The 235334-nt window shown below is 38.0% G+C and overlaps 26 protein-coding genes and 1 non-coding gene across 47 annotated transcripts; 14 read left to right on the top strand and 13 right to left on the bottom strand.

Annotated features, from left to right (window-relative positions):
- The first annotated feature begins 16140 nt into the window (after window positions 1–16140).
- On the top strand, window positions 16141–19558 carry LOC123708437 (protein Peter pan). Its single transcript, XM_045659142.1, has 9 exons — window positions 16141–16429; window positions 16882–17034; window positions 17126–17296; window positions 17396–17518; window positions 18371–18432; window positions 18506–18659; window positions 18731–18831; window positions 18919–19047; window positions 19129–19558. Exons 1-9 carry the CDS (start codon window positions 16244–16246, stop codon window positions 19520–19522), a joined length of 1473 nt encoding a protein of 490 aa, XP_045515098.1. The 5' UTR covers window positions 16141–16243; the 3' UTR covers window positions 19523–19558.
- A 33-nt stretch (window positions 19559–19591) lies between these two features.
- Window positions 19592–23052, bottom strand: LOC123708435 (DNA replication licensing factor Mcm3). 2 transcript variants are annotated; one of them, XM_045659134.1, is made up of 10 exons: window positions 22849–23052; window positions 22498–22775; window positions 22253–22427; window positions 21936–22174; window positions 21612–21851; window positions 20968–21480; window positions 20806–20896; window positions 20373–20729; window positions 20197–20304; window positions 19592–20134 (listed from the first exon to the last, which is right to left on the bottom strand). In XM_045659134.1, the coding sequence occupies exons 1-10, from the start codon at window positions 22918–22920 to the stop codon at window positions 19799–19801; spliced, it is 2409 nt and encodes an 802-aa protein (XP_045515090.1). In that variant the 5' UTR covers window positions 22921–23052; the 3' UTR covers window positions 19592–19798. The 2 variants fall into 2 exon arrangements, with proteins under 2 accessions (XP_045515090.1, XP_045515091.1); XM_045659135.1 differs by having other exon boundaries at window positions 19592–20131.
- Window positions 23053–24354: 1302 nt separating this feature from the next.
- Window positions 24355–26319, top strand: LOC123708439 (esterase CG5412). Its single transcript, XM_045659144.1, has 4 exons — window positions 24355–25245; window positions 25573–25770; window positions 25838–25978; window positions 26081–26319. The coding sequence occupies exons 1-4, from the start codon at window positions 25029–25031 to the stop codon at window positions 26245–26247; spliced, it is 723 nt and encodes a 240-aa protein (XP_045515100.1). The 5' UTR covers window positions 24355–25028; the 3' UTR covers window positions 26248–26319.
- Window positions 26320–26466: 147 nt separating this feature from the next.
- On the top strand, window positions 26467–30948 carry LOC123708436 (tRNA (guanine(10)-N2)-methyltransferase homolog). Of its 7 annotated transcripts, none has more exons than XR_006753604.1 (8): window positions 26467–28680; window positions 28771–29154; window positions 29321–29455; window positions 29563–29826; window positions 30030–30168; window positions 30240–30433; window positions 30581–30737; window positions 30807–30948. XR_006753604.1 is itself a non-coding variant. In XM_045659138.1 (8 exons), the coding sequence occupies exons 1-8, from the start codon at window positions 28615–28617 to the stop codon at window positions 30925–30927; spliced, it is 1470 nt and encodes a 489-aa protein (XP_045515094.1). In that variant the 5' UTR covers window positions 26467–28614; the 3' UTR covers window positions 30928–30948. The 7 variants fall into 7 exon arrangements, 5 of the variants coding, with proteins under 5 accessions (XP_045515094.1, XP_045515093.1, XP_045515095.1 ...); XR_006753605.1 differs by having other exon boundaries at window positions 30567–30737; XM_045659138.1 differs by having other exon boundaries at window positions 26467–28671; window positions 30240–30438; window positions 30567–30737.
- Window positions 30949–31517: 569 nt separating this feature from the next.
- Window positions 31518–33984, bottom strand: LOC123708438 (ER membrane protein complex subunit 2-like). Its single transcript, XM_045659143.1, has 7 exons — window positions 33756–33984; window positions 33194–33285; window positions 32866–32976; window positions 32532–32682; window positions 32085–32385; window positions 31924–32019; window positions 31518–31861 (listed from the first exon to the last, which is right to left on the bottom strand). Exons 2-7 carry the CDS (start codon window positions 33231–33233, stop codon window positions 31703–31705), a joined length of 858 nt encoding a protein of 285 aa, XP_045515099.1. The 5' UTR covers window positions 33234–33285; window positions 33756–33984; the 3' UTR covers window positions 31518–31702.
- A 3570-nt stretch (window positions 33985–37554) lies between these two features.
- Window positions 37555–43548, top strand: LOC123708127. Its single transcript, XM_045658649.1, has 7 exons — window positions 37555–37687; window positions 37889–41000; window positions 41235–41338; window positions 41421–41584; window positions 41664–41943; window positions 42021–42158; window positions 42240–43548. Exons 2-7 carry the CDS (start codon window positions 38070–38072, stop codon window positions 43000–43002), a joined length of 4380 nt encoding a protein of 1459 aa, XP_045514605.1. The 5' UTR covers window positions 37555–37687; window positions 37889–38069; the 3' UTR covers window positions 43003–43548.
- A 9784-nt stretch (window positions 43549–53332) lies between these two features.
- LOC123709001 lies at window positions 53333–57455 on the bottom strand. The gene is made up of 9 exons (XM_045660074.1): window positions 57324–57455; window positions 55974–57258; window positions 55567–55741; window positions 55323–55454; window positions 55149–55245; window positions 54943–55041; window positions 54368–54516; window positions 53674–53847; window positions 53333–53582 (listed from the first exon to the last, which is right to left on the bottom strand). The coding sequence occupies exons 1-9, from the start codon at window positions 57324–57326 to the stop codon at window positions 53441–53443; spliced, it is 2256 nt and encodes a 751-aa protein (XP_045516030.1). The 5' UTR covers window positions 57327–57455; the 3' UTR covers window positions 53333–53440.
- Window positions 57456–57627: 172 nt separating this feature from the next.
- Window positions 57628–62564, bottom strand: LOC123708628 (phosphopantothenate--cysteine ligase). Of its 3 annotated transcripts, none has more exons than XM_045659429.1 (7): window positions 61672–61979; window positions 60272–60419; window positions 59915–60143; window positions 59592–59806; window positions 59318–59503; window positions 59095–59197; window positions 57628–59025 (listed from the first exon to the last, which is right to left on the bottom strand). In XM_045659429.1, the coding sequence occupies exons 2-7, from the start codon at window positions 60398–60400 to the stop codon at window positions 58946–58948; spliced, it is 942 nt and encodes a 313-aa protein (XP_045515385.1). In that variant the 5' UTR covers window positions 60401–60419; window positions 61672–61979; the 3' UTR covers window positions 57628–58945. The 3 variants fall into 3 exon arrangements, with proteins under 3 accessions (XP_045515385.1, XP_045515383.1, XP_045515384.1); XM_045659427.1 differs by lacking the exon at window positions 61672–61979 and adding an exon at window positions 61151–61370; XM_045659428.1 differs by lacking the exon at window positions 61672–61979 and adding an exon at window positions 62316–62564 and having other exon boundaries at window positions 57629–59025.
- Window positions 62565–63253: 689 nt separating this feature from the next.
- On the bottom strand, window positions 63254–66571 carry LOC123707954 (synaptic vesicle 2-related protein-like). The gene is made up of 11 exons (XM_045658297.1): window positions 66529–66571; window positions 66259–66420; window positions 66023–66185; window positions 65822–65943; window positions 65155–65399; window positions 64944–65068; window positions 64747–64873; window positions 64410–64505; window positions 63858–64048; window positions 63502–63629; window positions 63254–63309 (listed from the first exon to the last, which is right to left on the bottom strand). Exons 1-11 carry the CDS (start codon window positions 66569–66571, stop codon window positions 63254–63256), a joined length of 1458 nt encoding a protein of 485 aa, XP_045514253.1.
- A 1139-nt stretch (window positions 66572–67710) lies between these two features.
- Window positions 67711–79372, bottom strand: LOC123708005 (synaptic vesicle glycoprotein 2C-like). 2 transcript variants are annotated; one of them, XM_045658420.1, is made up of 11 exons: window positions 79263–79372; window positions 71852–71941; window positions 71533–71694; window positions 71209–71371; window positions 69812–69933; window positions 69454–69698; window positions 69207–69364; window positions 68987–69128; window positions 68584–68873; window positions 68371–68498; window positions 67711–68237 (listed from the first exon to the last, which is right to left on the bottom strand). In XM_045658420.1, coding segments are annotated over exons 1-11 (1554 nt in total). In that variant the 5' UTR covers window positions 79264–79372; the 3' UTR covers window positions 67711–68184. The 2 variants fall into 2 exon arrangements, with proteins under 2 accessions (XP_045514376.1, XP_045514377.1); XM_045658421.1 differs by lacking the exon at window positions 79263–79372 and adding an exon at window positions 73656–73719.
- LOC123708006 (organic cation/carnitine transporter 7-like) lies at window positions 78135–87974 on the top strand. 3 transcript variants are annotated; one of them, XM_045658423.1, is made up of 11 exons: window positions 78135–78506; window positions 79635–79796; window positions 79922–80084; window positions 80164–80285; window positions 80712–80944; window positions 84501–84649; window positions 84982–85090; window positions 85658–85845; window positions 85938–86036; window positions 86638–86765; window positions 87036–87974. In XM_045658423.1, the coding sequence occupies exons 2-11, from the start codon at window positions 79670–79672 to the stop codon at window positions 87107–87109; spliced, it is 1392 nt and encodes a 463-aa protein (XP_045514379.1). In that variant the 5' UTR covers window positions 78135–78506; window positions 79635–79669; the 3' UTR covers window positions 87110–87974. The 3 variants fall into 3 exon arrangements, with proteins under 3 accessions (XP_045514379.1, XP_045514378.1, XP_045514380.1); XM_045658422.1 differs by having other exon boundaries at window positions 78135–78617; XM_045658424.1 differs by lacking the exon at window positions 78135–78506 and adding an exon at window positions 79492–79546.
- Window positions 87975–88351: 377 nt separating this feature from the next.
- LOC123708004 (organic cation/carnitine transporter 7-like) lies at window positions 88352–98936 on the top strand. Of its 2 annotated transcripts, none has more exons than XM_045658418.1 (11): window positions 88352–88532; window positions 90828–90915; window positions 93563–93724; window positions 94566–94728; window positions 94828–94949; window positions 95030–95274; window positions 95441–95604; window positions 95901–96024; window positions 96242–96525; window positions 96651–96778; window positions 98058–98936. In XM_045658418.1, the coding sequence occupies exons 1-11, from the start codon at window positions 88512–88514 to the stop codon at window positions 98156–98158; spliced, it is 1602 nt and encodes a 533-aa protein (XP_045514374.1). In that variant the 5' UTR covers window positions 88352–88511; the 3' UTR covers window positions 98159–98936. The 2 variants fall into 2 exon arrangements, with proteins under 2 accessions (XP_045514374.1, XP_045514375.1); XM_045658419.1 differs by lacking the exon at window positions 88352–88532 and adding an exon at window positions 90042–90185.
- Window positions 98937–102784: 3848 nt separating this feature from the next.
- Window positions 102785–109561, top strand: LOC123709044 (synaptic vesicle glycoprotein 2B-like). The gene is made up of 10 exons (XM_045660132.1): window positions 102785–102943; window positions 103130–103291; window positions 105235–105397; window positions 106044–106165; window positions 106249–106493; window positions 106770–106924; window positions 107229–107358; window positions 107544–107842; window positions 109184–109311; window positions 109432–109561. Exons 1-10 carry the CDS (start codon window positions 102886–102888, stop codon window positions 109545–109547), a joined length of 1578 nt encoding a protein of 525 aa, XP_045516088.1. The 5' UTR covers window positions 102785–102885; the 3' UTR covers window positions 109548–109561.
- On the top strand, window positions 108078–108283 carry LOC123709149. The gene has a single exon (XR_006753693.1). It is a non-coding gene; the product is annotated as a small nucleolar RNA U3 (small nucleolar RNA).
- Window positions 109562–111526: 1965 nt separating the features above from the next.
- On the top strand, window positions 111527–119037 carry LOC123708674 (synaptic vesicle glycoprotein 2B-like). Its single transcript, XM_045659497.1, has 11 exons — window positions 111527–111597; window positions 111774–111779; window positions 111870–111935; window positions 112007–112169; window positions 112242–112363; window positions 112748–112986; window positions 113057–113208; window positions 113318–113432; window positions 114467–114753; window positions 115071–115198; window positions 117663–119037. The coding sequence occupies exons 1-11, from the start codon at window positions 111543–111545 to the stop codon at window positions 117719–117721; spliced, it is 1392 nt and encodes a 463-aa protein (XP_045515453.1). The 5' UTR covers window positions 111527–111542; the 3' UTR covers window positions 117722–119037.
- On the bottom strand, window positions 117996–122055 carry LOC123708675 (spore coat polysaccharide biosynthesis protein SpsK). Its single transcript, XM_045659498.1, has 7 exons — window positions 121950–122055; window positions 121605–121778; window positions 119794–119999; window positions 119331–119484; window positions 118970–119238; window positions 118680–118892; window positions 117996–118564 (listed from the first exon to the last, which is right to left on the bottom strand). Exons 1-7 carry the CDS (start codon window positions 121996–121998, stop codon window positions 118511–118513), a joined length of 1119 nt encoding a protein of 372 aa, XP_045515454.1. The 5' UTR covers window positions 121999–122055; the 3' UTR covers window positions 117996–118510.
- A 980-nt stretch (window positions 122056–123035) lies between these two features.
- Window positions 123036–127656, bottom strand: LOC123708762 (BTB/POZ domain-containing protein 17). Its single transcript, XM_045659631.1, has 15 exons — window positions 127351–127656; window positions 127134–127274; window positions 126783–126880; window positions 126416–126497; window positions 126186–126305; window positions 125972–126108; window positions 125630–125746; window positions 125362–125474; window positions 125114–125283; window positions 124499–124603; window positions 124318–124422; window positions 124149–124237; window positions 123972–124067; window positions 123810–123888; window positions 123036–123592 (listed from the first exon to the last, which is right to left on the bottom strand). Exons 1-15 carry the CDS (start codon window positions 127429–127431, stop codon window positions 123533–123535), a joined length of 1593 nt encoding a protein of 530 aa, XP_045515587.1. The 5' UTR covers window positions 127432–127656; the 3' UTR covers window positions 123036–123532.
- Window positions 127657–130972: 3316 nt separating this feature from the next.
- On the top strand, window positions 130973–134343 carry LOC123709083 (FK506-binding protein 59). The gene is made up of 8 exons (XM_045660193.1): window positions 130973–131352; window positions 132324–132466; window positions 132615–132735; window positions 132866–133255; window positions 133423–133694; window positions 133768–133878; window positions 133956–134108; window positions 134225–134343. The coding sequence occupies exons 1-8, from the start codon at window positions 131151–131153 to the stop codon at window positions 134246–134248; spliced, it is 1416 nt and encodes a 471-aa protein (XP_045516149.1). The 5' UTR covers window positions 130973–131150; the 3' UTR covers window positions 134249–134343.
- Window positions 134344–134518: 175 nt separating this feature from the next.
- LOC123709082 (zinc finger protein Xfin-like) lies at window positions 134519–141035 on the bottom strand. Of its 2 annotated transcripts, none has more exons than XM_045660191.1 (8): window positions 140920–141035; window positions 140260–140638; window positions 140010–140105; window positions 139425–139877; window positions 139113–139319; window positions 138753–138987; window positions 138126–138675; window positions 134519–138007 (listed from the first exon to the last, which is right to left on the bottom strand). In XM_045660191.1, exons 2-8 carry the CDS (start codon window positions 140505–140507, stop codon window positions 137721–137723), a joined length of 2076 nt encoding a protein of 691 aa, XP_045516147.1. In that variant the 5' UTR covers window positions 140508–140638; window positions 140920–141035; the 3' UTR covers window positions 134519–137720. The 2 variants fall into 2 exon arrangements, with proteins under 2 accessions (XP_045516147.1, XP_045516148.1); XM_045660192.1 differs by lacking the exon at window positions 140920–141035 and adding an exon at window positions 140724–140742.
- A 204-nt stretch (window positions 141036–141239) lies between these two features.
- On the top strand, window positions 141240–148398 carry LOC123709032 (mitochondrial protein C2orf69 homolog). Of its 3 annotated transcripts, none has more exons than XM_045660116.1 (10): window positions 141240–141484; window positions 143548–143704; window positions 144102–144229; window positions 144333–144437; window positions 144763–144856; window positions 145037–145119; window positions 145450–145605; window positions 145850–145956; window positions 146153–146265; window positions 148134–148398. In XM_045660116.1, the coding sequence occupies exons 2-10, from the start codon at window positions 143579–143581 to the stop codon at window positions 148254–148256; spliced, it is 1035 nt and encodes a 344-aa protein (XP_045516072.1). In that variant the 5' UTR covers window positions 141240–141484; window positions 143548–143578; the 3' UTR covers window positions 148257–148398. The 3 variants fall into 3 exon arrangements, with proteins under 3 accessions (XP_045516072.1, XP_045516071.1, XP_045516073.1); XM_045660115.1 differs by having other exon boundaries at window positions 147847–148249; XM_045660117.1 differs by lacking the exon at window positions 145450–145605 and having other exon boundaries at window positions 147847–148249.
- Window positions 141495–143102, top strand: LOC123709030 (TWiK family of potassium channels protein 7). The gene has a single exon (XM_045660114.1). It carries the CDS (start codon window positions 141717–141719, stop codon window positions 142785–142787), a length of 1071 nt encoding a protein of 356 aa, XP_045516070.1. The 5' UTR covers window positions 141495–141716; the 3' UTR covers window positions 142788–143102.
- A 69-nt stretch (window positions 148399–148467) lies between the features above and the next one.
- Window positions 148468–177913, bottom strand: LOC123709028 (adenomatous polyposis coli protein-like). 3 transcript variants are annotated; one of them, XM_045660109.1, is made up of 14 exons: window positions 177790–177913; window positions 177200–177270; window positions 176702–176770; window positions 157165–158556; window positions 155043–156996; window positions 154745–154937; window positions 154532–154659; window positions 154316–154437; window positions 154122–154201; window positions 153952–154001; window positions 153672–153880; window positions 153210–153385; window positions 153046–153140; window positions 148468–152973 (listed from the first exon to the last, which is right to left on the bottom strand). In XM_045660109.1, the coding sequence occupies exons 4-14, from the start codon at window positions 158539–158541 to the stop codon at window positions 149105–149107; spliced, it is 8253 nt and encodes a 2750-aa protein (XP_045516065.1). In that variant the 5' UTR covers window positions 158542–158556; window positions 176702–176770; window positions 177200–177270; window positions 177790–177913; the 3' UTR covers window positions 148468–149104. The 3 variants fall into 3 exon arrangements, with proteins under 3 accessions (XP_045516065.1, XP_045516064.1, XP_045516066.1); XM_045660108.1 differs by lacking the exons at window positions 176702–176770; window positions 177200–177270; window positions 177790–177913 and adding exons at window positions 159212–159638; window positions 167957–168124; XM_045660110.1 differs by lacking the exons at window positions 176702–176770; window positions 177200–177270; window positions 177790–177913 and adding an exon at window positions 167957–168124.
- Window positions 177914–178185: 272 nt separating this feature from the next.
- On the top strand, window positions 178186–183119 carry LOC123709029 (FAST kinase domain-containing protein 4). Of its 3 annotated transcripts, none has more exons than XM_045660112.1 (11): window positions 178186–178324; window positions 178532–178703; window positions 179218–179402; window positions 179739–179966; window positions 180189–180361; window positions 180486–180711; window positions 180791–180941; window positions 181036–181263; window positions 181345–181411; window positions 182288–182393; window positions 182625–183119. In XM_045660112.1, exons 2-11 carry the CDS (start codon window positions 178535–178537, stop codon window positions 182730–182732), a joined length of 1641 nt encoding a protein of 546 aa, XP_045516068.1. In that variant the 5' UTR covers window positions 178186–178324; window positions 178532–178534; the 3' UTR covers window positions 182733–183119. The 3 variants fall into 3 exon arrangements, with proteins under 3 accessions (XP_045516068.1, XP_045516067.1, XP_045516069.1); XM_045660111.1 differs by having other exon boundaries at window positions 178203–178405; XM_045660113.1 differs by lacking the exon at window positions 178186–178324 and adding an exon at window positions 178425–178443.
- LOC123709033 (carbonic anhydrase 2-like) lies at window positions 183023–188582 on the bottom strand. The gene is made up of 9 exons (XM_045660118.1): window positions 188532–188582; window positions 187140–187187; window positions 186833–187009; window positions 186249–186375; window positions 185846–185948; window positions 185076–185188; window positions 184227–184347; window positions 183304–183476; window positions 183023–183202 (listed from the first exon to the last, which is right to left on the bottom strand). Exons 1-9 carry the CDS (start codon window positions 188563–188565, stop codon window positions 183172–183174), a joined length of 927 nt encoding a protein of 308 aa, XP_045516074.1. The 5' UTR covers window positions 188566–188582; the 3' UTR covers window positions 183023–183171.
- Window positions 188583–190301: 1719 nt separating this feature from the next.
- On the bottom strand, window positions 190302–197804 carry LOC123708856 (putative carbonic anhydrase 5). The gene is made up of 8 exons (XM_045659792.1): window positions 197626–197804; window positions 194450–194482; window positions 193745–193912; window positions 193549–193672; window positions 193251–193353; window positions 192735–192844; window positions 192423–192546; window positions 190302–192180 (listed from the first exon to the last, which is right to left on the bottom strand). The coding sequence occupies exons 1-8, from the start codon at window positions 197657–197659 to the stop codon at window positions 191923–191925; spliced, it is 954 nt and encodes a 317-aa protein (XP_045515748.1). The 5' UTR covers window positions 197660–197804; the 3' UTR covers window positions 190302–191922.
- Window positions 197805–207752: 9948 nt separating this feature from the next.
- Window positions 207753–213338, top strand: LOC123708836 (synaptic vesicle glycoprotein 2C-like). The gene is made up of 11 exons (XM_045659759.1): window positions 207753–207806; window positions 208252–208413; window positions 208705–208864; window positions 209466–209587; window positions 209669–209910; window positions 210002–210147; window positions 210690–210819; window positions 211879–212037; window positions 212134–212252; window positions 212407–212534; window positions 212812–213338. Exons 2-11 carry the CDS (start codon window positions 208320–208322, stop codon window positions 212841–212843), a joined length of 1332 nt encoding a protein of 443 aa, XP_045515715.1. The 5' UTR covers window positions 207753–207806; window positions 208252–208319; the 3' UTR covers window positions 212844–213338.
- Window positions 213339–213679: 341 nt separating this feature from the next.
- On the bottom strand, window positions 213680–218512 carry LOC123708835 (organic cation/carnitine transporter 7-like). The gene is made up of 11 exons (XM_045659758.1): window positions 218333–218512; window positions 217652–217813; window positions 217133–217295; window positions 216905–217026; window positions 216472–216716; window positions 215902–216050; window positions 215610–215736; window positions 215342–215476; window positions 214603–214748; window positions 214283–214410; window positions 213680–214035 (listed from the first exon to the last, which is right to left on the bottom strand). The coding sequence occupies exons 1-11, from the start codon at window positions 218379–218381 to the stop codon at window positions 213968–213970; spliced, it is 1494 nt and encodes a 497-aa protein (XP_045515714.1). The 5' UTR covers window positions 218382–218512; the 3' UTR covers window positions 213680–213967.
- Window positions 218513–235334: the final 16822 nt, after the last annotated feature.

Here is a 235334-nt window from a genome sequence, read left to right as displayed (position 1 = left end):
GAAATTAGCTAAAGATCGTCCAGATGATGTTTCAAAGGCTTGAACGTATTAATTTTGAGTATTATTTAGTCGCTGCTGTTGCAAAATACAATGACAGTTGTTACAAATCTTTCTTAAAAACTAATACTGGTGGTAAAATTGGCAGTCTACAACATGAAGCTGTAAACTCTGTGATGGAGAAAATTTTTCAATTAATAGAAACTAGTGATGATTGCCAGTTTTCGTGGGATGAATTAAAGAATGTTTGTCAAGATGGAGCTTTAGATGACAGAACTATAAAAATGCGATTGAAATTTTGACATTTATTTGTTTTATTGACAATTACCAAGATATTGTAGTCAAGTATGGTCAGATAAAAAACACTGAAAAAGATAAGAGGTTAAAAATTATGAAAGCTGCGGCAGCAATTATTCGTGAAGATATTCTATCTTGCGTTTTCGATAATACTATGTACTCGAACCAGGTAGAAAGTTTGAGGATAAAAAATAACGATATTCCCGAATCATTGTGATATTTTTTGGAACAAGTCATTTTAAAAAACAAGCGTCAATTTAGATCATCTAAGGTTAGTTTGTACAAATAGTAGCCACTACATCATGAGTGCTGTTCGGCCTAGAACCTTTAAATCTAAACTACAACTGGGTCTTTTAGATTTTTTCATCGGTGATTTGGTTCGAAACGTCTCATAAAAAATGTCTCGTCTTTTGGTTTATGCGCATCTTATAATGAAACAATGAACTATGAATCAGCAGCAGTTTTTAGTCGTCCACCTCATATTTTACCACCATAAACAGGCACATTCATTCAATATGTTGCAGACAATCCTGACATTGTAAATACTTTGGACGGAAATAATATACTTCATATAATAAGGTAACATCTAGAAGTTGACGGGTATTTTTTCTACAGTTAGTGGAGTAGGCCTATTGGGGAAACCACGCTAAAGAAAACGCTACCTCACAGGTGGCGTAGAGATACGCCACCCGGCGGGTGCATATCATGTATAATGTGACTCTTAGAATCGCGATATCTCAGGAATGGTAACTCTTATGGAAAAATAATATAGATATATATATATATATATATATATAATTTACACTATTGTAAAATTTACCAAATGTATTTGAGCTTCCGCTCAACCCAGCTGTCTTCCGAATGAGACCTACACCTAATTTATATGCCTTAGAGGTGGCAGCGTGCCTAGTAGTGTGGGCTGTATATATATAAATTGATTTCACAGCTATCCAAGTTGGACTTAGTTCATCTAGACAAAGTCTGGGGGGTTACTGATTTATGAGGTTTTATTAACCCTATAATTGAATAATTATTATTGATACGTAGACAATGTGTTTCTCCAAAACTTTCGACTCGGTGAGATGGCCGGTATTGTGGAAGACCCTGCTAGATATGGGCACACCAAAACATCTTGTGCACCTATTAAGACAGCTTTATGAAGAGGGCACAGCTTCGGTTCGCACAGATGATGTCCTATCAGGTGATTTCCATCCAAGTGCCGGAGTACGCCAGGGGTGCATAATATCGCCGCTCTTATTCAACGTGTACACCGAACTCATAATGCGCATCACCTTGGAAGACTGGACAGACGGTGTAACAATTGGTGGATACCGGATCGCGAACTTGCGTTACGCGGATGACACCACTCTGTTTGCATCCAGTTCGCAACACTTGGAAGAGCTTCTGTCAAGGATGGAGCGAGTGAGCCATGAGTTTGGACTTAAGATAAATCGCAGCAAAACCAAGGTAATGATTGTTGACCGTGCCAGAAATAATTCACCTCAAGTGACTCAAATCGCGAAATGCAACGTAGTCCAATCTTATATTTATCTTGAGGCTCAGATTTCAAACAATGGCGGATGCATCGATGAGGTCAAACGACGTACGGGCATCACAAGAATGGCTATGGACAAGATGCAAAAGATATGGAGAAACAGGACCATAACAAAAGCCACGAAGATCAGGCTCGTGAAGACTCTTATATTCCCCATATTTCTGTACGCGGCCGAAACGTGGACCTTGCGAGATGTGGAAAGACAGAAAATAGACGCTCTGGAAATGTGGTGCTGGAGGAGAATGCTTGGGGTTTCGTGGACCGAGTTTCGTACAAATGTCTCGATACTTCAAGAACTCGGTATTAAGCAGCGTTTATTTTCAATAGTACAATCTCGCATCCTTACATTTTTAGGTAGTTTGTTAGGGTTTAGGTTGATTGGTCCTTATTTGGTTAAAATAAAACTTCCTAATAATTCGTTGAGAAGAGGTGAAGATGGAATGTGGAATGTGTTTAATTTTTAAAAACTGTAGATTTATATACAAAAGTTATCCTACACTGGCCACTAGTGGTAACATGTGGTACCAAGATGCGAAGGGTGCGTAAACGATAAAATCGAGGCGCGGCAAAAAGTTGTCCTTCAAAAGAAAAAAAAAAACACTTCGCTTCCGACCGCCGACCCGTGCGGACGTCTGCTCCAGTGCTCTCTCCGTGTGAGTCATCAATGCTGTAGTGCCATCTCGCTCGCTCCGTGTGAGTCATCGCCGCTTGCCGCTGTACAGTGCGCACGCGCTGCCTTGCTGCCTGCTGCCCTCTCATTGGTCAGCCCGATCGCTGCCTTGCTGCCTGCCGCCCTCTCATTGGTCGCTTCGCGTCTTCGGTGTTTGGACATCGGGTTGAAGGCTGCATTTTATGAACGCGGGTTTACCTGCGGCCCTCAGATAGCCACCTAACGGTGCCAAACGGTTATCTGTGGGTTAACGCCTTGTGCGGGAGTGTTTTTGTCCGGGGTGCATACACCGTGCCTTTTTCAAGGCGCGTAACAGCCCCTCCGCTTCCTCCAAGTCCTGTGCACGGCCGGGCCTCCTAGTAGGCACGTATTGGGGAGTAGGTACGCCAACTACTCTCTAGCAACCGGCTAAACACAGGTCCACTGTTGGACGGGTCCTGTCACATCCGTAGGGGCTCTTATACCCAATCTCCTACGGGCTGGTTAGGTCGGTGACAAACCTCACCTCCGCTATCACCAGCGGAGACACACCACATATCAGGGCAAACCATTAGCTTAGGTACTCACCACACTTAGGCAACTAGGTACACACCCGCCGTCAAACTGTTGGCTTCCCGCCATCAGAATGGCGTCCGGGGATCCACCCCCTGACATGAGCAAAATGCTGCTCTTTTTTCAACAGCGTTATCCAGACGCTCTACGGGCTTTCCAAGAGTCCGAAACCGCGGATTCGCCGCGTTCCCCATCGCCGTCGCCGCGTAAGGCGAAGAAAAATGCCTCCGCGAAGGCATCGAAATTCGTTACCCGCCCTCGCTCGCACTCGCGCTCACCACTCCCTGAAGTGGGAAGCGCCAGCGATGAGGAGACGGCTTTCAAACCGTCGGCCGGAAGAAAAAGCGTTCGGCCAACGGCGGTCCCCCCGCCAAAAGGCCCACTCAAGCCGCCAACCCTCCGAAGAGGGATCTTAGTTCCCTCTTATCGGGAAAACCTGCGCCCCCCGCCCCCGCGGACCGCATTAAAACCCCCCCGCCCGTATACGTTAGGGACAAGGGCGCCTTGCCGGCCCTATCAAAAATTCTCGACACAAAGTCGATAAATTACAAGGCCCAAACGCTAAGGGATAACCTTTGCGTTCAGGTCTTTTCATCTGATCACCACCGCTTTCTAACTTCATACCTTCGCTCTGAAGGTATCGGTGGCCACACCTTCCCCCTACCCGAGGAGCGCGTCCTAAGGGTAGTCATTAAGGGCATCCCAAAGGAGATAGACTCCGGGATAGTCCAATCGGACCTCATTGAGCAGGGATACCCCGTAAGGGATGTATTCCGCATGCTCAAGAGAACAACCAAAGAAGAGTACGACATGGTACTCGTTGTCCTCGATCCCACCCCGAGTGGGAAATAGATATTTAGCCTGAGAGAGTGTTGCAAGCTCTCGGGGCTGAGGGTTGAAACCCCCCTCAAACATTCCTTCACACGACAGTGCCACCGCTGTCAACTCTACGGGCACGCGGCCCGTAACTGTTTCGCTAGGGCACGGTGCGTAAAGTGCCTAGGCGACCACGGCACGGCGGACTGCAAAAGAACGCTTCCGTGCGCTGAGCCGCCGGCGTGCGTGCTTTGCGGGCAACCCAGCGAATTATCGCGGGTGCCCTCGTGCCCCCAAGGCGCATAAGCCGGCGTCTGGGCGCACGGCGGGGCGCGATGCGGTCCGTCGTGGCGCAGGAGCAAAGCCCACGTACGCGCCGGCCCCACTTCCTAAGAATAGTGCCTGGACCAAGCCCCCCGTTACGGAGGGCCCTCCCCAGCTCTCGTCAGAGGCCTTCCCGCCTCTGCCAACAAAATCGGCACCCGTAAAGCCTTCTCAAGTGCCGGCGCCGACCCCCGTCATAACGGAGAGGCCCACACGCAAGGTGAGCCCTCCGGCTAAAGCCGTCAGCCACACGGCGGAGGCCGCCGCGGAGTCAGAAAGGGTCCGCGACGCCTTAAATCTCGCGTTTAGCATCGTAGACGCGTTAGACATAGACGCTCTTGTCGCCTTCTCCGAGGCTTTCAAATCCGCCAATAACGCGGAAAACAAGAAGCAACTTGTAATCGAGCACGTCCAGCTCCTTAAGTCCGTGCGACAATTTGCAGACTCCACCACACCGCAATAGCTACGACCACGTCTAGGATCAAGGCTCGATCACTGTCCGTAGTGACTTTCAATGCAAACGGTTTCAAGCCGCAGGCAGATTTGGTTCGAGATTTCCTCGTTCGCCACCAAATAGATATTTTCCTAGTACAGGAATCTTTCCTCAAGCCCAGCGTTCGCGCTCCCAGATTCGCGAATTACAACGTAGTGCGAAACGACCGACCTACGACGAAAGGCGGTACGCTCATTTATTATAGACGAGCGCTTCACTGCTCGCCGTTAGACCCGCCCTTACCAACATAGAGTGCTCTGTGTTGCGCGTAGCCATGACCGGCCATGAGCCGATTATAATCGCGTCGGTGTACCTCCCTCCCGCCAAGGACATACTAGAGAGCGATCTCAGAACCCTGTTTGCGATGGGCCCCTCGGTCTTATTAGTCGGGGATCTCAATAGCAAACACGGGGACTGGAATAGTTCAAAACAAAACCCTAATGGGTTAGCCCTCAATAGGCTTATAGACGTGCTCAATTTCAACGTCATTGCCCCCATACAACCGACTCGCCGTGGCATAACAGGCAACGGCCTTCTCTCAACGGACGTCATAGACGTAGCGGTTTTACGTAACGTGGCACTACAGCCGCGAAGCGTAGAGACGTTACACGAGTTAGACTCGGATCACTTCCCGGTTCGCTTTGAATTCGGCCCTCCTAACACTCGAGAGAAGAGGTTCAAGTCCATTGTCGACTGGCAGAAGTTAGACGAGGCCCTCAAGCCCGCCGACACCTCTGCCCTCCCAAATGTCCCCGACAATTTAGTCTCGTGCGCTCACGCGTTAGACGCGATCTCCTCGGTCACTAATCACATTCAGACCAAGGTCGCCGAGTCGTCCCGGAAGGTCCCAGATGAGTTCGCTCAACGCTGGGAGCTTCCCCCGGACGCGAGGCGTCTATTGACCGAGAAGAACGCGGCGACTCGCGCCTTCGCCAGAGCACCGACCGACGAAAACCGCAGAGCACTCCGCGCCTCGCAGCGCCGAGTCAAAGAGCGCATGCGGGAAATTAGAAACGAATGCTGGGACTGTCTTACCAGCGAATTGTCACCTTCGCACACGGCCTATTGGTCTCTCCCGCGTTCCCTTAAAACCGACACGGTGGCGTCCATGCCCCCTCTCAAGCGTCCAAATCTGCCTGACGCATTCGACGACGACGAAAAAGCCGAGTGCTTAGCCGTCAACCTAGTGGAGCAGTGCACCCCGTATCTCGATTATAGCGACCCGGCGCACGTCGAACACGTGAACCGCGAGGTCGAACGCATCGTAGCACTGCCCCTCCCTCCCGAGCCGCTCCCTCCTACGTCGATCGCCGAGGTCAAAACTCTAATAAAGAGTTCACTGCCTCGTAAATCTCCAGGTCTCGACGCCATCTCGAACAAGGTCCTCCGGTGCCTCCCGCCCCATCTGATATGCCTACTAGTGTCCATTTTCAATTGCCTCCTTGAAAACGGCACCTTCCCGGCGCAGTGGAAAGAGGCCATTGTCATTGGTATTCACCAGGCAAACCCCGTAACAACCCCACCAGTTACCGCCCTATCAGCCTTCTCAATACGCTTAGCAAGCTTTACGAGAAGGTACTTAAAAAGCGCCTCCTAGACTTTGCCCTAGATAAGGGGCTAATTCCCGATGAGCAGTTTGGCTTCAGGCCGGCCCACTCGTGCGTTCATCAAGTCCATCGAATCACGGAGCACATCCTCTCCGGGATGAATAGCTCCCTGAAACCGAGAGCCACGGGTGCGCTCTTCTTCGACATAGCGAAAGCTTTCGACAAGGTCTGGCACAACGGCTTGGTTTACAAGCTCTACCACCTTAATGTGCCACTAAGACTCGTGCGTATCGTACACGACTTCTTGTCCGACCGCTCAATGCGCTATCGCGTAGAAGGAACGTTATCGTCTCCTTGCCCCATCATGGCCGGAGTCCCTCAGGGCTCGGTCCTCTCGCCCCTTCTCTTCACGCTGTATACCGGCGACATCCCTAGGGCTCCCAATGTGGAGCTAGCCCTCTATGCCGATGACACCGCACTCTATACCACCCACAAAGATAGAGGTGTCATCGTGGACAGACTCCAGACCGCTACCACGTCGTTAGGCGAATGGTTTCGGAAATGGGGCTTCCAAATAAATCCCGAGAAAAGCGTAGCAGTTCTCTTTGCCAGGGGCAACCCCGGTGCTAACGCTAGGGATAAATTTCACCTCAAGACAGAGGTAACCCTATACGGGCAAGCCATCCCTTGGCAAAAGTCCGTCAAATATCTAGGAGTCACGCTCGATAGCGGCATGTCTTTCCGTAAGCACATAGCCGCCGTTCGCAAGAAGGCCCATTTTGTCCTCTCTCGCCTCCATTTCCTCCTAAATAAAAGGAGTCAAATGTCTCTCAGACACAAGGTGACCCTGTACAAGGCATGCATCCGACCGTGCATGACATACGCTAGCGTAGTCTTTGCGCATTGTGCCCCTTCCTATATTCACCGGCTACAGGTGCTTCAGTCGCGATTCATGAGAATCGCGACCGCTGCGCCCTTCTATGTGAGAAACGTCGATCTCCACCACGACCTGGAGCTCCCTACCATAGCCCAATGGATGAAGTTGCGCTAGCCGCGGGATAAAACGCCATTCTGGCCGAGCTACGCTCGCCAAAACAGCCCGAGCTGAGCTGTAAAGGCCCTTAAGGCCAACAGCGAGATTCCTTCTTCAAAAAAAAAAAAAAACCGACCGCCGACCCGTGCGGACGCGTCCTTAGTGCTCTCGTGTTTAAGTGTCTCAGTGTATATTTCTCGTGTTCGCTTTTACGTGCCGCGGAATATGCACATGCTCAGTTGGCCTTAACGCCCCTTCTCCAAGCACGATGGAGCAAAGAGTTCGCCGCGAACCTGGCTCGCGAGCCACCGATCGCTCCCGCTCTCGCGGTCGAGCTAATCCGTCGCCGCAGTCGCCAACCGCATCTTCCTTGCCGCGTGATACCGACTCGTCCCAGGGTGGCTCTCGCCCGCTGTGTGATCGTGCCCCGGGTCCGGACATATGTAAAATAGTGACGCCAATAAAAGAGCAACGAGCCCGCCGCGAAACTGGCCCGCGAGCCACTGGTCGCTCCCGCTCTCGCGGTCGAGTTGTGCCTTCGCTGCTGTCGCCAACGGCAACTTTTGTGCCACGAATTACCGAACCACTGCAAAGTGAATCCCGTGAAACAAGTGATCAAGCCCCGGAACCATGTAAGCCTCAGTGCAAAACAGTTAAGCAGGGCGCGCAGCTCTCGTCGCGGTATACTGGCACCGAGGTACCTGAGACCGCGTCCCCCCGCCTCTCTCGCCCCCGGACGTTGTCGCCTACGCCTACGCACTCAGTTAGCGGCACGCAAGAAGACCCCACCGACGCGTACAACCCAGAAGCGTTGCTCGCGTTCCTAAACAGTGACCAACGCCCGCCGCAGCCTGTTTCACTCCGTGCCGGTTATGAAAGCGATGATGATATGATGTGCTTTTTATTGATCACACGCTTCGCGCACATGCTACGACGCCGGGACTTGCCAAAGTTATGTGTGAGTACCTCAAACAGACACACCAGTGCTTACACAGAAACAGCGAGTTACCCCTCAAGACAACCGCCTCGGGCGCCGACCACGACGCCCTTCTCAATACCAAACGAGGACAACATTCTCTGCGTCGCCCGCCACCTCCCAACTCGGACGAAGAAGACGTTGGCGTAACATCAAAACGATTGTGTTCCACTAACTCTCCACCGCCCTCACAGTCGCAGCCGGCTTCATTTTCCCAGCGCGACCCACGCCGTCACCGAGTGCCTGAAACACCCGCGACCGATGCCAGCACGCCAGCCACGACACCCGCGCCCGCAGATGTTGAAATGCCGGATGCACCCAACTACGCGTCCGTTACAGCCGCGCCAACTGTGCCTACACTGCCGACAATGGGCGCCAAGGCTCCACCGAGGCCTAAATTTCCTCCACTCGTGGTGGAAACCCTGCCCAACTGGACCCACCACTTCAAGATTCTAAAAGAGAAGTTAGGCCGCGCCCCCAATGCCCGACCGTATGGACGCGGATGCCGCTTCACACCCGACGAAGAGGGTGAGTACAGGGTAATTCAAAAATACCTTACCGAACTCGAGGCTCACGAAAACATCTCGTGATTTTCGTACTCACTCCCAGCGGAACAAGATTTAAAGGTGGCCATCAGGGGCATTCCGGTCGACACGTCACCAGAGGACATCACCGCCGGCCTACGTGACCTCGGCTTCGCGGCCAAATACGCACGCCCCATCCGCACCCGCAAGGGTCGACCGGGTTGTATTTTCTACGCGCAGATCAGGCGCACCCCGGACCTCATCCCTGCAATATACTATGTAACGGAGCTTCTCTGCATGCCCGGCGTCACCGTGGAAGCATGGCGCGGAAGGAAGGGCCCCGCGCAATGCCACAGATGCCAATCGTTCCGGCACTCGTCGCACCAGTGTCACCGACCCATTGCTTGTGTAAAGTGCGCAGGCAGCCACCGCGCAGCCGAGTGCCCGTACCCGAAGGAGGACCCCGCGACCTGCGCTAACTGTAAGGGTGCACACCCAGCCAACCACTCATCGTGCCCCGTACTCAGAGTAGAAAACTCCAACCGCCGCGCGGGAACATTCGCGCAAACCGCTCGCCGGCCTCGATCATCGCAAAGGTTGGCCCCCGCAGCGACTACTCACGCGGACATGTCCGCGGAAAAAACACGCCCAAGTGACAATGCAGAACCGACAGCCACCCCGCACGACGAGTGGACGCTCGCGCGCGGCAGACGCCGCTCAGGCCGCAGCCGTCGCGGCCCAACGCTCGCAGCCCTCGAAGCCTCTTCCGCGCACGCCCCCGCGTGCATCCCGCCAGCAATATCCAAACCTAAACAGATAGGTAACTCTGTAATCTCCTAGGACAACAACAACCGACACCGCGACACTGCGCTTGCGTCGGCTCAATCCGCGGCCGCTCTGGCGATGCCGACTACGATTGTGCCAAGCACTCGTGACACCGCTTTGGAGGCGCTGCTTCAGATCCTGATTGCGATGCAAAAGAACCAAGATCCCACACCACTCTTCCTAAAGGCGGCAGAGTGCCTTAACCGAGGCGTCCAGTACAATGATGGGGATTAGGCTCCTCTACTGGAACGTACGAGGTCTAGCCACCAAGATGGCCTATCTACGGCAGGTTGTCTTTTGACAACCAAACCCAAAACATCGACATTGCGCTCATCAATGAGACAAATTGCGGTCCCCGAGACACCTGTAAGATCTCGGGCTACATCGCTTACAGGCAAGACCACAACAGCCCGCAAAACCGTGCCTACAGGGGCCTCGTAGTCTACATACGCCGCAGGATACCACACAGGTGCCTCGACGACCTCCCATTGAGGGAAATCTACGCCCTAGGGATCGAGGTTGAAGTCGCCGGTAACTTGGCCATCTACTCTATATATTATCCACCTACCGACAGCTACTGCTCAGCCGACGTCAAAACCATCCTGGACGCGGGCGAAGCAGTGTTAACAGCCGGTGACTGGAACGCGAAGGACCCCCACTGGAACGCCACCAAAACCTCGCCACGTGGAACACAATTACTGCACGACGCCGATGCACTAGCCTTCGAGGTCATCGGGCCGGACGTCCCGACTTGGGTCCGGACCAAACGGCTTGGGTGCCAGACACGATAGACCTTGTGGTTTATCGTGGGTTTCCCGGCCGCATCGCGCTCGACGTTCTAGTGGACGAATTCCTGTCGGATCACCAACCGGTCGTTGCGGAGCTTTCAGACTCCACACCGAGCACCACACCGACGCAATCCCGACGCACGATAGACTGGAGCGTGTTCCAGACAACACTGGACGCAGCGCCTTTGCTACCGACCCCTTCCAACGCACAAGAAATTGACGATACTGCGGTGAAGCTGACCAGCCTCATACAAAACGCCCTCACAGCAGCCACCACCACGGAGAACCCCAAGATCATCGAGGACCGCCTCCCGGGCCGGCTAATGAAGCTCATCGCAGAAAAAGAACCCTCCGTCGTCAATGGCAGGCGTCTCGCTGCCCACGTCAAAAAGCTGATCTAAACCGCCTAGCGTTGAAGGTACGTCGGGCTCTCGAGGACCACGCCAAAACCAGCTGGGAGATCACCGTAGATGACGCCACCACCGACTGGGTCCGCCTCCATAGGCTATGCCGTAGCCTCAATGGACAGCGGGACCCCGTCAGACCATTAAAACATCACGATGGAAGCTACATTTACAGTGCAAGCAGCCGTGCAGAACTGTTCGCGGACCATCTGGAAACCCAGTTCCAACCCAACCCAGCGAAGGATCCAGTGAGAGCCCGTCGTATAGAGACCGCGGCCGAAGACCTCTTGCGGCAACGAATCCCTGCGGAGGAGGACCCTATATACATCTCGCCTAGCGCGGTGTTTAGGGCTGCGCGCTCTTTGAAGGCGCGCAAAGCCCCAGGGCCCGACGGCATCCCAAACCTAGCCCTGCGACATCTATCCAAAAGGATGCTTGCCTCGTTGGCACGCCTATATACCGCCATCGCACGCCACACGCACTTCCCCGAATCCTGGAAGGTAGCAAAGGTCATCCTCCTCCCGAAACAGGGTAAGAACATCCTGCTCCCAAGCAGCTATAGGCCCATCTCCCTGCTGTCGACGCAGTGCAAACTGTTTGAGGGACTCATGCTGCCACACATACATAAGCACTTCACGCCGCGCCCTGAGCAATTTGGCTTCCGAGCGGAGCACTCGACTACACTCCAACTCACGAAGGTACTGCACGACTTCACCACAGCCCTAAACAAAAAATGTGGAGTAACGGCCGTGTTCCTAGACATGGAAAAGGCCTTCGACAGAGTCTGGCACGCCGGGTTACTAGAGAAAGTGAAGACTCTGGAACTACCACGGAGGCTTAGAGCCCTGATATGCTCCTATCTCCGAAGCCGATCGTTCTTCGTCTCGGTCGAAGTCGCCCGCTCCTCTCAACGCCCCATCGCAGCAGGAGTACCCCAAGGCAGTTGCCTAGCGCCGACACTCTACTCAATCTACACCGACGACATCCCCGCCACGGGAGGGGCGTCGGTCGCCCTGTACGCAGGCTGACACCGCGTATTACGGCAGCTCCCTTCACAAGCGACAAGCCACGACAAAGATACAGAGGGCGCTGGACGCTCTCCCTCAGTGGTTGGACGACTGGAGACTGGCCGTCAACGCAAATAAGACCCAGGCGATCAGCTTCCCGCCGGGCAAGAAACCACCACCTCTTCAGCTGCTTGGAGTCGAGATCCCATGGTCCACGGAGGCTAAGTACCTAGGCATAAAGCTAGACAGAGGCCTGCGCTTCAACGCGCACATCAACAAATCAACCGGGTGCGCAAAGGCCGCGGCCGCCCGCCTACGCCCTCTGTTTAGCTCTACAATGCCAACCCAGAGGAAAGTGGCCCTCTACAAATCCTACGTACGCCCGCACCTAACGTACTGTTATATATTTAAAACCTTAGAGACCACCCTATGTCAACTTCTATTTTAGCAAGCTGGCATTCTCCTATTCAACTGCCATGAGCATTATCTTTCAGCTAAAGTCAGTCCCACTTTACGATTCAAACCGAGCAGTTGTCTTTCTAAATCTACATTTCTAAATAAATCCTTTGTGTAAAATAAATCCTTTTTTTAAAACTAAATCCGGGACGTCGTATAACATTGGTGGCAGCTCAAGGGATTTTTAAAAAATCCTCGGTACGCCTCAGTTTGGCAGTCACGACTAACGAGTGATTACAAAAGTGAATATTTCTGTGAATAACTAGATTTTCCTATTCGCTGTGAATTCTGAAATTGTTTTGTAAAGAAACATCCGCCGTCTCCGCCCTATACATCAAAGATGTTCATCTGTAAAACTTCAGCATCCCTGTAAGTCTTCAAAAATCCTATATATTCGTATTTCAGTGTGTTGTGTGAAAACAATTAGTGAAATTTAAAGTGCTAAAAATAGAAAGGTTGTTTTATAAAATTACAATCTCATAATTGGTTACAATACCAATTAGAAATCAGTGCATCGCCTAATCAGTTCTCAGTAACGCTAGCCGTCGTCGCGTCGTTATCAGTATTGTTTTGTCTAAGCCATATCCTACGTGACAATGCCTAAGGAAGATGTTATTGTACGCGAGTCTAAGAATAGGTCAGCCACAGACGTTGATTTAAATACACTAATTAAATTCATAAATAAATTCGATGGTAACCGCGAAAAATTAAGTGCATTTTTAAATAATTGTAGAAATGCGGTAGAACTTGCTACTCAAAACCAACAGGACATTTTACTAAAACATATTGTGAGTCAATTAGAAGGACGCGCAGAAACGGCTTGTTGTGTAAAAGAATTTGAGAATTGGCACCAGCTTGAAGAGTTCTTAAAATCTCAATTTGGTGATAAAAAGCACTATGCTGCGCTGCTTTGTGATTTACAAGAATGTCGTCAATTAGGCAACGAAACGGTCAACCAGTTTGCATTACGAATAGAGTCTTGCTTATCGAAATTATTATCCGAAATTAATATCACTATCCCTAGTAAGAAAAAGGACGAACTGGCAGGCCGCGTCGCAGCTATGAAAGACTTAGCGATACACACGTTTGTAGTCGGCCTAAATCCAAGATTGTCTACTGTAGTTCGATGCCGTGACCCTGAATCTTTGAACAACGCCATTAATTTCGCTACTTCGGAAAAAAAGATTATCAATGCTTTGACACGACGAAACACTAATTACGCCCAAACTCCAAATACTCAGAATCAGGCGCGATTCCTCCCATCTCACTCTTCATATCCACCAAATAGATCAGCTTTACAACATGGCACTAATAATAATTCAACATCTGCCGCGTTTAGGCCCTCTAATCCTATAGTGTGCCGATATTGCAAGGCTCCAGGGCATACTATTGAAGGTTGTCGCAAACGAGAATACAATAATAGGAAATTTGGAAACAATCAAAATTCAAGCTACAACCGCACAAACCCTAGTACTTCCATTCAAAATGGAAACCAACCGATTCATGCAATAGCTTCTTATGAAGATTATGGTGTCGATGAGACAGATAATCCTTTAAACGAATAAAGGACTCTCGACGGTGTCTCCCGAGTCCGAAATTTCAACGTCCTCTATTGCTATATCCAAATGACACCGCAAATTCTATATCCTATTACAATTCCAAGGTCACACAACAGGGTAACCAGCCCCAAAACGAAGACCATATTCTCATTTCTAAATCCAAGGTCACACAGCAGGGTAACCAGCCCCAAAACGAAGACCATGCTCCTATTTCTAAATCCAACCGACCGACGAAAACCGCAGAGCACTCCGCGCCTCGCAGCGCCGAGTCAAAGAGCGCATGCGGGAAATTAGAAACGAACGCTGGGACCGTCTTACCAGCGAATTGTCACCTTCGCACACGGCCTATTGGTCTCTCGCGCGTTCCCTTAGAACCGACACGGTGGCGTCCATGCCCCCTCTCAAGCGTCCAAATTTGCCTGACGCATTCGACGACGATGAAAAAGCCGAGTGCTTAGTTTTTGTGTGTTATTAGTGCATCTCTACAATTAATTTGTGCCCATAAATTCCTCATTGAATAATCAAGAAATAAACCTTTGAAGAAATCTACGGCATTTTCTATCCGATCCCCTAGCTCGTAACAATATTATAAGGTCTTGAATTTCTTATTCTTTTAGTAAATTACATTTTTTATCTTCATATTTCTTAGCTATGCACTAATCGCCCATGTCTGTGTATATGAATGGTGCCAATAATGTCTTTGCCCATTCAAATACTGTCTTTTTGTCTGTATGTAATGTGTCTTTTATTTTATATTTATCCATTTGGATTTGTCGTGTTGTAGTTGGCGGCTGACGGCTGTTGTATGCAACTACAACAACGACAACGACTAATGAGTCGTCGTTTTATAAATGTATTTGTAGTTTTTTGTATTGTGTTTGTAAATATTTTTCATAATCAACCTAAATTTTGTCGCATACTCTATCTTATATGTCTTTATTTTTTTAGTATTTTTAGTAGTGGGAACAACTAATAATAACAGTAACACAATTCATCTGTAATCACAAAATTGTCTTGGTCCTTAAAGTTATTTCTATACTGTAACTGAACTTCTACGGTTTTTCCTCACCGTTTCCTTAAATCTCAGCACAGATTTTTGTCTTTGTATAAGCCATATGACATCCGTCGTATAAAGTTGTCTTTGGCATAGTTGTGGCTAACAATACAGTTTTCTATGTATATTTTGAAATGCCAGGAACATTCGCGTTGTTGAAAATTTTGTATGTATGTTTGTGGTCGACTTTTTATCCTTTGGTTTTAACGATAGTTTTATGAATTGATCATACATAAAGTAATGTAATGACCAGGTCGTTGACATATGGACGTTATATGAAATTTGCAGCGATAACAAATATTTTTATATTAAACATAATTTATATTTTATAAAAACTGAAGCAATGATTGATCATATGTCCATCGATTTCATACTACCAACACTGTTTATATTTAAACTTTTTGAAAAAAAAAATTATTTTATGCGAATATCATGTTCTTCGTAATTCAATGTTTTTAAAGTATTCCTTTAGTTGATGGTATATAAAACCCACTTTTTGAGAACTTGATCCTTTTTATATAGGTATATTATAGGTTGTTTAATTTGAAGCTTTTCTCTCTCCTGACTAGTATAAATGTACTAAAGTCTTGTATATCCAAATGTGTCAGTAGTTGGTCAATGTTCAAATGAAATCTGAACAGTTACCTTGCATAAATTCTACGCCGATGACCCAGGACCGTACACTTATTAGTGCCATTTCCAAAAATAAAACTATCAAATATATCACATACAATGTATATTCATCCTTTACTTAAACCAATTTTGCATTCATATATAAACTAGCAAATCACTGATCAACAAGAGTTATTTGATATTATTATTATTAACATTTTTATATATATAACGGGGTAAACGGGCAGAAGACCTGATGTTACCAGAAAGGTCTCAAATACGTTGCCTTTTAAGAAGTGGTACGCTTTTTTCTTGAAAGACCCTATGTCGAATTGATTGGAAAATCACAATTATCTATTGGCGATAGCGCTAGCAAAATAATGCTACAAAGCCACCAACAGCTTTTGAGAGCGCGCAAAAAAATAACGAATTAACGATGTTTTTTCTAGACTGATGGCACCTTTACTGGCGTTTACTACCAAAAAGCGTGAGCGTTAATGTATGTCCTTTCATCGCACTGTCATTGCCTAATGTATTGGACTTTTGAGAGATAAAGTATCGATACCTGAAAAGTATCGAGTCCAAAACTACTTGGTATCGATATAAAAGTATCGTTACCTTCGGGTATCGATACTTAATGCGTATCACTAACTGTCTTTTCACTTCGGTGTAACCTTAAAATCCACGTTATTTATTTTTTTCAGGACAAAAACATCTAAAATATAAATAAAACAAATATTTTTAATTTAGAAATATGGGTAAACGTAAGGGTAAATGTGTTAAAAGAAATTTGTCGACAAAACAAGCGGCGGAGCCTGAACATGTTGTCAAAGCGCCACATTCGTTTGTTATTCATAGAGGAAATTGTTCTAAAAATCTTATGGATCTTACAAAAGATTTTAGAAAGATAATGGAACCGTTTACTGCATCTCAGTTGAAGGTATAATTTACTTCTAGATATGTCATGTTTATATTGGTTGTAAGAGACATTTCATTTTCAAACATCAATAAATAACATTATTACAAAAGTATCTATTACTACAGATATATAATATTAATATTGTAATAATAAAGTCAAAATTTCTCTTTGATTTTATCTGAATAGTTTTTGTTACAGTTACATGACAGACGGGTTGTAAGAGGAGTAAAATCCAACCCTTTATTACACATTCCTATGAATAAACTATTTTCTCTTGGATCATGACCATGGCCAGCAACTGCTAACTCTTATGCATCTTCTGAATTTTTAAATTTGTTGAGGATATTTATTGCTTATAACAGATTTTTTTATTAATTATAAATTCTGGCAATAATGGTATTATTTTTTGATTCTGAAACTATTTTACGGTGTTTCAATCAGTTCACTTAAAGCTGTTTATTTTTTTGCTACAGGAGAGAAAGAAAAATACAATTAAAGATTTTTTGTCTATATCTGGTTATCTCCATGTATCGCACATGATGGTATTTACAGAAACAGAACTTGGCACATATATGAGATTGGCAAGATTACCTCGAGGACCCACCCTCACTTTTAGGGTACAGAATGTAAGCAATTCTATTAGTTATAATTTATAGAAACATTAATAATCTAATTAGTTTTCATTTAATATATACTAAAACCCAATTTTGATTGCAGTACAGTTTAGCAAGAGATGTGGTGTCATCGCTACGAAAACAGTATGTGAACGCTAGGGCTTTTCAAAATGCACCATTAATAGTGCTAAATAGTTTTTCCGGTGAAGGCATGCACATGAAACTTATGGCTACAATGTTCCAGAACATGTTTCCTACAATAAACATAACAAATGTTAGTCAATTAATCATCTGTTAAGTTTTATCTGTTGCATTATTCATCAGTTTCTTAAAAATTGATTTGTATGTGGGCTGATAAAGGCTGGTTTTACAGGTGAAACTAAAAAATATAAGACGGTGTGTTTTAATGAACTACAACCCAACAACAAAACTGATTGACATGCGGCATTACATTATACGAGCTGTACCTGTAGGATTAAACAAAGGTGTTAAAAAGGTAATTTAATTTAATTTTTTACATTTAACTAAAATATGTAGGTACCATTTTGTTCAATAACTTTTTGCCATCTTGTAGGTAGGGACCCCATTGCTATAGACATTTTTGGGGTTTTGATCAAAATACTGCGACAATTGGTTTTGGCAGTCCTCTTGTAATGTTAACCTGACTCTGCCTAAAGAATTCTTATCAGTTGTTCGCAGTAGAGTTTTAAATCGATGGCCCTGCCTGGTGGTAACTCATAATAAATATTGTCCTTCCAATCCCACCACACACACACACACCTTGTTGTTAGATTTGACAAAACCCAGGTTGGTTTTGCCACAGTCTGTGACGCCTGACCCGCCATTGACCACGACCTTTTTCCCACGTTCTTGTCGTACATGATCCACTTTTCATCACCATTTATCAGCTTGTTCAAAAATGGTTCGGTTTCATTACGTCGTAATAAAGAATCACAATTGAGTACATGGTTCATTAGGTTTCTTTCGTGAGCTCGTGAGGTACCCAAATATCGAGCTTTTTTGTATACCCAGTTTTTTTGCGCCAAAACTGTTTTGTGGTCAATTCGCATTGATTTATATTTATCGATATTTGTAGTCAATAAACTCGAAGACTGTATATCCCTGAGTAGCATGGGCTATATTTATATTAAAATTATTAAAAAAAAATATGTCAGAGCGAGCCTTAAGTATCATATTACCATTTTTGTTTATAAAAATGGTATTGTCAAATTCCTATTTCAATATATTAGCAAAATAAGTAATTGAACCCAGTATGAGCACTTTTAAAAACATCAAACACTACTGAACATTAACAAATTTCGTACATAGTTAATTCATTGTGTTACAGATGGTACAAGGAAAGATTCCCAATCTCAATAGATGCAAAGACATGTCAGAATTTTTTGATAAGTAAGTATTTTTAAACACTGTCCCAATTTATTAAATCACAGAAATAAATATATAAAACTGTTATCTTCTACAGAGCAGCCCTTTTATCGGAAAGTGAGTTTGAAGAGGATGCAACCAACCAGGTCACGCTACCTCAAAGTTTGGCGAGTCGTGGAGCGGCTGAAAACTCTCAGTCGGCTATACGATTGGTTGAGCTGGGGCCAAGGATGTCCTTGCACCTGATTAAAGTAATGTTTGTTTCTAAAGCCGCAGGCTCTGCCACCCTGGCCTGCAATTTGTATAAAAATACTCATTTCAGGTTGAAGATGGTTTAATGGACGGTGAGGTTCTGTTCCATGAACTCGTAGAAAAGACAGATGAAGAAAAGGCGCTTATTAAAAAGAAACGGGAAGAGAAGAGGTTCTATTGCATAATTATTATTAAAAAAAATAATATCAATTGAATCCAAATAAAACCGTGTTCATCATGTTTCCATTTTCATTTCAGACGATTGAAAGAGAAACGTAAATCTCAACAAGACGAGAATGTCAAACGCAAACAAAAAGAGAAGGAAGACCTTAAACAAAAAGCTCTGGAGGGAATCAAAAAGAAGAAAGAGTTAACTGAGAATCAAAGGTGAGAGGAAATCATAGTTTTAGTGAGCGGTTAGTTTGACCCATAATACTTTATTGACGATATATCGATTTGTCCCTTCAGGCTGTCTGAGTTGGCGGACGCCGAGGGTCAGGAGCCGGAAGACGACGCCGTCTACTACCGCCAGGAAGTAGGCGCAGAACCCGAACCGGATCTCTTTAGCAGAAATCCTATGAGGAAAAGGAAATCTGACGGCACCGACGAGCCTAGAGGTTTCAAGAAAATGAGATTAGACAAGAAATTAAATAAAAAATATCAGAATAAAAACGAAAAAACCAAAGAGAGAAGCACCACGAGAGCCACAGATCGGGATTCTAGGACTAGACAGCACGGCGGTGGAAAATTCAAAAATTCTGACTCGAGAAACAAACGGGCAGGAGGAAAATTTAATAAGTTTAACAAATCAGGCAACACTAAATCGAAAGGGGGAAAGAGTAAAGGAAAGCAGAGAAAGTGATCCAATTATTTTCTCAAATAAAAAACTAAAAATGTGTGCTTTTTATTTTATTAAAGAACGTTAAAACACGATACTCTTTTCCATTTGTAGATTAATGATTGATGGTTCATTGGTAGCATTCATGATTACTAAAATTATAAAAATACGAAAGTTCTAATAATCAAACCTTATTTAAAGTTCCGCAAAGTTGATCAAAAACTTGAGAAGACCTCTAATATTAAAAAGGCAATGACCTCACATCTCATTCGTCGAGATCCAAGTCGATATAGAGAAGGATCAAATGAGAAACACGATGTCGTCCGCCATCATGACCTGGTTGTCGTGAGTCATCGCCGTGAGAGCGGCGGCCACCTCGGCCCGATCGAAAGGCGCGCTCGGGTGCTTCTCGTCGAGGTGGCGCACGATGCGCTCCAGAGGAAGGGAGTTGGCGCGCTCGTCCCGGAACAGCTGTTGCAGCGCGGCCTTGAAGAGGCTCAGCCTGGCGACGTCCAGCTCGACGGCGCGGGCGGGCGGCGCGGCGGCCTCCGGGAGAACGCTCCGGGCGGCTCGGAGAATGGGCTGCGCCTCCTCGTCCGACGAGAACGCGTACGGGTCGGCGCCGTCGCGATCCTGCTGCATCGACAGATTAACTTCCGTCCTTTCGCTCTCGACGGCCTGTACCGTAACCGACGTACCGTTTTCCTCGTCCGTTTGGGCTTCGGGCGTCGGTCGCCGTCGGCGCCGTCGTCCGCCTCCTCGGCGGAGGACGCTCGGCGCTTGCGCCGCTTCTCCTTGGCGAGCACCTGAAAGCGAAGTCGGAAATTAAAGGCCGAAGGCGAGCGGCCGCGGCGAGCGCGGAGGCGGGGCTCACCCTTTTGAAGTAGGCGAAGTGCACCAGGTGAATGGCGGCCAGCGCGTCGCGCTCCGACACGAGAGAGCTGAGCCGGCACTTGGCGTGCGCCGTGGCCAGGCGGATCAGCGTCTCCAGGGTGCGGGCCGTCACGGGTTGCGTCCTGGCCACGTCGGTCTCCGACTCGTCCCGGTTCCTCAGCTTGGCGTACTCGTCGGCGATGGCGTCGGAGGCTTCCTGCGTCAGTTTGGGCTTGATCAGCTTCGCGATGTGGATGTACTTCCGCATGAACTTGGTGCTGAAGATCTGGTCCTTCTTGTTCCGGCTCTTGCCGTGGAGGAGCGGGTCGTACTTTTCGTATATAGTGTCGGCCGCTTCCTGCAAAGTATCGGCGGAACGTAAAGAGGTTTTTTCATTCAAAATTTATTCGACGGATCTAGAGACGAGACGTCACCTCCGCATCTTCTTCGTCGGGATTCTCCGTCGATAACATGTCGACGCTAGAGCCCATCGGCAGCACTTCGCCGTCCCGCTCCTTTGGATTTCTGCAAAACGATAACGACGCGTCAAGTCCCGCGCTACGCGTGTCGACGGCGAACGCTCGACCGAGACTCGCCTGTATCGGTGCATGCGCAGCACGTGCTCAGAGATGGCGTCGTCGTGGTCGGCGTCGGAAACGTCGAGCATGACGAAGAGCAAGTCGAAACGCGACAGCAGCGAGTCCTGCAGACCGATGTTCTCCATGGGCGTCTTGTAGCGGTCGTAGCGGCCGTAGACGGGGTTGGCGGCCGCCAGCACGGCGCAGCGCGCGTTGAGCGACGCGTGCACGCCTGCCTTGGCGATGGTGACGCGGCCTTGCTCCATGACTTCGTGGATAGCCGTGCGGTCCACGTCCGACATCTTGTCGAACTCGTCGATGCACACCACGCCGCGGTCCGCCAGCACCATGGCGCCGGCCTCGAGGCGTCGATCTCCCGTATCGGGATCGGTGGTCACGGCGGCCGTCAGCCCCACGCCCGACGAGCCGCGGCCCGTGGTGGTGATGGCGCGCGGAGCTGTCGACAGCACGTAACGCAGCAGCTGGGACTTGGCCACCGACGGGTCTCCGATGAGCAGGATGTTGATGTCCCTGTAGGCCGATTTGTGCTTGATTTATTGTTTTTTTTTTTAAATTATATGTTGGTTGAACCTTATTCTCATAACTAATTGCTATTAATGGTACTCATACTGTTTTTAAAGAAAAAAAATGACAGAACTTACCCTCGAAGTCTTGTGCCATTGGGCAAGATCTTCTCCATCCCACCGAGTAACTGACACAGAATAGCCATTTTTATGTAGTCGTGACCGTGTATAGATGGTGCCAATGATTTGCTCAAGAGCTCAAAGATGTCAGAATTGGTCCTTTTAGCGAGCCGCTTGCATAGTTTGATATCCTCCAGAGAAACATTGAGATTCATGTCTTTATTGATTTGGGTAATGTTGTTAGCTATTAGTATTGTTCTGGAGAAGATAACATTAACTTATTTTAAATTACATTTTGTGAACTCTCAAATTTCAACCTTCATATTCTTAACCAAGACTAACCTAAAAGTACCGGCAGTAAAACTTCCTTGCTTTGATGGCAAGCAACGGTAATTTCCCACTATCTGCACTCGGTCCCCGGGTTTACACTTATCTACAAGGTCGTCATCGCACACTATATCCACACTCCTAGGAAGCTGCCCGGCCGGTGCCTTCTCTGGCATTTCCTGGACTGTCAATGTTTGATGGTCTTTATACCGTGACAGACCATATTCTGTTTCTAGAGGGTTGCCTTCATCGTCCTAAAATGAAACTCAATATAATCAAATATAGAATACTAATGTACAACCATCAACAATTAAAAGGAATTTTCAAATGACCTTAGTAGGATACACAGCCGTAGTAGGGAAGGCTTCAAATGATGTCAGATCAGTATACTTCCTTTCCATAACCTTCTTTGTAGCTGGGCAATAATGGACACTACGAACTACCTTTGGCCGTACCAGCGACACTCTTGTAACAATTCCTTCCACACATATTAAATTGCCCAGATACCTAAAATATTTTGAAGATTTTGAAAATTAACACTATCAATCTTAAGAAAGGACTTATCTCGAATCTTTACCTAGAAGTTAAACTTCGTGGTGTAACATGTTTTGTACCAAAGCTCCCTGAAAAGGCAACAAAAAACTCTTCCTGGTCCTTAGCATATGTTGGGTCTATAGATGATACATATTCTTTCAAAGCTCGCTGAAATGCTATTTGTTCTTCAAATGCATTGTCCAACAAGTTTTTAGCCCTATCAGGATTTTTTCTCCTCAAATCATTTATATTAACAATAAGACGCTTGCACTTTTCACTTATCATTTGTTTCACTCTATTCATATATATACCTTGATCTTCCTGAAACATAAAGTAAATATTTAGACACAACTTTGTTACTTTTTGTTCTTGAAGGTTTAAGTAAGAAATTGACCTCATCATCAAGAAATTCCAGATATTCCCTTTGTAGATCCCGAAGCCTTTGATCAAAGTCACCGTCTTCCATAATGGTATGAGTTTAATATATAAGGAAAAGCCGCCTTATAATCAATTAAAAGTTAAGTATTATTTCAAGTATGAAATTTAACTTTTAAAAAGTAAATTTTAAACAAGCTTAATAGAAACTAACAAATTTTGACAGATTTAGAATTAAGCGCGAAAATGTATGCACAGATAACGAATCTTATGATGCAGTTATAAAGACATTTGACTTCTTTAGTGGCGTGGACTCTAAATATGTTATGACACGATACGTTACGATACCATAAAATTAAAAATTTAAATAAACACAACAAAGTTGTAATTCCCCTTATGTAATTATTCAGATTTTATAGTAAATTTATTTCGTTCAGTTATGTTATGTCACGAATAGTTTCCTTCGTATTTTATTATACAGTATATTACATAAAATATAAATTATTCGAATGGCGAATTATAAAAATCTTATTATTTGACGCTGGCTGAGCCAAAAAACAAAGAAGACACAACGAAGAATAGAGGTCTAATGAATTTTGCAATTGCAAAAACAAAATTTAGATTTTGTTTTTTTGAAAATATGTAGTCGACAAATCGATTCTAAAAGGAACACAATATTAATAAGTATAAGCGAATATCCATTTTGAACGTCAAGATGCAGAACAAATGCGTATTTATCACTGCACTAGTAATAAAAACTTAAAATATTTTTTATTTTTGTTTTCATGATCATCCTTGCTACTTAGAAAATATTTTAAATATAAATAATTTCTTAAAAATAGGATTTTTCCAGTTATAAGATGTAACAATTAAATTGAGAATTAAACTCAACCCATCAGGGTATCACAACCCTTATCCCCTTAACCCAGGGCATCAATACCTTACGTTCACCTAAGCTTATCTTAATGACGCAGGCATCGGTCAAGAAAACCTACCGAAGATCCACGAGTAGACGACCCAGTGGCTATCGTACTTGCAGACGTCTAGACTCTAGCTAGCGAATGCCACGAGCTTCCGTTTTTTATGGAATGGATTCTCGTACTGAAAAATGGCGTATGAGTCATATGACAATATTTAGCTTCATCGAGGTTCATATCCACTTGGTATGTGATCCACCAATTTAAATTAATAGCTTAAGAGTTATTACAAAAAGGAATGCGGGTGACAATAAAAAAAACTGAACCTACTATAGATAAAACATGTTGGGATAATAACATTGTTACAATCACACGTTGATTGAAATGTTTCTCGAGTTTTCTACTTATAGATAGATCACGTTTCAGAAAGCTGAAATGTGATTTATGACCGTTTAGAGAGGTAGGTGTTGTGATTTATCACACATACTTTTAAGAAAAGTGCAATTTAAGTTAAGTGAGGATATCATTTTGAGGAAACTGGAACATTTCTCAGGCTGTTTGAGAGCAAGAATAGTCTGTTAGAAATGTTTTGAGGACTGATGATGATTATACCCCTTTGATGAAGAAACATTTAAGGTGTGGGACACCGACAGAATGAAACGAGAGAGGGGTAGATCACTGTCCTCTTTTTCTGTCTCTTGGGGAACGACGTACGACAAGGATGGAGAGATGTACGAAAGAGATAAAGAGCACGTACATTCTAGAATAATTCTTGTGCTATAAGAATTCTCGAATATCCAGAAAGACCAGTCTATTTAGTTTCGAGTGCGATTTTATGAAATAAACATCGAAGGCAAAAGTGCCATTAGTGAAGACAAGCAATCGAGGGTTAATTTAGTAGAGTAATTAGTGACGGTAGTGAGTTCGCGTAAATTGCATATTTTTTTGTGCACCTATATTCCTCTTTGATTAATTAAAAATAAACCTTTGAAGACTTCTAAGGCGTTTCTATCCGATTCCCCTAGTTTGTAACAATAACCTCTAAAACCCTTGCGTAGCTGAGATTTGAATATAGAAAATTAACTTAAATTTGACAATTTGATTTCGTAGACCTGTAAATTAGATAATTATATATACTGTGTAGTGTGTATTAGAATTTAGAGGGAGGTGTACAATTCGTTGCGTATTATTTTAAAACACTTGTAAATTGTAATCTTAAGCTTAGTTAATTTGTCTGTTAAACCTATTGTTGTAATTTTTGTGTCGGTAATTATAAATTAACATGTCGGATGTAAATTCGGATACAAACCCATCTCCAACCCATAATAAGAATATACGAACAAAGTTAAAAATATTAGCCTTACATGGATACAGACAGAACGGAACTTTGTTTAGCGGAAAAATTGGTTCGTTTCGAAAGGCAGTTTCAAAATATGCTCAGCTAGTTTTTATTTCTGCTCCACATAAGGTTTATACTGACGATGGAGCTGGGGATGAAGGTACATTTTATGTCACAATTTAATATAAAATAAAGTATAATGTACGTAACATTTTAATAAGTTCCATTCCAAGAATTAATTTGATAATATAAAAAAGGCACTAGCAGCAACCTGTAAAATATTGATAAATTTGACATTGTTTTAAATATTCATACATTTAACTCAATCAGTTTTATCTTATTACCATCTATATAAAAGTAAACCATATTTATTGCTTGCACTAAGCCTCATCATTATGTTTAAATTTCTTGTGTTTGTTTCTTTTAGCTATTTGTAAGAAGTAAATAAAAGGATCAAGGTTTTATTTGTTTTTAAATTTATTCATAGATGTTCGCTCTTGGTGGTTCAATGCAGAAGACAATACTTACAGTGGCAAATGCTTAGGAGGGCCTGCCATAGGCTTTGAGGTTACTTTAAGACTAATTGAAGATGTAGTTAAGGAGTATGGACCATTCGATGGATTAATGGGTTTTTCTCAAGGAGCTTGTCTTGTAGGCCTGCTTGCGGCTATGCAACAGAAAGGGTGTATGTTTATTTTTATTTTTTAAATTAAATATTCAATTTTTTTTATTAATATAAATGTATGTTTCAGATCTACCATACACTTTTAAGTTTGCAATATTTGCATCAGGATTTCGTTCTGGCAGTTTAGTGCATAAAGGATTTTATGATGAAGATATAGATTTACCTTCTTTGCATGTTTATGGAGAAAGTGATTCAATTATTCCTAAAGGTAATGAAAAGGAATTTTGTGTTGATTTTCTTATTGTTGTTGATTTTCAAATGATCATTGCATCTGTTCTCACTTAGTATAATTAATACCTCGTTGTTTCAGAAATGAGTGAGTCTCTAATAAATCTATTTACAAAGCCAATAGTTGCAGAACATTCTGGAGGTCATTATGTGGCTTGCTCAGGTTCTATTAAAGATGCTTATTTAGATTTCTTACATGATAGATACGAGGATATTATAGAAAGCGAGAAATTACAAAAAAAGGACTAAAGATTGTTCTTAGTGATTTGTGTTACATACAAATATGATAAGTATTCTTTGCTTAAATTATTATATATATTGTATTAAATTATTATATAAATATTACATTTAAATAAGATTATTCATAAAGCCTGTGAGAATGTGTGTAGGGTGTTGTAAGGAGTAGTTAACAAAAATAAGGGCAGCCTAGTTTTAACATTGAACAAACCGACATTGAAAAGAAGTTTCTATGTGTAATCACTTCTGTATCACAACTGGCATTTTTTTTTGATCACTAGCCATCCATCAAAATGTTATCAAACAAATTTGACTTTTCTTAGAAAGGCTAAGCAAGTGCATTACTTGCACCCTTCTACTCTTGTATGTGTGCATAACAAGAGTTCAGGTGAGCTTTCCCATTTGCTATGTTCTTAAAAAAAATATAATATTTAACAGAAATTATAGAATTAAATCTCTGTTTATCATAACTTATATCGACTTGATATATAATAAAAAATATCTATCTCATATGATGAGGAAGCAGAAAGCATGTGCCTGTACATTTGAAAGTCACCAATGTTAGATACAATGAAAAAGAATGTCTGTCCATATGTGCATGCTAGTCTCCAACAACCAAGTGGATTATGTTGGGTTATCCCCAGTAGATCAACTTAGCCCGAAGCAACAGGCAAGAGATTTAAGTCAGAATTCATATGTAAAACCTTAGGGTTGAGAGGCACATGCTCAACTACTAGGCTACAACATGGCTGAATTTACTTAAAAGGTTTTTTTTTTGTTTTGGTCTTTTATTATTAATCACGGCTTTGGTAATTACCAGCAGGCTACTTGTGCAATTACTATGGATATATTTATACTAGCCACAACACAAAAACTAATAATTTGAGGTACAAAGCTATGCTATGTGAATAAGTGTGTATCACATGAGGATGTTGGCACCACCCTAATAGAAACATTTTTTTTTGTATTATTTATATCTTGGAACAGGGCTTAAAAATCGCTCTCGTGTATCAATGAATACTCCAACCAATATGTAAAATCTCGTTCTGAAGCTGAATTACATAATTTAAAACACTAATCGCGTGAGGCTAGAATGTTGTTTAAAATCATTACGAATTGTTTTGTGTATGTAGGTATATATTTGAAATTAGTTAAGGATTGCTTAGTTCACGTGTTATTCTAAAATTGTTAAAAGCCTTGTCATAGTGGAACTACTATTCTTTAGGATAAAAACAAATAAATAGATTTTTTATTTAATAGGAAAAACTTCAACTATCGAACTAAAGTGCAACAACGTACATGATATATTAATAAGACTCGCTCAAACCACTAGGCTAACGCTGCTCTCCAAAGTAAATAAGATACTGGAAATACCTACAAATAACGTGTTTACCTAATATCTTAGAAAATGACTTATGAATAACTCTAATTGATAATGCATTGCTTTATATTCGTTTCTTAAATAAATTGGTACTATTATCATTCTAATTTCCGAGATCGTTACAAGTTATTGCATTTACATCAGAATTTAAAGGAATTAAATTTAATTGTTGCAACATTGGGTCGTGCGGTCACAGCGCTGCGTCTGTGGGACTTCTAAAACGTAATATGTGTGGTTACAAAGGTGTTAATCATCTGTGGTTACTCTTTTAATATAAAGCCCACGCCACATTACCCGCAAAACAACACCAAACTTGCCGAATAATGGAGTGTATAAAGAGTATTCGTGTTATCTCGTGTATATTTGACTTCCATCCATTCCGTGTTGGTATATCAAAGGTTCTTAGGTAGTTTCGTCAACTTTTGTGTTTATGCGACAAGCCCTCTCTACATTCTCGGCAAAACTACACGAAATTTACCGAATACCGGAGTTTAGAGAGAGTATTCGTCTATATTTGTGTGATCTTGTGTATACATCTACAGCAAAAGCAGATATTCTCGTGACGTCCATCTCGTGCGAGCGTCTATTTGCATCTGAAAAAACCGGGAATGTAGAGAGCCACTTTCGCCAAAGTTTGCCTCTCGGCAACCTACGGGAACGTTGAGCACTCTTAATAAATTAACAAAAAGAAACCTAATAAATATTATGTCAATGCTATATATATAATACTAGGTGGTACGGTAATCAAATATTACAGATACTTTGCGTAATGCCTTTCATTGCCCAAAAATCCCAAATAGACCACCGCTTTAAAGAATCGCGCCATGGCCCATGTTATCACCCGCTTGGTGAGGGCACCCTAGGGGGAAAATTAAATTATCTACGTCGCAGAGACCATCTGGCAACACTGCTATTAAAACTTGTTGTCTTTAATCGATGACCAATTGATTTCAATATTCAGATTTTATTATTCAAATATATATTTTAATTGAACAGTCATGGCTCGGCGATATTTGTTATGGTTTGCGCAGGAGCATTTGGACTTTCGTCATGCGGTATGTAATGTATCTACATGCTACTTTTTACTAACCTCTTATTAGCAGTTTGAAAAAAACTTTTATTATATTAAACATATATTTATTTATTCTTTCCAGGAAATGCATAGTATTTTTTCTATGCTAAATATACCTTTAAAGTTTATTGAAAATCCATCAATTAATCTCCCCTATTGGATAGTGGAACTTCCTTCCGAAATTTGTGCTAAGCAGATAGCGTCAAGATCTGTATTATTGAAAAATTGTTTAGAATTGTGGTCAAGGGCTAAGAGCGAAGCTAAGTTACACGAAAACTTAAAAAGTTCAGTAAAAAATAAGTCTGGAAAATGGATAGTTACAAATTCTAACAATGAAATAAGTGAATCACATATTTGCCCAAGTGAACTTCTAGATGCTGTTAGTGATCCAAATAAAACTTTCAAAGTGGATGTTGAAACTTTCTGCAAGCATTTTACTATGAAGCAGAAAGTTGAAAAGATTGAGGTATGTTCATTTATTTATCTAAAAATTCCTTACCAAAATACTATCATTAGTTAATAAATAACATTTTTTTAATTATATGAACCTACTCATATTAAAAAAGAACCTTCATTCATAACTGGTGTTAAAAACATAGGAGGGAAAATATTAACATTATTGGTATTTTTAGAATTTCAGTTATTTACCTTTAGAAGGTGCAGTAAATCTGAACAAACCAGATGTTACATTGTCTTATATTGAGTTTTATGGAGTAGACCCTAATAATGTTCCGCAACATCCTTGTGACTTATTTTTTGGGAAATGGGTAAATATTTTTTGACTTTCTTACTATTAATAATGAATCAGTAAACTTAAACATTATGTTTGATATGAATAATGTACAATTTTAAATAACATATTTTTATTATTTAGATAGCAGATGGTCAAAGAGATCTTATAAAATTTCACACTCTTAAAAAACGTGAATTCATTGGGAATACAAGTATGGATGCTCAACTGTCAATTATAATGGCTAATCAGGCACAAGTAGCACCTGGTGATGTGGTTTTAGATCCATTCGTAGGATCAGGCTCTTTGTTGGTTTCTGCGGCACATTTTGGAGGTTACATATGGGGAACCGATATAGATTTCATGATGTTGCATGCTCGAACCCGGCCCACAAGGGTAGGGCAAAAGGTACAACGTATGTATTTAATAATATATTAAGTCCTTATATACATCATTTCAGTATCAAACACATTTGTCTAACTAACTCACATGGTTCTAATGTTTTGTATAGAGAATGGTGGAAAGTACATGAAAACTAACATTGGGAAATGATAAAGTGTCAATTTAAACTTAATTAGCCTCTCCAATAAAAGCTAATGCAATGTTTACAGGTAAGAAACAAAGAGGAAAGTATAAGGGGAAACATGAAACAGTATGGTATCAGGTCTCAGTACTTAGATGTGCTGGTCAGTGATTTTTCACGACCATTGTGGAGACAGGACTTAAAGTTTGATGCCTTAATAACTGATCGTAAGTTTTCATCAACATAATAACGTCACATTGACATGTCATAATGATAACAAATTAAACTTAATTTTAAGCTCCATATGGTGTCAGGGAGCCAACAGAAAAGATTGGTATAGAGAAAGACAACTATTCTTTATCTGAGCAACATTTAGATAACCACATACCATCAAAAGTTGAATATGGCTTGCCGCACATCTACAGTGACCTTTTGAACTTTGCTGCTCAACACTTGAGTATTGGGAGAAGACTTGTGTGCTGGTATCCTCTCGTAAGGTATTTTTTATAAGGCAAGCATTGTGGATTTAGTAGTGTTAATTTAAAAGGTTTATTGCTCTTTTTTAATTATTACACAGCCTATAAAAATTGATGAAAATATAACACCATATTATCTGGTATAATAGAGACGAATATTTAGAAGAGCAGCTCCCGTCCCACCCTTGTATGCAGTTGGTGGGAAATAGTGAGCAAGTTTTGTCCAAAATGACGTCCAGGCGACTGCTAACGTACCAGAAGATCAGCGACGATATCCCCAACATGCCCCACGACCCTCACGGGGCTGCCCATAACTTCAGGTAGGCCAACATTTAATCTTTTTTTTCTGTCCCTTCTCATTATGATTTACACATACCTTTAATATTCAGGGACAAGTACTTTGCTGTAGGAGAAATATCGAGACGAGAAAAAAAAGAGAGACGAGCGGAGGAAATAGCAAAGACTGCCTTCTACTTAAAGGCAAAACGGGAAGAATGTAAAAAGGAATAAATTTTGTTACTGTTGTATAAATCTTTTCTTACTTCTACTTCTATTTATGAACCATTCACTTTGTTGTATACATTTTGAAGGAGCTTTTGGAGTAAAAGAGGAATCAACCCGACCAAGTATATTGTAGCTATGTTCTTGTATGTCTTGAGACTGACCAATCTGAGGATCGAATCTGACTACAACTTTGCTTAGCGACACATTTATTTATTTTATAAATCCATCATATTATAAATAATCATATTGTACATATGTCAACGAGACACAATTTAAATAACTCAAAATACACGAATATATAACAAAATAAATGCTATTTTAATAGTTACCACTAGATAATTTAGGTAAATGTACAGCATATTGGCTCATACAATGTATGAATAAAAAAAAATTCAAGACAAAATGTGATAACTGGCTTCGTAACAATAATAATTAAAAAAATCAAAACTTAATATTCAAACACTACTCACAAACATACCCAAGGAAAAGGAAAAGTAAATGTAAAGATGACAGAAGTATAGTTTTAGCCAAAACATAAACCAGCTTAATTCTGTTGCAGGTAATTTGTTTTCATAAGGAATTTATTTATGCTTAAATAGAGAATAAATATATTATATTTATTAATTATATATTTGCCATATGAAAACAATATGTCCATAGAAGGTCTACATTGTCGTACAGTTGTTGATCTGTGAGTATACAATAAAATTAATTTTGCCCCAAACATTGCGTAGTGCATAAGACGAGCCAATAGGCGTCCGAACGATGTGTCGCTTACATATCAGTCGGCGATGGAAATGGCGAGCATGAGGTCGGTGAGCGAGTGAGCGTCGGCTTGCCGTCGGCCGAGTTCGGAGTGGACCCACCTGGACAGCTTCCACACCTCTTTGCGCTTGGCGCCGCCCGACGACTTGTAGTGGCCCAGAAGGTTATTCGTCACCTGCGATAAACCACACTTATTGCGCTGCCAAGTCGCCTCGTTCGGCTCGGTTTGTCACTTACCAGATTGAGACCCAGCAGAGCCCTCAAGTTGTTCGGGTTCAGTTTCAAAGTCCGGCAGTAGTGTGCTTTGGCCAGCTCCATGTTCTCGACGCCTCCCTACAACGCAAGGAAACCTGTCAGCGTGGCGATAAACGGCCTGGAGCGGGCGCGATGCGACTCACCATGGTGTAGCGGATGTCGGCCAGTCGCTGGTGCAGCAGATGGTTGTGCGGCTGGTGAAGTAGCAGCTCCTCGGTGCAGAAGAGGGCGCGCGAGTAGTCGGCCGCCTCCAGATACAGCTCGCCCAGCTGCTGCCACGCCTCCATGTCCGCCGTGAACCTCTTAAGGTAGTCGACGAGCTCTTTTATGGCGTCGGAGAGCAGGCCTTGGGCCTTCAGCGAGGCTACGCGCCGCTTACGAGCGGGCGCGTTGGTCTCGTCCACTTTTATGATCTCGTCCAGGACGTATTGAGCTGCATCATATCTGTGATGACACAAAATCGATTTTTCAAATAGTGTTAGCATGCAAGGACCATTTGTTGTAATATAGAACCACATATTAAAAGCATGGATAATCAAAATTAATTGACATTTATCTGCATGCTCCATTTAATGACTAAGAATACTTACTGTCCTTGAGCTTCAAGGCAGAGTGCTTTGTACCTCATAACCCGAAGACTTCCAGGGAACTGTTCAAGTAGGAGTTCCAACCACATTAGAGCCAAATTATAACTGTGTTGGTCAAGCATAGCAACTAATAGCTGTTCTGCGACTATATATTCTGTAACAAAACAGTGTAGCAATAAGTAATATTTATCTTTATAGGTTATTAATAGCTATTATGATGTATACAAGCTTTTTGATAAAAAAAACTTTTTTTATTAAGAAAGCCCACTAAGAGTAAAATTTCACACAATTACACCTGCCATAAATAAAGGTTAAGGCAAATTTAATAAGGACTTACTTTCATTTGGTCTACTGTCTAAATTTTTATATATTTTTTCCCAGACTAGAACCCATTCGCTAAATTTTCTCTCATTGTTTTCTCTCCATTTACGAATTAGGTCAAAGGCCTCTGAAATAGAATAAATTGCACTGTACATACAAATAAAAAAGAGTATTTACTTTCTGCCACATTTACATTTACTACTAAGACTTACAATTATTTTATTCTATTTTAAACTTTTAATGAAACATCAGAAACTATAATGCCATATTTACTTTTTAAGCAATATATAAGGGAGTGAAGTACTCAGTTACATAACATATGAAATTTATTATATTATTTTTACCATTTATGCCTAAGTCTTCATAATTAATTGAATCTGACATTTTGTCCTTTTTAAGAGTTCTTGAAATTTAGATTTATTGCAGAGTAAGGAGTCTGAAATGGAAATATTGTGATACATAAGTAGTATTAGTTATATGATTATATTATTTAGTATAAAATTACAAATTAGACCAAAATTGTATGATTTCAATAGCAATTTTTGTTTTGAAAAAATACTATACTATCATTGCTATTCTTCTAATTAAGTAATTAACAGCTATCTAAGCAAAACAGAGTTGATAAAAGTGTAGCAGATTAGCTGAAATAACAACTGAAAAACCAAAACCAACGAAGAAAATATACACATATCAATACGACAGAAAATTAACATTAGGCAAGAAGATCTAGAGGCTTAAATAACGAACTCGACAAAATCTGAAATGTGCACCTTAGAGAAAGAAAGTTCGTTTGCAGCACGAAAGCTGTATTCTAATTCATTTTTTACGGCTACAGAAGTCACTTATCAACTGGAAGATATTAGTAAATTCAACCTTTAAATTGAACAAGCCATTTTAATATCTTACCTAACAGCTAAACCTTAAATCCGTAACAAAGAGTTTATAATATATTCCTGTAAAAGTGATTTAAGTTTAGAAACTAGAAATCATGTTTATATGATTGTGAAATGCATGTATTCAACATGGGATCGTAGAAAACTGTAGTTAATTAATCACAATGACTATTTACATAAATATAACCACAGACATAAAGTAGCCGATTTATCTTGTAACTAGTAATCACATTTGATTTAGATACTAGTGAAAAATCTACTAGGTACTAGGGGTCATATTCAAAAACTACTGTGCGGTCACATTTGACATCTATAAGTTTCAGTTTGATAGACGTCACTGAGGCAACATTCTACTGACGGAGGATGGACTAGCGGCTACAGCAATCAAATAAAACGTAAATACTACTTGAAAACATTATGTTCGTATATGAGAAAATATAGTTTTTATTGACACCGTACATCAAGAACATAATACAAATTCAAATGCAGTGCATCATAGTCTTGAGTGTACGTGGACAACATCACGACCTTCCAACACCTTTTCCTGATGTTCACGATGTTGGCGAGACACTTTTCTAAACATGCATTTATCTTGCACAATGTCTTTAAAATTTTACTTTTGACAATGGTTTTGTCATTATGTCAGCTAACTGAATTTATGTGGGACAGTAGCTAATATTTATTAATCCATGTACGAAGTGTTAATGTACAAAATGGTACCGCACGTCTATGTGCTTCGACCTTTTGTTGAAGGATCCAGACTTCACACAGAATCGAACTTTGATTATCAACATGCAAATTTATTTTTATGTCCAAACAGGTTATTTCTTGAGATTTGAGATACAATGCCGCTTAGTAACAGTCTGCTCCGGCTATGTACTCGGCTTCCGTAGACGATAGCGCTACTATAGACTGCCTCTTGGATGCCCATGATATTGGTCCATTGGCTATGATTAGCACGGAGCCAGAAGTGATTCTTCGCGTCAATGGGTTTTCAGCATAATCCGAGTCGCTGTAAGCATCGATGTTCTCTATCAGTTTGTTTCGTTTGAACAAAATGCCTTTCTCTTTGGTTCTCACTAAATATTTGAATATTTTTCTTGACTTTTGTGACGTCTTCTCTAGTGGGGTTTTCTATCTTCCTGCGAACTATATTGACCGCTTGTGCGATATTAGGTCTAGTTCTAGGTAGACAGGTACAGTAAACTTTCCTGTATCGACTTTGAATCGCTACTTGCGGGCGTCATTTTTAGGTTTGACATTTTTCATGTTGTAGTTTTTGAGAATGTTATTTATGTAGGGTCTCTGAGTATGAATTATTCCTTCTTTTGAGTTTTTTAGGATATAATACACGAGTCGATTAATTAATGCAAATCAGTTTTCAGCTCGATTACGCGAGAAACACCAAAGTGTTTCATATTTTTTATACCCAATTTATAATCTTGAAAACTCCAATTGATGGATTTTCATACAACTTTTTAACCAACTACCAAAAACCCGAAAGAGGACGTTATCAAATCGATTTTTACATGTGTCGTCATACCTAGTTTTAATGTCATACAATGGACGATTCAGCACGAAAGAAAACTATTGCCAACCTAGGAAAAATAAAATGACAATGATAAACATTGTTGTATTTCTACATCTATTAGCACTGCGTTAGAATAAAGCATACAACCATTACACCATGTTCTACATGACATCTTAAGTAATAAAAAAATCAATGGCGCTACAAACTTTTAGGTCTGAGCCTCAGATTTGTGTATCTGTTTCATGATCGTTTATGAATTGAATAGGCAAGTAGGTGATCAGCCTTCTGTGCCTGACACACACCGTTGACTTTTTGGGTCTAAGGCAAGCCGGTTTCCTCACGATGTTTTCCTTCACCGTTCGAGCTAATGGTAAATGCGCACATAGAAAGAAAATCCATTGGTGCACGGCCGGGATCAAACCTACGACCTCAGAGTCCTACTACAATTGAAGCCACTAGGCCAACACGGCTCTATGTCTGCATCTTAAGTAATAAATAATAATAAAATCATTAAAAACAAAGATTTTTCTCAGATTGTCAAAGATCCTCTATCAGCAGGAGGCATTGTGAAATAGGAGCACGCACTTACATTCTCGTGGGAACAACGCACTGGAGGTGGCACTATTTAGATTTTCAAGTGATGAATTTCGTCGTTTCACTTTAAATCATCATCAGCAAACAGAAATGGTAGGTCATTTATATAGACGAGGAATAAGAAGGGACGAACTATGGAGCTTTGCGGTACACCCATAGTAGCGGACGATCACTGTACGACAATATAGCACCATTTTCCTTTTGAATTCTATCGCTCAGGTATGATTTCATAAGATTTCCCGATGCCATAGTGTTGAAGTTTTTTGATTAGGATTTCGTGATGAACACAGTTTTAGACTGTGTACATCCTTAAAATACTCCAATGGCATCATGAGAATTTTCCTAAGCATTTAAATTCTCGGAAATTAATTGAATGCCAGCATCGGCTGTGGAGCGACCTCTTCTAAAACCATACTTATTGATACACTTAAATAATAATAACCATAAGTTTATTATTATTTAAGTGTATCAATAATTGATAAAGAATATTTTGTTCAAAAATTTTACTCAATGCTGGCAGTACAGATATGGGTCTAAAATTTGTGGGATCAGAAGTGCTGCCTGTTTTGAGTAACGGTGTGATTTTACTTAGTTTCATCTGGTCTGGAAAGACTCCAAAATCTATACATTCATTAAATATTATAGCTAACTCTGAACTGATAGCATTGATTACTGATTGTAAAATGAATACAGATATACACCAAAGATCTTTCGTTTTTTTTAAATTATTATATTTGCGGCTGATGCTGAAGAATTTAGAACGCTGGTTGTATTTAATGGAATGTTAGTAAAAAACTCATCAAATGTGGAGGCTACGAGTTCGGAACTAATTACTTTGCCGTTCACCTTATATTCAGTATCATTTCTGGAGGATCTTCCAGTCTCCTCGTTTATAATTTTCTAAGTTGTTCTTATCAGAGTTATTGTTTATTTTAAGACTTAAGTGTTTCGCCTTCGCCATTCTACACTCTTACATATAACTTTTTGAGCATATCCTAACATGAGTTTTAATTTCTTTACAGTCATTATACTGTTTTTCATCATACCACTCAAACATTATTAACCTTTTCTTATGTAGCTCCGGAGTTGCCCAGTCACAAAAGGTTTCTCCGAGACCAAAAACGTCTTTGGTGTGAACATATTTTTGAATTTATTAATAAATGAATCAGAAAATGTGTTATATAAATTATTAGAGTATTGGTTACTACGCAAAAATGGCATTTTAAATATAGTTTTTCCTGAATCTGTCTAAGTGATCACCTGTTATAGAAATTGTAACATTTAAGTATTTGAAATTCAAACAATTGACCAGCCTGGTCAGATGTTAGTTTGTTGATAATACAGGCGTTGAGAGGAACTAGATATATTACTATAGATATTGTAATTACAGATTAGAGTTTTCAGAAGGAAAAATAAGACCATAAGCAAAATAAATACCTATATAACAATCAATCTTTTAATGATCATGATCAAATGATCAAAATAAAAGTCAAATTTGGTTAAAAAATTTCAAGAGGAATGATTCCAACGAACCTGATTTTATATCAAACTCTCAGCTTTATATAACATATTGTATATCTGTATGTCTGTGGCATTTGTTCATAGCGAAAATTCTTCACAGAGTATAGAATAATCCAATCACTTAGTATCTATGACCTTAGTCTTTCAATTTTGGTATTGCTTTTGATTGAGAATTGAAATATCGCAATATGTCGGACTATTTGGAAATATTTTTAGAGTACGTGTAGATGTAAAAACACGGATAATATGTATTGTTAAATTATGTGTTATGGAATATACTTGATAAATATAATTTCTTGGTAAGCTTTACTATGCCATATCGCTTACGTAAAATACAGTTATTGCTTAATTTCTGGTTTTCATTTTTTATGTTTCAATGGCCTTTATCTCACATTTTTGTATTCTTTTGTCCTTTGAATGTGAGTGTAACAAGTTTTCAGGTCGCTTATATACGATTCAGAGTATCAATTGTAAAATGTAGCATGTTTTTTTGTTAACAGATCAATACAATTGAAGCGAAGATATGTGTTGTGGGCCATTCGCCTTGCATATTTACTGTAAAAATATACGTGATTGGCACCTTGCGGTTTGGTGCTCATACACAAACGATCGTTGGACAAAATAGCATTTCACGTATCGCCAGGGGTATCCTGAGCGTGATATAATACACAAATATTTACTATGTTGGAGGACAAGATGGATGAGAAAGTTCAGTGTCCAGTTTGTACACTTTATCTTCACAATGGGATGTCGTTAGAGACTCATTTGGATACGCATCCTAAAGATCAAGTTATTAAAGCTTTATGTTGTTTATCTTCCAAAGGCAATGCAAGTGACAGTAGAACTCCCACACCATCAATTTCTGAACGTTCTTATAGAAGTAGGACACCGGTGACAGATGATAGTGTTAGATGGTCAACTTCACGCCGCAGTGCTGAAAGCACTTATTGGAGAAGGACACCTAGCAGAAATAAGTCATTGTCATCATGTAATTCTAGAAATGACACTCCAGAAGCCAGACTGAATGTTACCAACTTTGACAGCAATGCTGTCAACAATTGTTCTGAATTTTCAAATTGTTCAGTGAAATCTTCTAAGACATCCCAGTCATATCTGCCAAGTGTGCCAACAATACAATCAAACTATAGTCAGCAATATCCATTCTATAGTGAGCCTACAGAAGACCCTGAAATAAAGTATTCTCGCAGCTCTGATTACAATGTGGCCGAAAATACAAATCAGCTGTTTGTTTATAATGTTCCAGTACTAACATCAAATGTAAAAGTTTCAACTTCTCCTACATTACCAACACCTTCAACATCTAAAAAACAGAGTAATTATGTAAAAATTCTTCCAAAACAAAACATGCTTTTAAAAAATGCTGCTAGGCTAGGTTACATTGCTCCAGGGCTCAAGCCATATCCTGTTATGATGTCCACATCTCCAACTTATATGCAAAAAAATGTTCAAACTAATATGATGGTTGCAGGAAGTGTGCCTGTGTCTGGAATATTAGATACTAAAACAGCTGTGGCTCCATTAGCAAGTCAGTTCACTCCACTTAATTCAGGCAACCTTACAACTGGGACAACTGTGGTCACTCAAAACTCACAAATTATTTATCGGGAGATGGTGCATAGTATTGATGGAAAACCTTACATCTCAAATATACCTCATGTTCTTAATACACATGAAAATATGGGGCAGAGTGGCTCATTGTATCAAAATCTAATGGTGGTTGACCCCTTTGGTAACACTTCATGTATGTACAGTACGCCCCAATCTATTTTACCCAAGACTTGTAATTCTCCAATATTCAGCAATAATTTATCACATATACCAACATCTATTGACAAGTCTATACCTAATATTGTTAATGATGTTAGTAAAACATTGATAATGGAGGTCAGCCCAATTCAGCATCAAATGTCATCTAAAACTGAGGTAATAACTATGCAACAAATGGACGAGACCATGGTTAGTTCTCCAGGCCAGACAGAAAGTGATACTGTACATAGAGCATTAGAACCAGAGACTGATTCTAAAAGTTCAACATCTGTTTCCACAAAGGGATTAAAAATTCTGAGCAATATTAAAGTGGAAGTTCCTGTTCAACACAATAAGAACATGATCAATACTATTATGGACCTAACTGGTCCAGGAGACTCTGGGTACATTCAATGTCCCCAATCACCTGAGAATATTCTACCAGATTTAAAGGAGAAACCTCAGCGTAGATCAGATATTGACAATTGCTGTCAGCCATCTAATGATAGCAATGAAAAATTTACACCACATAACTTTTCAGTTATAAAAAATGTTGGCAATCCACAGTCCTGTAAAGACTTTCCTAAGTTAAATAGTGCACAGGAGGACAATGAATCATGCGATAGCAATCCAGTTCCTGACCTTATATGTAATGAAAAGCCATCAATATCACCCTGCAGTGACTTATTAGAAAACTCCATGGACCAGTGTTCACCACTCTCAAAACATGACCATTCTCCCGAATCCAAAAAAGAAATAATTTCTGGCAGTGATCAGATTTTAAAGACTGAGATGGTAGCAATTAAGGCACATTCGGAAAGAGATGATTCAAATACTTCTAAATCCACAGCAACATTTCCAGTTGTCCAAGCCTTGTCAAACATAGTTGTCGAAAATGATGATTTTCATTCTAAACAAAAGAGCCATCCCCTAAGATTAAACAATATATTTGTCAAAAAACATAAAAAGCTAACAATCAAAAATTTTAAGCCATCAAGATTTGAGACAGACCCACGACCTTCGTCATCGACAAGTAAGTCTGAACAATACTTTAATCTGAATATTGAGAAGGTAGAAAATCATGAGGACGGAATTCAGCCTGAAACTTCTGTTCAAAAAATTGAAGTCTTAGAAAATGAGAAAGAATTTGATGCTGATACAGAAGAGCAATCAATGGATATTGAGCCGACTGCGCCATCAATGATCAGTCACTCCAATGGCTATTCAACCTCCATTGACTTGGTAATCAAGGAGGAAGTGAATTCCAACAATGAGTTCAGCAACGAAGCCGATAAGTCCGGACGTGACCTAGCCACCCTCGAGTCATTACGTCCGATCAATGTGATCACATATGGCAATATGGGCGCCGCAGATTTTGACGACGATTCCAACCACAGAGAACTTCTGGACTTAGAGACGGCTTCTAAAAACAAGCAATTTGTCAATATGATGAGTGATAACTATTTCGGTGATAATATTTACGCAGATTATTTTACACCTGATCGCGTAGAGAGTTTCGATTCAGGGAAAGGTTCGAATGTGGCAAAGGATAGGGAAGTGTATAATATTTGGGGAGAACCATCACAAAAAGAGAACGAGTTTGTCTTACCAAATTTTATTCACGAAAGTTACAAAATTGCTGAGAGCAATATGGATTATGATATTGGAGAAAATCAAAATATGAATCACATAGGACACGCTGATCGGGATAGTAAGGCTGACGTTTTACAAGAGACTAGGGAAGAGGAACCGCCGCTGAACATCTGTGCAGACGAGCGAATGCCCCCCCGAGGGGAACTCAGCGGACAAGAGAGCAATGGCGACATGGAGTCATCGTGGAGCGGGGTACGATTTATCTTGCATATATATATATATTTTTCGCGTCTTCTATTCTCCAATCAGACAAATTTCTGTGTCTGTGTGGCTGATCACTTTTCGCTATATCAATGTTCGTTGAACAACTTTAGTAGAGACATTTAAAAATAAATTTTAACTTTTTAAATTAGATAGATTGTGCCGACAGTGGCACAATCGAACGTGCCATAAATTGTGTCTGAAGATGTGTCATAATCGTTGCAGATGTACCCGGAGGTGACGGCCGCGGAGCCTTACGACCTGATGGCTCGTGAGAGCTGGGTCTCCGACGGCTCGGACGTCGACGACAACCACAAGACGGACAATTTGTACGTGAACAATAAATTGTAGTTTATCTATTAACGTTTTGGTAGCTTCAGCGAACTAATCTTGACCACGTCCGTCTCGCAGGGAGGAGCCGTTGACGAAAGGGCGCCTCCACACGTGCGCCCAGTGCGGCCTCAAGTTCCCGACGCTGAAAGAATTACGATCTCATTGCAACGCCTCCTACTCCCACAGCCGCATCGCCCGCTGCATTAAGAGAGAGGAAAAACCGGACGTGCCTTCTTTAGCTGGTGAGTTGCCGCAAAGTGACGATCGACCTGGAGCCGTTCCGTCGGTCGCTTTGAAGACATGTTTTTCGCTGAATTTCAGAAACTCTCATATTCGAAACCAAAGACGCGGTGGCCACCTCCATCCTGCCCGAATTCGATCCGCTGGCTGAGACCAAGCCGGAGCTGATCCTGATAAAGCAGAAGAAGAAACGGAACAACTTCGTGTGCTTCACGTGCAACGTGGACCAGGGCGGCCCCGAGGCCTTCAACGAGCACCTCAAGGTCCACCCGCTGGAGTGCTACACGTGCGGCAAGTTCTTCTACCGGCGAGCCAACCTAGTGTTGCACACGAAGACGCACCTCGGCATCAAAAATTACAAGTGAGTAAGAACTTCGGCCTAGCCGGGCGAAGGCCGAAGCCGCGTCCGCGCCGAGTCTCACGCGTGTCGTGTCGCAGGTGCGAGGTGTGCGGCAAGCGCTTCGTGACGCGGCAGAAGCTGGGCGAGCATCGCAACACGCACACGGGGCAGGCGCCCGTCAAGTGCACGCTGTGCGACCAGACCTTCCGCCGCTACTCCAACATGGTGCAGCACAGGTATTTCCTCTCGGCGGTCGACATCGTCTCGTTCCGGCGACGGCTTCCCTCGGCGTCAACTAAACGTTTCTTTCGTCACAGGGACCGACACCACCTGAAAAAGAAGGCCAAGGTGCGCGACTTCGTGTGCCGCTGCGGCGCCGTGTTCCACTCGCGGGCGAAGCTGCTGTGGCACCAGGAGACGCACGAGGATCGGCCCAAGGCCTGTCCGTACTGCGGAGACAAGTTCGTGCACGCGGCTTCGCTCACGCGCCACGTGCGGCGCTCGCACAACCACCTGTACGTGGCGAGGCGTTCGGGCCGCGACGAGAACGTGCCGTGCCCCGTGTGCAAGCAGGTGTACCTGCGCTCCAACCTGCGCGCGCACCTGCACACGCACAGCGGCAAGCGGCCCTTCGTGTGCGTCATGTGCGACAAGGCCTTCACCACCAAGTGGAACCTGAAGCTGCACCGCTGGACGCACGCCAGCCGCTCGGCCAAGCCCTACAAGTGCACGCTGTGCAAGGGCGCCTTCTTCCGCCAGAGCGAGTACGCGGCGCACGTGAACGCGCATCGCTCGGTGCGGCCCTACACGTGCAAGCACTGCGGCCGCCAGTTCATCCGCAAGTACAACTGCCAGCGGCACGTGCGCGAGCACGAGACGGCCAAGCGCTACGCCTGCGAGGTGCCCGACTGCGGCAAGACCTTCCACCGCAGCTACTACCTCACGGAGCACATGCGCGTGCACAGCGGCGCCCGCCCCTTCGCCTGCAACGTCTGCGGCAAGACCTCGACCAACAAGTCCAACCACAACAAGCACGTCAAGATCCACCACGCGCGAGAGCCCATCGCCACCGAGGCCTAGCCCTCCGGACGCGTTTATATGTTTAGGCATTTCGGTCAAAAGGAACCCCGCTCCGCGCCCTCGACGAACTCTCCTCTCTCTGCGAAACTGTGATTTGTTACTGGACGTTTTACTTAGATCGATTATATTTATTTAAATTAGATTATATAGCTATCTTTAACCTAGACTAATTTCACCGCAGCGTTCACTCGCCCCCACTCTCCCCACTCTCTCAGCGGCCGCGATCGGAAAGTCGGAGCGTTTCCTCCGAATCACACCAGCTGTGTTCATGAACGTGTCGTACTATACTTTATGCGCACGATACGTGTTACAATGATCTCGTATTCGAAACAAACTGTTTCACGTTTCGATTTTAGCGAATCGGACGCGTCGATACTCGGCGCGGAGGGCGATAGAAAGAAATGGTTATTTATTATAAGTTAATTTGTACATAGTTAGGTAACGTTAGGCTATATTTTTTAACGTGGGTCGTACACCAAATTGCAGTTCGGCGGGGTCACTGGACTGTTAGTGTCAGCAATAAATTATTTCAATAAGACATTTCAATGTGTTGTTTTATTTATGCTTTCGACCGAAGGCCGAGAGATTTATTGGGGGTGATTTGATTATGACGGATGCTACGAACCCTTTCCGCTTGCGGAGCGAGAGCGCAAGGTAGGTTTTGTGTAAGTAAGTTTGACTTACGGTATTTTTTATTGCAAATTCGGCCATTACACTGGATTATTGTTTGTTTATTTAATTCATGTAAGACGTTATTCAGTTATGAGTTACGAATTTGATTGACGCGTTCCCGGTCGCAGCCCCCAGGTACCAGGTTATTTAAGAGTATCACCAGAGTGCTTAAATTGACAAATAATATTATGATAGGTATAAAAAAGTTATTAGGGAAAATGATTAAATGACAATGAATGTGATATGACAATATCACGATATTAAATTGTTTAAATTTTTTGTAGGAAGTCGTCTCTGTAACTACTGCCAGCCATTTCGTAGTGGCATACATTAGGAAAGAGTGTATCTAAACATTTTTTCAATGTGATGGCCTAGTGTCTTCAGCGTGCAAATCTCATCCCTGAGGTCGTAGGTTAGATCCCCGGCTCTGAATCAATAGGATTTGTGTGCTATGTGCGCATATATGATTTAACATTTGCTCGAACAGTGAAGGAAAACATTCGGAAGAAACCGGCTTGCCTTAGATCCAAAAAGTCGGTATGTGTCAGGCACAGGTGGCATCATCTACTTGTGTAATAGTTTGACAAATGATCATAAAACAGATACAGAAATCGAGTCCCAGACCTAAAATTAACGCGGGAATCAGCTAAACATATTAAGTTTTGTTATCACTGCGTAATGATCACTCTACGCTGCCACTATCGTCGTCAAAGGTTACTAACCTTTAGGAAAACTTGATTCGCCATCTAAGTTTACTGAAAAAAGTTTATTTTAAACTTTTTGGACGGATAAAAGCTATGTATTATTATTAAAACTTATAGTTGTTTACATAATTCTAATTGTTTTTTCTTTTTCCGACGTTTCGCGTACTTTTCAGCGTGCGTGGTCACGGTGACTGAAGACGAAAGGTCTTAAATGTCAAAAGTATCACAGATGAAGAGAAGATGATGAGAAGATGACGTCATCTTTTAGTCGATACCAACCTTGGGGCAATAAATACAGATAAAACAACTTTCTCTGCAGCTGTGACACTTTTGACATTTAACACCTTTCGTCTTCAGTCACCGTGACCACGCACGCTGATAAGTACGAGAAACGTCGGAAAAAAAAATTAAATTTAGGATTATGTAAATAACTATAAGTTTTAATAATAATACATAGCTTTAATCTGTTCAAAAAGTGTTTTTCTTAATGTAAAATCTATTTTAACAAAAGACAATATTATTTTAAGCTCCAGTACACGAAGCCAATGTAGAAATTGATCTATTATTATCGAAAACTAAACTAAACATAAATTTAGTTTAATTATTAATCAAATTAAATACAAATTCAAATCATCTACGAATAGATGATATTTTGAGATGAGTTTTAAAGAAATATAAGTAGTTTCAAAGTCTACAATATTATACTAGCAAGTGTGCATTGAGTAGTTTTAAGGCCGGCAACACACTTGCGAGTCCATGAGCAGTATACTACTGCTACTAAAATCACTGTAACGATAAAGATAAAAAAACATTTTAATTCTAACTATCAATGTTCTGTACGTCAAAACGTTGTTTATGCACGGGTCATTGTGACACACCCTTCCACGTGCCGACTCTCGCCCATTCGCGTATGAAGCTCAACGATTCCCTTTCCGATCGGTTACCATACACACTAAGGCTTGAATTAAAAACACTTTACGACAGGCGTGACCCACTACTGAAGCAATTCAGGAAGTAGTTCAGAAAAATAATAAAATCACGTTTTTCGTTAAGCTCATCCTGACAAATAAGAATACCATGACACAATTACTGCTGAAATATGTTATTATAAATAATAACAAGTAATGATTAATTGTTTTTTAATAGAATGATTTAAACACAAGTCCGAATTGCTAGGCTAATAAGTGTGATAAGCTTATAAGTAGGTCTGTCGGTAATGTTAAAGGGCATAAAAACTATTGTTGGTCAAGTAGCTAGGTTTTGAGAACCAAGAAGATTGGATTGTATATGTAAATGTATTTTAAGAGAATAAATATAAGTTTGTAGTACGGGCAAAACTTAAAACAGGTTGTTTTTGCTTACGGTATGCCATATTACATATCGGTCAAGTGCTACAACCATCTACACACCCATAGTCATCATACAAGCTACGAAGTATATGTTGTAGACAAAGGACTATGATTTCACTGTTTATATTTAGTGACGTTAAACTATTACTTAATTTTTAACTTCTATCAGAGCGACTAGAACCTGTCTAGCCTTTTTAACCGACTTTTAATGTATCATTAAGCAAGATCTTTATACATAATCAGTAAATATCTCGTAACGAAAACCATTTTTTAACACTATCAATTAATAATTTGTGAAAAATGAAGACTGGAGGCGGCCTGTGACTACACGCGGTGATGACCAATAAATTATATATAGTCGTTATTGACATTTGGCCAGAATGGATCACGCGACTTTATATTATCAATTATCAGTAGTCGGCTTATCAAAACGATTAGTGGCAAAAGCGTGACTTGAAGCAATGTTTCATTTTAATCTAAATAGCATTGATTAGGTTATAGCTTAATTTGATTAACCGTTGAAGTTAGACAAGCTCAGAGAAATAATTGTGCGTTGTTTACGATTTGTCATTAAATACTTAGATTGGAGCCAACGAAGCCGATTTCGTAAGACTTTAGAGTTTGTGCGTCACATCGCACCATTCCAATTAAAGTTCCGTTAAATTATCATTCTTTTTTATCATCGCGTGTGACAAATGAATGATTTCAATTAATTTCAGTTTCAAATGTTATAAAATCCGCTGGTGGACTCGTGCGCAGATAAGGCACAAGAGAAGTTTATTTTTTTGTTCTGCCGTTCCAATCGTAACACAGTATGAGTTATTTTTAGATCTGCTTTGATATTGTAAACTGAAATAATTATAATTTATTTCATTAGTAAATGGTTGATGGTTTTATTAAACTGATAGTAGGTAACCATTTTGCGAGTACGCGATTTTTTAATGAAAAGGTATTGAGGATTAAGTAGTTTTTAGCTACCATATTCAAACAAACAGACATGTGACAGATGTAGCTTTTAAAAAAGTGCCTAACTGAATTGAACCGTTTCAATGAAATCAAGGTATACATGCAAGGTAATCAACGACGAACTCGTTTAAGAAAATATTCAAGAACTGTTTGACGAGTAAAAGACATAAGCACCGCCAAGCAAAGTAAAAAACACTATAAATTAAATTAAAGGGCTTATGTTCATGACCCTAAGGTTATTCCAAAAGTGTCTCTTAGATTAGCCATCATTATTCGCCAATATGCGGTGATGTTGCATCATTGACAAGACACAAAAAGTCAACACGTGATATCGCAAAAGCCTCGCCGAATGTCAATTACGCACTTAATTAACAAAATGTCTATATACCCACTAATAATGAATTTATATTCTAAGAAATGGGTTGAATGAGGTTAATTATTAAAGGGCATACTCTCATGAATTAAGTGCCTGGATTGCCACAAAAGCTTTTCGGCAATTACGGGGACGAACTTTCTGTTACATAGCCTAGTCTGAAGTACAAGTCGTGAATAAAGTATATATGTATACATTGTATTCGGCAAGATAAGAAATCTTCGGATTTGGCACGAATTTTCTCTTTTAGCGTAATCCAGATAAGGTTAAAGGCTACGCTCGCTTTAATTTCATCTCACCTATTTTAAATTTGGCTTGACATAAAGATATGCTCGGTTATCATATACTCTTATATTTTTAATACATTTTAGAGTTTGTAGTGGGTATATTTCAAATAATGTAAATCATCCAATCCCTGTCCATTGACAACTTACGTGCGCAAGAACATAGACTAAACAGAGCATAATTTAGAAACCCATTTTAACCCAGATAGATAAAGACGGTCCAGTCTGAAATACAAGGCTTCTTATTGACCCAATTTGCTGAGTACGGTGTTCGTGCGACGACCGTGTTGATAACTTTAATTATCAAAATAATTCCGTTGTTACATCATTACTTTGGCTCTTGATAATGATTCTCATACACCTTGATGATAATGATTCTCATCAAGATCTGTGTCTTAATATTTGTTTGTCACGACTCGTCGAGCTTTAATTTGACTATAAAATAATGAATTTTCTCACCTAAGAAAATACTGCACGTTATTAGAAGCTCTATTTGAAAACTAATGAATATACTTTCACGTCTTATTTGTAAAATATCCTTAAAGTCGGCTAAAACGATCGAGTAAGGAAATGTCAGACTGTGATGTTTATATTATAATAGGAGGCTCATCCGATGTTAAGTGATCAGCCATCATTACCAGAGGGCAACTAGTGCGTTGCTGGCCTTTTAGAAGTGTTTAATGCAATGATTTACATTTTATTAAACAATAAAGTTTTTTGCCCCGCTCACATTATATCGATTTTCGAATCATTAAAAAAATCAGCGATTTATCATAACCTATCCACGAAATTGATAATTTTACTACAATGAAATAAAATGACATTGAAGCCCAGTCATCGAACCTTCCTATCACCATTTCGGCGGGTTATCATGCACGCGCGCGATAACCCCCGCACCTATATATAACTGGCCATCTTAACTCAATCTTCAGTTTACACTGAGCCGGCAATCGATAAACTTCTACCAGCAATACGTAATCGTTTAAGATTCGCTACTATTTACAAACACTACAATTATGCAACTCCAGCGTTTTCTGCTCGCTGTGTTGGCAGCCCTGTTCTTCCTTTCGGCGCAAGTGAACGCCCGCCCTCCGGTCCGGGCGTATCGCATTCACAAACGCTCGTGGTGTCTCCTGAAGCTGTGCAGTTATCCGCCAGCGCCGCATCCTGTGGAGAAGCTGCGATGACGGCCGCAAATACTGACCGTGGATACAGTATATTCTCAGAATGAATACTCGCCTGAGAGTATTATTTTCTTTGACCTACATTAGGTCGCCGCCTAACAGAAGTAACTCTGTACTTAATGAATTACTAAGTATTTAAGAACACTAGTATTTGGAAGATAAAAAAAAAAGTTTCTTACCGTTCCTTCGATATTGTGTATCGAGTTATGTAATTAAGTATTGTTAGATATTGTACGCACAACGTAGATAATATTATTTATTGTTATGATTTTAATATGACCTAAGATTAAAATTTATTATTTCTTACATTGTCTTTTATTACTACGAACATTTCATCAAAAATAGTTTTAATGTGAAAGCTGCAAGACTGTTTAAATACAATAGTAATGCCAAATATGGTGAAACTGAAAAATATTTCTGGACGATGCTAATATCGCTGCGATTATTAATATTGTTTGCCTTTTTGACTGATCAAAAAGCATATAAATTAAAGTAGTTGACTATACCAATTGCTAATCAATAATTTTTAGCTGAAAATTTATCTTGGTTGGTTATTTTTATTTACGTAAATTGATTATAACACTTTAAGTAACGATACATAATGTTGTTCTTTAAAAAAAAATCTAGAATTTTCGGGATTTAGGGGGAGTCAAAGTCCTAATGTGTCGGGCACATTTAATAAATTTGCGCGCCTTGCTTAATGCGTAGATGTTATCTACGCAGTTTGATAACGCCTCGGTACGCGGGAGGTGTGTCTCATTCATGAATTTCTGTCACATGATGCCATATTACAACGGAATATTACTGCTATGGGGAAAAACCAGATTCGGTATTTTTATCTAAACTACATTCTGAGCACATAAAACATGTTGTAAATAGAAATCCTTTAGATTCTATTTGTCGTGTTAACTTTAAGTTGTGTTGTCGTAAACGATACTTAAAACGGTTTAAAAGTTTTATAGTAGAAACGTTGGGCGGGAACGATCAATGGACCTACAGAACGTCACTCCATAGGTATAATAGAGACTTATAGATGTGATGGAAACGTAACTTCGTCGCAATTATTTCACTTTTATTGCTTTTAAACATGGATATCTTTATAAGGAAAGATATGATAGAAATAATCGCAGTAATAAAAGCTTGAATAAGGTCAGCAATAACATGACGCGCTCCACGCGTACATAAATATCGTCCGATACATTATGATGACCGCAGCATCTAAACGGATAGAACTAGATAACGAATATACTTTTCTTTGTTATTATTGAACTAGGGGCAAGATCATTCGCTATGATTATCGTCAACGTGGGTGGCTGTGACGTTGCAGTGCGCATGTATTATGGTTAATACATAAGTTAACCCCAATTCTAGGAGTTACAACTAAGTATCCCCCAAAAATTTTCGAAATTTCTGTTTGCTAGTTTACCAATTGTTTTGTTTTTTAAATATAATTCTAGATAATTCCCCGACTATGTAGTCGTCTGTTTTGTGGTCCAAACTGTTTGTGTACAGTTCTTCAGCTACGTCGATGCCGATCTTGTTCCGCTTTTTCAATCAAATCAAATCAATTTTATCCGTTATAAGGCGACCAGAGCGATGTGCATCTTTGACATCAAAATTTCCGGATTGAAAACACTTAAACCAAATTTGTGCTACTCTCACTCACTAGGTCCATAAACATCGCATTTTTTTCCTTGCGTTGCGCGTTTACCAAATCCGCCAAAAAATGGGGCAAAAATGGTTGCATCTTTACAAAAACGGTAAAAATCCAAAAGGGGTTTTGTAGTAAAATTTTAAAATGTATCGAGTTTCTTCATTAGATTCACTCATCAGTACGAAAAATAAATAAAAATCACGCATTTTCCTAATTTGAATTTGGAATTATCTTCTTTAAAATTTAAACTTTTAATGATACCAAAATCAGCCAGATACAAATAGTATAGCCAAAGAGATTTTATTACAAGTTCATACATACTATAATGCGAAAAGACTTTTTCCCCAACCTAATTTGAACACATATGGTATAGGCAGCTTCCGAAAACAAGAGAATAACAATATCCTCTATAATAAAGGTAAAATACAAAGATAAGTATAACGGTAATGTTACGTTCAAAGATTATTCTGAATTAAAATACAAATCGGCACGGTCATCTTGAAGCTGAATTGGACGTTACATGGAGTGTAGTAATTGAAGTGGAGTAAGAGATTGTGCCAGAGATTGATGAACGAGCAGGCACGATGAACTCCGGATATATTCATTGAGAACTTGCGAGACTTACCATGTGATTCATTTCCTTGACATGTTCTAGTGTTCCTTATATTATGGATCCGGTGCCACGCAATATCATTTATTTTAAAAAAAAACCTATTTTCTGCGACTTAGAGTTCCCAGTAAAATAATATATTTATCCGAACAGAAACAAGTTATGAACTGTTTTAATATTTGTCGATTAAGTCGCAGTCGTTACATAAATTAAAATAAATAGTTTCAAAATTGGTGGCAAGCAATTATGAACAAAATATAACTTTGGAGGGAAAAATTAAAGAGAAGAATAACACTTCAGATAAAAGTTCATCAACCTTAAGAGAATCTCAGTTACTGCGTGACCTCGATATTATTTAATAATTAATAAAACCACGTTTAAAGTTAAAGTATGATAATACTTTACGTACGACAATAGCAGTGAGATGGCAGTGAGATGGAAAGCTGCTGACGAATATAGTTATACATATTTTAGTTAATAAGTAGGAACGTAAACCAAATGTTAGCAATCATTGCTCACTCGAAGCCAAAATGTTGATGTGAAAGCCAAAACCCTTTTAGTTTTTCCCACACGCACAAATTGTAATTTAACATTCTCTTATTCATCTTTCCTTATGTAAGCCAAGTTAGTTTTTTGTTAATCCAGCTTCGCACCCTCATTACCCCCAATTTTATATTAATAAGCTTATATTTTAAACTATTAAAGCTAGTTGACACCCAGCTTCAAGCAAAGTGTTTCATTTAACATATATTTGAAAATATTTTCAACAACCGCCACCGAACTTAACTCTGTGTATCTAATTCATGTTTATAAGTGTACAGTTGTACCACAGAGAACGGTTCGGTGGCCGTCCATACACAATCTTATACTAGAATAATAAGTCCCGAGTACATACCTCGTTGCAATATCTTCTTATCAGGAAGAAAGGCACACAATATTATCAGCCGTAAGGATTTTGAGAAATTCCATTAGTTTGGGAACAAAGAGAGGTTAGACTGATGCTAATACCTTGCCTCACGATAGTCCTCAAAAACGCACTAAACATTAAATTGAAATTATGTATTTCGCACAACAGTACTTAGTTAAAATACATAAATCAGGGGCGCTACCTTTTTAGGTCTAAGCCTTAGACTTATGTATCTGTGTCATGATAATTAATTATCTATATAAGCAAGTGGTAATCAGCCTCCTGTGCCTGACACACGTCATCAACTTTTTGGGTCTAAGGCAAGCCGATTTTCTCGCGATGTTTTCCTCCATCCTTCATTGATGCAAAGCGTACGAACCCAGGGATGAGTCGCAGCCTGAAACAACTAGTAGTTACCTACTAGTAACTACCAAAATAAAAGCAATACGCATATCTTTAAACGTTGGTATGCTGTCCATGTTGGAGTCCCACATATTGGAATTTTAGTTTTGTTTACTTACCAATACTAGCATACCAATTAAGACCGATTTTTTTTAACTAAGGATACAATCGGAAATAATGAAGTCATTATTATTATATGTCAATATATTATGACTTTTGTGTGAAGCATTCGAATTGAAGCAAGTGACAAGTGCATATGCACTTGGCCAAGTGCACTTGAACTGTGCTTCTGCATTATCACTAATTCATTTGTAAACAAATTGGTATTTTATCTTTGATCCATTATAACATAACTAATTTATTCCTACGTAACAATTGCATGATTTTTACGTTGAACTAAAAAAATGCAACATAAACCAATAGCAGCATTGTTTATTCGTATTTTAATCCTGATCGGCAAACAAAGCCTTCTATTGTGTTTTATTACTTAATACAAACATTACATAGGATATTTCTTAAGATTCGCTTTTTGGCTACAATAAGTTGTACATATTTTAAATTACTTCGAGCATATCTGATTGAAAGTCGTTAAATTTCAAACATTTCAAACAAAATTAGTGGACATTGTCTCGGAATCTAAGAGATTATATTTTTATAAAAGGTTAGCTGTGAATAGTGGAAGCTCGCCTGTTCCTTTTGACACCGCCACACATGGACACGCAACTGCGTTTCGGCCCTTTTAGGAGTTGGTACGCTCTTGTTGGTTCTAAATGGGATATGGTTCGAAAATACTTCAATAGATTCCAGATGCGTGCGCGGCAAAAAGTTTTAATAAAATCGTTCAGTTATGAAACGTCGAAATTTCGTATTGCCTCGACGTCCAATGACAAAAACCAACTGCACTGTATTAATCCGAACAACTTCTCTGAACACTCTCCTTAGTAAATGGAAATTAGTAAATGCTGTAAAAGGTGTCCCTAAAAGCCCACGATCAGTTACTGATCGTCGCCGACTCTTATGTGGGGCAGAATTCGCAAACTGACCATCACTCGATATGTGAACGCCCAGTCTTCTGATGCTGGGTGAGGTTTTAAGGATAATGTCTTCGGGGAGAGGAATAGCGATAAAGGCTGTGTTCGATTATCGATTATCGCTACTCGAGTATATCTCAGTCCGACACTATTAGCAGAGTTTCGACTATAAATAATGAATGAAAGACCTTACAAGCGATTCTATAATTTTTTATTTTCATAATCTTTTTAAATTACAAACGCATAAAAGACGCAACATACAGACTATACATAATTAGTATCCAAATAAACGCATACGGGAATTATGTTAGTTTCGATGTTGAGATGGTTTGGTCATATTTCTTCATTTGCCTGGACGCAGTCTCGATGTCGACGTCCGTTAAAAAGTACGCTTCAAAGTTATTTAGAGGCCGCAACATGGCATAGAGGCGTTCGGCGTATTTTCTTAAAGGAAACAAATAAATCGGTTGGACTAACTGTATATTATTATTATTAATCAATATTTGCAAATAAAATAGGTATCCCTAAGCCATACCTGGTGTCCGCGTTCTTATCGTAGAGTAAATGTGAGAGCCCCCGCAGCACATGTGCCCTAGCCGTGGCTGCGCTGGGCGGGCGGCCTCGCAGCAGCAGCCGACCCCCTTCGGCGAAAGCAGCGCATACTACCAGAAGGCGAGCTGAAGCGCAGCGCACCAGGGCGCTTTTATGTCTAGAAGTATTCCCCCGTGTAACCCAATTCATAAAATACTTAGAATTACAATAATACATAACAATGGGATTTGTACTTCGAAGGGCAACAACGACACTAATCACGGGCTCCGCATGAAACTAAATATTTTCTATGTTGGAATAAGTTAATACGATTCCTTTATTACAGAATGTATGGTATCTACCCCTACTGTCCCTTAATGTACCCTACATTTGTCTTAGGTATGGTGGGGTAGAATAAATAAGAAACAAGACGGGACTTACAGTTACCTACTATCTACTTGGACTTGCGGAAGGGGGGGGGGTAAGAAGACACATCACGTGATCTCTCCTCGGCGTAAACATAACTTATTTTTTCATTACGAACACGATTTCTCACTTTAAAGAAAAATGTTCACGAGTAAAACATAGCTGTGTTACATATCAACATTTATTAGGCGTTTATTTTCACCTCGTTTATCACTGTGCTTAGAGAGAAGCATTGATAGCATGGTCATGGAATACATTGATTAAAGACGTACCCCGTGCCGTAGACGCATATGGCGGTGACAGAATGAGTGACGTCGACTGAGCACACGACCAGGTCAAGGGCCACGTTTGCCGCCTTTCGGACTGGGCGGCAAAAGCTGCCGGTCTTCACCAGCAATGTTGCTATTGCCTCAAAGAAATCCTATACACGACACATGGGAAACTAAATTGAAAGTGGTAGCTAGATATATCAGTTTTATTAAATCATGAATAACTCTCAACTATGTGTGTGTGTACGTATCTTAAAATGGAGAAGTCATATTTTCTTGTATTTTTAGGCATACACATTGTTTTAGAATGTACATATAAATAAATTCCAGGCTTTGGTAAATGAAGCACAATAACATTTTATGATATATTCGTAGGGCCGGCAACGCAATCACCAGCCCTCTGCCATTGTGGGTGTCCGTGGGCGGCGGTATCACTTAACATCAGGTAAGCCTCCTGAACGTTTATTCTATAAAAAGGAAAATAATACTTTATGTATCAAAATAAAAGCAAAATAATTTCAGAGACGATAGAAACATTTCGGTAGGCGTTAAACTATAAACTATAAATATATGAGTACCGGTTTCTTGGTGTAGTTGGTGTTCTTTAGTATTGCAGCGAGAGTATGACATGCGACGCGAGACACCTGCGTGCGCGCAGAATCTACGTGAACTGACACCTGTATTGCAACAAACTCCAATGAAAAAGTTTTTTTTAACAGCTTGCTTTTGACTCGCCGCTTTTCTATGTTTTGCCAATTAACGTAATACTATGGAGTTCACTTACTTGTCTTATAAGCTCTGCAATTCTGTGTTCAGATATGACAGGCCAAAAATTCTCTAACACTTTGGGGAGCTCGTCTAGCGTTTCTAAAGCTTGCACCCTGAAAGTTACGTACACACCCAGACATATATACATATATTGAAAGTAAGATAGTAAATATTAAATGATAAATAATACCAAGAACTCAAACGAAGCCTTCTCAGCAGCTCTCCACACAAGGCCTCGCAGCCTCTCTCTGCTGCGTCACTCAGTTTAGTTTCGGTTGGAGAACAGGTTGTGCTAGTCGGAGATGGACTCCGGCTCACCATCCTTAATTAATAACAAATAATATTACTCCTCTTTTTGGATTGTGCCACATTTCTATAACAATGTTCTCAATTTTGCAATAAGTTTCACAGCAGCAAATAATGCAAATCTTTACCTGGGTCTCCGTTGGGTCATCTTGAGTTCTCGTATTTTCTCTTTAATACTTATAGCATCCTGATTTGCTTCATCGCTGGTTTGGGTTTTGCCAAGCTGCCGCTCCTTTTTGATAAAACCTTCCCCGTGGTTAATGGGAGGTAATTGTATTGTATCGCTGTGATACCTACCTGCATCTGAGAATAAACGTATAAGTATTAACTAGTTACTGAATGACTGTGATAATAACTACTAATTAGTATAAGCTAAGGCACGGAACACGACGTTGAGTTTGACGTTTTTTGTATGTAATAGGAGGCAAACGGGCAGGAGGCTGACCTGATGTTAAGTGATGATGATAAGTGTCCATGGACACTCACATTGCCAGAAGGCTCGTAAGTGCGTTGCGAAGGACCTATGATGAATTACCTTTGTTAATATTTATTAAGGGATTTTCTCCAGATGCGTTGGTGTCAATCTTCCATCGCGATCTCTCTTTGCGGTTATCAGACACAAGGGGTAGGGTATTGGTTTTGATTAATTTACTACATGCGTTGGAAAACAAAAAGTTCAAAGGACTATTAGGGCAGGAAAAATTGTTAATTGGTGGGAGTCTAAAGTGACTTTGGTTTTCATTGCAATGAAATATTGGATTCACAGTACTTTTAGATTTTGTAATTTGACTTATGTTTTTAGTATCCTCATTTTTGGTAAGCGTTTCTTCGCTAGGGCTTATGTCCGTTACACTTGTTTTCCTTACATTGGTTTCTTCCGTCAATGGAGTTAAAATACCCACTATAGGTATTTCCGTCTTTTCGTCTTGATAAAAAGCCACCTCACCGCAGCGAGACAATTTTCTATACAAATCATCAATGTCGTTATCAACAGATTTCGGGATTACACTCGATTCACTTATGTCTTGATCAGTTTCTTGATACAAATTATCTAAAGAATCCTCTTCTATATCGGAGTCACAAGGAGAATTTTCATATTCATTCGCATTCTCATCTTGGGCTATATCCTCTCGAGAACCATCGTCCACAAATTTAATTATCTTATCATCAGTTTCTCCTGTAAGGTTTCTTTTACTTATTTCTATCTCGTTCTCAGACTCTTGATATATAGAAGATTTATCTTCTAATGAATCGGCAAGTGCCTGGCTTACGAAATTAGTATTATAAACTATGGAGTTGGTTAGCTGTTGAGTTGGATTAAAAAGGGTTTTATCGCTTATTAGTTGAATGTGGTACTCTACGGTTTTGTTTTCCGTTATTGAAATAAATGATGTTTGTGTTTCTAGAGAATTGACACCATCAGCTGTTGAAGCTAGGCGCTTTTCATTTTGCGCTAGCTCGAAAATAGTTTTACTCGTTTGAGTAAATATTTCTTCTGAATGTAAAGAATATTGCTGGAGATCATCTCTGTCGAACCTGTTTGTTTTTTTTGTAATTTCCATGCAACGATTATTTTTTGCTGTCATTTTATTTTGAGCATATTCTTTTAACTGAACAGTGGCTGGGAATCTGTTAGATTGATATGTTTTATCACTGGTGTCGCTATCATCGCAATCGATGACATATGTTTCTTTACTCGAAGAATGGTTTTTATCTGAACTACTGTCTGTGAAGTCGAGCGAGTACACATTCGAAGCGGTAATACTTTTTTGTGAATCAGTGTAATTCACGTCTCCCACAATATCTTCGACTTCCTCCTCCTATGAACAATCACTTTTAGAAAAATACATTGATACTTTGGTACATCTATAAAGTAACTACTTACCATAATAATAAATTTAGAACAAAAACTACATATAAATATCAAAACATAGGGCCGTCGTTTGTTCACTACCGAGTAGCGTATATTTAAGTATTTAGAAATTTTTCAATACAATTCTGACAGGCCATGACGCTATAAACGAAAAATATCTCGACCGCTGAAAACTGCCAACTCGAGAAAGACACCCACAGGATAAAGAGAATTTATATAGAATATATATTTATTATTTGATGAACTACAATTTCTAATCTAATATCTTAATATAATTTTAAAAGGACAAATAAAAGGCCAACTTTCCAAACAGATTATATTTGTACTATGTCTAATAATCAGAACATACATTATTCTTAACAAGAATCACAAACATCTATAAATACCCTTCAAAATCCAATAAATATATTTATAAAACTAATCAATATATTGTAACATTTACATAGTTTTTTTCACGCGTCAATTTAATATCGGAAGGGTTGCACTACAGCTATAATACCACAAGAATATCGGACCCGGGGTTAATAAAAGCACTAAGTAAAAAAAAAATATTTTCTTCACGAAGTCTATCGAGGACTTATTGATCTAAGGCGTTTAGCGCACTGATATGTTAATTTCAAACATAGGAAAGAGATCTGACTTGAATTATCGAGAGAAACATTTACGAAAGCACACAGGCACCCAGACATTAACGTTAATTTTTTAAGAACATTTTATTCATAAACACGTAACAAACATGTAAAATCTATACATTACAACTATAGGGCACAATAGATTATGTTTAATTTAAACACATCGTGTTTACAGACAATTGTTTATACACAATTGTCGTCAATTTATCCGGAGAATAATATTGAAATTGCTACACTGGTCTGAAATACTTTCTATTCGCTCTACGCTACGGCAGAGGCGAAGCGGGAATATTGTTTTAAGTGGCACTCAAAGTGGTCCCGCTCAAACCTTTTGCTTAATTTCTGTCAATCGCTCACAACAGAGGTCGACAGTTAATAATCATATTAACCACAGATATCACACCACACGCGGCTAGACGTGAATTATAACAGACTAACTACTGTGGTGAAATTACATACATATATTATTCTCTTGATTGATTTCGATAAAATACTCTAACTTTAAGATATGTACGAGTTTAGTACTAATGGTCAGGGTGAATTTGCAATTCCGTAATAAAGGAGATATCTAAAATAGGGATGTCTTATTTTAATGATTTTGGCGAAGTTCGATTCTAGCAACTACAGAATAAAAATATTTTGCAATCAATGATCTGAAGTCAGGAAATATATGGTGAATATACCTAAAGTATTGCGAGCGATGGCAACAACCAGATAACCCTGAATCTATTACATTATTATTCTGAATTTTACGTCTATTCATTATTTTCCAGGCTACATTTATCTTAAATACAATATGGCCTCACTCAGTGGAATCCGAAGGCAGAATAATTTTAAATCGGGGTGAGATCCGATGGTTTAAGGAATATTAGAAGACGTCGGCGGGAGTGCAGGAGTGCCGCCGGATTTGACAGAAACTACTTCTGTAACTGGAACTCGAGCCGTTTGACGTCGTCTCGGCTAGTCGACGAGGTAGAGCCTCTTGCGAGGGAGAAGCGGCCCTCAGCGGGCCTCGGAGTGCGCCAAATGGTCCGAGTGGTGGCTCACTATCACGCCGACTATCCCCGCCTCGATGTCTGCGCCTGCGGAGCCCGACGCGTCAGAAAAAGAGTGAATCGTGAACGTATGCGATTCACGCTTTACGGTCTTACCCGCCAGTAGCTCCTCCCTCGAGAGTAGGATCTCCTGGTTGGCGTCCCTCGTCACGACCAAGACTCGCTGGTGCCGGTTCTGCAGCATGTTGGCTATCACCATCTGGAAACCCTTATTGTCGTACAATACCGTAGTGTACGAAGAAATCCATGAAGTAATGACTCAAATTCAAAATAATTTATTCATTTAGGTAACACAATGTACTCTTATGGACGTCGTCACCTTATGCTTATACTTCTCCAGAGCGGCCCTCGATTTAGGAATGAGCAGATTCTCCTCAGTCTCCAGCTTGAAGGAGACCACGTAGGCGTTGGGCACCCAGAGGTTGACGAGGGGCGCCAGCATTTTCGGCACCAGATGCAACTGGATCACCGGAGGCCCGCTCTCCGACTGCATCTTGTGAGTGGGCTGTGGGCATAGTGCATCGTGCACTCGGATCCTATAAGGCAAACCGGACACTCGATGGAAGAGCGCCGAAGAGGCCTCGTTCACTTACGATGCTATCCTTGGGTATGTAGAAGTCCGAGACGGCGGCGGCCAGATACAGCAGGGCCCTGGGGCCGGACTTGGCCAGCACCTCGCAGGCGGCCCTCAGCAGCCAGAAGTACTCGGACACCGTGGTGAAGGCCACGTGCAGGATGGCCCCGGCCGCGTGCGCTGCCTGATACCGCGACAGCACCGGGGCCAAGGCGAACACGCTGTCCTGTTTCACTGGAAAACCAATCACACTGGCAGACGGCCGTCCTATTCTCACTTCTTACGCGCCCACCGATTTGCACTAAACCGCTTATGATGTCGTTCGTCTGAAACGATGCGTACCTCTGATAGTAGTATTATTGGATTCATCTTGCATCTCGAGCATGTCGAGTAATTTCTGGCCGTTGAAGTGTCTCGTGAAGGGCTCTAACGACTTCAGACGATGCATAAAGATTACCGCGTAGCCTTGGTCAAGAAAATATTCTGCGGATGCAGAACCGCGCTTTCCCGCGCTGAAGTTGTCCACGAATCGTACCGTGTTATGCTCCAGTGGTACTGTGGTGCCGCCAGACTGTAAAAAACATAGTTTTACGACTGTACTGGAATCTTAAGATAAAAATCTAAGACAATGACCAGAACCAGTAGTGACGAACGCCAACGCTGTTCTCACATAACTTCATCGATGGCCACTCAACTTACAGTAACCAATACAATCCTGTGTCCCTGTCGGTCATGTCGTTCACAGAACTCCTTGAGCAGGGAGCGGTTATCCTCAAAGTCAGTGGGAGGCAGGTGCGTCGCAAAGAACTCCTCCCACGACCCACTCATGGTCACTACAGCGCGTAGCCTGGAACGGAGGAAGTACAGTTTTAACTTTGATTTTTATGCACAACGCATTTCAAGAAAAATATTGTTATATAATACTAGCTTTATAAATAGTATTTATGTCTAGATTTTATACTTGTTTAGATTACGTAGACATAACAACAAAATCCAAAAATACAGTATACATAATGTAGTAGACACCTATTTTCATGTGAAAGAAGCCTTGTGTGTGATGGTTAATATAACATGGCGACAACACGAGAATGTATTCTAAGTTCACTTCACATCAATGACTTTGCGACACATTATACGTCGCTAGTTTAAATGAACGTAATATAAATCTGCACATTGACCATATATAAGAAAATTCAAATTTGATTTCAACAGCTGGAATATCGAAAAAGTACCTAAATGACGTATCACATTTTATATTATGATAATTCATTTTATATTAGCTATTTAACAACTGTTTTTCTTTGCATTATGGTACAATATAATTAAAATCAGCCTAATTTCATCGAAAATGGGAAAGTCACAGTTAAATTGGAAAAAAACTTTCTAGACAAAAATTTTGTGATTATCTGGCGCCCAAGGTGAGACATCGTAATTTGATAGCTTTTCACTGACCTAGCGTTAACAGGACGCCTTAATTATGTGGCTTCTATCTAATTAAACTGAGTAAGTAATAAAGAAAGCTGTAAGAATTTATCGTATTTTTAACATCCAATACAAAATGATATTTTAAATTCATACCTGAGATTAGTGCATTTAACCAAACAAAGAAACTCTTCAGCTTTATAACATATTTGTATAGATTTCATCAATAACTAAAATTAGCTTCAGAGAAAAATCAATCTTGTTGGAATTGAAGAGATAAAACATTATTCAAAAGCTTCGAGAAAGCAGTTTTTGCCAATTATACAATAAAAGTGATCATAGTTCTCTGTTCTTTTGATACTATGTAGATACTCTGCTTAAATCGTAGATATTTCAATCTGATTGTTTTAATCCTTATAGTTTTGTATCACTAACTTATTTTATTTATTTATAATATTATTTTATTAAACTTAACCATATTTTAATAATTCAATAAATTTAGTGGCACTACTCTTTATAGCCTTCGTGTTAACCGCTGCGCACCGCTTATATTTCACAATGTTTTGTTTTGTAGGTGCTGCAGGATTTCGATATTTGAGTGGCATGCTGACCTCCAGAGCTGTACCATAGGACCATATTAGTTTTATTACAGTTTTGTAAATGAGAAGTTTATTTACCAGACTGATTGCAGCTTTTCATGCTACAAAGCCTAGCAATAGCATGATCCTTCTTGCTATTATATGGTCTTGCCATGTCAAGCGTTTGTCCAGGTGCATGGCATCCAAATATTTGGCTGTAGTCTGTTTTGTCAAAACAGCTCCTTTCAGATTCACCGGTTATCACTCTTTTCTTAGTGTGAATGTGACTTGAACTGATTTTGCTGGGCTTGCCTGCATCCTCCACTTCTTTAACTATAATCCTATTTTGTCCAGGTATTCCTGTAGTTTTGCGGATGCTTCATTTGGATTTTTATTAATATGATTGGCATAAGTGTACAAATTTTACCTAAATGAATGTGTAACTAGTACTTAAATATTATATATCACATTGGTAATATAACTATTCCTCTTGTTGTTGTCTGAGTGTGTAAGTCATGAAAAAGCTGAGTAATTAGGCTAGAATATAATAATAATTTTCGTGTTGAAATCCTAGGACTTCATTCTTTAAACAACCAACATTTGGTGCTATTGGACTGGAGTAAGTTCAGAATGATTCTTTGGCATAAATGTTAGTTTAAAATTGGAATCGAACCTAAGATAGATATTTCAAAATTATAAAATACACACTGCAGATATATTACAATTAATACTATTATATTTACCTTTTTATTACACGGTAAGGCCGATGGTCTCGAGTCTTGAGAGAGCACAATAACAAATGTTTTAACTTCAGATTGGAAAAGTTTGGTATTGTTTCGATATATAAATAAATTAAAAATGTCGACTATAAATATAATGACATAATTGATATATACAATTAAATACAACGATTAACACTGAAACTCTTATGAGTTCATGAGTTTTCGACAATTAATCAAAAAGATAATACACAGGTGACAAGAGGTTACTGATTAGACTTGACTTTTGGATTTAATTTTTCGTGTTTATTTGAAATGTCAATTATCAAATGCCTTGTCAGTTGACCATATTGTCAGTTATCTGGACTGGTGACCGAGTGAAAGGTTTCGATCGGTCACCATTCATTGAATGTAAAACTAAATGCGGCGACCGGCGTAGAGGGCTACAATATTGGAGTTTACTGGAATTAAGCTGGGTACTGATTTCTGGTATAAAAACTTTAAAAAATATGTTTTAGTAAAATACAATAAACAAAGAAAATCATGCTATTTTAAATTATGACTGAGAGATAAAACTTATGACGATTTGGTCGGTTATTTAAGAACTTCCCCATGTACTAATCGTTAAATCTGCTTTTAAAAAAATTCACTCACTTGGTACCGAACTTGCAGTTATGCACAGTCGGCGCTTCATAAGTGTGTACACATTTGGATAAAGTAGTTGATTTCCTGCCACTACTTTAAAGGATGTCTATATACTTAACAATTAACGGACTTTTTTAATTCTCCGTTGAGTGCTTTATGTCAGTTTGTTGTTTTTTCTATGTAAACGTGTGTCTATTGTTTTGTATGAAGTAAAAAGAGTAATATACTCATTATTTAATACTTGCCGCATTGGGGTGAACCGTAATGTCAACATATTTCGTCAAATAAATAAAAAGTAATTTTTTTTTCCTTTAATGTTAGTTTTTCACTGTTTTACTATCATCGGTGAGAAAAGACGCCAGCAGCGCGGACACTGAAAATTTTAAAAATGGTAAGTTCTTGTTCCAACCGTTTATTTAATAAGGAGCTTGTTGCAACATGTCTGTTCGCTCCATTATATTCTCAATACTATCAGCAAATTGTAAAACAATATTGCTCTTTTATTTCGGCAGGAGCTTTGTATTATTATTTATATAGCTAACTTTTTGTAAAGAAAAACACTTACACGCAAAAATTGCAGAAAATAAATGAAAACTGAATTCGCAGTTGTTTTCTAGAAGATAATTTATAATTTGAACAGAAGCAAACAAAGCGACCCGACCTCCCGATAGAACGAACGATAATGCAAATGCCCTGAAAATAAATAAAGTCTAATGAGAACTTGGTGGCTGATTTATTAAATCTATGGCCTATCTAAATTTATCTAGTTTAATTTGCCATTGCAATAGTCTAATGGAGCAGACAAATTTCCACATCAGTTTCATTAATCATATTTTTAAGTGGATGAGCGTGAAATCAGCCTTCTGACAGCCACGTTCCGTCAATAAAGATACAGGAAATTGTTACTTTATAATTAAGTACCTCAGATGCGTAGGAAAAAATGCGACAGCCATTGCCATGTACAAGCTGATTACTATAAATCCAGCCATGAAGACCATGAACAGGATCCCACTAACAAATATATTGGGTACCAGGTTAACAGCGATACCGCAGAGGCCGCATACTGTAGTAATTATTATAACCATGTTACGTCGTCCCACTTTGTTTACTACCTGTACGAGCATAGGTAATGTAAATTAAAATATTTTAATTTTAGAGACACCGGGCGTCACAAGAGAGTAAGTTAGCACCTGATAGATAGTACCAGTGACCCTAGAGCTGGTGCTTTCCTCGCTCAACGAATAAGTATCGTAATACAGCTGGGAAATGTAACTAGCGTTAAAGGTACACTGCGACTGTGACCAATATTTTTTTTTAATTTTCTTTTTATTAATTTTAATATTAATATGCAGGTTATGAATATCGGAAATACTGTATATTTGATTGGTATGATTACTATGGTTGGTATGGTAAACATTACTATTTAACATTGTCATATTATTTTCCAGGTTAAAAGGAACTTAAAGTACTCACGATGCTCACTAAACAAATGAGTATTGAATGTATCAGTCCCAGTGTAAACACAGTGAGCATAGCTCCAACATCAAGTGAACACGGGGATACGCCTGACTGAAACAGATATACGTTTCATTACCGAATGTAAAAAAAACTACTAGAAAAACGATAAGCGCTACAACAAGACCTAGTTCTTCTTAAATGTCCACACCTTCGTAGGACCATATTCGGCCATTTCAAGAAGGCGATCAGCCTTCTGTACCTGAAGTCCCTTCCCTGTCTCCGTATTCACGCCTTTAGGTTAAAATGCTCAAATATAGTGGTTTTAAAGTGCAACAAGATATTCTTTTCATACATTAGGCTCCCAGGTTCGGCTAGCATTGAGGACTCCGCACACTGTGAGCTCCATTCCTTTTCCAGCCTTCACCAGTTTTAGGACTTGATTACTTATGGTTGGCAACCACATTATGAATGCTCCGGTTCTAAAATCACAAACATATTACATAAACATATACATTAAGATAAACTAAATTTAACTTAGCCATACTCAACTGTTGAAAGATAAGAAGCAGTGTCATTATAACAGTGCTTTTTAGGAGTGGCAGTTTAAACAAGGGGAAAATCTGTTCTTTTATTGAAAATGTAGGTGCCTTTTCCAGCTTTACAATTTCCACCTCCTGGAAGCATATTTCGTAAATTAATAAAATATAAGATATCAGTGCTACATCTTATTTTTGTACATAAATATTAAGTAGGTATCTACCTCGAATATTTGCCGAGTTCCTCTAAAATTTATGTTGTGAATTCTCTTTAGAATTTCCAATGATTCGTCGTGCATTCCTCTCGCATAAACAAACTTGGGACTTTCCTCCAAATAGTACATGCACCCCGCTGCCACAAGACTTGGTAAAGAGTATACAATTTGGAGAGTTCGCCATGAGTTCCAGTGAATGTTTAATATAGGAATGTAGTAAGAAAAAGTTAGTGGGATGATCGGTATTGCAAACACTAAAAAAATAAAAGACCTATCAACTGCCTTTGTTACTTTAAAATTGTAGTATTTCAGTGTATTGTAATAGCTAGTTATCTGAAATCAAATTGTATTCGCTATTGATTTGCCTTTAAAATGTCTAAAATATAATACAGGGACAGGCTCGCCGTAGAGCGGAACGTTGCATTTTTCAGATGAAAGTAATAATTAATATTGCCACCAATACTAATTAACGAAGGTTGTATGTTAAGTGCGCGTTTTATTTAGAGTGCCTTTGCCTGTACATACATTTCTAAATCAAAAACGAGTTCAGCAGCTTTTCTATGGACGAATCCTTAGTGTTAATAATGTTACAAATACAATAAAATAATGGCACATATGTTACTCAGACTAGAAAAGCATTTATTTGTTTTACTTTTAAAATCGTCTAGTTTTCTACCTGCCATCAATCCTTGTGCTAAAAATGAAATACTATTTGCTAACAACATCACTACATTGCGCTTAGCGATGGGGACACTCTCACTCAGCATCGACATCGATTGCGAAAACAGGCCCGATGCTCTATAAAGCAATATAAGGTCGCGGTTACTTTAAAAACACATTTAAGTTTAGTTTGTTTTTGCAGCAGTACTAGTCTTACAATAGAGCACATAGGAATTGAAGGCATAAGAGCATAATCCAGTTGACTGAAAAACTGCCTACGACATTCACGACAGCTGCTGATAACATGGAGATGAGGAGGGTCCTGCGGCGCCCGAACAAGTCCGCCAAAAGACCCCAAAGTCCGCTGCCTAGAATTAAACCTGCAACAGGAACCACTTTTTGTAACATTCCTTATGAATACTTTATTAATATTTTATTTGTAATTCTTGATACCAATGATTGGTCCGGCAGCAAGGATTCCTCTCTGAGTGCTCGTCGTGTGCAACTCACAGGCACTGGATGGAACAATTATTGTCGTGCCATATGTTACACACGCATACGCAATTGTGTTAACACCTATTGTGCCTATTAGGGTGTAGCTGTATCGACCAAAGCCTGGAATAACATAATTAAGAATACAATCATCCATTTGAAAAACTTTATTTAAAAAAATACATTATCCTTACAATACTATACTAATAGTGGTGTTATTAATTTACTTACCCGTCCGCCCCAACACCTCTTCAAAAGTTAATTTAACACTCATATTTCATATGTTCGTTAAAACAACACAACGCGTCGAAATTCTTATGTCACCTCAATATAATTGTGGGGAACTTTTAAACCTACTACTGAATTAACGAATTACTGATCGATGAATAACAAGTCCTTTTGATTCGTGAACATCTTCAAACTGAAATTGAAATCTAGCCTTCTTAATACAGTTAATGATAGAACAATTATATAAAATTACAATTAATTCCGGAAGGTTTAATGCATCGACCAATGCGTAACCAATATATTTTTTGTTCTTATCTTAACTATTTTCGTTTTTCAAGGCTAATGGGTAATGTACGTATATGTACGTGAATGTACGTACAGCTATCATGTAAGTAGTGGCTTACGGATTTATTAGGTTAGGCAAGAAAATCTTTCATAGTAGAGATTGTGCCTACTTTTATGACTGATATAATTGTATCCATTTTTAATATAGATGAATAAGGTGATAATAATTTAAAGTTACTAATTATTTTTTGGGGAAAAGGGATACTTTAGTATTGTCTTTTGTTAAAATAGCTTTTACACATTAAGAAAAACACTTTTTGAACGGATTAAAGCTATGTATTATTATCACCGTAACCACTCACGCTAAAAATAATTAAAATTTGGAATTATGTAAATAATTAATCCGTTCAAAAAGTGTTTTTCTTAACGGGATACTTTTCTTAAATAAAATCCCAGAGGCTCTTTTATCTCTGCCTTTTAATAAATTTAAGAAATGTATTGAAGAAAAGCTGTATAAAAAGGCTTACTATAAAGTTAACGATTATCTAGTTGATAAAAGGGCCTGGGACTAGTGCTAGTGCAGGCTACTTCTAATAAATTTGCGATGTTTGCATTTTGTATGATGATTTGCCATTTTAAAGGAATACATATTTTATTTTATGTGCCTCTCAATTTTCAAAGAAGTGTTGCCACTACTCTTCATTGATTTCTTGAAAGATATGGTCGCTCTTACTGATAAGTATTTCATTATTATAACGCCAGGAATAACAATTATAATTTTAATTAAAAGAAAAGGACAATTATTTAGAAATATGGTACAGCCTTGTTCAGCTTCCGATTGCATCGGTAGTAAACATATTTAAATATATGTATATATGGGTGATACAATAAAATAAATACTAAATAAAACACTTATTTTTATTTTAAATTATAACCAGTCTCATGTTATAACTACAATAACTTAAAATCACTTATATTAGTTAAAATATTCGTAAAACCTCTCTAAAATAAGCTTCAAGAATTGCATGACCTTTATATTTTTGAACGAGGTAAGTATTTATTATTTACTTAAGAAGACATTCTTTCTAATATGAATGTTTTCACTTTAGGTAATTTTTAAAGCCTAACAACTTAATTAGTTTACGCTAGTCCTAAACACAGTACGTAGATGAAGAAATCAGGTACTCTTACATCACATCTCGTGCAAGTCAAAGTCATCTCTCAGTCAAAATACAAGATTCAGAAGAACCTCCTAGACATACTTCCTTCTTAGATCTTTTGTTTGAGGAAACGTAATTTCAGCACCTTCGTTTCTCTTCAGTCGTAAACGTTAATTTCGCGTAATTCGGGGTTCTAATACAACAAAACCCCGTCTTATTGCCGTGTCTGTTTATCGCTTGGTAAGAACCAGGTAACGATTATGGCACCTGAAAATATAGATAATGTCAAAGTACATCATTACTTAATAGCTATTAATCAATTAACAAAGAGCTTTATAAATCTGTTTAATATTTGTTGTGCAGAAAAATATTGGACTTTTATTGGTATGAATGGTCGTACTTAAAAGTAGAATGGCCCAGCCATAAAATGTTGCTTCACAATTGGCTGATATGAGGTATCCGATAGCGTTGACTCCTAGGAAGGCGCTCGATCTTCCCAGCATCACTGAGAGACATGACGCCATTCCTCTGAAAATAAAATGGCAAAAATATTTATAATACTCTCGAACACTTACTATTCAATGACACTCTTTAAATCCTCAAAGATATGTACCTTAGTGATGTGGGATAAAGTTCCACAAAGTATACGCTTAAGATGCCCATAGATAGCGCACAGAGCAGAAACAGGAAAAAGAATACGCCCCCAGCAATCGGGATAGGGACCACATTTAACAGAACAGCTGATGTCGCAGATAGAGATACTATTCCCATCATAGCTAATCGCTTTCTGGAGCCACACGTAAGTGACAAAACCAGGTTAGATAAACTGGCTAAGGCACCATACGACATCGCAGAGATAAGGGTAGTTGGCTGTATTGTATCATTACAAACTTCTTGAATTGTCTGAAAGGAAATACAATCGTACGTTTAGTGTGAAATCTCAGTCATTAAGTTTTTATAAGTAGATTAAACTTTTCTTTAAAAGGTAATTATAATTTGAATTCCTGAAAACTCACGTTATTATTTGCTGCGTTTGCAAAAATGTCAGTTGAGTATCGGATGACTGTGCAGAGATTCATTCCTGCGCCTTCTCCTGTCTCCAACACCGAAAAGAGATTGTTCATAATATAAGGCAACCAGAGGATGAAGCCACTCCCTCTAAACAAAAAACCATAATTAGCGTGCATGATTTTTCCAAATTTTATTCTATTTTTAATTAATACAAAATCTACTTACGTCATGTAGATTACAGTAACGATATAGAAGAGCTTCAGAGTGTCCTTTAGCAGTGGACGACGAAACAGAGCTGTTGTCTGCTGCCAAAGTGCGGAAAAGAAAGAGTCAGTCTCAGTCAGTGTGGTTGCAATTTCCTGTTCTTGCATGAGTTTCTTTACCTACAAGCAGTTAAAACGACGTTAATTGATGAACCAGATTACTTGCTAAAGTGGAATAAAATAAAAAGTGATATCATAAGAAAACTAACGGGAAATTGGTCTGCTTTGTGCCCCGTGTTACAAGCATAGATTCTTTGCAGCACATTTAACGCTCGATCTGGTTGACCTCTTGACACCAGAAACTTAGGGCTTTCCTCAAAGAATTGTAGCAAACAAGCGGTCAATGCACATGGTATTGCCATGATGAAAGCGAGTAGCCTCCAAGGTCTGTAGTAGATGCCGAGGAAATCAATCCAGTAGGAGAACTTCATCGGGAGAATTGGAAAGGCAAATACTAAAAACACAAAAAAAATATATTTAGATTTTTAAAGAAGCTAAATTCTCAGATATATTAAAACGGCTTGCTTGCTAAAGGTTTATTATGTCTTTATATTTTTTTTCACTTACCAGCGACTACAGCCTGTGAGCACATAAGAGAGCAGGTGCAAAGCAACATACTGCGTCCTCGGGACCTCTCAGGACAACTTTCACCGAGTAAGGTGTATGCGCCGGAATTACTAGCAGATGTGCTGTAATTAAAACACACACATAACAAGAAAATTAATTACTGTTGCATAAGAGTTATAGTTTCGGTTCGAGCATAAGACAGTTTTAGAATATGTTGCTTAAGATTGTGAGAATGTATAAAGTTTTGAATCGAGAGTGAAAATGTTATTTTTGGGAAAAACTAACCAATTTTAAGAACAAAGGGCCAAAGAGAAAAGGCGTTAGGTTGAAGAAAGTGCGTTTTTAGGTGGCTTATATGTGTGTTTGCGTTTGTGGTGTTACAGGTATTTGTCTCTAAACAAAGTCAGAAAATTGCCATTGAGTCACAGTTGTTTAACCGTTAGAAGTTTTGTTTCATCGTACAGTTTTGATGTAGCAACTCTTCCGCAGTCGCAATACCCGTCCACTCCCTATTGCGACATTGCGAAGCCATCATTTCCTTCTACTTATTATAACTAATTGAAGAATGTGGCGATCATGGCGCAACACGTGGAGCTAGTCGTATATCGGTTTATAAGTTACTTGTGTTTAATTTTATTTAGGGCGAAGGTGGTACAACTATCTACAATAAATAGGAACCAAAGGATTTCACAGAATTTTTATTCAAACCAAATATTACAAATAGCAAAAAAAATTTCGGTATGGAATACTCTGATCGTATATATTCTGTAGCAGAATAGAGCCGTTGCTTACTTTTGTAAAACAAAACGAAGTGCGCAGGATGAGAAATCGACAAAAATCCACCGCAGTGTAAATATTGACGGTACGTAATGACTATATTTACATAATTATTTGTTTGCAGTTATAAATTATCAGTATCGCTTATCTTTATACCTAAATATAATTTTATTTATGTAGTTAAAATATTGTTTTTTCCATTGACGTCACCGTATTTGCTAATAATGTCAATGGTTTCACAAACGCCCTCCATTTATAAAAGTCGTGGTCGTCGGAAGCATATGCGAATGTTAGGAATGTCACAGACTCGAATATTTCTTAAAATAGTTTATCATAATATTATCTAAGCAATTAAAATTTATAGTTATCTTGAACCTGACCGTGTCGCTTAATCAGTGAGTCAGAAATACGTCAGTATTCTAATATCAGACTTCTATTATCAGTTAATTTCATAATCCCTTATCATTGGAATATTTTAAGAGTGCTTTTGTCAATATTGAGATACATCAGAGGTTAAAGCAGACATAATGTGACAAGTTGTTATTGGAAGGTCAGTGGAAACTCAGGTTTAACAAAGCATCTACTTTCATTATAACCTGTATTCTCTTAAATATACTTACAAGGTAGACGAAATGAGTTTCATAAAAGCCATACTCTTCCATTCAGGTGCGAAGCTGCTGAGAGCGGCGAACACGAAGCCGACGGCCATGGACAGTACCAGTGTGAGGCGGCGACCCTTCGTGTCGGACACGTAGCCCCACAGTTGGGCACCCAAGACCACACCTAGACCGAAAATTTATTACAGCGATAGTTACATCACACCAATTATAATAAACATTGATAGTCTAGTTAAACATGCGATACACTGCCTGAGGTTTACTCTTCTAGTAATGTGCATCAAAATTGATATGACAAAGAGAGTCATCTTGACTTTACAAACTTACCCACTAAAGGTGTGGCTGTCAGAAGCGCCCTTTGCTGCAGTGATAACTCGAGGTCACAGACGGCGGCTGCCACCACGAAGCTGGTGCCGAATAGGTCCATGCCCATTGCCTGTAGCGTCCAACTGCATATCAACAGGAGGCCGAAGTTGTATTTCCCGAAACCTAAAAAAACCCACATGTATTATGTTTCGCCACAGATATATAAATTTACCCTTCAATCACTCTAAAATGAGACCTCGACTCTCAGTAATTATAATTTATGGCGAATATATTAAACTGGACAGTTTTTTTTTTAATTCTATACAAGAGTTGAAAATACCTGTCGCTGTCAGAGCTTCTTCCACCGTTGCCACGCTGAGTGGTCTTTTTTCCTCCAAGTTCGAGTCTTTAGTCGCTTTGATATGCATCACTGAAACAATGTTTTAAAATGTTTCAAACTTTTCAAAAATATCACGGTAAATTAGATCAGACGAGTAAAAGCGTGTGTGCATTTTTTAATTTAATTTATCCACAACAGGAAGACGCTGGAAGATTCAGTGGCGTGGGCAACTTTTGATTGATGACGACTGAGTGAAATAATAGTCATAATTTAATTAGTGAAATTTAACTATGGCAAGCTATGGATCTCTTGGAACTGGTTGAACTATAGTATGAAGTGCTACAGGCTGGTTGCTGAGCACGTAGAAAACAATAAGAGCCTAAAATACTCGAGTATGTGGCGACATCTATATTTTGTATTATCGGAAACTTGTACAAGGAGTACATTAGCACCGGACGGACCACACGCTATGTGTAAAATCATTAATGTAAGACTTATAAAGGAGTCAAGTAAACAGTGCCAGTACTCTGTACTTCTCAGTAGAGATTCTAATCGTGAAAATTTCATGTTGCCATCGTTAGGTTTTGGATTTTTACAATAATTGAAAATATATGACGCGGCTACGCCATGTTTACTAATGATAAGAATAGAGGGCGCACTTTGTACAGATCATGAAAAGCATTGTATCTATAACGAATGAAAAACATATTATTTCAACCTTTTTAAATATATAATTGTGACTAAAAAGGACTGGAATAGCTCAATAGCATTCTATTACAGATATGGGCCGATGTTTTTCTCGTAAAGCGGGCAGACGTAAAGGAATATTTTTTTAGGGTTTTAGCTGTAGTAAATACAATTTTTACACAGTTTTAAGATTCTACTGAATATTGTATGCCTTTGATCTGTATGATTCAAATTAACAGTTTATTAAGAAACATAAATTAGTTCTTGCTCGTAAAATATTTAAAATATGCTCTTATTTATACGAAACTTTAGTCGCGCCTACCCGTTTACTTATTAAAAATAGAATATTATTTCTATTCTGCCACAAACTGTTTAGCAGGATTTAATCAATACTATATCTACATATAATATAATTATATATATAATTGCAACAGTCTACGATATATTTCAATACTTTTGACAAAATTTAAGGCCTGTATATATATATTCAAGAGGTGGTCTTAATACTTTTCCGAGTCGCTAGTTATATGTATATTCAAGAGATGTGAACTAGTGGCTTGGGTGGTTAGGATACACATAACTATCGGTTTCATACTTTGTCGGATAATATATTTTTTTTGTTTAGAAAATTTGAATTTATGCGAAATAGATCTTTGATTTACGCGGATTATAACAGCTTTACAGCAGTCACGGTCAGCGAGAGATTATAGATAGGTTTCGTCTTTGGAAATCTATTGTTCTACAATGAATTAATTTTTATTTTCTTTTGATTTTACTTCATTTGTTGTTTTAATAAGTTTTACAAGTCCAATCTTACGCGTGTGACGTGAATTAGTTTGAGAGTTCTATAATAAGATTCAGAGTCGAGACTTGGCGCTAAGTATGACTTCCGTATGTCAAATCCAATATGTGTTTGACCTTTGGAAGCCATAGTTGGTGATGTCTAGTCTTTGAATCTTATATTTAAATTTGATATTTACGCCTAATGCCAAATAACCACATTAAGTGTTCGATTTTTGGGACACCTGTACACCACTTACTTTAGAATTAACAGCCGACTGATGTCTGGAACGCTAAAAATAAATGCTCAAAGAGCCATAATAATTGTTCAGCTTACCTCCTGACAAAAGAAAACCCAATAAAAACGTGTCGAAAACTTTGATAAAGAATATGGGGAAAAAGTAAAGAGGTTTTATCGGAATCTGTTAGTACAATAGGTGAGGCTGCTGAGAAACTCGTATTTATATAAAATATTATCTTTTGATGATATTCAACAAATAAAGATTACAATGAGTATTTATAACTATATTTCTCGATGTTCCTAAATATAGAACTAAAGCGTATGTGGTGATGCTGGAGGCATGAGCAGGTGATAGTTTAGGCTTTGGAAAGTTTTCACGATAAAAACATTCCGGCGTTACATTCTTTAATTTCTCTGCACATTTTAGTTAAAGATTACAAATGATTCTGTGTGTCATAGAATCCTTTATTTTCATTACATAATATTTATAAACGCCTTTAGGCTTTTCCAGCTTTGGTTGAATCGAGATTAATCTTTTATGTTTACTTTATGACGGACTCAACTAAAGATACATCGTAGGTACCTCTCCAAATCCATGAGTACTGTTACCATAAAAGGGCGAATTACATTTACGAGTCTCACGCTCACCAGGACTGCTTTGACGTACTATATAATTATTAAATATTTTTTACTAAAAAATATTGTATCTCTGTTAAAAAGTTAAGCCAAAAGCAAAGCACCACCATATGGTGATATATATCTACACTATTAACACATAATCCTAACATTGTTGTTGTTATATTGGAAATTGCCTTATTGAGAAAATTTAACAATTATGCGTTCTTTGAGTATGTGATTTCGTCAAGGGCGGATAGCGAAGTTGTGGGGCTTTGGGCTGAAAGCATACACTGACCGAAAACAAGCAACGGGGAATTCGCCGTTAGGTTTTATAGTCGCGCATTGCATGTGAGTTAATTGATCTCTGAGATCAATAAAACCTCATATATTTTTTTTATTTAAAATGTCGCCTATTGCTCTCAGTGAGGACTGGGGCCTTTGCATCCACGGGGCACTGGGCTGCAGCCCAAAAAGCCCTTAAGTAGATCCACCCCTATATTTCATTAACGAAGGTATCTGCAAATTTGACAGCAACTGTAGCAATCATCATCATTTTCGGTAAAGAGAGTAATTTTCACAACTGCCCGACGACATTGTGCCCCTAGGGGTGAGATATAAATTACATATAGTCAAATATCGAGGCACAGATTGTCCATTAATATAACTTTAGCATGATTCCCTTATTGTCAAAATTTTCTCTTTAATTCTTAATAGAGAACCATTGGTCTTTTTCTAGACAATTAATTAAATCATATTGATACAATATTCTTGTATGATAATATTATTATTACATTCTAATCTAACACAAATATCCTGTGAAGAGCAATATTTATACAGGAACAACGGAAATATAAAGTAATCTCTCGGTAATAGTAATCTAAAATTATTGTTTGACAAATAACATGTATCTCGCGCATATTTGCCAATGGTAGTCGAGCTGATGATGAAAGAAAATTCAAATTTTAAAAGTGAATCGCACAGATGACCAGTTGAGGACCATATTGAAGAAGTAAATGACTTGTGGAACAGTGTGAATGCACATTTCTTCGTAGGCGATAATGAAAAGTGACCACACAATTTGCGAGCAAAAATCAAAACAGTTCCATTAATAATAACTCAGATCAGTATTTATTTGATTTTATTGTGAGACTTTGCGCTTTGTTTGTCTTGTGCGCGCGTCGTTTAAAGCCGTTGACTTGTGTGTCTAGCATAGACATATAGTCAAGTTTTACCCGGAAAATTATCTGTGAAGTAAATTTTTACATAATCCTTGATATATTTATTTTTTCATATTGGGTTACGTAAGATGAAATACCTTAACCTGAATTGGTCTTCGTCTATTTCATGCGTGACATATTAAAATAGAAATGTTGTGTAAGTTAGGATATTTGAGGAAACCTAGGTAAATAAATATAGTCTGAGGAATATTTGTAGTGAAATGGTGTGTTTACACTTATAATAGGCCATAATTTATGATAATAAGTAATCACAACTATCATAGCTGCAATTAGTTATTAATTAATTTATAATCAATATAATTTTTCCTCTCCCGAGACAAAAGAAAAGGTTTACAGTACGTGTTTTGTCATCAACGGGAGACGATTATAAAACAATTCCGAAAACAATTCAGGTAAGGGTTCAACAATAATTAGAAAGAATATTCTAATGAACGAAATGCTGAATTTATAAACACAATTTATGCCAAATAAATTTTAACTCTCTAAAGTAAATCTGATCTGAGAGAAAATATAAATGAAATTCGGGCACTATAAAGTCTAGTTAAATTTTAGGAACTAGGACCTAGATCAGGTTCAACGTGTGTTTAAATGTTTAGAACTTGTTTAGCTGAGGATAATCAAGCAAATGTGAAAGTACCGCACTAAGACATAATATTTATTGGTCAGTTTTTCCACCGCTGGCGGTAACTTTGCACTTAATCGCAAAACGTTTATATTTCGATAATTAATATTTTTACGTAAACATGCGATTTCGCTTGTGTCCACTGCCCTTTATGTAAGATTATTAATTTAATAACTTAATAATATGTTTCATACTTTACTATTAGTTAATTACTTGTAGTAGTGGTTCATCTCATTATTAAGATTTTGTTTCGATAATTGCATTGTTTGGTTATCTATTGGTACGCAATAAAACTATAAGCTCAGTTTAATTTGTGCGCAATGTCATCTATATTTTTAGTGATTTTTATTTGTATATTGTTAAATAAACAAATACACTAATAATATATCAGAAATACCAATTCACATAATTAGCACATATGTTCAAACATACATTAAGTATTGTGATATTTCCGAAGTAATATTTATAGTTGTAAGTATTTTAACATTCGTAGGATGGGGTCAAGAAAAGAGAATGAACAAAATAAATGTGAGATGACGACTGACTTAGACACTGCGCTGGATTTAGCTGGTGAGTGCTTCTTATGTTAATAACGGCATCATGTAGAAATAATGTGTTAGTGAAAGACATTGCAAGTGAAAAGTGTTTATACAAATACTTAAAAATATGTTCATATCTGCGCAGACTACTTGAAAACCAACTCATTCAAACATAATTCACATTTCAATTTTTTTAATTGTAATAATGTATCCGTGCGGACTTAAAATGGATATTTATCATTATTGTAATAACTGTACGACCTTAATGTACGATTGAGAAATCGTCGTCAGTGTTTAAATGCAAATTAATGATGCCGAGAACTTAATCCCCACGTGCAAGCTCAAAGGAAAACCGAATTTTTAATTTATGCTACGAGTATACGCCTGTCTAGATTTTCACACAGCAATTAGTTCCGTTGGCTTGAGAAATTGTTTCAGATAAGTACAAGTGCAAAGCACGTATAATGTCAACAGAGGGAGTTCAAACAAATCTATACTTAGCATGGAGGTTGATAAGTTTAGATTGATCTTTGCATAGGTAGATAGAATAATAAGAGACCTCCATGTAAAAAAACTACTATCTCTGGGCCTCAGATCTGTTTTTTACATAAGGAACCTTCATGTACCCACAAGTCAGTTCTTTTGTGACTCACGGCACGCTTTACGGTCGAGGCTTACCGCCTAAGTAGCACTTTGAATCTTACCGTAAGACATCCTGGGCCTGAGACATTGTCACGACGCTTTCTTCGCCTTTTTCGACGACTTCGATGTCGACGAGGTAAAACCTAGTGGTACTTCAGTCTTTTTTTAGGTCTGGGCCTTAAATTTTTGTATGTGTTTCGTGATCATTAGTTTCTATCTTTCCCATCCTCAATATCCTTGCCTAAGAAAAAACTTTGCGTGTCTGACATCGGCCATCGGCTTCTTAGATCTAGGGCATGCCAATACCTAGATTTCCTTCACCTCTCAAGTGTCAAATGAGCACGTAGATAGTAATTCCTTTGGGGCACAGTCGAGGTTCGAACCTACGACCTCGGACATAAGAATTGCACGCAGACGCCACTAGGCTAACACAGCTCAAGAGATTTGCCAACAGGCAACCAACACAGACTTATTATAATTATATATTTAATCAAGAAATAATGTTATTTTTTTATTAAACTGTTTTTTTTTTAATTTAAATTACTTGTTTGATGCCGGGTCAACCAATTTTTTTTTAAATTCATCAATAACGTGTATACGTTATAAATAAAACGCATTCGTATTATCTTCATCGCTTAACAAGTACCTCTGTAGGGAAACTGCGTGTCAGAAATTAAGCAAACTAACAGCGTCAGATGTGAACCATTTTCTATTTTTAAGGACACTAGAGTTTTCAGCCTTATTTAATTCGAACAATCGATACGAAGTATTAAATAACGTGAAGAATCAGCACCAGGCACACGACTTCACTAGATTAGACGTTAATCGGTTGAGTACTTTTGCGTGCGTGTGCGCGTGCATAATCGGTTTTAATGAGTAAAAAGTTTTGTTGGTACATAATTCCTGCAGCGGAGTGTATTGGCGATAATTTACTTTTGTACACATATAGTGGCATTGCTTACAATGCCAGTTACCCAAAAGATCTTTCTTTCCTTCGGGGAAAATGACAGGATGAAATATAGAAACACATAAAACAAATCGTGTGGAAGTGGAAGTAACTCATCGAAAAGGCCAGAATATTTTAAAACGAGGCAGACAGCTTTTTTAAACAGTTTTACCTCAATGGAACTACCAAAGGGAAAGAGTTTGTGGTTATAACGCAGTCAGTGTTATAGACTAATGAGCCAATTCCAGTAATGATAAAACACAAAGAGAGACAGCAGCAATATTGACGTTAGAGGAGGCTGAAGAAAAGAGTTTGCAGCGGTACTAACCAAAACGAGAAAAGGTGTTGCTTTGTTGGCAATTATACATATAAATATGAAACGGATAGGTACTGGTGAACGTTTATATTTAGTAGAAGGAGTGGCTAACAAAGAAAGAGGGTTTCTGCTCGCCGGTAAGCGTAAGTAAATGGTCAGCGAAAATTGGATGTCTTCGATCTAGAGGTCTTGACAATACAGTTCTCGTAGAACTGTTGAGTATTGTTAAGAGATGCAAATACTAGTCCTGTATATCTTTCGCTATATATGACAGAGAATGGGAGGGTGTTAATGTGTCCACACTGCGGAAGAGCATTCCGCTCTGGTAGAAAAGCTCCGTAGCTTAGCTGGAAATTTTGTGTTTAATATATATATTAATCATAGTAAATGTAATAGGTTTGTTTACCTACCGATAAATTTCACAACCTGACCTAACCTAACCAGTTCCATGATTATCTTGTAACAAATTTTCCTGTTTTTAGGTTTGCCTATTTAGAATATATACAATAATATAAAGATATATATTTTAAAATTACGTTTATTTATTTTAATTTATACAGATTTATTTTTTTATCAACGATACTAATTATAATTGGCGAACAAGTTTCACCTCCGACAGCGCTTTAGCTTCCTTCACAGAATAAGATAGTGCCGGCGCACAAACAACAATCCCACCATGTTATTATTACAATTAACTTTTTAATTAAGCCCAAATATTTCCGCAATCGATTGATTGAGATGACCTGACAGCTGGACATTACATAATATCTAAATGTACTTACTTTAAGAGGGCAATATGACCGTTCTTCTATAAGCCTTCTCGGTTGTCAAGATTTGAACTAATTCTGCCTCGGAAACGTCTGACATTAAAGTGTTTGAAGCTCATGACGCAGTAGCTCGTGTAACACGATGCAAATCAATTTGCATGGACAAGGGCATGCATATGCAGTAATAAACGCAATTTAACGATAATTTATTGTCAAATGCTGATTATCCAGACTACTAAATGGCCTTGGCTTAATGATGTTCAAAAGAGAATTAAGAATAATTGTCTAGTATCGTCATTGTATGAGTCGGAAACAACAATCTGCTAGTTTTGTCTTACATGTGACAATTCAATCAAAAATAAATAAATGATTTTATTTATATTTTAGGAGCTGGAAAATACCAGGTTTTCCATTGCGCACTCATGGTGTCCACCCTGGGAGCTTCCATCCTAGAGATGATCGGTTGTTCTTTCTTACTCCCTCTGGCTGCGTGTGATCTTCAGCTATCAGACCATTTAAGAGGAATAATCACTAGTATACCCAATATAGGTACAGTACACTTAAGATTAAAGTTTTTGATTCACATTAAGACATTTTGATTCTAAACCAGTAAACACGATGAGTTATTAGCTCTCGCTTCTCTATCTCGGGCATTCACTTAATCATTTTCGCAGGAATAATTCTAACAGCACCATTTTGGGGTCCCATAGCAGACGCGATGGGCAGAAAACCAGTTCTTATTGTGTCCACGTTGCTGTCAGGCGTTATTGGCCTAATAGCAGCCTTTATGCCCAATCTCACTTCTTTCGCCTTATGCAAATTCGCTGGTTCGTTATTGTAAGTTTAGCACTATTTATTTTCATGGGACGAGATCTTTTAATTCAATTTTTAATACATTTCTGTGCTTATTTTTCAGTTTATCCTGTCCCTCTTCCTTAGGGTTTGCTTTCGCTGGTGAATTGATGCCGAGAAGACGTCGTGACATGGCCGTGTTAATCTGCAATGCATCGCTGATGTTAATAGCCTCTTTATGTCCCAGTAAGTTCTAATTAACTAATAGTAATAATAATTCAGTGATGGTACAACCCTTTAAGAATCTTGAAGTTAGATTTCTGTATGTGTTACGTCAAAAAAATTTTCATCTGCTACATTTTACGAGACTAAATAAAGATTTTGGGTGCTATACATGCCGGTTTTCTCGTGACGATTCCTCTTGAAGAAAAGAAGCGCAGGCTTAACCCCATTAGGATAACATTGTTCTCTGAAAATTACATACATATATTAATATTATTCATCTTGATTTCCATGTTATAAATACATGACGTATTTTTTATGGCTCTAGAAAACTTGAAACCAACTAAATATGCGTGTTATTAAATTATTGATCCGATTCCTAATACGGTTCAACCGTAAGGCATTTATACTTTAAAATCAGTGGCTAAGACGTTAATTGCTTCTTTTCAGTACTTGCCTGGATCGTGTTCACCATAGACTGGGAACACAGCAACATCTTCATTAAGCCGTGGCGTATATTAACCGTAGCCTATGCGGTGCCTCTCATCCTGTCGGCGTTGTGGATGACACAGACAAAAGAGAGTCCCAAATTTCTCATGATGAAGAGCAAGGAGAAGGAAGCCTTGAAGGTTTTAGCCCACGTTTATTCATTTAATACGGGAAGGACGCCAGATGAATACAAGGTATTACTGTATTTATTTTTGGTTAATAAAAAGTTTAAATTATCTACAATGTAGAAATTTTCAAACCATGAAGCGTGGCGCAGTGTCTTTTAATTTTAGAAAAACATAAAAGTGTAAACACTATTTGAGTGATAAATGATTTGTGAAAATATTGCACATAACAACAAACAACTTTAATTTATTCACTAACCAAATACATACATTTATATAATTTTAACCAAAGCGATAACATACTTTTTCACAAAATTAATATAAACTAATCCTACAGCTAACATAAATTAATATAACAAATAACAATAACTAACCATAAAATATAATAACTAAAATATTAAAAGAAGTCCCTACTAACAATATTTTGGATTTATAATGATCTGAAATAAATGATTTTATTATTATTATTATTATTATTATTAGGAAAGATTCCGAAGAAACTGGCAGCGTTCCCCCTTTGAATAGCAAGACTATTTCATTGATCGAGGAGGCTGCCAGCTCTTCGATCTCCTGTGATGTCGACTAACCTTTTAGCTATTTCCTTAAAAAGCCTAAACATAATATTTATTATTATTACTTTAATACGTTTTTTAACATCATTTGTGTTAATTCTTAGAAACGTGTCTTTATATATTTTACTTTAAGCGCCTGTAGTATACATTACTACCAAGAAGTCGTTCGACAATGATTATTAGTCAGAAATTTATGTCAGGCCGAAATTAATTATACATTTTTAGTAATAACAACGATTTTAAACTAATAATAAATTGATGATTAAACGAACTTATCTGTAAGGGTATATGTCTATCTCTTATAATAATAATTGAAGAGCTTCGTCCTCAAGATAGCAACACATTTCGTGTCGCCATTCCGCCATATTTTAACATTTCTATCAAAGACAAATTTGCGCGCCATTGTATGTCAGAATATGCGAAATTACTATTGTACCACCTTTTTGTACCATATTCTTGCAATAAATTATTATTATAGAAATGAAGGTAATGTTGAAATGTTCCTACTCTAAGCCTGCCCTACCGACGATCGTCATTTACTACAGACACATTGTTTTACATATAATACACATACAATATAGTCACAACAATAAACACGTTGTTTTTTATCGGGTATTTGTAAACTTTGGCAAAGATCTTCGTTCAATTATGATAGAACTTCACTTACAGGTAAGTTCGTTTAATCATCAATTATAAACGAGCTGTGTTGTCAAGATTAGCATAGATCATATATAGATGTTGAGAGTCACATAGGTTGCATGTAAGTACCTGCATCCGCATTTGTATAAGTACACGATACATTTTTGATTGAAAGAATGATATATTGTCTTCTTGTAAAGATGAAAACAAAATGAAATGGTAATAATCACTTAAACTTAACTCTAGATGCTTTCAGCTATCAGATTTGTTTCCTGTCTTACCAGTAATTAATTATAAGATGGTAACTAAACCGCGTTACGTATTTATTGAATCGAAGCACTAATAAAACTTGTTGTAAATGACAAATCAGTCATTTTGCTGATTTATAACTCTAATCTAAAATTTACCAAATGTATTTGAGCTTCCGCTCAAGCCAGCTGTCTTCCGAATGAGACCTACACCTAATTTATATGCCTTAGAGGTGGCAGCGTGCCTAGTAGTGTGGGCTGTATATATATAAATTTATTTCACAGCTATCCAAGGTGGACTTGGTTCATCTACACAAAGTCTGGTTACTGATTTATGAGGTTTTATTAACCCTATAATTGAATAATTATTATTGATACAATACATATTGACAATGCAATGTGCACGCAGGGTACAATTCTGCACGGTAAGGAAAACAGGGTAATATCACTTCCGGTTGGGTTGAACCAGTCCGGGATCTTTTGATTACGGATGGAATCTTAATGTTTACTAAATTATACAAAAATCTATATTTTAATGTTGATTTTTGACAAGGTCTGTACTCTGTGTGCAACTGGTTAAGGCAAGTAGTGTGACTAACTTTTTAGCTATTATTTCTAGATTTAACGATTCATTTTGATACCAATTAGCTATAACATTGAGGATTTTGGTGGTTGTATTTGAGCAAAGGAGGTCGCAACCTTGACATGCCCTTAAAGCACTGTTTAATTCTGTCATCAGTACCTATATCTTGGCTTATAATTAAAGAGAGAGCTGACATACAGCTCGGAGTCGATGCTTCATAGAAATCGACGTTATTGTCATTACATCAGATAAACCATGTTTTAAAACAAGTGTCATATTGTTTTATAGCTGACAGCGCAGCCATCATGATGGGGACTGATGACAGAGGCACCCATCTTCTCAGGTGCGACATTTCCATAATTTTCCGCCAACCAACGTAATCCTTTGATGTACATCTTGGTTGCTAGAATGAGAGATAATAAGATTTGTATTATGTTTGAAAATGATGGGTTCTGAAAAGTGGATACCACGGTTGAGTAGTCCAGAGGGATGTAGTATGATGAGTAGTCCACAACGATGATACCAGACACATTATCGTAAACATTTTTTTCTTAATGTAATTGTCGATGATTTAAATATTTACATCTCTCTAGATCCTGTGTGTATATTCTACTGCTAGACAGTTAGAGGAACGTCAGCCAACTAATCCTGCGAAATCTATTATCTTACAACGGGAGATTTTGAAAAATTTGTTTCATTGAGATTTAAGTTTTTCAGGTTTTTCTGAGGAAAGTTTACCTTACTTTTACGTTGTAAACGTACCTTACGTTGACTTTAAAGAGTTTATTATAAACCCTAAGAATATGATGGAAAAAGATTACACTAAATATTTTGTAAATTTTCATTGTAGCTGGAGGAAACTAACGTCCAAATATCTAGTAGATATAATATAGCCACAAGATCTGAGTATACTGACCACAGGCTTAATAATTATTGTAAACACCAATGGAGCAGTGTTGAGACAAAACGGCAAGGCGTTATTCGTATAGTTTTCCAAAGAAACTAAAACATAGATATTTTCTATGATCATCATGAGTGAAATTAAAAAAATATGCATCTTTGAGGTTTATAGTACTCATGAAACAATCATTAGTTTTAAAACCGTTCTTTAATCCTCTTATTTTAAATGCTTTCTTTAAAATACATACACACACAAATACAAAGCATTTATGGGGGAGCGGGATTCTGAAACTAACTAACTTTAATTTTCAAACTCTATGATTTTTTTCTCCATAAATTGTCGTAATCGTTACATTCGAGATTACGCACGCTCATCTTGAAATCCTCTAAGGAATAAATACGCTGTGCTGCACAACGAACATTTCAACATAACCTTTATTTTAACAAAATGTTAAAATATGGCGGAATGACGACACGAAATGTATTACTACAGTGATCTCTGCTAATCTTGAGTACAAAGCTCGATTATAAAAGTTAATAACGTTTGGAAGGACAGAAAATAGTCATCCCTTCCTCTTTTACACGATAGCATGGTTTTTTTTTAATTTGGCACCAAGACGAATTTATTATTTATGTACTTGACACTGTCTCAACATACTAAGTGAGTATTTGTACAATTACAGGTAACATCCCTTAAAAAAGAGGACAATTCCGACCAGGTAGATGGCGAAGCTATCACGGTAACAAAGACATCAGCTACTGCTCTGCTAAAACCTCCACACGTCAAGTGGCTTCTGTTATTGGGCTTCCTTATGCTTGGGTTGTTTTCCTTGTGAGTTTTTTTTTAATCTTTTATTTTACTACAATTGTCACCTGTACAGTGTACAATGTCAGAAACAATTCGATTATTTTGTTTTTGAAATTAGTGTGATGATGTGTACATAATATCATTTTCACACACAAAATTTCTATTTACTTTTATGCTGTAGACACATTAACAATGCCGTGGGTTCCTTGATCCAACATTGTCAATTCATTGCCGTTGGCAAGGGTCAGTCAACCTCCCTTATCGATTTAATTCAAAATCAATAAGGTATGGCATGGTATATATATTTTTTAATTTTATCACTTAACTACATGTACATAACGTAATATTTTTTTCAGATTAAATGGATTATTTTTATTCACTCCACATACGATAAATAAGATGATGACAAAATTACCCAACGAGACCGTGTCCATTTGTTTTTCTTTAAACCAGCCAGACAACGTCGTAAGTATCTACCTCTTTTCTATTGCTTGTTCTCATAATTCTTTACATATGTAACTACAGATTATGATCCCTGGAACGAATCGCTAGTGTATACAGTAGTCAAACAGTTTATGCAATTAGAAAGTCGTTTATATCCAGTAATTGCAGTGAAAAATCACGTATAAGTTATAGACAAAATAATGTTAGTAATAAACTAAATTAATGTAAAACACACATTTCAATACTCTAAACGTTCAGAAATAAAAACGATAACATGACTTATGTAATTACATTTAAAATAGTAAATATATATATTTTAGTTAATAATTAGAAGCGTAAAGCCCCGTTTTTTCCACACTCATAAATTGTAATATAACATTCTTTTATTCATCTTTCTTTAAGTAAGCTTTTAGTTTTTTGTTAATCCAGCTTCGCATCCTCATTACCCCCAATTTTATATTAATAAGCTTATATTTTAAACTATTAGAGCTAGTTGACACCCAGCTGCAAACAAAGGGTTTCATTAAACATTATTTCAACATATCTTCATAGTATAAAACTATAGGAAGTAATTTTTTTATATTTCAGACGCACACTGTAACATGTATAGACAGTATTTCGTACGACACATTTAAAATAACTGTAATAACGGCCCTTTTCTACGGCGCTATAGTGATGGCAGTGAGTCTCAGTCCACTGTCGAAGAAGACGTTATTGGTTGGAATGTATTCACTCGTTTCTGCTGCCTGCATAGTCAGTGTGATTACGCGCAATAGGTAAGAACCAAGGCATCGTCAAACCTCACACTACGACGGAATGAGTGAATAATTTGAGAAATGAATAATTTCTAAAACAAAATTTCAAATAGATTCGTGGCTGGTGTGTCCATGTCTACTCTGGAACTGACTGCGCTCGGTATCGGACCTCTTAACGCTTATGCAGTACAAATATTTCCAACAAGTTTAAGGTAACTAAAAATCATAATTCATGATGAAAATACCTACTAAGCATATTTTTGTTAAGGGCGGATTGCCTTAATTAATTTCAGCAATTATATAATAGATAATTGTTTGCAGTGTAACATATAATATAGATTTAAACAACTTCTTCTTAAATAATATAAAAATGTTATTCATTATCATTATACATTTTTTGTCACTTGTTTATGAACTACATAACTTTATCAACTTAATTTACTATGTTGACAAAGATATGATATTTTAATACCGCTTAATGCTGAACAAACAAGCGCTTGTTGGTCTTACAATGGGGAAAGCCCGAAAATGATATACGGTAAAGCTAACAGATTCTGTTAGATTTATAATATTATAATGAAAAAATAGCTCAAACTATCATAAAAACAACGTTATGCTATGGGGTACAACGACGCGGCTTAATTTTTCAAATATTTGAAAAATATCGACGGTAAATTGTTAATAAAATTAGTTGTTTTTTTTAATTAAACGACTTTACACTGTTAACAATCCTTAGAAATGTTATGAAAAGCAGTTCGTTTAATATTAAGGCTAATCGAGACAAAGGTTTCTCTTACGAGGTGACTATTTTAGAGGTTCAGCTGTTGGTGCCGTGATGATGTTTGGGCGTGTGGGTTCGATGCTCGGCGCGAACATGGCTGGTATGTTCCTGGCTCGTGGTTGCGATTATACATTCTACGCGTTTGCTGCTCTTATTGCCTGTGAGTATTCATATGTTGGACTAGTTTTTAACTTTTCTTTCATCAGCCTTCTATTGACTTTGTTGAGTTTAAATAGGTTTAAAATACAGTGCCTGTTTCTCTGTTTATTTACTTTAATAGATAACGACATTTGCTCAATAAAAGCGTTCATAACAGAACAATATGTTATTTGTCTGAAATATCCACAGTGATAATTCGGATTTGTTTGGTTTCCTTGCAAATATCTTTTGAGAGATAGTTTAATTTAATTATTATAAAAAAATATTTCAGTATGTGCAGCGCTGAGCTTCCTACTTCCCAATGACAACAAACCGACTTCAAAATCTGAAAAAACAAGTCTTTGATACTTGATATAATGTCTATATGTTGCTTTGCAAATTGACAATAAACAAGTTATATGTATAGATTAAAAAGCTTATCTTTTAAGACTCCAAGTCTGTATTTCATTACGTTTAAAAAAAAAGGTAATTACTAATGTTAATTATTAAAAATCGCTACCACTGATTTATGGCAGCGTGTAGTCAGTAACCTTTTTAGCTTTAGCGAGTCGAGTCTATGATAACCGCAATTATTTAAATTTTTAACTATGTTTGACTTAGTAACTTTTAATGAACCACTTCAAATTACTGTTTATTGTTCTCTTAGCAATATGATTATGTATATGTGATGTTCTCATAGAGCGATATCAGTAAAATGGAACAAAATATTCAATCATAGCAACAATTTTCTGATTGTTTTAAACTCAATAACGCTTCCTTGTAACAAACAACCGAGTCTACCACGGCAGCTTGACAATTTTTTATCGAGGCCCAAATATTATATTCTATTTAAGTTTAATTATTAACCCTTTTTGACTTTGGGTATCCTGATTGTGAATTTCGTGTTACATCTGTAGGAAATGTTTAATGATTAGACAGTTTGTCGGTGCCTGGTTTCCAATTACTGAATAAAGAATGTTGAGTGAAATAAATTAAATTGCCTATACATAGGTAGGAATGTGGTTAAATATTGCGCAAGATTTAGGCAAAAACATTTGAAGGCATTTCCATCGTGTTACGTAGCATTCTCAAAGCATAAAAAACAAAAATATTAGCTTTAAGCAGTTTTTTTTTTCGATATTTATTATGACGCTTATTGAACAGACTGATTAGTTTTGATGATTCATGTTTTCATATATTATGCGAGCTGATTGAACTTGCAATTCATATTATGTACTGTTTTTGGTTAAGCTTTAATAATGTATAAAGAAAAATAATTTTCCTAATTACAATTAATAAATAAATTTACACAAAGTATGTAATTTCACTTAGGACAGTTAACTTAAGTTTTTATATTTTGAAATAAAGCATTCAATCTATTTTCTTTTTCTTATTGCTTAATATAGTTTAGCCGAATTAGCGATGCCCCAGAAATGTCGTGAATTAGCTTTAATATTGGACATCAGCACGTTTTAAGACCAAAACAATCGCATTCAACCTAGAAATATTCCTCCTCGAGATGCTCAACTCACGCTGCTGGCTAGTGTAATAGTGTAGTGCTTATTAAGCCACATTTAAAAAAGCGATGTCTTCAGTGAAACATGGTCGTTTCATTACATGTTCCTTCAATCACTAACGTGTATAAACAACCTCATTTTTACTATAAATTATAATCTTAATATTATGCGCGTTATACAACGAATGACAGTGCTGGGATCAGCTTGTGTGCGGTGGTTTAACAGTGGAAACAATTCAAAAGAGTTTAGATATGGAAAAAGATGAAATGAAGGTGAGAATTTTATTATTTGTGTTAGTGGATGATACTGATAAATAAAAATTTAATAACAAAACAAATTTAAAATTACAATATACTGTACAAATACAAATAATATTTAAGAAAATGATGATATTTCAAAGGAAAATAAGATCTTAAAACTTAAAACAAAAAATATTATCTACACTTTAGAAAACTTATTATAAATTTAATACATGTTTCATATCTGGCATGTAATAAATATCTAGTATTTATAAGAGTTTTATCAGTACAAAAATATTGTTATGGCATAATTTATTTAGTTTAATAAAAAAAATTCTTAGAAGAGAACTCAATTACCCTTTAAACCGGATTATATGCATAATCAGAATATTATCATTTTACAAATTTTTATCGTAAATCATTGTTTAGCAACTCCAAGTGGCGATTGACTGCCACACCTTAATCATGATAACAAGGAACAGAACAATTATATCAGTTATTATTGATTTCGTTTTATGTTAAGTTCAGCTAAAATTAAACTTCGTAGATACATACACATACGTACTAAATAGATATATCGGTATAAACTTTAATTGTGATGAAGCCAGTATTTATTGTAGTTATGTAGTTATACTGTTCAACTAATTTTTTAACGTACGTCGGCCAGTAAAATTGAACCTGCTCCCTCCAATCAATAGTACAGTACATTACTGTAACATAAATTAAATTATCTAAAACTTGTTATGATAATCGGCCACGTGTACTTCTCTGATCTAAATCGACATTTAAGCATCAGATCAAGCAATAATCTTTTGTGAATAGTAATGTCGCGTGTTCCTTTACACGACACGATACTTCTATCAAATTGAACAAAAACTAAAATTTTATTATAATAATTGCTTAGATTTTCCGTCACGATATTAATGTTTTAGATACTTATTTTTATGAACTATATTTATTTACCAGCATTTAAGAAGGCTCAGTTAACACTTAAGTGCAAAGTATTTTATGTCGATTCAATCAAAATTAATACAGATTAAACAATTCAAGATAATTCAGAGTCCTTAAACGGTTGAACTTTCTGAAATCTAAATATAATTATTAAGATAGCAACAGTACGTATTTCATATGCAAAGAAGTCTTGATTTATCACATTCTTTTCATTATCAATATTTATTAGCATAGAAAATGATTATCCTCTAGAATGGATAAGAAAAACACGTTAATAATTCGTTCAAGAATATATTTTTCCTTGTCTTATAGAATAGTTTAGTTTAGTTTATTTTAGGTAGAAGGTTTTATGCCACCACCCCTTATTTCATGGCAATCTTAATTCAAAATGGTGACGAAATTCGACCCCTACGTTAGAGCTCTCTTACTTTAAAGGTATTATGCGAAGTCAAATGCTAACGCAATTGGATGACGTAAAAGATAGCTAATGAATAGGGGAGTTAGTGTAGATTTTAAGTAAGACTTCTAAGTAAACAATAACAATATTTTCCATATAATAAAGAATGATAATACTTCAACTGGCGCTTCGAATAGGAAATAAAATGACTTAGTTATCATTCGGTATCTTTGCCTCCACACTATTTAACAATCGCCACATAATGAAAAAGTTCTATATTTTTAAATTTTGTCTCATGTGAACACGTGTCCGTTGTTTTAGAAAGAGATTTAATTATGGTGAGTGTTAAAGTTAGATCCTAAAAAACGTTACCTAATTAAAATTACATTTATTAATTTAAAAATAATTTATTCTAGCTTTAGCTAGCTAGGACTGCTACTTTTTTTCACTTTAAACAAACTTGTATCTAACTAGCAGCCCTTTTAAATTGTCCAAGCTAATTAAGGTTCCCTAAAAAGGAGCCTCGTTGATTGATTGAGCTCAATACCAGATTAGTTAGTAATAGGGATCTACATTCTCTGAGCGAATCCAGTTTTGGAGTCTGGTATAAATATGTCATTCGATAGCCCTTGGATAACCTTTCTCAATCAGTTAGGTACTTAAATTGTCTTTGCCTATTTATAACGATAACGATAGCGATCGATGTATCGTAGATAAAAATGTGTATTGCGTTAAAGGGGGGTTGAAATTACAATTATTTGTTTCTTTTGTTTTCTAATCGTTTTTGGACTCAATTAGTTATTGTATTTGTAATTTCAATTTGAACACAATTATCGTCCATCTACATCTTGCGATTAAGGAAAATATCATGTCTTTTCCGCAGACAATAATGAGCTATAATCATGTCTTATCGTAGTGGAATTGTGTTGCAAGTATTAATTGCCACAAATCACTTGGAACTTTTTTTTATTATTTTACAGGCTAATAATCTACCAGAGGTTTTAAAAATGGAGAAGAAACAAGCATACGACAATTCAGCGACGCTCGACGAAGCGATGTTCGCCTCAGGTATTGGTTTCAAACATATCCAACCACACAATGATATTAATGATTAAAAAAATGCATAAGTCGAAATATAATCTTTATTTAATTTAACTATACCGCATAATTTTGAAGTGAAACTTGTTTATCGGCTTTGGAAAAAAATTACCGTCACATTTTTCGGTTTAAAGCGCCACAACGTTTTTCGTCCGTTTTCTTGTCCCTATTACGGTTGATTAGAAGAGATTTGAAGCCTTTAATAATAAAAATATATAATAACGATAACAGTGACAGTAATAATTCTATTAAAATTAATGAATCAAATTAAATTTATATACTTAGTAGTAATAAGGTAAAATGAAATAATTGTATTATTTGTATTCATGTCTATGATAATAAAAGAATTTTGTTAAACTTTATTTAACCAATTTCTGTAAAGTTGCATATTTTCACGAAAAATAAGGTCATAAAGAAGTTCTTACGTGTGTACACGCATACATTTTTTATTTTTCTTACGTTTGTGATTCCGTCCCGTCATTCCAAGATTTCCATTAAAAATACATATATTCTTACGGTTCTATTAAATATTTAATTTAATAACTGTAACAACTGTGCAGTGGAGTACAGACCTACAAGACGTATTTGTGTTCTAAACAATTGCCTACATATTTCCCATTCAATAGTTAAGTAGTCTTATCTATTACAAGAGTTTGTGACCGTAATATGAAAACAATGTTGAAGAGTACTTTCCTAATGGACACATTTGTACGAGTTAAAACACTTCAATGCAAAAAAAAATGTTTTCAATTAAACAATATCTACGTGAAATGCCAAAACCAAAAAGTCACATTTTCAGTCAGCTCATCGTTAAATGCATACAGTTCTCTAATAAACACCGTAACTTTATTAACTATTTACAATATCAAACATTAGAACTAATGAAATTCAATTAAACATATAGGGAAATAGTTTAGTATTGCTTTATCAGCCACTGCTTATTCATTGCAAATTAAAAATAAATGATTTCAATATAATCTTTATAATATGAACTATCTGATGGAAATTTTACTGAATCAACAGATTACACGATAAATTTCTTGCCCTAGGAACAAAACAATGAATTAATTGCCTCATTAAAAAGAATTACCGATATCTAACATTGATATTCGTTGAGGTTTTGTTGCTGCGATTATTCCTGCGCTTAATATTCAAGCCTGCATCTTCGAGATAGAGCAGTCGTAAGGGATCTAAAAAAACGTTTATGCCTGAGGCAGCTTGCTCGTAATGCTAATATCTTAACTATCGTGGTAGAACGGTGTCAGGTCAAGGTTTCCATATCAATATTCTATTTATGTTTAAATCTAATCAACTCCTTAAAAGGTGTTTGTCAAACGAGTTGAGAAGTTACTCACGGTCAACGTAATGAGTTAATCTATAATTCTTATTATTTTATAACTAGAATTGACATTTTTTTTTGTAACCATGTCATCACCACAATTTACTTTTGTTTTATCAATGTTAGTTTATAAGTTATTCGTTGATTTTATTTGTATCAGTTGTCAATATATTGCATTATATTTATATTATACATTAAGTTTCGCACTCTTGCACTTCTCCACAATTCTTTCTTACCGTTTTCTTAAATTAGGGTTGTCTGTTTATTGTAAACATTATTATCCATTCTTGTCAACAACAAAAAAGTTTCATTTCTTCCATAACCACCCACGAATATTACATGCCTGGATATTTAGTTGTTGTCGGAGTCGCATTTTTGTACTTTTCTTACATTGTGCATATACAAAGAATAACTGAACTCCGATAAAAAAATTATAAGAAATTTTATTAGCCTGACCTGACTTGACCTTTCAGTTGGTAATATTGTATTACGCAATATAATCTAAGACCTGACTGCTTTGAGATCAGGTTATCAACTCTCCATTGATAACACAGCGTTGGGGGCAAATATTTTGATTTGTACCTAAGATATTCTAAATAGTTGCAATATAATATAATATATTTTAAAATCATTTTTACTACGTTTGCATCATTATTTTTATAACCTTTCTACGACTATACAGTAGTAACAAAAAAGTTTATAGTAGTTATGAGGTTTATGTAAGTTAGTAAAATGTTTTCAATATACAATGGTCTTAGAGAATAGTTGAATACATTTGACACATATATATTTGTCGCGGTCCATTTTTGTACACAGCACATTATTCGTGTATGTTAATTGACCGTGACACAACATTTATTTTCTTTTTACTTTTAGCTGCAACATATTCATATATCTGCAGCATACATTAATAAAACTTATTTATTACATGGAATTCATTATCTGTATACACACAATTATGGGAAACTCCGTTTGTGCTCGCGGGAGATAGTACATATTTGTTTATGTTATTTGCAATGCGACAATATTTAGGGGTTCTTAATAGTGAAAACATGTCATAAAATCTAATTATTTTGTTATTAACTCGCAAGTAGAGAATTATAGATTTTTTAACGTTAAACAAGCATAAACGAAAGTTAGAAAAGTCGTCCGTTACAAAACCTTAAAGTCATATTGGTATATTATGATGTAATACTTGACTTTGGCTTATTACCAACAAGACACAGATTAATACACTACAATATACTTACGTAATTATTATAATTCAATTGATTACAGGCTTCGGAATCTACAACATCTTACATATGCTGCTCAGCGGACTTATCCTAATGGGGGTGATAATGCAAAGCTTAGCTTTGGGCTACGTGTTACCAGCCGCCCAATGCGACCTTGACCTGACGCTGCAGCAGCGCGGTTGGCTCGCTGCTATACCTTTCTCTGGTCGGTATTGTATGTTGTTTACGCGAGTGTCGCCATTCGTAGTTAAAGTTTTATTATTACGACTACGATTGACGCCCAGGGAACTTTCAAAGTCCTATAGACCCCTGTACGATTCGCGATAAACTCAAAAACTGGACGGGATTTATTGCGGATATCACCATTGTACAGCTTGCTAGCTAGTGGACTGTGAAATGAGTGTTTAATCTTTATATGTATTGAATGTCAGGAGTATCTGTATAGTATAGGTAATGCTTGTATGAGCAAGCTGCAGTAGGTAACTAAATATATGAGAGGGTAAGATGTAATAACCTAACAGCCCTACGGATCCCTAAGCCCTACAGATGTACCCTAACACATTAATAAGTACGGGATGTCTGCACCAAGAGGCCTAAGGTAACAGACGGAGCCCTACGGGTAGGATCAAAGGTTCCAGGTGGTGGGATAATCTCAAAGCTATCGGGCAGGCTCACCACGATAATTAAGGGCTTGGAGTAGTCTTCGCCACTTTGAGAGGAAGCGAGAAATGAATACGACAGAGCAATATTCAAATCAGATTTATTGTTCAAAAACAATATCTTAAATACTACTTACACCTATTTACACATAGATGATATTATATTATTTTTGAATATAATTCAAAATTACTCTTCAGCTAATAATATTTGAAACACATGTAAGACGTGTCAGCAGTTGATCAATGAAATCTGAACAACCAATATCTAGGATAATTCATGAGGAAGATTAACGCATTTTATTTTTGAAGTGCAGGGTATAATATAATATATATAATATAGTTTTAACAAAACAAAATATAACTGACAGAACTGCATTAACATTCCAGCCATAATCCTAACTTCGTACTTCTGGGGTTGGCTGGCCGACACGCGCGGGCGCCGCTTCGTCATGCTTTTCTCCATGCTTATCTCCACCGTGTTCGCGGTTCTCGCTAGCTTTTCACCAGAGATCATCTCATTCGCCGTACTCTCCTTTACGTCGGCAGTCTTGTAAGTATTTTATGGATTAAATAAAGTAAAATCCGGACAGACACAGTTATCTCGACACGGGCATGTAAACATTTCAATAACTGAGTATTTTGATTTCAGCATGGCGGGACCATCTTCAGTGGTGTACACATATTTAGGAGAGTTTACCAACTTACGTCACAGAGATAAGATTGTTGCTTTTGGATCATCGTTTGTCGGAATCGGCACAGTAGTATTACCAGGTAAAACCACTGAGGCACTGCGTAGACTGTATAGTACCTAAGTTTACTCTACGACTTACACATTTTTTTTCATTTCACAGCTGTCAGTTGGCTAATTCTCCCTATAGACATAGCCCTACCTATCAATTTTCTAAGCATTACCTACCGGTCGTGGCGTCTGTTGGTCATCGCAGCCAACCTGCCCCTTGCTATTGGTTTTGTTCTGCTACTCTTTGCGCCAGAGAGTCCCAAGTTTTTAAACGCATCTGGGCAGCAAGAGGCTTGCTTGCGAGTTCTCAGACAGATGTATGCAGTCAATAAACGTTTACCGGAAGAGAATTATCCGGTAAGATTTTATTAAAAATATTTAATGTAACTTTCTGCTATACATATATTATGGCCGTACTAAAAGTCATAATAATTGTAACCTGTAAGAGATCGGTAACTTACTTAAATACAACATTTGAGTAACAAAAGGAATCATAAATAGATATACAACCATAAATTTCCAGATTAAATCCCTAGTCGAAGAATCACATACAGTCAAAGCTCTCGAGAGTAGTGGGCTTATAGCTGTATTCAAATCAATGAAGGACCAGACTCTGCCCCTCTTCCAGGTTCCGTTGTTAAAGTGGACTTTACTTATTTGCTTCATTCAGTTTGGACTGTTTGGCACGTAAGTAGATTTTTAATTATATGATATTCACTGAAATAATACCGCCTTTGTAGGTTAAAAAATGATTATTCTGTAGCGGAATTAAATGGCATATTTTTACTATTATTATGATTGAAGCTTTATTAATGAATCCATACAATCCATACATTCCTTAATATTAGTATTAGTTGTGTTAGTACGAGTATAAGTTCTATAAAAATTCAGTTAAATGTCTTTTTCTGGCCGAATAATAACGTCAACATCTTTTCTTTTGTCGTCCTATACATCTGTTTAAATGAATATACTACTTTCATTAGCACAAATGGTTACTACGTTTGGTTCCCGACAATTCTGAACTCAGTGGCCAACCACGACGGTGGATCAGCTGGAATATGCGCAATTCTCGATGCTCACCAAAAATCGCCTGGAAATGGCACTGACGTGAGTTTTCAAAGTTGCTCTAAATTGTATAGCAGGCGATTTTATTATAGTTTTTTAAATTTAATAATATGTAAATGGACCAAGGAACGATAATATAATGATGTCGTGTCGCACGTATGCGCGTATTGACGTTAAGATGCTGTTGACCAATCACAATCCAGCGGAACAGTCTGTTGTTATGTTTCGTATTTAATTTTACATTTATTTACATTTACAGGTGGCATGTGACGACACCATGAATACGACAACCTTCGAGCTATCCATATACATTGGCCTAGTCTTCAGCTCAATGTACATCATCGTTGGTTTCTTGGTAGACTTTATGGGGAAGAAACTGATACTTCTACTAGTTCTCTCCAGCACTGGGATCTGCGGAATTGGAGCTCACCTCGCTCAAAACCAAAACATAGCTGTGGTTCTCTTTGCGGTATTCCAGATGTGTGGAGCATGTATTGGTCTCACTAATGCGGTTACTGTAGAACTGTTTCCGACTAAATACAGGTAGGTAGCTAATACATAATATATGTAAAATAATTGATACTTCTATAAAAAAAACTCGTTAAAAAAAGACATAGATATAATAAACTTATGTAAAATTTGCACTTCAAGTAAGTTATATTTAACAGGGCGATGGCCATCTGCTTGTCCATGATGATGGGTCGTGTGGGTTCCATGGCGGGCTCAAACTTGATCGGCATGTTCCTGTCCACCAACTGCGGACTCAGCTTTTACATGTTTGGGGGTCTTATTTTAAGTAAGGACTTATTTCTTATTCTTTGTCTCCTATGGCCTAAAACAGTAAACCTAAACCCTGAACAAGCTAACTGATTTGCTTAGCGACAACATCTTAACACTCAATACAGATAAAACAAAATACATGACATTCACAAAACGAAGGTGCCACCCATAACACCAATCGACAATCGTGGCGCTTGAATGGTTCGTGGGACTACCCTCGGCTGCAAAATGTTAACACAATAATGTACCTCGGCGTACTTATAGATCACAATCTTAGTTTTAATGGTAACATTGAATTGCTTTCGGGACGGTTGCGCAAGCTCATGCTTGTATTATTATTATTTTGTTAGAATGCTGTACGAGTCGCTTTGCCAATCACTGCTAATTTACTGTGTAGTGGAAGGCACCTATAAAACCTCACTCCTGAAAGCTGAGCGAGCCCAACGAGCAATTCTTAAAACCTCATTGTCTCTTCCCTTTCGTTTCCCCAGTGCTGAACTTTATAAAACCAGTTCTGTACTTACAGTTCGACAGCTGTTTATCTGTTCATATTATATTATTATATATACACTGTTCTTAAGCAACATTCGCTGTTATTATTCGATACCGCTGTATTGGACAAACGTCGCTAATACAGCGTTTGTACAACCACATCTTTTTCTATTTTTTCTCAGCGATCGTTCTCTTTTCTGGGCTGTTATTTGTATAACAAACTTAACAAAACTCTGAATATATATCCTAAAACTAAAAAAAGTGTAAAGCAAATAGTTCATCATAAATTTTTACTTACTTTGAGCCAAACGGAAAATCTGCTGTATATGTATTAAAATATTTTTCACATATTATGTTCTCAGGCGTGTGACTGATACGTACCCACACACACCCTCCTAACACACAGGTACACAAACTCTATCTACATTCACACACACGTACAACTTTATTTCTACTAACTTCTATCTATTTGACTGTTTTGTTTAGATTTTCTTTCCTTATGTTAAATTTGTTTTCCTATCCATATATGTATGTACTTTTTGTTACCACTCAATATAACTTTGCTGTGGAATGGAAGCCTGGTTATCCATATCACAGATTCTTCCCTATTTGGAAACCAGTCTCCCAAACCTTCTTAACTGTTATCTTTTTGTTTGTTGTAATTGTAAGAAAGAGAAAATGGGAGAAAATAAAATAGATAGGTTTGTACGAAGATTGAATAACACTAAATCAACCTAATTCCCATCTTTTTTTAAAGTGTTACAGCAAAATTATCTTTAATGAAAATTACACTTTTGTTGCAGCGTGCGCTCTTCTTTGTTTCACGCTACCCGGGAAAAGTGACAGTGCGCCGAAAATAATAAAAACGGATCCCACACGAAATCAAACCCACGAACCTGCTTGAAAACTATGAATATGAACCAAACGAATCATGCTGCGCCCGCATCGATGCGTCACCAGTTTCAATTTCCGTTTTGGTCATAATCACTGAATACTACAAAAAATTAATTTATGAAATTCCTATAGGTACTGTTATTTAGTTATAGTAGGGGAGCCCACGATGCCAAATGTGGATTTACTCGAGCGACATAGAGACCTATTGGGTTGCGAAGCTTAGGTAATTATAAGAATTGTTTTTTTATATAATGTATTCCTTTTCACCGGTGAGGGGGGAGGTGGGGGAAGCGGCTATAGACCTTCAAAGATGTAAAAAAAACTGTGCAATTTGACATACTCAACCGCGACAGATTAAGATATATATGGTTCATCTTTATGTCCTACACGTGATGTCACAGAGTCGACGATTCTCTGGAGGGATTCGCCTAATCTGATGATGATTTAGAAAATATTGTTTTAAATCATTGAACTTAATTGATTGATAAGCTCAGGAAATAGCAAAAGCTATATGTTGTTCAAGTAGAACTTGTATTTATTATATAATAATATAAACAAATGCTTTAAAAAAATCATTGTAATCATGTAAATTTTATTGATTTTTGCAAAGTAGTTTCACTACAAAATACACACTTTATGTTAATTTATTTTATTTTTATTACTTTATTAAACGAAGAATTGTTCTTACGCTTGAGGGAACCGTCAGATTATATATTTTTCGTTATCCTTGAATTATTTCCTTCAAAATAAAATAAAAATCAGCCTAATCATACGCTCCAGAATGTCAAGATGAGGATTTTTTTACAATTTTGCAGACCATCTTTACGTCACTTGCAAATTGTCAGATTAGTGAAATATACACTTTTTAGCATGTAATTAACTCACCCTACCTTAATCTGACTGCGCTGGAGAAAGTCTGATGATTTTTATTTTACTAATCTGATCTGAAGAGAAAGTCTTTGACGGGCAGCAAAAGGGGCTCATATTAGCTGGAGGTACTTCACTGGGTACAAGGTAGTAAACCCCGAAATCCCCTATTGGGCTCCCCTACTATTATGTATTATGTATTTGCAGTTTTTTTGACTGACTGATTGAACTGTGGCTGTGATTAAGATTTAGATAGTTTAAGATGGCGTGAGGGACTTAATTAAATATGTATAAAAAATGTTTTATTTCTTTAAACTTGTCCAGTAGGGGTGTTCAACAATGTTTTGATGAAAAACTATTTCACTAACAGACTCGGCCTCCTCATAATATAATAACGGAACGAGCATAATTGCTGGTAGAGATTATGATTTACGTTTTGGACAATTGTCGCCGCTGTCGGAAACAAAATCTTTTTGCCTTCCTGCCTCGCTCTGTCCAGTCTACAAGCTCCCGTTCCCTGATTTTTCTCGAAGCTTAATTGATAGTTTTCACAACTCGTCGCCACAGAATTAGGAGTAATCTTGTGATATAAAAATGTACTTAGAACATATTAACGGAAAGCAAAATGTTTTCTGGTAATTTTATAAAAATCACTTAATTGTATTTTAATATTTCAGTTAAAATTTGGCCATACCTGACCTACAAATAAAGAATTGCCCAAAAAATACTTGACTTATCTTTTAGCTTAATAATGTGTACAACTAACTAATCTCTGAAAATGCTGAAATTATGGATATTGGTGATGATATTCCTAGGTTTTCCCACATACGCAACAAAATGTTTTCGCATCTGTTACAAACACTTCTTATTAGGCCAATTTCTCATTAAAAATCAGATTAATATACAAGAATTACACAAGTTCCCATGGCCTTTATTTAAGTGTAAACACTATTAATTACCTAAATAAATGAAACAACTGTTTTTTTATCGTCGTCATCTAACAGAAACGTCACCAACAACCCCACTTTGACATGCAAGGTACCAGAGCAACATAAATTAAATAGAGTAGAGAATTAATGACGTATTAATGTCGTAACCCTATTTTATATATATACCTACTTAAAAATGCCTAATAGAGAGCAGCTATACCAAATGGATAACCATTATAATAAAAACTCAAGAGTAAACCACCAACCGGAGTTCTTGGGCGGTTACATGCTTGGCCGCCCTACATCTATGGATTCCTAAGGTCTGATCCGGGAAAACCAGGAAGGTGGGCAAGAAAACGACAGAGTTGTGGGCGGTAGTACCAGGACAGCAGCAAACTAGAGAAGATAGCTAAATATTAACGTATGTTTACGCCTGCGCGAATCTATTGATTTTCATACACCCTCATTCAAGACAATGAGGTAGCTCTACGTTCGCGGTAGATGCGGTATGTTAAATATTTTAAAGTAAATACAATGTAGTAATATTAAACAAACGTTATTATTATATAAATAAATAAAAACTATCATGAAATATTTCAATAATCAGCATAGCAACTCTTACAATCAACAGCTACAATCACTGCGATGACGTCATACCTATAATCGAGCGAAACAAAGCTTATTCCAACTCCAAAGGGTATATCCTCAACCCCAGAAAATGGCACCATCGGGCTGACCAATGGTTAGACTAGTCCAGATCCTTCCTTTATGTCGGAGGAAGAGCAGCTTTCGTTTAGGTCAGAACATGTACCTATCGTAATTAAAAAAGCTCTTAAAACAACCGGGGGTAACGGCAGACCTCTCTGAAAGTAATAAAGTTTTCAATCAATTCATTAGAAGCATACTCAGCCATTAAGTAGTACCTTATCCGAGTAAACTTGGAAATTTCTAACTCTCTTTCAAATTTTCCTTTACCTTTAGATATCTTCGAGACTCATATCGCCCTGGTATATAACATGTCAGGAAAACCCGTAGATGGGGGGATTGATGGGAAAATTTTCTTCCCCATTTTTCTCTAGAATTTATTTATGGACTTACTTCTGTGTCTGAATATTTGACAAATAATGTTTATAAAAATGAAATAAAATAAAAAAAATATATCACAGGCAGCTTTTCTTGGTCTGAACCTCAAATTTCTCCGTAATCTGTTTCGTCATCATTTTATCATCTAATACGCATAGTAGGGGTAGGAAGGTGATGATTTGTCTTAATTATTATAGGTTTTTATATAAGTCAATTTTGCTCTGAATTTTTGTTTACGAAATTTCCAACATTTTCAAATCATTTAACAAAAGTAAATAAAAACCTCTATAGGTCTACCCCCTTATAGAAAACGTCGCGCAGCAGATCCGCCATTTTCATAGATTTCACTAGGAACACATGAAATGGTAGTAGATATTCCTTTTTCGAGAAACGACCGGTGTAGTTTTGTATTTTTATATTACCCGTAGACTTACGGATAGATTCTTTTTTAGTTTAAATAGGTTCAGTTTTAAGAACCTAGTGTCTCGTCTCCGTAGCAAACCATCCACAATATGTAGGCGTATTGAATATCTTTTTTATTACGCTCAATTGATGACGGCGCCTATTGCGTGTTCAAAGTTCTAACTGAACAGTCTTCATAGATTTGCATTGCTGCATAAGATATATAAATGACTATTCATCTCTCTCAGGATGGTGCTCAGGATCACCATTTACATAGGACACAACACCACTTGCCACTCATTCCAACATATTTTCCTGAACTCGGACGAAAAAGACTCTCAATTGTGGAGACAATGTGTGCGTTAACACGCATACATTAATGCATACAATTGTAGTTTTTACGATTTTGTCAAAATACTTGTTTGAGCAACATAAATCTAGCTCCGGTATTACGTAGACTTCGTTGCACTTAAAAATTGAAATAAGAAAACTCAAGTACATTTTAGGATTTTGTACCGGATGACAAGATGAGAAGGAGCAATGTACGTATATATTTCATTAGATATTTATAATAAGTATAGTTAGCAGAAACAAATAATATAAAATATTCTTTAAATTTATACGTTACATAAATACATTAATCGACTCACTCATTATAAGTGCACAGTCTGAATAATGCTAAAGCTGTATATGATATGATTTTTTATACATATTGTTTGTTCAAAGGTTTTTACACAAAGTTCAAGTTGAATTGAACAATTGAACTTGAAAAATTATATTTTACTGGATTAAAAATGATAATAACAAACGAACATCACAAATTATAAATTCCTAACACAATATGTATTTTTAGACTACTTTTAGATTAATGAGAATTACTTAAATCGTTTATTGAAGCCGTGCAGCAATGAAAACTTCAACAGGACACTGCAGAAGGCTTGAATGTTGACAAGAAAAGGTTTTATCAGTCCGTCAAATTTCAGGAATACCTATCAATCGATTTAATTATTGAACGGTTTTTATTTTGTGGTAAAACTGTGATTTACTTAAATATATTTTTGAAAAATATACTTTTGTTATAAAAAAAAAGAAAAATATACGACACACGTGAAAAAAAAATTGATATAAAATTAGATATTTTCATAATAAAAGCGTGCGAAACATAATGTGGACAATTATAGCCAGAGGTAATAAGAATAATTTGTTAACCAATAATGGATAAAGCAATGTCTAGACCATCATTACTATTAATATTCTTTCGCAAAGAGAAGATCTACCTTCAATGATATCTCTACCACATAATTTAAATACAGAATACACAGTTTTGCGAGTCAAATAAATAATCAGTCTTTATAAAGAGTCGCCTGTATCGGGCTCATTCATTTGCCTCGTTTAGTCTCAATATAAATTATTACAAGGAGACGTTCATAGTTCACTGAGCAAATAATTTCATAAAATGCCTAGTGAAAAAAATAAAGGCAGATTACAATTCGACGACGCCCTAGAAGCCAGTGGTGAGTCGTTTGCAATTAGATTTTTAAATGCCGTTCCGTTATTTCCAACAAAAACTTGGCTTCTCACAACGGAATCTGTCTTCTTGATCATTAATGCTACGGGAAGTGTTCATTGTGCACAAATATGTAAGTAGCAGCTAGAACAATGTTTTTATATTATAAAACATGGAAATAAACTTCTTACAGGTTTCGGAAAGTACAATTACAGCTTGTTGGGAACATGTTGCGTGCTGATCCTCGGGATGTACGTGGATATTTTTGGTTTATCTGTGTTGCTGCCCAGCATTTCCTGCGATTTTGCTCTCACTAAGAATCAACAAGGGTTACTCTCAGCTCTGCCACTTATCGGTAAAGTAAAAATTTAGTCGCTATTTCCACGAAGGTTTGAAACGATAAAAGCTGTTGATAATTTCCTTATATTTCGAACTCAATAAGTATTTACTTTTATGTTTCCTGTAAAGGAAATGAATTATAATTTCACACGTTAGATGAGAGATTAAAAGGTAACGGATACTAATCTTTTAAATTGCTTAAATACCTAGAATTATAGCCATGTTATAAAACCTAACTGAGTCTAGATAATTGTTAAATTATAATTGACTAATATGTTATTATAATAATTGAGTTATTGTATGAATTAGTTGTATGTCTTATTTTTGTAACATTTAAATAACTTACATACATTCAGTTTGTGAACTGAACATACAAACATACAGAAATAACCTAATCAACAGAAATAATCTGTCAACCAACAACAACATCGATATAATTACGTAAGCATAGTAAGGGTAGTCTATTTATTTGTGTGAAATATGAAATAAAATTTTAAAATATTACATTACAACAACAAAACCCTCAAATTAAATAGTACATGTTACATTAGTAAATTAAAAAAAAATCACATGGTATTATAAACCTGCTCCTCCTGCTTCTTCTCTGAAACGCCTTCAACGTTTGAAAAAAAGAAGGGAACCAAAAGCTATATCATCAGTCGCGACAAATGAAATCAACTTATCAGTGAAAATGATTTTCCGACAGAGCACTAATAACTTTTTTCGTTAGCACTTTGGTTATCGTCAAACACTTTTTGGTGGACTATTTACCGTTTTAGATTTTTAAGTTATATATTATTATAAAAAAACATATACTTGTAGTTGTAATGTATGACACAGTAATATAACAGTGAGCACTGTTGGCCTAGTGGGCCATTGGAATTTTCCTTCTATGTGCGCATATAATATCCGCTCGGACGATGGATGAAAAACATCGTAAGGATGGGCATGTCCTAGACCTAATAATCGATGGCGATGTGTCAAGCAGTTCTCCGCTGAGCTGAGAAATCACATTGCCTATTAAAAAAAAGGAAATGATAGTTCTTAAGACAGTTATTACTACCGTGAATCTTACGCGACGTTATTTAAATGTTTACAGCTCAAAGAAACTTATCGTGACGATAAGATGCAATGGCGGTACTGATCATGAAACATTTCATAATACAAATTTTATCACAATCACGAGACGGGTATTTGATGAAAATTACGCACATTATAATCTCGAAACGGAGGCCAACTCATCAATGTCTAGTTCTTGTTATTTCATATTCAAAGGTCATTTATGGGGAGTACAAATGGGCATTCCTAAGCGAAGGCTGATAGAGAAGCGGCAAGGGATAAGCATTATGCCGATGACCGGATCCTTGGAATTTTTATATGAACAGTGCTGAATTGGCTGTGAAATCCAGAAGACACTGAGAAAGATCTTTAAATTTTGATATAAATATTAATGTATTCTTCAAAAGCTGCTAAGAGGTAAAAGCGATGTGATGCGATGATACGAAGAGATTTAGTTTTTTTTTGTTTTATATAATTGATGTGTATGTGTGTAACATTTGTAGTCATAGTTTTTTGTACTCTTTAAGCAAGGATATTGGTTAAGAACTTTTAAATTATTTTATAATAATTCACTTAAATACCCGTGGACTGAGTCACGTTCCTTTGTCTTTTCGTAATAAATTTCGTCGTTGTGATGGTTAAGAATACTGTCTAACGATAGTGTTAACACACTAAAGTGCGTACGTATGTTGGTGTCATACATCTGCACGCACTCTTACTCTCTACTCGTAAAGGGCTATTGTAAATTGTGAAAATCATATCCCCTTCTGTGTTTGTTGGAATAATTATATTGTCCTTTGCAAAAATATATAAATCTGTTCGAACTTTGTACATATGAATAAATTTTTTATAACCTAGTTCAACAGACAACAACATAATCTTTAAACGTTGGTATTATAGGAACCATGATATCGTCGTACGTTTGGGGCTTATGCGCTGACACCCTGGGACGCAGGAAGACAATTTTATTGGCCATGCCTATTGGGTCCAGCATCAGTCTGCTCACCAGCCTGGCGCCGAACTTTACAGCACTTTGCATATTAAGATTCTTTTCGGCTTGTTTGTAAGTCAGTTACGATTAATGGTACTTTTATTACGTGTTATAAAAAACAGACTATGGATAGTTTAAAAAATATAATGGGCACTTTAGACTTAAGTGTTAAACAGTGGTAAGTGGAATAATATTACACAAGAACATTGTATTAATTTTAATAGAAACTGTCAGGAGTGTTATTGAACACTTCATTAAGTTAAAAAACCTTTTTAGTAAATTACTTATTAGTCTTAAGTTAGATCGTAATGATAATCTGTGTCTTTCTGCAGAGACAATTTATTTGAAACAATATTTTTTTAACGACCTATGCCTTATCTTCAGTTACAGTTCACATAACACTTTTTTTAAATCAAAATGACGCTTGAGTCAGCTTAAAATAGTATCCAAAAAGGCTTTAAAGGAACCTTTACAATTAACAAGGATCGTGATCTATAATAATGATAGGTCTCATGAAGAATAAGTTCTTATTTCCAAGAAAAATTCTAATTAGGCCTAGGAGCATCACATTCAAGTACTTTCTTTTAACTTGTAAATGTTAGTTGACGTCATTGCTGCTATTAATATTAACAACATTTTGCATTGTTATATAAAAAAAAATAATTGAAAACACTAAATAATCTTTAAAACTACAAATTAAGAAACCTTCCTTTTCTAGTCTCTCATCAGCGAATACAGCCGCGTTCGTTCTCATGGGGGAAAGCGTCCCGAGTCATCACAGAAGTCAGTTCATGTTCTTAATGGCAAGTTCAACGATGATTGGGCAACTGAGCACATGTTGTGGGTATTTAAATTTATTTACACAAATTCATTTTTTGAACAAAAGATAATATGAGTCGGATATAACATGCCAATTCTTTTAGTGCCGGCTCTCGGGATCTTCAGACTGTCGTTTTATATTGAGGTCCCGTGGCTTCACATGGTCTACCGGCCTTGGAGATTGCTGCTACAAATTCTTTGCCTGCCTGGTATCGTAATGATAATTGCCATGATCTTCTTCGAAGAGAGTCCTAAATTCCTTCTCAGTAAAGGAAGAGACGAAGAGGCGTTGGAGGTTCTAAAGAAAATATTTAAACGGAACACTGGAAGCGATACGGCGTTATATAAGGTTATAATTACATACATGTATTGAATAAGACGTCTACACAAATACATTTATTGAAATTTAAAATATGATAGGGAAACACCTAACCTCGTCTTCTCTGTTAAAAGATCTGCTATTTATTAAAAAGTGGCCTCACACGACTGCCATAACTTTGGAAATAAATTTGACGCACTTAAATCGTGAAATAATTTTTGAACTCGGTTCAATTCATTCATTACAAAGATACAAACTTATTAATTTCCTAAGTATACTAGGTATATACAGTTCACGTTCTCTCAGGTAACCTCGGTATACTTGGAGCAGTCGGAAATGACGAATAGCACAGAAAAGTCTGTAATAAAGAAAGTCTGGAACCAGATGACACCGCTCTTCAAACCTCCTCTGCTTAAAAACTCTTTACAGCTCTACTTCATTCTACTGTGCGCTTACATGACGTAAGTATTTTAACCTTACGATTAATAACTATATGAAATAATTACATGTATTTGGAGGATTCAACCATAAAAACCCTTAATCAAAATCTTTTTAATTTAAAAACATATATTTTGTTAGAATGATTAAAAAAACAAAATGGGTTTGTCGTACATACCCATTGACTCATGGACCAAATCCAGGATGTACTAAATAAGGGACAAGTTACAAGTCCAAGCGAGAGAGTTACGTCAGGACCGTAGTAAGAGGTATCGACGGTAGTAAGCGTGATAATATGAATAAATAAAATTCAAAAACTTTTTTAAGGTCCACGGGCTTCACAATGTGGATTCCAACTGTCACCAACGCCTACTTCGATAACGACAGCCCGACGACAGGCAAGACTTTCTGTGAAATCGCCAGTTCCGCGGCCCGACGCACTCTGTATAAGAACGGTGTAAGTTTATGACTTTATTTTGATTTATATGTAGACATAGGTTAGCCGTAACATTCTATTTTTCGGACACTAAAAGAAAATTACAGCACTGTGTTCATACAATGTTATTGATTATTCTAGACATCTAACTTAATAAGAAAAAGTAATACTTTAAGTGTTAATAAAAATGTTGTTGAATTTTACAGAGCTCACTTATCATAGAAGACTGTGATGACATCATCAAGCCAAACACCTTGTATGCTGTGATGGCATATTCAGGTCTTTGCGGAGCTCTTAACATTCTACTTACCTTCCTAGTCGGACCTTTAGGAAAGAAGACCACGACGTTAATAATATTTATAATCACAATTTCATGTGGAGTGTTCCTTCTCTTCGTCAGGATACCGATGTTGAGCATTCTTCTCTTTTTCATCTTCCCCTATATGGCCTTAATCTTGGGAAATATCAACACGTACTTGGTAGAACTAACTCCTACGTACTTAAGGTGTGTATTTAAGATCCCTTATAAAATAATGATTTATTACCTCTGAAAATATTCGAATGTTCTGATAAATAGTTAGGGTGGTTACAAAAATCGTCACTAGATAGCGCGCTTACCGTTTGCGCACTTCCGTATATCCTAGAAGCCGCTGGCAAATGTTTGTATTTTCTAAATCGTAGTATCTTAATGCTTCCATATTCGTTGTTATCCATCGTCCATTCCTGAACTTGATTTCAACAAGTCCTTACTTCTTAGAATCATTTCTTTAGTAAGCTCTTGACGCAACTTCTCACAATTTGTCGGAAACTTCCATCAGCCATGATGAAGAAACTTGGCGCGTCACCCTGAGCCTGGGACGGGCTATGACAAACGGGATTAGCATACGATAATCGTTCACTTTTCCGCTAATGGGACAGCGTGATGTATCGACGCCGTCGGAATGGCTTATATAATAACCCTTTTCATATAAAAAAAACCATATTTATTGTCTTCATGTATGATTATGTATAATTGATAATTTATGCACTGCTTAAGTTAAAGAACAAATCCTACTATTAAATTAGATGTATGTATAATGATTTCGGCAGTCCCCTAAGATTGAGGTAAATTTCACCTGTATTTTTTTCATTTTATACATGTCTGAACGCAATATATAATACATTTAACAAATGCATACAAAAGTATAGAATAAAAATTATTTGATATTTTCGTGTCTATTTAATTTAGACAATGTTATATATTGTTGCGAGCTAGGGGGTCGGATAGAAAACACCGTAGATCTCTTCAAGGGTTTATTTTTAAATAAATGAACGAGGAATTTGTTTACATAAATTATGCACAGAAATACACTCACAAACCACACAAGAAAATAGGTCACTAGTTTATTCTATTACACGGACTTCACACAGCACAGTCTTCACTATTCCCACTTTATCAACTCATTGTTAATCTCTCGGAATCGCACTCGAAACTGCGTTCTCTCGTACTAGAGTGTTCAGCCTGGCTTCGAGAAGGTTCCGATCTTCCATCTTTCTCACGTATCATTTTATCCTTGTCCCACACCTAGAAAATTCGGTACGGACGATTCCTTCATTAAAGGTGTATAACTAGTCCTGAAAACAGGTTTTCTGTAAACTGTATCACTCGAATACACATGTTCTGAAACTGTCTGATAAAATGTTTCGGCCTCCTGAAAACGAGAATAACATTATGCAAATTACAATTTTCTCATATCTTATAGAAACTACTAGACGGAAACCACATTTCAGCTTGCTGAAAACGTCTCTAACTTGTGGAAAAGAGAAACATTTCAGTCGACCCAACTACGTAACACTATGTTTTTAGGGGCATGGCGACTTGTTTGTCAGTTCTTGTGGCGCGCGGTTTCGGTAGTATCAGCGTGCAAGTCATCGCGAGTTTCTTAGCTGATTACTGTGTACCCCTGATAATATCATACGTTCTACTTGGACTGAGTGAGTATATATAATACAAAACAATATGTCTTCTTTTACCTTTTTTGTGTTGTTATTATTATATTTGTATGAGTTTGAAAGTAAATAGAATGTCATTCTTAGAAAATACCTATATTGCAGGTGGATTAATAGCGGCCCTTTTCCTGCCAGCGGACGTCAGGAGACATGCAATTCAAGAGAAAACTTGCAAGAAGTGCTCTATAAGCTCAGACTCTATTGAGCGAAATAAATATTAAAGTATTCAAAGTGATTCCGGTGTTTTATTCAGAAATAATAATAAATGCAGAGTCAATCAATAGAGGATTTTCCATTTAGTAATTACAATACCTTCATTTCGATAAACACCACAGCTCTTATTACGTGAAGTGACTTGAGTGACACTTCAAAATTGCAATCAATATTTCAATTTCAAGACAATTTTTCTTAATTGTGATATGAAAATCAAAACTTTGCTTTCGCTTTACAAATTAAGAATTTTTTGTAGAAAGAGTTTCGATACAAATGAATAAATCACTCATTTAACTACATTAAAATTTATTATTTATCTCGTACCGTAAATTAATACATCGTAGAGAGTGATAAATTATTAATTAAGAGTGGAACGAAACATATTACTACGACGTATCCGTGAACATAACAGAGCACTTACCAGAAGAGCTCAAAAATGCAGTTATGTTAGTAATCGCAATAGTTCAATAATTTTGTAGTTTTTAGAAAGAGTCCAGCTGGCTCAGTCAACTGGGGGACAGAAATGCTCTGCGGTGATCGGGAAGCTGGCAGAGCATTTAACGATTTAAAAAAAATATTTTCTGAACTTAAAAGTCCAGAACTCTTTCTAAAAACTATCAGGAACTATAACTTTTGTGTGTACTGCCAGATCTCTAATTGTTTTGTGCTCTGCTGGTAAATGCTCTGCTAACTTCACAGACACTCAATAATACACATAGGTACAAATTAAAAAAAAAACTTATAACTTTTACACAAAAATAAAGATGTTTAATTATTTTTAATATGTGGTGTTTTATTATATTGTTACGGAGACGGGTCGACTGCAATGTTTCTAGATTTTTCCACTAGTTAGAGAACTTTTCAGCAGGCTGAAATATGATTTCTGACCGTTTCAGGAGAGGCTCAATCACATATTAGTTAATTGTAATTTCCATAAAGTTACCCTAGTTTTCAGGAAGCTGAAACATTTTTTCAGTCAGTTTCAGAACATGTGTAGTCGAGTGGTGCAGTTTTCAGGAGACCCGTTTTCAGGCGTTTTCAGGCCTAGTTATACCCCCTTGATGAAGGAATATTCTAGACCGAACTTTCTAGGTGTGAGACAAGGACGAAATGATATGAGAGAGAGAGAGAGAAGATCAGAACTTTCTCGAAACTAGACGAGCACTCTAGAACGCCGTACGACAAGGACGGAGCAACGTGCGAAAGAGACAAAGAGTGAGGAGGTTCTAGAATTGTGCAATCGCTACTCAGTAGCAAGCCCGCCAAGAAAGTTCTCGAATATTGTTTAGAATTATTCCCAGGGATATATAAGCGAGCCGAAACGCGACTAGTCGCCTTTAGTTTTGAATGCGATTACACGAGAGGAACACCGAAGCGATAAAGTGCGAATAAAGTGAATACAAGTGATAAAGTACAGTGTGAAGTGTGCATAAGTGAAGTAATTAGTGACAGTTTTTGTGTGTTATAAGTGCATTTCTGCAATTAATTTGTGCTCATAAATTCCTCATTGATTTTTCAAGAAATAAACCCTTGAAGAAATCTACGGCATTTTCTATCCGATCCCCTAGCTCGTAACAATATGCTAACTGAAATCCATATTTTTGTGTTATACAGGTAAGTACTTCGCCAACTTCACAGACACTGTACCACGACATATAAGACTTACCATAAGAGATCGATATTTGTACTAAGTTTATGAGAACTACCTGTGACCCTCGTAATTTCGGATGTTATGTAGCCGATAGCGGTGTAACCTTCCCTGATGGGTTCCTAAATCAAAAGGTTTGGGTAAATCCAACACAATAAACTTCTCGGCTTATAATATTGGTGTAGGGTTAGAGCAATTCTGTAGAAACGTTATTCTATGATAACAACAATCTTTAGTACTATATATTAGTTTTACCTTTGTCTTGAATTCTATATGTATCTATATTATGAATAGTTCATCACAACTATTCAATGCGGGTTAAGAATAGTGAACAAGTTGTCTAAAGCGAGTAGCCATGGACGATATTACAGGCGAAAAGCTAGATTTTGAGGAAGCCATTAATAAAACTGGTAAGAAGTTTTAATTAACAACAAGCTGGTAGCATAATATTTATTAAGACTACATCGAATCTCAAATTAGTACGAAATCTTTTCTCATAAGTCGCATTTTCAATTCGCATCGTCAATTTGTTTGTTTTATGCCTTATAGGCGTATAATAAAATGCGTCTTTCTTTTACTATTTCAGGTTTCGGTAAATATAATATTTGTCTACTAATTTCTTGTTGCCTGTTGATTTTGGCGATGTACATAGACATATTTGGTTTCTCCATTGTGTTACCAGACGTGGCTTGTGACATGGGACTTTCGACGAAGCAACAGGGTCTCCTCTCAGCGATACCACTGATTGGTAAGGTATATAATATGTAACATATATATCTAGTTATAGTAATGGTCAATACAATACATTATCTTCACCAGGAGTCATGATTTCTTCATATGTCTGGGGTCTAAGTGCCGACACGATCGGACGGCAGAAGACGTTGTTGTTGGCCATGCCTGTGAGCATTGCTTGGAGTTTAGCAGCTAGCATGACGCCTACGTACACTTCGTTGGCAGTGCTCAAACTAATGTCAGCTGGTTTGTAAGTATTAGCAAGTATTTGCGCTTTCAACTCCAATCAGTACTCAACTAATACTGTGTGTTCGTTTTTAAGTTCATCATCAGCGAATGCAGCTGCCTTTGTACTTCTAGGAGAAAGTGTTCCTTCTGCGTACAGAAGCAAATTTATGTTCCTTATGGCCAGTGCTACTATGTTTGTACAGCTTATTATAAGTAGTGAGTTAATTATGTTAATAATATATTATGTTACCTATATTCTATTCATACATCTGCTGCAGATCATGAAAAATGTAGACGTAAGTCATATTAGATTCATTATTATATAATACGCGATATTTTGCATCACATACCTATATTTACATACATCTTACTTGCTTACTTGTATATCAGATACACTATTGTGTTGTTCACATAATATTATTATTTAAATAATAGAGTATCTTTGTAGTATAGACGTGAACATGGGCGGTCTTACTGCATTAAGAGAATATTTTGCTTACTAAATCGGAGCATATAACAGTTTTTCATAATATTTACAATAATCGTATTGTAAAAATAAATTATACAAAATATTAACATTTATTTAATTCCTGTTTTTAGTTGTCGCACTTCCCATTCTCCAGCTTACCTTCAGCATTAATATGTCCTTGATTAATCTGAACTACCGACCCTGGCGTCTACTCCTCCAGCTAATGACATTGCCAGGGATATTTGGGACTATAGGTATTATGATGGTGCGTGAGAGTCCTAAATTCCTACTTAGTACGGATCACGAAAGGGACGCTATAGACGTGTTGAAAACTATACATATCTGGAATAAGGGATCGAGTGAATTCAAAGTAAGTATCAACGCCCGTAAGTAATTCATATCATTCGTAAGCAAGTGCCTAATCGTAATTTTTCTTTAAGATATCATCGGTACACCTTCAGGAAACGATTACTACATATTCTGGAAATTCTGTTTGGAAAAAGATTTGGAATCAAACGGCATCCCTGTTCAAACCACCGCTTTTAAAAAACTCTCTGATACTTTACTATATTTTACTCTGTGCATACATGACGTAAGTGATATTTGCTTTAATATTCTTTGGTTTATTCAATTAAAAGCCAAGGGTTAAAAATAAAAACGTATTACTATTTCGAATAAAAATGAATTCATTGTTGTATCAGATCGACCGGCTACACAATGTGGGTGCCAACAATGACAAACGTGTATTTTAATGGAGAAGATAGCGATGGCAAAACTTTTTGTGAAGTGGCGAGTAAAGCTGCATCTCAAAATTTGGTATATTCCGACCTTTTCCCTTTATTGTTATTATGTCTGAATACCCCAAGTTACTCTTATCTTAAATTTAGTTTTTATGAGGGTGATCCAAAATATTTGAATTCAGCCGATCGTCACATTTTTTGATAGTCACTTCTTTGTTTCACTCGTATTATGCTGGACGTATAATACGAGATTTAGATATACGTCGCCCGAATTGGGGGTGGCTAATGGGAGGTAGGGAATAGGAGGGGTAGGGTTATCACCCCAACCACGCACCGGTAAGTTAAATAATAAAAAAAAATATTAAAAAAAATCTAACGTAACCTAACTAACAATAGATATTAATAGGTTTTTTGGACAACTCCGTTTTGTCCTCAATTTGTAATTTTATAGCGAGTGTTTTCTCTCGTATTGTGCCCAAACTAATATAATTTCTCTAAATCTTTATGACTGACAATTGTGTACCTTTCTGCTTGCTAAGGATACATCGTAAAGAGTTATGTAGTCAGGAATTATTATTTTAGTATAAAATTGTGTATTGACGGCCACCGAACCGTTCTTTGTGGTACAACTATATTAATTGAAATTAGATGAAGCAGAATAGTTTTTTTTAAACAAATAATTCGTTAATGATAGTGAAATTAAGATTTAGATCTTTAATAGATACAATAAGTTATAGTGAACCGTTAAAGCAAAGTTTCCATGAAATAGGCAACTCTTATGAGTTTATAGCTCAATGTTTATCTAAATTTGAAGAGATACATTAAAACTTAAATGAAATCAAAATTAAGTATTCAACACTAATTGCTATACTATTATATAATATACAAATTATCTCGAAGTGTCCAAGGCAATATTCAAAGGCCGTAATTGCTACGTAGTTTGGACTGTACGTAACGAGCGTGCACGTAGACGCGGCTGACGTTCGCTACGACTCCGTAACGGCTACATTAGGTCAGTGTTACCTTCCCACCATTACGGCGCAGCTTTATTCTATCTGAGCACAGTTCTACTTCGAATTAAAATGACTTTTATAATTGTTTCTTTTTCAGACCACTGATTGTAGTACTCCGATTCAACCTACGACATTATATGCCGTCATGTGCTATTCTGGCATGTCAGGGTCGCTAAATATACTTCTAACATTCATAGTCGGGCCACTGGGTAAAAAGAGGACAACGTTGTTAGTCTTTCTCATCGCGATCATAGCCGGTGTACTGCTTCTTTTCGTGAAGCAATCGATAGCTAGTATTGGACTGTTCTTCACGTTTCTCTATGTGTCTTTAATATTGGGAAATGTAAATACATATTTAGTGGAATTGAATCCGACACAATTAAGGTAAATTTTACATCTACTAATTAAGACGTTATTAATCTTACGATGTGCTCTCACCCAGATTCATTTGTAACTAAATAAATCAACCTTGTTTCTGGCTAGCAGCTGTTCGCTCTCTATGCATATCCAAAATGCTAATCATACTAATGAAAATTATCTAGGATATAAATATTTTTACAGAATTCTGAGGTCATGGGTTCCAATGCCACTTTTTATAATTTAAGGATATAGTGATATCCTTATACTCCTATATAACTAGGTCCTAGAGAATTCAACTCGTAATTCGCAACATAATTTAAGATACACTATGTTTTTTATAGAGCAATGGCGACATGCTTGTCTGTAGTTGTGGCCAGAGGCTTTGGGTTCTTCAGCGTTCAGCTAATCGCGACGTTGTTGTCTGACCACTGCATCCCAATGATTGGAGGATACATCGCTCTCGTTACAAGTGTGTATAGCATAATAATATAACTCTCTTAGATTAATCCTAGTTAAATAGTAAGCTTTTCGTCAGTCGTTCTTAAAGTCAAAAATATTTAAAACTTGCGGACTTAATTAAAACCTATGTGATGTCTATCTCAAGTAATCTTAAAATCTCTAAATATAAAATTCTGAGAATCAGCTACAAGAATATTTCAAACCCTTCGAAAAGGAGTGTCCAGTGTTTTATTTTTTAGACAAAACTTTTTGTTTTTATTTTTTTATGCCACATCATGCAAAAATAAATACAACCCAAAATTTTCACTCCTCTTTCACCAACTCCTGCTTTTTAATAGTAATTGCAATCCTTTTATAATTTTGTATCCAGCTCGATAATATCAATTATTATTATCACTTGGTAAGTTATCCCCTCCATGTGTATACGGTGTCAGTTCTTACCCAGTAAACAGCACGGAGTAGGGATGACAACGAAGATGGTCTCCTATTTCTCTCAAACAATAAGCTTTCTTTCACTCCCTCTACAGTTTCTGGCTAATATAAGTGATTAAGCGTAGCGTTAAACATTTTTACTTTATATTTATTTATTTAGGAAACAAAACAGATACATCTCTTTACAATAAAAAGTAAAAAAATAAAACATAAAATTATCACATTGGATAAGTATATTCACAAAAAATTTCACTGATAAAAAATAAGATACAAAGCAATACAATATATTCTCAAGTAACTTTATTATTTATTTATTAATAACTAATATTATTAAATATAATTATTTATTAATAACTAATAAAATTATGAATTGTGAGTGTAATTCGCACGATCAGTTAATTAAGTGATTTACTTAACCTCTAAAATACTCATCACTTGTTGTAAGCTCCCGCAAACAACGGCTAATGAGTTGTAAGTATAAATTATTTTATACGTCTATTATAAAATAAATTATTAATATAATAATTTACATCATTAAATAATTCAATCAGTTGTATTTATGTGCGTTTTGGTATTGTACAGTGAACAATGCCAATAAAACGCAAAGGGGTCAATTTGAGCCGTGATAAAACAAAATAAATCTAGAAGCATTCGAAATAGAAGAGGCCCAAAGAACCGAAGATCAAGTTCAGGAAGAAAATATTGGAGCGCCTGTGAAAGTGGCGCAAGAACAATCGTCTAGATACACGAGCTGAACGCAATGAAGTCATGAGATTAGAACAACGACAATCACACCGTTTTACTGTCAATAGTCGCAGAGCAAACAAAGATCAGCAACGCTAACAGGCACACCGAGCATTTGTAGCTAAATCATTCCTGCATCTAGCATTCCCGGATGAGCCCGATATTTAATATTATGCTCATTCAAAAATGGTGGACAAAGTAAAACTGGATGCATAAAATCACCGACTGATTTCTGAACAATCATTGAATCGCAAGATGCTCTCATTGGAAAAATATTCCCCGATGTACACACGAATCAAATAAATTTCGATTGGCTAGCAGAAAGAGCAATTTTCGCGGCAAAAAATGTGCACGTTGACATTTTGAAACTAAAGATACAACATTATTTGAATTTGGTATCATATAGTCTATTGCTATAGTTTGCGATGCCACTGAAGCTGTCAATAGCTATGTTTTATTTATTTATTAATTAACAGAAACCCGGTTTGGGTAATGGCCTCCCCTCCAAAGATACCTATTTCTGTGTTTACTTTAATAATTGATTTCTTACTCCCTTCAATGTTCATGTTGATGAAATTCCCATAATATCACAGTTAATTTTACTTAAACATTCTTCCAGTTCTAATAGTCTGGCGTATGATTACAGGGGGTTGACGTTGTATGTTATAATATTTAGTTGGCGGCTTAACTTTGTGCGATTTCACTAACTTTTTAAGGTTTATTTTGAGATTGAGATTTGTATCTTTGGAGGGTTTTGGTCGTAATCTACCAGTGTGACCCAGGTTGGAAGATTTCTTATGTTTTTAATTGAAGTTCATTATTTGACATATCGGAGGGAAGAGTATTATTGTATTTTTACATGTCAAGAAGTTCAACATGCTTGGTTTTATGGCACCTTTGTGACACTGTTTGACCTTGTAGGTTTTATTTTTGAGCCAGACTGTTGTTGTTTATTCTTTTGTGTTTTAATTTATTGAATATGAATATTCTCAGGGCATATGGAGAGATTACGTTTATTCGCTATGTTCCTGTTTCTAGTATTATAAGTTGATCATACTGTATTATGGCAGTATTTAGTTTTTCTCTCTCATTCTTTATTTGCTCGTGTAATTCTTTCAGTTAATATATCACGGGAATGGAAGTCCTCTTATGTAGAATCATGTTTAATTCTCTTTATTTTTTGTAAGGCTCTCGGTTCAGTGTTTAAATGAAAGTATCTTTCATAAATTCAACCAACATATTTTCAAGGACATTTAGACTCGGACTTGTCAATGAAAGTGTTTTTTTTTATATTACAGGTGGATTACTGATAGCGATATGCTTACCGGCAGACAACTCTCCAGGTGGAAACAGTTAAAACATTATACAATTTCGATAATGTTTAATCAAACTAAACTAAAACTATAGTATCTTGCGAAATTAAGATTTTAGTCTTTAATTTGACTTTATCAGAGATAGAAAACTGTTAGATCGTAGCGGCATCTTCAGTGGAAGTACGTCATACTCTGAATGGCGTCACTAGTGTTTCCGATTGCGGAATCATTATCATGCATACACACGCCTATGCTTTCTCTGAATGATGTGAATCAATGATGTGGGAATTCGCAAAGAGTTTAGATAAAAAAAACATATGAATGACTCAATTTTTTATTGCGCAAAAAATGTCACACCTAGAAACTCTTACAACGAAAAATAAAATAGAAGAAACTTCGTTTCATAAATTTACCAAAGGTAATTAACATAACAAGCATTTTTTCATAATCATACGAGTCGAGCGAAAAATACACAACTTAAGCTATCGATATTACATAAAAGGTAAGATTCGGAGACACGACCGAAGAGGGCGAAGGTCACTGAACAATCGCGGATAAGTACAAAATCTCTAAAAATGTCTAAAATGTTAAAACGTCTCTGGAAGGAACTGCGTCGAGCCAGTCAGCGAGGTGAACGGCCTTTCCAGTCTTCGATAAAATCTATAAATGATGTCGTTTAATGTCAATCTATCACAGCATCCAAGTGGTCATTAAGGAATTTCGAAAAATACGTCTCACGAGCTCCTTCGAAGCTACCGATGACGATGATGACTCCGCCGGACGGCACGGTAGCGGAAGGTCTCGTCACAGGTTTACGTCCCGACGCCTCGCGGTCATACGAGCAGCTCCTTCGGGAACAGGTTCATGGAAGCGTAGTCCTGCAACACCTGCAACAGTTTATCGATCTATTGTCGAGGCGAGTCGAGTGAGTGTCGTCTCGGAACCTCCCTCTGTGACGACACACACGCACGCACGCTCGAATCGATAGAGAGACAGGATCACCTCCAGCAGTCGGTCGACCGTAGGCTCGGGCGCCTCCCACGGGAGCAGGTCCCGCAGTTTGGAGCCGTCGAGACACAGCTGCTTGTTGAGCAGCAGCTCGGTGCTGGCGAAGGGCTCCAAGGGGGAGTGCTCCAGGTTGTACTTCCGGCAGATCTCCGCCCACGCGGTCAGGTGCTTCACGTTGGCCTCTTCCGCCACCGAGGCTATGTCGTTCTGAAACGAGGTGTCAGCCTCAGAGCCGGTCCTCGGAGACGTTTCATCGAGAGAGAAGCGTCTCGAGAGAAACTCACCTTGGCCAGTGAAGATATAGCCTTTCCGTAATAATCATGATTTATCTTGAATATCTCGGCGACCATCTCCGCCAATCTGCCCTGGGAACTGTTGGCTTCGTCTACCGCGTTGTATATTTGCCCCTGGGCTTCGGGCAAGCTGGACAATTTCCATATCGCCCGACAGAGGTCGCGGACGTGTACCGTGTTCATTTTGAGGTCGGCCGTCCATAGAAGCTTCATGGTTTCACCGAGGTGTTTGTAGATTCCACCATATAATAGACGGGGTGCTGGAAATTATGGACAATCTCTGTAGTGAAACGGAGTGAAGTAGAGAACTTAAATCAAACGAAATCCTTAGTCATAATGGGGAAACTCTTACTGAGACTCCGCCTATCTCCTATGCCATAGACAATAGCAGGTCTTATGATAGTGTAGTTGAGTTCACTCTCCAATTTCTTCAATTCCTGCTCAACTTTGCTTTTCATTCGTCCTTCTACTGTCCATGGATCCACGGGGCCGTCTTCTTTGTGTGGCTGAAATTGTTTAGAAATAAATGAATAATACATTTTATATTAAGAGATATATAAAGGCTATTTCCTATTTTCTTGATTTATCATTCGCTTATTTTGTACGCATTGGATGTTGCTTACTGCTTGATGACTCAGTTAAAGGAAGGAAAATCAAACCAATAATAGTACATTATTGACATGCGTCTGAAGCCTGTTTCCACCATATTGTTCTATAGGCCAGGCTAGATTGAATTATATGCTAGTATAATTGTGATGTTATTCTAATACTATGAATTGTCTTCACATTTTCCTAACATATCTTCATCCACAAACCTTATCACTGCTGTACATTTGACCACTAGATATTTCGATGAGGCGGTTGACTTTCATTTTCGCACACTGCTTGGCAACATTGACACTGAGGGTGAATATACCTTCCGAGTAGACAGCTTCAGTCTTTTCAACCCTTGTTTCACCTGCACAGTTTACTACCAGATCCCATGGGTCGCCATCCGATTCTAGTGCTGACGCGCATGATGCTGCAACAAAAAATAGACAGTATATTATGAATGGCATGAAAGTATAATTATAAAAAACTTATTTAAATGATATTGAATTTTTTTAGTCAGAATGCATAACTAAATTTGCATTTGCTATATAGTTAGTGACATATTTTAAAAAGGCAAGTTAAGCAAGGGCTATGTTCTTTACAAAATGTAGTAAGTTTTTAAGAAAGTAAATGTAAAGAAGTAACAAAGATTAGTAAGTAAAGTCACTAATATTTATAAACTAACCTATATTTATTTACTAGACTTGTGAATATAATGTGCAGTCGGAGCAGATATGAATAGGCATTGTTGTAGGTTCACACAATTCAATAACTTATGTAGCCATATTGTCTACCACCTATTGTTTGTTGACTCATAGAATTGCTTAAGGAATAAAATTAAAAGTGATTCAATTGCATGTGCATACACATATGCTGTATAGCATTGATAAGAGATTTGATATTTGACAGTGTCGTCTGTAGTAGTTAAGGACATTTTATGTTCATTTAAAGATTTTAGATTTCTAACAATGTTTAATCTTTTTCAAAGAGACCTTGCTTTATTTATTTTATATTAAGTTAATAGCAATGACCATTTTTTAGAAAAATAATTTATTTTCCACAGTGTGTTTACTATTACTATATCTTTCTCATTGTACATTTTACTGTCAAACTGTTCTAATATTAAATTAAGTTGATAACATTTATTTCCTGTTTGTTATCATATGCTACTGCAGTTTGGGTAATCAATAGAGATAAAGATTAGACCACTCTGCTTGCCTCTTTACTACTGAAATTTATAATCCCAGGTTTTCCCTATTTAAATAATAGCATATCTTAAAAAAGCCTTATGAGACTTCAAAGGAAGGAAATGAAAGTTTCACTGGCAGAATATGATTAATATCTATATGTATTGTTAAATACAGAAAAATTTGCAGGTTTATAGGGCATAAATAACTCTTACTCACATGGCTGAGGGAATAATCCCCTCAGTTTAGGGATGTATTGATTTTCAAAGCCCCTCGTTCATTCATGCAAATAATTCAATTGGGTGTTCAAAGTAACTTCAATAAGTATTCACTTCAGTAATCAATTATAAAAGTATGAGCTATTTATCACAATGGTTAGCACATTAATAAAACTGTATATATTTGTTTGTTAAGTGGCATAGCAGTATTTTCATATTTTATTTTTCAAATAATGTCATTTAAGTGAACAAGTAGCAATAATTAATACATAATTTGGTTTATTTATATTTATTTGGCTGTGAGTCATAGTGATAAGCTGTTATCACTCATGCTAATGACACTTGTTTTATAAAACATAAATATACTTTTTTAAACCTACTGAACTCACATAGCACTTACATTTGAAAAATTTATATAAGCGCTGATGTCTAGACACCAAAGGTTTTTATATGAGTATGCTGAAATGAGATACTTTTAATCGTATTACAACACGCTAAATCTAAAAAAAACTTTTTGGAAACGCTTATAATTTAAATAGAGCATTATAAGTATGTTGAATGTTGAATAATTATTTGGAATTGAATTGTATAAAGGGAAAACATTGAATGAGTATAAAGTGAAAAACTCACCAGGATTTATTAAATTAGCACTCTTATACTCGACACGAGGATCTTCAAAACATTTTGTGTGCGAGGGATTGAGGAAAGCAAGTTGCGGCGGAGTCTTGTCCACCACTCGTAGCACCGTGACAAGGTCATTATTTATGAGGTACTCAACCAAATTGCGGCCAATAAAGCCGCACCCTATGAAAACATTCACTTTACAAAAAACACTGTAAAACTTAGGTCACCCGATGACTAACCGAGAGACCGTTACTGATTCAAAAACTTGACCAAAAGTATAGAAAAAATATAACTTTTCTTAGTTACAATTGTATTAAATTTATCTTTTTGTAATAGAATAATCGAAATTACCTCCTAATACAACAGCTCGAATTTTTCTATTATCATCGGCAGAAGACATTTCTCCAGCCAAATCCCACCGGTCACAGGTGACACTTACAAGCAAACACAATCCACTACTAAAAATACTAAATGTACCAGTGTTGCCAGATGGTCATGGCGACGTACCCCTAGATTAATTTGATTTTACCCCAGAAATCCCCTAGGATGCCCTCACCAAGCGGGTGGTGGCATGGGCTAGGGCGCGATTCTTTAACGCGGCGGTCATGTTGGGATTATTGGGAAATTAAACAAAGAATCTGTAATAGAAAATGGATTGACAGGTTCAAATTTGATTCGTTTTTTGGTTAAACGAATATACAATTAGTAAGGTTAACCACACAGATCCAATTTTTTACGATGTGTTCGTACTTAAATTTAGTCCCAAAATCAGGAAAACTGTATTTGGCGTTTTTTTGTAATGTCCCCTAAAAATCCCCCGAATATTCTTTCCCCCTATTCTGCCCCTAACTCAGTTGAGAAACCCCTAAATCTAGAGAGAAATCCTCTGATCTGGCAACAGTGAAATGTACCTACACTTAATGTTGGCTATACTTAAATTTTGACAATGACTGCAACACTTTGATCATTTTTGGTGGTTGACGTTTCTATAAGCTAAAACTGTCACTTTCTTGGTCAATAGCAGTTGCGATTCTCATAAATCGCGCTAACTAGAGCTCAGCGAGGAAATTATCAGCGGCACTAAGTTAATCCATGACACTCATTGTTCATTTAAATTTTAATATAAGAGAAGCTCAATTTTATTTAGGAAATATTCTTTGATCCAGCAAATAATAATTTTATTTAAGTGTTACAAAAACATATTTTATGCTGCTTTGCTCCTATATATACATAATAGCGAGTAACTTAGGTATTAAACCCATGTTACTCGCTGATAATGTGCAATTGATGAAAATTAATTAAACCTTCCTCTAAATATTAGTACACGTATAGTAACTTAGAACTTCAGTTTGTTTTTACTATATCAGGAATAGTAATAATTTCTCTGACATAAGTTCCGGCGGTGGCGATTAACAATATTAAATAAAGACACCAAAATCAACTTTAAAATGTATTATTTTATGTTAACATTACAGTCGTAAAGTAGAATTAGTTATTGCACATTAAAAACTCCTAATCGTCGCGTCACTTGTCAATTATGTATTCAGAATAAGTCCGAAATTGTCTTTGCCTTTGGCACAAATTTGTTCAACCACTCGTGTGAAAATATAACTTATGAATCCAAGTCAACTTCCAAAGTCAAAGAATATCGTTCTACATTATGCACACATAAAATCTTATTTCACATATAAGATACAACCGTAAATGTTTTGAACACGAATCAATTTTTTTATAGAATATCACTCCCAGTAAGTAAATAGTATAATTACATAACACAATTTCAAAAGTATGTATACGTAGCTCCGCGGCTCAGACGTAAAAAAACAAAATAGCTGAATCTTCTAAGTGATAAACGCTGTGGCTTTAACATAGTTCGACGCGGATATTGCTATCTCTTTCGCTCGGTATATGTGCGAGCGAGACGGAGCTCGCGGTCATCCATCCGGCGCAGTGACGTGGCAGAAGTCGGTCAGCGGCACGATCACCACTTGGATCTGAGAAATAGGTAAATGGCATTCGTTCTTATGAACACGTTTTAGAAATCTATCTATTTATGACGCGCTTAACGCGATTTATATACTGTGGTGTGAATGAATTTAATGAAGGTACACTGGCAGTTTTTGTTATTTCAGACTAGTAGTCGAATCGAATTGCCAAAGTGAATATTTTGTTTAATGACTATATTCGGTGAAAAGAAATAATTTTTCTCACCCGCAGTTGATCTCTATTCGGGCCCAACAAATGCTTGGGCTCCGGTGCGTCACAATTTTCCGTGCATTTCAAACACCGCCTACGAAAATACATAATTATATTCTCTTTGACATTTAAAATTGAAAAGATTTTCTCAATATACGACTAATAAACTCTCGTCACCCCGAGGGTTTGTTAAGCGGCGAGGCGGCCGCGGCCGGCGTGTAGAGCGGCGTGTTTAATTCGTCGAAGTCCAAAGCGCCATCTACGTTCAGGACCCTGCAATTCCCGATTTCTTTAGTTATTCCTTGTTCACGTTTGACAATATGCCGAGTGAAAGGCTAACGGCGGAATGGAGACCTGTTTTGTGATGAGAAGCGATGAATCCTCTCGACCACGGACGCGACGTGTTCGACGCCGTTTTGTACGCCCCACACGAGCACGCCCACCTGAAAAGCACTTTCGGTTTAACCCACCTACCCAGTAGGTGTTCGTACGTGGGGCAAACCGGACGGACGAACGGAGATACCTTGACCCTGACGTCGTCCTCGCAGTCGAAGTCGCAGGTCGCAGGGTCGGGGCAGCTCTGACACGTGATGGAGATGCGCACCGTGCGGAGGACCACTTCCGGGACCTAGAACCGTTTTAATTTTTTTTTAACTTGACAATACTTCAGCATTCTACCGCTCTGAGAGAAAAGGAATCCTCACATCGTAAGTTCCGGACCAGGCGATGAGCATACTCTTCTTGAACCAGACCCCCTTCGGGTACAGGTCCACCGTCCACTCGTTCAGGCGCTCGGGCGCTACGTCCACCTTCGAACGAATGCTCTAATACATTTCGCTTACTTTCAATGAATAAATACACGAAACGGAGCAAAAAAAAAAAAAGCGGTAAACGCACACGCGCATGCCCCGACAATGTTACGAGTTGAAATCATTTCTTACGCCTTCAATTATCTGAATGAGATAACACAAAAGACGGCGAAAGGTCGTCTCAGACAGAAAGCACTTTTTCTGATCTATGAAAGATTGTCGATATTACAAAAAATATAAGTTTCAGCCTATCCTCTCAACCGCACATAATAAATGATTGGAAGCTACTTAGTGACGGATTTACCAGCAGACCGAGTGGATTGGAGCCTAGAGCGGCAATTTTAAGGGGCATTAATTTGCATAAAATATTATTTTTATCGATAGAAATAGAAACAATAAGTAATGGCAGAGCTCAGTAGGGGCGGCAAAGGTTTTGGTACAAATTCTAATTGATGAAAAGAGAAAAGTAAAAATCTTCATACGCGAAGGCGATAGACTAGAATCACATACCACGCTGGGCCGCGTCGAGAATATGAACGTACGCGTGTGATAACAGGGCAGCGAATGAAAATTGTCCACGCCGAGAATCGAACCCCAAATGTCTTCCGTGTAAAGCCGAGGAGTGAACAACATACGGCCGTGATCACTCTCTTGGATCTCGGCGACTCGCTCGTTTTGACCTGTCGACCACCAGACGTTCTCCTATTACATATATTCTGAAGATCCTCGACGGACCGCGGACATTGCAGCCAACACACCTGACTGGTAGCTCATCGCGATAGCCATCTGCTCCATGAAGAACTCCTTGTACTCCTGCGTCAAGCTGCACAGTAGCAGCTTGGCCAGCTGAGATGGGCACATCATGGGGAACCTGGGTAAATCTTCTACTTTTAAATAGTCAAACATTATTTTATGAAATATCGCAAATTCATTTGCCGCCAATTTCAGGCGACATGCAGGTCTGTCTGTATGTCGGGAAATAAACATCCACGTTGATAAGTCAATTTAAAAGTACATAATATGTACCTAATGTGTGAAAAGACGGTGGTAACTAGTGTCTCCCAGTGCTGTTTCCATTCACAAGAATTTTCCTCCGAGTGGCTAAACCGTTGTTTCTGCTGGTGCAGCCAGTCCACTGTAAACCTATAAGACAAAATAAATTCAACTCTGTCAATATATTTTTGGATTGTCAAGCTATTGTGTCGCTGAGAAAAATATTTTAAATTAACTTTTTTCTTCATGGCTAGATCAATTGTATACAATTTTACTTAAAAACTAAATTTCTAGACTCCAATGTGGACTCATTAACCTGTAAGACTTTTAAGACTTATACCGATAAAACTTTTTTAATTTCTTTTTGATTCATACCGATACAAACTGCATTCATTATGCAAAACTAGATCACTCTGCTGTAGTAGATGCAGCAAGGTTTCATCCTCTAGCTCTGAAAGATCTGCATGAGACCACACCCATTCCATGTTCCATTTCACAAAATCTAGACATGCCTGAAAAGCAACATATTAAAATTGTTTTGAACTTGTGGAAATGATAATAATAATCGAAAAAGCCAAACACAACACACCTTAGCAACATTGGTATGCCCGCACGCCATTGTGTACTGCATCCAATTGATCACTTGTCCCTTCTTGGCAGCCAATGCTATGTGTTGGGACATGTACTCTAGACACAGTGACACTAAGTCCTAAAATTATAAGGTTACAAAATGTACACATGTTTGTTTGTCAATGCTTCAAAAGAGCAAATTAATATTATTTTTATTGTGCACATTTACACACGGAACAAAATACCTACCTTAACATTATATTTGTCAGCCAAAGACAGAACAGGTAATACTGAGTTGTAAGAAATTTTTATTTGCCCTGTATAGAAATACCTGTAATAGAAATTTATTTAGATATTTAGCAGTTTCCCATTAATATATTAAGTAGTATGTGTAATAAGTAACAAGCCTTACTGACATAGTGACTAACCATATGTATTATTTAGGGTTTTTTCCTAAACAAGAATAACATTATTATAATTTCAGAACTAAGAATAGAAATTGAGATGTAATAATAGAATATTGTTATATCATATAGTTATTTCTACACACAATATTAAGATTTCAATACTCTTATTTCTTTTTTAGCGGAATAAGTCACAACAATTTTAAAATTACTTCAGAAAGTGTGGGAAGACTGATGCAGCTGTGGGTGTCTCCTGCAATACTATCTTGCTTTCACGCCACTCATTCCATTCTCTGTTCATTAACATTACCTTTAACAAATAAAAATGTGTTTATGGTTTTCTTGGTATTTCAAATTCAAGTTTTTATGATTAAAGTTCTGAGAACTTTAAATTTTAACCACAAGGACACAAGTTCCAAAAAAGTAAATAATATAATAACAAATATTTACTTTAGCCAATAGGCTAGGTTTTTCCTCTATGTATATCAATCAGTGAAAAATGTGATGGATGGATTAAGAAAATCTGATACTGTCTAATCTTAATGGAGGTACACAAGGTATACCTGAAAGACTTCACTACTAGCACACAATATCAGCCTATGAGCTGAATAATCAACGCCTCCCACTTCAAGTACTAAATCACTCATTAACTGCTCAGCATACAAATTTGCAATCTTGAGTAGAACACTCTGTGAGTTATCCACCTGAAAGATTACTCGTCAAAATTTTAAAATATAACACATCTATCGTAAATATATCTTTTGGACAATTAAGTAATACCTCAAGATCCTCATTTTCTATATAATCACTTTTTTCCGAACTGGTGGACGGTTTCGGTCCATCCACAGTGAGAAAACTCATATTTATAATTTGTTTTGAATCATACTCAATTAAAGATTTTTTTTTATTCTTATATCAAAGTATAATATCTAGAATAAATATGAAAATGATAATTGATTAACCAGAGTATACTAAAGCTCCATTATTACTAAAATAATATATTTTAATGTTTTCTTTTAATAGCTCCTCGTCTCGTAATATTAAATATTAATATTTAATTCAATTTACAAATCTGAATGTTCTAATTTCAACTTATACGTCATAAGAGACTTGCGTAGCAGATGACATCTGACACTCGTATTTATTTCTTTATCACGTAGACGGACTATGGTATAGACCAGACATCAGTGTACAGTGTGTGTGATAGCAAATGATCGACATAACTTCTAATGTAGTAGTAAAAGGAATAGTGAGGCAGCCAGGATTGGGCGCCGTGATAATTTGGCGCAATTCAAATTAATTTTTTTGGGAAAAAAGTTAGTGTTATTGTTAAAACAGAACAGCAGTTGTGTTTCATTTTCACTAATATTGCAAGAGTTAACTACTTACGTGTATAAAAAGTGTAGGTATCGCACGTGGTTGTAAAAACGTTGTATTTTTTTTCTTTTGGAAACAACTCATTAAATAAACACTTTTTAAACGGATTGAAGCTATGTATTATTATTATTAACTTATAACTATTTACATCATTTTAAATTTTTTTTTTCGACTTTTCGCGTGCTTAACAGCGTGCGTGGTCACGGTGACTCATTTCAATGTGTCTTGAGCATATCCGGGCATTTTGAGTTGGATGCCAGTTTAATCTACCCGTACACTCAGTCCGTTTATTATTTAAATACCGTTCATTCGGAAAACTGAAAAAAGTGGAAAATTGATTTAAGTGCTGGTAGCCCCAACCAGTTATAATCCAATTATTTACAAAAACACGCAGTGTGGCAACTACCTACGATGTACTGAGGTAACATGATTCGCAATTTAGTCGGTTAGTACTGAAAAATATGTTTGCAATTGTCGTATTCACAGTTTTAATAAATAAATAAAACCCGATACGCACATAGAGACAGAAAAACTGATACTCTGTTTCGATCGCACTTAAGTATTTCACGTTAATGCCTTCGCTCTTTAGTTATAATTGTTACTTTAGAATATCATTTAGTTCTATACTCTATCTACGCTTTATCATTATATGGCGAGTTTCAGAAACGATACATATCGCGAGGCATGACTTATGTCAAAATTTAATGCATTGTGACGTACGGGAGTCAGTCTTAGCGGTAAGTGCAGTTTCTGAATCTTGTCACACAACCATGCGATTACCTGTTTATCGTATTATAGGTATGAATATCATAGAGACCGTTTAGAAAAATATGTATACGGAAAGCTTGTTGTGGTTGCACCATGGACAAAGGAGACAAGAAATATATTCAGTCAAAACTTAGTTTTTATTTTGGCATCCCTCTATTTTCTCTTAAATATTAACGTTGGAATCTACCGTCTACTATTTTCTATCTGTCCATGAATTATTTGTACTATTTATTACTGTCAGGCAGACACCAAACTATAGATAATGATGACAACTTAGGTGAAATTCCCCCAAATTTAAGGAGAAACAAGATGCCTTGGGGTTATGTAGGAGGTACATTTATTTAGGAGAATTTTTAAGGGGCTACATTATACAAGAAATTTAATTTTATTAATAACGCACGATTCTATACAAATGTATAAAAATATACTGTATTTGAAATTACCTTTCAAATAAAAACTTTAAGGGTTTTTAACCGATATTTAGGGGTATTTGATGTTGGTTCTAGGGGGAACATTCTGTAGAAGTTGGCATCACTGGACACTGCTATTACATTTGATAATTGATTATTGATTCAAAAAGTAAAAATAAATATTACTATAATAGCATTTATGGAATAAACGTGATATTTCTGAGATTTAAGTCATAATAGTGATTGATAACATTATTTGCCTTAGACTTTAAGTTTGTTTTTTCTTAGTTCCATAACATGTATAGAAGAATGTTGACATTAAAGAAAAAAACGGTCTTGTTGTTATCTGCGTTGTCGGCAAGCAGCTTCATAATTTATCAAATGTATTTTTTTCTAGCAATATCTTCCGATAAAAGCTTTAGTAATAAAATTATCCCAGTTATGGACCACAAAAGTGTGAAACAATTAATACATGTGCGCTCAGATCAAGATAAATATGTAAATGAACACGGCGTGTTAAGAGGTGTATATTTTACTCAAGTTAAGGACTACAGGCCTAACTCGAAAAATCTGTTTAAATGCCGTAACACAGAACAATATGTACCATTTGAAAACATTAATGATGACTTCTGTGATTGTGATGATGGAACAGATGAACCCAGTACAAGTGCTTGTCCTATGGGAACTTTTTATTGTGATACTCAATTTCCAAAATCTTCAATAAATTCTATACCATCTGGAAAACTTAATGATGGAATTTGTGATTGTTGTGATGGCTCAGATGAATGGTTATTAGTAAACAATCATAAGTTAGTTAGTCAAAGTCAATTAAACAATTTAAGACATTATGTGAAACTTTGTCCCAATTTATGTATAACAATTAGATAACACAATAATGAATTTCAAACTCTTATTATAAAATAAACAGGTTTCCATAAAGTATTTTATAAAAAACAAAACGGGATAGCTGATAATGTAGTATTATCCTTATGATGTTATGGAACTGTTATCATTTTGTAAATAAAATGATGGTATTTAAAGACTGATTGATTATATTACATATGTGATGAATAGTAAAACAATGTTATCAAATAATTTGTTTTATTTCATTACAGTTAAATATATCTTAGCTGTTTGAAAAACCCGACAAAGTAGATTCATAATTAATCTATGTTCTTTTCTATAAAAAATAATATGAATAGATCAAGATTTATTTTAAGGCATTGAATTAGACATGTTTGGTAGATGCAGCTATTTTCTATCTTATTTTAAAATGCTATAATCTCTTAATTATCACATGAAGAGTTAAGTGTGCTCTTCCTACATGTTGGTTGAATAATAACATCTGGTAAAAGTTTAGCTATGGTATTATAATCAGTTGCCTGTTTATATCATTAGTTATTAAAGTTTCAATAGCAAAATTGGATTTCACCAATGTCTCTTGGTGAGGACTACAATAAGGATGTCTATAACTATTAAACTCCTATTCTTGGTATAACGTTTTATATTTATAGTTTTAGCCCAGTCATATTAGAGGTTTCACCTCAATTTTTTAAAACTTATATACCTGGAAATACTTGTCCTACCCTATGACCATTTCGCTCGCACTTGTGGCTTTTGAGACAACATTTAGAACGACAAAACAAAGTTGTATACCAATTTACAGCTTATTATCTTTCGAGGTTTACCCCTTTTTTAACTTAATACCATTGTTAGCAGTTGGCAGTTGGTACGAGAGAACCACACGGTATTTGTGTTCTGTTCTATGTCATATGACTAATGACATATATACATCAAGTGAAGGATCGCAAATCGTAAATGTCAGTTGTCGCTAGAGTTTTCCAGAAATATTTATTATTTATGCTTATGCTAATGTTCTCTACTCTTACGCGCATTGCGCATTGAATAAAATTTTATTTGACTCTATTAATTATAATTATTAACGACACGTGCTTCAGAGCTTTAGATTTCCAGGTATAATTTTCAATAGGAAGAAATAATATAATATTTTAGCAAACAGCAATCATGACTGTTGATGAAGGAATCGATATAACTAAAGCCGGCGATCGTGGAGTTTTAAAAAGAATTATTAAAGAGGGCGAGGGAACTGATACGCCAGGTGCTGGATGCCAGGTCACCGTACATTATACTGGTACTTTATTGGATGGTTCTAAATTCGATTCGAGTAAAGACCGCAACGAACCTTTTGAATTCAACCTAGGAAAAGGTAAATAAATGTAACAGTACTAGCATGTCCGCTAACCTTCTATATTACTAACCTATGTAAAATATGTAAAGTCAATTAATTGTCAAAATAAAAATTACATGGTATTGCACTTGCTAAGAAAATTGCGATTAATTTCTAATAAATTTGACTTAAATTCCAGTGTTATTTTTGGAAAACTATTGGTAACAATAATCAATTTACTTATTCAATCTTATTTTACTAATAATTTTATTATAAGTCTCTGTGTAAATTATCAGTTATGACCTTTATAAAGAGAGTAATAATCCAAATCTATCTGTGGTGCTAAAGTCATGGTCTCAAAATTTTTTAACATGATTTGATAACTGGCAGCAAATTAATTAGTGTTTTAAAAAGTTATTCTTGATGTACCTACTTAAAGGAATATATTTGGAGTTTGATCATCTTCAAAAACCTATAACCTAACTGATCTCAAATAAACTTATATACCAACGTTATGATAGATACACATACATTTTAAGTCTTATTGGAAGGATTGTGACAGGAGTAGTATGTGTAATATACATTTTAGTGTGTATATACTAAAAATTCCTATACTGGCTATGCCTATAAAGAAATCCATGTTACATCTCCGAATTTGAACCAGAATAAACAAGTATATCTATATGGTGTTATCACTAATGTTTAACCACTATCTTTTATCATATATTTATAAACTGTGGGAACACATATTTTGTATTATATTAAATTGTAATAATGGTCATAACTTAGCTATATCACATTAATTTAAAACAACATTCAGACATGCATGTGCATATTGTAACTACAGTTGTTAGTAGACAGATGTTTATGTTTATTTTATAAAACCATCTTTATAATTATGTCATCAATCAAAAATTATTAAAGAATTAAATACAATTGGCACATTTACCACACCCTTACTTACCTCTACACAATCTATTTTTATAAAATCTAAAATGTTTAATTTCTAGGCACTGTTATAAAAGCATGGGACATTGGTGTAGCCACTATGAAAAAGGGTGAAGTCTGTGTTTTGACATGTGCCCCCGAATATGCCTATGGTGCCCAAGGAAGTCCACCAAAAATACCACCAAATTCGACTCTGCAGTTTGAGGTACATTTGCAATTGAAATATTTATTGAAAGAAAATCAATTTATATTTCAATCAGCAGCTTCTTTCATGTGTCAAGCCAAAGTTTCTTACTTTATATATGATATTATATCATGAAATAAATCACATCCAATTTCTATGATTGTAACAGATTGAGATGATAAATTGGAAGGCAGAAGACTTAAGTCCCGCCAAGAACAAAGGTATTCTCCGGCACATTATAGAGCAGGGTTCTGGCTCAGATTATCCCAATGATGGATCCCAAGTAACAGGTACATTATGGTAGTAAAATAACCACAATTATGTAGTTTTTTTGGTGTATCAATTTCTCTAAAAATCTCTTTAATGATATAATGCCTGTAGTGCATAATTTTAACTCTATAAAACATTAATTCATTTCAGTGGAACTCGAGGGAAAGTATGGTGATAAAGTTTTCGATACTCGTACCGTTACATTTACACTAGGTGAAGGGACAGAACACAATGTGTGCGAGGGGATCGAACGGGCACTTGAAAAGTTCCTCAAAGATGAGAAATCACGCTTGATAATACAACCAAAGTATGCCTTCAAATCGGAAGGAAATAAAGAGTTGGGTGTGCCACCAAACACACCCGTGGAATACTTGGTGAAATTACTCAGCTTTGAAAAGGCCAAAGAGTCCTGGTCTATGGACGGCGACGAGAAGTTGGAGCAGGCCAAGCTTGTGAAGGAAAAGGGGACAGACTACTTTAAAGGAAATAAGTATCTGTTGGCCATTAAGAAGTATAAGAAGGTGGTGTCACTCGTAGAAGGTAAACCGGGGAATCAAAAATATCCACTTGTTAGAAATGTATTTATACAATCTCAGATTTAATTTTGTGCGTGGAGTCCTTCGGGGCGGAGACGTACCTGTCGGCTCTCTGCGAAGGAAGACGACCTCAAAGTCGGTCAAATTTTCAATTCGAAATTAAATTCCCAGATATGCCGGAAGACACGTCCGAATCGGAGGAAAACAAATCTCAAGCGAAAGAACTACTCATATCGGCGCATCTGAACCTGGCCTTGGTCCACCTGAAGGCGTCTCCTCCGCATCACTACGAGGCCAAGGATCACGCGACTAAGGCCCTGAAATTGGACGGAAAGAATGTGAAGGGTCTCTTTAGACGCGGACAGGCTCTGTTGGGCATCGGAGAGGCGGAGCGGGCGATGGAAGACTTCCGAGCGATCGTCGAGATGGAGCCGGAAAATAAGGTGATAGTCGAACTCCTAGTTTGTAATCTGTCCTGACGGAGTATCGTAACGCTACAGACCGTTCATTTGTCAGGCGGCAGCCAAGCAAGTGCTGCTCTGCCGAAACACCTTGCAGAAGCAGAAGCAGCGCGAGAAGCAGATGTACGCCAACATGTTCGACAAATTCGCGAAACACGACACGCAGGTATGCTATAATCTTCTTACGACAATGTTTTGTTTTTGAACTTATCTTCTAGCATATCATTGACGACGCATCCTCAGGTGGAGAAGGAACGCGCCGAAGCGGAAGTGGACGTGATAGGGGAGAAGGTGGGGGAGTGGGGCAAGGGAGAGGGGGAGTGGACGGACGAGCAGAGGGACCGGAAGCCCACCGATTTCGAGAAGGAGAACCCCAACATCCTCCTGCTGGACAAGGTTTCCTCTCGTTTCTTTCTTTTCTTAAAGCTGAATAAATTCCTACTGTTTTATTGGTGCTCGACGGAGACCCGTCTCCGGCTACGTCCGTCTTTAATGGAACTGTTCACTTCCAGGATGGACAATTCGAGAACATGTGAAGTGTCGGAGACGACGGTCGACGAAAGTGAAGTTAATACGTTAAATAATAAAGTGCAATTATTGTTAGTAGAAGAAGCACAGACCTTTACCAAAACTATTGTCTACTTTATTTTTTGCATCTTCTTCATGCGTTTCCCACTCCACCTTAGAACGTTAGTTGGTATCTTTAGTTGACTGAGTTAGTCTCGGTTAACTGTTATGGGCTGTTCTCGGCGAAATGGATTTCAATAAAACGTGTTAGCGTTGTTTTGTTCTTAAATGAAAAGCGATTTAGCCAGATCGTTTAATAAAATTCCAAACATTCACTTTAACGTAGACGTCGAACTGCAAGAAAGGCGCCCGAACGACCTCTATACAAAAATCAAAACATGCATAACCTACGGTCCTTACTTTAAATGCTCGAAAACGTACAAAATCTAACAAAATCAATAGCAGCGTATACTGCGGAGGTAGATCGGTATATTATAAAGACAAAAACTACTATTAGGTCCTCGCATATGAAAATGGCGTTCAAATATATCCAAATTCAACTCTGATGAGGCAGTCCAAACCGCCTTCAAAGGTTTTATTGATTCCCGTCCAAATGTTTTTTTTAGTAAAGGGATCAATGCGACTACCTATAAGATGGCAAAAAATAAATTTAAATAAAATCTACTTTTTGTTCCTCCCATTCAAACGCCGATTTCATACGCAAGGACCTAGTATTTAGGGGCATCTTACAACATCCGTCCGTTTAAGGACAGATTCTAAGATATTATGGAGTCCGAATCTTCATTTTCGATATTCCTATTGTACCTAAGTCCTAGAAGCATATTGTTAAAACATAACAACAAGAGGAGTTGCCGCTAAACCACCAGTCCGTGTAACTACGGACTATAAATGATGAACTGAATTCGTGAATTCGTCTATTATACTGAAGACGTATTGTTCTAATGTCGATGGCACTGAACTAGTTTGAAAATGAACCAGTTAAAAAAATTAGTCACCGCTTATAACCCTTTAGAATTACATATTGTGGTCCTGTTACGGAGACATTATTCGTAGATTTCATTAAAAAATAATTTAAATCATCAACACAAAATAGGTAAAACTAGCCAAACTTCGCAAAAAAAGCATTTAGCGTCTTAAATATAGCTTAAATTAATCCCGCATCTAAGTAACATTCGGTGTAACTAGACTGACGAAAGCAGTTTCGATCCAATATTCTCAGAAGGTTACGAAAATTATATATTTACACGTTTCATCCTTTGACACCCTAATGATTGGTTATCGTCGATTTAAAGTTTGTCATACTCTCGCCGATAAATAACCTATAGAAGAAATACTTATTATGCGACAATTTTGAACCTCTAAACGAATATTATTTGAAAGTAATTCGCTAATGTATAAAGACCGGGTTCCGTGTCGTAACGGAACACACGAAGCCGGCTCGCCTAAGTTACGACAGACTGAGACGGGCCTAACTACGCGTATTGGGTATTGGGGCAGTATTGTGGCCGACCGACGGGTACTGATTCGCAACATATCGAGGTACAACACTTCCCTAACATAGATCCGCAATACCCTGTGCTCGACTCTAACCTAATACCTAACAGCTAAGGACATTTATGGTCGCAAAGGTTACAATTTACCAAAAATTTTCCACAAAAAGTTACGGCTTTAATACGACGACTCCAACAGATTGGTCTCACCTGAGATCGAGGCGTCTGCTACCATGAATTTAAACCACGTTTTATAATAAAACCCCTAGTTTAGACTAGATTACTATAAATACTAACAATATTCAACTTAACGCTTCACACAACGAGTATCAAAAATATATTTTATATTAAGTTTATAGAAAAATTCTTATACCCTTGTTTCCTTTGCGACGAAATACACATAAAAACGGTTATGATAATGATTATAACATAGTTTTCAATAAGTACTATTACATTGAGGTACAACTAACAGTGTATGTAAGCTATTCGGTGGTCTGTTCCGCACTCGGCAAACAGTACGTGACTTCATTCAACATGGTTTCGATGACTTCCACCCGAATTCCAGATTTCTTGCCAGTCTCGAACTGTCTGTCCAGTGAGAGCGACCTCAAACTGTCGTGACGGACAAAATAGACTGGGACACAGACCTCGCCACGGGCAATCCCCCGTAGCGTCCGATGGATCCCAGTTCACTTTGCAGCTAAGCCAACAGCGCTGCGCTCTCATGGAAATGACGAGCGCAGTTTTGGATACCTCTCAGTTTCGACTACCTACTTCTGAAGAGGCATAAAATTTTGTATTTTGGAAGCATGGCGTTCGGCTCATGCGTTTCCGAATCGAAATCACCAGATATATGTTTTATGTCAGGCCGAATCGTTCACTGGCGCGAACTTAAGACAGTTTGTTCTCTTCGAAGCCAAGTTTCAAGCTACGTCGTATGTTGATATAGGCTGACTCCTGTTCGCCCCGATTTTTACTAAGTTCACGGAACTTATAAATACATCACAGTCTTTGGATTATATCACCTAAGACTCGACCTTTGTAAATAATCACTCTCTCGAAAATATTTCGGAGTTAAATTCCTTTTCATATTATATAATTTTAATTTCACGGTATCTCTGCCGGGCAGGTTGAAACGCTATCGTTATATTGTTTCCGGAAATTTTAAACGCATATGGGAAATGCATACTTGTTTCACTCCGGACGATGGCCGGCCAAAGAGGCGTCGCCTCGGCCAGTGAATTGGTACTCCATATGCGTTAGGATTTGTCAGAATGCGTCCTTTGGAAACGCGTCGGGAGCGAACGCGACACCGGGGCGTCGTCGTTATCATAATTTGTACTCGTTCGTTACTCACTCTACGCTTAAACTCTAAATATACATAAAAATATCACAGCACTATCGATTCACTTACACTAACATCGCGACGCTTGGCATCGCGACTTCATAAAAATTATAATAAAAAGGAATCGAGTATAAAATGCGCGGAATCGCCGTCACCGCTCGGGTGCGTATCGAGCGACTGATCTTCGGCCGACCCGATATATGGATTAAGGAGTGATCAAAGAGTATCTATTCTCTCAAAAAGCAAAAATCGGAATTGAACCTAACACTTTGGAAATTAATTATGCGATCGAGTCATCGCTCGGTGACGGTTCGTTCGGTGCCAAAGTGAAAGCTTTTCCATTCATTTTCGTTAATCATCATCTCCCACGTGAGCGGGCAGAGTCATCTCGGGCACAGAGCGCGAGTCGTCGAGCGAAAACCACCAAACAACTCAAAACATTAGCGTCTCTCGTAGGGCGAGCGTTATACTTATCTAAAATGAGGTAGCGTTATACTATATTGTATATATATGTCTCGATTTGGTGGGATATATGTTAAAAGTGTAAAAAGTACAATAATACATACGTTAGTGAGGTAAGAGTGAGGTAGCTAAATCGGTTCGAAATGATCTTCCGGTCGGCTCCGAGACCACTTCGTGAACTGTTTAAAATATATCCGTCTTGACGGATAAGCGGTTGCGCTCCTCGTACTCGTCGTAAAAGGCCGAGTATATCTTGGTGAGGAGGGGAGGATCCCACGACTCGGCGAGGCGGAACTCGTTCTCGTCGGGAATGCGTTGGGTCGGCGCGGGGTCCGGTCGGTCGGGGATGGCATCCGTCAGAATGGTGAGCAAGGGATCGATGTGCGGAAGGATGTAGTCGTCCAGCCCGGGAGACGCGATCTCCGGGCCGTACTCTCGGGGAACGGAGTCCGTTGTGAAACTGTCTACATCTGAAAGCGATTAAGGGCGAGGTTTTACGTGGGACGGTTACACCGGCGGACCTCGGGACATACATTTATCTAAGAGTTCGGGCGGAGGCAGACACGAGTAGTGAAATGAAAAACTCACCAGACAAAGAGCTCGAGGGGATTCCGAAACACTTTTCTTTGAAAAGAACTTTAAAATCATTCGCATCTTCGTTGTGGTTTCCGAACGCTTCCCTGACGACCTCCATGCGTTCGACCTCCGTCTCGGCGCTCTCTCGGCTCTCGAACAGTCGCGATTCCTTCTCGATCACCGCTTCGTCGATGACGTTGGTCTCCATCTCCCGGTTGAGGTAAACGTACCAATCTTTGTTTTGCGAAGAGTCCGTTTCAGAACTTTCGATTTTGGGATCAGGCGCCGCGTCGTCTCGAGGGTCCCGCGTCACCGGGCGGTTCGAATGAACGCAGTGAACTCTGTTCTGATGTTTCGACAGATTTGGCGAGCAAGAGAATCTCTTCTCGCACACGACGCACAAGAAATCTCTTTCCTTATTGTGAACGTTGAGATGCTGCAGCAGATGGGATTTCTTGGCGAAAGTTTTGGGGCATCGTGAACAGCTGTGAACTTTGACTTCGTGGTGAGTCTTCTGATGCTCGAGGAGCCTTCGTTTCGCATCGTAAATTTTTCCACAGATCTAAAAATTAAAGATGCTATTATATGACATATTATAGAATATATCTTTAGTAACTCGTTACATAGTTTCTCACACACCTTGCACACGTGTAGCACGGCTCTGAAGTGAGTGGGGATATGTTTGAGAAGGTACGACCTCTCGGCGTAAGACTTGCTGCAGAGAGGACAGGCGAAGAGATACTTCTTGTGGACCTCGAGGTGCCGCACGCAGGACGGTAACGAAGTAAAGTCCTGTCCGCAAATGCGGCACCAGCTCTGAACGCGGTCTTCGTGATGCCGAGAGTGCAGCAGGAGGTCCCGACGTTTGTCGAATCTGAAAAAAAAACTATATTAAAAGACGACAACGACCGACTGGGAGCAGTCTAGCAGGCCAATAATCACTTATGCTGCGAATGGTTTGATATTATTCAGAAATAAACGAAAATGTTGGAGCCTCACATCTGTTCACATCCAGGTTCCCGGCAACGTAAATCGAAGCCGTTGTGTGAATCGGTGATGTGCTTCAGGAGCGAGTGCTCGAGGAGATATCTGTTGCCACAGTGGAAACATATGTATGGTTTATGTTTTTTGTAATCTTGACTGCATTCACACGCGTGCCACACGAGCTCGGAGAGATTCGGGAATGTTTTATCGCATGTATCACATCTGAAAAAAACAATCATCATAAAATAGCCGATACATATATATTATGTAGTATACATTTAGGGTAAATCCGACAGAATTTTTATTAACAATAATATGTTTACTCACTGGAATCGGCCATCAGCATAATGGCGATTGACGTGCGAGTGGAATGCGGAATATTTAAAAAACTGTTTGCCACATAAAATGCAGGTGTAAAAAGCATCTTTGCTAGCATGATCACAAAAGAAATGAGCATCAAACTCTTCCCGATTCGGGCAAATCATTGAACATAATCCACAAGCTATAGCACTCAGCTGATTAATTATTCCTTCGTGGTTGTTTTCATCGAAATCCTTTTTCCAAAAGTGTTTCTTTAAATGATCAGCAGACATATTCTTATGGAGAATTGTTTCTTGACAAATTGGGCATGTGTAGACTTGAGACAGGTGCAAATCTATGTGCTGTTTGCATGCTTCCACTGTAAGTATCTCTTCTTGACAAACTTGACAGGAGTTGTCAGCCATACTTTCATTGTGGTAGACGATTTGATGAAGATGCAATTCTTTCTTAGATGGAAATCTACAAATGAAATGTATAAATCTAAACAACAAGATTTAATAATATGTTTTTTGGATTCATGTTTATCAAGTAATGTTTTTTCTGTGAGGCTTTAAGTATTCAATAAAAAACATGGAAAATGTTTCAACTTACTTTTGCATGCATGCTTTACATTGCGGCCCATGAACCAATTCAATATGTTGCTGTAGATTGTATTGTTTGGAAAAGAACTTGTCACATTGTGTACATCTAGGAAAAGTATTTATTTATAGGTTAAAAACTATAAATATGTATAAATTACTATAAGCTAATGCCAAGCCATCTTATATATAGACTTGAAGCCAGAACTATATAAGAAGCATAAATGTTTAAGTATATTAATGAATGTTTTATTTTAACTTACACATATCTGTTCTTGATGACATGATTAGTGTAGCAGTGGCCACGGAAAGCTGAGTACCTATGAAATTCTTTACTACAAACAACACATTGGTACAAAACTTCTTTATTACCAGTGTGATTTGTATAGTGAGTGTCAAAATCTGGTTTATTTTTAAATATCTTTTTGCATAAATTGCAACTAATACCACCAACTTTTTCCACTGTGGTTAATGGTTTTTGAAGAATTTGTAAAGCCTCCCATGAAGTCATCTTGAGGTGGGTTATGTACAATCCATTTATTTAAATTTTAACTTGACCATAGTGACAATGAATTATAGTTCTGGGCTATTGTTGCATTTTGGCATAATTTGAAATCTACATCTTGCAAAAAATCCTATTACCTGTAAACAGGAAATCTCCAATAAAGGCATAGAATTGAAAGAAATGTTGTTTCAGTAGGTATTACTGTAGATATGTTTTGCCGACCTTGACATTCTTACAATTTCAACTAAACTACTCAAAATTTGAATAAAATATTCAGGTAACAAACTCATCAGACAAGTTATAATATACAAGCAACTTCAAATATTAAGGAAATAATGTATCACGCTCTTTAGATGGTTTCGATTTGTAAACACCTGTAAACTACATATTATATTGATAATTTTATTTGTATACTTACAGAACTTATAAATAATTTACATTGGTCACAAATTTGGTGTCACATGTTACTAAGAAAGCTGATAATTTTTTGCAAGCTGTATTGTATTAAACGCCGACAAACACGAATCTTACAATGCCAAGAAAATGGTGTGAACTCTGAAACCAAAGATAACTAATAAGTCTAGAAATAAATCATAGAGCGATCACCGAGTGTGTATTATCGTAGACAGAATATATCACAGGGCACAGAATACTAATTAAACGGAGATGGCATATGGAAGGTGATCCTTATTAATTGGCAACTGACAGCGACAAATTCAAAATTTAAAGAATGTCAAAATTCAAAATTAAATTTTGTATACATTATTGATAAAAATAATCAAAATAAGTTGAGGTATACCATACCCTAATGAATATGGTTTTAGTTGGTAATTAGGCACGCTAACCTTGTTGCCAATTAATAACCAAAAAAAAAATCGTATGAATAATATATGCAATAATAATATAAGTCAGGAGAATCGGGCAATGTATTGAATAAAAATAAACATTTTCATCAAAAGGGAAGTTTCGGCTCTGATTGTGCAGTAAGTGTGAAGCTTTTCTTCTAATAAAATAAAATAGTGTTCGTTTTTTTTTAAATTCCCTTCGTTGTTTTGGTCATTGTTCATTACGTTCGAATGCATATTTTGCAATGGAACTGGACAAACTGGCACATTGCCAATTAAATTCCAGAAATAATTTATTTCTTACGCGTCTGTACCAGAATGTTTATTAACCTGCGTATTACGATCGATCTACTAAAAGTGTAACGTTAAAATGGACCGTCAAAACATTCATTCTAGTGTCCACAGCTCTTTCAGAAGTCGAGATTCTACTTCTTCCACGAGAAGTGATCCTCGGGAAAAGATTAAGGATTGCCTTCGAAAATTCATAGCATTTATGTTCACCCAAGTGGGTGTAGGCGCACTTGTTGTATGCTATGCAATACTAGGAGCAGCTGGTTTCATGCACATAGAAAAAGATAGCCCAGATGAGCAATTAGAAAATGTGAAACAGTGGAGGCAAAGTTGTGTTGAGCAGCTCTGGAATATTACTAACAGATATAATGTACTCAATCAAACACAATGGATGTACAACAGCAACCATGTCCTCAAAATATTCCAAAACAACATTTCAAATGCTATTCATCAAGGTTACACTGGACGCACACCAGAAGACATTTGGTCTTTCCCTGCAGCCCTTATGTACTCCCTATCTGTTTTTACTATGATTGGGTATGGGAATGTAGTGCCAAAAACTACTTGGGGCAAAGTCAGCACAATAGCATATGCCTGTTTTGGAATACCAATTTATATACTTTATTTCTGCAATATGGGCAAGGTATTAGCTCAGTCATTTAAATGGTTATACATCACAGCTCATGAGTGTAGCCGACGAGAAGATGCAATGATTGAGGATGGAGAAATACAACCAATAAAAAGAAAAGTCACTGTTCCTTCCACAGCATGCTTGTGGGTTATATCATTTTATATACTATCAGGAACAATAATGTTTGGAGCCTGGGAGAAGTGGAACTATTTGGATTCAACATATTTCTGTGTTATTAGTCTGTGTAAAATTGGATTTGGTGATTTTGTACCTGGTGCAAATATTGCAGATTCTGCTGAAGGGTCACACTTGAAGCTCGTTATTAACTTCATATATGTTCTTCTTGGCATGGGGCTAGTGGCAATGTGCTATAACTTAATGTGTGAGGATGTACAGGTCAAAGTGCGAGAACTACGAGAAGAATTGAAGAACTGCTTGGACGATATAACTCTTAAGATTACTGTGTGTATGAATGACACTAAGTATTATCATCAACGTCAAACAAGAAATGTTAAATGAGCATGTTATATTATTTTATTTTGTGTAATAACAATAATATTCTGAAATTATTTATAAAGTAGCATCTGAAATATAACTACAGTGAAGGTAAGAGAGTTGCACAATATTGTTATGAGTTATAACAAGAGAAGTATATGTTAGTTTCTATATTGTCAATGTGTTTTTGGGAGGGAACTGCCTTCCTTAACACAGGAGATTTTTTTTAAGGTCAAGGCCCTCTTTCCGGTATCAACATCATTAATATACATTATTTTATTCTAGTTAATGTATGTAAACTTTTTATATGTATTGTTTCATTAAAGAACTAATTAAATAGAGGTTTCTTTTGATTGGCTGTGTTTTTCCAAACACCAAAGTATCTTATAAATGGTCATAGTATGAGTATTTATGTTTAACTTATTATTCCTATGTCTTTTTTCATCACAGCAACAACAGAATTTGTAATAATGTAACGGAGCATGAGGGCTTTACTTGAAATAGTGCAAGTAGACTGATTTAGTTTTTATAAATAATGTGCAAATTACTATTCCTGGTCAAAGATTACATGAAGATAAAATTATTATAAATCTGTTTTCGTTGTACTGCTTACTGAGGGCACTGAGGTTTAAATATATATGTAAATGACACACTTTGTTTATCTATGTTTCTGTTGACGATCAAAGCAGATTTTTTCAAACTTTTTGTTTCAACGCCTAAACAGTAAACAGACTGTTTAGGCGTTGAGAAAAAGCCAGAATAATAGTGATGGAAATTGCTGCAGATATGCTGCTAGGCAAGTAGGCCGTACCGCGATGTTGCCTCTTCGGCTGCGTCGCGTAAGTGGACACGAGGGTCGCGAGAATGACATATTGTTCCACCCGCCACGATCGAAGCCACCGACGCCTGAAACGTTGGTGTTTTTCGGTGGAGATGTGCAGGTAATTTATATTATCAGGATCTTAGTATTATCAATAATAATATTTATGGCTGGATTTGTATTTCATTCAATAGGCATAGACACCTATGTCTGTCTTGTACATCATCTTCGTATGCTGCGGCTTTGTAGCCGTGGAAGAGCTTTTATTGGTATTTTCAACAATATTTTTGAAAATATTCTATAGCCTGGGTGCATTAACGGCGGTCCAGGAGTTCATTCAATACAAATAAAAAAAATCATCAAATCTTTCCTCTGTCTAGTTTTAGTTCATTCCAGTCCCTTCTTAATTCTCTGGACATATTGTGCTATATGTGCCAACTTCATAGTTCACGCGTCACTGAAATCACTGGTTTTAACCCCGTATGTTAAGCTGGTGCTACTAATAATATATCGAACAGGATTACGAGGAGGTTATGCAAGCCCACCGCGATAACAGGAATTACGTGAGATGGAGTCTCGAGAACACGGCGCGTCTGCTGAGCGAACACTTCCCGACCAAACACATCGTAGTCGTCCGACCGGCTCGGTAAGTGTTTATGGACTCGTGACTCAGAAGTCGTATCGATATTAATAACGGTGTACTAGAGTAAAATGTTTCATTACTAAACGAGGCACATTCACGTTACCAGCATAGAGTACAAAAGCTTCAGCTGCTACGACAACTTCGTCCCCAGCAGCAACGCCGGAGTGCCCGAACACACGCCGACGCACAGTGCGCTGCACCATCTCGAGAAGTGAGTGAATATATATAACTAATCAATAGACGCGTTCCCAATAATAGTGTAAAATCACCACCTCAATGAATCTGTGGCCCGTATTTTAGAATGTCAATACAACTTCTGTATGCCGTTTGACATATTAAACAACGCTTAGATCGTGACTTAAAATGTGAATGTATCGGGGCTCGATGGATCGAAACGGATTGGGAAGGACCAAAATAAGATATAATTTGTAAATAAACGTTTAGGCCACTTCTGTTCCCTTTCGATATTTTTCTACGCAAGCGAAGTCGAGGCAAAAGGTTGTAATAGACGTAAGAAAATGTTGATCGATTGTCAGATTGCTCCAAGAGGTGGGCAGCAGGATAAAAGCGATGCCGGTCAGACAGTTGTGTGAAGCTGTGGTCTCTCTCTTCTCGGATGATGTCGAACAGGTAAGAATTAACTAGCAAACCTTAAAACTGTTATTTAAAAGCTTTATAGGTAGAACTGAAAATCTATAAACAGCGTTTCCTAATTCTTGCAGTTAAATATAAATGACAAAATTGTTAATGTATGCCGAGGTAATACTGTCGTTTCGAATTTATATATGTATCCGAATGGTATTCTCGCAGAGTTGTAGCCGGAAAGATGGCGACTCAAACGGCGCGACTAAATGTGATGCAGTCAAAGGAGAGAGCGACGACGATGACGCGCAGTGAGTAGGTTTTGTTCCGATGGATGTCGTCTTCTAATTTACTTCACCGTTTAAGTATTAGGTGACAGAGTGAGTGGCTTCAACTAATGAAGAAACAAAAAGGTTCCTCAAACGCTCTATAATAGTCTTTTTCGAAAACATTTCGTTACCGATCTGTCACGAAGCAGCGGCATGTTTCCGTTTCAGTCGGACGTCTGCTCTTTACAAAATATTCGCAAAATCTTTCCAATCGAATCCCTCTTAAAGTTAGAAGTTAATTAATTTGTCATTACGAAGAGTGTTAGCAAAGAGTAGTTTAGTAAACGAGACTAAAACGAACACGACGGACAGAGCCTCCGCAGCCGTGAGATGGCGCGAGTGCCTCCTGCTGGGCGAGAGCAAAGTGTCGGTGATGGGCTTCAGCAAGGGCTGCGTGGTGCTGAACCAGTTCATCTACGAGTTTCACTACGCCAAGACTCTCACGCCCTGGGACAAGCACATGTGCAGGTACCGTCGTCGACCACCCGTTGGTATTTCATCTCGGCTACGAGCTAGAGTATCTCTGTACGTTTGAAGGAACGGGCGAAGAAGAGAGGATGAGTATCATTGATGGTCTGGTGTGATATGTTAGGTCAGGTTCGCTACGTTCGTTGGCCCATAATGCCCAATTGGGCTTAAATCTGTTATTTAAGGAAACAATTGCGCATTCAACTGACGCGGAGGAGCCTTCGTAACGAAGTTATTTTTACAGGTTCATTGAGCGCATCCAATCCATGTGGTGGCTGGACGGAGGTCACGCCGGAGGAAAGAACACCTGGATCACGGCTCGCAGTCTGCTGGAAACGCTGGCGCGACTCGGTACGTCCGTCTCTGATCCGATATAAAGTGATGTAAACGCTTTACGATACATTATGTTTAAATTAATTTAACACTCCAAGTCTCTCGCTCGCACCAAAAGCGACAGGAATACAGAGACACTGTATTAATTAAGGCCCAAATGAAACATCAAAATGGCCGCTAAAGTCCATTCAAGTACATAGAGTCCACCTTTCAGACGTAAACGTATACGTGCACGTCAGTCCGTATCAAGTGAACGACGAAGGCCGACCTTGGATTGGAAGAGAAGAGAAGACTTTCAGCTCCTTACTGCACAGGCTCGGGGCTAAGGTCAGTTTCAAAAAATCCTTTGACAATTTTAGCTTATCCGGGATCAAAATCTCTAAAAACGAGCGTGACGTGGCACTATATTCGCACAAGAGATCGACGACATTAAACGATTTTCAAAATTTCAATTAAATCTGTTAAGGCAGTAGTCTGCTTTAGGAGCCGAAAAGATAACGTTTTTTCAACAATTTTTTTGAAAGGGAAGGAAATGATTGCGGTAAACGAAATTTTGAGACGATAGTATATCATATTCAGTCTTTAAAAAACAATTTTTATTATTACAAATTATTGAAATTTGCCAAAGTTGTAACGATCTTTCTGGGACGCCTGGAGTGTGCACTCGTAAATCGGTGCCGGTGATGGAGGTCGTGCGATGCATCTGAAATAGTGGAACCAAATTTTTTTCAGTTTTAATAACTTCCTTTTCTATATGAACTAAAAAAAATACCGAAGAAATGACGAAATTTTTTCGAAGTTTGTAAAAAAAATTCACTTTAAGTTGCAAAACAAGTAATTTAAATAGTACTTTTGTCCAACTTTTTTAGTTCAAATAGAAGATAATTCAATACTGAAGTACACTTTGTTTTTATTCGATCGCGCCGTTTTCCAAAACTTTTTGAAAATGAAAACTCGAGAAAACGGGCTGTAAAGTTTTCAGTCCTAAAAAAATATAAGTTTTTGGATACTTACACTAATTAGATGTTAATCGGCTAGCCGCGGGCCATACAATAATCCATCCTCTTCTTCAAAAATGCTTCGTTTTCGAATAGATTTAAGACAAAAACGAAAAATCGATCGATTTTTTACTATACTGACACAAATTAATTATAGGCACAAATAAATGTAAATTAATATTTGCTAACAACAAATTCTTAGACATCACTAAAAGTTAACCGTTAAAGTGAAAACCTTTTTATAAAGTGAACTATTTATTTAACAAATATTCGTAGGTGTGTCATAAGATAATATTTTGAACAATGCACAAAATTCTTCGATGTCTGTTTTGACATTACGTTTAATAACGCGAGTTAACCCAATTTCATCAAAGATACATTTATCATAGGCACACAATAGACATATGTAGTTGAGATTTATTGAAATGTTCAGAACAATCGCATCCTATAAATCTCAATTGTTATGTTTTCGACACAACCGAACTTACAATACTTGCTTCCCGACTGAAGTTATTTTTTTGATCCTACCAAAATACCACGATTTTCACCGATGTCTAGTATGAACGAATTTGCAAGGCTGTTAAATTTATTGACTCATTTTTACCTCAATTTTTTTGTATGGATAAAAGGATTTTCCTTGTACTTTTAAGTTAATTGGCACATTGGCACTGAAATCCTTTAAATAGAAAAATTGATTAGGTTTAAAACACATTGTATATCGCCACAGGGGGCTTACATTATTTATTTTAGTATTCGTATTCGATTAACAATATTTGACAGTTCTGACGCATCCATTTTTACCGATAAATAAATGCACGCTTGTATATTTTGTTATTCTTATCGGTATATTTTTGTTAGTTAATATTATTAGATCATAAACAAGAATTTTCACATTGAAACGTGTACGCAGATCGAGCGGTACGTGCACGCAGAAGGCAGCACCCGCTACTCGCTGAATACGCACTTCAACGTGCTCGCAAACTTCAAACAGGTGCAGGACTCGCGCTCGCCGGACCCGCACAACGCGTCCGACGATGATAACTAATTTTGAAAGACATTTCAGCAAATGTCGCCATTACGGCGCAATTCGGTGTATATATATATATATGTCTCCAATGTTGTTCTCATCACTAAGCTCACGAAAGATTTATATATCATTAAGAATGTAACGTTTTCAAAGAGATTGTATATTTTCAGAGTTTAGAAACGGTCCCGATATATATTTTGTTAAGAGTCTTCAAAATTATCGTCGACATGTACGAAAATAAATTATACACTCAGATGCCGAATCGCCACGTCTCTGGCCGAGCTGTACCGTAGTAACGTTCTCGTCAAAGTTACCCGAGAGCCGTACAAACATTAATTGATAAGTCATCGATTTTATTGAATTAAATCATATCGTTAAAACTGATCTCATTTACTCGAATGTAATAATTTATTAAAAATAAAGATGATATTTTGAACGAAACGTTGGTTTTCATTTCGCACTTCGGAAGGTCAGAGGAAACTCGATTCAAATGAAATAACAGGATTTGGCTCGACGTACTCTTTATTATCATCGATTACGCAACTTACGAACTAATATAAACGTATTAAGCTAAAGGGTTCAAGTAAACTATATCCGTCGGAACGGAACTAAAGCGTCGAGTAGAGAGTCGGTAAAATCAATCGTAAGCATTAAACGGGGAAGTGAATACATTTAGTTCGACAGAAGTCGGCGAAGCGAGGCGAAGTCTTTCGACGGAAGCGTCCCTGAAGGCGAGAGTATTCAGAGGCATCATCATTAGAGCCTCGCTTATCCGACGATCTGGCGATCTGGCGATCTGACTAGACGTAAAAAGCGTAGACATAGCTCAATATGTCGCCGTTGTTTACTCCGACACGCTGTGACCTATTATATTATATTATATTACTATTGTGAAAATATACAAATACGAAAAATGGTAACCCCGACTCGGTCGACGAAGCGACTATTTACAATCGTCAAGTTTAACATTTTGCCGGATTAAGTTCACCTTACGCCGCAAAACTGACTCGACAGTATTGTTACGCTTACGAGACAGCGATTTAGACTCGCGAATGCCCCTCCCGGGGGCGGATCGCTGATTGAATAAATGCAACAGATATACAAATAGGGAAACGGGAGGAGGCCGTCGCCCGGAGCGCGTTCAGGACGTCACTCGTCCGCTCGGTTTCCTCGGACCCTTGGCGAGAGCCGGTCTCCCGAGGGCTCCGACGGCTTTCGCGGCCGGAGTCAACCCGGGCCTCGGGCTGGGTATTTGCGACACTCTGATGCCTATCGCGGTCTTCTGCTTCGTCGCCGCGGAGACCGCCCGCTCGGGTCGGCCCTCGAAAGTGGAGCTTCTGATCAGTTTCGGCGCTTCGGTCTCGTCGCTCTCGATCCAGACCTTCCTGTCGCTCCTCGCCGGCAGCTTGCGCGTCCGCTCCGCCCTCCTCCAAAGATTTGCTACTTTACTGTCGACGTCCTTCCGTCTCGGCGAAGCCATCGAGTTCACGCTCGAGGCGCTGCCCTGCCGGGAGCCCCGAGCCAGGACGACGGTCTTCCCGCTGTCGTTGCTCTGTAGGCTCTGGCTGGACGGGGAATTCTTCAGAGCGGTTTCGTTGCGTCTGGCCGAAGTCTTGGTCTGTTTGGGTTGCGGTGTCGCTCTAGAAGTCTGCGCTCGAGGGCGACCGAACCGAGGAAGCCTCGAAGGAGACGTGTTGGCCGAGGGTTTATTCGGAGACGTCGCGCTCCCGGCGCCCGGGCCGGGCTTCGCTTCCGGTATCGGAAGATTCTTAGGCGGAATCGAACTCTCTTCCTTGGTGAACGTTCCCTGTCGAACCAGAGGCGCGGATTTGCCGGCGGAAGGTGTCGCCGAAGCCTTTTGCGCCGTTTTGATGAGAGAGGTTTTGCTCGGAACTGACTTTTTAGGGGAAGAAGTAGCACTCGGGACTTTCGGCGGAGTTTTAATCGGTTTGGAGATTGAGTTTGATTTGGGAGTCGTGGACGCTTTCGGAACGGACTTCAGTTGGGGGGTCGCGGCTTTCTTGGGCGCCGGCGCGCTCCTCCGATACGGAGAGACGTAGGCGGCCTTCTTCCTCCCTCTGACGGGCTTCGGACTCTCTCGCTCTCCGTCACCCGAGTCGTTGGAGTCCAAACTTCTGTCCCTTCGAAATTCCGGTTTGACTATTTTGGGTTTCGGTGGATTCGAGTTCAGCTCCGTGTCCGGTTCGGATCGAGCTCTGCCCTCGGAATTGGCGTCGCCTTCGAGACTCGCGAAGTCGCCGGTGCTCAGATTTTGATTTGTATCGCTTCGAAACGCTCGTCGATACGACGCCGTCATTTCGATGTTTTTCAAATTGTTGACCGCGCACAAGTCCACCGAGGCCGGACTCCCGACGACCGGTAGATAGTTTCCAAAGCTTTCGGTGTACGTCTCCAAGTGAGCAGAATTCACGTCGAAGTCGTCCTCGTTGTGTCCGCTGTCGACGTCTCTGAAGACGTCGTCCCCGCGTCGCTCGTCTAATATTTGTTGATGATTCGGTTCGTTCGAGGATAGGCTGTCGTAGCCGGTCGTGGTTTCGACGTTTTCAAAATTAGCGTCCTCGGCGACGAACGTAGGGGAGGGAGGGACGTCTTCGCTGAGCGTTCTGGTCCTGTACCTCTCGGCGTCTTCTGTCCGCCTCTGTTTGACGGTCTTCTTCGCGGCCAATCGTCGCTTCAGACTTTCTATCTCGGGATCGACTCCCTTCGGACGGACGACCGCGGGGGCTTCGGGCGCGAACGCTGCGCGAACGTCGACCGTCTGAGTCTGGTACCTGGCTCTGTCCTCCAGACGTCGCTGTCTCGCGCTCGTTCGCCTCCTCGACGGAGATTCGCGATCGGCCGTCGCGTAGTCCTCGGATCTGTCGCTTTCGGATTTGGTCCAAGTGAGATACTCCTCCGGCTCCTCGGTCTCCGGAGTGAACTCGTTCTGCGAAACCGAATCTTTTATGGTGTAAGTTTGATATCTATCGTTAGATATTTTTCGTCTCTCTTTCGGCGTCAAGTGCGCGGGGTCTCTCGGTCTCTTCGGAGTCGATTCGACGCTGCCGATGTCGGAAGGTAGTGGCGTGCAGTCGTCCGAACCGGAGGGAATGTCGGTGACGACGTTCAGCGTCGATTCGCAGTCTTCGAGGACGAGTTGCGCGGTCGTCTGCTCCAGTTCCAGAGTGGACTCCGCCATCTCGTCGAACAGAGAGGGCGGGTTGACTCCGTCCAAGTCGTGGAACGCGCCCGTCATGGCGGAGAGGGGGAAATCTCGCACGGGTTGGCCGAAGTCGAAGAGGATCGGAGGCCTGTCTCTCGGGTCGGCAGCTTCCGAGACGATGCTGGACACGGATATCATGCTCCCTTCCATGTCGACGTTCTCCATCTCCGAGGGCGGTTTGACGTTGTCCAGAATGGTGACGTGGGGGGCGTCGAGGTGTTCGGAACTCCCCAAATGATGCGAGTTACTCAGCGCCCGCTTCACCATCGACGCGACCGGGAGGGACTTCTTCCTCGTCTTGTGGCTCCTCTTGGGCGCGTGCGCGGACGCGTCCTCCCACTGCCCGGACGCGCTCAACGAGAGCAGACTGCCCAAGTTCGAGGGCGGATTCACGCGATCTAGATCGATCGAGGCCGAAGTGGACGACGTCGCGCCATTCTCCAGAGAGAGCTTCAGCTGCGCCGCCAGCCGGGCCGCCTCCTGCTCTATCGCGGCCGCCATCAAGGAGTCGAACTTCTGCTCGCCGTCTTCCACGAGCGACGCGTAACTGGGCTCCGGCACGTCGTCCAAGAGCGGTCGGTCCTCGCCGAGCTTATCCGTCAGATCGGGCCTCAAAAATATACGACGCGCGTCGCTCTTCTCGAGCAGGTCGGGCAGGGCGGAGGCCGGGTCTCCCGGATCGCTGCCGACGGACGACACCAAATGGACCGATCCGCTGACCGTGGGGAAGGTGACGTCGTCGGGGCAGGTGTTCTCGTTCCACGTGTCGTGCTTGGAGACGTCGTCGGGTCTCCCGCTCCTGCGCGTCGGCGTCCCCGCGTCGCCCGGCCGATGGCAGTCGTCGCTCCAGGAGCTCTCCAAGGCGTCGGCGTACGACTCGTTGGATCTGTCGAGCTCGCCCTTCTCCGACTCGACGGCCGCGTCGGCGGACTCCGGGGCGAGGCACTCGTTGGATCGGTCGAATTCGGACTCGAGGGGGGCGGGGGGCTCGCTCGGTCCGAAGAAGATGATGGAGTGCGATCGGACGTCGAAGTCGGTCGGATCAGAGCCAGTTTCTCGCGCGAGATCGGCGCGCGCGCCTGCGGCCGCGAGAAGCGCAGGCGGCGCCGGAACGTTTTTTGGCTTCGGCTCCTCGTCGGGGCCCCGCGGCCTCCGGCGCTCGCCGGCCCCCCGGGCGATCGCCTCCTCGAGGACGGCTCGGTCGCGGGAGTACTCCTCGCCGACCATCCTGTCGAGGGCTCCGCGCGTCTCGTCCTTCCTGCGGCGCCTCGACTCTCGCGCCTCGAGGCGGTCGTCGCTGCGGCCGCGCCTCTCGGCCGGCTCGGCCATGCCCATGCGCACGCACCTCTCGAACACCTCCTTGTCGGTCGAGCCGAAGGAGTCGTTGCTGAGCGAGCTCGGCGAGTCGCTCCGGTCCCGCCCGCGGTCGATCCCGGCCGGGGGAGCGGCGGGCCTCCTCCCGGCTCCCTTCGCTCCGTCGGACCTCGACCGGCGGTCGGAGTCGGGGTCGCGGAGTCGGAGCTCGAGCCGGGTGATCTTGTCGCTTCTGTCCAGGGATTTGTGATGCCTCGGCTGCCCGTCGACCCCGGAGCGAGCCTTCGCGCCGAGAGAGTCGTCGACGTAGCGGGCGTCGCGGTCGACGCTGGACAGCCCCGCCTGGACGGTCTCCTCGAAGATCTCTCTGTCCGTCGAGCCGAAGGAGTCCAGACTGAGGGAGCTCAGCGAGTCGTTCCCGGCGAGAGCCGTCGCGACGGGGGGCCGTCCGCCGCCCTCGTCGCCCGGAAGGTCTGGAAAGAATATAAGTCGTGAGGCGACGCGGGCCTTTCTCGTCAACCCTGAAATATAGAAGAGTGAAATACCGTCGAAGCGGAGCGCAGAGCGGGCGGCGGGGGGCCTCGGCGGGGCTCGGGGAGACGTCTTGGGGGGCAGCGGAGGGGGGCCCGAGGGACTCGCGCTGCAATCGTACAATGTCTATTATAATATTAATTCCAACCAGAGGACGGCAAGACGGGACGAGACCCACCCGTCCCGCACGCTTCCGGCGAGGGTCGGCTCGTGCGACGCCAGAACGGTCTCCGTGGAGGAGCGGAGATACGACGGCAACGATCTCTGTAACGGATGACTCACGTAAACGTCGTCCCTGACGCGGTGGGCGCGGACCGGGGACGCGTCGGACGAAGGCCCCTTGTTCTTCACGACCTGAAATGGAAGCGTCACTAATATTATTTATTTGATCAGACCAAACGATCCGTCGTTAGACTAGTGGTGGCATATTACTATTAAAAAGCTAAACGTAAAACTCACGAAGAAGTCGATCGATAGGCGAAGGCAGGTCGTCTGCCAGTCTGCGAGATGGTTTTCAGAAATGTTTCGCGTCTTCTCGACGAGTTAGAGAAGAAAACACTTCTCGGGGGAAGAGAACTCTAAACGGAGGTTCGGGAAAATATCCCTCATATAAAACTGCTCATCAAAAACAAAAAGCTACCTGAGCGATACCCTTCCGGATGCACTCCTCGAGCAGGTCTCCCGCGTCGCTCAGGTTGGAGCTGTCCGAGGTGTCGGCGGGGCGAAGCCCCGCGGCCGACGACTCCACGGACAGCACCGACAGGTTGGAGTTGCTGCCCGCCTTCGACAGGACGGCGGGCGTGTCCTCGGTGAAGTACACTTTGCACGTGTCTCCGGGGGTCTGATTGCCTGTGAACGCCGACGAGTGTTCGTTAGGTGCCGACTTCGGTTATCGAGTTTCGGGCGAGGGTCGGACGTACCTTTCGTTCTCTTGTTGAATCCACCCAAATCGGGAAGGAGGTCCGGGTCTCTGAAAAGACGAACGTTCACAAATAAGATGACGTCTATCGATTTACCTAAAAAGCTTATCGTTTTGGTCCTTCGAGCCGAAAATCGACTCTGCGACGAGAACTCCGTTTCGAACACTCACCCGTCGTCGTCCACTCCGTGCTCGATATTTTCCGCCGACGTGTCGGCGTCCGGATTGGTCGTGTCGGCCAACGGCGAAGACTGGAAATATACGAATTTTATACGTTTAACATTTGCATTATCTTATTCTAATTTGAATGTAAAATGACGCTTTTAGTAGTGAATAAGTATATAAGTTCCATGAAACGGTTAAACCTTAGGCTCGTCGTTGATGGTGAGGCTGGAGAGGCTGGTGTTCCGAGAGAAATGGGCCGGAGTGTTCTCCACCACGAACCGGGACACGCGCTCCTCGAACACCGAGCCCGCGCCGCAATCCGCTAAAGGCAAACGAAAAAAGGCTCAGTTAAAATCGAGTCTCTCGAACGGAATACAGTGAAATAAACGGAGAAATCATCGGAAAGAGCTACTCACGCGGCGGGGGCGTGGGGGGTTCCGTGGGCGGATCTCGAACCCTGTGCCGAGACCGAGGGGACAGCGGGACGCTCTGACCCGGAGAATCGGGAATCTCGCTCGGGGATATGCATCCCGAAGTTAGCCGGCTGGGGATGAAGATGAGACGATCAATACGAAAGATACGTAACGGAGCAGCGAAAACGTTCCACTCATACAGCGGGTGAAGCTCACCTGACTTCGGAAATCACGGAGCCCTGATCGTCCTGATGCTCACACTCGGGTACGGAACCCAAGGAACTGGATCGCGAGAACATGAGTGGGGTCTCCTCGATGAACCGCTGGGGCGACGACGTGCGCGCCGACGTCGTTCCCGACGCGTCCTGCATTTCCACCGGCTCACTGGCGAACGTCACCGCTTTCGAAGCTGGAATCGCGAAGAATATTATACATCACGTCGTATCATACGCGTAAAGCAGAGAACAAATTGTATTAAATGCCCGATTGAGTTATTTAAAAGTCGACGACCCACCCTCTTTGTCTTTTCCGGAACTGCCGGTGCTTCGATCTCGCAGGCCGGGATCGACGTTGATGGTGGCCTGGGCGTTCCTCTTGGCCAGGCAGTCCTCTTCGGTCGGCTCCCCTATGCTGCTCAGCGAGCTGACTCTGGAAAAATATCCGGGGGTGCCCTCGTCGCAGTAGTTCACGGGTCTCTCCGGACTGATCGTGCCCGAGCTGAATTTCGTGTCGAACATCTCCCTCTTATCCGGAACCGGTTCGCACGTTTGCGGAGTCGACACGGCCACGTCGTTGTCGTGCCTCGGGGGATCTTCGATGGAACAAGTGTCTTTTTCGTCGGAATGTGTCATAACTTCGGGGTTTTCCTTCGCGTTGGACGTTTTCGGCTTTCCGTCTTTGCCGATCACGCGTAAATCGGACATAGACGTCGCCGTGGAGAAGATTATGGGAGTCTCGTAAGGAGTGCCCTCCGTGGCGAAGTGCTTTATGGTGTCCTCGTCGATCGAAGGCCCGGGCGGTTCCGAAGTATCCGACCCGGTCTCCGATTGGAGCTCGGCGTAGCGAAGGGAGTAATCGGTAGGCTGATCCAAGTCCGTCTCTTGGTAATCGCCGAAGGTGCCGCTCCCTTTCTTTGGGTACTTTTTGTTTGGAATCTTCGCTTTGCCGACAGGTTCCGATTCGACTATTTTGGTCTCCGAGTATTTTCTACTAAAATCGATAGGTTGGTCACAAGAATCCTGGTCGACGTCGTAACCGGATTCTGTATAATTAGTTCTCGAATCTGTCGAACTACGCGGTGGAGGGACGGGAGGCTGACTGGCGTATCCGAGTAGAGCCGCATTCTTCGACGAGGTTCCGGAGCTCTTCGGCCCTTCGGCGCCATCGGTTTTCATGAGGTCTTTATTCCTCGGCGTCGGCACGGGCACTTTTCCGGTCCGCAACACTTTTTCGAAGACCGAATCGGAATGCGTGCTCGTCACTGAATCTTTACTGCCCGATCTGTCGACGTCGTCGGAACTGCCTCCGGTTGCCGAGCGAGATGTCAGCGCTCCCTTCGGCGAGGTGTTGCTGCAACTCAAATAGCCGGCCAGATTAGCGCTATGACTCAAGGATATCTGCGACCCCAGTGTTCCCATTAAGGGAGAACTGGACGTCATCCGATGTCTCTCCAGATTCATCGCTATTTGCCTCTCCGTGGCGACGAAGAGACTCTTTTCTTCTCTGTTGCTCGTCGACGGAGAAGTTGCCGGTTCGATGTTATCACAGGTTTCAGCTAAGTTTTGGTCCAATTCTTGTTCTAGCGCTTTCTGTTTTCTAGCGCCCAGAGTCGGTAACGCGGGTAAGTTCATGTTTCTCGCCGTCGTGTCCAAAGATATTATGTGAGTCTTTCCGGGTTTCGAGTTCAAAAGATTTTTGAGAGCGGCGCTCGATCCCATAGCTATCATTTTATGTTTCGAGTGAATGAGACTCCTGAGCATCGGCACCGCCCCTCGGTCCCACAGAAACTGCTGATCTTGCGGACACCTCGCAGACAAATTCCACAGAGTGCCGCAGGAGTTGCTGACCACGGTGAGGCTCGGAGACTTGAGGTGCTGAAGAAGGACACTTAAACAATTTCTCTCGCGGAGAATCTGCCTGTAATCTTCTCGGACGGCAATGTGACTGGACACATTCCGCATGATGCCACCTGCGTTCTCGACGATCGCTAAAGTTTTCGTGGGGGAGTTGTAACTGAGCATATCGACTAAGAAGCCTAGAGCTCCGTCCACCGAACATAGAGCCACTTTGTTCATGGAGCAGTGCGCCGTGAGGTTCCATAGAGCGGAAAGCACAGATTTGAGAGTGGCTTCCTTTTGACAGGTCATGGCGGCCTTGGTGAGGCCCTTAACTGCGCCCACTTCTCGGAGGACTTGCTTGCTGTTCGCGTCTGCGCGCCACGACAGGTTCCTTAGGACGGCAGCGGTGACCTGTAAATATTGAAATTGCAGCTGTTATAAAGACTTAAAAACAACACTTTCTTTTTTATTTGAATTATGCATCTAGGCTGCCGTAATTGCAATTGCCAAATAAATATTTTGAAATAGAATTGTCTATAATAAAAAGTAGTATATTTACTAAAAACGATCTGCACTCACCTGTCGCATATCGTCGTTGGGCGACTCCAATTGTTCGACGAGCGCCATCATAAAATCTTTAAACGAGCACAATAACGACTTATTGTTTCCATCGCCGAACGTTAAATTGGTTAAGGTCATTCCCGCGTACTTTCGCATCGTCAAACACGTGCCGTCATCGGTTCTGCTCCCATGTGCCGCTTGGTCGCCGCTCACCAACGCCGCCAATGCTTGGAGTCCCCCGAGCTGGCAGACCACATGTCTATGTTCTTCGTCGAACGATAACTTCATCAAAGCGGCCACGCTTTGACTGGGATGTTTTGTTGTATCGTCGTCTAACGCTTCCTTCCCTTCTTTTCTATTTTCTACTATATCTTCCAAGGAGTAACAGTATTCTCTGACCTGTTCTAAAAGCCTCCACACCCGGGCCTCTCGCCTACCCGCTTTGTCATCTGTCTGCGTGTGAATAATGTTTCTCAGAGCTTTAGCGGCACGATCTCTGGTTTCTCTGGCGACTTTTGAATGGATCAATTGCACTAACAGTGGTATACAACCTGCTTGTCGCATTGCTATACAACTTTCGACGGATCTGCTCATATCTAAAAGCGGCCCGCTCAAATCGGCATTGTTTTCGGGAGATAAACTGAGTAGTGAAATCAAAGAGCACACACACTCCATTTTGTTTTCTAGATTTGACGATGGTCTGGGACAGTCACTGGAACCATTGCTCGAGAAGCTGCGAACGCTTGAAGTATCGTGACCCGTCCAGACGTCACGTTCTCCCGGCCAGGTCCCGGTATACAGTTGGGATGCTCTTTTATGTCGTTCACTCGATCTAGCTGCGTTTTCGAGTCCGTAATGTAAAGCGCTTCGATAACTAGTTCGATGTGGCCTATCTTCTTGTGTGGAAGACTGAGGTTTCGTCTGTCTTTTTGGAAGAGCTCCTTTCTTATGTACTTGATTATCATCGACATCGTCATCTTCAAGGAAATTGGGATTGGTGATATCGCTTCGTTCATCCAATTCATCGGGTGACGGCGAGTGGTCTAGGAAATGAGGTTTTGGAATCCTACATTCTAGATTTGTGTTTGAATGAAGTTGAAACTCATCATCGAGAAAGTTTGAGCGGCGGGGTATGGCGTCTGGTAACGTCTCCAAGTCCAGTGTGAAGTCACGGGCACGCGCCTTGTCTGCGATTTGTTTCTGTTTGGCCTGATACGTATTCTGCGTGTCCTTTGATTCCCGTTTGCGGCGCGTGTCCGGTGATTCTGGAGATGAGACGCTTCTAGGGTTTCGTGTTTCACTGGAGGTAGACGGGGTACAGTCCTCGCTAGCTGATGGTCCGGAATCTGTTAATGGCGAATTGGATGAGTCCATACTGCTCCAAGGATCTACCATAACTTCGTTCTCCAACTGAAATAAAATATAGGAAACAGATTAAATTTTGAACAGGAACTTAGTAATGTTTCAATAGTAAAGAAATTAAAGCGCCTTTTATCATAAAAGTATACTCGGGCCGTTGTCAAATACGTCAAGGATATATTGAAGACTCGTTTTGGGATTCGATATAAAAATTTTTTTACAGTAATTCTAAAAGCATTAATACTTTTACTCTCTTTTTATTTCATATTTAATGACTAAGCAAGCATGTAGCATACGTTTCCAATCTAGCAAATAACGGCTCTAACGAGGCCTATACAAGAAAATATCGGAACTAACCATAACATGAGAGGACAATTTAACTAGATACATGACTGTAATCATTTGGGTTGACAAGCATTATGTGAAAGTAGTGCAGTTAGTGGATTTCGCGTGCTCGAGTCATGTTCACAGTTGTAGCAAGTCATGCTTTATGTTGGCCATCTTTATGAACACAGTTCACTAGAAACGGACAATCGCCGGAGGAAGCCGTCGTGCATCAATGGCTACAGACATCCGGCATCGGTTGCATTACCTTTTTTGTGCGAATAAATTTGTTGTTTGCAATATTTTCAAAAGCCCAACACGATTTTACAATTCTAAGCTGCGAAAGTTTGTGGCCGCTTAAACCCTTTTTCATACGACTTACCAAATCTCTATCATTAGCGGTAACGTCATCCAGTGGATTTCCGTTCTCGAGATCGACGCCGGAGTCGTTTAGATCGGCTCTTCGTCTCTCGTTTCGCATAACTTCGTGGAAGTTTCTAATCGAGTTAAAGTTAATGCGGAGGTCTGTTGTGAAGTCATCGTAAAGTTTGAATTGGTTCGCATTGAACTCAGTCTCATTGTCGAGAATATCACGTGTGGGACGGTTCGAGTTTCTATTGTACATCACTCTGTAGTAATCGCGGTTCATTTTGGAATCCAGAAGATAATTTTACATTTGATTTCACTTGTTTTTCATACTGTCACTGTCATTCACTTGATGGAACTGTTAGTGAAATAGCAGTTGCGTCGATTGCTCATAATTATTGGATATAATCGCGATTAGCACGTATAATTGTGGTGTAAAGGGACTGTAAGACGTGATATAGATTCAGCATTGTTTTTTTCCTATTTAAAATACCTAGGCGCATTCTTTCACAGAATGTAATCAAACAGACTCAACCTCTTACACAAATCGTACGAACAATAATACTGGGCTACAAATATTTACGCGAACAGATTTAAACGGAGGGTCAGTAGTAGGTGTGAGGTAATGTATCATGTATTCAGAACACTAAGAAATGTGTTTGTGGGTTAAGCATGATATGAAACAGAGTTGTAATTAAGAGAAATAATGCCTATATTCAATTTTTAATATCACAGATCAGGCTAATTTGAGTGTTCGATGAAAAAGGAACCCAACTAGAGGTGCGTGCGTGAGCTAGCGGCGGTTAATCTTTTAATCTTTAACCTATTTATACCCTTGACATTAAATAGATTTGAAGATAAATATAACTTGAACCGTACATGATGGCACATTGCCAGCCATTAACAATACTTCGGGACTATTTATAATTCGACTAACAAAAAAATATATGGTTATATTATAACGACTCACAATTATAACTTTAACATTTTATATTTTGTAATCAGAATTGAAAAACGGCTTTTGGAATAAATAATAAGTCAGATTATTTCATCAGATTTTCCTAAAATGGTGCGTGCAGAATTCACGGCCAACAGGCGAGAATTTCTCAAGAGCTGATATATCCAGTTCCACGTAGACTGTCGATTTCTTGACCTACATCAGAACGGAGCGATGGCCCTTCAACTGCGAGAGGCAAGCATCTCATAAGAGTGAATATGTCTTTAATAAAATTCCTATACGATATATATTGACAGTGACCTCAACGTCCCCAATTCTACATTCCACCATTCTTTTACACTGGCAAACAGCGCCCCTGCGGCATAAAACTTCTTCTACGTTATCAAAAGTAATAAATTATACATAATTATTATTTACTGGCAATATTGTTTACTTGGTACTTTTTTTCATCTTATTGGATTACTTAAGTACACATAGAAAATTACCTAGTTGTATATTTCATAGATCAAAATATGTTAAATATTTTAGGTTAGTTAATCCTTTTTATAAGAGATATCAAAAATGAAAACACTCAACAAGCAGGTCAAAAGCGGCTCTTAACACAAGCACGACCTGCAGAATTTAATGTCGTAAATATATGGGGCAAATAAGCAACGCTTACTAACTATATGCTTTATACCTGCTTTTTATGCATAATTAATAGATCTTTTATGCATTGCTCTATGCAACTGCACGGGCAACACGCCACAGCAACTAATCTGCGTGTTACGATCCACTCAAGTAGAACTTCATATGTCGATAGTTTTTATTAGGAGCGTGGACAGGTAATAGCTTAATTATTCCTTTCGTAAGAGTTTGCTTATTTCTTCACGTATAAGAAAATCGTTACAAATTAATCTTAGGCATAAAATTATTGAAATTCTTACGACGTTTAAAGAAACACACTATAGAGCCTGGTCACGGGATGATCCAGTTCAGGACCACGCTGTGTGTAAAGTGGTTAGTTAATTACATTTAATTATAAACCGATCTTCGTACAGGTCCTTCAAGAAAAGAGCGTACAAATTCTTAAAAGGCCGGGAACGCACTCGCGAGCCCTCTGGCATTGAGAGTGTCCATGGGCGGCGGTATCACTTAACATCAGGTGAGCCTCCTGCCCGTTTGCCCCCTATTTTATAAAAAAAAAAAAAAAAAGGCATTCTATTCCGTTCAAGGCCGTGAGTTTAGTACTCGATCAAACCGAGCATGCTTTGCTTGGACGCCGCGCCGACCAGAAATAAATCATAGTATACAACTTCAATCAAAGCTAATTAAGTGTTTAACAGAATACATGTTGTGTACAATCCCACGCACTTCATTCGGGCATAGATTTTTTTTTCAATAATTTTGCATCGCAATGTCATTTTATATTTAGCATTTCTCATTGCAACGGCTTACCTTTTAATCTTAAAACATAACTTAACTAAGCCTGTTTCAACCCGGTTCCAATCCGTCGACACCTCATGAAACTCACGTCACATAACCGTTGGTTCATCGTTGATCTAAGTTTACAAATCAGCTATATTTATCGTTTCCTGCACCATATTTTTGTCACACATCCAAAACCGACACCTGATGCCTTGATGTATACTTCCTTCTTGGTGAAACAACGTTACTCACATTTACTTATTTTTTTGTACAACCGCTCTAAAATTACTTCACTAAAGTTTTTAATATACACACATTAAAATATGAAATTGGCAGGAATTCCCTTCTATCTGAAAATAATAGTTCTAAATTGTTTATTGTTGAAGAAGCTTACGCAACTTTAATGAATTGTATTATTGTGCCTCCATTACTATTACCAAGTATATAGTAGTATTCCCATCGGGAGGTAACTAAAAAATTATCTGAAATCTTTTCAAAGAACGTTTTAAAGCAAAAACATGCATAAAGCAAAACAACTAGATCAAAAAGCATCACAACGCTTTAATCTGTGCATTGCACGGTGATGCTGCGACGTTCACTCCCGGCTTTGTACACAACGCCTAATCAACACGGAAAACAACAAAAACAAACCGTATTGTTTTACCGTTAGGTCATCATTAATTGCTATCATATTTCAAAGCGTCTGAGTTTTAGTTCAATATTACCTCACACTAAATGTTGATTAGATTGATTAACATGACTGTGTCGAGACGGTCGATTCACTCGTATACTTAGCGAAAATTTAAATTTAAGCGGCTCGCTTGCCTAGAAGACGAAAGCAGAAAGAAAACCGCGGTTCGTATGTAACACGACCGGTGAAAGTGTGATAGAATTCTGTGATGCACCCAACCTCTAGGCTATTATCGTAATTGGAGTGAGACGAATACGTGAACACATGACTGCTAAGGCAAATGAATAGACCGTTTCTTCGCTTGAAAAGGAAAGTGGTCGTGAGATCAACGCGCCTTGTATCACCACTCCCGAGGTTCCATTATGGTTGTGGTTCGTACATCTTTTATCTATGAGAGCAAATGTGATCTCAGTCGACAGCTAGTTACAGTTGTTACAAAGGTTTTACTTATTTCACAAGTTACGAATATTGTGTCGCATTGCGGTGTCTCGAGCCGTTTGCTTGCTCGTCACTGCACTTCGCAGTACTTGAACTGGGCTAAGTGATTATTACAACTATTCTTAATGCAGCTTACATAACTGTACCTATAAGATAAATTATATGTTTAACATTACGATGTTTATTCGCAAAGAAATGTGCTTCAATAGCACAACTTGAACTACATTGATAAGAGATAAGATAAATAACGAGAGATAATTATTCATGAAGCATATTCTTCAACTTTTTGTGAACCACTTTAACTCCTAATCATTAAACACAAACAAAACAGTGATGTAATACTGGCTTTTAGGAAACCAAAGGTAAAATGTTAATCACCGTCATAAATGAACGGAATTCTGTTCAAATTTGATTGGTCTGTCGGATGTTTCCCTCGGCCGGTAGTACTTATGTGGAAATACAATAAATAATCAAATGAAAACACTAGACTACTTGCTACGTACAGATAGCCAATGGAACAAGAAAATATTACAAAACAAATAAGAGCGAAATAACGAAGCTAACTTTCTCAGATGACAAAAAAATTAAATCGTTGCGACGTTACATATCGAGTAGAAGACGTAAGTACTACAAAAACATACAATGAGGAGGAAAGTAATGAAGCCGATTGCATTGAGATTGTTAATATACACGGATATAAAGTATAATACTCAAGTAATGTGATGAAGATGCCTACATTGTTATCAATTATAATATTCACTGGATTTAGTATAGTTGATAAATGTATAAAAAAAAACCTTGACGACAATATACGCCGAAGTTCCTGCTCCAAAGGGAAGCGCTTTGGAAATTTCCTATCGGGTCAAGACTAAACAATCAATCACAATACACCGTGAAGGCATGGGAAATGAAGTTTTAAATTTACAGGTACAGCAACAGGATAACATGGCTTTTAGCTAATTAAAGTGTGATGTTCAAAACATAAAACGCCTTATTTTTTCGTCTACGTCTAAGTAATTACTAGTTTGCAAACTGCAATTCGTATATAATTACAAAGTTTTATATCGGCCAAGCAATACGTCACCCACAAGCAGGGCACGGAAATGCAATTTACATAGAACTTCGTAACGGTTTCTTTATATGCACTGAATATTACCTATGTAATCATCAAGTTGGTGAAGTAACAAAACACATAACACGTATGTTAATACACGAAAAGCCTTAACCACGTTAGGCCAGTAATACAAGGGCCTCATTAGATTTTTGGTAAGGTGAGATTTGAAATGCCAAGAGACTGAGAAAACGGACATAATAGCTCGGTAAACATATTTATACATACATACATTTAACATATTCATACCAGTCACTTAGTAAACTGTTCGTGTTTTAACGAGTATTCAAACGATGCGCAATTCGGGGTTGCGGTTCAACCGATTACAATTCTTAGAACAAGTCCTTTTAAGTCTTATACGTAATAGTATATTATTAAAAACTAGATGTGGTTACAAGAATTTCTACCCGACTGATTCTGTATAATAAATAATATTTTATTAAAATGGAAATTAACTTTCTTATTGCTTCAATCAAATAACAAATCCGTAATTTTCAGTATAAAAATGTAATACATTTGTCTAAATACAACTGCTTAAAATGATTTAAATATACATAGAATTCATTTTACTATATATTATGCAAGCTTTGAAATAGAAACCGTTTTCTAATAACAGAAAGGCTTTCTAGATTAAATTCCAGCATCAGCGCTGCAAATATGTTAAGATCGCGGCGGACAAATCTAGAATGACTTTTCAAAATATTAAAGGATTTCTTTACAATTATACTTTTATAAGTCTAAAAAGTCTCAACAATAATGAGTTATGTGGGTATAATGATTAATATTCATAACACAATTTTAACAATACCGACTGCGATTGGCCGCCCAATACGGTGCTGAAGCCTTCGATACTGCATACAAATAAGAGGCGTAGGATGATTCCAATGAAATAGCTATGGAAGACAGTTTTGAATTAATTCAAGAAGGTTAAATCAATAGTAATTTCTGACATTGACACATGACACTTTTGTCATTACCTACCCGGTAAACCGCAGAAGCCTGATGAAACAACACATTAATGTATTGGAAAAATATTCTAATCTCGGAAACATTGACAACACAGGAATCTTGTCTGATACTTAGGCTCGAATGTTTCCCAACCTCTTTTGTCCCACCTTAGCTTTATTAAAATCCCCCCCCCCCCATGTAAAAATACATAGTTTTAATATTAAAATTAATTTACTTTGAAACTTAACAAACTTAAATCTTAGGCTTTGGGAATAGAAGCCAATTTTCGAAAGTAACGCTTCAAGTAAATAGAAATGTGGGCGAAAGCAGATATCCCGTATTACACAAGGCTTCTACTGGGTACACATGGTGGGTGGATCTAATTGAGGGTCTAGTTGTCTTAGCACTAAGGGCTTTTGCTCTTGTAACCTAATCGAAGATTTCCTTAGACATTTATCCGATAATAGTGAATCATGTAAACAGCAATTATTATGAAATCAAGCGATTGTTTCCGCTGAATTAAAACCGAGAGAAGGGAAAGCTATCTAAATCGAATCGAGAATGTTAATAGAAATGCCAATTTAAAAACAATAGATTCCAATAGCATTTTTAGATCATTAACTTGATTTAACTCACTCTGGAAAGAAGTGGAACCGATCGGGCATGAGTATGAACATATTAGAAGAATGAGATCAGTTCAATAAAAACAATGCACAGTAAATGACATAACCCACCATAACCGAATGTGGGACGCATTTGCCATAACGAGTTCGTTTGTCCAACCTGCGAGACCGGTCTCTCCTGGCCCGCTGACTCACCGTGACCCAATGCTTGTAATAGATGCTTTCATATCAAGCAGATAGAAAGTGCAATTTCAAACAAGGGTAGTCCCGTAGCGATTTGGGAGATCTAACCGACATAATTAATATGTGATAACCTCTCCAGGTTCATTAATAACAAATGATTTTAAGCCTAGAGCCAATCAGTTATGACTAAGTGATACAAGAAGGCAGATGTGCATCTTGGTGAATCATGCGCAGGTGAACATTTAAATTTTCGTCGAGTAGGTTCACTTTCATTATTATTGTATTTATATTGTTTTAAGTTAACTAACTTATAGATAGTTTGAAATTATTAAATGTAACCAGATTGACAATAAGAAGGCTCAACAAACAACATTTGACACTCTTAGCATCAATTTTTACACTACTTGTATTTTTCATAGTAGTTATATTAATGTATTGAGGACTGTCATGTTGGCGAGATAGGCCTTTCTACTTCATTTTAAAATTATCAACAAAGTTCAACTACGAGGGAACAATTTGTTTCATCTAAACTAATATCTTTCGTAAACAAAGAAACACTCATACCACATGTCCGACCTAATTCCTGTAATAAATTTCACAGAGCTCGGTGAGGTACATGTTTAATAACAGTTATAACTAATTCTCTCAGTCAGATTTTTAGACTCTCTTTAAACTTTCCAACGAATTGTAATTGATTGTAAATATAATTGCAAATCCATTGTGTGATTTTAATTATACTCCTAACGCATATTAAGCTTATTTTTTGTACCGAAATAATTAATAGGTTAATGACAATAGTATGATCTACTTTTCACAGATTGAAGAGTCAACTCTGCCCTATGGATTAGAAAGTTAAAATATATTAATATATATTGCTGCGAAACTGTAATCGTTTACGTAAAAAAAAGTCCTGGCTACTCTAGATACAAGGATAGAACACACTCTATGCGTAGTCTTGCCCTAAATTCTCAAAATAATAATTGCATAACACCACACATGTCCAACTAGTGTCATTGACAGTGCCAGTGAGTCAGCCACTAGAATAGGCGGCCGCACTAAGGGGGTCACACTAGTTATTAATGCTAATTGTAATAAAACAAATTGTATTGTCAAAGCTTTCAATTAATTTAAGTAGACTTGGAATAAAAATATGAAACGCAAGTTATAACTTTCACAAAGACCTGGGACATAATTGATGTGCATAACAAATTGTAATGGGATGAGTCTCGGACGGCGTCGGTACTAAAGCATATCACGCTTTTCAATCGTCTTTGGTAACAATCACTAGATTAATGTTAAAATTAGTCTAGTATTACAATGCCCTGCTTACTGGCGCCAGTTCGTTTGAGGTAGTGACTCACACGCCCGAGACACTTCTTAACTTGAATATAAACTAAGAACATAAACAATTATTTAAAACATAAAAGTGATAAATTCTACTCTGTAGTACCCGAGTGAAGAGGGTATATTATTAAGCCACAACAAACGTTACTAATAACAGCCATCTTCGAAAACATTATTGTCATTCTTGAATCAATTAGCACCTACATATTACCAATTAATTGTGTAAGATGCAAATGTCGCATGCATATGCAGCGAATTTCTACGAGTACAATCTAATTATAACGTTACACGCTCTCACTCCTCAGGTCGTTACTCCAGCGTTGGCTAATTCACTATTTGAGCCTAGGTCAAGAACTTCGCTACTAGCACTCCCTTTCTTTCGTAACATGTTTGGAACTGATCGGTGACCTTCCAATCCTTCTGTGCCTGACACACGTTGTCAATACAACGTCTCATTCCAGATTCGCACCCGAGATTTTTAAATTAACGTATTATTTTTAATTAACCGGCAATGTTAGTGCAATTCTCTCTCATTATTAGCTAAGATTATAGAAACAAAACAAGTTTAAAAAAATAGTTGGTAGTAATGCTTTGGCAATTGAAGTGAAATGAGGCTGGCTTTCGATAATATATTTTATCCTATACTGAAATTTCTTTTAAGCTATGACGCACAATTCATAAAATGTGATAAAATATTGATAGTGGGATCATCCCAGATTGTAAATCATACATCTAAAATTCACTGTATACCAATAATACAATGGCACATAGGCGGAGTAGCTAACATTTCCAAAATTTCAGCTATTTTGAATACGTAGGGCTCGTACCGAACACATGTCAGAGGATTGACTTGCCTACAATTATATGCGTTTCGTCATACCCGCATCAAATATCTCGTTAATTGCGATATAGGCTTTCATGTTGGAGTTATATAATTGTTGTTGTTTTACTTAAGAATTAATCATAGGCTCAGATGGAATGACGACGAAAAACTCAACAAAATATGAAGATTTTTTTTTAAATATATTTTTGATAGTAAGTAAAAATCATAACTGTACCGACGCAACCGCTACAGGGCACTGGTGCCTGAAACCAAACCGGCGACCATGTCCAAAATTTGATCAAGCATAACCACACAACATATCCACTATGAACACTGCTGTTATTACCAAGACACGACTCGTTTCAAATTTGAAACTGACAGCGACGCGCGCGCATGCCGACGCGAGAACGACTGACGAATGACGATTCAGACTTGACTGTACCGCGTGCGATTGTATAGGGGATATTGTTTCACGGCATTCATTTATCAAAAGTGTAAATGTAAATATTCCCAGAGAAATTTGATAAACATTTTCCAATATTATCATAACATTTTTATACAATGTTCAATGTAACTTTTTCAATATTTCTTAATTTGCAAACTAGTTTCATAGAAGTCATTTGGTAGTATTAGATAAGAAAATATTCCTCGGTAAATAAACATTACACAGCAAACAACATTATCTGAGGCCAAGAGTCTATCGCTGAGAGCAATCAATACAACGTGTATGGATGTCCATGGCGGGAAATTCCAATCTGCCCGTGCGATAACGCCTTCGTAGCTCAGTGAGTTACGAATTCATTCAGATTGATTTTGACTTACAATCACATATCTCTCCGAGATGAGAAAGTAATACAAATTTTCTATTGTATTCTCACATTTTTCAAGAAACGTCATGTTTCTGACGTCCATTGTAAACACTGGGCACGTGATTGACTCCGATTCTTTTAGCTAAAATTACTTTCTCGTAGTGCAATTATTATCGTAATTTTATCTATAGCTGCTCTTAAGTGAAAGTCAATATCGCGGTTGCAAAATGATTGCTACTTTAAAAATAAAAATGTCTACGCATCAACAGCTTTAAACAGAGGTTTTAGTTATTATTATTATTCTTAGCTATGTTATGTTTTCATAACGAAATCTTTAGTAATATAACAATCGCTATACTAAAAATGACAAATATCATTTGACGAAACTGCTTTCTAACATCAATATAAAAGACATAATGAAGGTGAGGTTAATGAAATGAACCACACCCGGGAAGGTACATCTGGGTGCAGAGGTAGTCCGTTCGAGCATTTGAATAACAAAGCGACTTTTAGACTAGCCTAATATAGCTTTATTTATATACAAGTTACTAATATAAATTCGTTATGTAATTTTTCGCAAATACGCAACAAAACGAATTCGTTTGTCAAAAGGACGTTTGTCAAAACGCCCCAAATTACCTATTACCGAATATATTGTATCTTTTAGGAATAATCAGAGAACAGTCGTACGTTGCTGATAGTTCAGACAAGCTCACTCCATGAATTCGCGAAATTGTTTACCCACACAGTCTAGTGATTCACTCTCAAGCTGTGCATTACATCATTAATGCATTCGTCGTCTTCGGTACCGAAGCTCGTCACAAGGACAGAAGCACTCTCTCAACTACAAGCCACACGATCATATCCAATGAAAATAACCTTTGTACCTTATATGCCCAAAAATACCAACAAACTAAGCCTCGTTAACTAAGCTAAAGAGCAAGCGTCGCGAATCACAGATCACTATCACGCACAGACAAATTTCGACGGATTTGAACGAAGCGCTAAAAGGACGATAGTCACAGTCCGGATCCGACAGTTTTCCTTCGAGTCGAAGAAAAGAGTGGAACGTGTGGCGCAGTACCGACGCGTCCGGGCCACGCCGCTGAGGCGACTGAAAGGATCGAACGACCCCGGGGGAGGCTTCTGCGTATTCGAGCGCAATTCGCAGACGGTATTGCACTCGACCGTCCAAGCATAAGGCTCAATTTACCACGTCGGTATTGATAGCATCAATCGATAAATGCGGTGTGTCAGAAAGCCTGAAGAAACAAACACGCAATTTAAACTTGGACTGTATGTGGAAACAATAAAGCTCACAGTTCTTTGTGAACTTTGAGTTGGAAAGTGAGGGATGAGGTTGTTTCCATCTGTTTAGGTGGGGTGTGTTCAGAGGGCGTTAGAATCGCGTATTCACCGGTCGCATTTAATAGAAATTAGTAAACCTTGTTGCAATGGAGGTTTTGGGTATCATCTTTTATAGGAGTATATTTCCGATTCTTATTAACCGAATAAGGAATACTTTCCTCAGTGTATTCAAGCAAATTAGCTGATCAAATGGTCAGTCACTAGGTCATCCATCACTGGTCGTGTTCAACAAGGCCTTAATGCGAATATTATTCAAAGCAGTAGAAAATGCATGGTTTTACAGTATGCTAATATACCACTACATAAGGAAAGTATAGCAGTAACGTATCATCTAAAATTAATATTCAAAATTCAATCCAATTTAAAATGGTATCTCTAAATTTATAATTAGTGTAAAGTTTGATCTGCCTACAAATTAATTCTAAAGTTATATGAAACTGGAGGCTGTTCTATTGGCAACACACTGCATCCACGAGACGCCACGTGGGCGACGGCGGTGCAATCGATACCGTGATGCAGTGGAGCTTACCTCACATTGTTTATTGCTGGACCATGAAAATAAAAACTTAACATTATTGAGTACTTATCAGGTGTAATATTACTAAGTATCGTTCTTAAGCCTGTTATTTATTCTAATTGATGTCGTTAAAACGTCAGCATAAGAACAAATGTTCATATGATGTTGATTTTAATGGACCACCTATACCGTGTTGTTCCTAGCTGTGATACTATGATATGACCTGTGAAGACACATCTCTACGTCTGTCCGCGAATGAGAGCAAATGCTTTGTTTCTCATATTTGAGTATGTTGAAAAAGTAATGCTGCTAAAATGTTTCTGCATGGACAGCGGCGCTCTCATGAATAATGTTTTATTCTCCAGGTATTATGTTAAAGAACACAAAACATCTCATTTGTGCAACAACTCAAGTTACCTAAACCATTTCAAATACTTCATATGGTACATGATATTTTCGATGTTTAAGTTAACAAAGAATTCATTACGTACATATGAAGTATTACTTATCTTACACGAATAATAAGGTTGATCATTATAATCCAAGGAGATCTACTATACTATTTGTAATAATAATAACATTGCTGCAAATTTTTATTTGGCTTCTACAGGAACAGCAAACGATTACATGAATTGTATAATGGAAAATAGTATAATGACCGACCGAGAAGAATTTAAAGAAATCGCTAAGGCGCAACGCTTAAGTATTAAAATAAACAAAAGCTCTGATAAAGGCTATTTAGAAAATAATAAACGAGGAGACTGGAAGAACCTCTAGAAAGGATACTATATGATTATAAGGTGCACATAAACAGCAAAATAATTAGTTCCGACCTCGAAGTAGCCCCTGCATTTGAAGAGGTTTTTAACATTCCATTGAATACAACCAACGTTCTAAATTATTCATCATTATTATTATAAAAATATTTATACTGAAATAAAAACAAACTAAAGATCTTTGAAGTGTATCTGTCTTCATTTTACAATCACTAATCAATGCTATCAGTTCAGAGTTAGCCATAATATTTAATGAATGTATAGATCGTGGAGTGAGGCTAAGTAAAATCCCACTGCTTTTCAAAACGGGCAGCAACTTCTCAAATTTTGATAAAATTATTCCTGATCAATTATTGATGCACTTCAATAATAATAATAAGCTTATGCATAGCCAGCAGTAGGGTTTTAGAAGTGGTCGCTCCACAGCCGATGCTGGCATTACATTAATTTCCGAGATGTTAAATGCTTGGGAAAATTCTCAAAATTCTCATTAGAGTTTTTTGCGATTTATCAAAGGCTCTTGACGAAACGAACGATAAGAAGACAAAATGTATTAAATTTTTATCTACAAAGGTAACATAGTAATGCTCAAATAATAATTAAAGATATAGACTTTGTTGATAATCCGGTGTTATTGGGAATATCTTTAGATAGTATCCCCACGGGAGTCAGTCAGGAATTACATATTTTGACTTTAATACATTTATGAGAATATTTTGTATATGTGGAAAAATATAGATATCTTTAAAAAAAATAGTAGCTTCCATAATTATAGCACTCGCAATAAAGACACAATTAGCGCACCAACCACAAGGCTGCATAAAACAAGTAATTCTTTCCAAGTCAATTGTATACATCAACAAAAACATTAAAGTAAAACTGCTTGCTAAGGCCTATTATAATATAAACGATCCCAGTGCTCGGATCAAGAGGTAACGCGACTGAACCTCTCGGCTGCATTTCCAGACTCTGAAGCGATCGTCAACATCCACGATTGTTTCAATGTAAAGTGGGAACAAACCGTGATCCATGTGGTTTCAAACTATTTCAGTATAGTTAGTATTATTATTATTTTCTTATGTAGCCAAGTTCACATTTCAAGGTTCGTCATGCTCGCTTAAATGTCATTGCTTGTGGCAGCGTCCATGCGTCGGATTGTCTCTCTACCTAAAATATGGCTTGGGGCCGATGGCTGGCCATGCGCCATACTCGTGATCGGGTGCTGTTTGTGGTGAGTGGTCGAACTTGAATTCGTGTATGCGGTGATGTTAGGACTTATTACGACTATGTATTTGCGTGTTGTTCCCACGACAATGTCAGTACGGGCTTCAAATTCACCCTGCCTAGTGCTGATAGAGGACAAATCTTTGTTATTTTTTTTTTAACTATCAATTACATAAGATTTCATGTGGAACACGGTGTACTGATTGCAACTCTTCACAAACATTGTGTAAAACAAAAAACTTGGCGATTAAAGAGGCTACGCTCTTGATTTGAGAACTGAACTGAACTGAGAGAACTGGCAAATGGTTAAACCTTAGTTAATAAATGATTTTGACTCTGACTTTAAGCAGTCAATAACTCATAAACTGCGATGCACGGCGCGTCGCATAGCAGGAAAGCACGTTCAGAGAATTTCAACATACTATTAAAGAAAACGGTCAACGGAAGAATGGCGTTAGACATTCGCAAATCAATTTGCCGATTAGAAATGGTCTCATTATTATGATGTCACGACCTCTGTTTGCAAGACGTTGGCAGAGAGTTCATTCACTCGGATCAATTACTAAGCCTCTCCTACTAAGGACTCATTCGCAATTTCATGTAAACTAAAGTCTTGAGACTGGTTTCCCTAAGGGAGTCGGTACGGAATAAGTTTAAGGAATTATATATTATGACACTATCTGGTCAATATACTCTTGGAGCCTGGTTGTATATTAAAAAAATATATAATCGATTTTAAAACAAATTGTGACTTTCATCAGTATAATACTCGAAACAGAACCAAACAAGGAGATAAACCATTCGTTAGATGGAAATTGTATACGTTTTTATAACAAAATCCCACCGATTTTAGAGGAGTATTACTGAATAAATTCTACACTCCCGTTAAACGTAATTTAATCAATAAATCTTTTTATACATTCGACGAATATTTAAATGACCCTAATCCTTGGGATTGATTTGCTGCAGATCAAACAATTTGTATGACTATTGTATGTATACAACTTAGCGATTAAAGAGTTGGGAGCGTTTATTGCCAGTCTTCTTGCCCGCTCTACGCTCTTGACTTGCGAACTGGTAGTAAATATAAAATTAGAATCAATTTAATATCTTTTCTGTTGACGTTCATAAGTGTACCCATGTGAATAGAGTTATTTTGATTTTGAGTCAAAATATTAATAAAAAAGTATTCAAAATTAGTAGAGCAGCTGCAGCAGTCTGTTACAGCGTGCCCCTCGATAACCTACCTTTGTGTCTAAAGGGATATGAAACACAAATTTCTGAAGGCATCTGTACATAAATTACAACCAAGTGACAATTTGTTATTGCTAAAAATAAAAAAAGCATCAAATGTTTTAAAGATACGAATTGTATTGGATAATATGATTATATTATATGTCTCTCGCCGTTGAAAGCTTCTCCCTGAACTTGCACAAATATGTCAAGATCAAAATTAGCCAAACCGGTTCAGCCAATATCGAGTTTTAGCGAGACAAACGAACACCAATTCATTTTTATATATGTAGAAAGTTTGTAAGAATAAAGAATTCGCTAAATCAAAGGGTTTTTTACTCAATGATAACACGTTATCAGTAATTATCAGAAGACGTAGGGGTATAGGCGATTTATTTTACTACCAATAAAGTTATCGTTAACTATATAGGGGGTGATCAGTGGGTTTGAGTTTTAATAAAATTATTATTAAGCAGCAGGAGCTGCTTTAATATCAACATTAAATTGTCGGTTAATTCATAATCAAACATAAAAAGTAGCTGTTGAAAGAATGTAAGATGTTAATAGCAGCTCTCAAACAAACAATAACTACGGAGTCCACAAGGGTCCAACTTTAATTTAAAATATTCTCGTAACCAAATGACAACTAAACCAGGAGCATTGTAACAAATTAAAAATTTAATAAGGAATGCCCTCGATGTTTTGCAAATACAGTAAATTAATAAACAATAAAATCATATGAATTTTGAAGAAACACGATGTGTGACACGATATATGATATAAAACGCAATGTTTCTAGAAACTGTTAGGACGATAAAGTGAAAAGTATTTAGTATAGATTAAACGGTGACCTAACCCATTTATAATTGTATTAAATTATTTGTGAACTTTTCCAGACTAATCCAGTTACGAGCCGTGCTCACTTAATTTTCCTTTTATTTTTTATTCCGATAACAATAACAACTAACTTTGGACTTTTATCAATCTTCGTTTTAAAATGAAAATGCGTAAATTTAAATTCCTCAATATTTCACAGCCAAAGCCGCAACCCGGATTATTGCATGGAGATTAGATTTTCGCTCCCCTCGAGATCCTGAGCTATGTAGGAGATGATTTAATCGGCGTTTACTGCCGCAGTCTTACGGTAGACATACTAACATGCAGTTATCTCATAGAACGATAAGTCGCCAATTTCCTTAGAATGTAAGAAAATCAATAGTCAATACAAGCAATCAAAAGGATATTAAATGATTGTTGTCTTAAAACTTTGTGTTAGAAATCTTTTGAATCAATAATTACAATCGAGAAATAATATTCGATTGACCTGTAAATATATTCTAAGATTTGTCTGCCATATACGAAGGGAAAGAATTTGAAAATACTATTTTTGTAAATACATCCTGCGCACATACAGATGTACTAACGAGTGTTTCAGTGTAAGAGATGAATGACAAATGTATTTGTAGAGTCCTCTCCGGCTGACAAAACAGAACGTGTGAGTTTCTGATGGCTTGTCAGGTTGGCTCCGAAGGTCCTGATTCCATTTACAACTAGACGGCCGATAACCTTACAATGATCAATGAAATAAACGCGTTAATGTGTTTGGGACTCACGAGTGATTTATGGACAATAAACAAAAATAATCTCCGTATATTTTCTGTACGCCATGGGCCTCCTAAGTTCAGTAGACCCTATTTTTACGTTACTCCCCTACAGGCACCTAAAGTGCGACGTAATTAGCGACCCCCTGTATCGGCGCGTGACTAGGACACGGCAGAATAATCGTAAGGACAAGATATTGACTGGTATTGTATTGACAGCTACTTTCTATCTACTGGGGTGCTGCTGCAGAGGTTCAATCCATATTTGTGCTGCAGAAGCGGGCTGTTCAAGGCATTTGTTGTGTTTCTCCACGGGAGTCGGTACGTAATAAATTTAAGAAATAAAATTTTATGACACAATCAGGTCAATATATTCTTGAAGCCTTGTTGTATGTAAAAAAAAAATATAAACGATTTTAAAACACATGGTGACTTTCAGCAGAATAATACTCGAAAAAGAACCAATTTGAGTGTACGACCAACCACTCTCCGGAAGATCAGCCACACAAAAAATTAGATAATTATTACTAAATAAATTCAAAGTTCTCGTAAATTAATTAATAAAGTTTTTTTTATAAATTTGCCGAATATTTAAATAATCCTATTCCTCCTCCTCCATAGACTCAAAACATAGCATTAAAAAGAGTGGCGGAAAGTTTCTTGCCAGTTCTCCTTGCCCACCCTTACGCTAAGCCCTTGACTTGCGAACCGGTACTAAATGGAAATTACAATTAATTTTACTTCTTTCCTGAGTTTCTTAAGTGTACTTTTTTAAACCTATATTAATAAAGTTATTTTGAGTTTCGAGTTTGAGCTATCCATTATAAATAGAAAAGACAATTAATATTATTTCTAATTAAAGTAATCGACGAATTTCCTTGTAGCTAAGCAAACAGAAACAACTTTACAAAATAATCAAAAGTGTATGTACGCCGAATTGTATCGATCGAAATGCAATTGGCGCACTGTAAGAGCACAAGGGGAATGAACGACTCTATAAATTCGACTAGACTCGAGGGATATAAAGGAAAAAATTGTTGGGGGTTAAAAAGTGAATTTCTAAATGTATAAGCCGAGTCACGAGCAACATATTTTTTTACTAAAATTTTGACTAGACATGTAATATGTATATAACAATGTGCCAACATTGCCTTTAAAACTACAGTATGACGTACTGTGTAAATAAGTATGGAACGGTTTAATACCACAACCATCATGCGGAAGGCAATAAGCAAAATACATATTTTCTTTCATTATAAGATTTTGCAAATATCCAAAAATGGATTAATTGTGATTAAACTTTTTTCTTGTTGCTATGTTTAAAATGAACCAGGTTTTGAACCAACTGCAATCTGAGTGCTGATTGTGTGGGCGCAAAAGATACTTGTGTTTTTGTGTGAACTATGTTCACATTTACAGAAATTTCATAGAATGAGATTAAAATTTACTTACCGCTTACAAATCCATGGCTGATCCATTTACAGTGCTTTTCTTAACCAAGTTTTCATGAATGTGGGCAACCTTGAACATAATTATGTTATTTGTAATATAATTCTTGTTTTTGTGGAGTTAATATTCCTTATGAGAAAAAATATACAAAAACTTATTTAAAAATAAAAACTTTAGAGAAATATTTATATTTGAGGCAAACAATTCTTTATAATATCAGAGCATTGTTCCTCAACTTTCATTGTTATATCATTTCTAAAGCTTGCATGCATATTTTTATGAAGTTTTGGGTTATATACAAAATGTATAGCATTACATTATTGAATGGAAAGAAAAAATAATCAATGTACTAACAATAAGATAAAGTAAAAGATAGAAAGTATAAAGTAACCAACAGTTAAACAGACAACATTTTTATTGGCTTAAAAGGAAATTTATTATATGTGTAACCTGTCCTTGTGTTAACAATATTGAATGGAAGTAAAAATGCCAGAACAGTACCTTGCAAAAGTTGGGAGGGGGCCCCAAGCACGGCAGACTCAGTGAGCCTCACCAGCGCTATCTGCCCCCACCTGTGAAAACAATATAATAAAATTTTTACAAAAATATGGATTATAACTTGAATTGCAAAATTAATTTAGAGTGAAATAGAGTTTTTCACAGAAGTACAAAAAAATTATAAATATAAAATTGAATATGAAGACGATTCTGCTCAGATTTTAAACATTTCCATAGATGATGAGAAATACTGTTGATAAAAAGCAGAAAGTTTTAACCAATATTATCTTATTGAGATTCCTTTTATGACTAGTAGGATAAGAAGCCGATTTAAAAAGAATTAGCAGGTAGACGAAAATTGTAAAAACAATGCGTAGTACACACTAGGATATTAAAAAAATCTTTATCTTTTTATCCCATTTATTTAGGTTCAAGGTGTTTATTAGGTTCATACTTCATACTACATGAAGATATAATAAAATCTGTGTAATAATGAAGGTTTTACCGAAATTGTTACAAAATACCAGAACTTGCTCAGTATAGTAGAAAAACGACATTAAATTGTAATGTCTTTATTATATATAAATCCTTACCATTAAATAATCCTCCTCTTTTCCGTATATTGATTTACCAATGAAACTCACTAACTATGGTATTCAGATAATATGAAATTATTACACTGCCATCCATTGCACTTGCAATCGAATTCAACGACAAGACAAGCGTATACACAAAGGCACCCTGTGGTCCATTGGCCACAGAGCACCATTGAGTTATAGACCACTACAAAGGATTTTGTGTGTGCTTTGTGTAAGGTTTCACGGGCTACCTATTGTAGAGGTAAACTATTAAATTTCTAATGATTTTAATAAAAAAAACAAATTTGATTGTTGAAGTGAAGTTCCTAAAATCCATATTGGTAATATACTGACATTAATTACAAACGAGTTAAATAGTCTATAGTTAGTTATTGATTGTCACCAGTTGATCCGCAGCCGTCATAGTATCAGAGTCAAATATACAATGAAAATGTCAAAATATTCACTTTTGATCAGTGAAAATTTTTAACTTTTGTAAATATTAAAAATAGTGAATTATTCTTATAAACATAAGATAAAATATAAAAAGGTTATTGTTATTTAATTTGTAATCTGGTTTTAGACACTTTAAAAATCTATTATAGTATTTGTGACCCTTCATAAACGTGATGTAAGAAGTCTAGTTTTTCGTGATTTTCAGTCTTATTAGTCAGTATATCACTTTTATAGTGATGAAATCATTTTGTATTTTATGAGTTTTTTGTGACATTTCAAACATGGTTTCTATAAATTACAGAGTATGTTGAAATTCGGAGCCTTAGTGTCGTGGAGGTTAGGAACCCGTTCAGCTATTCGAAACTTATCAGGCCCCGGCGCCACTGTAATTCAGTCTGAAAAATCTGATCATCTCAAGGATGTTACTGGCAAAGATGATGAATTTGAATTGGCAGACGAGAGAGCTAGAACAGGTATGTGCATGTAAACTATATATGAATAATTTTCTTGGTCTTCATTTTTTTAATACATTGAATAAAATCTTTGTAAATTCATCTGTCAAAGCCGTCTGTATTTAGCACAGTTTTAAATGCACTTAAAACGTGTCATTTTATTCTTGAAACAAATTAATCAACAAAGTACATAACAAAAAATGTAAACTAGTTTTTACAGACCATCATTTATCGATAACATTTAATACAAAGAGAGTTGTTAGCCTTAAAGGTTTCTTTACCAGGACATAAAATCTTAAATAAATACATACATAGATTATTCTTATAATCTTAGATTTGATACATTTTGGATTAGGGAAGTTTAAACATTTTGATATAATTTGTTCAAAATCTACTCTATTTAATTAAATATTTGCTTTCTGATATCGCTGACACATTTAACTTATTATGTAAGCTTAAACTAGAGAGGACTCTACATCCAATCTACTATTACTTGGAATCCCACTTACATACTAAATTATGCAACTATTTTTAGGCCTTGTAGCAGCTGCATTTGCTACATTAAACACACCAGAAAGTGAATTAAAAAAATCAAGTGTAAAGTCTGTTAGGCTTTCTCGATCTCAGCAGTTAGACACTCTAATAATAAAAGCGACAGACATAAATAGCCTTCTGTCAGTGGCTGAAAACCCAATAGTGTCAAGAAAACATGCTTTAAAGGTATTGTTCTTAATTAAGTCATAATTGTCATGAGATTTGTGTGTGTGTGTGTGTGTGTGCGTGAACTATGTGCCTCATTACCACTCACTAGTATGTTGGAAAACATTGTAACGAAACAGGCATAACTGTCACTCAAAAGTTGGTCAGGCTCAGAAGGTCTGATCTACTTTAAAGTAAAAAAATATCTTTTTTTTCTTTATTGTCTTTAAAATATTTTTATTAATTAAAATTAAACATATTACCCTAATGAGCCTTTTTATAATTCGGTTAATTAAAATAAAAAAGGAGTATTGGTAATTAGTGCAGTGTTTAAATTGAGGCAAAAATGATTTTCAGATGGTTTCAGTTCTATCCGAATGGTCAAGTACTAATCGGGTGAAATTATCAGATTTTGAAAAAGACCCACGATTTCTAAAGTTGTGTCGAATTCTGGCACGAACTCCAGCCAGCCATGCGATGACTTCACTGACCATGGCGGAAGATCTGAGTACGGTGTTAGGTATAACTGGAGACGACGAAGCGGCCAGACTTATTGGTAATTTGTCACTGTCACAAATGATTAAGGTAAATTTCTCGATAGTTAATCTTAATATATGTGGTAATGGGAAAACATGCGTTATAGAATATTCCTTGATTTGTAAATTGAAAGCACAAGAGCTATAAGTATTGATGGCTACCCACACGGTGTGGTCAATGGAGATTAATTTCACCAAAATGATTTTGGATGAAATAATCATTAAGATCCATCGTTACTGACCTTTAAATAATGCTATACAATATGTTTAGGTGATGAAAGCCCTTCAGCAAAAAGGTCGTCGAAGCACTCCATTACTGCGCGCTCTGTCCTACAATATCACCAAACAGCCAGACAACATCGATTTAAAGAAGTCGGCGGATTTACTGTTCTCTATGGTATCCTTAAATTTCCCTGACCCCGTATTATTGGACAGGATTTGCAGGTAATTTCCCGCTTTCATTGTCTGACCCAAATTGAATCGAATCTAAAGCGATTTTGTCGAATGCCTTTCTTGATTTATGACATAGATACTTAAAACATAGATAAAAAATAATGTACTTTTGCAGCGAAGTCATAAAGAATCTACCGACGAACGTAGAAAAACCGGCGGTGGTGAATTCAATATTGGTGTCGCTGGGGCTCCTCAAGTACAGACACGAGGAAGCCCTGACGGCCCTCGTGGACTGGATGCGGACCAATAGAGCCGTTTGTAGACCGAGCGACATCGCATCGGCCGTGGTGACTCTGGCCAACGTGAACTACGTTCCGCCTCACTCGGAGGGCTTCCTAGAGGTAAACGCTTCGATCGGGCCGTTCCGCTCCCGATTGTCTAACGTCTGGCGGGAGTCCTGTATCGAGATCTCTTCGGCAGGCCGCGCTCTCGCTCAAGGAAGACGAGATGACGAAGGCTCTCTCGTGGCTGGACCTCGTCTTCTCTCTGCTGGTCCTCGAGAGGGCCGAGATGCATCATCTCACTTCCGCGTTGAGGCCGGAGTTCATCGACAAACTGTTGTCTCTCGGAGGTGAGGATTTATGTAATATCGACGTGGACTAGAGAGGATTTTCCTCTATTTTGGAACTGGCTGCTAATGGCTAGTGGCTACAATGTGGTTGCAGAAATTTCGATTCCTTCCCGCCGCAAACTGATGGCGATAGACGCGTACGTGGCGGCGACGCGGCCGGACGCGCCCCGCCTCCCCGAAGACATAGCGGTGGGCGTGGCCATCGTGCACACGAGGGAGAAGGCGCTCTTCGTGCAGAGCGTCATGGACACGTTCAAGAGTCTGGTCTCGGCGGACACGTTTCTGAAGAGGGACCGCAACTCCGGCATGGGGTTCCTGTACGGTGAGGCGATCGCGTCTCTGACGCTCGACGACCCGGACCGAGAAGCTCTATTGTCGATCCATAACCGTGTTGTGATTCCAGACGCAGAGTTCGCGGTAGACTCCAACTGTCATCCGGTTCCCTTGCAGAAGGCCGTCAGCGATAACGAGTGAGTCCACGCACCTAGTCTTGCCACGAACACTGAAACCGTCACCCCTCCCTGGCTCCCCACCTAATCCCCCACCGAACCATCACTGCGGTCGGGTAGTGCCCACGTCGCACTGTCGACTGATTGGACGGGACCGGCCTGTCGACGGGAAGCTTCCTCGGAGCTTTGAGCATAAATACAATCATATTGTTTGTACAAATCTTCTCATCCGTAAACAAAATGTTTCCATAACTGTTCTGTGCCTTTGCGTGCCGCTTCAGTGGTTGGTCATCACTACATCACTTCAGGGTCACTAGAACGTCTCTTATAGGCTACAGTCCTGAGTCAATATACTATATATAATATATAATATAGAGTTAATATACGCGACATGGTTCTAGGTGATGTCTTCATGTCCCGAGGTAAAATCTTTTGCTTTCGGGCTGGATCGGCCAGATCTTTCTCCGTCACGAGCGGAGCAGGTCTCGATGTGCCTATGAATAGCCCGATACCCAAACATTTTACTAATTAACCGAGCGTATGGAGAGAGTTAAAAATTGCATCCGGCTCCATATCTACTTTGAGTTATGCATTTCCGAACCAATTCGACTTAGGGTCCTTCAAGAAAAGAGCGTACAAATTCTTAAAAGGCCGGCAACGCACTCACGAGCCCTCTGGCATTGAGAGTGTCCATGGGCGGCGGTATCACTTAACATCAGGTGAGCCTCCTGCCCGTTTGCCCCCTATTTTATAAAAAAAAAAAATATATAATATTGTTTACTATTAATTGTAACAGTATTTTTTTATTTATGGCCAGACTAAATACAATTGTCTAAGTGGCGATGAAAAACCACTGTGTTCGATTTAATGCTGAGAATTTTCTCTTCCGACCCGTAGCGTTCATCGGATAGCAGTTCTCGCGCTGGACTACCACGACATGACGCGAAGGGTCCCGGTGGAATTGGGCACCTTCAGGCTTTACACGCGCCTGTTGGAGCTCAAGGTGAGTCGTCCTCGAATAAATAGATTATTATGCATATCGAGGCGAGTGTAATTTGATTTAATATGAAGACCGTTAAAAAACGGGGCTCGGCGATCAGCCCGTGTCTGTCTCCGATGTGTCGATTCCGAGCACGAGAATTGTTTTGGTTTAAACCGCATTTTCTTATACAAATTGTGATGGTACAATTGACAAGGTATTTCGTCACGCTCAATCTGAAAGACGTTCTTCCAGGGGTTCAGAGTGCTCAAAGTCCCGTACACGGAATACAACCCGAAGGACAAATTGGTTTCGCGAGTGCAATACGTCAAGAAACAGTTGAAGGAGCTGATCGCTTCGTAGAGCCTGTGCGGACTTGGTTAATTTGTGTGGATGCGATATGTGAGAGTGAGAAAATAGTATTTCGACAAACAATGACCGAATTCCATCGGGATCGGTTCACGATTACGATTATTTATGTATTTCAGGAATTCCATGAATCAGTCGTGTGTCGTGAATTTATTTTATTTCACCTTAATCATTCTTGTGTAAATAACTTTGGGTCCATTTCAAATAATAGCGATCTATTTAATAAGATTCACAATCGTAATTTTGTCTTTTTACTTTAACCAACTTTGTTGATTAGGCACGTGTGATAATTGTACAGTGTATGAAAGGACAGAAATCGTACTAAGTATTTTGTATTTATTTGTTAATAACTTGTACGGTTACGTTAATAAATAGATTTTAACAAAACGTTGTTTTATTATCCTTAATTGTTGTGTCTATCAATCTGGTCGAATCATCTCGAATGCAAGCCTCTCGATACGAAACTGAAAAATCACAATACATATTATTAAAAATTACTTTAAAGTTTAAACCAATATTAAGTGTATCGGCTGAAACGATTTCAGGCGTTTGACCGGGTCAGTACCTCGTAATATTTCTAAAGAGATTCCGTATAACTTTAACAGCATCGCTAAACATTTGCACGGCGAGCGGCGTGGCGACCAATGCAGGTGGTGGTTGGAAAACCTGATGGTGAGATAGGCGCTGAAGACTTCTATAGTTGTGTCTTCCGACGCCTACGTTGCCGAAAACTCTATACTGGAATTCAGTAAAATACATATTTAGGTTCCAATTTCATGGAGTTTATATTATTTATACATTTATATATTACACATCTTCGGATCGTACGTCAAAGTTAAGCTGCTTGCTAAGGCCTATTATAATATAAATTAATATTTAACCGATCCTAACGCTTTAATGTAAAGTGGGAACAAACCGTGATCCATGTGGTATCAAATTATTTCGGTATAATTAGAATTATTATTATTTTCTTATGTAGCCAAGTTCACATTTCAAGGATCGTCATGCTCGCTTAAATGTCATTGCTTGTGGCAGCGTCCATGCGTCGGGTTGTCTCTCTTCCTAAGATATGGCTTGGGGCCGATGGCTGGCCATGCGTTATACTCGTATGTATTTGCGCTTTATTATAATAAATTAACTATTCATTACTTAAGATGTCATGTGGAACGTGGTGTAATGGTTGCAGCTCCTTACAGACATTGTGTAAAGTTTATTATTGCCAGTTCTTCTTCTTCAGTTCTACGCCCTTGATTTGACAACTGGCAGTAAATGTAAAATTAGAAGCATTAAATATATATTTATTTTTTGACGTTCATAAGTGTACATTGGGTTACCTATATGACTAAATGACTTTCTGTCTACGTACGCATCTAACACTTGCTCGCACGGTGATGAAAATCATGTTAACTGTCTCAAATGAAAACAAAAGACTCACATAGGATAGACCCACTGCATTATTATTATTATTTCGTAGGGAGTTATACATACCAAGTCGTCAGAAATATGAATAGGTTTATCATATATAATCCAAACGACGACTTCATTGCACTCTGGTGAGGTCAGTGAGCCCAAATACGAGTAATAAGAATCCTTGGCAGGGATCAGTTTTCTGAAAGTTTCATAATTTCCATACGTATTCTATGCATAACTATCAGGCACCTCGAGCGTGTGCAATATATATAATGAAGTTTGTTATTCAATATTTTATTACTTTGATATAATATAATATAACACTTTTACCGATAAATGTTGATGGAAGATAACATTCTTCCAAACACGTTCGATTATTAAGGCTTGGATTCGTATCTCGGCTGTGCGCCCATCGAGGTTCCCACATACTAAATTAACGGATAAACTGTGAAGAAACCGTATTAGGCCCAAAAAACAGCGATGGCGTGTATCTGGCACAGAAGGTTGACCACATCATCATAATCGAGGCGCAATCAGTCGCAGTGAGGTGTCTCTCTTGTGCTTGGGTTTGTTGACTTCGTACCTTCTGACTTTTGTTGCTTCATTAACGCCTGTTGAGGCACCTACGCGCATTCATTTCATATCTTATACTTAATACGCAGTTGAATGACCGACCGACACTTACATTGGTAACATATTTACAGCTACTTACGGTGACATCTAAGGTAAAATAAGGAGCGTTATTATTGGTTACATCCTACTTCCAAAAGAAATATGATACCTTTATAATTCTGAATAACTCGTATACGCGACAGTAAAGACAAATTATATCGTTGATAAACTAGATTTTGTAAATGACAAGTCTGAATAAAATCTGTGTAGAAGTATTTCCTTGAGAGCCTTGTTAATTAAAACAATAATCCTTACTCCAGATCCATAAGTACACCGCTGATGCGATTTGCAGTCTTCATCAATAAAGGAATATGATGCATCAGTTCCTCAGATGTGTCTGCCTCCTCAGAATTGAGCTCTGTCTTAACCTGTTTTAGTACAACTTATAAACACATGAACGACCTCTTTCGTGTTACGGGTAGCAGGTTAGAATAATTATATTTCTAATTGGTAAGTGAACACACACTGCGTCCGACGGTCCATGCTTTGATGGTCATATGCTGATCATATTAATGAAGCATTGCTATTTGTACGCGATTATTAATCCAAATAATGTCAGTTGCATTGTTAAATACCGTCAAACTTACGGAATATAATTTATATGTTAACTAAACAAATGAGAGTTTATTTTGAGCTTATTTTGAGAGTTGGTCGGACATATTAAAGCAGTTTATAATTATTATCTATGATAAGGCTAGAGATAATATATTAAAAACTGATAAATGAATTGTTCGATTGGATAGATAAGAGTGTAATGCATAAATAAATCAAAAAGTTTGATAACACTAATAACGCATTAATATTAATTATTTGTTACTGCCCAGAACCTGTTAGGTCCGGAAGCGTATTTGTTATGGAGGAAATAAATGCTTTGGGATCCACATTTATATCAATGACATATGGATATATAATATTACTTTACACGTATTGCGCTTTATCAATGAAATTGAAAATGAGACGGCTACTAATATAGCATTAAGTGACTGCAGACTTAGAAGAAACCAAAATAGATAAACTTTTCTCACATTGCAAAACACGGAGACTATAGCGAGTCCATCTCGTTTGTTGAGTGCCTCTGATACCTTTAGATCAGATCTGACGTGGACGAAATGAATCTCCATAGGAAACCTGTAACAGTTCAATATATTATAGGTTTATATCGTACCTACATGTCGATGATAGTTTAGAATACTTAATTTAGGTATTTATTGTTATTTAATTCTCAATAGTGATTTTGTATTTTTGCTCCGATCGCAGTCTGGAACATTATCAAAAATTAGAAAAAACATATTCATACTATCGTTTAAAATTTGGGTTAAATGCTATTCTAAAAAGGATTAAGTATCAACACCGTTACCGGCATTGTGTGTACACAGTCTAATAGAACTTTAATGAAATGACCTGAAATGAATATGTAATAATCCTTACTTGGCTCCATTGACAGCATGCTCGGACAGCCAGTGGAAGTGGAGCTGCTCCAGACGGTAGTCGTGTTTCAAAGGACCTCCAGTAAGAGTCGGGTGCATTGAATTGTCACCCTCGGTACTAAATTGAACTGAAATTGCGAATTACATCTCAAATATATTAAATAAAAATATACACTATATGTAATAATAACTATTGTTTGGCCTAGCCACATCTGAAAAATACCTATTATTCGTAAAGCGTTCTTGATTTCCTTAGAAGTTAGATGCTTATTTAAGCTGAAGACTTATCAGTCTGTGGTTATCTACCACGAGTCAATTTGGGCTTCGTGATTCAGTATAAAACTATCTGTTACCTATGTATTACTTTTCCTAATTAAAATATATTTGTCCGCAATTAAATTAGTTTATTAGATAATATGACGTGAAAAGTATACATTTCTATATTGATAAGAAATATCGATGTAGTTAATAAATTTTTACGATTATATATATAATTGTAATTAGTTGTCATTTGGTAAGAGCCAATTCAATAAAAAAAATCGTAATCTTAACTGATCTAACTTTGCTAAAGACATTTTCACTCACCGGTGTGCCCATTATTGATGCCTGTCAATAAAACAGCTTCATAGCCCTTGTATTTCAGTTTGCCGTATTTAATAAAAGTTTTTTCAAAGTCAATGATTACATTTTTGGACTGTATGTCGATAGGTGATTGCCGCTTGCCCCCAACTTTGCAAAAGCCTCCTGGCCATGAACTTTCATCTGTGGAATACAGTAGTATTCATCAGATGAAACATTACGAGCATTAGTTCGCGTTTGACGAATCAACTTGAGATTGTTTTTGCATTTTAAAATTTATTTAAATTATAACTATTTAATCTGACTTACATACCATTATAACTCCAAATTGGGCCAAATTTTATAACGGATCCAGCGAAATCTAAAAAAACATAAAATTAATTTTAATTATTAATAACTTTGCCGAATATACTTCGGCGTCGGGACGTGACAACCCTATCGCCCACTGGTGAAATAACCTCTGTTGGTTGCAAGGTTGCAAGTTTGCAGGTGCAATCTGTCAACCCCTTCCTAGTAGGAGTGCCATACTGTAGCCTAGTCTTCAGCCAAATTGGCAGGTACGACTGCGGGGCCAGTACCACTGTTTGACAGAAAACCGAAGTTAGCTGATGCAGTGGGTTCGCCCTTATAGTACTCGAGTTTCTTGCGATGAGTGAGGTTTAAGCGTTCTTGCACAGCAGCTTTGCGTCTTAATGAAGAATCCCGTGATGCGACTATTGTTGGTTTCGGTCCTGTAGCCGTTTCTACTGGAAGACCGCTTTAATACATCCGATCCCTAGAAAAGACGACCGCTCTGATCCGTCCAACTATCGCCCAGTAGCTATTAAGTGTCCTTGTTCTCCAAAATAATGAAAATCATTGTTAAGAGCCAGCACCTGAGGTATCTAGAGGGCCACCAGCTGGTGTCTTTCTAGTTTCTTGTATACCTTACACATACAAGGGCAGATGCAATTGGGTTCAAGGGGGAGGTGCTGGAGGTAAGTTTGTGGACACAGGAAAAGATTTAGTTCGGGTGTGGCACTTCTCTCAAAGCATTATACAACTGGATTTCCAGCTGTCTTGTTGGTTGAAGCATCAAGGTCGTCATCGATCGTAATCGTCGTAACGCTCCCACAAGGTCAATCAATAATTAATATGTTTGATAAAATTAGCAGCATTTATTGCTATGCGGACGACAGCACAGGGAATACTGTGTACACTGGCGGTACAGGTATTTCTCGGCCAGTTTCCATCAGCCAGTACCGGAATAAACTGCTACGTGGAGTCGCAATCGGATGGGGGGTCGACTAAATCTAGTCCAATTAAGCCCTAAACACAACTTTGCGCGAACAATTCAGGCGAAACTATAATGACTTCCTGATGACAATAGTCTCGCAATAGTCTCCGTGTTTTGCAATGAAGGAAAGGGTCGATTATATATAAAAGTTTATCAATTTCATTATCCACTATATCTATCATATGAGAGGCGATGGAAAAAACTGGTGGAAACAGATAGCGCGCTCCAGCTCCTTTCGATCATCATGCTCAGATATGCCTCGAAGAGAGAGAGTACAGGATGCCTGTCGTCTTCACTTAACACAAATAGAGGACCTTACACAGATGTATAATAGATACATTGATGATGTACACTGTTTGTTAAAACTGAAAGCATGCCCGAACTGGGCTGAACACACACTCACGATGCTTTTATAAAAATATTACTTACCCGTACAAAAGACAAATAGGATAAAGTAAATCATGTTAGTTGGTGCACTGAGATCACATCTGCCGACAATGGTTGAATGAGGCGAGAATTCGTGATGTAAACATTGTTTATTAAATAACGAATGCTTTGTTTTTGTATGTTTTAATATTGAAATTTGATCTTAAAATACATCATAATATTTTAGTTTTGATTGTCCGAGGAAATATTCTTCAGGTTGTTGTTGTCCATTTTTGCCCTTAATATGCAATTTAATAAATACAATTTAGTGGAATTGATACAAATTTGTAACTTGTATTAGTTTAATAGAACTTTTCACTGGTAAATCATACATTTTTTTGCTATTTTATATTTATAATATCTACTACCTACTTGTTTTTTTTAATATTATGTAATCGGTAGGTGTTTTTTGTTTAGTATGTATTATCAACGTGTTAACTTTTAAACAAACGGTTAGATTTTATTTAGAGTGCAATTTAAAGATCTAAAGTAATTCAACCAAACCATGCTTGCTATGTTGTTAGTTATAAAATGTATAGTACATGAATATATTTTTTAAATGATTTTTATGTAGGATAATCGTCATGGTTGTTATTGTGTCGTGCTATCGAATTAGTAGTAACTGTTAACATAGAATAATTATGTGATTCATAAAAAAAGTTAATTGTAACTTATGTGGATGTGTACAGGATGTCACGTGGAGCATCTTACTAAACGTCTTGTAAAAGAATACTTGGCGATTAAAAAGAGTGATAATTGGTTGGTGATTTTACTGGCAACTTCTCGTCTACTATCTGACTTGATTTAAGAATACAGTGCATCTAAACTTTTTAAACGTGTCTATTGACGAATTTGTGTCATAGATCCATTTAGGATAATGGCCGCAAATCTAAATTGAGATATAGCCGTAGGTGAGAACAACTAACTTCCCGAGGGTTCTCCTAGATTATTCTATGTTGTAGGCGGATCTATACATTAAGAATTGCAACCTAAGTAGGCAATTTGTAATACCGTCTACAAGTCGCTATATGATAAGGCAGAAAGGAATAAAACTACATTTACGTTTTTTTTTCTATTGCTTTCAGTAATGACCGTCTTTCTCTACCAATTGTTTTGCTATGATTGCTTTAAACTTAGTATTGTCTTTTGTCACCGTGACCACGCACGCTGTAAATCACGCGAAACGTCGGAAAAAAATTAAAATTTAAAATTATGTAAATAATTATTAGTTTATAATAATAATACATAGCTTCAATCCATTTAAAATGTGTTTTCTTAATTCTTTAAACTTTCTTTAATTGACTCTGGGTTTAAAATAAACTGCGAAGTATCAAAAGTCATTAATTCATCACGGCTCTCAAACTTACAATGGCAATAACAAATATTTTTATGAAGACAAACGTTTCGTGTTATCGTTCATATGCAATAAAAGTAGGGAATTTAGGTGAGATATATTATAATTTATGACGCTATTTGAGATATATGTATTTACTGATGTCTAAGCATGATTTTTGTAAACTCTTAAAGATACCAACGAACATCGTATTTGGTCTGAGAAATAATATAATATATAATAATACCTCAATTATTATATAAAAATGAAAATAGATAATATCTAAGTGAAAGCTACCTCTGTCTGCGATCATAACACCCAACGGGACCGAACGAGTGTGATATAAGATTTATTATAGTTATTTGTACAAGTTTAAATAATAAAAAAATCGTATTGTAATGTTTATTTAATAAATTAATTATAAGTTTAATATAAAAGAACACATTAACACAACCGGTATAACAATACAAATAAAACAATTATAAAAATCGACTATATGCAGAAACACAGCCATATTTATATCTTTACATAATCTAATTTGAAATTTAAAAACAATCTTAAATCTATTTTATGCCTACAACTCCGTTTACAAACAATTAAGATAGACAAAGCCATATATTATGATACCTTTTAATAAATTACATAGAGTCTAACTACTACTGATTGAGCAGCAAATTAATGTATATAGAAAGATAGCTAGAAATTCCGAACGTATAGCTAGAACGCACAGAAGAGCTTGGCAAGAATTTGCGATTGCGATTTGGCGATTATCTAAAGATAATAACGTGCTATCAATCTAGGATAATGAATAACTTTATCTTATACCACTCTTAACATAACGTAAACTAATTAATAGTTTTATTAAATTCTAGTAGGCCTCCATTAATAAATTTAAAACTAATGTCATAACGGCATATATTAATTTATATGACTCGTGTTTTTTTACGTACTTATTTATTTAGAGGCATGAAAACTACAATGACATAACAAAAACTTAAATTAAGTTACATTTTAAACATCCTCATTTAATTTTCATTAAAAAATTTTAATAATAGAATAACTATTTAAATATAAGCGTAACGTTAGAATTGAGCATAAAAACAAAACAATGTATAGAGAAACAACGCGAGCACAAAATCATGTCTTATCTCTTAAATTTTCGCTTATTTCACCACCGGCTTAGTTCACTGACTTTTCCTCAAAGACAAACGAACTCACTTTATATACCTAGTAATAAATAATAATCCGTAAAATAATTACCAGACGTCATCGCTATATATAGTTTAATAAAGTGTCAATTCACAATAATCTTTTGTGATAATTTGACGAAGCTTATCGGGGTTCTATTTAAAGACCTTCCTAATTAATATATTTGATAAATGATCAAAGTTAACCATATGATGTATTTGCAGAACTATGCTATAATCGATTGTAATTGTCTAAATGTAAGAATGTAAGATGACAATTATACATTACACTTTACAGAATGTTTGAATACGCTCAGCTCGGGATCTAGCCCTGCATGGAAACTCCCCGTCTTAGGCATACCCTTGACGACCCAAAACCAATCACTTTTGCACGTTACTTCTTACTGCTATCATAAAACTACGTCATAGTTTATATTTTTATAACATGCCACTTTATTGACTATGTTTATTAATATGCAATAAATTAAAATAAAGTACTAATAAATCTTATCGATACCTACTTGAGAATGACGAGTAATCTGCAATTATATTTCTAAAATATATAACGCCATAAAACGATAGTTTTGGCTGTAAAAATATATAGAAGATAATGTAATCAAGCAGGATTTTCGTTATATTGCTATACTAAGCGCAGACTTACTTATGTGACAAGTCTTGTACCCTCTCTAAAACCGTCATCTTCATTTTTTTGACGATTTTAGCTGCCGTAAGTAGAACGTTATTCGGCATCGTGGACTATGAACTTCAAGTTTTCTAACCATTCAGATACATTTTAAATATTCTGAATGTTTGTTTTGGAGACTTTTTTTTGTCATAAAAACAAATAACTTTCCTAAAGCAGATTATGGATTGATTAGTTCGTTTTGACGGTGCAATTTTGAAGCTTACTGCCTAAAAACTTTCTCTTTATATTGACTAATGTACAGATACCCTTACTCAAAACGGTGGAAAGCGATGAAGAGAGATTCAGGAAAGTAATTAGAAGTCCCAGAAGACCAGGCAAAGCTGTGGAGGCACAGGACGCAAGGCTGCGGTATATTTCGCGGTCTACAGCTTGGAGACTTCTGTAGTTGTCTATTCTACCGACGTCGACTCGACTTATTTGTTTGTACTGTAAGAAAACACAATATAACATGATAAATTTTCATACTCTCCGTTAGGTTAAACTCTCGGTCGTGCGATTGAAGCTTGGCTTGCAACAGTACTACAATCAGCAATATATATTTGCCTCACACAGGCATTCCAAACCCGAAGGTTAATAACGTGACGAAAAAGGGGTCACAAACTGGGATAGGGAATGTACAAACTACTTTAACAAGACATCTCGAAGGAATAAGAAATACATTCGCGTACCTGTGTATCGGATATGATGAGGGGTCTGTCCATTACAACCCATGTGACGACTTCCTGGCAGTTGGGAGTCGTAAGGGATCCATGATATGTGTAGAAGGACTGTGGCTCGGGGCTAAAGAGACGTCTAGAAAGTAAATACTCATTACTTGTTGAGTCTCCGTGGATGTCGCATCTAACTACGTATAGGTATTAAGGAACAGAAACATATACCGGCAGGTTGTAACTTTTTAGTTAACAAATATGTATTTACTGCAATAATTTAAAAATAACTTGTGGAATCGCTAATTTTAAACGAAATATCAAACTACTTACGTAAAATCTAAAACAGCTGGCTCTGGATACACCGAGTTCCTCTCCGCCAGTTTTGGAAAGTATCTTTCGATTTCTCCGAGGGCATAGTCACTTGCACCACCACTGTTTACCTGGTAAACAAATCAATAAGAGATCAATAAAACAACTTACGACAAAACCTAATCGTAATTATTTTAATTGTCTTTATCGCAATCGCTAATGAATGCTATCAGGACAGTAATAATGGGTCTTAAAAGTGACAAATTAATGCAGTTTAGGGATGTTGTACGTACACTATATTACTTAGTAAACTTATTTAATTTAACTTTCTTACGATCGTCATGAACAGGTCCAAACGAAATTTAAATATTGAAAGAAAACAAATTTTTAACCGGATTATTATAAACTTATAATTATTTTACATAATTTTAAATTAAAAATTTTCCGATGTTTTTACGACGACGACGACGTAAATTTAAATAGTTGTTGAATTCAGATCATCTATCAATAGAGTTACGGAGTAACGGATATTGTTACCTGACAAAGGATAGCAATAACGCTGAGGCCGTCCGGTCGCTGAAGGGCCTCGTCCAACGTGAGGCCAGTCTTTATGTGAACCATGTGAATCTCCATCGGATATCTATTGAGATTTTATTGTTATGTATTTATAATTCGAATTGTAATTGATTGGGTTGAATGGAGACCATGTTCCATTCGAATTGTGATTATTTAACTATATTATAACCTAAAATGATTCTGCGAAGTATATTTGAAAATGAATCAAATATTGTATCTTTTTGATCCTAGTACTAACATATTCATTCTATTAACTCACTTCATTCCGTCGATGGCATGTTCAGAGAGCCAGTGTAGGTGGAACTGCATGAAGCTATAGTTTCCTCTCAGTGGGCCGCCGTACACCATCGGAACTGGTGCATCATCAACCAACGACCATTTCACTAAATGAAAAAAAGTTTTTGATAAATAGCAGTTCCTTAATAAATAATAGTTAAAATGCCAGGTATACTTACATGTATGACCATCATTATAAGCTGTAACGTTGACCTTGTTATATCCTCGGAACACTAAAGGTCCCCTTATGTGAAGTCCATGCCGGTCCACCAGTGCACTGCGGCTCATTATGTTGATGGGTGATTGCATTGTACCTTCGTTGCATTGCCCAGGCCATTGTGTTTCGTCTGAGGGGAAAACCTTGCTTTTGGATGACAGTTACACGTGTTTAACACTAACATTGTTATACAACAATAATTAACTGTCGACCTGCTCGTACCAGCAGAATGCTACAGTACAAAAGGTAAACAGTTTCCTGCCGAAAGATTCTCTTGTTTGGCTATCTGTACTATAATTGTTTTTTATAGTTTAGGGCAATATTCGGTTGTTCACGACAAATGGGATTTGAAAAGAAACTTGTTGCCTGAATGCTTCCATTAAATCTAGTAAAGCGTGCAAGGCCTAGTTTCAAATTGTTCGTCGACACAGCGACCTATATTCTGAAGAGCAAGCTCGTTTTAATTGGATTTACGTCTCTTGGGCACAGAGCGGCAAACAGCTAAATATTATATTTGCAATTGCTTTTATTGCATTTTGGAGCAAATAATACGTTGGAAAATCAAAACAATGCTTTCTACAGGCTTTATCTACAGTATTTATGAATAAAAAGGCATGTGTATTTGCATGAATTTTGATATGAATGTGATAGAATAGAAATTACTTACAATCATATGACCACTCCGCTCCATGGATTGTACCTATAACAATAATATTCCTTATAATTAAGTTCTAGTATTAAAAAATAAAGGAGTTACAACGGCCAAGGCGATTTTTTACGTAGTCAATGTTGTGATACTAAGTTTTTATCGATATCAGTCCAGTCACATCTACACATACTTTAACTTATCTTGATACATGATCGGATGCTGGCTTATAATGTAGATTTGGAAAATCTAAATACTTTATCAAATTAGGGGCCACTCCAGATTACAATGACATAAGATTTACGGATAATATGTCAGATATGCAAAAATTTCAAGATTATAAAGTGCTGACGACATATGATAATGTCACAAGATAAATACGAGATCAACGTTGGTCATCTGACATATTCTTATTGTTAATCTAATTTTGTTAGTCGCCAAAGTTCAGTCGTTAGTAATTATGGAAATCGGTTTTGTTAAAATTAATTCTAAGTTTCAAACTTCGAGGCACATAAGCGAATACTCCCGTATCATTGAATCCTTGGCCTACAAAGTTTAAGCACAATTTACTTATTTCTCAGTTCATAATGTATTATTTTGATTTTACTACAAAAGTATGCAAAGTGCACTGCACCGAGATAATGTAAGGTACATTGTCTCACAAATTCACGTCGGTACACCATGTCATGTCTCAACGGCAAGTCTGCCACGGATGTGTTCAGTGCATTAAATACGTAATATTATGTAGTGAAGAAAAAAATTCGCCTCAAGTGACTCAAATCGCGAAATGCAACGTAGTCCAATCTTATATTTATCTTGGGGCTCAGATTTCAAACAATGGCGGATGCATCGATGAGGTCAAACGACGTATGGGCATCACAAGAACGGCTATGGACAAGATGCAGAAGATATGGAGAAACAGGAACATAACAAAAGCCACGAAGACCAGGCTCGTGAAGACTATTATATTCCCCATATTTCTGTACGCGGCCGAAACGTGGACCTTGCGAGATGTGGAAAGACAGAAAATAGACGCTCTGGAAATGTGGTGCTGGAGGAGAATGCTTGGGGTTTCGTGGACCGAGTTTCGTACAAATGTCTCGATACTTCAAGAACTCGGTATTAAGCAGCGTTTATTTTCAACAGTACAATCTCGCATCCTTACATTCTTCGGACTCGTATCTCGGCGTGGTATTCAGTCCATAGAACGCCTTGTCGTCCAGGGGAAGATAGAAGGCGCTAGACCGCGCGGAAGGTCACCTACGCGTTGGACTGACCAGATCAAGTCTGCCGTAGGAGGTACACTCAATGAGTGTAGCAGGATGACCACTAATAGGCAACGATGGCGAAACGTCGTGAAGCGCATCACATCTGCTCCTTTGATTACCACTATTAAATAGCGATCACGACCGCTCTGTCAAGAGTGTACCGGATAAGAAGAAGATTATGTAGTGTTACAAGTCCATATCTATGACGTTTAATGATGAACATTAAATAAAATGGAGGTTTGCCACTTCTATCGTGTCTATGTATACGTACATACCCAAGATTTCAAACCGTGCCTTCACGATATGCAGAACGTGACTTTCAGGTCTGTCATAGTAAAAACGAATAATATATTGTATAAAAGTTTAAACCTTTTCAATTACATATTTTTATATTGGTTTCTGTTTTGTTTTAAACACCTGGTTTTCATCAGCTTCGTGAGACAGAAACAATTGCAGTATTTTGACGATTCGGCAATGTTATGACCAAGCATTTTATGACCATTTCACGAACTGTCAAAGTTTACGATTTGAACACGATGTATCTTTCGCTTACTTTGTGACTTGGAAACAAAAGGTATATTCTGCCCGTTTCATGAAATTGCAATTGACGTTATTCCAAAAATATTTTTCGATGAAAGCCCTGATGAAAGACTTCATTCTCGATATGAAATGGTTACTTTGCATGAAGCCATGTAATCGCTGACGCCTGATAAGTAACGAAATAATGAAATACCTGATTTGTACACGTTTATGTGCAAATAAGTGATGTAAACTACCTAGTTAGTCAATTTAAATAAATTTATAGAAAATTTTGAAAAAACATTTTTCTTGCGCGATCCCTGTATGGGGCATGGGAAAGACATATTTATTGTTCAGTACGGGACTTAGACGAGTCGGTTCCCTTACGATGCTTTCGTTATCTGTACAAGACATATTCATCTCGCATATCGAACGACAAAAGTTATTTATTATAGCCGTACCAATACGTGATGGTAACCAATAGGCCAACGATGCATTAAATTCTCAATTGTATATACAGAAGATAAATACAATTATATTATATAATTGACATTTAAAATATAAAAAATCATAAGAGTGAATCAAGAATATTATGAACGTAAATATAAACTACTACTAAGCGGTATGAATTTCCATTTGTCTGACACATTCTAAAGGTCCTCCTGGAGACTCCTGGAAAGGTCATCCTCTTGGAGATTTTATAACAATAATATTATTAATTGACTTACTTTCAGGCAAAAAAGGAGACCTTTAAATAATAGGTATTTGCAATAGCTTAACAAATTCCCACCCGAGTGAACAAATCACCACATTAAAGAAAATAATCAGCCACGCTATCAAAGTATGAAAAATCGTTTTATTATCTTTAAATGCGAAGTCGCAGCTTCAACTTGTTCTACCTGGAGCCCTCAAAAGCCTGACCCCCATCAATGTCATGGTAATGGGACTTTCATACACTGAGCAATTACCAGAGTCACTGGCACAGTGCGGTGAAGGTCAGGGGTTCGACTGTGATTGAGTCAATCTATTTAATTGTAGAGCTTTAATCGTTATTGCCTATTGTGCCTGACTCTAAATTAATTGTTACTAAACATTATATTTGTATGGATTCAAATTGTTTGGTTAAAAATAACTAGAATAAATGAACGGTAGGAAGCGTTTAAAATAAACAATTAATTTATATCTACTAGTTAGTAGTCAGATAATAAAAAGAATTCCGAAAAAATAATTAATGTAAATAAATAGAAACTTATGTGAATTGAAAAACGACAATATTAATTAAAAGTGAATTCACCATTCAAAATATATTCACGAATATTTTAATAAGCGAGATTATTTTGAATAAAATTACCCTTTAAAGTAAATTTAATTGTAATTAATGAAGTAAATAAATAAACAAGAAAAACTCACCGGCAGCAATTAATAGAATCGCAAAAGGCCACATATTTCGCTTTGATAAGTTTTCTTAAATTCGTCACAACCCCTCCGACTGACAAAGCCCACTAGCGCAGGAAGTGTCTCGACATTGTTTTTATGTACATCTATCTAATACATAATACATATTATGTATCACATCGCCTTGTCGGCCAGTGCTGCACTGCTAAATTCTCCACGACTTGTGACACACAGACTGACTGAGCTTGATAAGCGTTTGTTATCGGTACATTTCGCATTATGGTCAATTTTAGTGTTGACAACTGTTTCGAATTAAAAAAAATTGCTGTATTATATCAGTCAAGGACATAATATATTAAATAACGTTTGAGATATGAACACCGGAACAAACTTGTCCGAAGTAGAACTTTCCTACGTGGAGTCTTGGACTGGGGTCTACTAAATCAATTAATCTAGGAGTAATACTGCAGCTGAGTTTCATCATCGGATGCCAAGGAAGAATACGAAATTCCAGCCGTGTCACCACTGTACAACTGAGGGTTTTTAGAGAGTTTCATGACAAGAATATGTCAATCCTTAAAAGGCAAAGTACTGGCGAGGCTTCTGGCAATGAGAGTGTCCACGGCGGGAGCACTTACGATCGCGACTCTTGCCTTCGCTGCCCAACTGGCATTATAAAAAAATGAGCACATGATGTTGAATTATGTCATCGATCATATAATAATTACTGATAGATTTCTATCGGGCTAATTAGTGTTTCATTTCGCTAGATTAAACCAAAATGCACAATTACACATTTATTTTCATGCAAAAGTGTTATCATAGACCAAGTCGAAAGATATCAGAACAAATGAGATACGACACATTCGGTATAATTTGCTTTAATTAAGATTGTATTAGGACCAAAAGTTAAAAAGGATATAATCCCCAGTGTCGGTATATCACAATGTAAATTGCGCTGCGCGCAGGTCAACTAATTTTCTAATAAAAATTCCGTGAGGGAAGCTGGCAACACCGGGACTGTAATTTATTAATATTGCTATTAAATTAATAATTACGTATTACAAAATAAGTTTTCATAAAAATTGTATGGCCACTTAGTTATGGGATGAAAAATTAATTAAAATCTTTCCATTAACAAGGGATCAGCTTCCAAAATGGACCACGTTGCAGGTCAGGTCTAAATAAATATAAAATTATGCATATTATTATCCTTATCCTATCTAACTTCAGGTATCCGAGTGTCATTATCTTTTCATAAAATTTCAATGAAATAAAAAGTTCGATGTTTTAGAAGCTTTTATTGTATCGGTCAATCGACTACTATAATAATAAATATAAAAGACTTGGGGAAGAGATAAAGATAAGTTAAACACAAAAAATATCCGGTGGTGGTACACACACATTACACAAGTATTAAAAAATGTACCTACACTAGACAGGAACACTTTGAATCTGTTGAAGAAGGTGCTCGGTGTATATCGATATGTAATTTAACTAATGCGACAACGATTAGCTTAACAGTACAAGATATGAGACGAACATACATGCACACCGGTCACAATATCCTTCACCACGTAAACACTGTATAAACATGGACCACGGCAACTTTATAGTGTTTCGTGGGTACATGTCTGCATGATCTCGGTAATCCTCACTTGATCCTTATCAAATCTGATCTCAATTTTAAGTAAGTAGGATCGATAACCTGATTTATATAGATAATAATGATCTTAAATAAAAGTCTTGGAGAGTTTATTCGGATCTGGGTACCAAGGTTAGGTCAGCGGTTGAAATATTTCATCTGAGTTTTCCAAAACTTTCGCTCGCGTTAAAGTTAGATTGAATATATTGATAAGAAATATACGTTCTGAAGTATATTTCAGTTGTATGTTGTACTGATTTTGACTTATAGAATGTTTTTAAAACATTATTATTGTTACGAGACGTTTAGAGTGCTTTTTAGAATTCACTGCAAATTCAAAAGCATGTTAAAGACGTTTATTTAAATGTACTAGATTTAGAACCACGTTATCTTTATTTTTGCTGCTAGAATTATTTAGTTCGACTGATAACTTTTCAGCACAAACAGTCTGTTTGTTCACCTACTACATTGGACAATATTAACGCGTATCAATTGTCACTCGCCTATCCATAAAAATCTGTGGAGTCCAATTAATCTCTGATAGGAAATTAAGCGAGCATTACCCATAATTTATCCATACTTTACATTCTTCACCCTTATATGTATATAGTATTGTTATGACGGAATTACATAAAAAAAATTACCAAAGGTCAGAATCTGATAAAAGGTAGGGTAGCATAAATAAATACATAGTAATAAATATACGTAGAACGTGAAAGTGATATGATGATTTGTATTCGTCGTTTACATATGAAAACAACATCAGACTATTCAGATATTTTAATGAAATGCAGCTTATAGAGAACAACATACACATATCCAATATTTTCAATACAATTACAATGCTCGTATTATGCAAAATGAATAAACATTCTTATTGCGCTTCACGAATGACTGCCCAGATTAGAATGACAAAAGAGCATCGTCCATCCAAAGACTAAAACGGCAATAAACAACAAAGAAGGCTCGCACGTCACTGGATATTTACCTTTATTTTTGGATTTGAATCATATTTGCTAAATTCACGCAATAATAAAAGGTTGGGTTTACTGGCATTTTCAGGAGCGAACGTGGCGCAATTAATTCGATTTTCTTAGCTGAAGTTTCACAACGACAATAGTATGTTTCAAAGTCAGCTGTTTGATATTTAGAACTCAAATACATACATAGTACCAACTTCTAGTATACGTTGAATAAAATATTTAAAAACTGGCCATTTTCAAATTGGTGAACCTAAAATTGAGATTGAATTTTTATAGTAATAATCTGTAGAGTTGGTTATTTCGTTTCCGTGAAAATAAAATCGTAAATCTGTTTATCTGTTTGGATACAATAATGTTAATTCGTTATTACATCAAACGACATATTGTATGTAGTAAAAATACAGTGAATTGTTCTCATTGTTCCCGTAGTATCGTCATAGTAGGCAAAAGACGTCGTGCGGGCCATGATTACGTATTGACATTCAATTTAATCAAACTTAAACCTTTTGAATGTATTAAAAAGAAACATTAATCTTAGTTAGGTATTTAGACCGCTAATTTTAAGACATTTGATAAATACACTTTTAGAAACACCAAAAGCAACTCGAGAGCAGTATTCTCGCTGAAGACATGTTTTGTGATTTTGTAAAGTTTCTTTAGATACAAGCCTAAAGAACTTTACGATGAAATATGATAACATTCATACGACACTTCTGAACATCTTAAAATTAAACAATCGTTGCCTATTAGTCTACTAGTGAACTTAGCGACAATATTTACGTCCCGGTCGTAGGTATTTTTTTAATGCTACCGACCTACCAGGTCAATGCGCGTCCGAATGCCGATTTTGACCGTCGTCTAATATGAATAAGTTTGCAATGGTGTTCAATTTATCGATAAATTTTATATCATTTTGTTTGTATGAGAAAATAGGGGTTAGTTAATTACATTTTCCGTGAACTGTTATGAAAATATGCATATCAGACCTATACTCTTGTACCATAAAGAAATATCATAATGTTTTATCTACGTTGTCTAAGATAAATGACCATCTAGATATGGGAAAAAACCGTCTAAGACGACATCTGATGTTAATCATAAGTATTTTGTTTGTAATGTCTGATAAGGCTATACAACTGAGAAAATTTACACAGTCGCAAATGTCGCAGATTTGGATGTTTTTTTTATCAGTCATACAAAACAGTGTCAATTTCATCATGATGGATGCTACCATTTGACACATCGATTATTCATTTGGGATTATTATTTCCCAGTATTCATACTGATGTACAAATGTAGATTCAATAAAGCCTTATTAACAAGTGGTCAAACGGAATATCCATATCCATCCAGTCGAATGTTAACGGTTTAATTTTTACCGATTTAAGTAGGATGAAAAATTATCACTCATTAAAAATAAACGCGATATTCTCAGCGCAATACAAAAACAGTTTATTATTGTGCTTAACAGCCACTGTAAGACGTTTCATTCAAATATTTATTTTAAAGCAAGAAAAAGTTTTAAAGTGGTCGCGTTATTGTACATAATATAATATATAAGGCGTAAAACTAATTACGTATAAGCCGATTAAATGTGCTAATGCAATTAATTAATCGCTTCGGTTGTAATCTTATTAAGTTGATCATTTATCTTTAACAGTATTTTGGACATTTAGGACGGGCCGTTGGATTGTGTTTTACGGTTACACCTTTCGCGAAAAAAAATTCAAAACATGGAAAATCTTCTGCCCCAATTATGGTCACGAATACATTAAAAGACAGTGTCAATCTAATTAAAGATTTTTAAATTATTTAATAATTCTTTGTCTCAGGTTCTTAAAGACTATAGTATGAAGTAAGTGAATTGACGCATGGTTTAAGTGAACATTTATTGACTTAAAACTTTATTTTAGGTCAAATAATATTCAGCAGCAAACAACACCTAAATTTCAATGAAAAAAAAAACGAATTGACGAATTTAAGTAAGAAGAAAGTCTTGGCACGTTTTCATTATATTCACTGTAATTATCAACATCGCCTTTAGAGTTGAAATTTCTTCCTGGGTCTTCTAGGATGATAGATGTCCACAATTTGTTCATTCTAGACAAAATACTCTTTCTAGTTGAGCATTTGTAGCAGGCAAACATAAAATATATTTAATACCCATAGAAGCGCGAAAGTATTCATTTAAATTATTCCTTTCCATTACTTTATGCGATGAAGTGTTTTTCCTTTATTACAGAGATTTCTAAATGTCTTCGCATGTTGGAAGTTGGAATGGACCATTTTTAAATCTGCCCAATAAAATATTTCCATCTCTTTGGTAAGAAAGGAAATCCTCTACCTAAGATGTTCAAGGCATGTTTTATAAAATTCTGTAGTACGGCTACACAATTTCACAAATTCTTCATCGAAGTCAGTACCATTAAAAGTAATTGGTCTGTTTCTGAGTTAAGTTTTATTTTAATTGACTGGTTTATATTGCAGCTTCAATTGCCAATACAGTCTGACCTTCAAGTTTCAAGACAGCTTGATGGAAATATGCTGACTGAGCGTGTAAAAAAATAATGTTTTAACGGCTGATACATTTTTAAAACCCTATCCAAAGCAGGCTTATGATTATTCTTATGAACAACCCATCTGGTTTTGCTACAGATGAGTATTTGTTGATATTCTGCTTAAATTTAGGAGCTGCACCACTGAAATTGCCGTTGGCATTGTCCACACATAATGCTACAACACTTGGTTTAAATAATGAACAATGATGTCTGAAGTTTCACCAGGTTGGTTTTGGAAATCTAAAATTATTACTTACACACCTACGTAAGGTTGAGAAAAGCGCCTATTGTGGTAATAGGGTATATTTTCTTGCTATCGTGATTTGAAGCGTCGCGTCGCTTAGTATTGTAATAAAACTGCTCTTATCAAGTTCATGTTTTAATTCGTTTATCGCTGTAGGCGTCAAAACAATTATTACAATAGCTTCTGATTTCGAACGCGCTCATTTAAATTTGGGATCAAAATTGATAATTTCGATGCAAAATCATTAGAACGAAAAATGTGGTTTTCTTAACTTAGCACACGATACGGCTAAGTCTAGATGGCTTCTGCTGCGGCTATATCTAAGTACTTCACGAGTTGGAGCGTCCGATTTCTTTAAAAAGTTTGACACGATCGCCGTTTTTATGTTTGTCGGACATTAATTATATGTATACTAAAATTTTCGGGACTTCTGGTTACGTCACGCATGGTAAACCTCCAGATCAGAGAGAGAAAACAAGAAGAGGAAGGAAATATATTGGTTATTGGTTTTTATTTTGGCCTAATTGGTAACATAAGGTAAACAAACGTTTATTTAATGTAATGACATTACGTGAGATCGTAATGACCATGATAATAATATATTGCCATACGCAAGTCGGAAGAGAATACAAATTGAGGTGATAGACTTTTCTAGAATAGACGATTCATATGACGCTGTAATGTAAACTGTGTTTTGCCGCAAAACTTGTCAGTTCTAAACTAAGCCCCAAAAAACTATCATCCCTCATGTTACCGCTTTTTCGCGATATACGATATAGGCCCCAAAATTCTTAATAAACGGTTCAAAACACTATACACACGAAACATTTGGTGTCATGGAACTTTTGCACAAATGTTGTGATCCCCAACACACAAGTCGTTGGAGACAAATTAGTTAAACACTTTCACTTCTTGGGGTACACCGATTTTCCGAGACACGTAAAATGGGTTATGTATGTCGGAAGATCATCAAAGTTATTACTTATATTTATAATGCACGAGAATACGAGAACGTGGCTAAAAAAAATTGTTAACCCAGTACGTCTATTTTATAAGATTCTTTTCTATGAATAGGAGGTACTCATGACAATCAACTACAATGCAGTTGTAGTTGTCACAAAAGGTTTATTTATAACTAGAAATGTAGGTCACATGTCCGCGAAATGGGTGTACGGTTAACTGGTTATACAACTCGAACTATATTTAAGATAATAAGCTATAGCTCACACGAGTAAGTTCTTATTGACTTAGTTGGTATTTGGTTTACTAAAAAACGTGGTAAGCGGACTGAGTCAATATTGGGCTCAAACAATTACAATACTTAACTAAATCCTTTAAAGGAAATAACGCTATTATTAAAATAAGAACGATTTACTAATTTGAATGCTTTGAAATTCTTGAATTACTCTAAAAACTGCTCAGTCATTTATACTTGTGCAAAAGTATATCAATTGATACTAATAACATTAGATTTTCGACATTTTCTTATCTTATTCACAAAAATGCGTCTAAAATGATTGAGTGAATTGAGATGGATGATTACTACTTATTCGTTTTGCATAAAGTTACAAACTACAAGGTATAATCTAATAGTAGAAATCGCGTCTGCGCATTAAAACTAGAAACAAACAAACAATGAATGCAAAAGACATATTAACTTGGTTTGACTTCTATACTAAATGTAATAAGAACTAAATGTTGATTTATTTGAGTAAGATTGCAAAAAATAATCATTGTATTGACTATTTCCTGTCATTTGAATGAGCGATCGAGCCGCCATCTTGTCGAGGCGCCAAATTGTCTTTACCTCACTCTGCTACAGGTCATTTCTATTTTATTCCAATTTGTATCGTGATAGGAAGCAGACATATCACTTCCAAGTTAAACAGTGAATACATTTCATTATTACGGATACTGTGTGTATAATTTTCGTGCCCTAACAAGAATTACAACACTAAATGTAGTTAAACCTATTCCGTCATGAAAAATACTACGTTAAAATTAATATAACCATTAGAAGAAGTATGTGAGTGCAATGTATGTTGATTGAAATTCTTAGTTTTAAGCTGAATGTCAACTGGCTTTAATCTTTAAAACTTGAGCTTATAACTAAGATAAAATTACGACGCTAGAGTAACAAAAAGTTGACTTATTGAAGGGCTCTTAAACCTAAGTGACACTTATGTTACCTATAAGGAATATAAGTGTAGTCGACCTTTAGTACATTATCAGACACGAAAATGTTATATTGAAATTTATGAGTGTGGGAAAAACTAAAGAGCTCATTTTGGCTTCAAGTGTGCAATAATTCCTAACACTTAACAACTTAAATCTAATTAATCTGACTTAACTGATGTTAGGTTATATAACTCTCGCTAATCTTTACTTGTTTATGGCTCCCATAGATAATTTGATGGTGATGGTTGAACCTTACCTTTATCCACCCATCTGCTGAATGGGAAATGCACTCATGTAGCGCCATGAATGCAGTTGAAACGAGCCAGTCCCGAACTTGTGCATAAGCCATCCAAACCAACCTCACCATCGCCGAATGATTATTAGTAGATGCAGCATGGTCGAGATCGAAAGATGCCGTTAACTGAAATTTTAATAAAGGATACCTGATTATTTGAATTGAAATTGAAATTTGAATTGAACTGTGATTCAGAAGTACTATGTGTTTAGGCAGTGTTTCTAAATAGGTCGTTTAATTCGCCCTACACTTGTTCATATAATATAGGCTACTGTTCAGTCACTTACGCCCCAATTTGAAACAACAAACATCTACTACTATGCATTCATTGCTGTCAACTAATAATTATGATTTAAGATGCCACTCATCAAAACATATTGTTTTTAACTTAAAACTTTAAACTACGTGATATTGGATTTAAACTTTGTAATTAACTTTTTAGAAAAAAAAACAATGCTAGCTTATTTTTTTTATTAAATCCAAATTATGTTGTCCTTATCGTTTGGTAACAATCGGTTAATACTTAAATTGTGTGTAGAAAATTTACTTTTATCATAAAATCGAATGTGATTTTTTTTATCTGTGCTGGAGGTAGGCCTGGAGAAGGTCAGTCCCGGTCTTCTGAAAGCAATCTCCATCCGAGGTAACTTGTGCCGGTGATGGTGGTTGTTGAATAGTCTCCATTGTGTCGTGGCCCACGGTGACTTGACCCTGCCTCAGAAACCTGTTCTCGGAGTATGTCTGAGAACGCCTCAGTCATAACAGGAACACAGAGCTCGTTGGCTTTGAATGATGCTACCGCTTTTGTATAACTGGCCGAGGTGCCTTCTATCAACCGTGGTCTGTTTGAGGTTTGACCCTTTTACTTTCCCCAGCCGTAGTGTAGCCTTAGACTATTCGCTTAGAGATCCGTTACCTGACACTGAAAATCCTTTTGTTAAGCTAGAATCTTCAGAGGTATGGTACTAAGACAAATATTACGTAAGAGTAGAAGCCGCGTGTCTGTACATTTTAATAGAATTAGACCATGTAGAGTTTGGTTAACATACGGTTTATCGGGACTTTACAAGGTGGTCAAACTTGGTCTTCATCTGAGAGCCGCCATGAGCGGGGGTCTAAGAAATGGCGGTTTTACGATGTTCTTGTAATGAACTTGTCATATTCATTCATGTGTGTGCTAACTAAGTTATAATATAAATTGTTAAACAAGGATTCTAATTTTATGCAGAGAAAGCCTGCGAGTCATTTTTAACAACATTAACTTATTTTATGATAACTTATCATTTAAAAGAGCCAACATAGGAAATATTTTTTTAGAGAACAGGGGGCAAACCGGCAGGAGTCTCACTTGATGTTAAGTGATAGCGCCGCCCATTGACACTCACATTGCCAGAAGGCTCGCATGTGCGTTGCCGGTCTTTTAAGAATTGGTACGCTTTTTTCTTAGGACCCTAAGTCGACTCTGACAACTGCGTGTGTAATACCTGCCCGGCCAGTGTAAAGAGTATTTCCAATGTTATCATCCGCATAGCAATGAATGTTGCTAAGATGCTAACATATCATTGATATGCAGAAGATAAAGGATCAGGAATGATGTGCCGATCTACATTTTATTATTACATAATAATATAAGAGACAATCAAACATTAAACTTAGAATTAGGTTAAGAAAAAGTAAAGGAATAAAAGTAAAATTTATTAATAATATTTCTGTCTTCCAATAGATGCTGACTCAGAATATTCAAAAGGATTGACAGAATGCGTTAACAGCGTAAACGTTTAAGACTTTTTTATTAACATCATTTGAAATGACTGGTGGTTATTATTACGATATGAATTCATTGTTATAATAGATAGGGTGGCGATGGCTCACGCTTAGTACTCGTGTAAGGCGTAATGTCTATGAAAAAATATGGCGATTAAAAATGTGACGATAAGCTTCTTGACAATCTTCCCAATCTTTAGTCTCTCTATTTCATGCATTTGTTTTATAATTGACAATTTCTTAAATTGATTAAGTAATCGTTCATTACAAATAATTTACATATATTTGATAGCGTTTAAGAAAAACAGCCGACTACTTCCGTATGAGTAGTGTAAATAAAGAAGGAAAAATATTATCACATATAACTAATGAAAATTTTACGTTAGAGATAATAGAGTAATGTTTACAAAGTAAATAATGATTGATGAGAAAAGCGATGTTGTAGGTATTTTAGTATTGTTCAAAATGTCTAACTGTGAAGTGAATAATGAGAAATCTTGGAGTTACGAAGACGCGTTTGAGATAACTGGTAATTTAAATGGAAACACACATGCAATCTTCATTGTTACCAAAATACGGATCAAAATTTTCGGTTCAAAGTGCTAACAGTGACGAACAGATTTATATTTGATTTATTAATTGATAACGACTATAACGGCATGAGGCCTTGATTGTGACCTACGCGGTTTAGGCGTTTGACGTAGGAGAATTTAACATTCAACAGTCCGCGAGATTGTTGTATTCATTATTCCTCATTGAACCGAAGCTCTACTTAGAACTTACTTAAGACGTCCTAATGTGGTGGTGAAACAAACAGTTGTAAAATCTGTAATAAACATACAGGTTACTTTCTCTACCAGCTAGATCAGGACTTTCTATGGGTGAACAATCGAAATAATAGCTAGCATATTATTTGTTAAATTGTTATCTATATTCCAAGCATATACTTCAGTAACTATGTAAACTGTTTTCAGGTCATGGCCGATACAACTATAAAGTGCTAGCGGCATGCAGTTTGATATCAGTAGCGGTGGCCAATGAAATGTTTGGGTTTGCAATCACCGTAGCTGCTGCTTCCTGTGATTTGGATCTTACCATCAGTCAGATTGGTGTTCTAGCTAGTTCACCATTTGCAGGTATAAAGTATCTGTTAAAAGGATAAAGAATCCTATCGGCGTCTTTTCTTCTGGTCTCCTGACAATGATTTTCACCACCGAGTAGAAACATAGAAAATCCATTAGTGCACCGGAATATGAACACAAGATCTTAAACTTGAGAGTTTGGCATTTTCCATATCTTCCTCGAATCGCTTCAGAAGCAGCCATTTATTTATATTTTCGATTTCACGAGAAAAAACCTAAGCATACAGACAAGGACGGGGCTTTGTCTGTATGTTGTTATTTATTGTGCTGCATATTTTTTCCCAGGCTTACTTTTTGCATACCCATGGGGCTACTATGCCGACACACGAGGAAGGAAAAGAGCCTTGCTGCTCTCTACTTCAATTGGATTTGTTTTCGGATTCCTAGGAAGTTTCTCAGTCAATTGGCATATGATGCTAGCCTTCAAGATTATTGGGTGTAGTTTGTAAGTGTTTTTATCATTATCACCGCTAACTGGCATAGTATTTGAGTATTTAGAGAAATGTGAACTTACGTAATACCTGCAGCTGAGTTTCATCATCAGTTGACGAGGCAGAATGCGAAATTCTAAAAAACTGAGCGATATTTAAGGCAATTACTCACTAAAGTATTTCCGGATCAATTCGACTTAAGGTCCTTCAAGAAAAGACCGTACCTATTCTTAAAAGGCCAGCAACGCACTCACGAGCCTTCTGGTATAGAAATTCTCCAGATAAGCCAGTTTGCCCCTCCTTTCTATAAAAAAATTTAGAAAGACGGTTTATTGAATATTTCCCATAACATAACACATAGACCCTTACACTAATTAAGGCATACCATGGCATTGACAAAATAGAACTATCACAAACATTTGTTAAACCTTTTATAGCGCCATTGGTGGTTACTGGAAATATGTATTACTCAATGTGTCAGACATGTTTTGTAATTGCATTTCATACTTTGGCAAACTCGTGTGGTATAAATAATGTCATTTCAAAGATTTTATTAGTTACTATGTTCAAAATCAACCTATAAGGATCCAAGGAAGTTTTACTTCCTTTTTCCAGCTCTACGGCATCATTCACGCTTACAATGACATACCTCGGAGAGTGCACCAGAGACAGAAATAGAGGACAATATATCTTCATCATGATGAGCATTAATTTAGCAAGTGAAATGTTGTCTTATGGTGCGTAAGGAGTATGGTGAAGTAAATCATATAAGTTAATAATTAAATTACTGGCGTGAACGTGTTTTTGAATTTTTACAGGTCTGGCCTACATCATTCTTCCTTTCTCATTTGCGTACCCCGTACCATTGTTATCCATTACATTCAACTCGTGGCGTCTTTTCTCGATGATTCTGTGTATTCCACTTGGTATCGGAGCCATTTTCATGTGGACTCTCCAAGAGAGTCCTAAATTCTTAGCTGACAGGGGAGATGGAGATGAAGCTTTACAGGTCCTGAAGATGATGTTTGTGGCGAATGGGAATCAAGAACATGAATTTCCTGTGAGTTTAAAACGATTGGGTGATTCGTTGTATTCTGTAATAAAATATATTGTACTCTTATTATTCAAATACCTAATATATTGTCTTGCAGGTTAAGTCGCTACAGTCAACGGTCAGCGTCGTCAAAGAAATTTCCTGTTGTGTTACACTAGGGCAACAAATAGTCCAACTGTTTAAGCCACCGTTATTGTGGAGGACATTGCAACTGTTCTATTTATTATCACTTACCTGTTCCATGTAAGTTATTTAGCTATAAACGTTTTTTAAATAAGCTGTCTGCTAGTTTTATCTAACATACGTATTTTTGTGTTAATGTAACTTTATGGGCGGGCCGACGCCGATTGCGTTAAGGAACCGCTGGTGTTGATGTTAAATCAGATGAGGAAGGAACCTCATCGCTAGGAGATTTTTTTTGTTATGGCCTGCAAAATAACTTCTATGAAAAACATCAAATATATATTATTATTATTCAAGTTATCTCATTAGAACTCATATCGATGATCGTTCTAAACTCTACTAAGAACTAGTTTTTCCGAACGTGTATACAAATTATAAAAAATTAAGGAGCGATGCTATAGATCCCTACATGAGAATCAGCCTTAAGGAATGGCTCTAGTATCTGTATATAACATATGATTAAAATTTACCGATATCGACTGTATATCTCTTAGGATTTAACGGAAAAAAGTATGTGATTTGAGGTAACGACTTAGATATTTTAAATTGTTCCATAATGCCAAAAATATGTTTTAGAGAAAGTCATGTTTAAATTTTTTTAGAAACAACGCCATTGCGATGTGGTTTCCAACGATGCTAGATATCGTATTCAAATCGATTTCATCAGATACAGCGGAGGTTTCATTTTGTGAAAGTATAACGGATGACTCTGTTTCGCATAGAAACTCTAATGTAAGTATCTTTGTGGGAACCTCTGAATACAATATCCGGGTAGTATGGGTGTGCTGGGGATGGGTATGCTGTGCTTAGAAGACGAATTACTTCAATATGGCGTATGAAAGAATCTCTCTCTATGTGCTGAGTTTAGGCTTTAGAGCTAAAAGGCTAAATTGGTTTCTAATTAATTACACTCATTTCTTCTGTTTTACGACATCCTTGTGACCTGTATAGACAAGCAAAGGAATTATGGTTTTTAGGTCGCGAATAAATCCGTTGAACCTTTAAACTTAAACTCCTGAACTCCGAAACAGACAGCATTTGCGTTATGTAGGTACAATGGACACATAAAACGTATATGGTCTTAACCTTGTTTACGCTTTATAATTTTTTTTACGCATTGAATAGATAATTGGTAGTCTTTTCTATGAAACGATTCATCAGCGTCATAGGATAAACTCTATTGAAATATTAGCCTAACGGCACTTTCGACAAGCAAATTCGACTACGAACGTTATAATAAATAGCGATCAGCGCAATCAGCTGATTATTGTAGGGGTTTTTAAAAAATACAATAATTTAGTTCTGTGTACTGTTCAAAATCTTATTGTTATCATAAACAGCAGACCAAATTGCTTTGAGGGTCATTTAGCCTTTTCTTCCAAATGACCGCAAAACTGTACATCGATCGATATATCAACGCCCAGTACTCTGATGCTGGCTGTGGCCAGTAGAGTGTCTTTGAAGAGAGGAGTAGCGAAAAAGGGTATTTTGCGGAAAACAAGCGAACTTGGGTACTCTTGTTCTTCTTCGTTCCCGAGTCCTGGACTCCACGTAGCAGAGTTTCGAGTTCAGACACAAGTTTGCTTTGGTACTGACATTGCGTTATCGACATTGCGTTAACGTTAAAGTTAGCGAGCGTTTAACGACGTATATATCAAATAAAAGGCGAACATCATGTGTTCAACATAACCTTTCTCAATAAATTACTCTAAAACAAATATTTTTCAATTCAAAGCTATACTTTGTAAGATGTGCCCTTCAGTTGTATGATATTAACTATAAACATTTCAGGCACCCTGCACTGGAACATTATCTGAAGAAACTATTTTGTCTGGCATTATTACAAGTCTATTTTTCGTAGTATTGAACCTTTGTGTTGCGAAATTGGCGACGTGGCGACGCCAGATTTTGATGGGCTCTCTTTTGATTGCAGGAGTCAGCTGTGTTATGGTAAGCAAAGTCTTTGAAGAAGATTTTTCAAAGACAACGTATTTTATAGTACTGGCGTGTATTGGTTTACAGCTTAATAAATAAAAATGTTTTCAGATAATAGTATTGAGACAGCCCATAGCAAGTGTGATATTCTTCTCATTGGCTCAAATAACTGCCATTGGGTCCGGGAGCATCGCATCTTATTTTGTAGACTTGTATCCCACATCCTGCAGGTACTTTGTAAAACATTTACGAAATACTAAAGTTTTATGAGACATTTATGGTCAGAATATTCGAAAAGATTCTTATGTAATTTGAATAGAACCTTATTTTAATAATAATAGTAGCTTTGGGAGTTCATATTGGGTATAAATATTTTTATTTCAGAGGTCTAGCACCAAGCCTGGGCTTTATGTTAGGTCGGTTCGTATCTCTTACGGCTGTCATATTAATCGGAGGAACTATCGTGAACCATTGCAACGCTATTTTCTATACTTCTGCTACGTTGGCTTTTTGTAAGTGTATTTTATTATATGTGCTTAGCTAGTGTTAATTCCGTCCATAGAAACAAAATCCATAAGTAAATAGTAAGCCTTAGGAATAGCAGGAATATTACATTCTTATGAAGCTACTTTGACTGTCGGGTGAAAAAAAATGCATAAAAACAAAATTAATGATTAAATAGGCGATAGTTAATAAGTGAACGTAGTGACCCTACATTTCCTACCCTTTTTTAGTCTGTTAATATGTTTCACAATGATAACGCCTTCAAAACATATTTCATTATTTCAGCTGGCGCGGGCGTTGCGTTATTACTTCCGTAGGACATCCAAAAGCTAAAATGTCGTACTATAGAGGAATTAAAAAATACAACTTTTATAATATAGTTATGGAAACTATTGGGATGTCTCTTTGCTTAGAAACTTCTTCAATTGCTGTCACCGTAATGCATCCATCATAAAACATGCAAACATGTTACATGGGAAGCCATTGTAAGAAAAATAAATAGTATATTTAGAAGCTATCCACAGTTGACACCGAATTGATTGTCAACTGTCGTATTGAGATTGTTATTATTTGCTTAATACTCGAGTCTATTTAGTGGTTTTGACCTATTTAGTACTAAAAACCTAGAAATTATAGGTAATTCACGTTCTAGAAGAGGTAGCGAAAATTGTTTTCTGGCCGTCAGTGATTCTCCCTTAGTTAATATAAAAAATTATTAGATTTTCGTTAAGTGGTGTATTTTTGGAATAAAACGTTTTCATGTATGTAAAGTTTTCATTTTCACGATTTTTTTATTGATCACGATTAAGCAATAGATATATTCAAAAGAGAAGATTTCAATATTGTTATTAAATTAGAGACAAATCTATGACAACATAGACGTACTATTTGGTTACCATGACATTTTCAGAAACCAATTTTGTTCACTTAACATAGAAGTAGAAGTCTTGCCTACCCATAGCAACAGAAGATCCGAAGTTTTATTAACTTTCACTATCATTATTAATCAAGGCAACTAAACGGCAAACGGGAAGGAGGCTCCCGAGTACGAGCTGGTTTGTTTAAAGTTAATACTTTCTGTTCTTACCCTAATTGAATTGGTTCGGAAATAGTTGGTATTTCGTAACTCAAAATAAGATTATATTTATTTACATATTTAACTACAGTATTCTTAATATAATGTTAATAACACCAAAGTTATCTCAACTTCTTAATAAAAAAATGTTTTTTTAAAGCAATATTAACAATATGATCTTTCTGAATTTAGCCAACCTTTAACGCCAACAATATGACGACAATTAGATATTATTACTGCTATTATTAAATTTTAATAATGTGATAAGGTGAACTAAAGTATTTAAGGATGAACTGTGACATAACTGCGATAATATTACCGGCGCAGTTATCTGCTAAATGCTTGTTAATACAATAAAAGTTCTTCTTATATGCTATTTTCTTTTCCTTCATTTTTCTTATCACCCGGCAGGAGGAAACCAGTAAATGCTCCGACTATAAATGATAAAATGATAATGCTTGTAACAATAGATAACATTTATAACGCTCAATTTACTTGAGTAAATATTAATATCGCAACGGCCATTTACCGTATTATTTCGATATGCACTTGCATACGCCTTCAGCGCTGACAATGGCGATTGTTGTTGATGTTAATATTTATTTTGGGTTCTAGGTTAGGTTACATATTCTAGGTACATTTTTTTAATTATCCATTACTATCTATGGATAGAATACTAACCGAAAGCCAATGCTGGAAAGCAGTAAAAGGCCAGTTCGCAATTATAGGTCAGCATACTCTTGACCACATTGATACCAATCACAGACACACCCCTGCCGATCATCATTGATAGACATATTGCCATTGCCCTGGAAATGCACTTATTATTAATTGCTATACAAATAGGCCATAAGGAAATACATTTTAAATATATTTAGGCGCTACGACCCGCCCTTGCGCTTATAATAAATCCCCCGAAATCTGCGACTAAAAACGTTTAACGTACATTTTAAAACGATTGTATATGAAATTCTTCTATACTATGGAACCTTGATACTTACTTCACATACGTTGGAAACATGTCAACACTAAAGGTGCAGAGGAATCCGAAATTAAGTATTCCAACCAAGAAGAGAAGAAACAAAACACCATTCATAGCCCAGTGAGTACTGAAGTTAATGCCCAGGCCTGTCAGACCTGAGATTATCTGAAAATTGATTTTTTTAATCTCATGGAAATAAATTCGTATGATCATGTGAAATATATTTAACAAGTTTACAAAAGATGCATTTGGCAAAAAGCAATGCTTATTATACGATGCTTGTGCATTATTGACACATCGTTGAACCCTGAAACCGTTCCCGGTTGGAAGCATATTTATACTTTTTTGCGATACATTTTTCACCATTACATGTTACATATATTTTTCTAAATCTAATTGTAAATCTAAATCGGATATTACGTTCTCCTATGTCACACACAATACAATATATTATGCAATTCCAATTCAAAATCATTTATTCATATAGGTAACACAATGTACACTTTTGAACGTCAAAAACAGAAATGTATATGAAATCCTTCTTATTTCACATTTACTGCCAGTTCTCAAATCAAGGGCGCAGAACTGGCAATAAACTTTACACAATGTTTGTTAGGATCCGCAACCATTACACCATGTTCCACATGACATCTTAAGTAATTAATAATAATAAAATAAATTGAAAACAAAGATTTTTCCTCTATCAGCCGGAGGCATGGTGGAATAGGAGTACACACTCACACTTATATTTAGGTTACCTGGACGCAAATAAGAAGCCTCTTTTTACCAATGTGTTCAATGGTTGCACTGAGAAAGGCGTTCAAACTTCCTAAGACGAGAGTCACTACAAATACAGTGAACATCGCCGTACTATTCATTGCACATTCGTTACTCTGAAATTGAAAAATAAACAGTTACCTTGTTGTGTAGGATACATCCGAGGACGAATTGAGCTTCCTAACATTTTTTCTGTTGAAAACCATTTGAAATTATTAACGGAAAGTCGCAATGTAAAGATTTAGATACCTGTGCAATAGTTAGATTTTCAGAAAACCGAAGTGTTTCGCAAAGGGTGAGGCCAAATTGCCCATTGTTCTTGGTTTGCACTATAGCATTTGCTACTACGGGTAACCAGACGTAGAATGGATTAATACTGAAACAAAAATAATTTCCTATCTTTAGAATTTCATTTAAATTCAATTATTTTACATCTATGTGTACAGACAGCTCGTATAACCAAACGTCCGACTGTAGAAGGATTTGTTTATTGGCCAATGTCATTACGATACTTAGATCTAACTATTTAAATAATACTAACACAAAGTATACGATACTGAATAAAAAGGAGAGAATAAGAGTGTTTCTGAGTAACGGCGGCTTTAGCAATGGCGTCGTTTGAGATTTTATGGATGCCCATAAGCTCTTGCTCGGTTCCGAACTCGATTCGTCCAGGAATAAGGAATGTACCTGCAAACATTTAATTGAATGAGAATATTTAATTTTAAATCTGCTATACTTTGTGTAAATCCATCAAATTTATTACATCTACATCCACTGTGCAATTATCTGTTATCAACGTATCATTGCTTTTCTAAATCCGAAATTTTCTCTGAACAAGTTTTTCATTGCAACTGAATTACGTGTATGTTGTCACGCACTGTTGTACTGCACTAAACCCTTAAAACAATTTATTATAAACTTAATAGTCGTCGTTGCCCTCGAATTTCCTAATACCTTATAAATATTAATTTTTACAGTGCCTTTAAAAAAGCTCTCAAAGCGAGATTTTCGGCCCTTAGAAGCCATTATGGTATTTCAATGCAAAATTAATTAACTGAAATTCAAAACAATTAAATCTATCGTGAACTTAATTTTTTTTATTGAATACCTGATATTCATCTCTTCCTTTGCCATTATTTATCTCAAACATTCTTCTTAATACATCTAAAGCTTTCTCTTCTTCTCCCACACTCAAAAGAAACTTTGGCGTCTCATATGTAAGGTAAGTGGCAAATGCGGCAATGGCAGCTGGTGTCGTGGTCAAGAAGTTTAGAAGTCGCCAGGGAACCAGGTTTATGTCCAAGATTGGCACGTGATATGAAAACTTGAGGTTGGATATTGGTATCGATAGTACTGAAAGTCATAATAATACTTTGATCTTTGTGTTTTGTTGTTAACATTTCAACTCATTCCGAAACACATACTTCGTACACCAGCTATTGTAAGGATTAATAACTTAATAGCTCTTTGAAATTGTATTATGCATAAATAATATATATATATATACATAATATAAAAAATGTAGCAAATAGAACCCTTACTTCCTAGAAAACCAAATGACATTGTAAATACTGTCCCAATCATAGCCACCATCATAGCTCTCTTATGCGCAGGAGTAAATTCACCGAGTATTGTCAATCCTAAAGGATATGTGCCAGCTAAGCTAAAATAGATAAACAAAAGAACCAAAATATTATATACGAAATGCACAAGATCTTATTGAGAGGAAAATATTCTGCTTTGATTTTATTTCAATAAAATATACTTACGCAGTAGAAGAAATGAATTTGAATATAAATAAACATATCCAGTTTGGTGAAAAACAGGCCAGAGTGCTAGAAGTGAATGAGAGTAAGAGAGACAGAATAACTATTTTCCGTCTGCCTCTCGTATCAGCCAAATACCCCCAAAAATTCGATGTTATTATAATACCTAAAAATATTGAACAAGTATTCGATTAAGATCGAACGAAAAAGATAATTACACAATTTCCACAATAGTATATATCATGTATTGGATTAAGTAATATTAATCAATATGATAGAATTCTAATAAATAGACATAGCAACCGTAATCGTCCCAGTTATATATAATCTATTAAAGTAATGAATGAAATACCATTAAAACTCATAATGCTTTAGTACATACGAAGTCACAGTCACAATAGCTTTGCAATTGTTTTATGAAGTAGACGTACATAGTGTCTGGATGCGATCACTGTTTGTGATGATTGTACTGATATGCCAGTTTGATACGCCTTTTACAATCGAGTATTATACATAACTCACCGGCCATGGGTGTACTAGCAATCAACCCCTGTTGATAAACTGTAGTCTGCAAGTCGCAGGCACTTGTTGGTACGACATAAGAAACGGAATAAATTTCAAACACAACACTAAGTATCACTAATACGTTCACCAGCAATGTAACGTAGTTGTATTTGCCGAAACCTGAAATAAAGGTAGTTCAAGACTTGCGTTAAAGTGAATTTATCTAACATCGTCCAAAAAAGTAATTACGTAAATTTCGTATGTTCGCTGTATATGGGATACAGCCACTGTCAAGCTAAGGTCGCACGAGGACATTATTGCTTTGTGCGCAATTAACACTTGTTCGTACGATTCGAAGTGTCAGGCACAGAAGGCTGATGTATGAGGTACTCTATTAAATAAACAGGTTGAGGCCAACAACGAATCCATGGTTAAAACAGTGGTTTTATTGAGTTATATTTTTTCAGTTTAGTATCATAATGTAGTGTTTCAGTTAATACAAATAACAAAACCATTTACCAAAACACATATACATAACATGTAGTATATCAAATCAACGCGTGAAAATGCCATCCCTCCAAAAGCAATACTAAAGTTTTAACCGTAGGAACAAAAATAGGTGGCGACCTACACGGTAAGCTATTTATTTAATTTGTAAATAGTAAATACTACATTGTTTACAAAACATTTCTAACTCACCGGTTAAATTTAAAGCTTCCTCAAACGGTACTTTCCTTGATTTATCCATTTTTCCACAACTGGAGTAACCAATGTATAACTTTATCAAGTCATCAAAATCCGCAACAAAATAAACGATTCAATTTGATAGTGCAAATTGCGTACAACTTACGCTCAATTCACTAAACAGAGTAAACAATGACTGTGCTGCTTAATTAATATTCATCTCTTTATATACTTGATGTTATCTTTGTCACACGAAGGAAATGAAAATCACTATGATCTATGATTGTAAAATGTCTCGTGTAATATAATTCAGTTCATGAGAGTCGAGTCCTGTCGAGATAAGAATGTTATTTAAATAAAATAATCGTAGTTGGACTCATATGATTACAGATTTACTAAGTTAAATAAAAGGAACCAACATCGGAAGTATTTAAATGAAGTTGAACAAACGTTGTCGGTTGTTGATGCTCCACCAGATGAGTACGATAAGTACGCACAATTGCAGATTTTGCAGCACAGGGAGGGTTGGTGTCAATGGAATTGGTGGAAAGGTTAAAACTGTGTATTTGGCCTGTTAGGGGTGTACTGGGTGTAGGCGGCCTTAACTGGTTTGCGAGGACAAATTATTTCTGCTGTGCAATGCTCTCATCTACAGATTACAACATCTGCCATTACTTTAGATATGTTATGGCCAGATATCTCCTTGTTAAACTACCATCGGAGAGGAGATTAAATGTCATCTCCCAGGTTCATATGATTTGTTAATCGGAGCAGAAGTTTTTCGGAATGCTGTGACTAAGTAAAAGCATACTTCTACAACCAAGCGGCTAAGTAGCAGCCCCAACTGATTTCAATGATGTCAGTTGATGCCGATTTGCGGGTGGGAATATATTTTTATAAGGCTCATGGCTCTAGTTACAAGGGAGTTTCTTCAAATCTGTGTTTGCATTGGAAGAAATTTTTTTTAAACGTTTTTTTTAATGTAATCAAAATGGGTCAAAATCACCAAGGTGGCAAAATTGGTTCCGACTCAATTTTTGTTGATAAATACCTGAAATAGTTGGGCCATAATTATTTATATCTATCTGATTTTAGTTAACTTTGTCTAAAGCCGTCATGGTTTTTTGCGAAATAATGTTGAAATATTTCGAACGATCATTTCGAGAACGTTGCCGAATATGATGTGCGTTCCCGACATGGTGTTTTTCTTAGGACTGCCCCTTCAATAAATTTATTTACAAAAGTAAAATAATAAAATTCATTTTATAAATTATAGTAGTGATTATAATGACTCTAACTTATTAAACTCTCTTTAAAAAGCAAACTAAGATGTTTCTGGAGTGTCCTTGTTGTTGATGTAGCAGTAAAATCTATTGTATAAATACATGACGTAATATTTTTTTGCTTTTTTACAAAATATTTCCATTTCCGAATTCGTCACCTTGGTGATTTTACCCAAATGTAACCAATGCCAGTCAGTAAAGTTGCAGCTTTCTAATGGTGAAAGAATTTTTTAAATCGGTTCAGTAGTACAAACTCATACAAAGTCTCTCTTTATACCATTAGTATAGATTAACTTAAGTTTAATGGTCGTTTGAGTGGAGTGATATCTGTGGCTAAGACTCAAGGGTGTTTTAAGTACTAAACTTTAAAAGTTAGTCTGCTATACTCGTAGTATACTTTAGCTTATAATGTTCATTCCTTTTAAAATAAGTTTTGACAATGTCATTTTTAACAAACAAAATCAATGGTGTTCACTTGTGCAATCGTAAGCTTTGATTCAAAATAAATAAAAATTACTTTATTTAACTAAAAAAACATACCATTTTGTATTTAGATTCTAAAGGTTGTAACCATACAATAGGCAACGAAACGTTGAGATACATATTCCTATTCATTTTGGTTAACCTACTATAATATACTTCTATGAGCAGTGAGCACTAGCTTTTAAACTAGGCCTAGCATGTCTCTGTTTGTCAATAAGAAATTGTTTAAGTTCTTTGTCATTGGATATTTATTCATTTTATTGTATATTATTAAACGAAATGTAGAATAAAGGTAGAATCTATTTACGTTGTTGCTATGGGTTGCTATAGAATTGAGACTTTATCTCGCTAAATTCTTTAAATTCAAAATGCAAAAGACAAACTTTCATATACTTGAAAACATAAGGAACCAAAAATGTATCAAGATCTATTGCCAGCAACCAAGCCATGAAACAATTCATATCCTTTGTTGAACTGAAATAGAAATGATAATTAAAAAATAAATCACTGATATAATTCTTGAAGATTGTACTAATGTACGATCAATTAATATTGACTGAAATATGAGCCGTTGAAGAGGAAGAAACCGTCTGCCGCGTCTATATCTATATCAATGGCATTCACTCAAAAACTAGAGAATGGATTTGAATACAATATAAATAATTGCAGCAAGGCTGCCTCTGAGGCAGCCTTGCTGCATTTAGAAAGGAGACTGTGTAGGTTTAGAATGTAGCAATACGTTCTAGGCCGAGGATGGAAATTACAAGTGGTCAGTAATTCAACATTCCTTTTTATCAGGAGGCCACAGCAAGTGATGGCGGTTCGGGCGGCTGGATGCTCCCGGACCGTCTCGTTCGAGGCGGCGTGCCTGTTGGCGCGGACTCCCCCTGGGAGTTAGAGGCGTTGGCCCTAGGCGACCTGTTTCGTCTCAAGTGTGAGACTAGGGCAGGTGGCCGATGGGCTGAACTGGTCGGACCGGCAAGGAGGCAAGCCAGGGAGGCCACCTTTAATAGATGGGCCCATGATCTGGCTATGCCTAGGGCGGGAGTACGCACCGTGGAGGCGATTCGCCCATGCCTACGAGAATGGGTGAAGTGGAGCTGTGTCCTTTCGGATGGCGCAGATACTGTCTGGGCATGGGTGCTTTGGGCGGTATCTGCACAAGGTGGCAAGGCGGGAAACCCTTCCCATCTACCACCATTGTGGTGCCCCAGAGGACACGGCGGAGCACACCCTGGCTGATTGTGCCACTTGGTCGAGGCAACGCCATGACCTAGTGTCGGTCGTCGGGACGGACCACTCGCTACCGAGCGTTGTTGCAGCAATGCTTGGTAGCCAAGAGGCATGGCGTGCGGTGGCCTTCTTCTGTGAGCATGTCCTGCTGCAGAAGGAGGCTGCCGAGCGTCAGCGGGAGGTGCGTGGCGATGGCCGGAGGGGTTGTGCTCGGCGGCGGCGAGGCGGGGGTGCGGGGGCAAGACGCGAGGAGAGTTTGCCCAACAGTATCCCCCTGCGCCGAGCTGGGCTGAGCCCGTATGCAGTCATATTCGCCTGAGTTCCCTGGGTTGAATGCCTAGTGCGACCCCCGGGGGACTTAATGCGGTGCCAGACTTCATTCATTCAGAATGAATGTGTCCGGCATAGCAGGCGATATGGAGTGCTCAGGAGGAAATTTTAGTGGGTCGGGTTTCTCCCCTCTGATTAGCAGAGGGATAAGAGTTAACCATCCCCACAGACCCCGCAATAGCGACTGCATGCGCTCGCGGGCCTGCAGTTGTGCATTATTACCTCCTTCATAAAAAAAAAGGTTGGTTAGGTTAGGTTTTTTTTTTAAATGACCCTAGTAAGGCCTACCTCCCCCGGCTACTTTATCGCCGGGGCCGTTGTTTCTCTAAGCTCCTATGATTAAAACTACAGAAAACTAGACTCTTTATTGGGGATTTCACAAGTTTGTTCTGCATACATTGGTTTACATTTGTATTCTTATTCTATTTATTTCATTATAATAATCTTATTATTTAAGTACTGTTGTTTTGTATATTATTAACATTACATCATTATATTTATTTATTTACATTATAGTCATAAACCTTAAGCCGTGTTAATTCAAGTTGAGTTGGAGTTGCGGGTGTTTGTCGCTGTCGGCTCGCGGCCGAGCTTCTACTTTAATATTCTACCAATATTCATGGGCGAGCTGCGGTTGGTCGCAGCTCGCCCATTAGATAGAACACACCGTAAGATAGATTGAGATAATTGAACGGCGAATCTAAAACTATATCAATATTGAAGATTGGTTAACATTTGACTGAGATATGAGCGTTTATAATGTTGGAACGTTTACATCGATTACTCAAAAACTGGTTAATTGATTTAAAAAAGGTTGGCGTAGGCACTCTCTTCTACATACAGTTATTCGTTTCATAACGATTAACTAAATCATGGGAGTTACACTCCGAGAGCATAGCCAGACGTAGGCACTCTCTTCTACATACAGTTATTCGTTTCATAACGATTAACTAAATCATGGGAGTTACACTCCGAGAGCATAGCCAGACGTAGGCACTCTCTTCTACATACAGTTATTCGTTTCATATCGATTAACTAAATCATGGGAGTTACACCCCGAGAGCATAGCCAGACGTAGGCACTCTCTTCTACATACAGTTATTCGTTTCATAACGATTAACTAAATCATGGTAGATACACTCCGAGAGCATAGCCAGACGTAGGCACTCTCTTCTACATACAGTTATTCGTTTCATAACGATTAACTAAATCATGGGAGTTACACTCCGAGAGCATAGCCAGACGTAGGCACTCTCTTCTACATACAGTTATTCGTTTCATAACGATTAACTAAACCATGGGAGTTACACTCCGAGAGCATAGCCAGACGTAGGCACTCTCTTCTACATACAGTTATTCGTTTCATAACGATTAACTAAATCATAGGAGTTACACCCCGAGAGCATAGCCAGACGTAGGCACTCTCTTCTACATACAGTTATTCGTTTCATAACGATTAACTAAATCATGGGAGTTACACCCCGAGAGCATAGCCAGACGTAGGCACTCTCTTCTACATACAGTTATTCGTTTCATAACGATTAACTAAATCATGGGAGTTACACCCCGAGAGCATAGCTAGACGTAGGCACTCTCTTCTACATACAGTTATTCGTTTCATAACGATTAACTAAATCATGGGAGTTACTCTCCGAGAGCATAGCCAGACGTAGGCACTCTCTTCTACATACAGTTATTCGTTTCATAACGATTAACTAAATCATGGGAGTTACACTCCGAGAGCATAGCCAGACGCAGGCACTCTCTTCTACATACAGTTATTCGTTTCATAACGATTAACTAAATCATGGGAGTTACACTCCGAGAGCATAGCCAGACGCAGGCACTCTCTTCTACATACAGTTATTCGTTTCATAACGATTAACTAAATCATGGGAGTTACACGCCGAGAGCATAGCCAGACGCAGGCACTCTCTTCTACATACAGTTATTCGTTTCATAACGATTAACTAAATCATGGGAGTTACACTCCGAGAGCATAGCCAGACGCAGGCACTCTCTTCTACATACAGTTATTCGTTTCATAACGATTAACTAAATCATGGGAGTTACACTCCGAGAGCATAGCCAGACGTAGGCACTCTCTTCTACATACAGTTATTCGTTTCATAACGATTAACTAAATCATGGGAGTTACACTCCGAGAGCATAGCCAGACGTAGGCACTCTCTTCTACATACAGTTATTCGTTTCATAACGATTAACTAAATCATGGGAGTTACACTCCGAGAGCATAGCCAGACGTAGGCACTCTCTTCTACATACAGTTATTCGTTTCATATCGATTAACTAAATCATGGGAGTTACACCCCGAGAGCATAGCCAGACGTAGGCACTCTCTTCTACATACAGTTATTCGTTTCATAACGATTAACTAAATCATGGTAGATACACTCCGAGAGCATAGCCAGACGTAGGCACTCTCTTCTACATACAGTTATTCGTTTCATAACGATTAACTAAATCATGGGAGTTACACTCCGAGAGCATAGCCAGACGTAGGCACTCTCTTCTACATACAGTTATTCGTTTCATAACGATTAACTAAACCATGGGAGTTACACTCCGAGAGCATAGCCAGACGTAGGCACTCTCTTCTACATACAGTTATTCGTTTCATAACGATTAACTAAATCATAGGAGTTACACCCCGAGAGCATAGCCAGACGTAGGCACTCTCTTCTACATACAGTTATTCGTTTCATAACGATTAACTAAATCATGGGAGTTACACCCCGAGAGCATAGCCAGACGTAGGCACTCTCTTCTACATACAGTTATTCGTTTCATAACGATTAACTAAATCATGGGAGTTACACCCCGAGAGCATAGCTAGACGTAGGCACTCTCTTCTACATACAGTTATTCGTTTCATAACGATTAACTAAATCATGGGAGTTACTCTCCGAGAGCATAGCCAGACGTAGGCACTCTCTTCTACATACAGTTATTCGTTTCATAACGATTAACTAAATCATGGGAGTTACACTCCGAGAGCATAGCCAGACGCAGGCACTCTCTTCTACATACAGTTATTCGTTTCATAACGATTAACTAAATCATGGGAGTTACACTCCGAGAGCATAGCCAGACGCAGGCACTCTCTTCTACATACAGTTATTCGTTTCATAACGATTAACTAAATCATGGGAGTTACACGCCGAGAGCATAGCCAGACGCAGGCACTCTCTTCTACATACAGTTATTCGTTTCATAACGATTAACTAAATCATGGGAGTTACACTCCGAGAGCATAGCCAGACGCAGGCACTCTCTTCTACATACAGTTATTCGTTTCATAACGATTAACTAAATCATGGGAGTTACACTCCGAGAGCATAGCCAGACGTAGGCACTCTCTTCTACATACAGTTATTCGTTTCATAACGATTAACTAAATCATGGGAGTTACACTCCGAGAGCATAGCTAGACGTAGGCACTCTCTTCTACATACAGTTATTCGTTTCATAACGATTAACTAAATCATGGGAGTTACTCTCCGAGAGCATAGCCAGACGTAGGCACTCTCTTCTACATACAGTTATTCGTTTCATAACGATTAAATAAATCATGGGAGTTACACTCCGAGAGCATAGCCAGACGCAGGCACTCTCTTCTACATACAGTTATTCGTTTCATAACGATTAACTAAATCATGGGAGTTACACTCCGAGAGCATAGCCAGACGCAGGCACTCTCTTCTACATACAGTTATTCGTTTCATAACGATTAACTAAATCATGGGAGTTACACTCCGAGAGCATAGCCAGACGCAGGCACTCTCTTCTACATACAGTTATTCGTTTCATAACGATTAACTAAATCATGGGAGTTACACTCCGAGAGCATAGCCAGACGCAGGCACTCTCTTCTACATACAGTTATTCGTTTCATAACGATTAACTAAATCATGGGAGTTACACTCCGAGAGCATAGCCAGACGCAGGCACTCTCTTCTACATACAGTTATTCGTTTCATAACGATTAACTAAATCATGGGAGTTACACTCCGAGAGCATAGCCAGACGCAGGCACTCTCTTCAACATACAGTTATTCGTTTCATAACGATTAACTAAATCATGGGAGTTACACTCCGAGAGCATAGCCAGACGCAGGCACTCTCTTCTACATACAGTTATTCGTTTCATAACGATTAACTAAATCATGGGAGTTACACTCCGAGAGCATAGCCAGACGCAGGCACTCTCTTCTACATACAGTTATTCGTTTCATAACGATTAACTAAATCATGGGAGTTACACGCCGAGAGCATAGCCAGACGCAGGCACTCTCTTCTACATACAGTTATTCGTTTCATAACGATTAACTAAATCATGGGAGTTACACTCCGAGAGCATAGCCAGACGCAGGCACTCTCTTCTACATACAGTTATTCGTTTCATAACGATTAACTAAATCATGGGAGTTACACTCCGAGAGCATAGCCAGACGCAGGCACTCTCTTCTACATACAGTTATTCGTTTCATAACGATTAACTAAATCATGGGAGTTACACTCCGAGAGCATAGCTAGACGCAGGCACTCTCTTCTACATACAGTTATTCGTTTCATAACGATTAAATAAATCATGGGAGTTACACTCCGAGAGCATAGCCAGACGCAGGCACTCTCTTCTACATACAGTTATTCGTTTCATAACGATTAACTAAATCATGGGAGTTACACTCCGAGAGCATAGCCAGACGCAGGCACTCTCTTCAACATACAGTTATTCGTTTCATAACGATTAACTAAATCATGGGAGTTACACTCCGAGAGCATAGCCAGACGCAGGCACTCTCTTCTACATACAGTTATTCGTTTCATAACGATTAACTAAATCATGGGAGTTACACTCCGAGAGCATAGCCAGACGCAGGCACTCTCTTCTACATACAGTTATTCGTTTCATAACGATTAACTAAATCATGGGAGTTACACTCCGAGAGCATAGCCAGACGCAGGCACTCTCTTCAACATACAGTTATTCGTTTCATAACGATTAACTAAATCATGGGAGTTACACTCCGAGAGCATACATAGCCAGACGTAGGCACTCTCTTCTACATACAGTTATTCGTTTCATAACGATTAACTAAATCATGGGAGTTACACTCCGAGAGCATAGCCAGACGCAGGCACTCTCTTCTACATACAGTTATTCGTTTCATAACGATTAACTAAATCATGGGAGTTACACTCCGAGAGCATAGCCAGACGCAGGCACTCTCTTCTACATACAGTTATTCGTTTCATAACGATTAACTAAATCATGGGAGTTACACTCCGAGAGCATAGCCAGACGCAGGCACTCTCTTCTACATACAGTTATTCGTTTCATAACGATTAACTAAATCATGGGAGTTACACTCCGAGAGCATAGCCAGACGCAGGCACTCTCTTCTACATACAGTTATTCGTTTCATAACGATTAACTAAATCATGGGAGTTACACTCCGAGAGCATAGCCAGACGCAGGCACTCTCTTCTACGTACAGTTATTCGTTTCATAACGATTAACTAAATCATGGGAGTTACACTCCGAGAGCATAGCCAGACGCAGGCACTCTCTTCTACATACAGTTATTCGTTTCATAACGATTAACTAAATCATGGGAGTTACACTCCGAGAGCATAGCCAGACGCAGGCACTCTCTTCTACATACAGTTATTCGTTTCATAACGATTAACTAAATCATGGGAGTTACACTCCGAGAGCATAGCCAGACGCAGGCACTCTCTTCTACATACAGTTATTCGTTTCATAACGATTAACTAAATCATGGGAGTTACACTCCGAGAGCATAGCCAGACGCAGGCACTCTCTTCTACATACAGTTATTCGTTTCATAACGATTAACTAAATCATGGGAGTTACACTCCGAGAGCATAGCCAGACGCAGGCACTCTCTTCTACATACAGTTATTCGTTTCATAACGATTAACTAAATCATGGGAGTTACACTCCGAGAGCATAGCCAGACGCAGGCACTCTCTTCAACATACAGTTATTCGTTTCATAACGATTAACTAAATCATGGGAGTTACACTCCGAGAGCATACATAGCCAGACGTAGGCACTCTCTTCTACATACAGTTATTCGTTTCATAACGATTAACTAAATCATGGGAGTTACACTCCGAGAGCATAGCCAGACGCAGGCACTCTCTTCTACATACAGTTATTCGTTTCATAACGATTAACTAAATCATGGGAGTTACACTCCGAGAGCATAGCCAGACGCAGGCACTCTCTTCTACGTACAGTTATTCGTTTCATAACGATTAACTAAATCATGGGAGTTACACTCCGAGAGCATAGCCAGACGCAGGCACTCTCTTCTACATACAGTTATTCGTTTCATAACGATTAACTAAATCATGGGAGTTACACTCCGAGAGCATAGCCAGACGCAGGCACTCTCTTCTACATACAGTTATTCGTTTCATAACGATTAACTAAATCATGGGAGTTACACTCCGAGAGCATAGCCAGACGCAGGCACTCTCTTCAACATACAGTTATTCGTTTCATAACGATTAACTAAATCATGGGAGTTACACTCCGAGAGCATAGCCAGACGCAGGCACTCTCTTCAACATACAGTTATTCGTTTCATAACGATTAACTAAATCATGGGAGTTACACTCCGAGAGCATACATAGCCAGACGTAGGCACTCTCTTCTACATACAGTTATTCGTTTCATAACGATTAACTAAATCATGGGAGTTAAACTCCGAGAGCATAGCCAGACGCAGGCACTCTCTTCAACATACAGTTATTCGTTTCATAACGATTAACTAAATCATGGGAGTTACACTCCGAGAGCATAGCCAGACGCAGGCACTCTCTTCAACATACAGTTATTCGTTTCATAACGATTAACTAAATCATGGGAGTTACACTCCGAGAGCATAGCCAGACGCAGGCACTCTCTTCAACATACAGTTATTCGTTTCATAACGATTAACTAAATCATGGGAGTTACACTCCGAGAGCATAGCTAGACGCAGGCACTCTCTTCTACATACAGTTATTCGTTTCATAACGATTAACTAAATCATGGGAGTTACACTCCGAGAGCATAGCCAGACGCAGGCACTCTCTTCAACATACAGTTATTCGTTTCATAACGATTAACTAAATCATGGGAGTTACACTCCGAGAGCATAGCCAGACGCAGGCACTCTCTTCTACATACAGTTATTCGTTTCATAACGATTAACTAAATCATGGGAGTTACACTCCGAGAGCATAGCCAGACGCAGGCACTCTCTTCAACATACAGTTATTCGTTTCATAACGATTAACTAAATCATGGGATTTACACTCCGAGAGCATAGCCAGACGCAGGCACTCTCTTCAACATACAGTTATTCGTTTCATAACGATTAACTAAATCATGGGAGTCACACTCCGAGAGCATAGCCAGACGCAGGCACTCTCTTCTACATACAGTTATTCGTTTCATAACGATTAACTAAATCATGGGAGTTACACTCCGAGAGCATAGCCAGACGCAGGCACTCTCTTCAACATACAGTTATTCGTTTCATAACGATTAACTAAATCATGGGAGTTACACCCCGAGAGCATACATAGCCAGACGTAGGCACTCTCTTCTACATACAGTTATTCGTTTCATAACGATTAACTAAATCATGGGAGTTACACTCCGAGAGCATAGCCAGACGCAGGCACTCTCTTCAACATACAGTTATTCGTTTCATAACGATTAACTAAATCATGGGAGTTACACTCCGAGAGCAAACATAGCCAGACGTAGGCACTCTCTTCTACATACAGTTATTCGTTTCATAACGATTAACTAAATCATGGGAGTTACACTCCGAGAGCATAGCCAGACGCAGGCACTCTCTTCAACATACAGTTATTCGATTCATAACGATTAACTAAATCATGGGAGTTACACCCCGAGAGCATACATAGCCAGACGTAGGCACTCTCTTCTACATACAGTTATTCGTTTCATAACGATTAACTAAATCATGGGAGTTACACTCCGAGAGCATACATAACCAGACGTAGGCACTCTCTTCTACATACAGTTATTCGTTTCATAACGATTAACTAAATCATGGGAGTTACACTCCGAGAGCATAGCCAGACGCAGGCACTCTCTTCAACATACAGTTATTCGTTTCATAACGATTAACTAAATCATGGGAGTTACACTCCGAGAGCATACATAGCCAGACGTAGGCACTCTCTTCTACATACAGTTATTCGTTTCATAACGATTAACTAAATCATGGGAGTTACACTCCGAGAGCATAGCCAGACGCAGGCACTCTCTTCAACATACAGTTATTCGTTTCATAACGATTAACTAAATCATGGGAGTTACACCCCGAGAGCATACATAGCCAGACGTAGGCACTCTCTTCTACATACAGTTATTCGATTCATAACGATTAACTAAATCATGGGAGTTACACTCCGAGAGCATAGCCAGACGCAGGCACTCTCTTCAACATACAGTTATTCGTTTCATAACGATTAACTAAATCATGGGAGTTACACTCCGAGAGCATACATAGCCAGACGTAGGCACTCTCTTCTACATACAGTTATTCGTTTCATAACGATTAACTAAATCATGGGAGTTACACTCCGAGAGCATAGCCAGACGCAGGCACTCTCTTCAACATACAGTTATTCGTTTCATAACGATTAACTAAATCATGGGAGTTACACCCCGAGAGCATACATAGCCAGACGTAGGCACTCTCTTCTACATACAGTTATTCGTTTCATAACGATTAACTAAATCATGGGAGTTACACTCCGAGAGCATAGCCAGACGCAGGCACTCTCTTCAACATACAGTTATTCGTTTCATAACGATTAACTAAATCATGGGAGTTACACTCCGAGAGCAAACATAGCCAGACGTAGGCACTCTCTTCTACATACAGTTATTCGTTTCATAACGATTAACTAAATCATGGGAGTTACACTCCGAGAGCATAGCCAGACGCAGGCACTCTCTTCAACATACAGTTATTCGTTTCATAACGATTAACTAAATCATGGGAGTTACACTCCGAGAGCAAACATAGCCAGACGTAGGCACTCTCTTCTACATACAGTTATTCGTTTCATAACGATTAACTAAATCATGGGAGTTACACTCCGAGAGCATAGCCAGACGCAGGCACTCTCTTCAACATACAGTTATTCGTTTCATAACGATTAACTAAATCATGGGAGTTACACTCCGAGAGCATACATAGCCAGACGTAGGCACTCTCTTCTACATACAGTTATTCGTTTCATAACGATTAACTTAATCATGGGAGTTAAACTCCGAGAGCATAGCCAGACGCAGGCACTCTCTTCAACATACAGTTATTCGTTTCATAACGATTAACTAAATCATGGGAGTTACACTCCGAGAGCATAGCCAGACGCAGGCACTCTCTTCAACATACAGTTATTCGTTTCATAACGATTAACTAAATCATGGGAGTTACACTCCGAGAGCATAGCCAGACGCAGGCACTCTCTTCAACATACAGTTATTCGTTTCATAACGATTAACTAAATCATGGGAGTTACACCCCGAGAGCATACATAGCCAGACGTAGGCACTCTCTTCTACATACAGTTATTCGTTTCATAACGATTAACTAAATCATGGGAGTTACACTCCGAGAGCATACATAGCCAGACGTAGGCACTCTCTTCTACATACAGTTATTCGTTTCATAACGATTAACTAAATCATGGGAGTTACACTCCGAGAGCATAGCCAGACGCAGGCACTCTCTTCAACATACAGTTATTCGTTTCATAACGATTAACTAAATCATGGGAGTTACACTCCGAGAGCATACATAGCCAGACGTAGGCACTCTCTTCTACATACAGTTATTCGTTTCATAACGATTAACTAAATCATGGGAGTTACAATCCGAGAGCATAGCCAGACGCAGGCACTCTCTTCAACATACAGTTATTCGTTTCATAACGATTAACTAAATCATGGGAGTTACACCCCGAGAGCATACATAGCCAGACGTAGGCACTCTCTTCTACATACAGTTATTCGTTTCATAACGATTAACTAAATCATGGGAGTTACACTCCGAGAGCATAGCCAGACGCAGGCACTCTCTTCAACATACAGTTATTCGTTTCATAACGATTAACTAAATCATGGGAGTTACACTCCGAGAGCATACATAGCCAGACGTAGGCACTCTCTTCTACATACAGTTATTCGTTTCATAACGATTAACTAAATCATGGGAGTTACACTCCGAGAGCATAGCCAGACGCAGGCACTCTCTTCAACATACAGTTATTCGTTTCATAACGATTAACTAAATCATGGGAGTTACACCCCGAGAGCATACATAGCCAGACGTAGGCACTCTCTTCTACATACAGTTATTCGATTCATAACGATTAACTAAATCATGGGAGTTACACTCCGAGAGCATAGCCAGACGCAGGCACTCTCTTCAACATACAGTTATTCGTTTCATAACGATTAACTAAATCATGGGAGTTACACTCCGAGAGCATAGCCAGACGCAGGCACTCTCTTCAACATACAGTTATTCGTTTCATAACGATTAACTAAATCATGGGAGTTACACTCCGAGAGCATAGCCAGACGCAGGCACTCTCTTCAACATACAGTTATTCGTTTCATAACGATTAACTAAATCATGGGAGTTACACTCCGAGAGCATAGCCAGACGCAGGCACTCTCTTCAACATACAGTTATTCGTTTCATAACGATTAACTAAATCATGGGAGTTACACTCCGAGAGCAAACATAGCCAGACGTAGGCACTCTCTTCTACATACAGTTATTCGTTTCATAACGATTAACTAAATCATGGGAGTTACACTCCGAGAGCATAGCCAGACGCAGGCACTCTCTTCAACATACAGTTATTCGTTTCATAACGATTAACTAAATCATGGGAGTTACACTCCGAGAGCAAACATAGCCAGACGTAGGCACTCTCTTCTACATACAGTTATTCGTTTCATAACGATTAACTAAATCATGGGAGTTACACTCCGAGAGCATAGCCAGACGCAGGCACTCTCTTCAACATACAGTTATTCGTTTCATAACGATTAACTAAATCATGGGAGTTACACTCCGAGAGCATACATAGCCAGACGTAGGCACTCTCTTCTACATACAGTTATTCGTTTCATAACGATTAACTTAATCATGGGAGTTAAACTCCGAGAGCATAGCCAGACGCAGGCACTCTCTTCAACATACAGTTATTCGTTTCATAACGATTAACTAAATCATGGGAGTTACACTCCGAGAGCATAGCCAGACGCAGGCACTCTCTTCAACATACAGTTATTCGTTTCATAACGATTAACTAAATCATGGGAGTTACACTCCGAGAGCATAGCCAGACGCAGGCACTCTCTTCAACATACAGTTATTCGTTTCATAACGATTAACTAAATCATGGGAGTCACACTCCGAGAGCATAGCCAGACGCAGGCACTCTCTTCTACATACAGTTATTCGTTTCATAACGATTAACTAAATCATGGGAGTTACACTCCGAGAGCATAGCCAGACGCAGGCACTCTCTTCTACATAAAGTTATTCGTTTCATAACGATTAACTAAATCATGGGAGTTACACTCCGAGAGCATAGCCAGACGCAGGCACTCTCTTCAACATACAGTTATTCGTTTCATTACGATTAACTAAATCATGGGAGTTACACTCCGAGAGCATAGCCAGACGCAGGCACTCTCTTCTACATACAGTTATTCGTTTCATAACGATTAACTAAATCATGGGAGTTACACTCCGAGAGCATAGCCAGACGCAGGCACTCTCTTCAACATACAGTTATTCGTTTCATAACGATTAACTAAATCATGGGAGTTACACCCCGAGAGCATACATAGCCAGACGTGGGCACTCTCTTCTACATACAGTTATTCGTTTCATAACGATTAACTAAATCATGGGAGTTACACTCCGAGAGCATACATAGCCAGACGTAGGCACTCTCTTCTACATACAGTTATTCGTTTCATAACGATTAACTAAATCATGGGAGTTACACTCCGAGAGCATAGCCAGACGCAGGCACTCTCTTCAACATACAGTTATTCGTTTCATAACGATTAACTAAATCATGGGAGTTACACTCCGAGAGCATACATAGCCAGACGTAGGCACTCTCTTCTACATACAGTTATTCGTTTCATAACGATTAACTAAATCATGGGAGTTACAATCCGAGAGCATAGCCAGACGCAGGCACTCTCTTCAACATACAGTTATTCGTTTCATAACGATTAACTAAATCATGGGAGTTACACCCCGAGAGCATACATAGCCAGACGTAGGCACTCTCTTCTACATACAGTTATTCGATTCATAACGATTAACTAAATCATGGGAGTTACACTCCGAGAGCATAGCCAGACGCAGGCACTCTCTTCAACATACAGTTATTCGTTTCATAACGATTAACTAAATCATGGGAGTTACACTCCGAGAGCATACATAGCCAGACGTAGGCACTCTCTTCTACATACAGTTATTCGTTTCATAACGATTAACTAAATCATGGGAGTTACACTCCGAGAGCATAGCCAGACGCAGGCACTCTCTTCTACATACAGTTATTCGTTTCATAACGATTAACTAAATCATGGGAGTTACACTCCGAGAGCATAGCCAGACGTAGGCACTCTCTTCTACATACAGTTATTCGTCTCATAACGATTAACTAAACCATGGGAGTTACACTCCGAGAGCATAGCCAGACGTAGGCACTCTCTTCTACATACAGTTATTCGTTTCATAACGATTAACTAAATCATAGGAGTTACACCCCGAGAGCATAGCCAGACGTAGGCACTCTCTTCTACATACAGTTATTCGTTTCATAACGATTAACTAAATCATGGGAGTTACACCCCGAGAGCATAGCCAGACGTAGGCACTCTCTTCTACATACAGTTATTCGTTTCATAACGATTAACTAAATCATGGGAGTTACACCCCGAGAGCATAGCTAGACGAAGGCACTCTCTTCTACATACAGTTATTCGTTTCATAACGATTAACTAAATCATGGGAGTTACTCTCCGAGAGCATAGCCAGACGTAGGCACTCTCTTCTACATACAGTTATTCGTTTCATAACGATTAACTAAATCATGGGAGTTACACTCCGAGAGCATAGCCAGACGCAGGCACTCTCTTCTACATACAGTTATTCGTTTCATAACGATTAACTAAATCATGGGAGTTACACTCCGAGAGCATAGCCAGACGCAGGCACTCTCTTCTACATACAGTTATTCGTTTCATAACGATTAACTAAATCATGGGAGTTACACGCCGAGAGCATAGCCAGACGCAGGCACTCTCTTCTACATACAGTTATTCGTTTCATAACGATTAACTAAATCATGGGAGTTACACTCCGAGAGCATAGCCAGACGCAGGCACTCTCTTCTACATACAGTTATTCGTTTCATAACGATTAACTAAATCATGGGAGTTACACTCCGAGAGCATAGCCAGACGCAGGCACTCTCTTCTACATACAGTTATTCGTTTCATAACGATTAACTAAATCATGGGAGTTACACTCCGAGAGCAAAGCTAGACGCAGGCA

The sequence above is a fragment of the Pieris brassicae genome, chromosome 4 (genome assembly GCF_905147105.1).
Source record: "Pieris brassicae chromosome 4, ilPieBrab1.1, whole genome shotgun sequence".
NCBI lineage: Eukaryota > Metazoa > Arthropoda > Insecta > Lepidoptera > Pieridae > Pieris > Pieris brassicae.
This window is presented reverse-complemented; position numbering and strand designations above follow the sequence as displayed.

Bases quoted from the DNA above. Each gene is read 5' to 3' on its own strand.
- LOC123708437 (XM_045659142.1), top strand. From the start codon at position 16,244: ATGGGTAAACGTAAGGGTAAATGTGTTAAAAGAAATTTGTCGACAAAA. The intron at 18,832-18,918 runs GTTCTATTGCAT...TTTTCATTTCAG, and splicing joins AAGAAACGGGAAGAGAAGAG to ACGATTGAAAGAGAAACGTA. The intron at 19,048-19,128 runs GTGAGAGGAAAT...TTGTCCCTTCAG, and splicing joins GAGTTAACTGAGAATCAAAG to GCTGTCTGAGTTGGCGGACG.
- LOC123708435 (XM_045659134.1), bottom strand. From the start codon at position 22,920: ATGGAAGACGGTGACTTTGATCAAAGGCTTCGGGATCTACAAAGGGAA. The intron at 21,481-21,611 runs GTAAGTTCTGTC...ATCGGCCTACAG, and splicing joins AATGGCACAAGACTTCGAGG to GGACATCAACATCCTGCTCA. The intron at 20,730-20,805 runs GTGACGTCTCGT...GATACTTTGCAG, and splicing joins CCGACGAAGAAGATGCGGAG to GAAGCGGCCGACACTATATA.
- LOC123708439 (XM_045659144.1), top strand. From the start codon at position 25,029: ATGTCGGATGTAAATTCGGATACAAACCCATCTCCAACCCATAATAAG. The intron at 25,771-25,837 runs GTATGTTTATTT...TGTATGTTTCAG, and splicing joins GGCTATGCAACAGAAAGGGT to ATCTACCATACACTTTTAAG. The intron at 25,979-26,080 runs GTAATGAAAAGG...TCGTTGTTTCAG, and splicing joins TGATTCAATTATTCCTAAAG to AAATGAGTGAGTCTCTAATA.
- LOC123708436 (XM_045659137.1), top strand. From the start codon at position 28,615: ATGGCTCGGCGATATTTGTTATGGTTTGCGCAGGAGCATTTGGACTTT. The intron at 28,681-28,770 runs GTATCTACATGC...TATTCTTTCCAG, and splicing joins TTCGTCATGCGGTATGTAAT to GAAATGCATAGTATTTTTTC. The intron at 30,169-30,239 runs GTAAGTTTTCAT...CTTAATTTTAAG, and splicing joins TGATGCCTTAATAACTGATC to CTCCATATGGTGTCAGGGAG.
- LOC123708438 (XM_045659143.1), bottom strand. From the start codon at position 33,233: ATGTCAGATTCAATTAATTATGAAGACTTAGGCATAAATG. The intron at 32,386-32,531 runs GTAAGTATTCTT...GTGTCATCACAG, and splicing joins TGCCTTGAAGCTCAAGGACA to ATATGATGCAGCTCAATACG. The intron at 32,020-32,084 runs GTGAGTCGCATC...CTTGCGTTGTAG, and splicing joins CCGACATCCGCTACACCATG to GGAGGCGTCGAGAACATGGA.
- LOC123708127 (XM_045658649.1), top strand. From the start codon at position 38,070: ATGTTGGAGGACAAGATGGATGAGAAAGTTCAGTGTCCAGTTTGTACA. The intron at 41,339-41,420 runs GTACGTGAACAA...TCCGTCTCGCAG, and splicing joins AACCACAAGACGGACAATTT to GGAGGAGCCGTTGACGAAAG. The intron at 41,585-41,663 runs GTGAGTTGCCGC...GCTGAATTTCAG, and splicing joins GGACGTGCCTTCTTTAGCTG to AAACTCTCATATTCGAAACC.
- LOC123709001 (XM_045660074.1), bottom strand. The intron at 55,455-55,566 runs GTAAAGATTTGC...TTATTAATTAAG, and splicing joins ATGACCCAACGGAGACCCAG to GATGGTGAGCCGGAGTCCAT. The intron at 55,042-55,148 runs GTAAGTGAACTC...GTTGCAATACAG, and splicing joins TTGCAGAGCTTATAAGACAA to GTGTCAGTTCACGTAGATTC.
- LOC123708628 (XM_045659427.1), bottom strand. From the start codon at position 61,218: ATGAAATCTATACAAATATGTTATAAAGCTGAAGAGTTTCTTTGTTTG. The intron at 60,420-61,150 runs GTATGAATTTAA...CCTCCGTTCCAG, and splicing joins GTTAAATGCACTAATCTCAG to GCTACGCGCTGTAGTGACCA. The intron at 60,144-60,271 runs GTAAGTTGAGTG...TGTTTTTTACAG, and splicing joins ACAGGATTGTATTGGTTACT to TCTGGCGGCACCACAGTACC.
- LOC123707954 (XM_045658297.1), bottom strand. From the start codon at position 66,571: ATGAGTGTTAAATTAACTTTTGAAGAGGTGTTGGGGCGGACGG. The intron at 64,874-64,943 runs GTTGAGTATGGC...TTGTGATTTTAG, and splicing joins CTGCTTCTTATCTTTCAACA to AACCGGAGCATTCATAATGT. The intron at 63,310-63,501 runs GTAAGTGTTTTT...TAAAATTTTCAG, and splicing joins ATTTTCTGCAATTTTTGCGT to TGTCCGCGCTGCTGGCGTCT.
- LOC123708006 (XM_045658422.1), top strand. From the start codon at position 78,539: ATGAAACGGATAGGTACTGGTGAACGTTTATATTTAGTAGAAGGAGTG. The intron at 80,085-80,163 runs GTAAGTTTAGCA...CTTATTTTTCAG, and splicing joins AAATTCGCTGGTTCGTTATT to TTTATCCTGTCCCTCTTCCT. The intron at 85,091-85,657 runs GTAAGTATCTAC...TTTATATTTCAG, and splicing joins TAAACCAGCCAGACAACGTC to ACGCACACTGTAACATGTAT.
- LOC123708005 (XM_045658420.1), bottom strand. The intron at 71,695-71,851 runs GTATTTTCAACT...GGGTTTTTTTAG, and splicing joins AGAAGCTCTGACAGCGACAG to GTTTCGGGAAATACAACTTC. The intron at 68,238-68,370 runs GTACGACCATTC...CTATATTTTCAG, and splicing joins CTGGGCCATTCTACTTTTAA to GTGCCATAATCGTTACCTGG.
- LOC123708004 (XM_045658418.1), top strand. From the start codon at position 88,512: ATGGAAAAAGATGAAATGAAG. The intron at 94,729-94,827 runs GTAAGTATTTTA...TTTTGATTTCAG, and splicing joins TCCTTTACGTCGGCAGTCTT to CATGGCGGGACCATCTTCAG. The intron at 96,025-96,241 runs GTGAGTTTTCAA...TTACATTTACAG, and splicing joins CGCCTGGAAATGGCACTGAC to GTGGCATGTGACGACACCAT.
- LOC123709044 (XM_045660132.1), top strand. From the start codon at position 102,886: ATGCCTAGTGAAAAAAATAAAGGCAGATTACAATTCGACGACGCCCTA. The intron at 103,292-105,234 runs GTAAAGTAAAAA...TTGGTATTATAG, and splicing joins CTCAGCTCTGCCACTTATCG to GAACCATGATATCGTCGTAC. The intron at 107,843-109,183 runs GTGTGTATTTAA...CTATGTTTTTAG, and splicing joins CTAACTCCTACGTACTTAAG to GGGCATGGCGACTTGTTTGT.
- LOC123708674 (XM_045659497.1), top strand. From the start codon at position 111,543: ATGGACGATATTACAGGCGAAAAGCTAGATTTTGAGGAAGCCATTAAT. The intron at 112,364-112,747 runs GTGAGTTAATTA...TCCTGTTTTTAG, and splicing joins TGTACAGCTTATTATAAGTA to TTGTCGCACTTCCCATTCTC. The intron at 113,209-113,317 runs GTAAGTGATATT...TTGTTGTATCAG, and splicing joins TTACTCTGTGCATACATGAC to ATCGACCGGCTACACAATGT.
- LOC123708675 (XM_045659498.1), bottom strand. From the start codon at position 121,998: ATGTCTTCTGCCGATGATAATAGAAAAATTCGAGCTGTTGTATTAGGA. The intron at 121,779-121,949 runs GTAATTTCGATT...ATGTTTTCATAG, and splicing joins TCGAGCTGTTGTATTAGGAG to GGTGCGGCTTTATTGGCCGC. The intron at 118,565-118,679 runs GTGATCCTGTCT...AAACTGTTGCAG, and splicing joins CGGTCGACCGACTGCTGGAG to GTGTTGCAGGACTACGCTTC.
- LOC123708762 (XM_045659631.1), bottom strand. From the start codon at position 127,431: ATGAGTTTTCTCACTGTGGATGGACCGAAACCGTCCACCAGTTCGGAA. The intron at 124,423-124,498 runs GTGAGGATTCCT...AAACGGTTCTAG, and splicing joins CCTGGTCCGGAACTTACGAT to GTCCCGGAAGTGGTCCTCCG. The intron at 124,068-124,148 runs GTCTCCATTCCG...CGGGAATTGCAG, and splicing joins CGCTTCTCATCACAAAACAG to GGTCCTGAACGTAGATGGCG.
- LOC123709083 (XM_045660193.1), top strand. From the start codon at position 131,151: ATGACTGTTGATGAAGGAATCGATATAACTAAAGCCGGCGATCGTGGA. The intron at 133,256-133,422 runs GTAAACCGGGGA...TTAAATTCCCAG, and splicing joins GGTGGTGTCACTCGTAGAAG to ATATGCCGGAAGACACGTCC. The intron at 133,879-133,955 runs GTATGCTATAAT...ACGCATCCTCAG, and splicing joins TCGCGAAACACGACACGCAG to GTGGAGAAGGAACGCGCCGA.
- LOC123709082 (XM_045660191.1), bottom strand. From the start codon at position 140,507: ATGACTTCATGGGAGGCTTTACAAATTCTTCAAAAACCATTAACCACA. The intron at 140,106-140,259 runs GTAAGTTAAAAT...TACTTTTCCTAG, and splicing joins GTCATCAAGAACAGATATGT to ATGTACACAATGTGACAAGT. The intron at 139,320-139,424 runs GTGAGTAAACAT...TGTTTTTTTCAG, and splicing joins TATGCTGATGGCCGATTCCA to ATGTGATACATGCGATAAAA.
- LOC123709030 (XM_045660114.1), top strand. From the start codon at position 141,717: ATGGACCGTCAAAACATTCATTCTAGTGTCCACAGCTCTTTCAGAAGT.
- LOC123709032 (XM_045660115.1), top strand. From the start codon at position 143,579: ATGTTGCCTCTTCGGCTGCGTCGCGTAAGTGGACACGAGGGTCGCGAG. The intron at 144,857-145,036 runs GTAAGAATTAAC...GTATTCTCGCAG, and splicing joins TCTCGGATGATGTCGAACAG to AGTTGTAGCCGGAAAGATGG. The intron at 145,957-146,152 runs GTACGTCCGTCT...TCCACCTTTCAG, and splicing joins GGAAACGCTGGCGCGACTCG to ACGTAAACGTATACGTGCAC.
- LOC123709028 (XM_045660108.1), bottom strand. From the start codon at position 159,478: ATGAACCGCGATTACTACAGAGTGATGTACAATAGAAACTCGAACCGT. The intron at 156,997-157,164 runs GTGAGTGCAGAT...CAATATTTACAG, and splicing joins CCAACGACGATATGCGACAG to GTCACCGCTGCCGTCCTAAG. The intron at 154,438-154,531 runs GTGAGTAGCTCT...GTTTGCCTTTAG, and splicing joins ACCCCCCACGCCCCCGCCGC to CGGATTGCGGCGCGGGCTCG.
- LOC123709029 (XM_045660112.1), top strand. From the start codon at position 178,535: ATGTTGAAATTCGGAGCCTTAGTGTCGTGGAGGTTAGGAACCCGTTCA. The intron at 179,967-180,188 runs GTAAATTTCTCG...CAATATGTTTAG, and splicing joins CACTGTCACAAATGATTAAG to GTGATGAAAGCCCTTCAGCA. The intron at 181,412-182,287 runs GTGAGTCCACGC...TCCGACCCGTAG, and splicing joins AAGGCCGTCAGCGATAACGA to CGTTCATCGGATAGCAGTTC.
- LOC123709033 (XM_045660118.1), bottom strand. From the start codon at position 188,565: ATGATTTACTTTATCCTATTTGTCTTTTGTACGG. The intron at 187,188-188,531 runs GTAAGTAATATT...ATGTTTTTTTAG, and splicing joins CCTATTTGTCTTTTGTACGG to ATTTCGCTGGATCCGTTATA. The intron at 184,348-185,075 runs GTAAGGATTATT...TGAAACTTTCAG, and splicing joins GGTGTACTTATGGATCTGGA to AAAACTGATCCCTGCCAAGG.
- LOC123708856 (XM_045659792.1), bottom strand. From the start codon at position 197,659: ATGTGGCCTTTTGCGATTCTATTAATTGCTGCCG. The intron at 194,483-197,625 runs GTGAGTTTTTCT...TTATTGTTATAG, and splicing joins GATTCTATTAATTGCTGCCG to GTACAATCCATGGAGCGGAG. The intron at 193,673-193,744 runs GTAAGTATACCT...TTTTTCATTTAG, and splicing joins TTATAATGATGGTCATACAT to TGAAATGGTCGTTGGTTGAT.
- LOC123708836 (XM_045659759.1), top strand. From the start codon at position 208,320: ATGTTTGGGTTTGCAATCACCGTAGCTGCTGCTTCCTGTGATTTGGAT. The intron at 208,414-208,704 runs GTATAAAGTATC...ATTTTTTCCCAG, and splicing joins AGCTAGTTCACCATTTGCAG to GCTTACTTTTTGCATACCCA. The intron at 210,148-210,689 runs GTAAGTTATTTA...AAATTTTTTTAG, and splicing joins TTATCACTTACCTGTTCCAT to AAACAACGCCATTGCGATGT.
- LOC123708835 (XM_045659758.1), bottom strand. From the start codon at position 218,381: ATGGATAAATCAAGGAAAGTACCGTTTGAGGAAGCTTTAAATTTAACC. The intron at 217,814-218,332 runs GTGAGTTAGAAA...CCTTTATTTCAG, and splicing joins GGAAGCTTTAAATTTAACCG to GTTTCGGCAAATACAACTAC. The intron at 214,411-214,602 runs GTAAGTATCAAG...GTGCATTTCCAG, and splicing joins ATGTTTCCAACGTATGTGAA to GGCAATGGCAATATGTCTAT.